Consider the following 224,400-nt stretch of genomic DNA (forward strand, 5'->3'; position numbering starts at 1 on the left):
CTCTCAAAACTCTTCTCCAGTACCACAGTTTGAAAGCATCAATTTTTTGGTGATTGGCTCTCTGCCTTCTTTATGGTCCAATTCTCACATCCATACATGACTACTGGAAAGATCATAGCCTTGGCTATATGGGCCTTTCTGGGCAAAGTGATGTCTTTGGTTTTTAGTACACTGTCTAGGTTGTGTTCCAAATGTTGCATAGGACTTGGACTAAAAAAAAAAAAGTCATTTATCTGGAATTCAAATTTAACTGGAATCTAGTATTTTTATTTCCTAATCCAGCAATGCAAGCCAATGAGGTACAGGAAGCATTTCATGGAAATCCACATCACAACTCATGCATATACACATGTATATGTGTGCATATATGCTCAGTCACGTGCAACTCCTTGCAACCCCATGGACCGTAGCCTGCCAGGTTCCTCTGTCCATGAGAATTCCCAGACAAGAATACTAGAGTGGATTGCCATTTCCTTCTCCAGGGGATCTTCCCAACCCAAGGACCAAACCCATGTCTGCTGTGTCTTGGCAGGAGATTCTTGGCAGGTAGATTCTTTCCCACTGAGCCACCTGGGAAGCCCAATAAAAATACCTTTAAAGAGACACAGCCCTTTATTTACACACACATCAGACCACAAAATGCAGGTAATAATTCTTTAATGTGACTCACGTTATTTTGATGACATTCAGGCAAACTCAGATTCACAGTTATTGGCCTCATTGGCTACTTTTATTTGTGTAACGGCTGAGTCTGGCTACATGATAGGGATCTTGGGTTTGAGCTGAAGTTTTCGAAGCCTTGTCTCTTGAAGTACTTGGCTCGTGCAAGGACATCGTTGCAGAAGTCACAGCTCAGGTCCTGGCTGCTTTGGATGTAGCCAGGACCTCCCGTGTAGGCACAGAGTCCACCTAGAATTTGTGACGGTAGTTAATGCAGACCCCACAGCTCCTCACGTGGCAGGGTGCTCAGCAGTTAACTCAAATTCTCTTTCTGAGTTATTTTTCAGGAGGCAACTGGGGTTTGAGGGATTCGGATGCAACATATTACATTGCATTCCTGTTAATTTCACGCTGGGAAACCAACCCATGGGGAACACGCACCTCTCAGGTACTGGTCAGGGGTCTAGATTGGGAACCTCCTCTGGGTTTCTTTGCTTCTTACAGTCAGGACTTCAGTCAGTCGGGAAACCTGGGCCTCACTGATCCAGGATGTGGGACATAAAGACCAGGGTCCTGCAGGAAGAGGGGCAGTGGGTCTCACGGCTTCCTGGGATCAAGGCTATTTTTCATTTCCCTTCTTTTTCTCTCTTCCTCCTTTGGCAGAACCATTGCCACCTTCGATCTCCCCAAGGGGAAATAGTAAAGCTACAAGTCGGGGCAAGAGCCTCGGGGTAGTGGTGACGGGGACACAGCTGGAAACCAGAGGTGCCACAGTGTAGGGACCAGTCTGATGCCCTCCTCCCATGCTGCAAACAACTCCCCCCACCCCCAGCAGGTTAGAAAGGGGCTTTTCTGTCTGTACTCGTAACTCTTCTTCCAGATATTTGAACGTCTGAAGCTATTTCTGACTTTTCTTAGACATCATGTGCGTCTCACCATACTCAGGAGAAATGTCTGACTCTGGGGAGTTATTTCTTCATCTTCAAAGGAGATGGCGCATCCTTTTCCCCAGGAATGAGATTTTAGAAAGAAGGCAGAACAGGGCAGGGGAAATGACGCAGGTGATAACATCACTAATGCTGTCCTCGGTCCCAGTTCTGCATTTTCCAGCTCCCAGGTGACTTTGCAGCAATGACTCTGTCCTTGCAAATCCACTTGCTAACTTGTAGAGGATGGATAACTTGTCTTCCCCGACCCCCTCCAACCCCTTCTGGGTGAGTCCCCAGATCAAAAGAAGATAAAGTATTTGAAAGGACCTTTAAACTGTCAAGTATCACATACTTTGGGTAGCCTGTTTAAAGGTTGTTGAGGAATATGTTTTCCTGAAAGCTTAAATTATGACTGCAATACTTAAAGGTTTCTCAACAACTAAAACAATAATGTGAAATACAGAGGAAAAAGCTTCATTGTCATCTTTGCCATCCCAGTTCCCCCAGCACGGAGTTAATTTAACAGTGGAATTCAACAATTCCCTGAAAGGTTCTATCTGGTTGTAAGTGATACTGGTCAGAATTAGCACAAAAATGAAATCAATCTTCACAACTAAGAATTGTGTAGACAGAAGACAAGGGAAAGACAAATTCAATATTTGTTGAGAATCCACCAAATATCAACTACTTTTTCACATTGTTTCATTGAATCCTCATAATGATTCTCTGAGATTGCATTTTGTCTATGAGGAAACTGAGATCCAGGGGGAGTAAGTGATTTATCCAAGGTCACATGGTTACAACACAACAGAGCAAGAACTCAGTCTGTGGTCTCTCTCGTGTACCATCACCTTATTGGAAATCCAGAATAGGGTATGGTTGAAGAAACTATGGTTCTAAGCAAGGCAGAAGTGCTGGTCCCATCTCTCAGGCAGGGCTGGGCTCTTCCAGCTCCAGGGAGCACCTTTCACTCTGTATTCTGTGAAACTGTGATCCAGGGAAGCCATCAGCAACTATACATGTGAAGGAAATAAAAAGAGGGGAGGACTTCCCTGGTGATCTTGTTGTTCAGTCACTAAGTCATATCTTTGTGACCCCATAGAGCAGCACGCCAGGCTTTCTTCTCCTTCACCATGTCCCAGAGCTTGCTCAAACTCATGTCCATTGAGTCAGTGATACCATCCAACCATTTCATCCTCTGCCACCCACTTCTTTGTCTCTTCTCAGTCTTTCCCAGCATCAGTCTTTCCCAGCATCAGTCTTTCCCAATGAGTTGGCTCTTCGAATTAGGTGGCCAAAGTATTGGAGCTCCAGCTTCAGCATCAGTCCTTCCAATGAATGTGTGTGTTAGTCGCTCATTCATGTCTGACTCTTTGCAGTCCCATGGACTGTAGCCCACCAGGCTCCTCTGTCGATGGAATTCTCCAGGGAAGAATACTGGAGCATGTTGCCATTTCCTTCTCCAGGGAATCTTCCTGATCGAGGGATTGAACCCAGGTCTCCTGCATTGCAGGCAGAGTCTTTAACATCTGAGCTACAGGAAAGTCCCATTGAATATTCAGGGTTAATTTCCTTTAGGAATGACTGGTTTGATCTCCTTGCTATCCAAGGGTCTCTCAAGAGTCTTCTCCAGAACCACAGTTTGAAAGCATCAATTCTTTGGCTCTCTGCATTCTTTATGGTCCAACTCTTACATTCATCCGTGACTACTGGAAAAACCGTAGCTTTGACTATACAGACCTTTGTCAGTAAAGTGATGCCTCTGTTTTTTAATATGCCATCTAGGTTTGTCATAGCTTTTCTTTCAGGGAGCAAGCATCTTTTAATTTCATGGCTACAGTCACCATCTGCATTGATTTTGCAGCCCAAGGGAATAAAGTCTGTCACTGTTTCCATTGTTTCCCCATCTATTTGCCATGAAGTGATGGGACCAGACACCATGATCTTAGTTTTTTGAATGTTGAATTTTTTGAATGTTGAATTCCCTGGTGATCCAGTGGCTAAGACTCCATGCTCCCAATGCAAGGAACCCAGATTCAATCTCTGGTCAGGGAACTTGATCCCACATGCTGCAACTAAGACCCAGCACAGCCATATAAATAAATATTTTCTTTAAAAATTAACAAATGTGAAGGAACCCCTTGGGTTGTAAGAAGTGACATATGAGATATCATGACTGATGGCAGGTTACCTGTACCACCCTGACTCCATCACCCACACCGTCCACATTGGCCAGGATGTTGCTGCCATGAGACTGCCTGGACAAGACACCAGCGATCACAGCAGGGTCCAGGCAGTACTTCTGGCCAATAGTACATATGATATATCTCAGGAGGGACGGCATGTCAATTTCAGCCAGCCTTTCAGAAGCATGAACTCCTACAGCAAACATAGAAGGAAGGAGGCATGTTGAGGTGACTTGTGCTGAAACAGGAACTCAAGAGGAGAGAGAAAATACACTCCAGGGACCCGGGCAGTGGTCTAAGACTGAGAAGTCCAAGTTTGGGTCTGAAATCCCTGATGGCCATTCCTAGACCTGAGATTGTAATTCTCTTCCTTTGAACTTGAGTCACTATGCCCAGAGAAGTGGCATTTGTGCTCCTCAGCTGGGCTCTCAGGGGCTGCTCTGGCCCACCTGGGAAATTCCACAGGCACCATTGGCCCCTAAGCATCCCAGAGGGACCCAGGAAAACCAGCTCCCATACACACAGAATGTGAGAGAGAAGTTCTCCCAACCCTTCAAGGAGTCCTCGGAGAGTTTCCCTGACAGATACGCTCACTCCTGCCCACCTTTCTACCCTAAAATGACACCCAGAAAGCATGTGAGCTTAAACTTTTAAGAAATAATGAGAAATGACAAAAGAAGATCTATACTAGTTTACCGGCTAGTCTATTTTACTGGTTTCACAAGCACTCTCATCCACCTTACAGTAGGTGCTATACTTCCAGGGGACACTCACGAGAACTGAATGACTTGCTGAAGCCCCAGAACCAAGACACTCAGACAAGCTCTGTGGACCCCACATCTAGTACCCTCTTCACCACTCCGGCAGGCGGGGCTGTGGGAGGCAGCAGGGACCTGAAGGATATGCCAAAAGGATCAGCACTGTGGGAAAGGACAGAGAGGCGTAGGGTGGCCTCCTGAGGGAAGCGTCAGAGCCCTGTGGAAGACACCCTTGCTGAAAGGAGTCACCTTCTGAGAGAAAGAGGAAGAAGAGGAGGAAGGCAGGGTGGACACAAAGATGATGAATACTGCAGAGGCTCAGGCCTTGACGCCTTCCGATGCCACAAGATGCCCCAGGGGTGTGGAGGGCCCGGATGTCTCCACAGCATCCCCAACTGCTGCTTTCCGATGAAGCTACAAATGGAGCAAGCGCCAGTCTGAGACACTGGACTAGGAGTTCTAATCCTACTTCTGTCCATTACGAAGTGATATTAACAAAAATAACCGAACAAAAATCAGTGATAGTGGAAATCACGCAGCCATGGAAAGCATTCTGAAATTTACAGTATGGCGACTAAGTGATTACAGAAACTAGTGTCTCACCTCTTCTCCCATGGACTTGGGGAACAGTTGGAGTTATAGGCCTCACACCTCTGGAGCTGAACAGTGCTGCTGGGTGGGTATCTTGGAATCAGAGCAGAGATCCTGCGTTCCCATAAGCTAGGCCTCATCTTGTGTCTTAGGTGAGCCCTCAGCTTCTCCCTCATACTCCTAACTCTGTAGTCTGGGGAGATACTTGTGCTTGCTCTGGAGAAACACACAGTGTGAAGCCTGATCTCCCTGAGAGCTCAACCCAGAGTCAAAGTGAAGGCACAGCTGGCAAACTGGACTCCAAGTTGGCTTCCCCTACTCTAGGGCACACTTCTAGGTGGGAGCCTAAGACAGAAAAGAGGGGAGGATTCATTGTGAGGTCCAGGACCAGGTCTCTGCAGCAGGCTTCCTCTTCCTTCTTCTTCCCTTTCCTCTCTTTGCCCTTCCGTCTCTAACTCCCATTCTAGTCACTGAAGGGGCAAGCATTCCCTAGAATTTATAGTTCATATCAGGAGGGCACATGAGCCAGCAACAAGTTACCTACAGAGAGCAGGAGACTGCCTCTTGACAGAATCATCTCACTGCTATCAGCTTGTAAGGACCTCGCATTAGATTACTCTTTTTTATTTATTTCGTCTTTGACTAAATTGGATTATGTCATCAAATCTTCATGATATGCAGGTTTTGGGAAGTATATCTGTTGCACATCATCGTCTGTGTACTGTAGGTTTGTGTGCTAAGTCACTCAGTCATGTAGTCAGGCCTGTAGCCTGCCAGGCTCCTCTGTCCATGGGATTCTCCAGGCAAGAACACTGGGGTGGCTTGGTCTTCCTCCAGGGGATCTTCCCAACCCAGGGATTGAACCTGTGTCTCTTACGTTTCCTGCATTGGCTGACGGGTTCTTTACCACTAGCACCACCTGGGAAACCCGTTGTAGGTTTATGTAAATGCATTTTAAAATTCTGTTTTCTTATTAAGAACTTCATGGGGTTGACATATGAAAATACAGGTATTTTAGAATAAATACTACTTTAAAAACTTTCAATGAGCAACCTAAGAGAAATGAGGAAATGAAGTGACTTGATGTTTTATGAGTGTACTAAAAATTAAATAAGCCAACATTTTCTTGTTTATTTTTTAATCAGTGTACTTTTATCTTTATAATTGGTGACAAATACCCTTAATAGTAGTTGGTTGTGCTACTCATTATTCCTTGCCCTGTAGCCTCTTTCTAGTCACATTATATGATACGCTCCCCAAAATTCCTTTTGTTTCTCTTGTAACAGTCTTTATTTTAAAGTCTATTTTGTCTGATGTGAATATTGCTACTCCAGCTTTCTTTTGATTTTCATTTTCATGGAATACCTTTTTTCATCCTCTCAGTTTCAGTCTGTATGTTTTCCTAGATCTGAAGCGAATCACTTGTAGATAACATCTGTATGGATCTTGTGTTTGTATTCATTCACCCAGTCTGTGTCTTTCGGTTGGAGCATTTAATCTATTTATGTTAAAGGTAATTATCAATACGTAGGGCTTCTCTGGTGGCTCAGTGATAAAATAATCCACCTGCAATGCAGGAGATGTGTGTCTGTGGGTTCGACCCTGGGTCAGGAAGATCCCCTGGAGAAGGAAATGGTGACTCACTCCAGTATTCTTGCTTGGAGAATCCCATGGACAGAAGAGCCTGGCAGGCTGCAGTCGATGGGGTTGCAAGAGTTGGACACGACTTAGCTGCTGAACCACCACCACCACCATGTTCTTACTACCATTTTGTTAATTGTTTTGGATTTGTTTCTGTAGCTCCTTTTTGTTCCCTTCCTCTTTTGTTCTCTTCTACTGTGATGTTATGTTTAGATCCCTTTTTCTTTTGTGTGTGCGTACCTACTGTGGATTTTTGGTTTGCAGTTACCATGAGATTTCGATATAGCAGTATATAAACAAGATTGTTTTAAGTTGCTGTCTTCTAATTTCAGATGCATTTCCAACATCCTGCATATGTGCACTCCTTTTCTCACACTTGCTGGTTCTGATATCATATTTGTGTACAGGTGATTTCCTACCTTTACTGTGTGTTTGCCTTTACAGGTGAGCTTTTCTATTTGTAATTTGTTTTTCTAGTTGTGGCCTTCTCTTCTCCACCTAGAGAAGTTCTTTTAGGATTTGTTGCAAAGTTGGTCTGATGGTGCCAAATTCTCTTGTCTGTAAAGCTTTTGATTTCTTAGTTTGATCTGAATGAGAGCCTTGCTGGGTAGAGTATTCTTGGTTGTAGTTTCTTCCCTGTCATCACTTTAAATATATCATGCCTTTCTAGCCTGCAGAGTTTCTGCTGAGAAATCAGCTGATAATCTTATGCAAGTTCCCTTGTACATTATTACTACTCCCTTGTTGCTTTTAGTATTTTTTCTTTGTCTTTAATTTTTGTCAGTTTGATTACTATATGTCAGCAGCATATTCCTCCATAGACTCTGCTATTGCTGGACTTGGGTTACTGCTTCCTTTCCCATGTTAGGAAAGTTTTCAGCTATTGTCTCTTTAAATATTTTCTCAGGTCCTTTCTCTTGCTCTCTCTTCTCTTTTTAGGACCCCAATAATGTGAATGTTGGTGCATTAAATGTTTCCACAGAGATCTCTTAGACAGTTCTCATTTCTTTTCATTCTTTTTTCTTTATTCTGTTCTGCAGTGGTGATTTCCACCATTCTGCCTTCCAGCTCATTTATCTCTTCTTCTGCCTCAGTTATTCTGCTATTGATTCCTTCTAGTGTATTTTTCATTTCAGTTATTGCACTGTTCACCTCTGTTCGCTCTTTATTTCTTCTAGGTCTTTATTAAATATTTCTTGTATCTTCTTGATCTGTGCCTCCATTGTTTTTCTAAGGTCTTGGGTCATCTTTCTTATCATTACTGTGAATTACTTTTCAGGTAGATTGCCTCTTTCCACTCACTCAACTTCAGTTGTTCTCCTGGGGCTTTGTCTTGTTCCTTCGTCTGGAACATACTCCTCTGCTCTCTGATTTTGTCTAACTTTCTGTGATCGTGGTTTCTGATGCGTGGGCTGCAGGAATGTAGTTCCTGTCGTCTGCCCCCTGGTGGATGAGGCTAAGAGGCTTGTGCAGGCTTCCTGGTGGGAGGGACGGGAACCTGCCCACTGGTGGGTGGAATTGGGTCTTGTCTTTCTGGTGGTGGACAGGGATGTGTCAGGGAGTATAGTTTGTTGGACAGCTGTGTGCTCAGGACAACTTTAAGCAGCCTGTCTGCTGATGCGTGGAGCTGTGTTCCCACTCTGTTGGTTGTTTGGCTTGAGACATCCCAGAATTGGAGCCGACCACCTGTTGGGTGGGGCCAGGTCCAAGAGGGCTCATACCAAGGACTGCGGCCACCAGTGTCCTTGTCTTCACAGTGAGCCGCTCCCCCTACCTCCACAGGCGACCATCCAGCATTAGCAGGTGAGTCTGACCCCATCTCTGATGAGGTCACTGCATTTTACCCTGATGCCTGGTGTGCACGAGACCTTATGTACCGTCTCCAAGAGTGGAGTTTCAGTTTTCCCCAGTCCTATGGAATTCCTGCAATCAAACCCCACTGACCTTCAAAGGCAAATTCACCGGGGGTTCCTCCTCCCATTGCCAGACTCCCAAGCTGGGGACCCTGACATGGGCTCAGAATTTTCATTCCGGGTGAGAGAACTTTGGTGGCATGATTCTTTTCCAGTTTGTGGGTCACCCACCTGGCATGTATGGGATTTGATTTTATCAGATTATGCCCCCCACCATCTCACTGTGGCTCCTTCTTTGTCTTTGGATGTAGGATAGCTTTTTTGATAGGTTCTAGCATTTTCTGTTGATGCCTGTTCTCCAATTAGTCGTGATTTTGGTGTTTCCATAAGAAGAGGCGAGCTCACATCCTTCTATTCCACCATCTGTCTCCTCTTCCCTAGTTTCTTATAGTCCCAAAATTCCTTGTAAAATTTTTTTTTTTAATTTCTTGAATTGGTGGGTCAAGAAAGAAAGGAATAAATGTAAAGCTGGCCCCATTTGAGAAATTTTTAAATTTCAGGTCTAGGAAAAAAAAAATGCGTCTCTTAAGATACTATGCTTCCTCTTTTTCTTTGTCAAAAAACATGACCTTTTCCTCTTTGCCCCAGTTGCAAGGAACCTTAGGACCAAATCTGAAATTCAAGCATAGCAACAATGTCAGCCTCCGTGGTTAACTGAATCACATCTCCTTGATCCCCAAAATGCTCGTTTTCTATTGAATTACATTAGTTTTACAGTGATAAATCACCTTAATCCTTCTGTAGAAATATATGGCCTATTAATAAATTCAGTAAGTACTTTTGGTGAAAGAATTTTTATAGAGGAACAGTGAGCATTGTTCAATGGTATAGATTTAAAGTCTGGCCTCAAGCAATGCTGCTGTAGGCCCACCCCTCGTTCTGGAGAACTCCCTTCTTTTGTGAGGCATCTGGGAAGAGAGTGTGGATGGCTCACCAACCCCAGGATTTGTTGAACAGCTTGGGGGAAAAAATGCAGATTTTTTTCGACTGCAGTTTTAAGTATCAGAAATACCACTGTATTCCCATGCTTATCTTTCCCATCTCCAAGGTCATCTGGGAAAATGAAGCACACTCACCTGTAAGGACAAGGAGGCCCAGAAGCAGCCACAGCACAGACATATCAGTGACTTGGCACCACAGATCCTGAAATGATTTTTAAATAGAAAATAGCTTGAGGATGTGAAATATCAATTGTCATCATCACACTATGTACTGTTTCTATGGAAAGGTGTGAAAAGAATGAAGTGTCCCTTCAGACCATGTCCCTATGTCTGAATAAGAAAATTAATTATTGGAATCAGAATGAAATAAGTTGAACTGGGACATGTGCTCCATCTGTCCTTTTAATTAAAAGTTATGAGACTGCTGCTCAGCCTACAGAGACTCAACAGACTGTCAAGCTACAGAATACTGATTCTTTCAAGAAACCAAGAAACTCTGGTTCTCAACATGGAGAAACATGGTGACCTGACTACAGATCTTGAAAAGGAAGTTTCTGATGTTTGTGCCTTATCCTAGTAGCCTCCTCATTTCAAAATATAATTACCAAAAGGAGAGTTTTATATTAGTATTTCACTTACTTGGGGTCTTTTTCCTTTAGGTTAGAGGAAAGGTTACACTTTCCTCAGTGCCTTGCTGTAGTCTTTGCTATAAGAAGGATCTGACTGTTCATTGCAGCACTATTTAGGATAACTAGGACATGGAAGCAACCTAGATATCCATCGACAGATGGATGGATAAAGATGTGGTACATATACACAATGCAATCTTACTGAGCTATAAAAAGGAATGCATTTGAGTCAGTTCTGATGAGGTGGATGAACCTAGAGCCTATTATACAGAGTGAAGTCAGAAAGAGAAAAACAATATTTTATGTTAATGCACATATGTGGAGTCTAGAAAGATAGTACTGATGATCCTACTTTCAGGGCAGCAAAGGAGACACATACATAAAGAACAGACTTGGAAACAGTGGGAGAAGGAGAGGGTGGAATGATCTGAGAGAATAGCATTTTACATATGCATTACCATATGTAAAATAGATAGCCAGTGGGAATTTGCTGTATGATGCAGGGAACCCAGAACCAGTGCTCTGTAACAACCTAGAGGGGTGGGATGGAGAGGAAGGTGGGAGGGATGTTCAAGAGGGAAGAGCATATGTATACCTATGGCTGATTCATGTTGATGTATGGCATAAGCCATGATAATATTGTAAAGTAATTATCCTCTAATTAAAAAAGAAAAATAAAGAAGGAGCTGGAAGACATTCCCACTCCTCTAAGCCCATAGCCTGCGCATCTCAGACCCTTTTGGTCACCTTGAGTCATGTTCCTTGTTCTCCGTCTGCCTAGGCAAGAACAGACCTGGGCCAGAGCCTGGGGATACCAATAAACAGGCTATTTCCGCCAGCAAGGTTAAACCCCTGTGAAGTCAGGTCATGATCAAGGTCCGGGATTGAACTCAGAGTGGGCTCGGCAGACAAGAGATCAGACAACTGGTCACCATTGACCACTTGCTCTCAAGTTCATTCTCATCCCAATCATTATTCTAATCATCTTCCTCATGTATAAAGAGCCCTGGTTCCCCTAGTAGCTACTAAATGAATTCACAAATGCCACCCAGGACAACTTGCTGGTGACTCCAGGGAATGCCTGAAGAGCCAGCCACCTGCCCCAAAGCCTCCACCTTCCACCAACCCCTCCCACTGCAAGCTCCTCCCAGCATCTCCTTTGGTCAGCTGAGCTTGGCTACCATCATTTTGAATTATTACTATCATTACTAGTAGACTGTGAGTATAAATATGTACTCAGCAATTTTGTAATGCTCTTTTCATCTTTTTTGTTTGAAAGTTAGTCTTTTGGGCAGTTCCTTCTAAACACCCAGGAAGAGAATATGTCCCAAGATGAAGAAGAGGTATTAAGAAAGTTATTTGAACAAACAAAAAGCCATGCTTTTCATGTTTCTTCCCTACAATATCAAGATGGTCTATTTGATTTCCCTTAGTTGAGCAGAAAATGTCGTGCTCAGTCCAAAACACCAGAAAGATACAGGAACTTGGAATCGTAGCTGTGTCTGCAGGAACTCTCAGATTCAGTCACCTAACAGGAATCAGCCACTGAGCCCCCAGCACTGAATGAAAGAGGACACTCCAGCCCAGGAAAAAGAATAAAGAGCCATGTAGGTACAGGAAAAGCTCATAGTTTCATGAAAGTGTGTCTTTACAGAGGCTTCTCACCGGCTTTCTGGAAAGGACCCGTCAGAAAAAAGCACTGCTTGCATCCAGTTGCTAAAGCCCGAGTATTTTACTCTTTTTACTGCTTTTCCAAGGAGCAAAGATACTTCTTCTTGGAAACCAAAGTAGAAGAACTTAGCTTTTATTGCAATACGAAAGCTTGTCTCATTTCCCAACTACAGAACTAAATGTCTGTGTTGAGTACTCTCTTGAATGCAAAGAGACTATGTAAACACACATGCCAATGACTTAGGAACACAGAGTCACTTTCTTCTTTTTTTGTTCCAATTATATCAGGAAGGAGCGAGAAGTGACAATGAGATGTCAGCACAGCATAGTGAAGCAACCCAAGCTCTGTGACCCAACTTTCCAGGTGCCAAAAAGTAGTCTGTGCTCAGAAAAGAGTGTTGAGGCCTCACTGGGAGTGTATGTGAGGACTGTCCACAGGTCGCCCAGCACTGATCTGGTCACACCCTGTGGCTTCCACCACTTGGAACCACTATCAAAGTGTCAGGTCATTTGTGATGCCAAGCATGGCAACCCTCTTCTCCCTTCCTGAAAGCAAAACAGTGACAGACAGCATGAGGGTGTCAAACTGGGGAGTGCCCTGGAAACTGACAACCTCAACACCCCTGGGGGTCAGGTTAGGTCCTGTGGCCTTCCCTCACCCTCCCTCCACTGAGCACTTTGTAATTCTTAAAGCAGGTTTAGATCTGTAAGGCATCATAGACCATTTCCTCCTCAGTTAAACAATGTTTCTTGAAAAAGTGGAAATAAAGGTCTTTGCACTTCTCTCACCAGAGAGCCCTCATCTATTTTCCACAAATGTTCTCCCAGATTTTCCCCATAAATCTTGAACACAGGCATCCCAGGTCTTTGGGGCCTTCCAACCTGCCTGGAAAAGGTGCCATGTTAACATTCTAAGGTGCTGGGAGATGGAGGTGGCCCTGCCCCATTGTGCCCCACCCCATTGGTCCTGGAGGGATTGAGAACTTCTCTATACACCCTGGCCCTGGCTTTAATGCTGACTCGGGTCTCTTGCTTACTGACAGGCCTTTCTACCGATAGCAGCATCATGTCTTACCATCTCCTCTTTCCCTCCCTCCTCGCACACTCCCTCACATTTCCCACAGACTGCTATGTACCAACAGGCCTTAAAATTAAGATAACAGCAATGACAGTCACACATAGAGAATGTTTCTGCCATTAGGACCACGTTTTCTCAAGTCAAACATAAGCCGCTTTCTAAGCTCATTTTTTGCAGAGTTGCATTTTGGCATGCTCTGTGAAAATATGTATTTAGTGAATTTGGACTGGTGAGCAAGGAACCAGCCTGGAAGGCTCAAGCTCTTTTCACTCTCTGCAGGCAAATCCTTTCCTGGTCGATAGAAATCTAGGAGGGAGTTCTTTCTCTCCCTTTGGCCCTCGTGCCTGCTTTCCTCATTTTCCCTATCTGGGATTTCCAGAGTTGAGAACTCCAGGAAGTTTCTCTCCCAGTGCTGAGGATTGTCCCAGGAATATCCCATGCTAGTTTTTTTTTTTTTTTTTTTTTTCGCTACACCACGCAGCGTGCAGGATCTTAGTTCCCCACCCAGGGGTCGAATCCACTTCCCCTGCAGTGGAAGCATGAAGTCTTAACCACTGGACCACCAGGGAAGTCTTAAGGAATATCCTATTCTGAACAACAATCAAGTCCAATAGATTGTGGTCTCTCTTCCACCCAAGACTCTTCAAGCCTGTCCAGTCTTTGACTCTTGGACATTGCCAAGTTTATGGTGTTAGACTTGTTGGCCTTCGATCTTTCACAGCCTCCAGAGAAGACAGGAGTTTGTTATAGCAGCCTCACTTAAGGTGGGTGGGGTTACATCTGGAAAAATACAAACAGCTCTGTCTTTTGGCTTTGAATCCACAAAAGAAGACATCCCACTTGGCCCACCACAGTTCCTGTTGAATGCACACGTATTTCTGCTCTCCATTTTTTTCTCTTGCCCATGGTCCCTTCCCTGGTGGCTCAGCAGCAAAGAATCCACCTGCCAATACAGGAGATGCAGGTTTGGTCTCTGGTCTGGAAAGATCCCCTGGAGTAGGAAATGCCACCCAACTCCAGTATTCTTGCCTGGGAGATCCTATGGACAGAAAATCCTGGTGGACTACAGTCCATGGGGTCGCAAAAAAGTTGGACAGAACTTAGCAACTAAACAACAACAAATCCAAAAGTAACTATTAATACATTTTTAAATTAAAAGAAACCTAAACATGTGTAAGTATTATTTAAAAAATCATTCTATCATCTATATAATCTTTTACAGCTTGGGTTTTCCTTGCAAGATTCTTGAGTTTTCTCTGACTCCAGCTTTTCTTATTTACTTAGCAGCAGACTCACAATCATTATCAGTTTATCAGTTTTTCATACAAAATAGGCCTGAGCAGGGTTCCACCACTCACCTGTCTTCAGTGAGCTCTTGTTCCTAGAGCCCATCAGCCCATCTCCCCTTATATAGAGTCCCTGGCCTGCTTCCTTTTTCCAAAAGTGTTGACTTCATCCTCTTGGGAAGAGAGTTATGGCTAAGTCTTACAAATTATAGTAATCATCAAAATAATTATCGAGACTTTGAACTTATACAGGGCCTTTTATTCAGGAATGTTCTGACATTTGGTAAACATTAGTCAATTAGTTTCTGACCACACCTAAGAGGGCAGATCCTAGTTCTATTCACTTTGACACTTTCAGGTCCTACGTACGTGGGTGCTCAGTATGTCTGACTCTTTTGCGACCCTATGGACTTTGGCCCACCAGACTCCTCTGTCCATGGAATTCTGCAGGCAAGAATACTGGAGTGGGCTGCCTTTCCTTCTCCAGGGGACCTTCCTAACCCAGTGATCAAACCCACGCCTCCCATGTCTCCTGCATTGCAGGTGGATGCTTTACTGCTGAGCTATCGGGAAAGCCCCTTCAGATCTTATGCTTGTTTTTATTTTCACTAATTTCTAGGAATGGGGTCAGGTAAGAGAAGGAAGTAAGGAAGGAAAGAAGGAAGAAGGAAGAAAGGGAGGGAGGAATTGAATTGAATTTAGAGTATTAGAAACTCTTATTTTTGGTTTGTATTTTAGGCAACAAGAGCCACGCCTTAGGTTGAATGATGCTCTTTTGTACTCATCTGATACCTACAATTTGTTCCTAAATGTCTACCCCAATAAATACTTCAAGAGGGTTTATATTAAGTTTCAAAGAAAGACTCTTTGCCCCAGATTGTGCAAAGGATGAATTTTATAATTAAAAGAGGGCGCCTCCCGCATCACCATGCCCTATGCCCCATTTCTACTGAATGGCTTGATTGCCACCAAACAGCCCCACTGTTTGCTCTGCGCCTATGGACAAGCTCCTCCTGCTGGTGGAAACACCCCTGGGGACCGGATCGGTGTCTCCCTAGTCTACAATCCCAGCACCTAACAGCCTGCCCTGCACCTATGAGATGCTCGACCCACGGAATAAGTGGCTTGCTCTTTGGCTGACTTGCTGATAGTGTGTCTCCTCTGCATCCCCTGCCTTTTCTCCAGGCCCTGCTCTGCCACAACTGGAGTGTTGGCTCCATGAGAGCAGTGAGCTTGGCCACTTCATTCATGCTGCATCCTCAGGCTCCAGATCAGAGCCTGGCACACTGTGAGTGTGTGTTCGGTAAATACTTGCTGAATCAGTCAGTGCGGAAAGAGTTCCTTCCGTCTCACCCAGGCTCCAACCCCACATCCTATCTTGGGTTCCATTTTGCCTGGAGGATATTTCAGCCTGAAAACAACTTGAGAGCAAAGCCTGGGTCTTTTTTTCTGTATTGTCTAAATGGCACCTAAAAGGTATTTGGCAGATGTTGCTGGAATGAATAAAAGAACCAATGGATATTTATGACTTGGGGAAGTCACTGACTCTGTATCTATGACCCAGACTTTAGAGACTGGGATTTCCTGGTTCTCTCCCCAGGGCAGAGATGGTGAGGCTACAAGAGGGCAGGGTCTTCTGACCAAGCATCCAGACCCAGAGACTAGGAGTTTCTGATTTTCACATTTGTGGAGAGGGTGTGAGAATGCTGATCTCCTCTCTGTTGTTGGCAGAGCTGGGATGAAAAGCAGGTAAATAGGGACTTCCCTAGTGATCCAGGGGTTAATACTTCACTTTCCAATGCAAGAAGTGAGATTTCAATCCTGATCAGGGAGCTGAGATCACACATACCTCGTGGCCAAAAAAAACAAAACATAGGACTGAAGCAATATTGTAATAAATTCAATAAAGACTTTAAAAATGGTCCACATCAAGAAAAAACTTTTTTGTAAAAAAGGAGATAAACAACATACCCTATTATAAACCATATCCCTACCAAACCATGGAACCCTCTGTCTTTATTTTGTCTACAAAGGCCTAGCACACACCCATGGCAACTCAAATTCATTAGAATGCCCTGCGCTCATCTGTGAAGGCTTCATGTCCCCAGGGCCCATCGAACCCAGTACTGAAGGCGCATATCAGCGTCTTGGAAGGCTCTCCCCTGGTTCGCAGCCCGCATGTTGCCTGGCAACAGCTCCACGTAAATGATGCCCACTAATGCCCTCAGGCTTTGTTCAGTCTTCAGCAAGTCTCTATGGATGACCTTCCTTTCAAAGGCCTGGCAGACACCCCGTGGGGAAGCTGGGGGAAGTATTGAAAAAATAGCTTGTTGAACTTGCTCTTAAGTGAGATTAAATAGAAACAGCTCAAGATATTCCCTGCCACACTTCTGTAATTCTGACACCAATTCCAATGTATGTGTTTTGTTCTATTCAAGTAGTTTTGTGACACCAGCTGAGTCTTACAATTTAACTCAATTCTGATACTATCTACCTGGAAATCAGACCCCACAGATTAAGGTCTCAGTCCTATAAGACTGCCCTTTGCTCCCACCTCCAACTTCAGAAGCCAGTTGTAAGTTCAGCTTGCACCTGGGCTTCTGACATATTGCTGTAGATCAGAGGTGCCAATGACTTCTCCTTGGGTTCCATTAATTTGCTAGAAGGGTCATAGAACTCAAGAATTTTTTACTTACAAGATCATCAGTTTGTTATAAAAGGTGTAACTCAGGAACAGCCCGATGGGTAAGATACCCTAAGACAAGGGGTGGGGAAGGGATGCAGAGCTCCCCTTGTGCTGGAAACACTCTCCCTGAACTCCACATGCTCACCAGCCCAGAAGCTCTATGACTCCTCTCCTTCTGGGTTTCATTGCAGAGGCAGGATTGATTAAATCACTGGTTATTGGTGACTCAGTTCAATCTTTAGCCCCTCTCCCCTTGGTGGGATTGGAAGTTCCAATCCTCTGATCACTTGATTGATTCCCTGGCAACCAGCCCCCATCCTTGGGGTCTTTCATTAAAATAACAAAAGACAACTTTATGATTCTCATCACTGAGGAAATTCTAAGGGCTTTAAGCTTTAGGGGCTCTGTGTCCAGAAGGGGACAAATGGAGGGGCGGAGCTTGGAACCCAGGTTTAGGCTAAGGGCCAAACCTGTTTTGCCCTAGATGCTGCTCCAGGTGGCATTTTAAATATTTATGCTTATTTATTTGGCTGCACTGTGTCTTCGATCTTCAATCCTCGTTGCAGCTTGCAAACTCAGTTTCGGCATGCGGGATCTAGTTCCCTGACCTGAGTCTTAGCCACTGGACCACAAGGGAAGTCCCCTGGCAGCTCTTCTTTCCCTCCCCTAAGGCTGGTCCCAGACACACGCCTGGGGAGCAGTCTCACAGAATGTACCCCATAATACTGGGTGTGGCGTACTCACTCTGTGGATAGGCTGAAGACGGCTCTCCTGTTTCCATATCCTGAAAGGATCTTTTTCGCTGTTTTAAGAACAAGAAAGAAGCTGATCTGATCTGATGTGCATCTGTAGAATCTTTTTATTCATTTGAAGAGATCCCATGGTCATATAAACCTTGTTATCGCTCTTTCATGCATGCATGCATGCCCAGTCGCTTCAGTCGTGTCCGACTTTTGAGACCCCATGGACTGTAGCCTGTGAGGCTTCTCTGCCGGAGTCCAGCTCCAGCAGCCAGGGATTCAACCTGGCTGAAGGGGTGAGCGGTGTCAGCGACAGAAACTGAGGCAGCCTCTCATTTTACTTGGACTGCCTGTTTATTTCAAGCTTATGATTCTCTTTTATACTTTTACAAAAGCAGTAGGTCAGAGGTTTGATATTTTTAGTTCCCATGGACCCAGATTTATTTTTCTCCAGAAATCACTGTTGCCCCTCAAAAGGAGTTCCTTTCTCAGCGATTCTCTTATCTACTTTTTCTCATGTGTCCTTGTGAATACACTGTAACTCATGCTAGTGTCTGGGCTGCATACCACATTCCTCAGTTTAATTCTTATCTTTCTAAGTCCTGTTTGCCCCTAGTATCCTAAGCTCACTATTTCTTAGAAAGGGCTTCTACCTAATAATATCTCTAAAGTCCCTAATTTCTATAAGCTATAGTAGAATATGCTAACATTACAGCAATCCTTAAATCTTTAGCTTTGAACTATTTTAATTATTCTTAAGCCCTAAATTCAGCAAACTCCTTTGCCATAAACTTTTCTCACAAATGGGCGTCAGATAGCAATCCCTCCCATGGCCTCAAGCTGCGGCCTGTGTGCTCACCCTGGAGCACTTTTTTTTGTAAAAGTCCTTGAACAAATGTCAGTGATTAACTTTATGAATTACTCTTTGAGCACAGCTGCAGAAGGCTTTATGCCTTCTCATGCTCCTCTCAAAAACAATAAGCACCTTAATATTCTCTTCAGTCAACTCAGCCGAGGAAAGGGAAAAACAAGTCAGAATCACAAAGCCTAACTCCTTCATTCCGGGTCCGTGCCTGCGGAACAAAGGGAGGGGGTTTAGGGCCGTGCCTCTATTTTGTCAGTAATGCCTAACGCGGGTCCCGACACTTCTCTGTCCATGAGAGTCTCCAGGCAAGAATACCAAAATGGGTTGTCATGCCCTCCTCCAGGGGATCTTCCTGACCCGGGGATTGAACCTGCATCTCCTGTGTCTCCTGAACTGCAGGCCGATTCTATACCACTGAGCCACTGGGGAAGCCTGTTCTTTAATCAAAACACCAGGAACAATAAAATCTATGCAACCTTTTTTTCATACCTTGAACACAGAATTTATGGATGATTTTTTTCTATTTCACAGTGTAGGATGCCGTCCTCAGAAAGAAAGGTCTACACTCTCATTTCAAAAGTCCATATCTTCCAGTTTTCAATGAAGTCAATGTGAAGGAAAGCTATGATTGAAATTTCAGTCTAAGAAAAATTTGACTACCAAAACTGTCGGATGGGAAAAGGTATCATGTCTAAATATGTTGCTGGTTGCTGCAAGGACAATTTGAAACCTAACTGCTTTTCTTGTCAGTAATTGCTGGCAGAAGAGAGGTATTTTGATCAATCTTGCTCACAAGAAGCCTCCTGCCAGCTCTGGGGTTCAGAGAATTGTCTTGTTCTTAGTAGTCAAGCCCCAGTTCATTGAGAGGTTCTTTCATGCTTGTTTTCCTCTGGGGGAAAATCTTCTATTTTGCAAGAGTACTTTTAAAATCTTTGGCTTGACACAGCCCTAAATTATGAAGTCCCTTTGTGTGTTAAGAGCAATGATTTAATACCAGTTTACAAACATGTGAGTATCTATATAAATTCAGACATGTAAACACATCTTTTATTGGCTTTCCTCTTATAAATAATAAAATCTCCAAGAAAAATACTTCTCAATTGTCAAAAACTTCCATTACATGGACCAGAAAAATTTTTTTGCCTGAAAGCATTAGGGAGATTGCCTATGAATGAAGGCTGGACCTTTAATTTGTGCTGATTACTTCTAGTTTATATAAAGAAAGAGAATAATCTGGCATTTGAATTATGAACCTGACATAGGCACTTTTGTGCATTTTCTATTTATAGTCATATGATGCTTTTTCTCCAGTAAGTGTGTGTTAACAAAAAAAATACAAAAACAAGGCAAATAAAAAATGCCTAGGCTGGTTATAGAGAAAAGCAATTCCAGGAAGCAAGTAACAATGATATCCCTTTCAAAGTATTTCTGTCCATCCATTAAATGAGTATTTACTTAGTACCTGCAATGTGCCAACCACTGGGTTTATGCCAGGAATAAAATATTTAATAAGACACAGCCTCTGCCCTCAAGAAGTTCACTGCCATTTATTTACTGATGATTTTCTGACCTCTGTTGGGCTAAGGGGCTAAACTGCTGGCTCCTCCTGGAGCCAACATCCAGCCTTTCATGTACAGGTCATAAAACTCCACAGAATTTATTAGCCAGCCTATAACACACTGATGAAGTAACTCTGAATTCTTTGTCCACAGGCATGGAAGTGTGAGACCAATAAAACTGTCATATTCAGGAACCAATAAAATTCCTGCGATTTGGTCACTAAGCAGACATCATCATTATCCTTATTTTATGGTTGAGGAGACTAATATAATACTCAATAATGAAACAGTTTATTCAGATGACCACATCAGCATGGGGGCAGAGGTCGGGTAAGGTGGACTTGTTTGCCTTCAACGTTATATCCTATAACTCCTCAGAGAGGATAGAGATCCTTTCTTAAATTTAATGGCATCTCTGAGGACTACCGTGCTTTGGGGACCTGCATCAGTCAAGGTCACAGAAAGTTGCTTATTATGTGGAGAACGCTGGCCCACTGTGGTTGTAGAGAGGTGACATCCTCCAGTGGTAGCTGTGATCCAGGGGTGTGATGCATTCCTAGCAAGGCCGGGGAGGTTGTCTTTGATCAGGGAATGCCATTGATCAGGTCTGGGAATGGAGCTCTGTGTCCCATACCTCAGAGATTTGCATTCAGGGATGGAGGACATTAGATGCTCTAAGCATGGAGCTCTCAGGGGTTACTATCCAAAATCAAATCCTGAGGGGAAGCCTGGATCATGGAGTCACCAATGTCAAGTTCAGGGTGACCCTGGAAAATCTGAGATGGAGATTTATCTAAGTAGTGGGATATGTTGCCTTAAGAATATAGAGACCAGTCTCAGGAGCTCCTCCTTTACAGCCAGTAATTCCAAGCCATCTATGGCCTCTGTAATAGTGGCCAGTTGAGTAACCAGAGAGAATAAGAAAGTTCTTATGGTTTGTAGATATTCCCTTGAGAATAACTGCCTCGTATCTGCTTCAAAAGGAGTGTGCCAGAAGCTGGCTAGGGCTTCCCGTCCACTGGTTCTGAATTAACTTTAACTTGGGCTGAGACATATCAGTTGGCTGTTCTGTCTTGTGATTCCTTCAAACAATAATTAATTCTGGGATCCACTAGACTTGTGGACCTGAATGTGTAATTGTGTTGTTCAATTCTAAGATTTCTATTTGCTTTTTGTACCCTTAAAAGTTATTTTCTTTTGCTGAGACTCTCTACTTATCTGTTGAGACTTTTTTGTTTGTTTGCTTCAAGGAAGCATGTTTGTTGAAGGATTTAGAAATCTTTGTCAGATACATCTAGCGTCTCTGTCCTCTGGGTATGGGCATCTACTGACTCTCATTCATTTGGAGATCTCACTAGTTCTTGGTATGATGAATGATTTTTAGTTGAAATTTGGACATTTGAGGTATTATGTTATGAGACCCTGGATCTTATTTAAACTTGTTTTAACTAGGGGGCTTCCCAAGTGGGCAGTGGTAAAGAATCTGCCTGCCAATTCAGGAGATGAAAGTTTGATCCCTGGGTCAGGAAGATCCCCTGGAGTAGGAAATGGCAACCCACTCCAGTATTCTTGCCTGAAATATTCCATGGACAGAGGAGCCTGGTGAGCGAAATCCATGGTGTCACAGAGAGTCAGACACAACTGAGCTACTGAGCACACATATTAATAGCTCCCTCGGACACTGGCTTAACAGGGGAAGGGAAAGTTGCCACGTCTTTACTGCTAGGTGGGGTTGGAAGTTCAGGGTCCCCACTCAGTCTCCACTGACACCCTGTGAGGAGCGGATCCTCAGTACTGTTGTGCAGGGGTGAGGGGGGTCGGTTCCCAAGCAGGCCTCTGCTGACATCTCCCCAGCTGGGAAGAGGCCCTGCTGCAACTCTCACATTGGGTGGGGTGACCTCACTGGGTAGGGTGACCTCATTACCTCTGAATGGTAAAGTCCTGATTTTTCATTAGACCCACACAGAATCAACTCCATTGGAGAGAAGGTGCTCATTACTGTCAGGTGATGGTGGAAGTCTCCAGTGACACCACAGTGAGAGCAGGACATTCGTGAGCCCCGTTGGGGTTAAAGTCCCAGCTTCCTTCCTGACACCACAACTTGGGGAGCAATTGAGCCCCTTGTTACAGCCTGGCGAGGGGAGAAGATCTAAGCTCCCTGTTCAGCCTCTGCTGCTAGGGGTGGGGCTAGAGTTTGATCTCTGTTTTTGCCTGGAGTAGAGCTGTAATTGTCAGAGGTTGTCTGTTTTCCCAGGTTGCTCCTTTCTTGATCCTCTGGTTAGACACAGCAGATTTTGTCAAGGTCTTTTGTGGGAGGGAAGGGAGTTTTTCTGGGATCATGGGTGTTTCCAGGTTGCTGGTTTCTTCCTCAAAGTCTGGCATATATAGAGCAAAACCAAACAAAACACAAAGCAAAAGGAAACAAACAAAACCCAGGGCACTCACTGCCACGTCATTCTTCAAGTCATGAGCCAGTCTGCCTTCTTGACCTTTCAGTTTTTTAAAGCTTTTTTTTTTTTTTTTTGGTTGGTTGGTTGTGGTTTTGTGATTTTATTTTACTGAAGTATGGTGGCGCTAGTGGTAAAGAATCCACCTGCCAGTGCAAGAGACATAAGAAATGTGGGTTCCATCCCTGGATCGGGAAGATTCTCTGGAGGAAGGCATGGCAACCCACTCCAGTATTCTTGCCTGGACAGGGGAGCCTGGCAGGCTATGGTCCAAGGGGTCAAAAAGAGTCGGACACAACTTAGCAGCTAAACAGCTGTAGTGTCACTTATACGGAGCAGTGGGAAGTCTTAGAGCAGGTAAGGAAACTTGTGCTGAGCAGGCAATCTGATTGGTTGACCTGACCCTTCCTTTAATGGGAGAGCTGAAGTAGAAAACTTGGCGTGAACAACTCCATATTAGGCTTAATCTGGTTCTTCTAACAGTGGTTAAGTAAAAATAGGTTGTCAGGAAGGTTAAATGGTATATAAATAATATTAAGCATCTAGGACAGTGCTAGATATGTAGGTATGTTCTATTTCTTTACAGCAGTGGTTTTCAGTGGCTGATCATTAGAGCCACATGGAGAGCTTTAAAAAAGATCGGGATGCCTGTGCCATGTTCCAGGCCAATTACCTTGGAATCTCTCGGGGTCGGGCCCAGGCATGGGTACTGTTTGAAGTGCAAAGAAGACCATGTCTTAATTCCCAGAACCTGTGACCTGTTTCTGGATGTATGTTACCAGACGGGAATCAAGGCAGCCGGTGGAATTAAGGTTGCTAACTAAGCAACTGACCTTAAAATAGGTAGACTATTTTGGATTATCCCCGTGGGTCCAGTGTATTTTCAGGGATCTTTGACCATGGAAGTGGGAGGCGGAGGAGTCAGTGTTAGAGATGCTATCAGGCGTCAATCCTTAGGAAGATGGAGTAATGGGCCCCTAGCCGAGGAATGCGGAGTAGGCAATGGCACCCCACTCCAGTACTCTTGCCTGGAAAATCCCATGGACAGAGGAGCCTGGTGGGCTGCAGTCCATGGGGTCGATAAGAGTCGGACACGACTGAGCGACTTCACTTTCACTTTTCACTTTCATGCATTGGAGAAGGAAATGGCAACCCACTCCAGTATTCTTGCCTGGAGAATCCCAGGGATGGGGGAGCCTGGTGGGCTGCCATCTTTGGGGTCACACAGAGTCGGACACGACTGAAGCGACTTAGCAGCAGCAGCAGCAGCAGCAGCAGCTGAGGAATGAAGCAGCCTCTAAGTGGAAAAGACAAGAAAATGGATTCTCTATGCAGCATCCAGAAAGAAGCCAGCCTTGCTGACCCTTAGGCTCTAGCCCAGTGAGTGCTCCAGACTTCTGACCTCCAGAACTGTCTGTGGTTTTTGGCCACTGTGATGGAGGTAGTTTTTATGACAGCAACAAGAAACTGAGATATGCAACCAAGGTTAAGAACCACTGTAAAAAGCAAATAAACCAAAACCGACTGGAAAAGGTCAGTTTTCATTCCAATCCCAAAGAAAGGCAATGCCAAAGAATGCTCAAACTACCGCACAATTGCACTCATCTCACACGCTAGTAAAGTAATGCTCAAAATTCTCCAAGCCAGGCTTCAGCAATATGTGAACTGTGAACTTTCTGATGTTCAAGCTGGTTTTAGAAAAGACAGAGGAACCAGAGATCAAATTGCCAACATCCGCTGGATCATGGAAAAAGCAAGAGAGTTCCAGAAAAACATCTATTTCTGCTTTACTGACTATGCCAAAACCTTTGACTGTGTGGATCACAATACACTGTGGAAAATTCTGAAAGAGATGGGAATACCAGACCACTTGATCTCCCTCTTGAGAAATTTGTATGCAGGTCAGGAAGCAACAGTTAGAACTGGACATGGAACAACAGATTGGTTCCAAATAGGAAAAGGAGTTCGTCAAGGCTGTATATTGTCACCCTGTTTATTTAACTTCTATGCAGAGTACATCATGAGAAACGCTGGATTGGAAGAAACACAAGCTGGAATCAAGATTGCTGGGAGAAATATCAATAACCTCAGATATGCAGATGACACCATCCTTATGGCAGAAAGTGAAGAGGAACTAAAAAGCCTCTTGATGAAAGTGAAAGTGGAAAGTGAAAAAGTTGGCTTAAAGCTCAACATTCAGAAAACAAATATCATGGCATCCGGTCCCACTACTTCATGAGAAATAGATGGGAAAACAGTGGAAACAGTGTCAGACTTTATTTTTCTGGGCTCCAAAATCACTGCAGATGGTGACTGCAGCCATGAAATTAAAAGACGCTTACTCCTTGGAAGGAAAGTTATGACCAACCTAGATAGCATATTCAAAAGCAGAGACACTACTTTGCCAACAAAGGTTCGTCTAGTCAAGGCTATGGTTTTTCCAGTGGTCATGTATGGATGTGAGAGTTGGACTGTGAAGAAGGCTGAGCCCTGAAGAATTGATGCTTTTGAACTGTGGTGTTGGAGAAGACTCTTGAGAGTCCCTTGGACTGCAAGGAGATCCAGCCAGTCCATTCTGAAGATCAACCCTGGGATTTCTTTGGAAGGAATGATGCTGAAGCTGAAACTCCAGTACTTTGGCCACCTCATGCGAAGAGTTGACTCATTGGAAAAGACTCTGATGCTGGGAGGGTTTGGAGGCAGGAGGAAAAGGGGACGACAGAGGATGAGATGGCTGGATGGCATCACTGACTCGATGGATGTGAGTCTGGGTGAACTCTGGGAGTTGGTGATGGACAGGGAGGCCTGGGGTGCTGCGATTCATGGGGTCGAAAAGAGTTGGACACGACTGAGCGACTGATCTGATCTGATCTCTGCTGATGAGTTTCTGTGGGCTCTCAGCCATCATTTGTCAAAATCTTTTCTCGAAATCTTTTGAGGAATGTGTCTTTGCCTGAGAGGAAGTGAGTTGCTATGGCTGTTTCACTGTTTCTGGTTCTTTTTTTTATTTCTAAATTTTAAAAATTGAGATAAAATTTACATATAACATGTAAGTTTAAGGTGTATGCATTGATTTGATACAACTACATATGGAAATTTGGTTGCCCCCATAGTTTTATTTTTTATTATTTATTTTTAAAATACATAAGTATATATTTATTTATTTGGCTATATCGGGTCTTTGATTGTGGCAAGCAGGGTCCTCAGCTGGGGCATGGCAACTCTTAGTTGCAGCATGTGGGATTGAGTTCTCTGACCAGGGATCAAACCCCAGCCCCCTGCGTTGGAAATTTGCAGTTTTAGCCACTGAACCACCAGGGAAGTGCCACCACCATGGTTTTAGCTAATGTGCGTATCATGACATATGCTTTGCATTTCTTTTTTGTGGTAAGAACAATTAAGATCTAGTCTCTTACCAATTTAGATGTAATACAGTCTTGTTGACTATGATCACTGTCCCATTTATTGGATCACCAGAGCTTATTCATCTTCTAGTTGCAGGACTGTGCCCTTTAACAACATCTCCCAAATTCCCCACCCACCCGCCCTTGGCAATCATCATTCTACTCTCTAAAAAAAAAAGAGTTTGGCGCTTTTATTTATTTGGCCGTGGCGTGTGGCATGTGGGATCATAGCTCACTGACCAGGGAGCAACCCTGAATTGGGAGTCTTAATCACTGGACCCCCAGGGAAGTCCTGAGTTGGCATTTTCAGATTGCACATATGAAAGATACCATAGTTTATCTCACTCAGCGTAATGCCTTCAAGATCCATCCATGTTATTGAAATGACAGGATTTCCTTCTTTTTTTGATTTAATTTTCTTAACACCAAAAACAGTTAGTATTGGGGTACAGGCAATTAGCAATGTTGTGATGGTTTCAGGTGAACAGTGGAGGGACTCAGCCATAAATATACATGTGTCCATTCTCCCCTAAACCCCCCTCCCATCCAGGCTGGCACATAACATTGAGCAGAGTTCCTTGTGCTGTACAATAGGTCTTTGTTGGTTATCCATTTTAAATACAGCAGTGTGTACATGACCTTCCCAAAGTCCTTAACTATCCCTTCCCCTCAGCAACCATGAGTTCATTTTCTAAGTCTGTGAGTCTCTTTCTGTTTTGTAAGTTCATTTGTATCATTTCTTTTTCGAATCCACATATAAGGGATGTCGTGAGTCGTATGAGATTTCTCCTTCTCTGACTTTACCCAGTATGACACTCTATGTCCATCCCTGTTGCTGCAAATGGCCTTGTTTCATTCTTTTTAATGGCTGAGTAAAATTCCATTGTGTGTGTGTGTGTGTGTGTGTGTGTGTGTGTGTGTGTGTGTGTGTATGTACACCACATCTTCTTTATCCATTCCTCTGTCGATAGACATTTAGGTTGCTTCCACGTCTTGGCTATTGCAAATAGTGCTGCAGTGAACATTGGGCTGCATGCGTTCTTTAGAGCCCCGTCTTTCTTTGGATACATGCCCAGGAATAGGACTACAAGGGCATATGGTAGTTCTACTTTTACTTTTTTAAGGAACCTCCATACTGTTCTCCATAGTGGCCGCACCAATTTACATTCCCACCAACAGTGCAGGAGGGTTCCCTTCTCTCCACACCATCTCCAGCGTTTGTTGTTTGTGGATTTTTTTGATGAGAGTCATTCTGACTGGTATGAAGTGATATCTCATTGTAGTTTTGACCTGCATTTCTCTAATAACTTGTGATTTGAACATCTTTCCATGTGCCTATTGGTCATCTGTATGTCCTCTTTAGAGAAATGTTTATTCAGGTCTTTTGCCCATTTTGAGTGGATTGTTTATTTCGATGCTATTAAGTGTCATGAGCTATAAATTTTGGAGACTAATCTCTTATCAGTGACATGATTTGAAAATATTTTCTCCCAATCTGTGGGTTGTCTTTTTGTTTTGCTTATTGTTTCCTTTGCTGTGCAAAAGCTTTTGAGTTTAATAGGTCCCATTTGTTTATTTTCGCTTTTATTTCCATTATTCTGGGAGATGGATTTAAAAAGATTTTGCTGTGATTTATGTCAGAGAGTGTTCTGCCTAGGGATTTCCTTCTTTCTCTTGGCTGAATAATATTTCATTGTGTATATATGTATATATACATACATACATGTATATACACACACATCTTCTTTATCCACTGACAGACACTTAGGTTGTTTCCATATCCTGGTTATTGTGAATGTTGCTGCAATAATATTGAGAATGCAGATCTGTTTTTGATATCCTGTTTCATTTCCTTTGGATATACACCTAGAGGTGGGATGTCAGGTTCATATGTTGTTTTTTTTGTGTGTTTTTTTTTTGACCATGCTGTGCAGCACGCAGAATCCTAATTCCCTGACCAGGGGTCAAACCTGCACCCGTTGCATTGGGAACATAGAGTCTTAACCACTGGACTGCCAGTGAAGTCCTCATATGTTCTGTGTTTAATTTTTTGAGGAAATTCCATACTGTTTTTCACTATGGCTTCAACAATTTACATTCCTGCCAAGAGTCTAAGAAAATAAAAGTGTCAGTTGCTCAGTCTTGTCCGACTCTTTACTATCCCATGGACTGTAACCCACCAGGCTCCTTTGTCCATGGGAATTCGCTGGGCAAGATTACTGGAGTGGCTTGCCATGCCCTTCTTCAGGGGATCTTTCTGACCCAGGGATCAAACCCGGGTCTCCTGCATTGCAGGCAGATTCCTTACCATCTGAGCCATCAGGGATGAACATCTTTTCATGTGCCCGTTGGCCACTCAGATGTCTTCTTTGGACATTTGGGGAAAAGTCTATTCAGTTCTTCTGGTCCATTTTTTAAATTGGATTGTTTGTTTTCATGTTATTGAGTTATACGAATTTATAAAATATATTTTGGACATTAACCCCTTATCTGATACATGGTTTGCAAATATTTTCTCCTATTCCATAGGTTGGTTTTGCATCTCGTTGGTGATTTCTTTTGCTGTGCAGAAGCTTTTTAGTTTGATATAGTCCCACTTGTTGATTTTTGGGTTTGTTGTTTGTGCTTTTGGTGTCCTAGCCAAAAATAATCATTGCCAAGGCTAATGTTAAAGAGCTTCTTCCCTGTGTTTTCTTGGAGTTTTACAATATTGGGTCTTATGTTTAAATCTTTAATCTACTTCAAGTTTATTGTGGTGAGTAGTGTAAGATAAGGATCCAATTTCATTTTTGTTTTGCATATGGTTATACAGTTTTCCAAACACTATTTATTGATTATCCTTTTCCCATTGAATGTTCTTGGTCCTCTTGTCAAATAGTTGACCATATATGCATGGGGTTTATTTCTGAGGGATTCCCTAATAGCTCAGTTTGTAAAGAATCTACCTGCAATGCAGGAGGCCCCGGTTCAGTTCCTGGGTCAGGAAGATCTGCTGGAGAAGGGATAGGCTACCCACTCCACTATTCTTGGGCTTCCCTTGTGGCTCAGCTGGTAAAGAATCCGCCTGCAATGCGGGAGACCTGGGTTCGATCCATGGGTTGGGAAAATCCCCTGGAGAAGGGAAAGGCTACCCACTCCAGTATTCTGGCCTGGAGAATTCCATGAATTGTAAAGTTGATGTGGTCGCAAAGAGCTGGACGTGACTGAGTGACTTTCTTCACTTTATCTCTGAGCTCCCTATCTAATTCCATTGGTCTATATGTCTAGCACCATGCTGATGTAATTATTAGTGGTTTGTAGTATAGTTGAAATAAGGACGTGTGATGCTTCCAATTTTCTTCTTTCTTGAGGCGCTTTGGCTATTCAGAGTCTTTGATGATTCCTTACAAATTTTAAGATTGTTTTTTCTATTTTTGTGAAATATGCCATTGGGAATTTTGATAGAGTTGCATTAAATCTATAGATGACTTTGGATGGTATGGAGCAAACACAAAATTAAATCAACTATAATAAATAAAATTTTGAAAGAGATCAGTTACGTCTCTATACACTAACAATGAAATGTGTCCCAATGACAATAGTATAAAAAACAACACTTAGGAGTCAATTTAATCAAGGGAGTGAAAGATCAGGAAAACGAAAACCACAAGACTTTGAGAAAAGAAATTTACGACAATGTAAACAGATGGAATTAATGTGTTCATGTATCATGTATCTCCTGTATTCATGTATCAGAAGAATTAATATTGTTAAAGAGACCTGGTTTCTATCCCTGGGTTGGGAAGATCCCCTGGAGGAGGGCATGACATCCCAATCCAGTATTCTTGCCTGGAAAATCCCCATGGACAAGAGTAGCCTGGTGGGCTACAGTCCATGGGGTCACAAAGAGTTGGACATGACTGAGTGACTAAGCACAGCACATAAGTGATATCACATAACATTTGTCTGTTTCTTCCTGACTTATTTTACTTATTATGACCATCTCTGGATCCATCCATGTGGCTGCAAATGGCATTTCCTTCTTTGTGGCTGAATAATATTCCATTACACATATGAACCACACACACACACAAGCCATACCACACACACACGTGTACTGCGTCTTCTCTACCCATTCACCTGCTGATGGACACTTGGTTTTCTTCCGTGTCCTGGCTATTAGAAATAGTGCTGCTTTGAACACTGAGATGCAAGTAATTTTTCAAATGAAAGTTTTCATCTTTTCTGGATATATGCTCAGGAGTGGGATCTGGATCATGTGGCAACTGTTTTTAGTTTTAGTTTTTTAAGGAGATTCCGTACTGTTGTCCATGGTGGTTACACCATTTTACATTCCTACCAATAGAGAGGGGAAAGTTCTTTTTCCTCTAGCATTTACTATTTGTATAATTCATAATGATGGCCATTCAGACTGGTACGAGGTAATACTCATTGTAATTTTGGTTTGCATTTCTATAATAATTAGAGATGTTGACCATCTTTTCATGTGCCTATTGGCCATCTGTATGTCTTCTTTGGAGAAATGGCTATTTAGGTCTTCTGTCCATTTTTTGATTGAGTTGTTTGGTATTTTGATATTGAGTTGTATGAGACAGCATTTGTCTGAGACAACATTTGTGTATTTTTGAAATCAAGCCCTTGTTGGTTGCACTGATTGCAAATTTTTACTCCCAGTTCATAGGTTGTCTGTTCATTTGTTTCCTTTGCTGTGCAAAACCTTCTAAATTTGATTAGGTCCCATTGGTTTATTTTTTCTTTTATTTCTTTTGCCTTGGGAGATTGACTTAAGAAAATATTGCTGTGGTTTACAAAACATTTCAGAGAATGTTTTACTTGTGCTCTCTTCTAGGAGTTTTATGGTATCATGTCTTCTATTTAAGCCGTTTTCAGTTTATTTTTTGTGTATGATGTGAAGGAGTGTTCTAATTTCATTTATTTACATGCAGCTATCCAGCTTTCTTAACACCATTTGCTGAAGAGACTATCTTTTGTCCATTGTATAGTCTTGCCTCCTTTATTGAAGATTAATTGACCATAGGTGTTTGGACTTATTTCTGGGTTCTCTATTCTGTTCCATTGATGTATATGTCTATTCTTGTGGCAATACCATGCTGTTTTGATTACTGTAGCTTTGTATTATTGTCTGAAGTCTGGAAGGGTTATACCTCCAGCTTTCATCTCTTTCCTCGAGATTGCTTTGGCAGTTTTGGTCTTTTGTAGTTTCATATAAATTTGGGACTATTTGATCTAGTCCTGTGAAATATCATGGGGAATTTGATAGGAATCACATTAAATCTGTAGATTGCTTTGGATAGTATGGCCATTTTAACTATATTAATTCTTCCACTTCAAGAGTATGGGACATCTTTTTATTTCTTAGGATCATCTTTGATTTCCTTTATCAATGGAAACATAATTGATTTCTGTATATTGATTTTTATATTCTACAATGTAGTAAATTTATATAGTTTCAGTAGTTTTTTTATTGACTCTTTAGGATTTTCTTTATACGAGATCATGTGTGCATGCTCAGTCATATCTGACTCTTCACAACCCCATAGACTGTAGCCCACCAGGCTCCTCTGTCCATGGGATTTACCAGGTAAGAATACTGGAGTGGGTTGCCATTTCTTGCATCTCCTGCATTGCAGGTGGATTCTTTACTGCTTGAGTCATTGGGGAAACCCACAAGAGATCATATTATCTATGCTATGCTACTGTGTTTATCTGCTTCAGTTGTGTCCAACTCTTTATGGCCCCATAGACTGTAGCCCACCAGGCTCCTCTGTCCATGGAATTTTCCAGGCAAGAATGTTGAATTGGGTTGTCTTTTCCTTCTCTAGGGAATTTTTCCAACCCAGGGATTGAACTCGAGTCTCTTATATCTCCTGCATTGGCAGATGGATTCTTTACCACTAGTGGCTCCTGGTAAGCCCCATATTATCTATGAAAGTGAAAGTGAAATTGCTCAGTCATGTCCGACTCTTTGTGACCCCATTGGACTGTAGTCTACCAGGTTCCTCCGTCCATGGGATTTTCCAGGCAAGATTACTGGAGTGGGTTGCCATTTCCTTCTCCAAGAGATCTTCCCAACCCAGGGACTGAACCCCAATCTCCTGGAATGTGGCAGACACTTTACCGTCTGAGCCACCAGGGAAGTCCTGGTATATATATTACCTATAAATAATGACAATTTTACTTCTTCCTTTCTGAATGAATGCCTTTCATTTTTTTCCTAATTGATCTAGCTAGGACTTCTAGTACTACGTTGAATAAGAGTGGTGAATGTGGGCACTTGTCTTGTTCCTAATGTTATAGGAAAAGCTTTCAGTCTTCCATCACTGATAATGATGTTAGCTGTGGGCTTGTCATATATGGCCTTTATGTTGAGGTACATTCCTTCTACACATAATTTGTTGAGCTTTTATCATATGATTTTTATCTTTAATTCTATTAAAGTGTTGTATCTCATTTATTGATTTACATATGTCAAACCAGCCTTGCATCCCAGGTATAAATTCCACTTGGTCACGGTGTATGATCCTTTTAATGTTGAATTAGATTTCTTAATACTTTGAGAACTTTTGAATCCATATCCATCAGGGATATTGGTCTGTAGTTCTTTCTTATAGTGTCCTTATCTGGCTTTGGTATCAGGGTAATGCTAGCCTCATAAAATGAGTTTGGAAGTGATTCCTCTTTGATTTTTTGTAAAAGTTTGAGAAGGACTGGCACTAATCATCCTTTATATGTTTGGTAGAATTTGTCAGTAAAGCTTTTTTCCCTCTGGCTGTTTTTAAGATTCTCTTTGATATATGACATTTTCATTATATCTTAGAGCAGTGGTTAGGGGAGAACAAAGAAAAAATAATGAGGACAGATCATTAGACTTTCTTCATTCTATTTTCTTTGTTCTCCACTAATTGTGTTATTTCAGAGTTCTAATCCTCTGGCTCACTTTTCCTGTCTTCCATTAGGTCTACTTTGCTGTACATGTTTTATATTGCATTTTTCATTTTATTCACTGAATTTGTCACCTCCAGAATTTGTCTGGTCCTTTTTTAATGATTTCTGTCTCTTTGTTAAATTTATCATTTTTCATGTATTTTCCTGACTTCATTGAATTGTCTATGTTTTCTTGTAGCATACTGGTTTTCCTCAGAACTGCTGTTTCAAACTCTTTATCAGCCTGATCTCAAAATTCCGTGTCATTGAGTTCAGTTATTGGAGGATTACTGTTTTCTTTTGGTGATGATATTTTTCATGTTCCTTGGAGTTTTGCAGCTTTAGCATTGAAGTAGTTGTTGTTCAGTGGCTAAGTTGTGTCTGACTCTCTACGACTTACAGCTTATGGTGAACAGTGAATGGTGCCGCCAGATTCGTGGTCTCCAAAGGAGAAGTTTTAACTCTGGGACCCAAAAGAGTCTCAGTCACTCAGAGCATTGTGTAGATTTAAAGTGAAAGTGACAGAAAAAGCTTCTGACATAGACATCAGAAGGGGGCAGGAGAGTACCCGCCTCACTGGTTTAAGTGGGACTTTATATACTTCTCAACTAGCTACTGAGAATAGATTAAAAAGTACCTCAAGACTGTGAGAACTTTGCCCAGACCCTTTCCCGTAACATATATCCTGGGATGACATCAGCACGAGATTAGCCATAAGGAACGGGTTAACCCAGAGCTCAAAGGTGTGGAAGTTTTTACCCAGACCTTCTCCCATGACATACATTCAAAGCTCAAAAAAAAAGGAATGTTCTTGAACAAGAGATACTGCTGCCTATGAGGCCTACTTGTCTAAGGCAAAAGAATGTGAAAAAGAAAGAATGTTTACCTCCTCCTCAAAGGGGCCTTAGGCTTGGACTCCTTATCAACCTGCCTAAGTTAACTTTCTCGTGACCCCATGAACTGTACCATGCCAGGCTCTTCTGTCCTCCACTATCTCCTGGTGTTTGCTCAGATTCATGTCCATTCGGTTGATGATGCTATCTAACTATCTCACCCTCTGCCGCCCCCTTCACCTTTTGCCTTCAGTATTTTCCAGGGTCTTTTCCAATGAGTCCGCTCCTCTCCTCAAATCTTTAACCAGTCGCCTTCAGGTAGGATATACTGTTCATTGTCCTGTTACATATGGGTTTTCTCTGACCCTGTATGGGTACCCGTGCTGCACACTTCTTTCTCCCTTTTGTGATGGGATTTTTAAGCATTTATGCCTTCTCTGGTTCTTACAGAATGGATTTCCCTGGTGGCTCAGACGGTAAAGTGTCTGGCTACAATGTGGGAGACCTGGGTTCAATTCCTGGGTCAGGAAGATCTCCTGATCCAGAATACTGGAGTGGGTTGCCAGTATTCTTGCCTGGAGAATCTCATGGACGGAGAAGCCTGGTAGGCTACAGTCCATGGGGTTGCAAAGAGTCGGACACGACTGAGCGACTTCACCTTCACCTGGTTCTTACAACTGATCAGGTTGACCTCTGGAAACCTTTCTTCGTTTGCCAGAAGGTGGCATTACAGCATAAGATTGAGGTTTCTTGTCCACAGACTCTGGTCAGATTTTTCTGAAAATACTCTGGCCACTGCAGTCAGTAGCACACACGGAGTGTCCACTGCAAAGTAGGGGTGGAGGCAGGGGGGAGTGTGGCTTTAGCACTCAGGGCTTTGGGGGTACCTGCAGGTCTAGTGGGGAGATCTTCAGGTGAGATTCCCAGAGGCTCATGAGCAGACTTCTTGCCAGAATCCTGAGCACAGTCAGTGGGAACCATGTCCCTTTAATGCTGTTTGATACTCTTAAAATTTTTTTTATCGGCGAATAGTTGATTTACAATGCTGTGTTAGTTTTGGGTGTACAGAAAAATGAATCAGTTATACATATACATATATCCAGTCTTTGAAAGATTCTTTTCCCATATCAGTCATTACAGAGTATTGAGTAGAGTTCCCTGTGCTATATGTGCGTGCATGCTAAGTCGCTTCAGTCGTGTCTAAGTCTTTGTGATGATTTGGACTGTAGCCTGCCAGGTTTCTCTGTTCCTGGGATTCTCCGAGAAAGAATACAGGAGTAGGTTGCCATGCCCTCCTCCAGTGGATCTTCCTGACCCAAGCATCGAACCTGCATCTCTTATGTCTCCTGCATTGGCAGGTGGGTTCTTTACCACAAGCCCCACAGTAGGTCCTTATTAGTTGTCTATTTCTGTTTAATATTCTTATCTGCCTCTTTTCTGCTTTTCTCCATCTCTCCAGTCCTGGAGGCCCTGCCTCAGTACTCGAGGTGCTGCTGGAGAGAAATGGGTTTGCCAGCAGTGTCTTGCACAGCCAGGACACCCAGGGACTCACGCACTGCTCTCCTTTCCCCTGGGAGAGAGGTTATTGCTGGTGCCCAGGTCAGCACTCTGCAGGTCTTACCTGACCGTGGCTGGGAGGGGTTGGGCAGGTTTCCCAACTCTATTGGCTCCACAGCCTGTACCAAGGTCTGCCTATTACTGGATGCATGGGCCATGAGACTCCTCCTGGATCCCTTGGCTTTTGGTGGTGGATCCCACAGCTCCCACTGAGGTACTTTTGTTTGTGGATGGATGGGTAATTAGCTGTTGTCGTTGTTTTTAAGGGTTTTTTGTTTTGTTTTGTTTTTTTTAGTTTTATTTATTTGGCTGTGCTGGGTCTCTACTGCTGCTCAGGCTACTCTCTGGTTGTGGTGCATGGGCTTCTCAGTGCACTGGCTTCTCTTGTTGTGGAGCATAGGCTCTAGAGCATTCAGGCTTCAGTAGTTGCAGCATGCAAGCTCAGTAATTGTGGCTCTCAGGCTCTAGAGTACAGGCTCAGTAGTTACAGCACATGGGCTTAGTTGCTCCATGGTATGTGGGATCTTCCCAGACTAGGGATTTGAACCTGTGTCCCCTGCATTGGCAGGTGACTCCTTTACCACTGAGCCACCAAGGAAACCCAGTTGTTGTTTTATAAAGGGACCAAAAGGAGGGACATCTTACACCATGTAATGCTGAGGTCATTTCCCATTTCCAGTTTTCACAATCAGAACTTCTCCCTTATGAGATTCAGCCTGCTTCAGTTTTATTTTTGTCTTTCTGAAGGACCACACTCTTCTTTTTCCTGTGCAATTTGAAACACACAATTAGAAAAACACAGTTGTAAATAATGGGTTTCTTTACAAGGATGGTAATGACTAGCACAAAATTATTTAAGTCAGATGGCTTAAAAATACATGAAACAAGAATTTATATCATATGTAAGAAAAAGGGCATGCCCCACATTACACTTAATGGAAGAAAGATTAGAAAAGTCTAAGAGAGTCTCATGAAGGGGGAATGTATTAACTTGTTTGCTTGGAGGGATCTGGAAAGAGGACACTGAGGAAGCCAGGCCACTCACAGAAGGGGTACAAAGTGGAGAGGAAAGATCTTGGCAGTGATCTGAGGGAAGGGAAGCCTTCTAACAGACCTGCACTGTCCAGGAAACCCAGACAGCATGTGTCCTCTCCTACCTCACCAACCCCCTCCCCCCAAACCAATGCATACCCCTTACTCTGTCAGCTGTTTTCCCAATCACTTGAAACATGACACTTTAAAATTGGAAGTACTTTTCTCCATTGTATATTCTTGCCTCCTTTGTCAAAGATAAGGTGCGTGGATTTATCTCTGGGCTTTCTATTTTGTTCCATTGGTCTATGTTTCTGTCTTTGTGCCAGTACCATACTGTCTTGATGACTGTAGATCTGTAGTAATGCCTGAAGTCAGACAGTTGATTCCTTCAGTTCCATTCTTCTTTCTCAAGATTGCTTTGGCTATTTGAGGTTTTTTGTATTACCATACAAATTGTGAAATTATTTGTTCTAGTTCTGTGAAAAATACCATTGGTAGCTTGATAGGGATTGCATTGAATCTATAGATTGCTTTGGGTAGTATACTCATTTTCACTATATTGATTCTTCCAATCCATGAACATGGTATATTTCTCCATCTATTTGTGTCCTCTTTCATTGCCTTCATCAGTGTTTTATAGTTTTCTATATATAGGTCATTTGTTTCTTTAGGTAGATATATTCCTAAGTATTTTATTCTTTTCGTTGCAATGGTCAATGGAATTGTTTCCTTAATTTCTCTGTTTTCTCATTGTTAGCATATAGGAACACTTTCTAACACCACACACAAAAATAAACTCAAAATGGATTAAAGATCTAAATCTAAGACCAGAAACTATATAACTCCTAGAGGAAAACATAGGCAAAACACTCTCTGACATAAATCACAACAGGATCCTCTATGACCCACCTCCCAGAGAAATGGAAATAAAAGCAAAAATAAACAAATGGGACCTAATTAAACTTAAAAGCTTTTGCACAACGAAGGAAACTATAAGCAAGGTGAAAAGACAGCCTTCAGAATGGGAGAAAATAATAGCAAATGAATCAACTGACAAAGAATTAATCTCAAAAATATACAAGCAACTCCTGCAGCTCAATGCCAGAAAAATGACCCAATCAAAAAATGGGCCAAATAACTAAACAGACATTTCTCCAAAGAAGACATACAGATGGCTAACAAACACATGAAAAGATGTTCAACATCACTCATTGTCAGAGAAATGCAAATCAAAACCACAATGAGGTACCATTTCACACCAGTCAGAATGGCTGCTATCCAAAAGTCTACAAACAATAAATGCTGGAGAGGCTGTAGAGAAAAGGGAACCTTCTTACACTGTTGGTGGGAATGCAAACTAGTACAGCCACTATGGAGAACAGTGTGGAGATTCCTTTAAAAACTGGAAATAGAACTGCCATATGACCCAGCAATCCCAGTGCTGGGCATACACACCAAGGAAACTAGAATTGAAAGAGACACATGTACCCCAATGTTCATCGCAGCACTGTTTATAATAGCCAGGACATGGAAGCAACATAGATGTCCATCAGCAGACGAATGGATAAGAAGGCTGTGGTACATATACACAATGGAATATTACTCAGCCATCAAAAGTAATACATTTGAATCAGTGCTAATGAGGTGGATGAAACTGGAGCCTATTATACAGAGTGAAGTAAGCCAGAAAGAAAAACACCAATACAGTATATTAACACATATATATGGAATTGAGAAAGATGGTAACGATGACCTTATATGCGAGAGAGCAAAAGAGACACAGGTGTATAGAACAGTCTTTTGGACTTTGTGGGAGAAGGTGAGGGTGGGATGACTTGAGAGAATAGTATTGAAACATGTATCTTATCATATGTGAGACAGATCACCAGTCCAAGTTTGATGCATGAGACAGGGTGCTCAGGGCTGGTGCACTGGGATGAACCAGAGGGGTGGGATGAGGATGGAGGTGGAAGCGGGGTTCAGGATGGGGAACACATGTACACCCGTGGCGGATTCATGTCAATGTATGGACAAACCACTACAGTATTGTAAAGTAATTAGCCTCCAATTAAAATAATTTTTTAATTAAAAAATAAAAATAAAAAAAGAAAATCAAGAGAGAGAAAAAATAAAATAAAAACACGAGACACATTCAAAAAAATAATAATAAAATTGGAAGTACTGGAGAGCTTTATTTCTCAGTATCGACTTTCTTAGTAGGAAAAGTAAATTCAGTAATGTGTCTATCAGACAATTAAAAACTTAAGATAATCTCTCAAGACTATTTCATAATGTATAATATGTGCTTTACTTTTTTATGAGCATACAAAACCTGGTACTTTTCTCAAGATTGTTTTTACATGGAGATCTCATTTACAGATTTGGTTTCCTCTTCCTTAAAAATAATTTTTAAATTTTATTTAATTTTGGCTGTGCTGTATCTTCATTGCTGCAAGTTTTTCTCTAGTTGTGGCAAGTGGGGGCCACTCTCTAGTTATGGTGGGGGGCTTCTCATTGTGGTGGTTTCTCTTGCTGGAGCACAGACTCTAGGGCGCGCAGGCTTCAGTAGCTGTGGCACATGGGTTTGGTAGTTGCGGCTCCCAGGCTCTAGAGCACAGGCTCCAGAGTTGTAGTGAGTTGTGCACAGGCTTAGTTGCTCCGAGGCATGTGGGATCTTCCTGGACCAGGGATCGAACACGTGTCTCCTGCATTGGCAGGTGTATTCTTTACCACTGAGCCACCAGGGAAGCCCTCCTCTTGTTTTATGAAAAAGAAAAAAGAACAATATTGTTGAGGTTTCTGGCCCAGAGCAGTCCACATTTTATTTCCTATAAAGGACTTACCCTGTGCCATTAGTTTCATAAGATGAGAATCTGCAGGGGATGTTAAAAAGAAAGGGGAGGGTTTTCTCATTTACATCTGCCTGATTAGGAACCATTTTCATATGCAGCTTCTGTACAATAGAAGACTTTGCATTCATTAGAGAGCAGGTAGCTCTCTATGTATCACTATGGGACAATGTTCAAGCTATGTAGCTAAGTGTATGTTTGGGGGTGGGGGGAAGCGGAGTCCATGTTATAGGAGGCTGTCCTGACCTCAGATTCTTATCACCGAGAACAGTCCAGTTTGCTTGCTAGTGACAGCCTAGAGTACCTTTTCTGTCCTTCCCAGTTCAGTTCATTCGCTCAGTCGTGTCTGACTCTTTGTGACCCCATGAATCACAGCACACCAGGCCTCCCTGTCCATCACCAACTCCCAGAGTTCACTCAGACTCACATTCATTGAGTCAGTTATGCCATCCAGCCATCTTATCCTCTGTTGTCCGCTTCTCCTCCCGCCCCCAATCCCTCCCAGCATCAGAGTATTTTCCAATCAGTCAACTCTTCGCATGAGGTGGCCAAAGTACTGGAGTTTCAGCTTTATCATCGTTCCTTCCAAAGAACACCCAGGACTGATCTCCTTTAGAATGGACTGCTTGGACCTCCTTGCAGTCCAAGGGACTCTCAAGAGTCTTCTCCAACACCACAGTTCAAAAGCATCAATTCTTCGGCCCTTCTAGGTTTTTCTAAAATTGTTCATATCCCTTACCTTCCCCTTCTGTCTCACTTCATTCCTATGTGTGAGTGTATGTGCTTAGTTGCTCAGTTGTGTCCAACTCTTTGTGACCCCATGGACTGTAGCGCATCAGGCTCTTCTATCCGTGGGATTTTTCAGGCAAGAATACTGGAGTGGGTTGCCATTTCCTCCTCCAGGAGATTTTCCTGACCCAGGGATGAACTTATGTCTCCTTTGTCTCCTGCATTGCAGGCAGATTCTTTACCCACTGAACCATCAGGGAAGCCCCATTTCATTCCTAAATTCCCCAGTATTCAGCTTCTGTCCAGATCACAATTGTGACAATACAAAACAGGGTTTTACACTTAGGAGTTCGATTGCTGAGTCATATGGTATTTCTGTTTAACTCTTTGAGGAACCCAGAAAGTGTTTTCCGTGGCAGATACACCATTTTACGTTTCACTGTTGAGTTACAAGAGTTTCACTCTGTATCTATCCCAGCACCTGTTCTCTTTGAATTTTAATTGGTCATTTTAGTGGATAATGAAGTGGTATCTCATTGCAATTTTGATTTGCATTTCCCTGATGAGTTATGATGGTGAACATTTAATCTGCTTGTTGACTATTTGTATATCTTTTTTGAGGAAATATCTCTTCAAGTCCTTTGCCAATTTTTAGATGGTTTGCCTCTTAAAAAAAATTACTTGGCTATGCCAGGTCTTTGTTGCTTCACATGGGATATTTAGTTATGACGTGGGAACTCTTAGTTGCTGCATGTGGGTTCTAGTTGCCTCACCAGGAATTGGATCTGAGTCCCCTGTATTGGGAGTGCAGAGTCTTAGCCACTGGACCACCAGGACCTTCCTGCCTTTTTGTTGTTGAGTTGTAATTTCATGTGAATTTGAACCAGTCTTTCCATTTTTGCAAAAAGGCCATTGGAATTTTCATAGGCACTGTATTGAACCTCTAGATTGCTTTTGATACTATTGCTATCTTAACAATATTGTGTAACCCATGAACCTGAGATATATTTGAATTTTTAAAATAAATATTAATTTACTTCAGTGATGTGTAGTTTTCAGTGTACAGGTACTTCATTTCCTTGGATAAATTTATTTCTGATATTTCATTCTTTGGATGCTATTGTGTGTGTGTTCTTGCTCAGTTGTGTCCTATTCTTTGCAACCTCATGGACTGTAGCCTGCCAGGCTCCTGTGGAATTCTCCAGGCCAGAATACTGGAGTCAGTTGCCATTTCCTACTACAGGGGATCTTTCCGACCTGGGAATCAAACCCGTCTCTCATGCGTCTTCTGCATTGGCAGGTGGATTCTTTACCACTGCGCCCCCTGGGAAGCCCCAGATGCGATTGTAAATGGCATTATTTTCTCAATTGTTTTACTGCTTGTTCCTTGCTAGTGTATTGTCAACACAAAACTGATCTTGTGTGTTCATTTTGTACACTGCATCTTTGTAGTGTGCAAACTGAAATTCATTCATTCTAGTATAAGGTTTTTTCTCTGTGTGTTCTTTGGGGTTTTCCATTTACAGGAGCATATCATCTGCAAGTGGGGTAGACTGATTCTTCCTCTCCATTTTAGATGCCTTTCCTTTTTCTTACTAAATTGCTCTGGCAAGAACTTCCAGTACAGTGTTGAATACCAGTGATGAAAGTGGGCTTCCTTGTCTTGTTCCTGCTCTAAAGGAAGAAACTGTTACTGAATATGAAGTTAGCTTTGTGGTTTTACATGAATCATAATGAGGAAGTTTTCTTCTATTTCTAGTTTTCTGAGTGTTATTATCCTGCAAGGATGTTATATAGTTTCAAAAGCTTTTTCTGCATCTGCGATGATGATTTTGTGGGTTTTTCTTTGGTTCTATTACCATACTGTATTATATTGATTTTTCTTATTTTTGAACCATCCTTGCATCCTGGAATAAATCCTGTTTGGTCATAGTGTATAATCCTTTTGATATGTTGTCTGATTCCATGTTCTAGTATTTAATGAGGGTTTTGCAACTATAAGTGATACTGATCTACAGCTTTCTGTTCTTTAGGTACCTTTGTATGGCTTTGGTGTTAGGGTAATATGACCTCATAGAATACACAAGAAATTGCTTCCTCTTCTCTTTTTTGGAAGAGTTTAAAAGACTAGTGTTACTTATTTAGACATTTGGTGGAATTCACCAGTAAAGTCATATGGTCTCGGATTTTCTTTCCTGGGCGATTTCTTCTTCTTTTTTAAAAACTAAATCAACCTCTTTATTCAGTATAGGTCTTTCAGATTTTCTATTCCTTCTTGAGTCAGTTTTGGTAAGCTGTGCATTTTCTAAGGATTTGTCTATTTCTTCCAGGTTATCTAATTTAGTATACAGTTGTCCATAACATTCTTTTATAATCCTTTCTAATTCTGTAAAGTCAATAGTAACATCCCAGTTTCATTTCTGATATTAGTTGTTTGCATGTTTTCTCAATCTAGCTAACAGTTTGCCATATTGGCTAACAGCTCAAAGAACCACTTTTGGTTCCAGCACCACAGTTCAAAAGCACCATTCTTCGGCACTCCGCTTTCCTTATGGTTCAACTCTCACATCCATACATGACTACTGGAAAAACCATGGCTTTTGCTGTTTTAGGTTCACAGGAAAACTGAGTGCAAAGTGCAGAGATTTATCATATATTAAATGCTCCCACTCATGCATGGTCTCCCCCATTCTCAACCTTCCCAACCAGAGTGGCAGACTTGTGACAGTTGATCACATACCTACCTTGATGCATCATTATCACTCAAAGTCCTTAGTTCAGGGTTCATTCTTATTGTTGCTCTGTTTTGGATGTGGACAAATGTATAATGTAAACATATATAATGACATGTGTCTGCTATTACAGTATGATTCAGAGTACAGATGTCCCTGACCTGTGATGATTCAACTTAGAGATTTTTTGACTTTATAATGGTGTGAATGCAAATAACATTCAGTAGGAACTGAACTTTGAATTCTGACCTTTTCCTGGGCTAGTGCCCTGTTGGACAGAACTCTGGCAATGCCAGGCAGCAGCAGGGAGCCACAGTTCCAGTTAGCACATGACTACCAGGGCAAACAACTGACACAGTTATAACCATCTGCACCTAAACAACCATCCTGGGTTTCCTCTCACTTCCAGTACAGTATTCAAACTACAGGAGATAGTCAACACTGTATACAACAGGCTTGTGTTGCATGATTTTGCCCAACTGATAACTAATGTGTGCCCTAAGCACATTTAAGGTAGGCTAGGCTAACCTAGGAGAAGGAAATGGCAACCCACTCCAGTGTTCTTGCCTGGAGAATCTCAGGGATGGGGGAGGCTGGTGAGCTGCCATCTCTGGGGTCACACAGAGTCGGACACAACTGAAGCAACTTAGCAGCAGCAGCAACAGCAGGCTAACCTATGGTGTTTAGACAGGTTGCTGCTAAGGCACTTCAGTCGTGTCCGACTCTGTGCGACCCCAGAGATGGCAGCCCACCAGGCTCCCCCATCCCTGGGATTCTCCAGGCAGGAACACTGGAGTGGGTTGCCATTAGATGTATTAAATGCATTTTTAAGTTATGGTATTTTCAATTTATGGTGGGTTTATCAGGCTGTAACCCTGTCATGAAGTCCAGACAGATCTGTAGTTTCACTGCCCTAAAAACCCTATGTGCTTCAGCTTTTCCTACCTCACTCCACTTTAACCCCCTGGCAACCACTCATCTTTTCACTGCCTCCAATATTTGTAAGATTTATTTATTTTTGCTGCACTGGGTCTTCATTGCTGCATGCAGGCCTTCTCTAGTTGCAGTGAGCAGAGGCTACTCTTTGTTGCAGTGCACAGACTCTAGGGCGTGTGGGCTTCAGTTCTTATCGCACACAAGCTCAGTACTTGTCGTTTGCAGGCTCCAGAGCGCTGGCTCAGTACTTGGGGTGCATGGGCTGAGCTGCTCCGCTGTGTGTGGGATTGTCTTGGACCAGGGATTGAACCCGAGTCTCCTGGCAGGTGGATTCTTAACCACGGGACTAGCAGGGAAGCCGACTGCCTCCAATTTTACCGTTCCTACAAATATCATATAGTTGAAACCATACAGTACGTAACCTTTCAGATTGGTATCTTTCAGTTTGTACCATGCATTTAAGTTTCCTCCATGTCTTTTCAAGTCTTAATAGCTCATTTATGTTGAACACTGGATACTGTTCCATTGTCTGAATGTACCACAGTTTATCCATTCATCTACTGAGACGTCTTGGTTGCCACCAAGTTTAGCAATTATGAATAAAGCTGTTGTAGGCATTCGTGTACAGGTTTTTGTGTAGAAATACATTTTCAACATATTTAGGTAAATATCAGGAGTGCAATTTCTGCATCATCTGGTAAGAGTGTTTTGTAAGTAAGAAACTGCCAAACTGTCTTCCAAGGTGGCTGTACCATTATTACCAGCAATGAATCAGAGTTCCTCTCGCTCTGCACCCATACCAGCATTTGGTGCTGTGGTTTGCGTTTTTGGTCATTCTAATGGGTGTGTAGTGGTATCTCATTGTTTTAACTTGCATTTCCCTAATGACATACAATGTGGGGCATATTTTCATGTGCTTCTTTATCTTCTGTATCACTTCTTGGGAGAAGTGTCTGTTCAGGTGTTTGGCCCACCCTTTGAGTTGTTTTCTTATGGGTTGTTGTCTTAAGTTTTAAGTTCTTTTTATATTTCAAAAGTCTCTTATTATTGTCTTTTGCAAATATTTCCTCTCAAGTCTATGACCTGTCTTCCCATTTTCTTCACATTTGTTTTCACAGAGCACAATTTTTTATTGAATCAAGTCCACCTTAGCCATTCTTTCACTCAGGGACTGTGCTTTTGGTGTTGCTTCTAAAATGTCATCACCATACATACCCAAGGTCATCTAGGTTTTCTCCTAGGTTATCTGCTGGGAATTTTAGTTTTGTGCTTTTACACTTAGTTCTAAAATCTATTTTGAGTTACTGTTTGTGAATGGCATAAAATTTGTCTGAATTCTTTTTTGGGAGAAGGGCATGTGAAGGTCTAGCTGTGGTAGCACCATTGTTGAAAAGGTCATCTTTGCTTGCCTCTGCTTTTCTGTCAAAGATCAGCTGACTATCCATACAATATGGGTTTGTATCTGGGCGCTCTATTCTATTCCACTGATTTGTCCATTCTCCTGACAACACCACACTGTCATTGCTGTTGTTGATCAGTCACTAAGTTATGTCCAACTCTTTGCGACTCCATGGACTGCACCATGCCAGGCTTCCCTTGTCCTTTACTAACTCCTGGTGTTTGTTCAAGCTCATGTCCAATGAGTTGGTGATGCCATTCAACCATCTCATCCTTTGTCACCCCCTTCTCTTCCTGCCCTCAATCTTTCCCTGCATTAGGGTCTTTTCCAATGAGTCACCTCTTTGCATCATGCTAAAGTGTTGGAGCTTCAGCTTCAGTCCTTCCAATGAGCATTCAGTGTTGATTTCCTTTAGGATTGACTTGTTTGGTCTCCTCGCTATCCAAGTGACTCTCAAGAGTTTTCTCCCACACCACAGTTCAAAAGCATCAATTCTTCGGCGTTCAGCTTTCTTCACAGTCCAACTCTCACATCCATACATGACCACTGGAAAACCCATAGCCTTGACTAGATGGACCTTTGTTGGCAAAGTAGTGTCTCTGCTTTTCAATATGCTATCTAGGTTGGTCATAACTTTCCTTCCAAGGAGTAAGCGTCTTTTAATTTCATGGCTGCAGTCACCATCTGCAGTGATTTTGGAGCCCCAGAAAATAAAATTCTGACACTGTTTCCAGTTTCCCTATCTATTTCCCATGAAGTGATGGGACCAGATGCCATGATCTTCGTTTTCTGAATGTTGAGCTTTAAGCCAACTTTTTCAGTCTCCACTTTCACTTCCATCAAGAGGCTTTTGAGTTCCTCTTTACTTTCTGCCATAAGGGTGGTGTCATCTGCATATCTGAGGTTATTGATATTTCTCCTGGCAATCTTGATTCCAGCTTGTGCTTCTTCCAGCCCAGCGTTTCTCATGATGTACTCTGCATAGAAGTTAAATAAGCAGGATGACAGTATACAGCCTTGACGTACTCCTTTTCCTATTTGGAACCAGTTTGTTGTTCCATGTCGAGTTCTAACTGTTGCTTCCTGATCTGCATATAGGTTTCTCAAGAGGCAGGTCAGGTGGTCTGGTATTCCCATCTCTTTCAGAATTTTCCAGAGTGTATTGTGATCCACATAGTCAAAGGCTTTGGCATAGTCAATAAAACAGAAGTAGATGTTTTTCTGGAACTCTCTTGCTTTTTCAATGATCCAGCAGATGTTGGCAATTTGATCTCTGGTTCCTCTGCCTTTTCTAAAACCAGCTTGAACATCAGGAAGTTCATGGTTCACGTATTGCTGAAGCCTGGCTTGGAGAATTTTGAGCATTACTTTACTAGCATGTGAGATGAGTGCAATTGTGCGGTAGTTTGAGCATTTTTTGGCATTGCCTTTGGGATTGGAATGAAAACTGACCTTTTCCAGTCCTGTGGCCACTGCTGAGTTTTCCAAATTTGCTGGCATATTGAGTGCAGAACTTTCACAGCATCATCTTTCAGGATTTGAAATAGCTCAACTGGAATTCCATCACCTCCACTAGCTTTGTTTGCAGTGATGCTTCCTAAGGCCTACTTGACTTTGCACTCCAGGATGTCTGGCTCTAGGTGAGTGATCACACCATTGTGATTATCTTGGTCATGAAGATCTTTTTTGTACAGTTTTTGTACAGTTCTTCTGTGTATTCCTGCCACCTCTTCTTCTTATCATGTCTTTTTGTGTGTGTGAAATTTGAAGAAAATATGTACTTTCATTAATACTGTAGCACATTAATTTCCTGTTTTGTTTTTTGCAACATATTATTTCTTTATATTCTCAGAATTGGATTAGAAGTGTCAAATATCAAATTCTTTTTAAAAATCATTAAAGTAATAAAATTTCTTGACTTTTAGCAGTAATACCAGATGCCAAAATACACAGATGTATATCAAAGTATATTGAGTGAATATAAATTAGAAATCTAGCATTCTATTCATCCTAAGTCAAACAAGTGGAATCACAATGCCACAAATTTTTTACCTAGGCAAAAATTCTTAAGTTTTTAAAAATATATATTGCATTATCAGTTCAGTCCAGTTGCTCAGTCGTGTCTAGCTCTTTGAGACCCCATGGATTGCAGCACGCCAGGCTTCCCTGTCCATGACTAATTCCCAGAGCTTGCTCAAACTCATGTCCATCAAGTCAATGATGCCATCCAACCAGCTCATCCACTGTCATCCTCTTCTCCTCCTGCCCTCAATCTTTCCCAGCATCAGGATCTTTTCCAATGAGTCAGCCCTTTGCATCAGGTGGCCAAAGTATTAGAGCTTCAGTATCAATCCTTCCAATGAATATTCAGGATTGATTTCCTTTAGGATCAACTATTTTGATCTCCTTGCAGTCCAAGGGATTCTCAAGAGTCTTCTCCAACACCATAGTTCAAAAGCACCAATTCTTTGGTGCTCAGCTTTCTTTGGGAGAAGGCAATGTCAACCCACTCCAGTACTCTTGCCTGGGAAATTCCATGGATGGAGGAGCCTGGTAGGCTACAGTCCATGGGGTCGCTAAGAGTCGGACACGACTTAGCGACTTCACTTTCACTTTTCACTTTCATGCACTGGAGAAGGAAATGGCAACCCACTCCAGTGTTCTTGCCTGGAGAACCCCAGGGATGAGAGCCTGGTGGGCTGCCATCTATGCGGTCACAGTCAGACATGACTGCCGTGACTTAGCAGCAGCAGCAGCAGCAGCTTTCTTTATGGTCCAGTGCTCACATCCACATGCCTACTGGAGAAAGCATAGCTTTGACTATATGAACCTTTGTTGGCAAAGTAATGTCTCTTAATATTCTGTCTAGGTTGGTCATGGGCTTCCCTGTGGCTCAGCTGGTAAAGAATCTGCCTGCAATGCAGGAGACCTGGGTTTGATCTCTGGCTTGGGAAGATTCCCCCAGAGAAGGCAAAGGATACCCACTCCAGTATTCTGGCTTGGAGCATTCCAAGGACTGTCCATGGGGTCACAAAGAGTCGGACACGACTGAGCAACTTTCACTTTAGGTTTGTCATAGCTTTTCTTCCAAGGAGCAAGCGTCTTTTAATTTCATGGCTGCAGTCACCATCTGCAGTGACTGTGGAGCCCAAGAAAATAACGTTTGTCATTGTTTCCTCATGTATTTGCCATATTACATTATACCTACTATTTATATATATATGTATAGAAAAGCTCTTCTACTACTTTTGATAAAGAACAAGAAAAAAAAAAGATGGAGAAATTGGAAAACATAACCTAAATGAAATGAGAACAGTGAATATGAAATAGAAGTGAAACAAACTAGATAAGATTTACCAGAATTATGTTGGAATTATTTGAAAAATAGAAATGCCCAGGCATTGCTTTTTTCCTCCAAAGTTCCAGATGTGTTTCTAATTAGCGCTCGTTTAAAAAAGTGCTTTTTAAAAGGTATGATAAAACGATATGATCTTTTATCGTTAAAATCTTAAGGTTGGGTAATGTCGGTCTTCCAACTTTGTTGTTCTCCTTCCATACTGTGTTGGCTGTTCTGAGCCTTTTTCTTTTTCATATAAACTTGAGAATTAGTTTGTCAGTATCCATAAAATAAGTTTCAGGGATTTGGACTGGGATTGTGCTGAATCTATGAATTAAATTTATGAACGTGTGAATCAAGTTGAATGTAATAACTGACATCTTAAATACTGAGTCACCCTATCCCTGAACATGGACTGTATCTCCATTCATTTATTCCTTAATATCTTTCATCTGTGTTGTTTTCCCTCAAGTCTTACACATATCTTATGTCCATTTCATTTAGTGCTAATGTAAATGGTAGCCATCTTTTAATTTCAAATTTCAGTTGTTCATTGCTGCTGGTATAGGAACACAGTAGACTTTTGTACATTAACCTTGTATTCTACAACTTTGCTGTATCTTTCATTAGTTCCAGGAGGGTTGTTTGTTTGTTTTTGTAAATTCTGCTGGACTTTCTATTAATACATGATCATGTCATCTACAAGCTAACACAAGTTTAATCCTTCCTTTTCAATCTGCACATATATTTTTTTTTTCCTTTTGTATTAGCTAAGACTTCCAGTATGATACTGAAAAGCAGGGGTGAGCTGGGAAAGACATTTTGCCTTGCGTGTGAGCTTAATGGGAAATTCAAACTTCTTCCATGATGTTTGATACTACTTGTAGGTTTTTGTAGATATTTTAAAAAAATCAAGTTGAGTACATTCCCTTCTATTGTTTACTGAGTTTTTAATCATGAATGGTATTGGATTTTGTCAAATGCTTTTTCTACTGATAACGTTATGTGATTCTAATTTTTTTAGACTGTGATTACATTGATTTTTCAAGTATCGAAACAGCTTTGCATACCTGGGATAAATCTCACTTGGTTGTGGTGCCTGGTTGTTTTTTATATACTGTTGGGCTGATTTGCTAATATTTTAAGGATTTTTGCTTCTGTTCAAGACAGATACTGGTCTGTAGTTTTCCTGTAATGTCTTTGTTCTTAGTATTAGAGTATAGCTGGTCTCATGAGTTAGGAATGAGACAACTCATTCTGCTTTTGAAAGGGACTGTAGAGAATTAATAAAACCTCTTCATTAATGTTCACTAGAATCCACCAGTGAACCCATGTGGGTCTGGTGCTTTCTGTTTTAGAAAGCTGTTGATTATATAAAAGAGGCCTATTCAGGTTGTCTGTTTCTTGTGTGAGTTTTAGCAGGATCATGGTTCAAGTACCAGAGAGACTCACTATTCTTCCCAAGACTGAGTATTTTCTTGAATAAGTGTTTTTGTTTGCTGTATGCTCTTATGACAATTTCCAGAGACTTTTCATTTTTAGAAAAATATTTACCAGTTATGATTGTCTCACTGATGGGTCTGTAGATCATGCTGCCATTCCCAAAGTGCTTCTTGACTGTTTAATGCACGTCTTAAAATATAAGCAATCAGGACCTTTTAAATAAGGCAGTATGGTCACAATCTGAAAAAGCTTTCTGATGCCATCAGTTGATTCAACAACACCATGCATCTTACAGAATAAATAAACAGTTCTTTAATAATTACTTAAATATATTCCAGAAGTGAAGAGTGTTTCTAATTCATTTACAAGTGCTATCTGTTACACCAGTAAATGTTACTTGACCTCTTTATAAAGTAAATAGTGCTGCATAAGAATTAGTCCTGGAATAGTGTGCTGAATTTCTATTTTCAATCCAGTAGATTAAAAACACAATTGTGAATGGTATAAAAACGTAAGAATCATTGTGATAAAACCAATCTCAAAAATAGAGAATCCAGACTCTCCTGAGATAATTTTAGAACTCAGAAGTTTTCCTCTACTTAAACACAAGCCCCACATATAATATTAAAGGTGTTTTTCACCATGATGCCTCTGCATAAAACTCGAGAATGTGACCATCAGCAGATGAACACACTGAAATCAAGAGTTTAGAAAACACATCTAAGTGTGAAGTAAGCAGAAATAAAAAGACGATTTACAAAGAATTAGAACTAATTTCTAATCATCATCAGAGTCTGAATCATATTTCTTTCCCCGAATAGTTTTCTTTTCCAGCTTTGTGAAGTTTGTTCCAAATTTCTTTTGGCTCTGAAATGGTGGCTCCATTAAATTTCCACTAAAAAGAAACAAATAAGAAAAGCGCTTAATTCTCTATGATTTAGTACAGCTAGTATTCTAAACTACACAAAAATCTATCCTCACTCTAACACATGCACTAGAGTAAAATTTTCTTTATAATGCTGATGTTGAGGAAGAGGTACTGAAAACTAACACTGATTGTTAATAGTTGATAATTAACAGTTTTAAACCTTACTTTGTACTACTAAATGCTTTTGACTAGCATTTTATTTTCTTATCGTTAATTACTGATTAGCATTTCATGGAATGTACCAACAGAATCTCTGACTGAAAACCATAGAAGGAAATCAGTTATTGTCATGTTTTGGGTATGCTGAATCTGTATTAGATTCCTATCCCTCTGAGAATGACACGGGAAAATCGTGCTCTATTTTCGATAGCCTGTTACGACCAGTTTGATCCTATTTAACATCTTTTAATGTTTAGACCACTATAGACAACAAACTCATGGAACTCATTATCATTAACCCTGAATTAGTATAGAATGCTTTTCATGATACCTGAAAAATAAGATCTTGGTTTTGAAATATCATTTGCCGCTGAAGGGAATCATGGCTTCTTGGAGATAAAGTCAATTCCTATGGAGAGTACAACACAGGTCCCCCTAAAAGATCTTACCTGCACCAAAAAGAAAGTGCTCAAAGGATTATGGGGATGTGTCAAGAACACACAGAAGCCAGAATGCAAGGCTCTCACTGGACAAACGTGAGGTAACCTGAGCTTCAAAGTAAATAATAACAGTAATACTCAATAATATATCCCATTGAATAAAATAATCCATAGCCCATTCTAATACAAAGAAATGAAAAAGTAAACTAATGTGGGGTCTGGAAAAGGTCTTCCTTAAATTACCAGTTAGGTTGGTAGACAACTGGTTAGCCAGTGCTCAGATAATACTGCCAGCAATGAGACAAACCACCCTATGTCTCCGGATATGGTACACTGAGAATGAAGAACACATCACTTCCATATTACACCTGTGGAAAATATGCAAAACCTGAATCTAATTGTGAAACATTAGATGAACCCAAACTGGGAGATGCTCTATGAAATAACCAGTTGTACTCATCAAAACTGTTAACCTATTGGAAAACAAGGGCAACAAGTTGCTACAAGTTAAAGGAAACTAGAAATTCACAGTAAGTACTTGTGACTCATTTCTTCAGTATGGAGGATATTACTGGGACAGTGATGGACTTGAATAAGGTCTGCAAACTATGTATTTTGTGTTTTACTAATTTTACTGTGGATGTATAAGAATGTCCCTGTTCTTAGAAAATGCAAACAGAAATATTTAGGAGTAAAGGGACGTCTACAATATCCAGTCAGATGGTTCTGAAAAAAGTTTATATATACCCCAAAACAGAATGATAAAGCACATATAAAATATTGAAAATTGAGGGATACGGGTGAATGATATATGAGAATTCTCTGCACTAGTTTCCAACTTATTTAAAATTGGAAATCATGATTTAATATTAACCTTTTACTTAAGAAAACAAAACCTGGAACTTCAAAATCAATTTCTACAATATAGGAATGACTTATACACATGTAGGAGAGATTCAGAGAAAAAGGAGGAAGGAAAATAAAAAGATGAGGGAATTTTTTACTTATTGAAAGGTACTCTGACTGGAATAACTGGAAAATTTAACCAATTATTTTTGCAAATAAAAAACAGATACATAAGATGTGCTCTAATCTGTGAAATTAAACTGTCTGGAGAAGTGAACAAAGAGATGAGTGGAAAACAGAAGTTGGATTTTAGATCATTTTCTACTGAGACTGCTCTTTATAGTTATGTAATTTAAGCTAAACATAGAAATGAGATGTTATATAGTTTATCAGAGTTGACAAGTGATACAGGAATAACTACATTAAAAATATAATGTTTGAAAATAAGTCATTATCAATTTGAGTAATCTGGGTTCAAGCCGGAAGGAGTCAATTCTTCTCAAGTGTCATCCTGGGTTTCCAGATGAATACTGAATTAGATTTCATAGGATCTGTTTGAAAACTTTTAGAGTTAGGTGGACTCTAAAACCCAAGACCAACTTTATCTGGAGCTCTGACTTTGCTGTAAGATCACACTAAGGTACACTTTAAGAGATACGCTTTTCCTTTGTGGCAGTTTTTCTTCATCTCCAGCTGCAAGATAAAGCTTATGGAAATATTTATTTCCATAAAATAAATATTAACATAAAAATTATCTAAAAACTTCAACTGAATATGGGAGTTAAAATAAACTGACGGTTTGCTGAATGTTACCTGTAATTAAGAATATCAGAACAGCCCAGCCTCCACTCTAGGGTTTCTGTGGTGAAGTCGTCTGTATTTCCTAGGTCAGAAAATCCAACAACAAAATCCTGTGTTTTTCCATCTTTCACCAGTGCTAGTGTGGGAATGACTTTGATACGCAGTCTCTCACAAAGGAAAGGTGCTTTTTCCACATTCAGTTTCAAAAATTTGGTCTCAAGATGTTTCTTGGACAATATCACCAAATGTCTGTCTAGTATTTTACACCTGTAAATAACAACACATAGAAAACCAAAAGCTAAAAATGACAATTTCTTTATCAAAGTAAATATTAAGGCACATCTAAGTTTTTACTTTTCCTGAATCTCATAATCTGCCAGTTAACCTATGTATCTATCAGATAACCTTATTTCCATTTCATAGGTTAGGTACCTCTTTTTCTACCTCTTATGATACTGTAGTCTAGAAGGTTGGATCTGCCTTAATGAGAACAAAGTATTCAACATATGGCTTAAGTGGCTCACAAAGCTGTCATGTTCATGGCCAAGAATAAAAAATAGTCATTTTCCTTATGCATGTTTCCTGGCATTTCATAGAAAGAGGCAAATCTGAACTTGACAGAGCTCAGAAGACACCTCCCAGAATTAGAAATGTACAGGTGGTGTTCTCTTTGGAAGTCACTGAGAAAGACTGAGTATGTCACCGAGAAGGAACCTTTCCAACTGTACAAATTCTGTTAGTGGAAGTCTATCAAGGTTAAGGGCTACAAATACATGGTCATTATGGTTCTAAAGAAGTGCAAAATACCAGCAGTATTTTTATTGAGCCACCTGAAAAGGAAAAGTGGTATTTTCTTTAAATTCTACTTTAAACTGGCCAACCCTTTAGTGTATCTGAGAGATAACTATGAAAACCTCTGTGAGCAGTTATTCTTACCCAGAGGTGATTAGTACAATCAACTTTTAAAACATACAGAGGAATCAAAATTCTCTGGGACTTGGGCTGAGAAACATGCAAGTGATTTCCATGCTCAGTGAAGTTTGATAACTACTCTGCTTTCAATGATTAAGACACCAAAACCACAGCTGATTTTACCAGCAGGTTTTTGGGGTACTTCTTGGTAGTTTTTCCTGAGTTAAGTTCAAGTCCACTGAGTTTCTTATAACCTTGATGCCTCATCATCTGAGTGATTCTTTTTATATATCACTCATGCAGTGAAGCAATGGAATTTTATTAATAATGAAAATTGTCAGAATAAGTGGTTTCTGAATGAAGCTCCAAAGAAGTGACAGATCATTTGGAGAAATACATTCTTGAGGATTTCTACATAAATCAACTCCACGGTTTTACTGGAATAATATAGAATCTATTTTAAATAAGTATGTCCCATTGGCCAATTAACCCATTTTTTAATTGAATTTTAAATCCAATTTAAACCCTTATGATTTAAATCATGAGTGAGTGAGCAGTCATGATGTAGTTAAAATAGCATTAAGCTGGGCTCAAATCTGCTTTCATCATTTAGCAACTGAGTGCCATCAGGCAGGTCACTTCATTTCTCCAAGTCTTGGTGTCCACACACAAAAAAACATGGGGATTATAAAGTACTTACCTCAAAGGGAGACTGCGAATGTTCCAGGATCTTACACCGCCTGAAGTGTCTAGCATTACCACATGCTAAAACTGTGATATCTACCCGTCTATATCAATTCATTCAACCTTGACTTTATTTTCTTTCATTTGTATTCTGTTAGTTACTAAATCCCGGCCACTAATAACCATGTTTTTGGGTAAGGAGGCAAAGACAAGGGCCAGGCAGACTATGGAGATGAGAGAAGAGGGCAGGGCTGGGGCCACAGTGAACAATGGAGATTCTGGGTTGAAGTGTGAGTTTCCGCAGGAGCTACTCAGCATCAGCAAATTGCTTTCATACAATTCTAGGTCTGTTATCACATCATCTGATGTTGCCAACTATTCAAACTTTGGAGCTAGGGGAAAAAAACAGGCTTCAGCCATCTGGTTTAAGATATAACCTCTTCTGGGGCTATTTTTACTCTGAGGGATCAGCCTCCAAAGAGAGGTTGGCAGACCTGGGCTTGTCTAAGAGAAATCACTTTCTCCACCTTCCAGCCAAACCTGAAGTCCCAACTCTGCTTCTGGAGAAAGGCCTTGTCAAGCCACCGTCTCCCTGTGAATTGCCAGTTGAGAAGTGACTGAATTCAAACTTGGTGTTCAGGTGTTGGCCCCATTTCCAACACTGTGGCTGTATTGTAATAGTAGGGACAAAAGCAGAATTCTTGGAATTGATATTAAAAAAAAAAAAATTTAAGTGCTCATTGCTCAGATGTTTTTAAAGTTAGCTAGCGAAAATATCATTCAGAAAATAGCCACTTCTATGAAAATACTGAAATCCAATAATTTATACTTTTTTAGGTCACTGGTTTTTAAGTTAATCTTTGATGACTGCTTAATTTTAATATACAGACTTCCAGTACAAAGGGACAACTTAGGAATTAGTTCCTTTCACATTTTTCTTAATTTCTCTATTAAGTCAGGGTATCTATTCAACAATCTCTTCATATTTAAAAACAGTCACTGAGGGGAAACAAAGTTACCTGAATGTGGAGTCTCTGTAGAAATGGCAAACCACTTTTTTACTCTCCTTGACTTCTTGAAAAAAGTCTCTCTCACTAGGGATTTCTCTGTATTCCCCATGTCCTTTTGAAAGCCATTCCTAATTTGAAGAAAGGAGAAATATCACACATTTGAAATCTCTTTCAATGTCACTTTATATCTTATATCCAAATCACTATATTATTTTGTAATTAAGTTGACTTTATCTTAGAACTGAATTCCTTTCGGTGATGTACTTTCCTATCTTTCTAGTGTCAATGCAGAAATAGTCTGTGCGCACGACCATCTCCACAGCATGGCTTGTAATTATCTGTCTTGGTAACTTGAAACACATGTTTTCTTAGAACTTTCAAAATAAAAATTTAGACTATAAAGATTGAGAATGTAAACATCTATTTAATTTCTTTGCACTTAAACTACTAAAATCAAAAGAATCTGATCCAAGTTACTATGAAGCTTTAAAAAAGAACAGCTGTGAGATAAAGCAAACTGATGCTTGGGGAGGGGCGGGTACTATGGCTCTGAAGCTGAGGAGCCCTGTGTACTTTGGATGACCACCTCAGAGACAGCACTCTTCTAGCCTGGCCACCCACGGATAGTATCCAGTGAAGAAAAAGGTGTTTTCTCACGTGGTATCCAGAAAAAGGGACCCACAAGTCCAGCTAATCCAATTCTCCAAATCACTATCTCGACCTTTATCATCCATGTTGGACAGGTATTTCAGTTTCTTGTACCTTTCCCGTGGCAGGAAGCTGACTGCCTTAAGTGGAAACTTTTTTCCTTTCTCCAGATTTCTACTGTCATTTAATCTTTTTTTTCCCCTCTATTTCTTTGTCTTACTGGCTGTATTAGTTGCTGTTGTGTCCGACTCTTTGTGCCCCATGGACTGTATGTAGTCTGCCAGGCTCAACTGTCCATGGAATTTTACAGGCAAGAATACTTGAGTGGATTGCCATACCCTCCTCCAGGGTATCTTCCCAACCCCAGGGATCGAGCCTGGGTCTCCTACATTGTAGGCAGATTCTCTACCATGTGAGCCATTAGGGAAGCCCTTCTCAAGACTAGGCTTTAATAAAAAGGAGGACTGGACTTGCAGACAGAAGGACTTGGATCACTGCTCCACCACTCATTAGGCTGTGATTCTCATAACCTTTCTGAGTCTCACATTCCTCATTTGTAACGTGGGGATTATAAAACAACTATCTCACTGAGCTACTGTGACAAGACAACGTGAAAATAACAGAGCAGCTGGCACATCACATGTGCCTGAAAGCATTAATACATGTATTCTCTAGTTCTCAGAAAAGTCTTCTCTCACCGACTGCAATATATCCTGAACTTTGGTCAGCCTGGACCTCAGATGAGAGAAGTTCTAATCTTTCAGGTCAGCCCTTCAAATATCACATGATTTCCCTGTTCCACAGTGAACATCTCTGCCTGCTTTTGACTGTCTCATATGAGGACTTCTAGACGTTCTCATCCTCTGAACGCACTAGAAGGGGGCAGGAGCCCCGAATGCATCACGAGTTTTGGTATCTGTTTCATGTTGGCTTATGCTGAGCTACTGGGGGCCCTGGTATTTTTACCTTATTTCTTTGGTAAAGCTTCCATAAAGAGTTTAAACTCCTTAATGACACACTTGCTTTGAGCACAGACAAATCATGACAGGCTTTCTTATAACTCTGCCTGAAAGGGAACCTGCGGACCCCTACTTCTCCCAGTGTTCTTCCTCATTCATACTCTCAACTACACAAATTTGAGCTCAGAAAATTATCCTGGACCAGGTGTTTCTTGTACTTGACTGTGAATTAACACTGATCAGGCTAACTCGGACTGTGTCTTTAAAAACTATCTTTTCCCCCAGGGAGAATTTTTAATGGCATTAGGTACTTTTGAGGTCAAACAACCCTAAAGACTGAGAACTTTAGGCACATGTATATAGAAGTGGTTAGAAGCATACTGTGAGAGCAATTTCAGAAAGCAGGGCAGAGAGGTTACTTGTTTCTGCTGTTGAGCTTTCTTCAGAGCCTCGAGTCTCTTTTCTTTGAGGCGTTCTAATTCATCCTCATCCATCTGATCTAGTTTCTGAATTTCCGAATCCAAATGTTCTTCCACTAGTTTGGTAGTTTGAAGCAACTGATTCTCCAGGACTTTTGAAAACATGTCAACAGATGCGTTCGCTTCCATTCTTCTAAATGGTACGGTTCAGCCTTGATGCTGGAGAGAAGGTTTACAAAGTTGGAGAAAAAAATAAGACAGCAAACTTTTAGTTCCCAAAATGCTAGCAAATATATAATTTGGAGTTCACAAAGTGTTCTGCTGGCAACCAACCATGTCATGTTAAGAATTTTTACTTAAATGTTTTAAAATTTAATTTTCAACAGGTTATAGTCACTCGTGTGTGTTAAGTTGCTTCAGTTGTGTCTGACTTGTTGCGACCCTATGGACTGTAGCCCGCCAGGCTCCTCTGTCCATGGGATCCTCCAGGCAGGAATACACTGCAGTGGGTTGCCATGTCCTCCTCCAGGGGATCTTCCCCACCCAGGGATCAAATCCTTGTCTCTTATGTCTCCTGCACTGGCAGGTGGGTTCTTTACCACCGGGGAAGTCACACTAGTCAAAAATAATTCAGACCAAAGGTTAGAGTGCTTTTGACTCTGCTTACTATTCTAAAACAAAGACAAACCCTTAAGACCGTCGCCAGACCAGAAAGAAACAAGCAGTTGAAACTAACCCTAGCGTTGTATACTGACAGTATTCTTTACCAAAGGAAAAGGGAAGCAAAGCAGAAATGACTGCAGACATGATGAAGTTTAACTGTAGCAAGGTTTTACACATATGTGTACACACCAAATTTTGCTTCAAGATAGAGCACATTTGAGCAAAAGACATTATTTTTCATCTCTGCCTAAATGATCTTAACTCTGAAGACAGCTCATTACAACTTGTGTAAAGAACTCTGCCTGGTGTTCCCTAAGCTCTAGTTTCCAATTCTGTTCTCTTAGTAACTAATAAAGTCTATGAGCCCACAAAGATTGATACTAGTATTGATTTGGTGACACCCAGTGCTCGTAACTTTGATGTCAAACAACGTAACACTCCAAATATAAAAAGCATATTGATCTATGCAAGATAGGAGTTTAAAAATAGACTCTAATTCAGATCTCAATGACATAGTCTATTTATTTAACATTTTTATTTTATATTGGCATACAGTTGATTTACAATGTGTTAAGTTTTAGATATACAGCAAAGTGATTAATTTATACATACTCAATTACCTTTTCCAAATTCTTTACCCATTTAAGTGATTATAGATTACTGAATAGAGTTCTCTGTGCTATACAGTATGTCTTTGTTGGTTATCTATTTCAACTGAGTATTTTAAAAGAAATTATTTTTTACCAGCAACAATTAGATGAATTTTATGTGTACTCCTGGGTTATTACCGCAGAAATTTATAATTTGTCAAAGCAGGAGACTGTTGATCTCAACTATGTTTTCAACTACTACTGAAGCACTTTTTAAAAATCTGAAATTTGTGAGCTCATTTGCCCAGCTTCTGACACACAGACTGGCCCACCAGACCCTCTATTAACTGTTGAACTGAATTGAAATAGTCTTCCTGCAAAATTCGCCTCTGATTCCATTTTTTCCCCCCACATGAAAAGCAGTCGAAAAGCATACTGGATTTTCTCTTTGTATTCCTGGAGCTAGCAGTGTTGGGAACACTGCAGGTGCGCAAAAAATATTTGTCAACGGTTGAAGTAGCATGTGTCTAGCTATTGTTCAAATTATGGTTATGTTTAAAGTATTTCTGGGTTTTAAAAACCAAAATGTAAGTTCCTCACATGCGATAAAATTTTAAAGGAGCTGTATTTCAAGTACAGAAAATGAATTTCACACTCCCTACTTCTCAAGAAAAACTGGATCGGGGCAGATGAGACAGAGAAGTAGTATCTGTTAAACACGGACTTGCTGGTCAGACCTTATTCTTTACAAGGGGCGTAGCGGTTGCTTGTCCCTGGAGTTTTACAGGCTGAGCTCAGAATTTAATTCTGGGATAACTGGGAGGAGAAGCGATTAACAAGAGCTGTTCTGGGCGGCAGGTTGTGCTGGGCATCGCCTTCAGAAAAGGGGAAAGGAGATCGTGCAGAGATAACTTCATTCTCCAAATCACAAGCTTCTGATTCTTTTTTCAGTTCAACTGAATGGTGGGCAGGGATGTGTCCTCAAGTTACCTAACCATTTCCGCGACTCCCCTGTGTGCACCCGCCAAAACAACCAGGGGGCCTCGCCGTTAACCGCACGCCAGCCGCTTCCCAAAAGTACCCTCGCTTCTCCCCGCGCCCCCAGGGACAGACGAGGGCAGAAGCGAGGTGGCCCCAGCTTCAAAGCCTCCCCGGCGCATGCGCCAAAGCCTCCTCCGTGGCGGGGACTCCGGAGCCAGAGCCGCGCCCCTCCCCCGCCTAGGCAGGATGCGGAGCAGGCGGGCGTCCGTTAGCACCAGGATGCATGGCCGGTTTTTTCACGCCACTCTCTGCCTCACCTGAGCTCTCCGCGATACCTGAGATACGAAGAACCAGCTTCTCCAGAAGAGCAATCCTCTCTGGCTTCAGCCTCCAAGCAGCTGCGGGTAGCTGCGAAGCGACCGTCACTTCCGCCTCCTCATTGGCCGCGGATCTCACGCGATAGCAACTGCAACGTCCCAGGAAGTGGAGGTAGTGCGGGGGAGGGGGGAGGGAAGTGCGCACGGCGAGCGCTTCTGCGCGTGCGCCCTTCTCCACCTTTCCTCTGCTCCAGCTCTCTGAACTCTGGCGTGTGAACCTTTCCCTCCCTCCGAGTAAACAGCCCAGAGGGCGGGGGAGCGAAGTACGCTGGGGATTGTAGTTTCTTAGTGCCCAGCCTGGAGTTGACGTTCTTAGGCTCTGACACATGTTACATCAGAAAGGAAATAGCAATGATTCTGCTCTGGAGTGGCACTCCAATTTTGTTTCCATTCGGTTTATTGAACAATTCCCCCCTTTAAAAAACAAAGTATAACTTACGTGTAAGTTTTTACATAGTTAACACATAGAGTCGTTGTCCAGATCCGGATATAAAACACTTTTACAACCCTAGTATGACATAAGTTTTTAGAGCTTGTTCTCGGTTTGAATGTAAAGATCATGATCTGTTTAGGAGAAATAATGGGTGTGTCTTTTTTAATGGTTTCTGTTTATTTGTTTTGGTAATTCATGGACATGACTACGAGGCTCAATATTGTGGATTTCTGTCTCCCTTTGGAACACCCAGACGGCTCACCAGTGGTTCACTATCCTTCTTTATTGAACTTCACGCAGCTGAGTACAAAGGGACAAAGGTTAAAGGTGGAAGGGAAGCCCAAAGTCTACTTTTGAACTGAGATCCAATTCCCCAACTCTGCGTCCCCCAGCAGGGAGAGACCCGACGGGGGAAATTTCCAACCTCATTGTCCACCTCCGGGTTCTAGAATCTTGAAACCCCGCGGACCTCGGAGCGCCGCGGACGCGTGCCGGAAGGGGGCGCTCCGGTTTCCGCCTGACGGGCGGGGTAACTAGAGACGCTCTACCCGCGGCGCAGCTCTCGATGAGCCGCGCCCTGCGTCCCCACGCCGAGGCGGCGGGGCGATGCGCTTGCGCACTCGGAGCTCACACCATATGTGCCCTGTCCCAGTGCGCGGGTCTGTGGAGAGCCGGGTGCGAGAGGAGGCAGCGCGAGGGGCACGGAGCCGAGCGGAGACCGAAGTCAGCCGAGGGACAGCGGGTCTGTGAGAGACCGAGTAGAGGGGCTGGGGCTGCGAGCGCCGCTGACACACGATGGGGAAGAAGCAGAAAAACAAGAACGAAGACAGGTATTAGTGGCGGGGTCCTCACGGCGGCGGCCGGCGCGGCTCAGGGGGTCGCGCGGGTCCCTCGGGCGCGGGGCGGACCCGGGTCGAGGCTCGAGAGCGGCCCCGCGAGGCCCAGGCCGGGACCTAGAGTGGGCAGCGCGGGCCCGAGACCCCAGTTCCGGGCAGGCGAGGAGGGCCTCGGCGGCGAGCGGGTTCCCAGCCTAGACTCCGTCCCCTCGCCCGGCTCGGGAGAAGGTCTCTGGCTTAGGAGCCGGGAGTCGTTTTGGGGTTCGCGGTCCCTTGGGGCAGGGCTCGGGCGGCCTCACGGAGCCGGGGGCCACTTGGCCACCGTGGCACGGGCGGGTGGGAGTTGTTGCGGCGCTGCTCTTGGCGGAGGTCTGGAAGAATTCTTTTTTATGTCTGGGTGCCTATGAATTCTTGGAGAGAGAAGGGTTTGGAATGCGACGAGCCTCCAGCCAGGTGTTCTCACCCTCGGAGCCTCTCAGGCACGTTAGAGACAACGCGAGGAGCGTAGCAGGTTGCTCTGTCTTAACTTCAGTTAATTTGGTTCAGCTTTCAATTACTTACGGGCTGATTGTCCAGACTCCATGCTTTTCGCGTTCCTCCTTCCGGCCTTTTGGTCATTTCTTTACTCGCTAGCACCTCCCCTAAGAAAGGAGGAGATGAAACAAACCAACCAGGGTCGCTCTTTTCTAACCACTTAAAAAGGCTTTGGGGGCGAGGGAGCTTAAGGGTGTATGTAGAGTTGAGTACCCCGAGATTATTGTAACATCCCTGGGTGTCATATTCGGTGGAGTTCTTTACCCCTCTTCATGGAAAGGGCTTACTTCCTGGGAGTGAACAACATATGTTATTTTTCATCTTTGTAAACTACTCACCAAACTTAGTTCAAATACTGGGCGTAGTAAGAGAAATTCGGAAGACAAAAACAGCACCCTGTGTTAGTTCATTTTGACTCAAAATGGATATTTGCTCTTGAAGTTTGAATAAAATTACTAGTTGTGATTTGGAATCCTGGGTCGTTCCCTGACCTGGCCCTCACCTAGCTGTTGAATGGAGTTAAAAAAGACACTAAGTGTCTTGTATTTCAGTTGGAGGTCTATTGGAGGAAGTTAGTTGGTTTGAAGAGTAACCAGATAAATAGGAAAAAATAAGCAGAATTCTGGGGTGATTTAGTGGGGCAAAAATTTCTATGCTTTTGACAGGATGTTTTGGTGCCTGAGATACTTCTTTTTCGTCAGCCTTACACAAGAAATGGAGAGATGAGTGTAATAAAGCTTCCTGTACCAGTTACCCAGCTTCAGCCATTGTTGTCACGTGACTGGTCCTGTTTCGTCTACCTGCTGGATATTTTAAAGCAACTCTGAAAATCGTTTCATGTGTAAATCCTTTAAGTGTATCTGAAAGGTGAATACCTGAGGGGAAAAAAACCACAGAAACACAACATAAAGCACAAACACAATGTCATTAAACCCAAGGAATACTAGCAATGATTTCTTAAATACAGTTGTCGGTTTTCTAATTTCACTGATCCTTATAAGATATCTTTTTTTTTTTACACAATTGGTTTGTTTGAATCAGGACTACAGAACTCTATTATTTAGATTAAAAAATATGTATGTATTATCTTAATTTTTTTACTTTTCAAGCTCTTTTGCATTAGAAAAAAGCTATTGAGAAGAGAAATATTTATTGTGTGTGCATTTTTTTAGAGAAAAGTGTTACTGATTCATAACATTGTTTATGGATGACATAAAGTTTAAATTGCAAACATTGGAACCTGTTAAATGATTGGTTTGATAGGATAGAAAGAAGGCTATTGGATTTTTTTCCCCTCAGACTAAATCTGCAGCCTTTATTTTTTGGCTCATGTTGAAGGAAAAATGGTGGCAATGTCAGTGAAAAACACATTTTCTTATAAGCCAATATCAAGTTTCTTTGTTTTTTAATGATTTGTGGATTCCTCCCACCTCCCCTTCCCTTCCCAGTTGTCTTAAGCCAGACATGTTTCTGCTCAGAAAGAACTGGGTAAGAAATGAGCACCTGCTTATTAGCTATCAAGTTAAGGCATTGGGCCACTTTTCAGTTACTGGAAAGAACATAAAATACGTGACTATTTTAATCCTTATATTGTTATTTTAAATTTTTAGCCACTCAGTGTTCATTTAAAATTAGATTTTACTATCTAATCTGAGGGCTTCCAGGTGGTAAAGAATCCACCTGCCAGTATGGGAGACACAGGAGATGTGGGTTCAATCCCTGGGTTGGGAAGATCCCCAGGAGAAGGAAATGGCAGCCCACTCCAGTATTCTAGCCTGGAAAATTCCGTCGACAGAGGAGCCTGGTGGGCTACAGTCCATGTGGTCACAAAAGAGTTGGACACGACTGAGAGCGCATAGTGCTCACATACACATACATACACGTACACAGCTAATCTGAGGGATCTTATTTGGATTACGTATGTTATGTTATGGAGAAGGCAACGGCACCCCACTCCAGTACTCTTGCCTGGAAAATCCCATGGACGGAGGAGCCTGGTGGGCTGCAGTCCATGGGGTCGCTAGGAGTTGGACATGACGGAGCGACTTCACTTTCACTTTTCCCTTTCATGCATTGGAGAAGGAAATGGCAACCCACTCCAGTATTCTTGCCTGGAGAATCCCAGGGACGGGGGAGCCTGGTGGGCTGCCATCTGTGGGGTCACACAGAGTCGGACACGACTGAAGCGACTTAGCAGTAGCAGCATGTTATGTTATATCAGTGACTGACGTTTGTTTAAACATAGAGTTCTAGAATTTTGTTTTAGCTTATGAAATTCTGAGTGAGATTTTGATAGGTGTTAAGCAAGTTTCCTTTTTCAGTTGACTGGGATAAGAGTCAGTTTTCACAGATCATACAGACAAAATACATGGCCAGTATTTTCGTTTCTTCCTGGGCTTGCCTCGTGGCTCAGATGGTAAAGAATCTGCCTGCAATGCAGGAGACCCACTTTCGATCTCTGGGTTGGGAAGATCCTCTGGAGAAGGGAATGGCAACCCACTCCAGAATTCTTGCCTGGAGAATCCCATGGACAGAGGAGCCTGGCAGGCTATAGTCCATGGGGTCACAAAGAATTGGACATGACTGAGCGACTAACACAAAACACATGGAACCTTTCTGGTCGTCGGTTTGTGTGGTCCGGCCGTGCACAGCACCTTGCGTGCTCTAGCAGTGCCCTACTGTTTCCGTTTACACAGCACGATGGATGTTCTTTTATTAGTATATGCAGAGGAAAAAAATGATCCTGATTATCTAATTTTTCACAGTTAACCTCCAGTTCATCATTTTAATCCTTTTTTTTAAATCCCCCAAGTGTGGTAGTTGTATTTTTCAGGTTTTAAGGAATGTGTTCTGTTGACTTATCTAGAAAGATTAATACATTTCCATTCCATCACAAAGGCTGTAGAGGGAAGAAAGATCATTATTTCACTTATCTCACAGTCAGACATAAAAATGGGGATGTCATTCAGAAATTAGGAGTTGTTTCAGGATTGAGTGGGCTTCCCTTGTGGCTCAGCTGGTAAAGAATCCGCCTGCAATGTGGGAGACCTGGGTTCAATACCTGGATTGGGAAGATCCCCTGGAGAAGGGACAGGCTACCCACTCCAGTATTCTGGCCTGGAGAATTCCATGGACTGTCTAGTCCATGGGGTTGCAAAGACTTGGACATGACTGAGTGACTTTCACTTCACTTCAGGATTGAGTGCGGTTCTGGGGCATCTTCAGTTCTGACTTTTCGCTGGTGGTGAGTTAGTTACTGTTGTTCAGTCACTAAGTCGTGTCTAGCTTTTTTCGACCCCATGAACTGCAACGTGCCAGCCTTCCCTGTCCTCCACCATTGCCTGATGTTTGCGAAAATTCACTTCCATTGAGTCAGTGATGCCATTCAGCCATCTCATCCTCTGTTGCCTTCTTCTCCTGCTTTCAATCTTTCCCAGCATCAGGGTCTTTTCCAGTGAATTGGCTCTTCACATCAGATGGCCAAGTATTGGAGCTTCAGCTTCAGGATCAGTCCTTCCAATGAATATTCGGGGTTGATTTCCTTTAGGATTGACTGGTTTGATCTTCTTGCAGTTCAAGGGACTCTTCCAGCACCACCGTTCGAACGCATCAATTCTTTGACTCAGCCTTCTTTATGGTCCAACTCTCACAGCCATACATGAGTACTGGAAAAACCATAGCTTTGACTAGATGGACCTTTGTTGGCAAAGTAATGTCTCTGCTTTTTAATAGGCTGTCTAGGTTTGTCAAAGCTTTTCTTCCAAAAATAAGCGTCTTTTAATTTTGTGGCTGCAGTCATCGTCCACAGTGATTTTGGAACCCAAGAAAATAAAAGTCTTTGTCACTGTTTTCACTTTTCCCATATGTATGTGCCATGAAGTGATGGGACTGGATGCCATGATCTTCGTGTTTTGAATGTTGAGTTTTAAGCCAGCTTTTTCACACTCCTCTCACCCTATTAAGAGGCTCTCTAGTTCCTCTTCATTTTCTGTAGTGGTATCATCTGCAAGTCTCAAGGTTGTTGATATTTCTCCTGGCAATCTTGATTCCAGCTTGTGATTCATCCAGCCTGGCGTCTTGCATTATGTACTCTGCATGCAAGTTAAATAAGCAGGTGAACTAGTATAGTAGCTCTTTGCTTTTAATGACATATAATGCCTCTGTCATTCCTGGAAAGATTCCTGCCTTTAGGGGAGTTCTGGCTGTCTCATCGACAACTGTCTATGTTCTAGACTTTCGTCTTGGTTCCACACATTCACCTTACTCAGGTATGATCACAGGGTCTCAGGTCCCTCCCCTGAGATAGGAACATGGTGATTCGCTTAAGGGACCTGTGTGAGCATAGCAGGTACTCCAGAGCTTCCCAGAGGAAGTAGTCCAGGTGGCAAATGTGTCAGGTAGTCCTCATTTGCGTCATGTTTGAATTAAGAATAAATTATTTGCATACGTTAGATCAAAAAAGAAAAAAAGATGTATAATCTGACCGATCCCTTGGCTTACCTTGTTCCTGCTCTGATACTTCAGGTGATTGATACCTGAAAGGAAGGGAAGATGTCCTAATTTGTCATAAATGGGTAAAAAAGCAGATGACAAACTTGTGAGCTGCTAGTAACCTCTTCAGCCTTCTATACTGGTGATCCCTGAGGAGCTTATGTAGGCATTTTTGATGTTGCTTACCAGCTAGTTGGACATTACTTTCCAAGTTTATTCCAGTCTGGCACTTGGTCTATACATTGGGCAAAGCATTGTTTAACTGAGGACCGGAGTGTCTGGTTAAGTTAGAAAAGCAGTTCTCAAACTTTCTGGTCCTAGGACCTCCTTATACTCTTAAATTACTAGGGAACCCAAAAGGCTTTTCTTTATGTGGGTTATATCAGTCAATGTCTGTGTGTGTGTTAAGTCACTCAGTCATGTCCAACGCTTTGTGACCTTATGGGCTGTAGCCTGCCAGGCCCCTCTGTCCATGGGATTTTCCAGTGGACAAGAATACTGGAATAGGTTGCCATTTCCTCCTCCAGGATCTTTACTACCCAGGGATCAAGCCTGCATCTCTTGCATTGGCAGGCAGATTCTTTACCACTGAGCCACCTGGGAAGCCCATATTAATGGATCAGATCAGATCAGATAGTCGCTCAGTCGTGTCCGACTCTTTGCTACCCCATGAATCGCAGCATGCCAGGCCTCCCTGTCCATCACCAACTCCCGGAGTTCACCCAGACTCACGTCCATCGAGTCAGTGATGCCATCCAGCCATCTCATCCTCTGTCGTCCCCTTCTCCTCTTGCCCCCAATCCCTCCCAGCATCAGAGTCTTTTCCAATTAGTCAACTCTTCCCATGAGGTGGCCAAAGTACTGGAGTTTCAGCTTTAGCATCATTCCTTCCAAAGAAATCCCAGGGCTGATCTCCTTCAAAATGGACTGGTTGGATCTCCTTGCAGTCCAAGGGACTCTCAGGAGTGTTCTCCAACACCACAGTTCAAAAGCATCAATTCTTTGGCACTCAGCCTTCTTCACAGTCCAACTCTCACATCCATACATGACCACAGGAAAAACCATAGCCTTGACTAGACGAATCTTTGTTGGCAAAGTAATGTCTCTGCTTTTCAATATGCTATCTAGGTTGGTCATAACTTTCCTTCCAGAGAGTAAGCGTCTTTTAATTTCATGGCTGCAGTCGCCATCTGCAATGATTTTGGAGCCCAGAAAGATAAAGTCTGACACTGTTTCCACTGTTTCCCTATCTATTTCCCATGAAGTGATGGGACCAGATGCTATGATCTTCGTTTTCTGAATGTTGAGCTTTAAGCCAACTTTTTCACTCTCCACTTTCACTTCCATCAAGAGGCTTTTTAGTTCCTCTTCACTTTCTGCCATAAGGGTGGTGTCATCTGCATATCTGAGGTGATTGATATTTCTCCCGGCAATCTTGATTCCAGCTTGTGTTTCCTCCAGTCCAGCGTTTCTCATGACGTACTCTGCATATAAGTTAAATAAACAGGGTGACAATATACAGCCTTGACGAACTCCTTTTCCTATTTGGAACCAGTCTGTTGTTCCATGTCCAGTTCTAACTGTTGCTTCCTGACTTGCGTACAGGTTTCTCAAGAGGCAGGTCAGGTGGTCTGGTATTCCCATCTCTTTCAGAATTTTCCACACTTTATTGTGATTCATACAGTCAAAGGCTTTGGCATAGTCAATAAAGCAGAAATAGATGTTTTTCTGGAACTCTCTTGCTTTTTCCATGATCCAGCAGATGTTGGCAATTTGATCTCTGCTTCCTCTGCCTTTTCTAAAACCAGATTGAACATCAGGAAGTTCACGGTTCACATATTGCTGAAGCCTGGCTTGGAGAATTTTGAGCATTACTTTACTAGCGTGTGAGATGAGTGCAATTGTGCGGTAGTTTGAGCATTCTTTGGCATTGCCTTTCTTTGGGATTGGAATGAAAACTGACCTTTTCCAGTCCTGTGGCCACTGCCGAGTTTTCCAGATTTGCTGGCATATTGAGTGTAGCACTTTCACAGCACCATCTTTCAGGATTTGGAATAGCTCAACTGGAATTCCATCACCTCCAAAAGCTTTATTCGTAGTGATGCTTTCTAAGGCCCACTTGACTTCACATTCCAGGATGTCTGGCTCTAGGTCAGTGATCACACCATCGTGATTATCTGGGTCGTGAAGATCTTTTTTGTACAGTTCTTCTGTGTATTCTTGCCATCTCTTCTTAATATCTTCTGCTTCTGTTAGGTCCATACCATTTCTGTCCTTTATCGAGCCCATCTTTGCATGAAATGTTCCTTTGGTATCTCTGATTTTCTTGAAGAGATCCCTAGTCTTTCCCGTTCTGTTGTTTTCCTCTATTTCTTTGCATTGATCGCTGAAGAAGGCTTTCTTATCTCTTCTTGCTATTCTTTGGAACTCTGCATTCAGGTGTTTGTATCTTTCCTTTTCTCCTTTGCTTTTCGCTTCTCTTCTTTTCACAGCTATTTGTAAGGCCTCCCCAGACAGCCATTTTGCTTTTTTGCATTTCTTTTCCATGGGGATGGTCTTGATCCCTGTCTCCTGTACAATGTCACGAACCTCATTCCATAGTTCATCAGGCACCCTATCTATCAGATCTAGGCCCTTAAATCTATTTCTCACTTCCACTGTATAATCATAAGGGATTTGAGTTAGTTCATACCTGAATGGTCTAGTGGTTTTCCCTACTTTCTTCAATTTAAGTCTGAATTTGGTAATAAGGAGTTCATGATCTGAGCCACAGTCAGCTCCTGGTCTTATTTTTGTTGACTGTATAGAGCTTCTCCATCTTTGGCTGCAAAGAATATAATCAGTATGATTTCGGTGTTGACCATCTGGTGATATCCATGTATAGAGTCTTCTCTTGTGTTGTTGGAAGAGGGTGTTTGTTATGACCAGTGCATTTTCTTGGCAAAACTCTATTAGTCTTTGCCCTGCTTCATTCCGTATTCCAAGGCCAAATTTGCCTGTTACTCCAGGTGTTTCTTGACTTCCTACTTTTGCATTCCAGTCCCCTATAACGAAAATGACATCTTTTTTGGGTGTTAGTTCTAAAAGGTCTTGTAGGTCTTCATAGAACCGTTCAACTTAGGCTTCTTCAGCGTTACTGGTTGGGGCATAGACTTGGATCACTGTGATATTGAATGGTTTGCCTTGGAAACAAACAGAGATCATTCTATCGTATTAATGGATACCACATTACAAATTAAAACTAAAAGATTCTTTAAATATATTGATTTAAAAATAAAAACAATAAGCATCACATATGAACATAAATAACATTGCTGAATAATCACTTTCAAAAATTAAGTAATGGTGTTAAATGGTTCATAAACCTCTGCAGTCTGGTTTAGTAGAAGATAACTTGATTCTTACCTGCTTGTGCATTCAGTCTGCAGCAAACCACACACCGTGTGGCCTCTGGAAAAAACCTCACAGTTGGGAGGAAATGAGAATGAAAAAAGGCCTCCCAGTATTATGTGGAAAGTAGTTGTGACCTCTTGGTTTAGTTTAGATGCCCTGAATAAGTCTTGAGGGGAAACTACCTTGAGAACTGTTTATTTAGGGATTCCTAAACTTAAGAGCTAGACATTTGTGAGACATTCTCCAAGCTTTTTGACTTTCATTAATGTTTGTCCAACAGGTGCTTAGAATGCTTGAGTATCACTCAGAGGAAAACTTAAGATATTTGTGGGCATGTTCATGCTCTTGATAGTTTACCCATTCATAATTTTATTTTTTTATGTAATAAGTGAGTTTATCAAGATCTATTAAAAATCTCTTGGGACTGATTTTAATTAGGAATCCCATTAAGTTTTTAGATTATTTGGTACACTTTTATCTTTATGGTATTGAATCATTCCCTTCGAGAAATACATTGTCTGTTTAAGTTTTTAAGTGCCAAATATAGTGGTGAAATATAGTGATAAACAAGTTAGTAATGACATGCTTCTCTGGTTAATTATCAGTAATATTTTATTATTTTCTTCATTTGCACCTTTAGGATATTTCTTGTTTGGTTTATTTCTAGGTATCTTGCAGTTTTGGTTTCCGTTAATATAGGAAAACTTACTTTTGAGATGATCTGACCATCTTACTGAATTCTCTATTACTAAAAGTGGCTTTGTGAAGGATGAGGCCTTAGTTGCAATTCACGTCTTAGTTTGTGATAATATGTGATAGAGGGAAGAACAGGGAGAAAAAATTGACATAACAGCATTTAAATGTTTTAGTGACACACAAATGACTCCTTTTCCCTTCCCTTTCTAACTTGTTCAGTGGCTGAGTTGTGTCCGACACTTCAACTCCATGGGCTGCAGTGCGCCGGATCCCTCTGCCCTTCACTGTCTGCTGGAACACATGCCCGTTAGTCGCTGATGCTGTCCCGCCATCGCAGCCTCTCTTCACCTTTCTTTGGCCTTCAGTGTTTCCCAGCATGAGGGTCTTTTCCAGTGAGTCGGCTCTTTGCATCACGTGGCCAAAGTATTGGAGCTTAAGCATTAGTCCTTCCAGTGATTCAGGGTCGATTTCCTTGCAGTCAGAGCGACTTTCTACTCTTCTCTAGCACCACAATTCTAAAGCATCAACTTTTCTGTTCAGCCTTGTTTATGGTCCAACTCTCACATCCGTACCTGACTCCTGGAAAAACCATAGCCTTGACTATATGGACCTTGTTAGCAAAGTGATGATGTCTCAGCTTTTTAATATGCTCTTTGGGTTTGTCGTAGCTTTCCTTCTTTTTGTTAAATATGTACTGTTAAGAAATTTTAAATCAAGTGATTTGAACTGTTATTAAACAATATTGAAATAAACATAGTATAGTACTTGCTGCTGCTGCTGCAAGTCGCTTCAGTCGTGTCCGACTCTGTGCGACCCCATAGACAGCAGCCCACTAGGCTCCCCGGTCTCTGGGATTCTGCAGGCAAGAACACTGGAGTGGGTTGCCATTTCCTTCTCCAGTGCATGAAAGTGAAAAGTGAAAGTGAAGTCGCTCAGTCGTGTCGGACTCTTAGCGACCCCATGGACTGCAGCCTACCAGGCTCCTCCGTCCATGGGATTTTCTAGGCAAGAGTACTGGAGTGGGGTGCCATTGCTTGCCCTAGCAGTAATCACAAATTTACATAATTTTAATAATGAGAACACTTAATTTAGAGGCAGGAAGTATGCTGTAACTAGTTTGAGAATCTGGAGGAAGGGAAAAGTACAAAGAGGTAAGAACTACTCTATAACAAGTAGTGGAGGAAACAGATTCAGCACAATAATGTGCTTGAGGCTTACAGCCTCTCCACTGATAAGCCAAATGGGACTCCAGAACCTGTGGTTAAGTGTCTCAAATTTCTTTCTTCCTTAACTTTAATTGAATAACTACCTGTCTCATAGCCTGTTTACCATGAAGGCAATGATGATTTGATGTTTCATTCCTTCCCATTTCAGACATGATATAGAAAATTTCAGGTGTGTGTTTTCCAGAGGAATCCCGGCTTTTCACCCAGCTAGCAGTCCTTTTTTAGAATCATTGGTTTTCAGACCTCCCTTTGGTGATAGAAAGGTACTTTTATTGAGATACAAAATATTATTTGGTTTTTCTGTTTTTGAAACTTGTTTCACACCATAAACTTCATATGAGCAGTCTCCAAAAACACAATAAGTACTGTTTTAATGAAATTAAATTTGTTTTCATAGGTTTTAGGTACCGAGCTCTGGTGAAACTAGTAGATGTCATTGATGATACCGCAGTAGTTGGAATTTAAGTCTTGAATCACATGTCCTCAGAATTCATTGTATGAATGTGCCACATTTGATTAACCCATCCATACACCAGTTAGTGAAGATAGGGGTTTTTCCCACTTTTTGGCTCTTTTGAATAATACCATTATAAGTTTTAAGTATAAACTTATACCTTATGAGTGTGTAAGTTTTCGTGTGGGTATATGCCTAAGAGTGAAATTGCTTGGTCACTCTAGATTTAACTTTTTTAGAAACTGTTGAGTAGGTTAACTTGTTTTCCAGGAACTGTCAAAGCTGCTGCTCAGTTTTATATTCCAACCAACAATGTATTAGAGTTTCAGTTTCTCTGCATCTTTGTCAACACTTATTATCATCTGACTTTTTGATGATAGCCATTCTAGTTGGTGTGAAGTGGTATCTTATTGTGGCTTTTGGTTTGCACTTCATGATGGCTTAAGGTGTTGAGTATCTTATGTTTATTAGACTTGTATTTGTATATCTTGTTTGGAGAACTATCTGTTCAGATCCTTTGCTCATTTTAAAATTGAGTTCTTTATTATTGAGGAATAAGAGTTCTTTATATATTTTAGCAAAACCACTTTATCACATACAGTTTGCAAATATTTTCTCTCATTCTGCACATTATCCTTATTTTTCTCCCATAGGAAGTTGTTTCAGTTTTTTGGTGGTGTTTGTAGCACAAAAGTTTCTAATTTTGATGAATTCTGGTTTATCTGTTTTTTTCTTTAGTTGCTTGTGCTTTTGGTGTCAGATCTAAGAAATTATCACCAAATCTAAGGTCATGAAATTTTACTATGCTTTATAGTTTCAGTTCTTACATTTAGAACTTTGAGCCGTCTGTGGTTAATTTTTTTTCTGTTGTCTTCAATCAGCAGTAAAGAATCTTAATGCAGGAGACCTGGGTTTGATCCCTGGATTGGGAAAATCCCCTGGAGGAGGAACTGACAACCCACTCCAGTATTCTTGCCTGGGAAATCCCATGGACAGAAAAGCCTGGTGGGCTACAGTCCATAGGGTTGCAAAGAGTTGAACATGACTGAAACAACTTAACAGCAGCAACAGGGAACCAGGTTCCTTCTTTGCATGTGGACATTCAGTTGTCAGAGCCCTATTTTTTTTGAAGGTCATTCTCTCTTTCCTTGTTCACACCAGTTGACTGTGCATGTAGTGCTTCATTTCTGGACTCAGTTCTGTTCCATCGCTCCAGGTCTGTCCTCACTGTTTTGATTACTACAGCTTTAGTATTGAATTTGGAAAGTATGATTTCTCTTTGTTCCTTTTGGAGCTGGTTTTGGCTATTCTGGGTTCCTTGCATTTCTATACTGATTTTATGGTTAGATTCTCAATTACTGCTGTCCCCCCACCTCCCAAAAAAAGAAAAGGCAGCTGGGATTTCAATTGAGATAGGATTTCTTCTATAGATTGGTTTTGGGAGTATTGCCAATGTTATGCCTTCAAATCCATGAACATGAAATGTATTTCCATTTATTTAGGTCTTCAGGTTTTTTGCAGTGATTTTTTTTTTTTTTTTTAGTTTTCAGTGTATAACAATTGCAACTCTTTTTAAAAATTATTGAGACTTTTTTTTGCTGTCATAAATGGGATTATTTTTAAATTTCATTTCCAGATTGTTTATTGCACAGTTTAAATACAGTTGATTTTTATATGTCAGTCTGTTGTTCTTACTGAACCTCCTATATTATTAATAGCTTAAATGTTTGTTGTATATGTGGATTTTCGTGGTGGCTCAGCGGTAAGGAATCCACCTGCCAATGCAGGAGACCCAGATTTGATCCCTGGGTGGGGAAGATCTCCTGGAGAAGGGGATGACATTCCTTCCAGTATTCTTGCCTGGAAAATCCCATGGACCAAGGAGCCTGGCGGGCTATATAGTCCATAGTGTATCAAAGAGTTGGACACTGCTGAGCAAGTAAATAATCATTGTGGATTCCTCTGTATTTTCTATGTACATGGTCATGTCGGCTACAAGTCTAGACAGTTTTCTCTTTGTTTTCCGTTCTTTTCCTGTCTAAATGGTTTATAGTTCTCTGGCTAGATCCTGCTGTCCAGTGTTGGGTAGAATGGGGGGAAATGGACATCCTTGTCTTGTTTCTGATCTTGGGGGGAGGGGAAGGCTTTCAGTTTTTCCAGTGAATGGCTGTTGCATTTTGTAAAATGATATTTCTTCATCTGTGCAATGAGTATGTGGTTTTGGTTTATTACCCTATTTATACATGATGGATTACATTAATCAGGTTTCATGTGTTGAACCAACTTGCAATCCTGGGATAGATCCCACTTGGTCATGGTGTGTGATCCTTTTTATATGTTTTTAAATTTGGTTTGCTAGTGTTTTATTGAGAATTTCATTTTTTTTTCTTTTTTTTACTTTTAACCTATGTACTTGTTTGAGTTCTTTGGATAAACTTCATAGAATTGAATTTTTATTAATTTGATAATATCTCTGAGTTACTTATAATTTGCTTGTGATTATACATCCGTGTTCGGAGAAGGCAATGGCACCCCACTCCAGTACTCTTGCCTGGAAAATCCCATGGACGGAGGAGCCTGGTAGGCTGCAGTCCATGGGATCACTGAGGGTCGGACACGACTGAGCGACTTCACATTGACTTTTCACTTTTGTGCATCGGAGAAGGAAATGGCAACCCACTCCAGTGTTCTTTCCTGGAGAATCCCAGGGATGGGGGAGCCTGGTGGGTTGCCATCTCTGGGGTCGCACAGAGTCAGACACGACTGAAGCGACTTAGCAGCATACATCCGTGTTAGTGGCTCAGTTATGTTCAACTCTTTGGAACCCCATGGACTGTAGCCCACCAGGTGCCTCTACCCATGGAATTCTCCAGGCAAGAATACTGGAGTGGGTAGCCATTCCCTTCTCCAGCGGATCTTCCTGACCCAGGGATTGAAAATGGGTCTCCTGCATTGCAGGCAGATTCTTTACCATCTGAGCCACAAGGGAAGCCCGATTAATGATATATATGATCTTATTTCAGCCATCCTGGTTTGTTTTTAATTTGTGCCAAGTCTGCAGTTTTTTGTTTCTATTTTTACCCCCTCTTATCTTGGATTAGAATTTAAACGTGCTGTTTCTATTTTTTTTAAGTGATTTGACTTAAAATTTTGCCTTGCATATGTATCTAAAGCCCTGTAAACCTGTAAAAAGGTAGATTGTTTCTACCTTTTGGCTGTTGAGGGTGTCCCTGGTAGCTCAGGGTAAAGAATCCACCTGCAATGCAGGAGACCCCGGTAAAATCCTGCTGCTCTGAACATTTGTAATGTGGTTTTTTTTTTTGAGTCCCGGTTTTCCGTTCTTTTGAGTGTGGTATACACCAGGGAGTGGAGTTGGTAGATCGCTCAGGGCTTACCTTCTTGAGGAACCACCAAACTTTCCCACCGCAGCTGCACCGTTTTACATTACCACCAGAACGTGTACAAGGGTTTTGATTTCTTCATTTCATTGCCAACAGTTCTGTTCCTTTTTTGTTGTTATTATTAATAGCCATCCTTGCAGTTGTAAAGTGGTGTCCCATTGTGGTTTAATTGGCATTTCTGTGGTTACTAATGATGTTGAACATCTTTTATGTATTCATTGGTCATTTGTATTGTTGTTGTTGTTGGTTAATCGCTAAGATGTGTCCAACTGTTTGCGACCCCATGGACTGTAGCTCACTAGGCTCCTCTGTCCGTGGGATTTCTGAGGCAAGAATACTGAAGTGGGTTGCCATTTCCTTCTTCAGAGGATCTTCCTGACCCAGGGATCAAACCCGGGTCTCCTTCTTTGGCAGGTAGATTGTTTACTGCCAAGCCACCAGAGAAGCCCGGCCATTTGTATATCTTTGGACAAACGTCTGTGCAAGTCCTTTACTCATTTTTTTAAAAAAGATTTATTTGGCTGTTGTTCAATCTTAGCTGTGCGGCGTGGGCATTTGCAAGATGAGGCATGTGGGCTTAGTTGCCCCGGGGCATATGGGAATTTTAGTTCTCAGACTAGGACTCAAACCTGCATCCCCTGAATTGCAAGGTGGATTCTTAACCACTGGATCATCAGGGAAGTCCCTACTCATTTTTAAATTGGCTTGTTTCTCTCAGGCTGTGAGTTATTTCAGGATGCTTGATCTTTAATGGATCTGTAAATACTTCTCCCATTGTGTGGATTGTCTTTTGACTGTCTTGATAGAGTGTCATTTTTACTAAAATTTTTAATAAAATCTAGTTTTTGTTGCTTGTGCTTTGGGTATTCCTTGTGTATCAAGGAATCTACTGCTGAGTCATGCCAGGTCATGAAGAACCTATACGTTTTCATGAGTTTTGTTATTTTAGCACTAACATTTAGGTTGTACCCCATTTCGAGTTAGTGTTTCTATGTAGTGTGAGGCAGGGGTCCAGCTTTATTCTTTCATGTGTGGAAGTCTAGTCCCAGCGCTGTTTGTTGAGACTGTTTCTTCCCCTAGTTACTGATTTGGGCACTGTCACATCAGTGACCACGGATAAATGGGTTATTTCTGGACTAATGGTTTTATTCTTTTGTTTTTTATGGTTATCCCAATAACCTACCACATTGTTTTGGTTGCTGTAAGGTAAATTTTCTTAAATCAAAAATTTCAACCGTATACAGAAGTAGAACAGTTTAAACACGTCTGTCCACCACTCACATTCAAATATTATTGATTCACAGATTACCGCGTTTCATCTACATTCTACTCATTCGCCTCCTCCCTCTCCCCATTATATTGAAATAACCCCAGATGTGTAAATATTTCAGGAGGTTATATAATTGTAAGAAATTGTATACTTATAAGAAAAAAAGCTTTACATCTTAAATATAATTTTTAAAGAATGGTATGTTTTCATTCATGTGGAAAATTCATATACAGAGAATCCTGTCTGTGTTAGCGAAATGAAATATTGTGTTTTTCTCCCAGTGGGATTTTTAAACTGTTGTTTGAATCCGTTGTCTCAGAAAATTCAATTTCGAAGTTTTACAATGATCAAAATACAGTAGTTGCTATGGTGGTAGACAAGGTTTTTATTAAGCTGAAGTGATGAAACTGGTGAGGCTTGCCTGTGGTATGCAAATTGTGGTTGCCATTCCAGAATAGGGTTTTTTTCTTTAATAGTGTGTCTGTTAGGAATATGTTACATTCCCTGCTGGTTGTGAAAGGTAGGGAGATGAATTGAGCATACAGAAAGACATTTTCTGTTCTCAGGGAAGCTTGCATCGTAATACAGAAAACAGGCATAACACAGGGAGGAGGTCTTGAGTTGCTTCGCTGTTGCCTGTACTCAGGTGCAGACCATTCTAATGCTCTTGGTCTCAGCACGTGGGAAGCTCTGTCTCCTGAAAGTAGTTATCTACATCGAAATTTTATTAGTATTTGATTATGCCAGGTGAGAATAATCTAACAGTGATTAAGGACTAGAGTTCTTTTACAAAGAGATTGAGTTTGCTATCTGTGAATGCTGAAAGTATTCAGTTCAGTCAATTAATTTTGAACATAAGTTGTGTCCTTAAGGTGTTAATTGAGAATGTCGACTTAAATTACCCAACATTGCTTTTATATATATATGTATATCTTCAAGCCCAGAACTAAGTATAAACTCTAATGCAGTTTGAAATTGTAAGTACTCTTATCAAATAGAAGCAAAGATAAAAATTTTTGACATTCAGATTTGCAGCATCAATGTGAAGAATGATACTTTTGTTGATTCTAAACCAGTGCTTCTCATGTTTTAATGTGCATGTGACTCACCTGTAGGTCTTGTTAAAATGGAGATTTTGATTCAGTAAGTCTTGAGTGAGACCTGAGATTTGGCATTTCCAACAAGCTGATCCTAATGCTGCTTATCCTGGATTTGTTCTTTGAGTGGCAGGATCTGAATGACCATTTTATTGTGAATGTATTGCTTCCTATGATGGCAAAACTTCAAAACCTAAACTTGAGTTCAGCATGCCTATGCTAGTAAAGGCTCAATTTTTCTGATATCTTTTTCAGTATGAAATAATGACTTTCAGCTTTGCTTTATAGCACTGTCTTGGGAAAAATGTTTAATTTCCATGTGAAGTTTGCATCTGATCTTTTACATTAATGGAAACAACTTGGTGGAGATTTGTAAACAAAAGCCTTGGTTGATGTTCTGTGACAGTAAACTGTGATAAAGTGGCAATCCATATAATTCATGGAGTGTTCAATTAAACAGGTAAAAGTCACTGGGGAGAATTTTCAGATTTCTGAAATTATCCACAACCCTGCATTTCCCCACAACAGACTGGTTCCAAATAGGAAAAGGAGTACTTCAAGGCTGTATATTGTCACCCTGCTTATTTAACTTATATGCAGAGTACATCATGAGAAACGCTGGACTGGAAGAAACACAAGCTGGAGTCAAGATTGCCGGGAGAAATATCAATCACCTCAGATATGCAGATGACACCACCCTTATGGCAGAAAGTGAAGAGGAACTAAAAAGCCTCTTGATGAAAGTGAAAGAGGAGAGTGAAAAAGTTGGCTTAAAGCTCAACATTCAGAAAACAAAGATCATGGCATCCGGTCCCATCACTTCATGGGAAATAGATGGGGAAACAGTGGAAACAGTGTCAGACTTTATTTTTCTGGGCTCCAAAATCACTGCAGATGGTGACTGCAGCCATGAAATTAAAAGACGCTTACTCCTTGGAAGGAAAGTTATGACCAACCTAGATAGCATATTCAAAAGCAGAGACATTACTTTGCCAACAAAGATTCGTCTAGTCAAGGCTATGGTTTTTCCTGTGGTCATGTATGGATGTGAGAGTTGGACTATAAAGAAGGCTGAGTGCCAAAGAATTCATGCTTTTGAACTGTGGTGTTGGAGAAGACTCTTGAGAGTCCCTTGGACTGCAAGGAGATCCAACCAGTCCATTCTGAAGGAGATCAGCCCTGGGATTTCTTTGGAAGGAATGATGCTGAAGCTGAAACTCCAGTACTTTGGCCACCTCATGGGAAGAGTTGACTAATTGGAAAAGACTCTGATGCTGGGAGGGATTGGGGGCAGGAGGAGAAGGGGACGACAGAGGATGAGATGGCTGGATGGCATCACTGACTCGATGGACATGAGTGTGAGTGAACTCCGGGAGTTGGTGATGGACAGGGAGGCCTGGCATGCTGCGATTCATGGGGTTGCAAAGAGTCGGACATGACTGAGCGACTGAACTGAACTGAACTGAACCCATCCTACCCAGCCCTCCTTTGAGGGTACTCATTTCCGATTGAAAAAGCTGCCCTAAACTGATTTTATAGTTGGACACATTGGAATCCATAATAATGTGTGAACTTAGATATGTATATTTGGAAGGCTACAAGATGGTGCTTGTACTTGCTTTTGCTTTTGTGTTCTTAGTACTTCAGTTATGAGGCATTTAGAAAGTGGAGAATTAGGCTCCATTTTGTGAGAGGTAGCAAGATGCATTCTGTTTGCTTGCATTGTGTGACGCAGTATGGTTTCATAGCCCTTTGAAGGGCATCAAGACTCAGTTCATAAGGAAACTTTAAGGTTGGAGGGGCTTTTCGTTTTCCTCTAAGACATGATTAGGTACTTCTGAATTTATTAATGAACTGTATCTAAGATAGAACTCCATTGAGGAAGTGGAGAGTGTTGGGTTCTGTGGTTGTGCAAGTGGCGAGAGCTAGTGAGGAGCAATGACTGCTGGACTCTTTCTTGTTTTATCTTTGTCTTTCCTGTTTGTATATCTAACTGTTGTCAAGGAGTGCTTGACAGGTGTTGAGGTAAGAAGAGATGGATGTTGGAGGAAAAGAAATGCTGAAAGTTGTCTTATGGAGAAGGCAGGACTAGATTTCGCTGTTTTCCTTATTGGTCCTGGCACCGGTGAGATAGTTCGGAGTGAAGGAGGGAGTCCTTATGGTTTCTGTCTTGTTTGCTCTTGTTCGTAAGCTGGTTTAAGGGGAGGAGCAGAAGCCAAAGTGAAGTGAGAAGGGTTAGTGACCACTATGCCTGCCCTCAGTACTTAGAGATTATGAACTTGTTTTTTTTTTTTCTTTCCACCTGGGGTTGGGGAGGGTCAAGTTGTGGGTGGGGAGAGGAGGCCTGTTGTGGTTTGGATTTTACCTTCTTCCATCGCTCTGCGCTTTCTACTTATAGGCCCTGGTATCCTATTAGGAACAGAAAGAAACACGTGAGTGCTTCAGTTATTATCGTACCCTAACAAGTCATTCCCATACTTAGTGGTTTAAAACACTGAAAATAATCGTCTCTCTTGGTTCTGAGGGTTGACTGGGCTCAAATGGGCCTTGCTTGGAGGTCTCCATGTGGTTGCAGGTAAACGATGACTGAGATGGAATCACTGGACAGTCCCCTCACTGGCCATCACTTCCTTCTGGAGGTTGATGGTAACTGTTGGTTGGGATGTCAGCCTGAACACCCATCCTTGACCTCTGTATGTGGTCTGGACATCCTCACTAGCTTGGCAGCAGATACCTCAAGAGCCAGGAAGTAGAAGGCCTGGACTCAGAAATTGTAGCGTCATTTCTGCCATATTCAGTTGAGCAAACATACAATCTTGTATTAAAAGGGAGGGGCATAGACCCCCAGTTCTTAGAATGGCGGAGAAATCATGGGCCAGGTTGTAAGACCTCCACAGAGGGTAAAATAAAGAGGCGCTGGAGAAAAGGTATTGTAGTAGGAGAGAATCCTTGGGAGCTGGGAGCTTTTGAATTGTGGACTGATTTGGGAGGGTATTGGATTTTCTGTGTTCTTGTCTAATGCAGACAACTTTTTAGTGGAACATGCCTGTCATTAATAAATGGAATTTGCCAAGTTCAAAGTTGAGAGATTTGTAAATAAGTTAATTTTACTTCTTCACAGGGAACTTTTTTGGGTGGGGTTATATTATGTGTAATTAAAAGGCTTTGGCGTATTGATCTCGAAGTGAAGTGTCTCATTTTAAATTTTTATATGTATTTTTTGATTATTCCAAAAAGCCAAGCACCGAAGTTGATCACATGCTTTTACGTACACTTAATAAATAACCGTATTTTTAAAAGACTTTTTCACAGTAATATCATTTCGGTTACATATTACATTGTGTTAGTAGAGATTAAGGTATTATAAAAATATTATATGTTGATTCTTATTTTCATAACTTGTAAAAATGAATAAAATGATATATTAGATGTATATAATTTTAACTTCACTGTTTTCAGTAAATTGATAAATCCATTCTGTAACCTCTCAACTGCTTTTATAGTATCCCTAGAGATTTAAATTCTCTTTGAGGTATAATTGACACCAAATACACAAATTTCAAGTGTGGCGTCAATAAGCTTTGGCAAATTATACAGTTGTGCTTCTTTCACCAGGGCTTCCCTGGCGGTTCAGACAGTAAAGAATCTGCCTGCCATGTGGGAGACCTGGGTTCAATCCCAGGGTTGGGAAGATTCCCTGGCTGATATTTTATATTACCATTAGCCCTAGAAGTTCATGACCCTTTGTAGGCAATCCTTTCAGGCCAAAAATAACTGTAGCTTTTTTTGGGGGGGGGGGGTTATTGTAATTTTCCCTTTTCTAGAAATTCATGTAAGTAGAATCATAGAGGATGTAGCCTTTATTGACTGGCTGGGTTTCTTTTAAAGTAATACTTTTGAGATTCCTCTATGTTGGTGTGTATAATATGAATTCTTTATTTTTATTATTGAGTAGTATTCTATTATGTGGGTGCCGTGCCATGCCTAGTTGCTCAGTCATGTCTGACTCTGGACCCCATGAACTCTAGCCCAGCAGGCTCCTTTGTCCATGGGGATTCTCCAGGGAAGTGGGTTTGCTATGCCCTCCTCCAGGGGATCTTCCCAACCCAGGGACTGAACCCAGGTCTCTCGAATAGTAGGCAGATTCTTTACCATCTGAGCCACCAGGGAAGGGCAGCTGGATATTTAGTTTTTATTGCAGCTTCTTGTGATTATGACTAAAGCTTCTGTGGACATTTGAGTACAGGTCCTTGTATGGACATATGTTTTCGTTTCTCTTAGATAAATACCTAGGAGTGGGATTGCTGGGTCTTATGGTAAGTGTGTATGTTTCACTTGAAACTGCCAAATTCTTTTCCAAAGTGACTGTGCCATTTTTGCATTCCCTCTAGGGGTGTGTTCCAGTTGCTCCACCACATCTTCTCTCAACACAGTATTATCAGTCCTTTTAGTCGTTCTGGTGGTTGTGGAGTGGCATATCATTGTGGTTTGACTTACATTTAGTTAATGGTACTGACCATCTTGTCATGTGTTTGTCATTGTCATATCTCATTTGGTTACGTGTTGAAATCATTTGCTTATTTAAAAATTGTGTTCTTTAATGTTGAGCTGTAGAAATTTAATATGTTATAGACAAATCTTTCATTAGATATATTATTGCAAAATCTTTTTCTCAGTATAAGGTTTGCCTTCTTATTTAAACTGTTTAGTTTTGCTAATTAAACTTTGAAGATTATTGCCAATTCACATGTGGTTGTAAGAATTAATAGACTCCTGTATCTTTTAATCAGTTTCCTCTAATAACATCTTGCAAAACTGTACAGTATCACAACCCGAATATTGACACTGGTACAGTTCACTGATCGTATTCAGATTTTCCCAGTTTCACTTGTACTAGCACACGTGTGTATGCTTGTGTTTAGTGTTACACAGTATTATCACATTGGAAGATTTGTAAATTCACTGCCGTAGTCAAAATACAGAACATCACTGCAGGGATCCTTCATGTTTTTCATTTGTAATCATAATCATCTCCTTCCTGTGCACCTCCCCCTACTAACCCCTAGTAATGATGAATCTGTTCTATACTTGAATAAAATCTTTTATTTTCAAAAATTCATATAAGTGGAGTCATATATGTATATAACCTTTGGGAATTAGCTTCTTTCCATTCAGTCTGATTTTCTTGAGAGCCATCCAAGTTGTTGCGTGTATCAGTGAGTGAAGTGAAAGTTACTCAGTCATGTCCAGCTCTTTGTGACCCCATGGACTATACAGACCGTGGAATTCTCAGGCTAGAATACTGGAGTGAGTAGCCGTTCCCTTCTCCAGGGAGCACACCGAGGTCTCCCGCGTTGCAGGCTGATTCTTTACCAGCTGAGCCGCAAAGGAAGCCCACATGTATCAGTAGTTCATTCCATTTTGTTGCTGAATAGTATTTCATGGAATGGGGATGAACCACGGTTTATTTAACCATTCACCCATTGAAGGAGGTATGGGTTATTTCCAGTTTTTGTTTATACAACAGACATTTGTCTACAAGTTTCTGCATGAGATATGTTTTTTGTTACTCTGGGATAAGTGAGCATGAGTGCAGTTGCTGGATCATATGGTAAGTACCTTTTTAGTTCTACAGGAAAATGATAGACTGTTTTCCAGAGTGGCTGTACCAGTTTGCCTTTCCACCAGCAGTGTGTGAGTGATCCAGGTCCTCTGTGTCCTCAACCACCACGGGTGTTATCACTGTTGTTTGGAGAGAGGACATTATGCTGGTGTGTAGTGATAGTACATCGTGGTTTTAGTTTGAATTTCCCAAACAGCTCATGGTGTGAAACATCCTTTATTTGTTCTCTGTAAATGCTCTAGTGAAATATCTTTTCATGCCCTTTGTCCATTTTCTAATTGGATTGTTTGGATTTTTACTGATGTGTTTGGAAATTTCTTTATATAGTTTAGATACTAATTCCCCTCTCTCCCCGCTGGCCCAGATATGTACTTTGCTAATACTTTCTTCTACTTTGTAGCTTGTTTTTTTACATTCCCTTCACACGGTCTCTTGTACAGTAGATATTTTAAATTTTGATGAAGTCCAATTTTTTTTTCTGAATTGTACTTTTAACTTCAAATCATAACTCCTTGCTTACTGCAAAGAACTAATAAGTGAATTCTGTAAGTGGGTGGTTGCAGTACCAGATCAGCATAAACAATTCAGTCACATTTTTGTGTATTAGGAATGAGTATATGGAAACATACACTGTGTGGATAAACATATAAATGCATAAACATATACTGTGTGGATCATAACAAACTGTGGAAAATTCTTAAAGATGGAAATACCAGACCACTTTACCTGCCTCCTGAGAAATCTGTATGCAGGTCAAGAAACAACACTTAGAACTGAACATGGAACAACAGACTGGTTCCATTTTGGGAAAGGAGTACATCAATGCACTGTATATTGTCACCCTGCTTATTTAACTTACATGCAGAGTACATCATGAGAAATGCTGGACTGGATGAAGCACAAGCTGGAATCAAGATTGCTGGGAGAAATATCAATAATCTCAGATATGCAGGTGACACCACCCTTATGGCAGAAAGTGAAGAACTAAAGAGCCTCTTGTTGAAAGTGAAAGAGGAGAGTGAAAAAGTTGGCTTAAAACTCAACACTTAAAAAACTAAGATCTGGTCCCATCACTTCATGGCAAATAGATGGGGAAGCAGTGGAAACAGTGAGAGACTATTTTTTGGGGCTCTAAAATCATTGCAGATGGTGACTGCAGCCATGAAATTAAAAGACACTTACTCCTTGGAAGAAAAGCTATGACCAACCTAGACAGCATATTAAAAAGCAGAGACATTACTTTGCCAACAGTGGTCCGTCTAGTCAAAGTTATGGTTTTTCCAGTAGTCATGTATGGATGTGAGAGTTGGACTATAAAGAAAGCTGAGTGCCGAAGAATTGATGCTTTTGAACTGTGGTGTTGGAGAAGACTCTTGAGAGTCCCTTGGACTGCAAGGACATCAAACCAGTCAATCCTAAAGGAAATCGGTCCTGAATATTCATTGGAAGGACTGACGCTGAAGCTGAAACTCCAGCACTTTGGCCACCTGATGCAAAGAACTGACTCGTTGGAAAAGACCCTGATGCTGGGAAAGATTGAAGGCAGGAGGAGAAGGGGATGACAGAGGATGAGATGGTTGGATGGCATCACTGATTCGATGGACATGAGTTTGAGCACGCTTTGGGAGTTGGTGATGGAAAAAGTAATCCTGGAGTGCTGCAGTCCATGGGGTTGTAAAAAGTCAGACACGACAGAGTGACTGAACTGAACTGAACTGAACTGATGTGGAAACAAATTAAAAATACCAGTTCAGATTACTTTAAAAATTAAATACATACACTGATGGAAAAAATCAAAGAAGATTTAAATACATTGAGACATACTGTGTTCACAGGTTGGAAACTCAACATAGTAAAGATGTCAGTTTTCTTTAAATTCATGTACAGTTAATGCAGTTGAAGAATTTTTTGGTGAACTTGCCCAAGAATATTCTAAAATTTATTTGACAAGTCAAAGGAATTAAGAATAGAGAAAGCAATTCTGATCATGAAAGGAATCATTCCATTTCATTTCAGGATTTATGGCCACATTAATCATGACAGTTTAGTAGTGTCAGAGAAGGACACATCAGTAAATAGAGCAGAATGGAAGACTTAGAAATAGCCCCATACGAGCACAGCCGAGTGGTTTCTGACAGAGGTGTAAAGGCAATTCCGTGTTGAATGGATAGTTGAAATGTTGCTGGAGCTGTTGGCTACCCAAAGGCAAAAAATCAATTGACATTGAAATACCCAATGTTTGAAACACAACACAGTTAAAAATCTTCAGGACCTAGGAGCTGGTGAAAAGTTCTTTTTCATGACATCGAAAGCATAAAGAACAAACTTGATAAATGGTACCTCATGAAAATTCAAAATTTTTGCTCTGGTTAAAAACCCTGTTAAGTGAACGGAAAGACAAGCTACAAATTGGAAGGGAGTATATATAAACAAACCATATGTAAAAGAGTTCTGAAAACTCAACATTAAAAGAAAATGATTCCAACTAGAAAATGGGTAAAAGAAATGAGACATTTCACTGAATATGTGTGAATGGCAAATACATGAAAAAATGTTTAACTTCTCTAGCCTTCAAGGAATTGAAAAGGAAGACTTTATCACCATACATCTATTAGAACAACTTGAAGGAACAGTAGACATAATACTAAATAATAAGCTGGAGTGTGGGAGAAAATGCATATCTCTATGGAGATACTGCAGATATTGGTGTATATATGGAGATACATCAATATTGTTGGTGTGAATATTAAGTGGGAAACCACTTCAGAAAGTGGTTCAGCTGTTTCTTGAATTGCACATGCAATATTCTTAATAGCTTCATTTTTTAAAGGCCATTCAGTTATAACATTTTTTCTGTCTTGACAGAGGAGTGTGGCCTCTGAAAACACTGCCTTGATTGAGTACCATGGAAAATTGCCTTTTATTTCTGTAAGTTTGCAGTAAGTTTGGAATAAAGGATTAGGAGCTATAATGGGAAATATTAGTAGGAATACTGTAACTTTGATAAAGGAAAAAGTCTGCAGAAAGATATACCTTTGGAAAAATACAGATTCCTTAAAGATTTTAAAGCGTTCATTATTAGCATGACTGGATTTTAGATTTGACTCTTAGTTCGTTAAAATCTTAAAGCTGTAGTGTGTATGGATAGGTAGAAAGGTAGGACTGAAATGTAGAGAGTAGATAGAGTATGATTTAAAGTTTCAAGTTAAATCACTGACACTATATGTCACTTTCGTGTCCTGTTGTAATAGGGTTGACATTTTAGGACATTCTTTTGAATCCAGGGCAGGAAGTTCTGTACACATTGAAAGAATGCTTTAAAAATCACGGTAATTAAGACTGTTAAGCATTGCTATATCATTGATATATTTTGTAGTTGTATATGGATTTCTCAAATAATTTTCAGAAACTTGATTACTGAATTTCCCATTTTCTGGGAAGTCACTACAGTTTTGGTGTCCGATTTGGGCTTGAGTTCCTGGTGTGTGTGTTTCTAGCAGGATGCCTTTTATGAACTATTTATCATCTTGAAGCTTACTTTAATAGAGTTGTTAAGGAGGATTAATGGCATAATAAATAGTGTGTCTGGTGATTGGTCAGCACAATGCCTGAGACACAGAAAGCATTAAGAAACTGTTAACTTCTCTTACTACCCAGAAGCAGCTTTTCAAACTCAGTGGCATACAGATGTAGTTCCGTGTTTTGTTAGTCTAGAGCTATTTGTTAATGAATATTGTGGCAGTATAGCCAACTGTTTTGATTAGATGAGTATAGTTAGGTGAGGGCTGACAAAGTTTTGGAGGTGATGTGCCAAGTTTCAGTATTAACCACCTTCACTTTCCCTTCTCACCCTGTTAGACTTCTGTTTTGTGAAATGTTGGCAGGGCTGCCTTTGGAGATAGTGCTGGTTGATCTCAAGCTGGGCTAGATGGCTGATGCTGGGCCAGGCTGAGGTTCCTGTTACTGATGAGACCTGAGGTTTGGCCTTGATTCTTCCCGTCCCTATTCTGTGTACATTCAGTTAGTCACTGGTGGTGCTGATTGATCCCTTAGTATTTACTTGACTCATATGTCTTCATCTTGCCTGCCAGTGCTACAAGTCAGGAGTTTGTCATCCCAATTAACTGTAAAAGCTTCCTACCTTTTCTTGCTTCTTAACTAGTTGGGATTCTGCCCTGTCATTTATACCAGAGGCAGCTTTCTAAAATGCAAATTTGATTATGTCAGCAGGGTTAAGATCTTCAACTTCAGAATCAGAGCTTCCTGGGTTCAAGTCCCATCTCTGCCTTGTCTGATTCTGGACAAGTTCTCTGTGCTTCAATTTCTTCATTTATTAAAAAAAGAAAAACAGTTCAAATCTGACTTGCAGTCACCTGGGAAGATAGCTAAACATACATTGCCTAGCTCCCACCCCAGATTCTGGTTCCCTAGATCTTGAGTGGGATTAAGAAATGAGTAGCCTGTAAAAAAGCTTCTCAATTGGTTCAGATACCCTTTTTTGAGTCCTCCTGAGGCCCTGTGCGTGTTATTACCTTTAGGTTTTTGCGCTCATTGTGTCTGATACATGGGCCTCCTTTGCCTGGTTAACTTCTTTTTTCCTTCAGTAACTCGGGTCAGAGTTTCCCTCAGCTGTGAAGTATCTGACTTTCTCTTTCTTGATTTGGTACTTTGGAAAGTTACCACCAGTACAGCGGTTCTGTGTTCTGTAATCTCCCTCAAATACACTGTCTAAAATATAGGACAAAAGGGAACACATTCAATTCTGATGTGTCACTTAGAGGCATTAAATTCTGTTATTTTGTGGCGTTTAGCATTTTGCAGTTCCTGATTTACTCATTTTCTCTCTTGCTGTCTCTCCTTGAAGCTTCTTGAGTATAAATTCTGTGTCCTCAGTGTCTTGCCAGCTAATCTTAAAATTTGTTGTTGTTGTTTAGTTGCTAATTGTGCTTGACTCTTTGTGATCTCACGGACTGTAGCTCACCAGGTTCCTTCTTTCCGTGGGATTTCCTAGGCAAGAATACTGGAGTGAGTTGTCATTTCCTTCTCCAGATCTTAAAATTATGTATTTCATATTAGGAATTGTTTTTGTTGAAGTGAAGCATCTTTGCAAAAAGGCACCCACCAGTGGAGGCCATGTTGCATGAGGTCCTTGTTTTCTTATTGCATCATTATTTGAATTCATACACCTTTTCTACCTGTGTGTCTCAGACTGACCTCCTTTGTTTTCTGTAGGTTTTAATGGAATTTAGTTTGTTTTGCTCTAAATAAAATTATATTGGTAGATGAGGATATTGGGGGATGGAACCAGAAATGAAACCAGGAATGTAAAAGGTGGTGAGCAGATTTGGTTCTGGATTTGGGGGCTGTTCTGTGTGTTTTATTTACTCAGTCCTTCCTAATTTATTAGATTTGGATGTGTGGTCATGAGTTGCTGAAAGCACTCAAACTTTTTTGCATCTTTGTTTCCCCTCGATGAAAGTTCCTTTCAACTCTAAAATTTCTACTTTTCCAAGTAAAGCTGCAAAGATTTCCAAAGATTTAGGTTTTACTGATAATCAAGTAATAATATTTTTCTCTTTTAAGTTCTTTTCATTTATAAGTAACTCCATTCAGATATTCACACACACAAAAGAAACTTTGGTATCAACAAAAGTGAATTTCCTTTTCTTCTTTAGGGTTACTTGAACACAAGCATGAATTTCCTTTTCTTGATTACCTAGATTTTCTCCCTGGAGCTCTTCATTACGACTCTTTCTGGGTTTGAGCGTAATTCACACTTTATTGAAGTAGATGCAGAGAGTCTGAGTAAATAAAACCCAAGTGTTGTCATGAAAGACCTTGTCAAGTGATTTTTTTTCAGTGGGCTGCCAATGCATGAAAAATGCTAAAATGAAGAGAAAATTTTATGTAAGTGAATGTGGTAGATTTATTATTTTTCTCTTGAGTAACACTTGGGTCTCCTTTGTTTTCATTAAGTGCCAAGGATGACATTGATCTTGATGCCTTGGCTGCAGAAATAGAAGGAGCTGGTGCTGCCAGGGAGCAAGAACCTCAAAAGGCAAAGGGGAAAAAGAAAAAGGAGAAAAAAAGACAAGACTTTGAGTAAGTAGATTTTAAATATATTTGATTTTTCTTAGCTTTGGTGCTAGGTTTACTTATTAAACTGATTCAGTATCTCAAACTGTATTTTAACCCGTTTCCAGTGAAGATGATATCCTGAAAGAACTGGAAGAATTGTCTTGGGAAGCTCAAGGCATCAAAGCTGACAGAGAGCCTGCTGCGGTCAAGGTGAGATACAGATCACTGCTACTTGTTCATGCTTCTTCCTAGCTCCGTTTTTAGGCACTGCCTTTGGAAATTTTTGAGCAATGTATTATGTTGGTTAGACGTTTCTAGCTGATACCAAAGGGGGAAAACAGTTTCTAGGAAAGCAATAATAAATTTTGAAGTCTTTCACAGATATAAAGATACTTTATTTGGGAATCTAAAGCTGTTTCACTTTATATTGCCAGTTTATAAAATTGGTACATTTGGAAATACAACATTTCACAACTCTACCTCCATTTTCTATATTATTTCCTTTCCATCCTTTGAAATTGGATGAGCCTCAGAGTAATGAGAGAGGGGTAGATATTTTTTCTTTCAATTTTCCCCGAAGGTTTTTTATGCCATATGAGGAAGATAGTGAGCTGGACTGTGATTAATGTCTGCTTCAGAGCACTGGGTTCCAAAACTTCCAGTGACTGTGAGATGTGCTTGAGTCCCAGGCCAGCTGCTGGGACTTGCTTGAGTTTTATATTCTTATAAAAGAGCCGTAGTTTAAAATTCTTTTGATAGTTTTTTCCATGTGTACTTAATGAAGTACATGACTTTGAACAGCTTCAGTTATTTAAAAAAAATAAAATATAATGCTGTTAATATTTCTAACAGTGGACATGTTTTAGCCAACAGAAAATAATGAAGATGAACCCATCTCAAAACAAGATAAGAAAAAGAAAGGACAGAAAGGCAAAAAACAGAGTTTTGAAGATAATGATAGTGAAGAATTGGAAGAAAAGATTCAAAGTCAAAAAAGACTGCAAAACCCAAAGTGGAAATGTACTCTGGGAGTGATGATGATGATGATTTTAATAAACTATCCAAAAAAGCAAAGGGGAAAGCTCAGAAATCAAATAAGAAGCGTGATGCATCAGAAGAGGATGAGGATAACAGTAAAAGAATTAAAGAGCGTATGAGAGCACATTCTTCTGGTGAAAGTGGTGATGAATCAGATGAATTTTTGCAATCCAGGAAAGGACAGAAAAAAAATCAGAAAAACAAGCCAGGTCCTACTGTCGAGAGTGGAAATGAAGATGATGACTCGTCCTTCAAAATTAAGACAGTGGCTCAAAAGAAAGCAGAGAAGAAAGAGCGTGAGAGAAAAAAACGGGATGAAGAAAAGGCAAAACTTCGGAAGCTGAAAGAAAAAGAAGAGCTGGAGTCTGGTAAAAAGGATCTGGGTAAACCAAAAGAATCTCAGCGGAAACCTGAGGAGGAAGCTCTGAAATCCAAAGTGACACTTGACTCTGGGGCAGCTCCTGCCTCTGAAGAGAAAGGAGAGGGTCCCATAGGCGCAGAAGGTTGGTAATATTGACAGAAGGGCCAGAGGCTTGGATTCATAATTAGTTCCTTTGTTTATTTGCTGTGCTGGGTTTTTGTTGCTATGCATAGACTTTCTGTAGTTGCGACGAACAGGGGATACTCCCTTACTTGTGGTGCGTGGGCTTCTCATTGTGGTGGCTTCTCTTGTTGCAGAGCACAGGAGGTCCTAGGAGCTTGGGCTCAGTGATTGTGGAGCATGGGTTTAGTTGCCTCGTAGCATGTGGGATCTTCCTGGGCCAGGGATTGAACCCTGTCCCCTGCTTTGGCAGGAAGATTCTTAAACACTGGACCACTGGGGAAGTCTTCAGTTAATCTGAATTTTGATTGTTATGCTCCAAAGTCGTTTGTTATTTGTCCTTGGTTATAAAGGTACTGAGTTGTAAGATGCATAAAAAAAATTAGTCTAAGTACTCGTTTTAAATTGATTTTTGTTGCTAAACATGTATGTAGTATAAAGTATCTTTCAAATGAGTTGTACACAAACTAGGATTTTTGTGGAATTTCACTTTGGAAAACAATTTTTTGCTGCTGATGAATACTGGAAGTTGCTTAATGAAAAATTTATTGTTCCTTTTGATAACTCAGTGTGAGATGATACCTGAATTCTCTCCTGTTATCAAAAACCTAATTCAGGTTTTTAAATGAAAATGAAATGGAAAAGCAATATACTAAAATTAGTTAATGTCTTTTAAGAAATAGTGAGCCATGTTTTTGTACCAGAACCCATTAACCAAAAAAAGCTATCTAGTTAAACTTCCTCCTCTTATTCAGAATGAAAACAAAGATCAAGTGATTTACATAATTTTTCCTTTAGACTGGAAAACTTTTAATGGGAAAATTGGCATAGCTTTTAAACCTCTCAGATTCTTACTGTCTGGACATCTTTGAGGAGAACCATCATGAATGTAGCTTCAGAATCTTTAATTCTTCAGTATAATGCTAAAGAGTTCTTGGGACATATTTGTATTTTTGTGTTTTATCCTAGTATCTGTCCCCTTAAGGTAGGCTTCTTATCATCTCCATCTTACAGAAGCATTAGGTACAGTGTATCTTCTCCCTTCTGACAGCATCTTCCTGTCTTCTCGAATCCCTTAGGATAACTCAGAGTAACACCAGCATCATAAGCGTCTAAGGAAGCCAGCTGGGTGGTTCTGAGCTGCACCAGCTCCTCCCAAGTGCTCAGGAGGCCTTGATGCCTAACGACCTTAGTCTGCTGCTGGCCCATTGTAGTCCCTGGATTCTAGGGTTTGCTCACCCCTGTTGTAGGAAGTGACTTAAAAATACTCTTTGCCTCTTTTTTTGGTAGATGACAATGAAGGAGACAAAAAGAAAAAAGATAAGAAGAAAAAGAAAGGAGAAAAGGAAGAAAAGGAGAAAGAAAAGAAGAAAGGACCTAGCAAAGCCACAGTTAAGGCTATGCAAGAAGCTCTGGCTAAGCTTAAAGAAGAGGAGGAAAGACAGAAGAGAGAGGAGGAAGAACGGATAAAACGGCTTGAAGAGTTAGAAGCCAAGCGTAAAGAAGAGGTATGTTTTTGTGAAGTTGCTGACATTGACACATTCTACTTAAATCCTCTTCTCATAACACATCTCTAGCTTTCTAATTGTAAAACTTTCTTAGTTACATGGTAGTTCAGTTACATTATTGTTCAGATATAGATAATAAGATAAGTACAGAAAATCCTGCCTTATTTCCTCGGGCAGACAGGAGTTGCTTTTACATCGTTACCCTCACGTGATACTAATTATACTCATTATGTACATTTAAAATACTTTCATTGGGAAGTTCCTAACATAATACTCTGCATGTATCTCAAGAGCTTTGTTAGAAATTGGGGTGTTTGCTTTTAAATTTTGTAATTTGTTAAGCTAATACAGTTTTGTCTGCTATGTCTTCTTTTATAGGAAAGATTGGAACAAGAAAAAAGAGAAAGGAAAAAGCAAAAAGAAAAGGAAAGGAAAGAACGCTTGAAAAAAGAGGGGAAACTTTTAACTAAATCCCAGAGAGAAGCCAGAGCCAGAGCCGAAGCTACCCTTAAACTTCTACAAGCTCAGGGTAGGTGGTGTTCTTAATTAACTGAACAGTCCAGAGAGTTCTCTCAAGCAGTTATCTCTGTAGCGGTCAAAAGGAGAATTGAATTGAGATAGAAGGAGAATTTCTGTGAAAAGGCTATGAAAAAGTCCAATGGTGTAAGTAGGTGAGATAATTTCATTATTTCAGGAGATGAACTGTGTACTGTGATAAATTTGCATGTTAAATAATAGTTTGTAAATGAAAATACAGAATAGTGAAACGAGGTCCCATGTATGCGTCACTGAGTTTTAACACTTAGCATTCTTATTTTGTTCCCCTCTCACTCCCCCACCGCCACTCTAGAGTATTTTAAAGTGAATTACAGAAGTCAGTATTATTCTCCTCACAGGTTACTTTAGTATGTGTCTCTAACAGGAGATTTTCCTTTTTAACACAGTATAGTATGTATTATTATATTTAACAAAATTCCTTGATTTCTTGATTTTGTCCATGACTCTGTTTTTTTCACTTGTCTCCAAAACATCATTTATAGATTTGTTCAGATCAGGATCCAGATTAGATTCAAGTATTGCATCTGGTTGATAATGTGATTTGGTTGATTGGATTGATACTGCTGTTTTTGGCATGGATTTATTTGTTCAAGATACTGGATTTTTTTCCTAGAATTTTCCCTGTTCTGAATTTATCTAATTGCATTCTACTGGTGTTGGCTAATTTATTTCTCTGTACCTTATAATTTTTAGATCTAGCAGGCTGGCTGCTACTTAGCAGTGCTGTGTAGCGCCCAGTGCCTCATGTGAGGAGGCATGTGATCTGGTTGTCTTGCTTCTAATGATGTCAACGTTGATCATTGAGTTTAACCTTTGGTAGCCTTGTCCATTACAGAAGTACTTCATTGACTTTTCATCTAATAATTTAAATTCCAATTGGTGATCATTGCCTATATCCTGTATTTCATTAGGAATTGCAGAATTGTGATAGGAAAACCAGGAAATATGCTTAATTCTTTCCCTTTCTTCACTGATTTACAAAATAATAATTTGCTTTCCCCACAACCTCCAAAGCTAACCAGTGAGTTTAATTTTGTTTTGGATGTAGAACACTTCATCTTAATGGAATTTTATATAATTGATATGTTTTCATCTCCTGAAGTTATTTACATTTTGGATATTCTAATTAGATGCTATTTTTGGCTAGGAGGAGGTCAGTCAGGTTGGTCCCTATGACTTTTTCATTAGACTACAGTGTTCTTGGGCCCTTCCTTGCTTTCTGACACTATGAGATAGCTCAGGTTCACCTTGTACATTTTCTTCTCTAGACCTTGAAATCAACCGTTTACCCAAGGAAGTTGGTTCCTTTTAGTTTAGATTCCATAATACGAACATTTCATTAATTGTGTCTTTGACAGGTAAGATGATTTAAAAGTGTCTTTGCTCCATTGAGAAGAATGTTTTGGGATTTCTCTTTATGTCTTGTCCCTGCATTCCACAGGTTTTATATTATAGTAATTTTGGTACTTACACTATAATTAAAATAATAGCTACCATTTATTAATGTATTTAGTATATAACTGATGCTATTTTTGACATTATTTCTTCATAAAAGTCTTCATTTCCATCATATAGATGAAAAAATGGAGACTCAGGAAACTTGAACAGCTTGCCTGAGGTCCTGGAGCTGAGATTTAACTTATCTGTGGGACTTCCTCTATGTTATGTTCAGGTGGAAGCAGTAAATTTAGAGGAACACAGGACTGAGATTTCAGAAAGTTTTATTTTTAACTGGGAATATAGCTTTTTAAAAAAATGAAACTAAAGAACAGATTCGAGTACAACTAGCAAATCCAAATATTGGATTTAACTGATAGCTCTCTGACAGACTGAAAGCTCTCATGGAGAAGTTGGGATGGGGCCATACAGAAAGTGGCATGCCAATCTCAGAAATGCTCTTTTATGAAGTAGTTTGACTTGCGTTTATAAGATGAAAATTAAAATTATGAACTTGGCATCAGTCTTTAGGTTAGGATAGGCTTGGAAGAGGTGGGGTCTCGTGTGGCATCTCTAGCCTCAGTCTCCTTTATTCTTCATAATGTTGCCCAGTGTTTGCCCTCTTATGGGCTCTGTATTGTCTGTTAATAAAAAAAAAAATCCAAACTTCTTAGCCGGGCATTAAAGGTCCTCCACAAGTCTGCTCGTTGAGTCACTTCAAGGAAGAAATGTTACATGTTATGTCTGACCATATCTTTTGAAGCCACCTTGTTAGATAAATATTATTTACTATGTTCATTACCTAGGATTATATATATAATTTATTCATTGAGCTAAAAAATGTGTTCTTAGAGAGTGTATCTGCAGATATTTTCAGATAATGACCTTGAATTGTGTAGCAGGTTATCTTTTTGGTCTGTTCATAGCCTTTAGCCTGTAACTACTGAGCATATAGCAAGTACACATTCCTTAAAAGACACAAACTACCACAACTCAAATACATAACCTGGATAGTCCTGTATCTATTTAAAAATATACTCCTATCTATTTACATTTTAGCTCAGTTAAAAATTTACAATAAAGAAAACTTTATGCCTCTATGATTTCACTTGGGAATTCTAACAAATATTTAGGGAAGAAATATTGCCAGTTATGAACATTATCTTCCAGAATCACCCAACTCCTGAGGACAGCATTATCCTTATGTCATAGTGAGACAAAGACATTACAAGAAAGGAATTGTGGATCAATATCCCTCATGAACAGAGATGCAGGTTTCTCAGCAGAGTATTAGCAGTGTGATTCCAGCCATGCAGTTGTCCCTTGTGCAGTCTAGGAGTCAGGGCAGCTCTCCATGCAGTCAGCAATTTGTGGACATTCATAGTTGGCCCTCTGTAGCCACGGTCTATCCACATACTGAACCAGTAGTGGATCTTGTAGTACTGTAGTATTCCGTGAAAAAATGTGAGTCCAAGTATCCGTGTAGTTCAAACCTGTGTTATTCAAGGGTCAACTATATAAACATACTTATGTGCATATATTTATGTATATATTTAGGGACAGTCTGTCATGACCCAGTGGATTTTACCTTGGTAGTGCAGGGGTGTTCAGTATTTAAAAATCAAGAAATAGTTCACCATATTAATAGACTAAAGAAAATCTACATGATCGTCTCAATATACAGAAGAATCATTTCAAAAAATTCAGTATTCGTATATAATAAGAATCCACAAACTGGGGATAGAAGAGAACTTCCTTCCCTGATATAAGACATTTACAAAAAATATGCAATTATTACACTTACTTTTAAATGACTGAATACTAATAAACTCTAATATTGAGATTAAGGCAAGGGTATGCACTCTCATCACAATCATTCCACATTGGTCTGGAATGTCGTGATTCAGGCAGTTAGGCAAAAAATAAGGCCTGCAGATTGGTAAGAAATAGTCTATTCATAGATGCCAGTTGTCTACATAGAAAATTCCATGGAATCTATCCCCCACAAAATCCTATAGCTAGTAAGTGGGGTTAAGAAGATTATAGATAGGCCAGTATGCATATATCAACTATTTCTATATGCTAGTAATTAACGCTAGTAAGTGAGGTTAAGAAGATTATAGATAGGCCAGTATGCAAATATCAACTATTTCTATATGCTAGTAATTAACATATAAATACTAACAGTATAAAATTAACAGTACTATTTATAGTAGTACCCCCCCATAAAAGAAATTGAAATACTTAGTTAAAATTCTAGTATTTGTGGAATCTATATGCTGAAAACTGTAAAATACTGATGAAAATAATTAAAGGCCTATGTAAATGGAGAGATGTTGCTTTTGCAGAGTCAAATGCAACAAATGCAAGCAGTCAAATCTGCTTTTGCAGATGTTGCTTTTTGCAGTGTGATATTGTTAAGATACCACTTCTCCCAAACTGATTTGTAGATTCAGTGCAATCTCAGTCAGAATTACAGCAGAATATTCTGTGGATGTCTGTCAGCTGTTTCTAAAATGTATGTGAAAAGATAAAGGAATTAGAACGACCAAAGTATTTTTGAAAGAACCTTGGAAGACTCACAATATCCAGTTTTAAGACTGGCTGTAAAAATACAACAATCACAGTGTGATACTGGTTAAAGGGTAAATGAAGAGGTCAATAGAACAGAACAGAATAGTCTGTCTGGTCAGGTTTTCTTTGTTGTCATAAGTTCAGTTCAGTCTAGTCGCTCAGTCATGTCTGACTTTGCGACCCTGTGGATTACAGCACCCCAGGCCTCCCTGTCCATCACCAACTCCTGGAGTCTACTCAAACTCAAGTCCTTTGAGTTGGTGATGACATCCAACCACCTCATCCTTGTCGTTCCCTCTCCCGCCTTCAATCTTTCCCAGCATCAGGGTCTTTTCAAATGAGTCAGTTCTTCGCATCAGGTAGCCAAAGTATTGGGAGTTTCAGCTTCAACATCAGTCCTTCCAGTGAATATTCAGGACTGATTTCCTTTAGGATGGACTGGTTGGATCTCCTTGCAGTCCAAGGGACTCTCAAGAGTCTTCTCCAACACCACAGTTCAAAAGCATCAATTCTTCAGTGATCAAGTTTCTTTATACTCCAACTCTCACATCTATACATGACTTCTAGAAAAACCATAGCTTTGACTAGATGGACCTTTGTTGGCAAAGTAATGTCTCTGCTTTTGAATATGCTATCTAGGTTGGTCATAAATTTTCTTCCAAGGAGCAAGTATCTTTTAACTTCATGGCTGCAGTCACCATCTGCAGTGATTTTGGAGCCCCTGAAAATAAAGTCTCTCACTGTTTCCCCATCTATTTGCCATGAAGTGCCATGATCTTATGCCATGATCTTAAGACCAGATGCCATGATCTTTGTTTTCTGAATGTTGAGCTTTAAGCCAACTTTTTCACTCTCCTCTTTCACTTTCATCAAGAGGTTTTTTAGTTCCTCTTCACTTTCTGCCATAAGGGTGGTATCATCTGCATATCTGAGGTTATTGATATTTGTCCTGCAATCTTGAATCCAGCTTGTGCTTCTTCCAGCCCAGCATTTCTCATGATGTACTCTGCATATAAGTTCAATAAACAGGGTGACAATATACAGCCTTGACATACTCCTTTTCCTATTTGGAACCAGTCTGTTGTTCATGTCCAGTTCTAACTCTTGCTTCCTGACCTGCATACAGATTTCTCAAGAGACAGGTCAGGTGGTCTGGTATTCCCATCTCTTTCAGGATTTTCCACAGTTTGTGGCGGTCCACACAGTCAAAGGCTTTGGCATAGTTAACAAAGCAGAAATAGATGTTTTTCTGGAACTCTCTTGCTTTTTTGATGATCCAGCGGATGTTGGCAGTTTTATCTCTGGTTCCTCTGTCTTTTCTAAAACCAGCTTGAACATCTGGAAATTCACAGTTCACGTATTGCTGAAGCCTGGCTTGGAGAATTTTGAGCATTACTTTACTAGCGTGTGAGATGAACACAATTGTGCAGTAGTTTGAGCATTCTTTGGCATTCATTGCCTTTCTTTGGGATTGGAATGAAAACTGACCTTTTCCAGTCCTGCGGCCACTGCAGAGTTTCCCAAATTTGCTGGGATATTGAGTGCAGTACTTTCACAGCATCATCTTTCAGGATTTGAAATAGCTCAACTGGAATTCCATCACCTCCACTAGCTTTGCTTGTAGTGATGCTTCCTCAGGCCCTCTTGACTTCACATTCCAGGGTGCCTGGCTCTGGTGATCATACCATCGTGATTGTCTGGGTTGTGAAGATCTTTTTTGTATTATTGTTCTTCTGTGTATTCTTGCCACCTGTTCTTAATATCTTAATATCTTCTGCTTCTGTTAGGTCCATACCATTTCTGTCCTTTATTGTGCCCATCTTTGCATGATTTGTTCCCTTGATATATAATTTTCTTGAAGAGATCTCTGGTCTTTCCCATTCTATTGTTTTCTTCTATTTCTTTGATCACTGAGGAAGGCTTTTTTCTCTCTCCTTGCTATTCTTTGCAACTCTTCATTCAAATGGGTATATCTTTCCTTTTCTCCTTTTCTTTTCCCTTCTCTTCTCTTCACAGCTATTTGTAATGCCTCCTTAGACAATCATTTTGCTTTTTTGCATTTCTTTGTGTCATAGAAAGAGACAATTCAGTAGATAAAATACGGTTTTGCTACAAGTGATAGTGGGATAATTAGACATTTATTTGCAAAAAATAAAATGAAAAACCTGGCCCTCAATCCCACTCATTATATAGAATTTAACTTGTAATGGATTGTAGATCTAAATGTGAAGAACTTTCAGAGGAAAACATAGAAACTCTTTATGAGTTTGTGCTAGGCAGGGAGTGCTTAGGTACAACTTCAAAAGCATAATCCATAAAAGGGAAAAAAATGAGAAAATTGAGGAAGTCCAGTTAACAACTGCCGTTCAAAAGACACCATTGAGAGAATATCAAAGATAATACCTAAAAATCACTCATCTGAAAATTGTGTTTATGTGTATATAAAGATAACTCAGAATTCAACAAGAAAAACAATCCTATTTGGAAAGGGGCAAAAAAGGTTGAAGAGACCCTTCACTGAGATACTGTAAGCATGTGGAAGGAATGCTCAACACCATGGTGGTGGTTCAGTCGCTCAGTTGTGTCCGACTCTTGAGACCCCATGGGCTGTAGCCTGCCAGGCTTCTCTGTGTATGGAATTCTCCAGGCAAGAGTACTGGGGTCGGTTGCCATTTCCTTCCATGGGATCTTCCCGACCCAGGAATCAAACCCTGGTCTCCTGCATTGCAGGCAGATTCTTTCCTGACTGAGCTACAAGGGAAGCCATTAGGAAAATTCAAAGTAAGACCACTATGAGGTATCACTACACATTTATTAGAATATGTAAATTTAAAAAACCCCAGCATTTGTCTTTACCAAATGCTGGCAAGAGCAGTTGGAACTCTCATGTGCTACTGATGGGAATGCAGAATTGTAAAGCCACTACAGTTGGCAGTTTCTTACAAATTTAAATACAGTTGACCTCTGAACAACATGGATTTGAATTGTGAGGGTTTTTTTCAATTATAAATACTACAGTACATGATTTGTTATTGGTTGAATCCAAGAATTTGGAAACCATGCATATAGAGGGCTGACTATAGGTCATATGCAGATTTTCAGCTACATGGAGGGTTGGCAGCCCAGAACTACATGTTTTTCAAGGGTCAGCTGTATGTATTTAATGTCCCATCCACTCCATAATGTGTATCCCAGAGAAAACGTTCACACAAAAATCTGCATGCAAATGTTGATAGCAGCTTTATTCATACTGTCAAAACCTAGAAATAACTCAAATGTCCTTTAGCTGCCTATTGAATAAACGGACTGTGGTCCGTCCATACACTGGATTACTGTTTACCATAAGAAACGAAGTATTGATACATATAGTAACGAGGATGATTTGGATCCATTATGATGATAGCCAGACTGTAAAGCTTTATTTCTGTGACTTTCTGGAAGGAGACCATCTTAAGGGATGGAGAACAGATCAGTGGTTGCCAGGGACTTAAGGATGTGAATAGGGTTTAACGTCCCAGAGCAGCCTGGGGTGATGGAACTGTTATGCATCTTCATTATGATGGTAATTGTGTAACTACAAGCGTTTGTCAAAAGTCAAAGAGCTAGACACCAAAAAGATGGAATTTTAATGCATGTTTAAAATACCTTATGTTGAAAAGAAGGTTTTCCATGAACTTTATATTTTAGGATATGTATCTCTGAGGTGAATAAAATGTTACCTTCTTCAATAGTGTTTCTTAGGTGTCAAGCAAGTAGTATAAACACTGAAATTTTCCAATTTTATCCCTCAGGTGTTGAAGTGCCATCAAAAGACTCTTTGCCAAAGAAGAGGCCAATTTATGAAGATAAAAAGAAGAAAAAACCACCGCAGCAGATGGAAAATAAAGGTTTGCATACAAAACCTGTGATTTAGAAACAGTTTTGCTGGCCTTTTCCCCTATAACCTTAAAAACAGAAGTCTCTTAAAAAGAAGTCTAACCAGAATTGCATATTGAAACCAACTATTAATGATATTAATATCATTCTCCACTGATTCAAATGACAGGTTAAGGGAAAAGTATATCTGTTTGTAAAATCTGAGTCCTATGCTATGAATAACTGTTCTTGACTGAAAAAGCATAACTATCATTTCTTTTTTTTGCTGTTTCCTTCTCAACCTTCTGTAATTTTATATTCTAGTCTTGTCGGAAAGAAAAACTAGTTTCCTGTTTGTAAAAAATCAGTTGGTATTAAATGTTTTGTAAACTTATTAAAGAATTTAGATTGTACTACTGGTGTTTATTCAGTAGTTAACAGAGTATCCTAACAGGAAATGCACTGAAAAGTATTGTTAAGTTGGTTTCTGTTCCTTTTATCAGTTTCTGAACCAGTGGAATTAAGTGCTGCTGCAGAAGTTGTGGAGCAAGGACTACCCGAAAAAGAAGAGACACCGCCTCCTGTTGAACCAGGCCAGTAGTGCTCATGTGTCCTAAGTTGTCTTGGTTGTCACTAGTTTGGAGAAACCAGATGTCTGGCAGAATGGCCTTCTTACTTTGTAGTTCTTTCTTTAAATCGTTTCATTTTCTCTGGAAAAATTGTAGAGGTGAGACTTGAATCACTTTTGTTCTTTACAATGGTGTTGGAAGTGTTTTATAGAAAGGATTAGAGGTATTTGGATTTTCTCTAATGTTTTTATTTATGGGTCAGGATTCTTAGGTGGTACCAAAAAGACCTAAAGTTCTTTGTTTAAATCCTTTGGAAGCAAATTGGGAGCACTTTTGATTGGAGCTTTTTACTAAAAATCATAAGAATTGACATTTTAAAATCTTCAGAGGTCAGCTTTTATTTACTAAATTAGTAAGAGGATTCAGTTTACTCATTCTGTGTGTGTATTTTGGGATTGGAGAACATCTCTGGATTTTTTTTTTTCTTTAAACATTGTTCTAATTCGTGAAACTAGGTGTTGCTAGGAGAGCCGGAGGCTGGCTACATTGTATGTTGGGTAAAATCAGGAGAATCTCCGGTGTTTACAGATAGGAGTAGGAGTTGCTTTAGAGAATGTTAAGACTGACCCAGACTGAGGAGAGTTTGGGGGAGTGGATTCATGTATATGTATGGCTGAGTTCTTTTGCTGTCCTCCTGAAACTATCACAACATCATTAATTGGCTGTACCCCAATACAAAAACAAAAAGGTTTTTTTTTCTTGAAGATTGACCCACACTTGTGAAAGATACTGGGTTGGCCAATAAATTCATTCAGGGTTTAAGATGTTACAGAAAAACACAAATGAACCTTTTGGCTAACCCAGTATTCAGATTAGATCAGATCAGTCGCTCAGTCGTGTCCGACTCTTTGCGACCCCATGAATCACAGCACGCCAGGCCTCCCTGTCCATCACCAACTCCCGGAGTTCACTCACACTCATGTCCATCGAGTCAGTGATGCCATCCAGCCAACTCATCCTCTGTTGTCCCCTTCTGCTCTTGCCCCCAATCCCTCCCAGCATCAGAGTCTTTTCCAGTGGTCAACTCTTCGCATGAGGTGGCCAAAGTACTGGAGTTTCAGCTTTAGCATCATTCCTTCCAAAGAAATCCCAGGGCTAATCTCCTTCAGAATGGACTGGTTGGATCTCCTTGCAGTCCAAGGGACTCATAAGAGTCTTCTCCAACACCACAGTTCAAAAGCATCAATTCTTTGGCACTCAGCCTTCTTCACAGTCCACCTCTCACATCCTTACATGACCACAGGAAAAACCATAGCCTTGACTAGACGGACCTTTGTTGGCAAAGTAATGTCTCTGCTTTTGAATATGCTATCTAGGTTGGTCATAACTTTCCTTCCAAGGAGTAAGCATCTTTTAATTTCATGGCTGCAGTCACCATCTGCAGTGATTTTGGATTATTGAAAAATAAAGTCTGACACTGTTTCCACTGTTTCCCCATCTATTTCCCATGAAGTGGTGGGACCGGATGCCATGATCTTCGTTTTCTGAATGTTGAGCTTTAAGCCAGCTGTTTCACTCTCCACTTTCACCTTCATCAAGAGGCTTTATAGTTCCTCTTCACTTTCTGCCATAAGGGTGGTGTCATCTGCATATCTGAGGTTATTGATATTTCTCCCGGCAGTCTTGATTCCAGCTTGTGTTTCTTCCAGTCCAGCGTTTCTCATGATGTACTCTGCATATAAGTTAAATAAACAGGGTGACAATATACAGCCTTGACGAATTCCTTTTCCTATTTGGAACCAGTCTGTTGTTCCATGTCCAGTTCTAACTGTTGCTTCCTGACCTGCATACAAATTTCTCAAGAGGCAGGTCGGGTGGTCTGGTATTCCCATCTCTTTCAGAATTTTCCACAGTGTATTGTGATCCACACAGTCAAAGACTTTGGCGTAGTCAATAAAGCAGAAATAGATGTTTTTCTGGAACTCTCTTACTTTTTCCATGATCCAGCAGATGTTGGCAATTTGATCTCTGCTTCCTCTGCCTTTTCTAAATCCAACTTGAACATCAGGAAGTTCACGGTTCACATATTGCTGAAGCCTGGCTTGGAGAATTTTGAACATTACTTTACTAGCGTGTGAGATGAGTGCAGTTGTGCGGTAGTTTGAGCATTCTTTGGCATTGCCTTTCTTTGGGATTGGAATGAAAACTGACCTTTTCCAGTCCTGTGGCCACTGCTGAGTTTTCCAAATTTGCTGGCATATTGAGTGCAGCATTTTCACAGCATCATCTTTCAGGATTTGGAATAGCTCAACTGGAAGTCTATCACCTCCACTAGCTTTGTTGGTAGTGATGCTTTCTAAGGCCCACTTGACTTCACATTCCAGGATGTCTGGCTCTAGGTCAGTGATCACACCATCGTGATTATCTGGGTCGTGAAGCTCTTTTTTGTACAGTTCTTCTGTGTATTCTTGTCACCTCTTCTTAATATCTTCTGTTAGGTCCATACCATTTCTGTCCTTTATTGTGCCCATCTTTGTATGATTTGTTCCCTTGATATCTAATTTTCTTGAAGAGATCTCTAGTCTTTCCCATTCTGTTGTTTTCCTCTATTTCTTTGCATTGATCTCTGAAGAAGGCTTTCTTATCTCCTCTTGCTATTCTTTGGAACTCTGCATTCAGATGTTTATATCTTTCCTTTTCTCCTTTGCTTTTCTCTTCTCTTCTTTTCACAGCTATTTGTAAGGCCTCCCCAGAAAGCCATTTTGCTTTTTTGCATTTCTTTTCCATGGGGATGGTCTTGATCCCTGTCTCCTGTACAATGTCACGAACCTCATTCCATAGCTCATCAGGCACTCTATCTATCAGATCTAGGCCCTCAAATCTATTTCTCACTTCCACTCTATATCATAAGGGATTTGATTTAGGTCATACCTGAATGGTCTAGTGGTTAACCCAGTATTACTGATCCTTTTTTTCTTCCCCTCCTGTTCTCAGTGTAAAAAGGATTCTTTTCCTCAGCACACCTCAGCTTAACCTGATGAGATCAAAGACATTCATGTTGATAGACTTACGGGAGTTCACTACTTTTGGTGGTAATTTGTAGCAGTAGAAAGTGTTACTAATTTAGAAGGAGTTTAGGGTTCATGTTTCTGACTCATTTCCTCCTCCTCAGGAAAATGTATCCAGGCTTGTTGGCAAGTAGTAATTATTACAGGGAAGCAAATACCCCGTGTTCCACCCTCATCTTCCTTTCATTTGAGAATAATTTTGCTTGACTAGATTGAAGTAAAAAGAGAGTCATTTTTGTTAATAAGGGGAGTTTATAGTCTTTAAATTCAAAATTATACCTTTCTGGCCATTTTTGGGTTGTAAGCACGACATGCTGTTCTTTCAGCTGGAAGAGAAGTGTAGATTGGTACCTCCAAGTATGTAATTGAAGTAGTATTTGTATGTATTTGAAGAGGTTAAAGCTAAATAAACAATACATTCTTATGTATATAGTTTGAAGATCAAAAAGAAGAGATATGTGAAATTCCATTTGTCCTCAAGAACTGAATGCCATCATGTACCCTTTTCAAGATCTAAAGGAATATTTCAATGAGTTGCTAATATTTTGGACATGACTTAGCAACTGAACAGCAATATTTTACCTCAGATATGAAATCTGGGTTAAGTTTAATATATTGTACTCAAAACATGAGGAAATTGTGAAGCATCTAGTGACAGTAAAGGATTTAACCTACTAGGTATGTTGAAAAATAGTTGCAAAGAATGAAATTATATACATACTTCTTTTTATAACTAAAGCATTTTTTAAATGTCAGTATAGTTTTCTACATTTTTTTTTCTAAAAGCAATCTTAAATTCTAGATAATTTTTATGTCCTTAATGAAAACTTTCATCCACAGAAGAGGAAGAAGAAACCGAGGATGCTGGGTTGGATGACTGGGAAGCTATGGCTAGCGATGAGGAGAGAGAGACAGGTGAGTAGCTCGGAAGCGCGCACTGATACGTCCGTTGGCTGCTCGTGATGTGTCTGTGTTTAAAGGAGTAGTCTTGATTGTGAAAGCTGCACGAGCATTCCTGGAGATAGAGGACAGTCTGGCTCTTTCCATTGCCATGATCCCTAAATCCTCCTGTGGATCCTGATTTTATTAATAAATGGTTTTTCAGAAAGTGATTTGTAAGATAGTTGCCTAGTATTTAGAATGCATTTTTTCCCAGAATGGTGATTTTTACAAATGAAAATAGATGATTTTTACAAATGAAAATAGATTATTAAAGCTCTTTAACTTAGAATAAATACAAAGATATACAAACAAGATAATAGAGTTCCTCCTAATCATTGTGAATAAAAAATGGTTTTCCTGGTCATTTCTTCCTGGCTTCTTTTTTAGGGTTTTATTTGTTGGCTTTCTCCTAACTTTTTGAAGTGAATATTTGGCTGTTTGTTTTTTCAGTCTTTTTTAAAATGATGTATTTTTCTCTAAGCCTGGCTTTAGCCAAATTCTCTAAGTTCTGATATATTGATATTTTTAAATTTATATTTTGATATTTTAGCCTATAATTTACTTAGAAGTTTATTTCTTATTTTATGAAAATGAAGACTTTACATATCTTTGTTATTTCATTGTGATCAGAAAAACACGTGTTTCTATCCTTTGAACTGTGTTGACTTAATTTACAACCCAACAAATGGTTGGTTATTTTACATGTTTCATGTGACTGGAAAGAGTTTATATTCTGCATTAGTTGAGTGCTTTGCTATCTGTATTTAGGTTGCTGATTATTTTATTCAGCTTCTGAGTTTTTTTTCTCAGTACTTTTCTCTCTTTTGCTGAGAGTGGTATACTTAAATCTCCCATTGTGCTTATAGTTTGTCTTTTTCTCTGAGTTATCTTAATTTTTGCTCTATGTAGTTTTGTGCTGTATTATTAAATGAATGTAATCTTACATCTTTCTGATGAATTGACTGTTTTATATCTTATTTCTAGTAATGTCTTTTTCCTTAAAGTCTGCCTTATCTGATGTTAATATAGGTATACCAGCTTTAATTTACTTGATTTTTCTGTCTGTATTACACTTTCTATATCCTTACACAGCATATAGTTGAGGTTTTTAAATCTATTTTGTTACTTTTTATTTTACCTGGAGTACTTAGCCCATTACATCTAGAATGTAATACAGTTAATGAAGTTTAGTGATCTTCTGTTTATCATCTTACTCTTATTTGTTCTATTTCTTTTTCTCTCCTTTCTAACTAGCTTTTGGATTATTTGATTTTTTTTCTTTAATTCCTTTTTTTGCCCTTTCATGAGCTTGGACGTTTTGTACTTTTCTCCTTCCTTTTGGTGGTTACTCTAGATAGTTTTAACGTGGACTTCTGAACTATCAATGTCTGTTACCTTCTTTCCAAGCAAGATAAAGACCATAGAATACATAAATTACATTTGAACAGTTCTCAGTTTATATATACCATTGTTCTCATTTACTTTAATTCTCTGTTTTAAACCCCAAAAGCTTTAAAACACACACACACAACAATGGGTATACATTGAAGTTTATTCACATTCTGAGTTTTGTGGTGCTTCTTTCCTTCCTCAATCTCTTACCTTCTATTGGGGTCATTTCTTCCAACCTGAAGTGTATCTTTTAGAATTCCTTCAGTATGAATCTGCTACAGAGACTGTCCGTATTTGCTTTTCTGAAAAATCTTTATCTCATCTTCATTCTTTTTAAAAAAAAATGTATTTATTTTTGGCTGTGCTGGGTTTTCATTGCTACGTGGGCTTTTCTCTAGTTGCGGTAAGTAGGGGCTAACTCTCTAGTTGGTGGTACACAGGCTTTTCATCGTGGTGCCTTCTGTTGCGGAACATGGGCTCCAGGGCATGGGGGCTTCAGTACTTGGGGCTTTTGGTCTTTAGACCACAGGCTTGATAGTTGTAGCACACAGGCTTGGTTGCTCTGCAGCATGTGGGTCTTCCTCGACCAGGGATCGAACCCATGTCTCCTGCTTTGGCAGGCAGATTCTTCACCAATGAGCCACCAGGGAATCCCTCATCTTCATTCTTGAAGGTAACATACTAAATGAGAAATTCTTTGTTGTAATTTGATTAATGCTTTGATGATTCTAATCCCCTGTCTTGGCTTTTATTGTTTCTGTTTAAAAGTCAGGTATCACTCTAAAGTTTCCATGTGTCTTTGTTTTCATCAGTTTTATTATGATTCAACCCAGTTTGTTTTTATTTTCTCCTGAGTTGTTTGAAACTGTAGAAATAATTTGATGGCAAAGTTGGTGTTTTCTTACTCCAGAGAGAATTTATATGTACATCTACCAGGAGTCTGAGTGAACTAGCAATATAGAATCATCTTACTCCCCGTTTCGAATTTAGAGAACCTGGAGGTGATCTGCCAGTAATGGGGAGATCCTGTTTACTTCCTGTTTATCCTGTTATTTCCCCAGAGTTTTTCAGGATTTCACCCCACAGTACGGGCACTACCCAGTGTCTGTCTACCTTGCCCCCCTGAAATTGTTGGTAGGCCTGAACTCCCAGTGCCTGGACCCTTGAGCGCTGAGGGGCCTTTAAGAGTGCTGCATAGCCTTTCAGCTGCCTCCTCCAGGGTCCGCAGATGACCCCGGGGGGAGGAGGTACTAAACATTGTGCTCCCTTCCCTGGGTTTCTGTCCTCTCAGGGACAGTGTATCCTGGCCAGTGATGCTTTCCTTTTTTTATTAGCTTAAGTATGGTTAATGCATTAAGTTTTTACTGTTAAAAGGCAGTCTTTACTGTAGTATGTAGACAAAACTTTGCATTTATGAGGTATGAAAATATTAATTTTGAATTATATAGTAAAATGTTACTGCCTTATTTAGTACCCTTTCGGTATTATTTTGCCTTTAAGGTCTCTATCTTGATAGAAATCTCATTTTTAACTTTGGTTTATTTCAAAATGTCTTTTCTTGAAAGAAGAAAACACGGTGCATATAGAAGTAAAAGAAAACCCTGAAGAGGAGGAGGAGGAGGAAGAGGAGGAGGAGGAGGAAGAAGAGAGTGAAGACGAAGAGGAGGAAGAAGGAGACAGTGAAGGCAGTGAAGGTGAAGATGATGATGAAAAGGTGTCAGATGAGAAGGACGCTGGGAAAACATTGGATAAAAAGCCAAGCAAAGACGTGAGCTCAGAATCTGAGGATGACTCTGACGACGATCGAACTAAAGAAGAACGGGCTTATGACAAAGCAAAACGGAGGATTGAGGTACTCATTTTTCCTCTTCTCTACTCCTTTCCACCCCCTTCCTCTGTGATCATTAGAACTTTACAACTAACGCTTCTATTGAGGAGCAATTTAAAAAACAGTCTCGGATTGGTATCTGTTCCGTTTTTGTGATGCTGAGACATAATAGGTCCTTGACACTGGTCTAACCCAAGGACCTCACTGTTTGCTAAGATGGAATGCTGACTGCTTTATCAGTTTTTTCTTTTTTTAATCCAAATTTTAGTGTGCTCTTTGAGAGATTTTTTTATAGGTTTATAGAGATACTCTGAGCTTATGCGCTCTAATTGAGTGTTTGCCTTGTGTGTGTAGTCATTCTGACACATGTGGTCCCTTTAGTTCTTTAGATCAGGTGGGTTAATGAGGCTTCCGTTTAGTCAAGTTCACATACCCTGCCACTTAACTGTTTTCCCTTCTTAATGCAGTAGACTTCTACTACTATTTCTACTAGACTTCAGGAGGAAGTTTTCTCTAGTTATGTCAGCTTAGCATAAATAATACACTAAAAACTAATTTGCTTTGAAGAGGCTAAACTGTTTTAAAACTAAAATTGTTTTTAGCTTTCCTTAATTTTTTCATGTGCAATTCTAGCTTTCAGTTAGTTTGTGAATACCTCTGTATCAGTATTTGCCTTTTCCTTCTGTAAAGTTTAGTTAGGAATACATTTTCCAAATTTCTAAAGGACTAACAAAGTCTGTTACTGTAAATCGGGGTTTCTCAGCCTCAGCACTATTGACATTTTTGGGCCTAAGAATTCTCTGCTGTGGGGGACTGTCCTCTTCATTTTAGGATGTTCAGCAGTATCTCTGATCACCCTCTAAATCCCCTCCCTTCTCCTGCTCGTGTCTCTGCTTCTTCTCACAGACCTACTTCAGCCAGACATTGTATACAGTGCTTGGTGATTTACGAACAGAATGGGTATAATCATAAAGTAACAGTTCCCTATTATCTCACTCCCTAGTGAGATAGAACTGCCTTTGGCAATGAATCTGGTTATGAACCCCATGATTTAAAAAAAAAATAATTAAAAATTAAGTAATAAATTTAGTGTTTGCATCCCCCCACCCCCGGCCCCTCCTTTTAACAATATGCAGTGGTCCTCTTTAGCTCAACAATTTAAAAAAAGTGTTTTGGCTGTACTGGGTCTTCATTGCTGTGCTCAAGCTAGTTCTGTGCTGTGCTGTGCTGTGCTTCGTTGCAGTTCATGGGCTCATCAGTTGTAGCTCATGGGCTTAGTTGCTTTGTGCCATGTGGGATCTTCCTGGACCCAGGATCGAACCTGTGTCTCCTGCACTGTGTGGCAGATTCTTAACCACTAGACCACCAGGGAAGTCCTAGGTCAACAATTTTTGAACAGCTTGGTTGAGATGTGATTTCATACTGTAAAACTGACCCATTTTAAGTTTACAATTCAGTGACATTTTGTAAATTTACAGAGTTGTGCAGCCACTCCCACAACTCAACTTTTAGAATATGTTCATCACCCCAGAAATATCCTTGTGCCAATCTGCAGTCATTACCCATTCCTGCCCCCAAGCAACTGCTCATCTGTTTCCTGCCTCAGGACAGCGTCTTCTCCAGAAACTTCATCATAAATGCAACTTTGTATTACGTGGTCTTTTGTGTCTGGCTTCTGTCACTTCAGCCTCTTCATCTGTGTTGCTGCTCTGTCAGTACTGTGTTCCTTTTAACTGACAGCAGTGTTCCGTTATATATAGATACCACATTTTATTTGTGTCCATTCACCAGTTAAAGAACATTTGAATTGTTTCCACTTTTTGTCATTTGTACTTCTGTTACAAAACGGTCTCATATGAGTCTGTGCATGGAGATATATTTTTGTTACTTTTGAATAAAAACAATTTTTAGGAGTGAATTTTTTTTTAATCCTAGAAATTTGGCAGTGTCTAAGAGTGAGATACGAATACCCAGTTGTGGATGTGACTGATGATAGAAGCAAGGTCCGATGCCATAAAGAGGAATATTGCATAGGAACCTGGAATGTCAGGTCCACGAATCAAGGCAAATTGGAAGTGGTCAAACAGGAGATGCCAAGAGTGAACATCAATATTCTAGGCATCAGCGAACTAAAATGGACTGGAATGGGTGAATTTAACTCAGATGACCATTATATCTATTACTGTGGGTGAGAATCCCTTAGAAGAAATGGGGTAGCTATCATGGTCAACAAAAGAGTCCGAAATGCAGTACTTGGATGCAATCTCAAAACTGACAGAATGATCTCTGTTCGTTTCCAAGGCAAACCATTCAATATCACAGTAATCCAAGCCCATGCCCCAACCAGTAACGCTGAAGATGCTGAACTTGAACGGTTCTATGAAGACCTACAAGACCTTTTAGAACTAACACCCAGAAAAGATGTCCTTTTCATTATACAGGACTGGAATGCAAAAGTAGGAAGTCAAGAAACACCTGGAGTAACAGGCAATTTTGTCCTTGCAATACGGAATGAAGCAGGGCAAAGACTAATAGAGTTTTGCCAAGAAAATGCACTCGTCATAATAAACACCCTCTTCCAACAACACAAGAGAAGACTCTATACATGGACATCACCAGATGGTCTACACCGAAATCAGATTGATTATATTCTTTGCAGCCAAAGATGGAGAAGCTCTATACAGTCAGCAAAAACAAGACTAGGAGCTGACTGTGGCTCAGATCATGAACTCCTTATTGCCAAATTCAGACTTAAATTGAAGAAAGTGGGAAAACCACTAGACGATTCATTTCAGTTCAGTCGCTCAGTCGTGTCCGACTCTTTGCGACCCCATGAATTGCAGCAGGCCAGGCCTCCCTGTCCATCACCAACTCCCGGAGTTCACTCAGACTCAAGTCCATCGAGTCAGTGATGCCATCCAGCCATCTCATCCTCTGTTGTCCCCTTCTTCTCCTGCCCCCAATCCCTCCCAGCATCAGAGTCTTTTCCAATGAGTCAACTCTTTGCATGAGGTGGCCAAAGTACTGGAGTTTCAGCTTTAGCATCATTCCTTCCAAAGAAATCCCAGGGCTGATCTCCTTCAGAATGGACTGGTTGGCTCTCCTTCAGGTATGACCTAAATCAAATCCCTTATGATTATACAGTGGAAGTGAGAAATAGATTTGAGGGCCTAGATCTGATTGATAGAGTGCCTGATGAGCTATGGAATGAGGTTCGTGACATTGTACAGGAGACAGGGATCAAGACCATCCCCATGGAAAAGAAATGCAAAAAAGCAAAATGGCTGTCTGGGGAGGCCTTACAAATAGCTGTGAAAAGAAGAGACGCGAAAAGCAAAGGAGAAAAGGAAAGATATAAACATCTGAATTCAGAGTTCCAAAGAATAGCAAGGAGAGGTAAGAAAGCCTTCCTCAGCAATCAGTGCAAAGAAATAGAGGAAAACAACAGAATGGGAAAGACTAGAGATCTCTTCAAGAAAATTAGATATCAAGGGAACAAATCATACAAAGATGGGCACAATAAAGGACAGAAATGGTATGGACCTAACAGAAGATATTAAGAAGAGGTGGCAAGAATACACAGAAGAACTGTACAAAAAAGAGCTTCATGACCCAGATAATCATGATGGTGTGTTCACTCACCTAGAGCCAGACATCCTGGAATGTGAAGTCAAGTGGGCCTTAGAAAGCATCACTACAAACAAAGCTAGTGGAGGTGATGGAATTCCAGTTGAGCTATTTCAGATCCTGAAAGATGGTGCTGTGAAAGTGCTACACTCAATATGCCAGCAAATTTGGAAAACTCAGCAGTGGCCACAGGACTGGAAAAGGTTAGTTTTCATTCCAATCCCGAAGAAAAGCAATGCCAAAGAATGCTCAAACTGCTGCACAGTTGCACTCATCTCACACGCTAGTAAAGTAATGTCCAAAATTCTCCAAGCCAGGCTTCAGCAATATGTGAACCGTGAACTTCCTGATGTTCAAGCTGGTTTTAGAAAAGACAGAGGAAGCAGAGATCAAATTGCCAACATCTGCTGGATCATGGAAAAAGCAAGAGAGTTCCAGAAAAACATCTATTTCTGCTTTATTGACTATGCCAAAGCCTTTGACTATGTGGATCACAATAAAGTGTGGAAAATTCTGAAAGAGATGGGAATACCAGACCACCTGACCTGCCTCTTGAGAAATCTGTATGCAGGTCAGGAAGCAAGAGTTAGAACTGGACATGGAACAACAGACTGGTTCCAAATAGGAAAAGGAGTTCATCAAGGCTGTATATTGTCACCCCGTTTATTTAACTTATATGCAGAGTACATCATGAGAAACGCTGGACTGGAAGAAACACAAGCTGGAATCAAGATTGCTGGGAGAAATATCAATCACCTCAGATATGCAGATGACACCACCCTTATGGCAGAAAGTGAAGAGGAACTAAAAAGCCCATGAAAGTGAAAGAGGAGAGTGAAAAAGTTGACTTAAAGCTCAGCATTCAGAAAACTAAGATTATGGCATCTTGTCCCATCACTTCAGGGGAAAATAGATGGGGTAACAGTGTCAGACTTTATTTTTTTGAGCTCCAAAATCAGTGCAGATGGTGATTGCAGCCATAAAATTAAAAGATGCTTACTCCTTGGAAGGAAAGTTATGACCAACCTAGATAGCATATTAAAAAGCAAAGATACTTTTGGATCGCAGCCATTCTGACTGGCGTGAAATGGTACCTCATAGTGGTTTTGATTTGCATTTCTCTGATAATGAGTGATGTTGAGCATCTTTTCATGTGTGTGTTAGCCATCTGTATGTCTTCTTTGGAGAAATGCTACAAGCAATAAATGCTGGAGAGGGTGTGGAGAAAAGGGAACCCTCTTAAACTGTTGGTGGGAATGCAAACTAGTACAGCCACTATGGAGAACAGTGTGGCGATTCCTTAAAAAACTGGAAATAGAACTGCCTTATGATCCAGCAATCCCACTGCTGGGCATACACACTGAGGAAACCAGAAGGGAAAGAGACACGTGTACCCCAGTGTTCATCGCAGCACCGTTTATAATAGCCAGGACATGGAAGCAACCTAGATGTCCATCAGCAGACGAATGGATAAGAAAGCTGTGGTACATATACACAATGGAATATTACTCAGCCATTAAAAAGAATACATTTGAATCAGTTCTAATGAGGTGGATGAAACTGGAGCCTATTATACAGGGTGAAGTAAGCCAGAAGAAAAAACACCAATACAGTATACTAACGCATATATATGGAATTTAGAAAGACGGTCTAACAATAACCCTGTATACGAGACAGCAAAAGAGACACTGATGTATAGAACAGTCTTTTGGACTCTGTGGGAGAGGGAGAGAGTGGGATGATTTGGGAGAATGGCATTGAAACATGTAAAATATCATGTATGAAACGAGATGCCAGTCCAGGTTCGATGCACGATACTGGATGCTTGGGGCTGGTGCACTGGGACGACCCAGAGGGATGGTACGGGGAGGGAGGAGGGAGGAGGGCTCAGGATGGGGAACACAGGTATACTTGTGGCGGATTCATTTTGATATTTGGCAAAACTAATACAATTATGTAAAGTTTAAAAATAAAATAAAATAAATGAATCCGCCACAAGTATACCTGTGTTCTCCATCCTGAGCCCTCCTCCCTCCTCCCTCCCCGTACCATCCCTCTGGGTCGTCCCAGTGCACCAGCCCCAAGCATCCAGTATCGTGCATCGAACCTGGACTGGCATCTCGTTTCATACATGATATTTTACATGTTTCAATGCCATTCTCCCAAATCATCCCACTCTCTCCCTCTCCCACAGAGTCCAAAAGACTGTTCTATACATCAGTGCCTCTTTTGCTGTCTCGTATACAGGGTTATTGTTAGACCGTCTTTCTAAATTCCATATATATGCGTTAGTATACTGTATTGGTGTTTTTTCTTCTGGCTTACTTCACCCTGTATAATAGGCTCCAGTTTCATCCACCTCATTAGAACTGATTCAAATGTATTCTTTTTAATGGCTGAGTAATATTCCATTGTGTATATGTACCACAGCTTTCTTATCCATTCGTCTGCTGATGGACATCTAGGTTGCTTCCATGTCCTGGCTATTATAAACGGTGCTGCGATGAACACTGGGGTACACGTGTCTCTTTCCCTTCTGGTTTCCTCAGTGTGTATGCCCAGCAGTGGGATTGCTGGATCATAAGGCAGTTCTATTTCCAGTTTTTTAAGGAATCGCCACACTGTTCTCCATAGTGGCTGTACTAGTTTGCATTCCCACCAACAGTGTAAGAGGGTTCCCTTTTCTCCACACCCTCTCCAGCATTTATTATTTGTAGACTTTTGGATAGCAGCCATTCTGACTGGCATGAAATGGTACCTCATTGTGGTTTTGATTTGCATTTCTCTGATAATGAGTGATGTTGAGCATCTTTTCATGTGTTTGTTAGCCATCTGTATGTCTTCTTTGGAGAAATGTCTATTTAGTTCTTTGGCCCATTTTTTGATTGGGTCATTTATTTTTCTGGAGTTGAGCTGTAGGAGTTGCTTGTATATTTTTGAGATTAGTTGTTTGTCAGTTGCTTCATTTGCTATTATTTTCTCCCATTCTGAAGGCTGCCTTTTCACCTTGCTAATAGTTTCCTTTGATGTGCAGAAGCTTTTAAGGTTAATTAGGTCCCATTTGTTTATTTTTGCTTTTATTTCCAATATTCTGGGAGGTGGGTCATAGAGGATCCTGCTGTGATGTATGTCAGAGACTGTTTTGCCTATGTTCTCCTCTAGGAGTTTTATAGTTTCTGGTCTTACGTTTAGATCTTGAATCCATTTTGAGTTTATTTTTGTGTATGGTGTTAGAAAGTGTTCTAGTTTCATTCTTTTACAAGTGGTTGACCAGATTTCCCAGCACTACTTGTTAAAGAGATTGTCGATATATGGCAAAACCAATACAATATTGTAAAGTTAAAAAAAAAAAATTTTTTTTAAAAAAAGAAAGAAAGGAAAAAAAAATCAGAGTACTACTTTGCCAGCAAAGGTCCGTCTAGTCAAGGCTATGGTGTTTCCAGTGGTCACGTATGGATGTGAGAGTTGGACTGTGAAGAAAGTTGAGCGCCGAAGAATTGATGCTTTTGAACTGTGGTGTTGGAGAAGACTCTTGAGAGTCCCTTGGACTGCAAGGAGATCCAACCAGTCCATCCTAAAGGAGATCGGTCCTGGGTGTTCATTGGAAGGACTGATGCTGAAGCTGAAACTCAAATACCTTGGCTACCTCATGCGAAGAGTTGACCATTGGAAAAGACCTGATGCTGAGAGGGATTGGGGGTAGGAGGAGAAGGGGACGACCGAGGATGAGATGGTGGATGGCATCACCAACTTGATGGACATGAGTTTGAGTGGACTCCAGGAGTTAGTGATGGACAGGGAGGCCTGGCGTACTGCAATTTATGGGGTCGCAAAGAGTCAGACACAGCTGAGCTGTGTCTGAACTGAAGAATGAAATTGCTTACTCACGTAGTAAATTCGTGTTTAGCTTTTTCAGAAACTGCATTTTCAAAGTTTCTCTACAATTAAAGATTTTAATCACTTGAGGGTTCTAGTTTCTCTACGTCCAAATACTTGTTATTGTCTGCTTTCCCATTATAACCATTCTAGAGGGATGTGAAGCAATGTGTCTAACTATGGTTTTAATTTGCATTTCCATGATGTTTATCATTTCTTTGTATGCTTTTTGGCCATTCCTATAGTCTTAATTGTTGAAGTATCCAAACTTTTGTTCATTTTTAAAATTTTGGAATTTGTCTTTTTTTATTGTGTTGTAAGAGTAGTTTTCATTTTTAGCAGTATCTTTTTGACATGCATACATTTTAAGTTTGGTAACATCTAATTTATTAAGTTTTTCTTTTACTAGAGCATGAATTATTCTTCTGGTGTTGTATTGAAGAAATCTTGTTGAAACCACGATCATGAATAGTTTGTCCTGTGATTTTCTTCTTACAGATTTATACTTTTTGTCCTTGTATCTATTTTAAGATAATTTTTATGTAGGGTGTAAGGATTTAGGTCATTTTTTTAATGATAACCAGCACCGTTGGTTTAAAAGACGACTCTTCCCCTCTTTGTGTTGCCTTCTCATCTTTGACAAATCAAGTGGCAGAAGTGTGAGGGTTTGCTTTTGGACTTTCAGTTCTGTTTCATTTATCTGTGTGTCTTTTCTTATGTCAGTACCACACTTTCTTGATTACTATAGTTTTCGTGATAAGTTTTGAAGTTGGGTAATGTAAGTCTTCCAACATTGTTCCTCCTATTTTAGATTGTTTCAACTTCCTAGGTCACTTGCTTTTCCATACAGATTTTAGAATCAGCTTATCAGTTTTTGCAAAAGTCTTCTCACACTTTTGATAGGGACTGCATTGAATCTGTAGATCAATTTTAGGGAGAATTACCATCTTATTAATACTGAATTTGCCAATCTGTGAAAATAGCTATCTCTCCATTTATTTAGATCCTTTGAAAGTTCATCCAGCAATGTTTTGTAGTTTCCAGAGTATAGGATTTATTTTTCTTTTGTTAAGTTTATTGTCACATATATTGTTTTTTTTTTGATGCTCTTGTGAGTGGAGTCACTATTTAATCTTCCATTGTTAGTACAAAGAAATGCAGTTGATTTTTATAGATTGATCTTGTGTGCTGCACTACACTGAAATTTTTTTACTCCAGTAATTCTTCATAGATTGTAACTAAGCTCATGATGTTTGCTTTTGAGTCATACTTTTTTTTTTAAAGATTTTATTTATTAGTTTTGGCTGTGCTGGGTCTTCATTGCTGTACACGACGTTTCTCTAGTTGCAGCAAGCAGGGGCTGCTCTCTGATTGCAGTGCACAGGCTTCCCCTTGGAGTGGCTTCTCTTGTTGTGGAGCAGGGGCTCTGGGCTCATGGGCTCTAGAGCACCAGCTCAGTAGTTGTGGGGATGGTCTTAGTTGCTCTACAACACGTGGAATCTTCTGGGCCAGGGATCGAACCCTTGTCCCCTGCATTGGCTGGTGGATTCTTAATCACTAGACTACCAGGTAAAGTGTGAGTCATAAACACTGTGAAGCTGTTGTGTACTGCTCTTTGCTAGTAAAATTGCATCTCTCTTTTGGCATTCCAAAATATTTTTTCATTACAGTTTCTATAGAAGGATTCAGTGTCTGATGCTAGAAATGAGAGTGTTCTTACAAAAATGGTTTTTAGATGGAAAATAGTTTTGTGAATGACATCACTTCAGCCTTTTGTGGAAGTCCTCCTCATTTGCACGCCAGCTTCACCTGAAAGGCTGGCGTTCTGAAGAGGAGCTGCTGCCTTGTGCTTTTGTTTGGTTCTCAGAAGCTGAAGTGTTTGGAAGTAGGTGCTTGGTAAACACATGGTGGGTCGGAAGGCTTTCTCATGCTTAGATCCACCTTGGGAAGGTGGGAGTGCCATCTGGGTGTCTTAGGCTGAAGTGTGCAGTAGCTGTGTACGTGTGCACTGGATACAGTTTTGAAATATATTGCTTTAAGATTTTTAACAATTTGAAGTGAAATTTTTTTGAATGCTGGAGTATACTTCTTTTTATATAAACTTTCCCCCACAGGGCTTCCCTGGTGGGTCAGCAGTAAAGAATCCACCTGCACCACAGGAGACATAGGTTTGATCTCTGGTTTGGGAAGATGCCCTGGAGAAGGAAATGGCTATCCACTCCAGTATTCTTGCCTGGAAAATCCCATGGACAGAGGAGCCTGCTGGGCTACAGTCCACGGAGTCATAAAGAGTTGGACATGATTTAGCAATTAGACAACAGAAAAACAACAACATAAGTTAGAGGTTTATACTATATAGTAAGTGTGAACAAAATATTCATTATATTCCATTAAGTTAACCACGTACAAAAGTGTTCAGAAAGTTTGAGCAAATATTTTACATCATTCTAATCCATAATTAGCAGTGCTGCTCTGAAATCTAAACAGGTGTCTCCTTGCTCAAAGGTTGTAAAGTTCACATTGTAAAATGCAATTACACGTAGTTAAATCATCAAACAACTTGTATGCAGGTTGTGGCGTTCTCTTGCGAAGGGAAACTAATTTAAAGGAAAATGGTAGTGAAAGTTTGAAATATTTAATTTTGTGTGTGTATTTTTGTTGTTGTTCCCAGAAACGGCGACTTGAACACAGTAAAAATGTAAATACAGAGAAGCTGAGAGCTCCTGTTATTTGTGTACTTGGACATGTGGATACAGGGAAGACAAAAATTCTAGATAAGGTAAGAAAATGTTGTGTGCATTGATATATAACTCTTTGAATAAGTGAATGATACCCTATGAAAAGCTAATAGAAACTATAGCACACATGGGCAGTTCTGTTTACAGAAAGTAAGCTGTTGTTTTATTACTGCTTTTGCTTCTTTATGCATTTTGAAATTTGACTTGGAATCTGCTCTCTCATCCCAGCTCCGTCACACACATGTACAAGATGGTGAAGCAGGTGGTATCACACAGCAAATTGGTGCCACCAATGTCCCTCTTGAAGCTATTAATGAACAAACTAAGATGATTAAAAATGTAAGTGCACTGTATTTCGTGTGTCTTAATCTCTGACAAAAATTGTTATAAATTATTTTACATATAGAAAAAAAGAACAGAATAGTATCACAGATCCACACACTCACCGTTCATAAGTAACAAACTCCACGTTGCCCTTCAGATCTCTTTTTTAAAGACATAAAGCATTAAATATTGTAGGAGTGCTCCTTCCCTCTTGCTCCAAGAGGCAGTTGCTTTTCTGTGTTAAAAGTCTGCCATTTCCTTGTTTTAATACTCTTATCATGGATCCCCATGTTTAAACATGTTTAAACATTCTGTTTCCTCCCCAGCTCTTCTGATTTTATCTCCTATTTCTCAACTTTAGAAATACTCAGTTTTTATTTTTGTTAAATATAACACGAGGGAAAATCACATATGATTAATGTAAAGCTTAGTGAATCAAACACCGTTTGTGTTACTCAGCTTCTGGGTAGAACCTTGCCAGTTTCTTCAGAAGCCTTGTGTCCCTTTTCAGTCCGAGTCCTCCTCTTCCACCCAGGATTAGCTTTTAAAGTCATCTCTAAATGTTGATATTCCGGTCCTGTTACCCAATTACTTCTGCAGAGTCCTCATCTACTGTTTGGTCTCAGAGTGATGGGATGCGGGAGAAAGGTCTGATCCTTCACCTTTATGTACCAGCTTTTCAAACAAAGAGTGGTTTGGTTTTATGTTATTATAAAGTCATGGATTTCAACCTGTTTATACTGTGTTTTAATCCATTTCAATTTTTACTATGCCGAGATAGTTCCATCTTTCTAGGATTGATTGGCTTCTGAGTGTTTTTGATACTGTTCAAGTAGTCTTGTTTGTCTTGTGACATCCATGCGCTCCGATGTAACACACAGCATATTGTCACATGCTGGTGTCTCTCTTCAGTCTCAGTTCTGTGTTTAGAAAGGCTCTGTGAGCGTGTCACTCCAGCTTTTGTTTTGTTTGTTGGAAGTTGTTTTTTGAAGCTTGTTTTCTCATAGATTCCTAAAGGAGTAATGGAAGTAATATTCCTTGAGTTCTTTGAACATTGAAGCGTTACTTTGTGACTTTCATCCTGGAAAATCAGTTGGCTGCATGTAAATCCTTGGTTCACTTTTTCTCTCCTAAAGTTTATTGACTGTTGTTCGAGTTTCTTCTCACATAAAGCTTCACCTTTCAAGTTTTAATACAAGCTGGCTTTCATCCTCTTATAAACTATGTGGTCTTTTGCATCTTGGTATTGGTTGTTCTGGGTCAATTTTCTAGTTATATGGTGTTCCATTTTAGTATATAGTTTAATATCTTTATTTTAGGATAGTTTTCTTGAATTGCAGTTTTCTGAATTTGTAAATGAAATTTGATTCTGGTGGTTTTTATTGTTTGTATTCCAGACAGTGAACTGAAAGTAATTATGGCAGATTTTGATTTAAGACCACCAGAATGCAAAATTGAAATGTTTTGCATTTGAATCATTTTGACCTAGATCACTAGATAAGATTTTGGAAAATCATATCAAGATTGACAAAAGTATAGATAAACAAAGTGAAAAAAGTTCTGTGTGTGTATGCGTAAGAGAGATTTGTTGGCCAGTGCTAATGTTCAGGTTAAAAGAGGATGTCCATATCTCAGTTCAGTTCAGTTCAGTCACCTAGTCATGTCCGACTGTTTGAGACCCCATGGACTGTATCACACTAGGCTTTGCTGTCCATCCCCAACTCCTGGAGCTTGCTCAAACTCATGTCCATCAAGTTGATGATATCATCCAACCATCTCATCCTCTGTTGTCCCCTTCTCCCCCTGCCTTTAATCTTTCTCAGCATCAGGGTCTTTTCTAATGAGTCAGTTCTTCACATCAGGTGGCAGAACATTGGAGCTTCAGCTTCAGCATCAGTCCTTCCAGTGGCTGAATACTCAGGTGTAATGCTCTTTCCATTCATTCATGGACTTTTGTCCAGAAAATCAAGTCTTTATAATGACATTTGAATAAAGCAGGATATGAGCTTAATTCTTTTAATAATTTAATATGTTAATTCTCTTTTAAACATACTTTGGGATACTTTTCAGAGTTTAGAATTGCTCTAAAATTTGACCAGATAAGTTTTCCAAACACTGAGAGCCTCTTCTTCTGTGTTAGCTTTTTATAGATAATCACTCTCAGATCCTCTGTCATTTGTCCCTTACGAGTAATCTGTTCAGTTTTAGACTACATCATAGTTAACTTAACAAGGGGAATTTTTCTCATTTCATTTTTTTCTACAGAACGCCTTTTAATATTAATGAAAATGTTAACTGTTGTGCTTTGCTGGTTGACTCACTGTTTTAAAGCAGTTCATTTGGAAAAGGAAGTGCTGTTATTTTGAAGTTTTCCTGGCAGAATAATTGTCTTGTAAAGATGCTTTTGTTGTTTTGGTTCTTTGTTAAGTCAGCTCTCCACTTTTCCTATTTTTTCTAGTTTGATCGAGAGAACGTACGGATTCCAGGAATGCTGATTATTGACACTCCGGGGCATGAGTCTTTCAGGTAAGAGTGATTTGTGTCTTTTGTCAGCAGGCACACTGCTTGAAGCCAGTAAGTCTCGACGTTCAGTGAGTGAGGACTTCTGACTAGTCATTAATCTTTGTGTACTATTTTGATATCTGTGGTCCTTGTAACTACCAGCCCTCACCTGTGCCTCACTGACTTGTTAGTAGGACTTTATTTGGGGACTTGTTTTTTTGTAGAGAGAAGTCTTTTCCACTTTGAAAGAGCAAATCCTAATACATGCCTGGTCTATCTCCTATGAAACTGTTACAGGTGGAGTTTTATTCTGTTGCCTCTTGACCATGTTCCTTAGTGCAAAAAACTTGGTCAGTAAAACTGGCAGACATAATGGAGGAATTTCTGGAACTAAGTCATTGCAATTGATGTCAGTTCACTGTCAGATGAGCATTTGGCATGTTAAGGGCTAATGCCACTTGAATTTAATGCATGTACTTCATTTTGTTCTTTCTGTGTGGGTTTTACAAAGAAATGAACATTTTAAGTTTCTTTGAGTAAAAGTATTTAATTTCAAGATTTCTATTTATGTGTCCTTTTCCAACAGTAATCTGAGAAACAGAGGAAGCTCTCTTTGTGACATTGCCATTTTAGTTGTTGATATTATGCATGGTTTGGAGCCCCAGACAATTGAATCTATCAACCTTTTGAAATCTAAAAAATGTCCCTTCATTGTTGCCCTCAATAAGGTAAGCTCCTCTTCTGAAAAATTAAGTCGTGAAAATGTGCTTATTTTTTATGGTTAACATAACTTTCATGTAAGAAAATACACTCCTGTTAAGTGTACAGTTCAGTGTATGTGGACAAAATCACACATACATACAGCCACCATCATTTAGAATATAGACCTCATGTCCATATTCCCAGAATGTTCCCTCGTGTTCTTTTTGTTTTTTCCCCTTCATGTTCTTTTAAGTCAGTGCGCCCCTTCTACACCCCTAATACCAGCTTTCTTTCTGCCATCATAGACTAGCTTTGTCTGTTTTATAGTTTCATATTAATGGAACTACACAGTGTGTGACCTCTTTATCCATGTTGCTACATAGGTCATAGATTGTTCTTTTTATTGTTCAGTAAGATTTCATTATCTGGTTAATATGTCTTCACCATACTTCATCCATGTATCTGTTGAAGGATTCTTGGATTGATTATAGTTTTAGGTTATTAACGAAGCAGCTATGAACATTTTTACAGAAGTCTTTGTGTAGACATTTATTTTCCTTTACTTGTAGTAAATATTTAGGAATAGAATTGCTGGGTCATATGGTAGGTATATATTCAGCCTTATGAGAAAATGACACATTTTCCCAAAGAAATGGTACCATTTTACATTTTTTAACCAGCAATTAGGAAGAGTTCGTTTCTGCACATTCTTGCCAACACTTAACCCCTGCCTGCTGCCACTCTAATTAAAGTGTGTAGTGCCAAAGTGTACCATTTCCATTTGCATTTCCATGATGACTAATGGCATCAGACATCTTTTTGTAGACTTACTTGATTTCTCAAGTATCTGTTCAAACTCCTTTGCTCGTTTTTTATTAGATTGTCGTCCTCCTCAGTTGTAAGAGTTCTTTATATTGTCGACAGAAGCCCTTTGTCAGTTGCGTGTGTTGCAGATGTGTTTTTAGAGTCAGACTTAGTTTTTCGTTTCTTTAATGATGTTTTTTTGAAGAGAAGACATTTGTAATTTTAGCAAAATTGATTTATGAGAAATTTTAAAATAATTTCTTGTTTGTATTCTATACAAGTAAACTTTTCCCACCCCAAGTTCATGAAAATTTTTTTCCAGTGTTGCTAGATACTTATGATTTTAATTTTGCATGATATAAAGTAGAATCCAAAGTTCACTTTTTTCAAAATGTATATATTCTTCCCCCATTGAATTACTTTGCAGTCTTTGTTAAAAATGGCCATGTTCATATATTTGTTCTTAGTATTTCTCTTCTCTTCCGCTGACCTCTGTATCCATCCTCACGCCACTGCTTCCCTGTCTTGATTGTAATTTCATAGTGATTCATGAAAGCAGATGGTGGTTAAGTTCTTCAACTTTTTATTTCTCAAATTTGTTTTGGTTATTTCAGGGTCTTTGAATTTCCATATAAAGTTTAGAATCAGCTTGTTATTTTCTGCAAAAAACCTGGGATTTTAATTGGGGTTGTGTTTGTAGATAAATTCTGGGAGAATGGACGTTTTAACTAAGTTGAGTCTTGCAGTCAGTGAGCATGGTGTCTGTCTCTACATTCACTTTGTCTTGACAGTATGCTATAGTTTTTTATTGTCCATGTGTTGGTCATATTTTACTAAATTTTCCCTAATATTTCATGCTTTTGGTGTTACTGTAAATAGCTGTTTAAATTTTGGATTTCTAATCATCAATTTTAAATAAAAATACAGTTGATTTTTATATATTGACCTTTATCCTGTGACCTTTTAAATTCACTAGATTAGGCCTAGGGGCTTCTTTTGTAGTTCATGTGGGATTTTCTGTAGTTTGCCAAAAAGGTCATTCGAGTTTTCCAGGTTTGGGGAAAACCCGAATGAACTTTTTGGTCAAATCAGTACATGACTATGTAATCTGCTGATGAAAACTTTTTTACTTTTCCCCTTATCTGTATCCTTTATAAATGTTTTTCTTCTGTATTTTACTAACTGGATCTCCTAGAATAGTGCTGAATAAAGGTGGTGACAGACATCCTTTTCTCTTCTTTCTTCTCCATCTTAGGGGAAAGTTCTCCATCTTTCCCCATTAGGCATGCTGGCAGGTGTAAATGCACTTTATTAAGCTGAGGACATTCCCTTCTATTCCTAGGTTACTTAGTATTGTTTTTTGTTTGTCTTGAGATGGTTGTTGATTTTTGTCAGATGCCTGTTCTCCGTCTCTTGATATGTTCATGTGGCTTTTCTCCTTTATTCAGTTAACGGTGAGAATTCCTGTTGATGTGGGGATTGGGGGACTTGACTGACTTCTTGTTATTTAAAACTTTATTTTTTTAGAGCACTTTTAGATTCACAGCAAAATTGAGGGGAAAGTACCCCTGTCTTCACACATACAAAGCCTCCCCCATTATTGACATCCTGCAGGAAGAGGAACCTTTGTTAAACTGATGAGCCTCCATTGACGTGTCATTATCACTCAAAATTCTTAGTTCACTCTGGGTGGTGTTATACTCTCTGAGTTTGGACAGAGCTGGAGGAGACTGACCACTAAGCCTTCTTCACAGTCCCAGCTTCACTAGGTGACCTTTGAAAACTGAATTCTTTCTAAGCTTATCACTTTTTTAGAAGAGAGATGAAGATTCTCATTAAGCTCTGATCAGCGCCAGTTGTAAGATGGAGTTGTTTTCTATCTTTTCTAAGTCATAAATCCTGTTAAATGGTAACAATAAGAATTTACTGAGTGCCTACTGCATACTCAACCCTTACCATATATTCCAACTACTGTTAATTTTGGAGAAAGACTGTTTTGTGGGTCGCTTAGTTCAGTTTGAACTTATAATAGTTTCTGTGTCTTTTACTGTACAATGTGCACACCTGGTAGACCATTTCTTTCCACTTCATTTTGTTATCTTTTTTCCTTCTAGGAGTTTAACTGTGTTTAATCCAATTTCCTTAATTAATTAAGGTCATTCGAATGTTGCTTTTTTCAAATGCAGACAGGTCCTCCCTTAGGAGTTTTCTCCCAGACTGTACAAGCCTGTGCTTTTGACTTCTCACCAGAACGTGGTTTGGCCAGTGGTGGGCAAATCTGAATTAAGTAAGCACAGTGACCCTGCCACACTGTGGTCTTATGTCATGGAAATCTCTATTTGCTCCTTACTCCTAGAACTTTCCTAGAAAAACCGACAGTCTTAACAGGACCTCAGCCTGCTCTTCTGCTGTAGGCACCGCCTTAGTCAACTGACTAAGTTTTGTTGTTTTGTTGTTTCCGGAGAAGCAGCATCCTGAGAGCTCTGAGTTGGCAGCAGAGTGGGACAGTGGTTAAGAGCTTGGTGTCCAGGGTTTGAATCCTGTGTTCCTATCCTGGCTTTGCCACTTCAGACTTACAAAAATGGGCCTTAATTAGCCTCTTTTTGCCTGCAAAATAGAGCATTATTAAATTTTTGTAAGAATTAGATAAAATATGTCAGGTTCTTAAGACTAGTATTTGATCAGAGTAAGGTTCAAAATAGGTTCATTATTATCAAGTGGAAAAACTGTAACATAAGTATTTTCATTCTTTCTATAAATTTGCTTTTTCCTTATTTTTAAAGTGTTAATCAGTTGTGTCCGACCTTTTCAACACCATGGACTATAGCCCGCCAGGCTCCTCTGTCCATGGAATTACTCAGGCAAGAATACTGGAGTGGGTTGCCATTCCCTTTTCCAGGGTATCTTTCCAACCCAGGGATCAAACTCCAGTCTCCTGTATTACAGGAGGTTTCTTCATTGAGCCACCAGGGAGGATTGAGGTAAAATTTATATACAGTGTGAAATTGAGTTTTGATAAATGTATTCATATATCCTTGTCTATTTTTGTATAGTCACTAAATTGTGTCCAACTCTTTGTGACCCATGGACTGTAGCCCACCAGGCTCCTCTGTCCATGGGATTCTCCAGGCAAGAATACTAGAGTGGGTTGCCATTCCCTTCTCCGGGGATCTTCCCAACCCAGGGATTGAACCCAGGTCTCCTGCATTGGCATGTGGGTTCTTTACCACTGAGCCACCAAGGAAGTCCACATCCTTGTTAAATAGCCCAAATTAAGACATAAAACTTTCCATCACCTCACAAGTACTAGTGTGCTCCATTCTAGTCAGTTCCCAGCCCCTCATAGCAATCACTGTTCCAAATTCTATGTCCATGGGTTAGTTTTGCCTGTTCTTAAACTTCATGTAAGTCAAATTTGACAAAATATACTCTTTTGTGTCTGGCTTTTTACATTTAACATTATGCTTCTGTGAATTCATCCATGTTTTTTGAGGGTGGTGAGAAGTTTATTACTATTTTTTAAATAAGTCTTAATTTTTAAGGACAGTTTTAAGTTTACAGCAAAACTGAGGGGAAAGTAGAGATTTCTGATAGACTCCCTGCCCCACACATGCATAGCTTTTCCCATAGTTGTTCCCATGATCAGCATACCCCGCCAAGTGCTACGTTTGTTGCAGCTGATGAACCTACACTGACACACTCAGAGTCCATAGTTTACCTTAAAATTTACTCTTGGTGTGGCACGTGCTCTGGGTTTGCACAGATGTGTCGTGTATCCACCAGTATAGAATCACACGTTTTCACTGCCCTAAATATCCTCTGGGCTCCACCTACCTCCACCCACTGTCAGCCACTGATCTTACTGTCTTCCTAGTTTTGCCCTTTCCAGAGTAGTCATATAGTTGGAATTCTATAGTATGTATGTAGTCTTTTCAGATTATCTTCTTTCTGTTAGTAATGTGATAAAAGTTTCTTCTCTTTTTTCCGTGACTTGATAGTTATTTTCTTTTAGCACTGAATGATATCCCATTGTCTAGATGACCCATAGTTTATTTATCCATTTACCCACCGAAGGACGTCTCAGTTTTGATAATTATGAATAAAGCTGCTGTAGACATTTTGTGTGCGCGTAAGTTTTCAGCTCCTGGGTAAATAACAGTGGAGCGTGATGGCTGGACTGTTTGGTCAGAGTGTTTAGTTTTCGTAGTCTTCCAGAGTATCTGTAGCATGTTGTATTTCCACCAGCAGTGAAGGAGAGTTCCCATCGCTCCTCATCCTCACCAGCATTTGGTGTTGTGTTTTGAAGTTTGGCTGTTCTGATGGGTGTGTGCTGTGCTTAGTCATGTCCAAGTCTTTGTGACCCCATGGATTGTAGCCCACTAGGCTCCTCTGTCCATGGGATTCTCCAGGCAAGAATACTGGAGTGGGTTGCCATGTCCTCCTCCAGGGGATCTTCCCAACCCAGGGATCAAAGCCAGATCTCCTGCATTGCAGGCAGATTCATTAGCGTCTGAGTCAGCAGGGAACCCCATGAATACTGGAGTGGGTTGCCATGCCCTTCTCCAGGGGACCTTCCCAACCCAGGAATCAGATCGGGTTCTTCTGCACTGCAGGCGGATTCTTTACAGCTGAGCCACCAGGGAAGCCCGATAGGTGTGTAGCAGTATCTTGTTTTAATTTGTATTTCACTGGTGACATAAGATGACATCTTTTCATGTACCTGTTTGCCATTTTTATATCTTTTTTGGTGAAGTGTTTGTTAAGCATTTTGGCCCATTTTAAACATTGGGTTCTTTGTTTACTTACTGTTGAATTTTAAAAGTTATTTGTATATTTTAGATATTGTTCCTTCATCCACATGTTATTTTGCCAGTATTCTCTTCTATCTGTGCTTTGTTATCTCACTTTCTTTACTCTGTTTCACAGAACAAACTTTTTAATTAAGTCTAATTTATCAGTTCTGTTTTTCATGGATCATGCCTTTGGTGTTTCATCTGGTCATCACCATGGCCAAGGTCATCTGGGTTTTGTCCTGTTTAAAGAGTTTGAGAGTCCGGTGTTTTACATTTGGATGTTCCCTTCTGAGTTCGTTTTTGTGAAGGGTCTGAGATCCGTGCGTCTCTTCAGCGTTTTGCCTGTGGACACACTTGGTCCAGCACCATTTGTTCTTTACCCCTTTTTAAAACAGTAAACCAACTTTTCATTACTGGAGCAACACCCGCTTGGGCAGAGTATATTTTTTATGTTTTGCTGGATTTGATGAGCTTTTTTATCTGCGAAGATTTTTGTGTCTCTCCGTGAGTGATTTTGGTATATAGTTTTCTTTTAATATCTCTTGTCTGGTTTTCAGAATAATGACCTTATAAGATGAGAAGTATTTCCTCCTCTGTTTTCCGAAAGGGTTTGTGTAGAAATATTCTTCTTTAGGTATTTGATAGGATTCATTAGTAAAGCCACATGAGCATGGAGTTTAAGTAAGCTGAGTTATTTATTTAACTCAGTTTTATTTAGTTTTTACTTTCCTTTTGTTAGTATAGAAATCTGTGTCTTTCAAAGGACTAGCTTTCGGTTTTATTGATATTCTGTACTGTTTGTCTATTTTGTATTTCATTGATTTCAGGGGGTAATTTTTATTTTTATTTTTATTTTTGTCTTTCTGGTTACATTTGTATTCATTGTTCTTTCTCTGGTTTCTTAAAATGGAAGCTTTCAGATATTGTTTTTTTTCTTTTCTAACACAAACATTTAAAGGTCTGCCTAGCACTATTAAAAACATTGCTTAGACATACTGTGTTTTTATTATCACAGGTAAAATATTTTCTAAATAGTTTTATTGATACAGAATTCTAGGTTAAAAAAATTCTGTTTTCCTTCACTGTCTTCACTTTCTGGCTTTTATCTCTAGTCACTCTTTGTTCCACAGTGTGTAATGTGGGATTTGTTGGATTGCTTTTAAAAAGACTTTTTAAGAATTTTGTCAGTGAGATTATGTAATAGTTTTCTTTGTATTTATCCTGCTTCAGTTTGATTTCCTTAGAAAGTTCTTGGTCATTATTTGTGCAGTTATTTTTCTGCTCTGTTATTCTTCTTTAAGTGTTTGATAGAATTCTAGAGCTTTTCTAGACCCTGAGTTACTTCTGTTAATATTGTTTTGTAGAAGTTACTGAAGTTTTCTTTTTCTCCACGATTTTTTCCTGCATGCCTCAGTTGGGGTAGTTTGTATTTGCTTTATCTTATTTGCTCATCTTTAGCATTGTGTCATCTGCTTCAGTTCAGTGATTTTTTCTTTTTAGTTCAGATTTTATATATGTATACACACTTTTTAGCTCTACAGGTTACATGCTTTTCCTTTAAAGTCATTTACATAATTTTATATATATAACAACTGTATATTTATAACAACTGTTTTAAGGCCCCTGGATGCTAATTGGGGGGCTTCCCTGGTGGCTCAGAGGTGATGCTAATTATATCTCATCATTGTCATTTCTGGGTCTAATTCTACTGATTTTCCTTCTTGATGGCATTCAGATTGGTCTGTTACCTTTGTATTATCACCCTAGACTGAGCCAACATAGTATGTTTTTTTTTGTTTTTACTATTAAATAATCTTCCTCTTTATACCCATTTATCACTCTTGAAAAGTGAGAGAAAATAGATTATTTAATTAAACAGATTCAACCCTAATTTGAGCAATAAAACAGTTAATGATGGGGTGTTCTCTGAGATAGGAAATAATTATTGTCTTCTGTATTTTTCATATGTCATTTTCCTGGTGATGGTACTTGGCTGTAATTAATCCTTTTTTCTGTCACCTATTTAACCATTTTGGAATTCCAGCATATGTTAATGTTCCTAGGATATTTTTGAATAAATGGCAGCCTCTCATGAACTGGTTGGAAGCCAGTGGGCAGTGTGGTACTTCAGTTTCTAATTAAGAGGGGATGCAGCTAAGCATATGATCGGGACTTTCGGTTCCATGAAATGTCTGAGTAGTACACACTCTTCCACATGTGTGTGATACACATTCGGATTTCCTGGAGCTTTTACATTAACCTTATTTATTAACTTGTTGAGCTTTGTGAGTGCTTTAGAGATGCTTCTGACATAAAAAACGTTTCTAGATTGATAGGTTGTATGATTGGAAAAAGAGCCCTGACTCTGACGTGGCCGCTACTCTGAAGAAGCAGAAGAAGAACACCAGAGATGAATTTGAGGAGCGGGCCAAGGCGATCATTGTGGAATTTGCACAGCAGGTCAGAAAGCTTCCCTTCTTTACAAGAGACCACATCACAGGAGATTTTTTCTTCTTTTGCCTTGTCTTTATAATCAAGCCAGTACTTTGATTGGTACTGGTTCTGTTTCCCTATGAATGGCATTTAGCATTTTTCATTCTTTTCTCTTCTCCATTCTCCTTAAATTCTTTTATTTCAAAGACCTCTCGTTGCAGTCTGAATTTTTAACACTTAAACAAACACTTGTTAAACACCAAGTTGACTTGGAAGGGAACCACTTTTCTGTACTGTGTACAGGGCACATGTGGTCTAGGTGTTGGTGAGGCGTTCTCAGAATGAAGAGCCATTGTTCATCCAGCCTCCAGTTGGTGGCTTCTGTTCTAGAGGCCTTCCTCCCCAGCTTGGCCTGTACCAGTGACTTTGCTTTTTATGTCTCTAGGGGCTGAATGCAGCTTTGTTCTATGAAAATAAGGACCCCCGCACTTTTGTGTCCTTGGTACCTACCTCTGCACACACTGGCGATGGCATGGGAAGTCTGATCTGCCTTCTTGTTGAGTTGACTCAGACCATGTTGAGTAAGAGGCTTGCCCAGTGTGAGGAGCTGAGAGCCCAGGTGATGGAGGTAATGCCAGCTATTCAGTTTAATCCACCCCGCCCCCTGCCACCTCCCAAGCAGGGTTTTCGAGTGGGGCCATGGATTGCTCTCAATTTAATCAGTGCGGGTCATTGTAGTCTGTGTTTCACCCCCTTTGCAACAATGTGTCCTAGGTTAAGGCTCTCCCGGGAATGGGCACGACTATTGATGTAATACTGATCAACGGGCGTCTGAAGGAAGGAGACACGATTATTGTTCCCGGAGTAGAAGGGCCTATCGTCACGCAGATCCGAGGCCTCCTGTTACCTCCCCCTATGAAGGAGTTAAGAGTGAAGGTGAGTCAGGGTGGTGAGCGTCGGCACGCAGCACTTGCACCATGTTGAGAAGTTCTGCTGGGGTTGTTCCTCCCTTTGAGAGCCACCTGCTGTAATACACACATGCACCCATCACGGGTTTAATTCCGGGTGTCTTCATACAGAAAGGACTTTCTATTAGAGATTTGAGAAATTTCTTACTTGCCAGCAGAGTTCCTCATAAAACTCAGATGCACGTTGTTTTGGTTCCACACAGCTATCTAGTTACCAGCAGTAACTGTATGTATGTATTGTGGCGTATTCTGCTGTGACTCATTTGTTTACTCGTTCTGTGGTATCTTGGGAATCAAAGTTACTTAGCTTTTTAATGTTGAATTTATCAGTCTTTGATTTGTATTTATTGCTTTTTGCATGTACTTTAGAGAACTCTGCCTGTCCCAAAGTCATGACAGTATCCTCTGTCATCCTGTCCCCTGCTAGCCACCTTTCACGTAAATGTAGTAACAACTGTTTTGATCTCTGTAGAACCAATATGAGAAGCATAAAGAGGTAGAAGCAGCTCAGGGGGTAAAGATTCTTGGAAAGGACCTGGAAAAAACATTGGCTGGTTTACCCCTCCTCGTGGCTTATAAAGAAGATGAAGTCCCAGTTCTTAAAGTGAGTTCATTTCTTTCTTCCTCCAGTGATGTTTTGTGTTGTCTCTTGTGTGAGGAGGGCACTGCTGGGAATGAAGAATAAAATAGGCACCTTTGTCTTCATGGAGACTTATCTGGGTCTCTGAACAAATGGTTGATGGTTCAGAATCACTTCCGTTTGTATAACCACAAACTGGCATAAGTGATCATTTATATACATTAAAGTTAGAACGTTTTATTTAAAAAATGAACCAGGGACTTTCCTGGTGGTCCAGTGGTGAAGACTTTGCTGCAGGTTCAATCCCTGGTCGGGGGACTAAGGTCCCACATGCTTTACGGCCAAAAAACCAAACATAACCCAGAAACGGTGTTGTAACAAATTCAGTACAGATTTTAAAAATGGGTCACATCCAAAAAAAAAGAAGAATCAGAAGCTAGAAGTTCTCCATTCGTGATTTATTTTTTTAAGATACTCAGTTATATATATAGACTGGGCTTCCCTGGTGGCTCAAATGGTAAAGAATCTACCTGCAATGCAGGAGACCTGGGTTCAGTCCCTGCGTTGGGAAGATCCCCTAGAGAAGGGAATGACAACGGACTCCACTATTCTGGCCTAGAGAATTCCATTGCCAGAGGAGCCTGGCAGGCTACAGTCCATGGGGTGGCAAAGATCGGACATGACTGAGCCGCTTTCACTCAGTCATATAGACAGAACTAACGAATCTCGTACTGGGTTCTAGAGGTCATTGTAAAGCCCGTCTGCCTGTCTTCAGGAGTAGGTGGCACACATGAGCCCAGCAGAGCTTCACAAAAGCAAACGCTGAGACATGACTATTTATTCTCTTGTGAAGAGAAAACCCCGCTGTTGGCAGCACGGGGCTCCCGTGTGCTGGGGCAGCTGCTCTGGAGGCAGCACCCAGTCACTGCTCAGAGTCGGCCAGTGAGCGCAGGGTGCCCCTCTAGCCAGTCTCCAGGAGGCTGTGGACTTGTGTGTCTTTCATGGCAACGACAGGGTGGTTTTACTGACCTCTGATCAAAATCTCTCCACCTTGTATGGAGCAGTGATAAAGGACTGTTGAGATGAGGGGTCTTGACCATCAAACCCGCTGGGCTTAGGACTCCTGTACCATAAATAATGACATCATTATTTATGATGTCATTCCTTTCATCCATCTGCTTTATATCTACTCTGCCAGGTGGTGCAAAGGTCTCACATGTTCCAGCATTAGTCAGCCTAACCGAAGTGAGATGGGCACAGCTCAGGTCTGCACCCACGTCTCTTCTTCCCTTCCCGCACAAGTTTACCATGCCTTGCCCGCACTCAGCCTTGGGTTCATATTTTCAGATGAACACTTAATCAAAAAGAGAAACGATTTAATTCTAGGCTGCTGAGATAGCGGTGTATTTATAACCTTGTCAAATGTCGTTTCTTCTCAAGGATGAGCTGATCCACGAGTTAAAGCAGACACTGAACGCTATCAAATTAGAAGAGAAAGGCGTCTACGTCCAGGCCTCAACCCTGGGATCTCTGGAAGCGCTCCTTGAATTTCTGAAGACATCAGAAGTGCCCGTAAGTCATGGGGCCGACTCCCCAGGACTCGGTGGGGGGCACTGTCTGGGGGGCTGTCCTGTCACCTGACACAGGCATTTGAACTGGGAACCCCCTTTTACAGTACGCAGGGATCAACATTGGGCCCGTCCACAAAAAAGACGTCATGAAGGCTTCGGTGATGCTGGAACACGACCCTCAGTAAGTCATTTCTCCTCTGCACTGAAGGCTTGCATGCTGCCTGTTTGATTGATTGGGACTGTTAAGACTCGGTCTATATTTCATCCAGTAACCCTTGATGTGTTTTAACCTTTTAGGTATGCAGTGATTTTGGCCTTCGATGTGAGAATTGAACGGGATGCCCAAGAAATGGCTGATAGTTTAGGAGTTAGAATTTTTAGTGCAGAAATTATTTATCATTTATTTGATGCCTTTACGAAATACAGACAAGACTACAAGAAACAGAAACAAGAAGAATTTAAGTAAGTTGGTAGTTTTACCTACTTTGGAGCTGTGCTGATGCAGCTGCTGCTGCGCTGGCCTACAGTCGCAGACAGGTGTGTGGGCATCAGCAGCGTGGCGCTTGCTGCCCCACGGTGACGCGCTGCCACAGACCCCGCCCGCCTGGGACGCAGTGCGTGACCCCACGTTCTCTGTAACGTTTCTCTTCAGTATTTTATTTTCCATTTGGCAGACCTAGGTTGCATTAATGGGTTGGGAGTCCTCACCTGGGGTCGCGTGGACCAGTGTGAGTGGGGAATTAGAAAGTGAAGGGCCCTGCGTAAGGAGCCTCGCCGCCTCCAGCAGAGCTCCAAGGGCGACCCTGGCAGGTCCCTTCTCTTGGAGCTCAGGGGTAGGACTGGTGGAGAACATGGGAGAAGCTGGGAGATGCAGGGTAAAGCAGGGAAAAGCCTCAGGGAGGCGAGCTGAGTTTGACGGTGTGGCTAGGGAGGCAGCTGATCTGAGAATGGAGGGTGCAGCCCAGACGCCTGGGGCGGGGTGGGGGGGTAAGAAGAGCCCTGATCAGGGTGGGTACTGAGGCAGAGGCACCAGTGACCTCGGGGAGAGCGCAGGAAGCACCTGGTAGGCTGTGGGCAGGGCTTTAGGGGTCAGCGGTAAGAGCCCTTCGCCAGCCCCCCTGGTCCAGGCGGGATGTGGGTGGGGCTCTGGCCAGCAGGACCTGCGGGAGGGCCAGCCTCCCTGTTGCTCTCCCCCGAGGGGAGGAGACATCTCAAGAGTCACTGGTGCTTGCTTTTTCATGCATCTTAAGGGATTCTGTAAGCTGAAAAATCCTTGGGTTGTACTTTTTTCTTGCAGGCACATAGCAGTATTCCCCTGCAAGATAAAGATCCTCCCTCAGTTTATCTTCAATTCTCGGGATCCGATAGTGATGGGCGTGACTGTGGAAGCAGGGCAGGTGAAGCAGGGGACACCCATGTGCGTGCCCAGCAAAAATGTAAGTTCTGGGTGTACTTAGAAAAGTCTTCTCTTAAAGCAGTTCTGGCAGTTCAGGAGTGAACAAAAAACCCAGCAGAGCTCGTCCCTCCCTGTACTTGACTCCTCGATGGCAGCTCCTTATCAGTGTCGATTCTCAGCACCTGGTGTCAGTGCTTGACGTAATGAAAGCTACAGAATTATTGACCTTCATACTTCTGAGTCTGGGAGAAAATTCAGACTAGAATAATGAACACTCATTCATCTTTCCTCTGGATTAGCGTCATACCTAGGGAAAAGTAACATTGAGTAAATCCTGTGATTCACAGTTCTCATTGACACTTCACCGATAGTGCCCCAAATGTCTCTGGTCATGTTGTTTGCTTGATCCTGCCCAGGGCTCCATCCAGGTATGTGGAGTCTGGTTATTAGCGCTTCGGTCTTGATCAGGAACAGCCCGCCATCCTTTCTGAAGAGTCCAGACCAGTAGTTTCACAGAAGGCTCCTCAGCCTGGATTTGTCTGGTGGTTTCCACGTGGCTGGGAAGGACACTCAGCATCTCCATCAGGGACAGTTTGCCCAGTTTAACCACTCACTGTCCTGCCCTGGGCAGTGGTTGTACCTTCTCCCCAACCCTGGACTTCCTTCCCTTCAGGCATCTTGTACACAAGGGTTCATCTCTCTCAGTACCCAGTTAGGCGTTTGGTCGGCAGAAGCCCATTCAGGCTGGGTCCTGTCCTTGCTGCATGGCACTTGGAGCCTGCTGTCCCTTGCTGGGGCCCTAAGGTGCCCCAGGAGGCCTGGCTCCCGAGTACCGTCCTCTGCGCACCGTGACTCAGCTGCCCCTGGGGCTCATCGCTCCTCCACCAGCTCAGTGGGCTGAGCTGGACACTTCCTGGCAGCAGGGGTCCCTGGTGGGGCTTTAGCCAAACTAGATTCCGTTTTCACTCATATTCTCCAGGGTGAGGATCCAGGCAGCAGTGGTGCTCTGGCTCCCCTCACTGTGGCCAAGGGCAGGTGGCTCACAGCGCCCACCCCACGTGGGCTCCCTGCCTCTCTACTCGCCCCCTTGTTCTCCATGCAGGTCACCCCAGGCTCATTTCTGACCCGGGGCTTCTGGGCCTGCTGTTCCTCCTCCTCCGGCAGTTGTCACGCAGAGGGCAGGGTAGAAACAACTCAGAGGGCCTCTGCTCACACTGCAGTTTCTGTTCTTTACAGTTTGTTGACATTGGAATAGTAACAAGTATTGAAGTAAACCATAAACAAGTGGATGTTGCGAAAAAAGGACAAGAAGTCTGTGTCAAAATAGAACCCATCCCAGGTGAATCTCCCAAAATGTATGGACGCCATTTTGAAGCTACAGACATTCTCGTCAGTAAGGTAAGCCACTCACTCAGCAGTTGAGAGAGGGGGCTGTTGGCTCTTCTGATGACTTTACTCGGGAGCGGAGGGCTGATGTTTAGAACCCGAAGGGACTGGATTCTTCATTAAGGCTTGGCCTGGCGTCCAGCCTCCTCAGAGCACCCACTAGAACATCTAGGTCGGGCCCCCTCTCCCTGACTTGCTGAGCAGAGGGGGCCCTGGGCCTCTGCGTCCTGACAGACAGGTGGGCGTGGCCTTGCTGAGCCCCGCCGGAGCCGTCTTGGTGATGGCAGCACCGGGCACTCATTTGTTATGTGGTTTTGTTTATTGTCTGTGCCTCGGGCCTTGCAGATCAGCCGGCAGTCCATCGATGCTCTCAAAGACTGGTTCAGAGACGAGATGCAGAAGAGTGACTGGCAGCTTATTGTGGAGCTGAAGAAAGTGTTTGAAATCATCTAATTTTTCCACCGGGGGCAGAAATTGGAGTCAATGCAATATTATGTGGTAATATCACCAAGAAAAACAAGGAATGGACCTGTCTGAACACTGATTGACCTTAAGTATAGAAGGAAAAAACTAGGTGTATAAAATGTTTTCCATGAGAAACCAAGAAACTACACTGGTTTGACAGTGGTCGATACACGTCCCCACAGCTCCGACGTGCCTGTTCACTCGCCCATGCCCTCCCCTACTGGCTGCTGTTTTAAAGTTTGCCCTTCCTTCCCAAATTTGGATTTTTATTACAGATCTAAAGCTCTTTCAATTTTATACTGATTAAATCAGTACTGCAGTATTTGATTAACCAAGCTTCTGCAGATTTTGTGATTCTTGGGACTTTTTTGAGGTAAGAAACACATCTTTATTTATTCATTTCCTTCCCAGTGATTCTTCTCCCAGCGTTCTTCTGCCATATGCCCTTAGGAATTTTTTAAAATAGAAAATTTCGGCTGTCTTGATATTTCTTTATCTGCTTTGTGTGAAACCATGGTGTCGAGCATCGCCGGCTGCCCTTCACCGCTTGTGTGGTCATGAGTGTCCACAGTTCTCAGCACCATCCTCAGTTCTAATAAAGAACCCAGACGCGGCCCGCAAGCGCCGCTGGGCTTCCCTTCCTGTCCGCAGAGCTGCTCTCCAAGCCTCCTCCCGGTACAGCACATTCTCTCGAGGACTCCGGTCACCTTGGGTCCTAGCACACGTCGCAGCAGGGTTTTTACACATCAGTTTGCGTCTGTTTGTCCTGGCAGGTTCTATCATGCATATATTTTCTGACGAGACAATCAGCAGGGTGTTGATTAACTGTCTGGACTTAGTATTTCTTTCTAAGTTGTTACAGAGGCATAACAGTTTCGTCATATTAGTAATTTGGTGGTAGCTAGTTCCCTAAGGTTTTCCTGAAGACTATGGGAAGTGGGTCCCTGAGAGCAGCAGTCTGTTAGCATCAGACTAGTACCTGCCTACCTTCTATAGCACAGTGTTGAGTGAAGTCAGTGGGGGTGTTGGATAGCAGGTGTCCCCAAGTATTCACTGGCATAGAGTTATAAACTATATTTTTAAAGTCATATAGCATAGACGAATACTTTTATATACATTTGGAAATCTGTACCATTCTTCATTATTTCTGAAGTTTCTCAAGGGCCAGTAGAGGCAAAGACAAAAACCTCTCAACCATCTGGGGACACAATTTTCCCAGGAAAAACTCAGTCTTCATTGTGTGTGTGTTCTAATTCAAAATATGTGAATTTCTCCACTCGGAAGAAGTAAAGAAGACTTTGTTAACATGTTCCTGTGTCGGTGCTTTGGGTTAGGAGTGAGTGAGTGCACGCTTGCTTTACCCTTGCTTGGCTGGCACAAGTACACACCAGTCAGGGCTCTCAGGAATGTCAGCGCTTAGCACGGAGCCTGTAACCGGCCAGCTTGGAGGGTTTTCAGCCTCTTTAAGTAGAATAGTTCAGGATTTGCTTCCTAAAGGATTCACAAAAAGGAGCCTGTACAAAATATACATACAGTTCTTTATTAAACAACTGTAAACACTTCACTGTAAAAATCCATAAAACTTTATAAACAAACATTTTGTAAATAGAATCTATGCTACAGTAAAAGAACACAATTATTTACATGCAATACTGACAAATTTGGCACTTACTGAAAAGAAATGTACAAAACACTTTGCTTAAAAAGAAATTTAAAATTATAAAACTCAGAGCATTACTATCATGCACTTTGCAAATACCTCACAAGCACTTATGGCACAGCTAGCGGAGAGCGCCAGGCTCCCTGGTAATTCATCTTCATGTGACTTTTAATGTGCTTCCGTACGTTTGCTGTAAAACCACCTGAACATTGTCGAGAATAAAGTCAAATGCCATATTCCAAACCGACTCCACCGACTGCTGCATCAGCCTACAGGTGAGGAGAGAAGAGGTTAGTGTATATTAAGTAAAGCTTAAGGGTTTGAACAGTTTCAATATAAACACTCAAAAAGGTACTTGACTTATTTGAGAGGAGGAACAATCTCGTTTTGACTCCTTTTTACTCCCCAGTCAATACTAGCTGGTGTTCAAAATGAAAACCATGGCTCTCACGTAACTCTGAGGAGCCCAGTTAATGTAAGCAATGCCCAGAAAGGGTGCAGCCTGCACCCCCCCCGCCATCCTGCCCTACCCCAGGAGCTGTGGTGACAGACACGCTTTTTCCTTTTGGTAAAAAGCACTGAATAGTTTACCTTTTCATGTATTTTATAACGAGGTCCAACTTTTCCAAATCCTTTTCCTCTATTAGATCAGTGCAGTATTTTACAACTTGCAGAATGTCTTCCTCCATCGGATCTAGAGTGGGGAGAGCAGTGTGAGGGTCAGCTTATCCTTCTGAAGGGGGAAGGCTGCACTCCGTGGGGAAAGTGGGGAGACCTCACCCCGGGGGGCTGTAGTGAGCAAGGCTGCAGAGCCAAGCCCACAGTGCAGGGGCTGGTTTATCAGACCTTGGAAACTAGCTCCTCCCTCTAGCTGAGTTCATGCTCTACACCCAGGCTGTCACTTCTCAGCACCGACAGCAGGGCCACCAACCTGAGATGGTGGTGATCCACTCTCTGAGCAGAGTCTTCACGTCACTGAACTCCACGGCTCCAGCCAGGTTGGGCGCCGGGGGCCTGACACTTGTGGATACGTCAGGCTGCAACCCAGAAAGGCCAGCAACACCTGAAGTGGAAGCAGAGAGTTCTCCCTGTTAAGAAAACAAATGATAACAAGTGCTGGATTTACATAACATCCGGTACAGGAGGATCTGATGAAGGAAGGGGTCAAAGTTTAAAAAACGTAGAAGAGTTACCAGAGGTTTCTCTGACGTGGGACCTTCGTGTTTTAGAAACCCATCAAGGAGCTTCTGGGGACTTGTGCAGGCCCCTGGCAGGGTCTTCGCTGGGCTGTTCACCAGGGTGGTTTTCAGAGGGCTCTGAATCTTTCTTTGGGGGCTGAGGGGATTTTTTTTCTTGTTTCTTTTCTTGTCTTTCGCTGCTGCTGGTTTTAGCTGCAGTAACGGGTTCTTTGGCACTAGAGGAAGATGGATGTAAGATCCTCAACATACATGCCAAGGGAGTGAGGGGGAGAGCATACAGGCTCCCTTTTCTGCCGTGTGCACCCCTGCACGTGGGCACGTGCCCAGTCTGAGGGCGGCTGCCAGCCCCACAGCTCCAAGGGTTGCTCGGCCTCATGGCCTCTGCGTGTCTATCTCGGGGGCTCACAGGAGTCAAGGGAAACTTCCAACAGGGGGACTGCTTCCGACAGTTCAGCAGCACTGTTACTCTCGTTTTCATTTTAACAACTTCTTGTTAAAATGACTTCTGACCGGAGACATTAATGTGTTATTGGAACAGAAAGTTACTGGCCAGAGGTATTTCAGTGTTCACTTATATAACAAACCGCTTACTGCAAAAATCCCCCCCCCCCCCCCCCCCAAAAAAAATCCCCAGGGCAGTGATGTGTTAAATGTGTTTGTGACGCATGTTCAGAAAACCTTCAGATTCTGTGCTTTAAAGCTACATCCTTTGAAGGAACAGTCTCAAAGGACAGCAGACTTGACAGATAACTCAGATTTCTGGGTGGTATGCTGTTCAGATGTAAGAAGTACCAGGTACGGTCCGCCTGGGACTCGGACAGCCTCCCCTCTGTCTCTGAGCGGGCGGGCACGAACAGGACTGACGGCTTGACCCAGGCCGGCACACGACAACAACCCAACCACACGCGCGCTCCTCACAGCTCCACTGCCGGTCCCTGAAGCCCGCACAGCTTACCGGGGGCGCCGGCCGGCTGCTGGGGAAGGCTGTGTTCTCCCTGACGCTGTCTTTGATCGTAGGCTGCTCTCAGCTCCTTCTGAAGCTCCACAGGGAGAGCCGCAAACACCTCTGGGTCCACCTGGTAGAAAGGAGCAAGTTTGAAGTCAAACCTGGGCTGGCTCTATATATAGGCAGCTGGCTGATTTTTTCACTAAGTATTTCAAATCATACTTTTCTGATCTGTATTTTTATCTGTATGTATGGTCCTCAGCAGCAAAGCTCATTAAATTCTCACAAGGTTTTAGGCTGAGAATAAGGAATACAACTTTGGATATGAATCGATGAACAAAAACCACCAGGACAAGAAGCACTAATGGAAAATGGGGAGCAAAATGCAAAAAAACAGGTGTGTGTGTAGCGCGCCTGAAACCTCAAACCCTGACTGTTGTCGTCCCTGGTGCTGAGAGGGGCCCAGGGAACAGCAGACTATTCTTTCTTTGCGGGGAGCTGTAAGCACCCCCACACCACAGCCTCCCTCTTTGCCCTGGTGTCCTGGCTGCTCTGTCAGCTTCTGTCCCGCGGGTGATGTGGAGACCGGCCACGCTCCTCCCACGAGGGCCATGGTCAGCCCTGGGAGGGGCAGAGGAGAAGAGAAGTGCTGGGGGCTGGACGGCCGAGGACACTCACCTGGGAAAATGCCGGAAGGGCTATTAAATTAATTCCCGTGTCACTGTTAGGGTCTTGAGGTGCCGGGATTTGTAGCAGCACAGTCCCCACGGGTTGTGGCAGGATCCCTGTGCTGCAGCCATTGACAGGCTCTCTCCTCCGGTCGCCTGGTGGCTCCGCCTGCTGCACAGCACACGCCTGCTCCACCTGCTCCCGGAGGTCGGGTGGGAGAGCCTCCAGGACGGAGCGATCGAGCTGTGAGAGCAGACAGATACTCAGAGACCACATGTCTGCACTGGACAGGGGGCAGCGAGGTGAGCTACAGGTGCCCGGCTAGCAAGGCCACCCCCAGACAGACCAGCTTCTGGAATTGGCTGGGATTTTGGCCACTGACGCCTGGCTGGTCTGATGTGGACTCTGGAGATGACCAGTGCAAGCCCCTGGCTGGTTCCCAGGGCCAGCTCTGCCCACCTCCTCACTGGACCTCCTGCTCAGGGGCAGTCCTAGACCTTGCCCTGGAAGCAGCCAGAGCCCAAGGCACATACCCATTTCTGGGATGGATCCAGAATCAGAGGTTTACTTTTCAGACAGGAGACTGCCTGCCTCACATCTATTTGTCTGAGAGCAGCAATCCAGAAAAAAGGGATTCTAGAAACTTAACTCCACTCCAGCCTACACACCAGAACCCCCTGCCCATCCGTGACATCCTCACGCAACATGACTGCAGACACTGGGCAGGCCAGGCTGGCTTGCTGGGAGCCACCCCTCGGGGAACTCACCAGAAACCCGTGCCCTCCCCCGGCCCAGTCACACCCACCCCTTTCCCTTGCCTTACAGCCCCCACTGCTCAGGGGCACAGAGAAAGTGGATTTTCCCAACAGAGCTTCTAAACTGCAAACACACCAATAGCATATGACGCTTACAGCCCACATCAGCTGAGTGAATAGCTTATGTTAGGAAAATCATTCACCCTACAGAGTGAGCTGCTTGCCAAGGCTGCAAGAAAAACCTCTGATGTAAGGCCTCTGCAGCAAAGCTGTGCTGTTGACCACGGTCAGTCACCACAATTACGTCTGGTGGCTGCTGATGGCGACAGTTCAGGAACTGGCTTTCATCCATGCTGCACGACCTGCGAGAGCGGCAGGTCTCCACGGAAGCACTCTGGCTTCTCGGTCATTTCTCATTGGAATGAACACCTGGATCCTCCCTGACAGGTAGCCCTTTCTCCCTTGGCTGTTACTGGTAAAGAAAAATTGCATTCCTGCTGTAAAGCTACTCTCGTGCTGACCTCACGTCTACAACTGTGAATACACACCTGGGAAGGTGACGGGACCTCTATGCTCAAGTTGAGTCTTGGCTTTAAACTGACGGGAGAATGCAGCCCATTCCACTTGCTGGCACACTCGGCTTTGCTGGTAGTGACAGGCACGACACCTGACGTCAGGTGTGGAGACAGAGACGGCACAGTGCAAGATCGAGGGGCAGGTGGCATTTCCAGATCCACAGCAGCCAGAAATACTGGAAATACAGGAGATGTCATAAAATAGCTTCTTCACGCAAAGAAGGCCTCGTTACGTATTCATTGTAACTCAGAACGTCAGGCTGCTGCACGCGTCCGGCAGAGCCCTCCCGGGCGCCGGCAGCACTGACCTGCGGGCTCCTCTTCCGGGGGCCGCCTCGCCCGCTGGGCCTGCAGGAGCTCCAGGACCGACGGGGCCCTGCCCGCACCGTGGCTGGGCTGGGCCGCTGGGTGGCTGAGGCACGCGGGCGGGTTTGGATTCGCTGGAACCAACTGATTCACATGAATCCCAACCTGCAACCAGAGTGAAACAGGTTTCTAGAAAGAAAAGTTCAGTGAAAAATATTCAGCCTTTTATGTCACTTATTCCAAAACTACTTCTGCAGTAGCTGGTGAGCAGTTGAGTAGCTGGTGAGCAGTTAATTTACCTCAACCTTCAGTATCTAATTCTAACCAATTTCTTCAAAATCAGAAACTCCAGAAAAGTAGAATACTGTGCCCACTGACGTTTTCATCAATTAAGCTTTTATTTATTTTTGGCTACAGCTTGTGGGATCTTAGCTTCCCAACCACGGACCAAACCCCAGCCCAAAGCACTGAAGGTGCTGAGTCCTCCCAACTGGACTATCAGGAAATACCAATTAAGTTTTAAGACTTCAACAAAATGTAACTGGGGGGCAGTGTGCTTGCAGCCCTACTTCATCCATCATTTGGGGTGGGGTGGGAGGGGGTGTGCTGCAGGGAAGCACAGGGAAGCAGCCCCGCCCCGGGGAGCACTCATTCAATCACTCCAGTGCTCGGGGGTGTGTGTCGGGGGGAGTCTTATCACCACTACGGACACTGCAGTCCTCCACAAAACCCACACCATGCCACTAACTACCCTTATGTGTGCACACACGACCTACAAAGGTTAATCTTTAGGAAAAGTGAGGTTTTTACATCTAGATGCCCTCTCACCATCTGTTCCAAAGGTACCTTCAAGTGCCTGGGGTAAAGTCTCCCTGCTAGGTCATCAGACCTCAGAGCAAATTTCTGACAAAAAAGGACCTCAGAGGTCAGAACATTTGCAGCCTCACAGTCCCCCCGGCCCTGTCCACTGCAGGGACCACAGCAGTGGTCCCTGACTAACGGAAAAACGCTTTAAAAATTCAAGACCATGAGTGGGTGAAACCCTGCATCGCACCATGAGCACCCTCAGATGAACCCTCAAGTAAGAAAAGCGTTACAGTTCAGGGTTTTCCCTACTTACCCCTCGCATGTCAGCTATGCCGAGCTTCATCGCGTGAAACGTGTTCAGGGTTTTCCCTACTCACCCCTCGCACGTCAGCTATGCTGAGCTTCATCGCGTGAAGCATGTTCAGGGTTTTCCCTACTCACCCCTCGCATGTCAGCTATGCCGAGCTTCATCGCGTGAAGCATGTTCAGGGTTTTCCCTACTCACCCCTCGCATGTCAGCTATGCCGAGCTTCATCGCGTGAAACGTGTTCAGAGTTTTCCCTACTCACCCCTCGCATGTCAGCTATGCTGAGCTTCATCGTGTGAAACATGTTCAGCGTGGCTGTGCCAATGAGTTTTGCACTGTCTGTTGCTTGGTCAAGAGTCACGGTCCTGCAGGTGATAGAATCAACTTTTTTAAAGAACAAAAGCTGCATTCCGTATGTATTCTCTAGTCCATAAGTGGTACGGAACTGTTTAAAAGGATTAAAGTTGTAAAGAGTTATCAAAAGCTTTAAGTAACTGGGATCCTTAGTAAGGAAGGAGTGCCTTCCTTCAGTGAAGCCAATAATGTGAAATCCATTACGCGGGCAACAAGGGGGAAAGGAAAATCAAGACGACTGGGACTTTCAGAGACCTGGTCAGCTAAAAATATGCTGAAAAATGTCTCATAGAAAACGTAAATATTTTAATGTATATTTAATATCAGCATCTGTGCTGCTTCTCAACCGTGAGTGTAAGCACAACGATGTCGGCTCCAACAGAGCTTTTAGGTTGCAAGACTGTCTATGCGGAGTTACAGTTCCTGCTCACAAGAGAAAGACGACTCCTGGGTTCTCCTGACACTGTTTGCAACACGTGAACACGCCCAACCTAACTGTCCTTTCCTCCCAGAGGGTCTCTTAAGTGGACACAGGATGTGTGGACAGCTCTGATAAAGGAAGGGTGGTGGCACCCTGTCTGAAACCCAGACTCGACTACACAGTTCTTACATCTAAAGACTCCTCAAGGAGGACCAGAGAATGTGCCAGCACTGATGGCAGTGGTTTAGTTGCTAAGTCGTGTGACTCTTGCAACCCCATAGCCTGCCAGGCTCCTCTGCCATGGGACTCTCCAGGCAAGAATACTGGAATGGGTTACCATTTCCCTCTCCAGGGGATCTTCCCAACACAGGGATCGAACCCAGGTCTCCTGCAATGTGCCAGCATTATTAGGTGCCAAAAACTACATTTACTCTTGATTTTTTCCATACCATGAATACATCATGTTCTTATTTTGGAAAAGTCCCTATTTCTTTAAGGAAACCCATTTGCAAAAAATTTCCACTGATAACGGTTATCTTAAGTGTATTTCACACAGATCAACAGAGAATAACTTAAAAGCAAGATTTGTAGTAGTGGACTGTGGTGGTTTAAACATGTTTATTTTCTCTCCAAAACAACACTAAAAAGGACTTGAAATTCTTTCCAAATGGCATAAACTCATGAATACTGAAAGCAAATCAGTAAATAAGTTACCAAATGCCTGTTAAATGTGTAAAGCAAGGCACCAACTCTGAGATAAGCCAGTTTATAGTACAGAACCTCTGAAGGGCTCAGCAGTCAGAGGTGTCGGGTATGTGTGTGGGGGGTGCCTCCTTCCCTGACAGCTTCCCAGAGACGGGGATGGTGACACAGAAGCTACAGACTGGGGGGCACAGCGAGGAGGAGCAAGGCCCCTCTGCAGCACAGCGCACCCTCCCCCCAGAACCCCTCCTGAGCACCCAGAACACCAGCTGCATGGCCCGTCTTCTCGCCCACCCAGGGCTGCACATCTCATAGGAAGGGCGGCAGATACTGCCCGACCTAGTGAGTGACCAAAGACCACAGCCCCCCATCGGCTCCCCCTGGCCTGCGTGTCCTTCTAAGAGTCCGGAGGCGCCCATGTGTCAGCAGTTCACGTATAGTGAACAGCTATCAGGTAAATGCTTGAAGAAAATCTCAAGACAGCAACGGAAACTGGAATAAAAGGAGCTTAGAGAAACAGACTGACATTGGGGCTATTAGAATCTTCAGGAGGCAAGAGAGAAATTCTCTCTGGGAAGGGAACTAAAATACTTAAGTTCCAAAGAATAAATTTAAAAACTCAAAATGTTAGTAGAAATGAAAAATTTAGTTATTAGAGATGAAAACTTAAAAAACATTCACTGACAAAGTACCGGGCACAAAGACAAATGAAGACCACCCCAGAGCGCTTGGGATACAGAGCTGCTTTCCTCTCAAGAGGCGGTCAGAACAGGAGCCCTGAGAAGGTGATGGCAACGGAGCCTTTCTTTATCTGCTGCTGCTGCTGAGTCGCTTCAGTCGTGTCCGACTCTGTGCGACCCCACAGACAGCAGCCCACCAGGCTCCCCCGTCCCTGGGATTCTCCAGGCAAGAACACTGGAGTGGGTTGCCATTTCCTCCTCCAATGCATGAAAGTGAAAAGTGAAAGTGAAGTCGCTCAGTCGTGTCCGACCCTCAGTGACCCCATGGACTGCAGCCTACCAGGCTCCTCCGTCCATGGGATTTTCCAGGCAAGAGTACTGGAGTGGGGTGCCATTGCCTTCTCCGTTCTTTATCTGAGGAAGGACAATTGCTAAGTTATGTTTATACTTTAGGTCAGCAAACCGGTGAGTATGAGCAGAGATGGGTTTACACCCGTGAATTCTTGCTCAAGCTCTGAGCAGATCAGGGACAAAATGGATCCACACAGAAAAAGGCCATCTCACAACTCCAACTTTTCAGCAACTCTTAAAACGAACTCCGACTGGAGTAGCAGGCTGGGCTGCCCCAAGACACAGGCCTCTAAGAAAAGAGGTCAAAACCAGTAATGGACCTGCGGATGTGCTGAAACACAGTCACACTGCAAGGGAGTTTGGGGGTAAACTCAGTGGTAAATTCACAAAACAGCAAAACCGGATGCTCAGTAACTTGAAGAGAAATGCAATCAAAAGGAAAGGAAAGGTTAGCCCAGTGGACAGTATGGGGTATGTGGATACACGCGCATCCTAACAGTGGCACACTGGATGGGCCGAACCGAAACCCACCAGGTCTACCGGGGCAAACGGAACACGAGGACGGCAGCAACAGGAGGAAGCGGTAAGCCCGCTGCTACTGCAGACTCTGCTGACATTTTGGAAAACTATGGGTGTGAGTATCAAAAGGAACCACAAAAGAAGAACGGTGATCGGAACCGGGGAGAGGAGAGGGGCAAGGGGCTAGAAGCTGTTATTTGACCTTTTCAATTAATCACTTTAAAAAACACATATACAATCCAAAATAAACACATACACAAAAGAACCCCCAGAAGGAAAACTTCTTTTTCCAAAAGGGAACTGTTATGAGAAAAATTTCCCTAAGTGGTAATGAAGCCACAGATCTCAATCTCCACGTGGCTCTCTGACTTACAAAATTTGTCATTGCAGTGACAGTCTCTTAACACGTGAGGCACACGCCTGCAGGGAGTCTGAGGTCACAAAATGATCACACACTGAATTCATGCAGGCACACCAGACTCCTAACTACAACACGTCTGGGAGCTTACACTCTGTCGTCTCTTTCACATAGTCTCTATTTTATACAAACTTTCATATAAAAATCATTCTTAGTTACCACAAATCATGTAAAAACAGGCCACAGGCCGGATGTGGGCCACAGGAAGTAGTTTATCATCCCCTAAGTTAGAGGAAATATAGGATCAGTATTATAATATTTCAGAAGCTCTTACCTAAAGCTTCTCTTAGGCAGTTATAATACCCCCAAAATGTAAGGCTGAAATGAATGGCTTACAATTGATCAACATATTTATAAAGTGACACTACTCTCAGTTTACGAAGTGTAATTATCATGCATTGTCATGCCTTACATAAAGGTAAAGGCCCAGTGAAGCCCCCTGGCCTGCACGTCCTACTAAGAGTCCAGAGGCGCCCACGTGCCAGCAGTTCACGTACAAACAGTCAATAGCTATCAGGTAAATGCTCGAAGCAAAGCATGTCTTACCCAAAGGTAAAGGGCATGGTGAAATGAGCACTTTACTGCCAGCGATGCAGGCAGCTTTTGAGCTGTCCTGTGTTCACTAAAGCAGAGTCTTGTCAGAGATAAACACCTGGAAACCCATGGAGGAAACGGTTCGGTCTCTGAGAGCCACTCCAGAACAGCTGGGGGCCGGTGGTGGCGCAGGGCCCAGCAGCGACCGTGGGACTCAGGGTGAGGGCTTCAGGACACTGTTCTCTGCTTACATGTGTACGTTTTTCAAAATAAAACTTTTTAAGTTAAATAGGACAAAAATGAACAAATACCAGTAACAGCAAGCAGATAAGTGCATACAAAAACGCTGAATGAATATTATTATTGAATTGCGGGGGGAAGGCGATGGCACCCAACTCCAGTCCTCTTGCCTGGTAAATCCCATGGATGGAGGAGCCTGGTAGGCTGCAGTCCATGGGGTCTCGAAGAGTCGGACATGACTGTCGGACACGACTGAGCTACTTCACTTTCACTTTTCACTTTCATGCATTGGAGAAGGAAATGGCAACCCACTCCAGTGTTCTTGCCTGGAGAATCCCAGGGACAGGGGAGCCTGGTGGGCTGCCATCTATGGGGTCACAGAGAGTCAGACACGACTGAAGTGACTTAGCAGCAGCATAGAGTATAGTTAAAATCCCAATTTTTAATGTTGTGTTGCTAACTAGATTTTTTGGAATATCTGGATTTTTCCAAAAAGGCTTAAATGAAGGCAGATTTTCTCACTGAGCTTAGACAGACTCAGCTCCTAGGTACTTCTGAATGCACCAAAATACAGAGTTCTAAGAAACTGTAACGTATTTAAAATTGAGTAGATAGCAAGAAGAAACTACTACACTGTATTTTAATTTACCTGTCAGTCAACCAGAGCTTTACAATACAGTGTCCTGTATAGTATAAATGGCATACAAAATTAGGTATTTTCATATTGGCCTTACATATGAGGCCAGACCTTAACATCAGTCTTATATTAGTGGCCCTCACATTTAAAAAAATAGGGTTTTAAAATGCTTTCTACCAATTTCCAGAGACTACTATGATTAATCTTTTCACAAGAAAGAAATCACACCTCCCTAAATGAAATAAAGTCCTCACTGCAATCATTTTCTGAGTAACTGCACTGATGCTTCCCCACGGGACCTTCCCACCAAGCCCACAAGCACCCGCTTCCTGTCCCTGCACCGAAGCCACGGCCTGCAGACCCCAAGGACAGGACAGCCTGCCCCGTCGGACACGCCGACAGGCTGGGGCGACCTGGCCCGCAGGGCCGTTCCACGGCCGGGGGCCAAGACCTGGCTCTGCACGACACCCAGGAGCGTCAGTGTCTGCAGCTCTTTGGGCACACTTTTCCTTGTTGTTTTTCTGTCATTTTCCATTCATTACAACGACCTGTAATGAAATATCAATATCTAATGTCCTTTTTATTAGTAGGCTTACCTGGTGGTGATGTCACAAATGCCATGGCCTCCATATTTGGCGGATTCTACAGGGGCTCCCGGCTTCCGTACCATGATTTTGAGAGTCAGGCGTTTACCCTTCATGCCTACAGCTTCAAGGCGCCGCTGAATTTCTTCTGAAAGACTCAGAAGAAAAGCTTCTGCTTCTTTTGGCTACAGAAAGATAAACATAGAAAATACCCATGTTATTTTCCTTTGCGCCTAATGGTTGTTCTCAAGTATATTAACCTTCCATATTTAACATGTGATGATCTACTGCACTGTCTGCTCTAGTTAAGAACATACGTTCTGCCAGCTCTGGGGACGGCAAGGGTTTTAAGGCTTCATTTCAAGTGTCAATAGTCTATGGTCTAGCTGGGGAGACAGGACTATGTGCAAACATGAAAAAAAAGAAGCTAAAACCTGTGAGGAGATCAGTACCTGGGAAAACCTTATTCCATAGTTGATCTCAGCTGAAATAGATTTTCTTTCCTTTTCAGTGCGAACTGGTCTGTCGTCCAAACCTCGGCAGAACCTATAAAGCATCTGACCAGTTTTGGAACCAAATTCTTTCTGGAGTTTGGCCATGGTCATATACTGCAAGTCTCCACACGTCCTAATCCCCAAAGACATCAGCTTGGATTCCATGGAACGTCCAACTCCTAGGAAAGGGACAGTTCCTTAATTCGGCATGTAAACTATTAAAAACAACTCCGTGACATGAAATGACCGCTCACGCGCAAACATCTATTTAAAGTATTCTTTCTGAAAGTTCTGAAGTGACACCACTGAAGCAGCTCACAGATTTAGAATTTTTTTTAGTGCCAATCATACTAGAAAGTTATTTCCAGACACTGCTTCTCAATTTGGACTCCACCTACAGGTGAGCCAGAACTTCTCAAATGGGTATTAGTCAGTTAGTTTTCCAAAAAGAGTGATTTTTATTTATTATTGAGTAATCAAGTTTTCTATCTTAGTCACAAAATCAACTAAGTCACACACTGGCTTAAGCTGGTCTACAGCATGACTACATTCTAGGAGGCCCGGCAATGTGAGGGATTCTGCCATGGTTTCGGCAATCACACTTCTCAGTGGCTTCAGCCACGTTTTCTTTGAACGGGAACTAGAACCAGAAGTCATGACAGGCGCGTGCCCACATGCTCTCATACCAAACCAGGTGGCACAAGTGACGTGGGATGATGCTTCTTGAGCCAAGTGGCAGCGAGCGGAGGACAGGCAGAAGTCTTGTACAAACGAGGCCTATCTCCCTAGAAAGGCAGTGAGTTTCCTGCAGCCAGGCCGGCACCCAGCAGTCCCCTCGTCACCATCTGCAAGGTGAAGCCTCATCCAAAGGGTGCTGAACGCTTATGAACATGGTCTCCACATGACAAGATCCGTAAGTCCCTCAGCAATTCAGACTGAGGTTCTGGTCTCCTGCGGGGTCCTGGCCCACCCTCCACTACTTCTGTCTCCAGTTCTCTGAGTGGCCTTGTGGGGACAAGCAGTCCGTCCAGGTTCTGCAAGGGGAACCCCTTATAGCCGTTATGTGGACACATGGTTAGGAGGGAGGTGGACCACCTTATAAAAGGTACACAGCCACGGAAGGGGGCGAGGGGCACGTGTGACTCAAGACAACCTGCCCCCGAAGGACGTCAGGTGAGAGGCGCTCAGGGCGCTGCACTGCCCGTGTGCCACCTTAAAGCTCAAGTCAGAACGGAGACCAAGCGCGAACTTGGGACACTGTGCACAGAAAGACCAGAGTTTTCGTGAAACCTAACCGAATGTAAGGGGAGGTTGCCATTCCCTTCTCCAGGAGATCTTCCCGACCCAGGGACTGAACCCTCGCCTCCTGCACCGCAAGCAGGGTCTTTACTGATGAGCCACCGGGGAAGCCCTAAAGAGAGAATGATCAGGCAGTAGCAGCCGGTGTGCACACGTGTGCTGAGCTGCTGCGGTCGTGCTGCCCACCAGGCTCCTCTGTCCATGAGATTCTCCAGGCAAGAACACTGGAGTTGCCATGCCCTCCTCCAGGGGATCTTCCTGACCCAGGGACTGAAGCTGCGTCTCCCATGTCTCCTGCATTGGCAGGTGGGTTCTTTACGAGTGCCACCTGGGAAATTGCTAATTTTTAACAAGATTAATAGCTGCTTCTTTGTAAGAATTCTCAGAAACTTTTACTGCCTAGTCTCCTGTACATATGTGAAACCCGTTTCCAAAGGAACAGCTCGTATTTTAGATGAGTTACCAGCTCAGGGCAGGGATAACAACTGAAAATGCTGACATTTTACATACTAAAAAGCTCTAAAGCCTGTCCAATAATAAATTTGAGGACTTTTATAAAAGTCAGTAGTGTTACATGTAAAAATCTCATGGACAATTCCGGATGGCCACAGCTGGCTACAAGCCGCTTCTGAAGCAGAGAGGGGCAGCGTGAGAAGGTGGTTTGCGGGAGGAAGTGCATCCTGGCTGCCCCGCTTCCCCGCATCTCAGCTGTCTCAGGAAATTCAAGGCTGTGCCGAAGGATTCAGCCAGGACACATAACGGCACACTTGCCCTTCAAAACGTCAAGTCCTTCCGACCATGAAGCAAACGTAGGTGAAAGGTAAACTCTATTTCTGTGTTTTAAAAAAAACCCAAACCCAACAAATAAACCTTACAAAAATGATGCAGTATGAAGACGGTGCTATGGATGGAACTGCATCCAGAATCTCAAGATTCCTGTGCTGAAATCATAATTCCCAGCATCTCAGAACATGACTAATTGGAGAAAGGTCCTTCATAAAGGAAATTACACTAACAACAGGTCATATACGCGGGCCCTAATCCAGCATCCCTGGTATCCCTATAAGAAGAGATCAGGACACAGACGCACAAAGAGAGAACACCATGTTGAGAAGACAGCCACCTACAAGCCAACAGGAGAGACCTCAGAAGAAACCCAACCTGCTGACAATTCAATTGTGGACTTCTAGTCTCCAAGATCTTGAGGGAATAAATATCTGTTGTTTAAGTCATGCAATCTGTGGTGTTTTCTTATGGCTGTTTTAGCAAACTAATAGAGATAACCAGTATCATAATCGAACTCAGATTCCACATGCACTTAAAATACACTGGTTCCTTCTTATATAAAACTGCAATAAGATGTGTTAATGTTGTATTTCACGTTTCTGGTACTAACACATTCTTCAGTTCAGTCGCTCAGCTGTGTCCGACTCTTTGCGACCCCATGAATCGCAACACGCCAGGCCTCCCTGCCTATCACCAACTCCTGGAGCTTACTCAAACTCATGTCAATCAAGTCAGTGATGCCATCCAACCCTCTCATCCTCTATCGTCCCCCTCTCTTCCCACCTTCCATCTTTCCCAGCATCAGGGTCTTTTCTAGTGAGTCAGTTCTTCCCTTCAGGTGGCCAAAGTATCAGAGTTTCAGCTTCAGCATCAGTCCTTCCAATGAATATTCAGGACTGACTTCCTTTAGGATGGACTGGTTGGATCTCCTTGCAGTTCAAGGGACTCTCAAGAGTCTTCTCCAACACCACAGTTCAAAAGGATCAATTCTTTGGCACTCTGCTTTCTTTATAATGCAACTCTCAAATCCATACATGACTACTGGAAAAACCATAGCTTTGACTACATGGACCTCTTTTGGCAAAGGAAAGTCTATGTTTTTTAATACGCTGTCTAGATTGATCATAGCTTTTCTTCCATGGAGCGATTCTTTTTTAATTTCATGGTTGCACTCACCACCTGCAGTGATTTTGGGGTCCAAAAAAACAAAGTCTCTCACTGTTTCCCTATTTATTTGCCATGAAGAGATTGGACTAGATACCATGATATTAGTTTTCTGAATGTTGAGTTTTAAGCCAACTTTTTCACTCCCCTCTTTCACTTTCATCAAGAGGCTCTTCAGTTCTTCTTCACTTTCTGCCATTAAGGGTGGTATCATCTGCAAATCTGAGGTTATTGCTATTTCTCCTAGCAATCTTGATTCCAGCTTGTGCTTCATTTAGCCTGGCATTTCTCATGATGTACTCTGCATATAAGTTAAATAAGCAGGGTGACAATATGCAGCCTTTACGTACTCCTTTCCTGATTTGGAACCAGTCTGTTGTTCCATGTCCAGTTCTAACTGTTGCTTCTTGACCTGCATACAGATTTCCCAGGAGGTAGGTCAGGTGGTCTGGAATTCCCATCTCTTTCAGAATTTTCCAGTTTGTTATGATCCACACAGTCAAAGGCTTTAGCATAGTCAATAAAGCAAAAATAGATGTTTTTCTGGCACTCTCTTGCTTTTTCAATGATCCAACAGATGTTGGCAATTTGATCTCTGGTTCCTCTGCCTTTTCTAAAACCAGCTTGAACATCTGGAAGCTCACAGTTTACGAACTGTTGAAGCCTGGCTTGGAGAATTTTGAGCATCACTTTACTAGCGGGTGAGATGAGTGCAATTGTGCAGTAATTTGAGCATTCCCTGACAATGCCTTTCCTCGGGATTGGAATGAAAACTGACCTTTTCCAGTCCTGAGGCCACTGCTGAGTTTTCCAAATTTGCTGGCATATTGAGTGCAGCACTTTCACAACATCATCTTTTAGGATTTGAAATAGCTCAACCAGAATTCCATCACCTCCACTAGCTTTGTTCGTAGTGATGCTTCCTAAGGCCCACTTAACTTCGTGTTCCAGGATGTCTGGCTCTAGGTGAGTGATCACACCATTGTGATTATCTGAGTCATGAAGATCTTTTTTGTACAGTTCTTCTGTGTATTCTTGCCACCTCTTCCTAATATCTTCTGCTTCCGTTAGGTCCATACCATTTCTGTCCTTTATTGAGCCCATCTTTGCATGAAATGTTCCCTTGCTATCTCTAATTTTCTCGAAGAGATCCCTAGTCTTTCCCATTCTGTTGTTTTCCTCTATTTCTTTGCTTCAGGCTTTCTTATCACTTCTTGCTATTTGGAACTCTGCATTCAGTTGCTTGTATCCTTCCTTTTCTCCCTTGCTTTTCACTTCTCTTCTTTTCACAGCTGTTTGTAAGGCCTCCCCAGACAGCCATTTTGCCTGTAGTCATTTCTTTTCCCTGGGGATGGTCTTGATCCCTGCCTCCTGCACATGTCACGAACCTCTGTCCATAGTTCTTCAGGCACTCCATCAGATCTAATCCCTTGACTCTAATGTCTCTTCCACTGTATAATTGTAAGGGATTTGATTTAGGTCATACAAAAATGGTCTGGTGGTTGTCCCTACTTTCTTCAATTTAAGTCTGAATCTGGCAATAAGGAGTTCATGATCTGACCCACAGTCAGCTCCTGGTCTTGTTTTTGTTGACTGTACAGAGCTTCTCCATCTTTGGCTGCAAAGAATATAATCAATCTGATTTCAGTATTGACCATCTGGTGATGTTCATGTGTAGAGTCTTCTCTTGTGTTGTTGGGAAGAGTGTGTTTGCTATGACCACTGAGTTCTCTTGGCAAAACTCTATTTGCCTTTGCCCTGCTTCGTTTTATATACTCCAAGGCCAAATTTGCCTGTTACTCTAGGTATTTCTTGACTTCTTACTTTTGCATTCCAGTTCCCTATAATGAAAAGGACGTCTTTTTTGGGTGTTAGTTCTATAAAGTCTGGTAGGTCTTCACAGAACCGTTCAACTTCAGCTTCTTCAGCACTACTGGTTGGGGCATAGACTTGGATTACTGTGATATTGAATGGTTTGCCTTGGAAACAAACAGAAATCATTCTGTCGTTTTTGAGATCGCACGCAAGTACTGCATTTTGGACTCTTCTGTTGACTATGATGGTACTTCGTTTCTTCTAAGAGATTCTTGCCCATAGTAGTAGATATAATGGTCATCTGAGTTAAATTCACCCATTCCAGTCCATTTTAGTTCGCTGATTCCTAAATGTTGATGTTCACTCCTGTCATCTCCTGTTTGACCACTTCCAATTTGCCTTGATTCATGGACCTGACGTTCCAGGTTCCTATGCAGTGATGCTCTTGACAGCACCGGACTTCACTCCCATCACCAGTCACACCCACAACAGGGTGTCGTTTTTGCTTTGGCTCCATCTCTGCATTCTTTCTGGAGTTATTTCTCCACTGGTCTCCAGTAGCATATTGAGCACCTACTGACCTGGGGAGTTCATCTTTCAGTGTCCTACTTTTTGCCTTGTTGTACTGTTTATGGGGTTCTCGAGGCAAGAATACTGAAGTGGTTTGCCATTCCCTCCTCCGGTGGACCATGTTTTGTCAGACCTCTCCACCATGACCCATCTGTCTTGGGTGGCCCCACAGGGCATGGCTTATAGTTTCATTAAGCACATTCTTAGATTTATTTACTAGGGAGTCAAGTGGCTTTAGAACTAACCCATCATAAAATGGTATTTGGGTCCTTTAATAACTTTGGCCTATAACAGATACTTCTTAGGCTTAAGAACATGGATTCAAAAATACCACTGAACCTTTTAACAAACTTTCCCTAAAAATATACTGTCTTGAATGTTCCCACCACAAATACACAGGAGTTTTGTGAAGCTAACACAAGCTGCTTTACAAAAAGTGGACAGGATTATCTGAAATGGTATCATGGATTACTATAAGCTTCAGAGAAATTTCTTTTTAAAATTTATTTTTTAATTGAAGGATAATTGCTTTACAGAAAGAACTTTCTTAGAAAGAGGTATCACCATAGAAAGCATGTCTAAATATTTAATAAAAGTGAAGTGAATTCCCTACACACAAAATTTACACCTGTTCAAGGGCCTCAAAGGGCAACGATTTTCCCTTTATAGCTGGTTACACTTGATGATTTTTCCACAGAGAAAGAGCTCTACATGCTAGGGTAGCCAGCCACAGAAGAGCACAATAACTAGCCGTGCTGCCCAGTGGGGAGAAAGGTATGCCCTTCTAGACATTTCACTCCTGAGTTAACAGAACTTAATACTTCGTTTTAGGTTTTCTTCTTCCTGATATGGTTCAAATATTTTCTACTTTTAAAACTACTTGCTTACTAAACTCAGAAACATATTGCTAGCTTGGCAGGACAATTTTGTAAACAGGGGAATCAACTGTCAAAACTTTATCTTGGGCCTATATGTACACTAACTATTTCAGTTCTGATTTATTTAAAGGATCAAAAGTCAGTTTCATCATATTCTCTTAAATATGACTTCTTAGAATTCCTTGACCTTGGTACTTTAGAAATACTTAAATACTTGAAGTAAAACACACGAGAGGCAAAACTACTATATTAAGGTTCTGATAAATCAACTGAAGGGGTATTTACTGTGGTGTTGTGAATTTTGTTTACCATGGCACACAATAAAGATTAAAAAAATTTAAATCATGTTTTGGAAAAGAGAGATACATTATACGTCTATACAAAGCACCGATGAATATTTACAACAAATAAAAGTTAAAAAGAGATGCTCTATATTTACCTGGTAGGTTAGTAACTAGCTGACCTCTGATAAAATCATCTACTTCTTCTGGTTTTAAGTGGTATTGGCCATCTGGTTTTGCTTTTCTAGTTGCCATTCTAGCCAGTAGAATATTAGAACCTATAAAAAATTTTTTTTTAAAAAAAAGAAAAGTCATTTAAGAAATAGTCACAATTATTTTCAAAATTTCCTAACAAAGACATCTACAGATAGGTTATCTATCAAATTTCTGAAAAGAATGAAAATAATCTGCCACTGTGCTGAGTTGCTAAGTCATGTCTGACTCTTTTGCAACCCTATGGACGGTAGCCCTCCAGGCTCCTCTATCCGTAGGATTTTCCAGGCAAGAATAGTGGAGTAGGTTGCCATTTCCTTCTCCAGGAGTATCTTCCCAACCCAGGGATCAAAGCCACATATCCTGTACATGTCTCCTGCATTCCAGGTGGATACTTTACCACGGATCCATCAGGGAAGCTCCAATATTTAAAATATTTACTTGTCTGTGCCGGGTCTTAGATGTAGCGTGGGGGTCTTTAGTTGTAGCACATGGGATAGTTTCCTGACCAGGGACAGAACCCCGGCCCTCTGCATTGGGAGCACAGGGTCTTAGCCCCTAGACCACCGGGAAGTGGTCATTTTAAGCACAATACAAAAACTGGCAGAATTCTGTTAAGTATTACAGATTATAACCACCATGGTTCCTGGACAGAGGCTTCCTTTTGTTCCCAAATGTGTGACGTTTCAGCATCTCCCACCCAGGTAAAGGAGCAGAGAAAACAATCCTGATCAAAGACTAGAGGTCCACAGGCAGGCAATCATCAGCAATCAGCTCATTTTACCAAACAATCTTTGTGTTTCTGGCCATACCGTGCAGCTTGCAGGATCTTAGTTCCCCAACCAGGGACTGAACTGGGCCCACAGCAGTGAACGTTCAGAGCGCTAACCACTGGACAGCCAGGGAAGTCCCTCATTTTACCAACCAGTGGATCCACACTAGGGAGAAATAAGGCCAAAGCAATGCCACTGGACTGCGGGGAGCCCCCAAAACCAGATGTCTCACTCTATGATCAGAATGTGGGTGCAGAACTGCAGGTATGAGTGTCTTAGAAAAGAAGGCAGACAGACAGGGAGGTCCAAGGTGTGTCAGTGGACACAGACATTAACGCGGAGCAGGGAAGGCTACCGGGGCCAGAGAAGGCGTCGGGCAGCTGAGAAACATCTCAGTGTGGGGTCAGATGAACTTCCGTGTAAATAACAAAATCTCCACAAACTACAGAAGGCTTCTATAAAGGACATGTCTTAGTTTTATGGGAAACTCATTTAAAAACAATGTGTTTTCCTAGGGTAAATGTAAAAATATTTAAGAAGAGGAAAAGTCACAAAGGCACACCCAAATGATAAAAGTGGTGAGCTGTGAAGAAAAAGAGGGCTGAGAAGTAGACACGTCATTTGGGACTTTTGTCTTAATTATGTGCTTGAACTTAAAAGAACATATTCGTACCATCCCACTTGTACATTTAAAATAAATACAATTAAAAACGAAAACTAACCCTGTGCCTAATGACAGCGGACTCCAGGAGGCAAGCCCTAAACGAATGCTGACGGGGTCTCCACGCCACACCCAGGAGCCCAAGGGCAGGCCTGCTGGGGAGGGATGCTGCTGGGGAGGGATGCTGTTAACCTGCTTTGCATTGGGTGGGCCAAAAAGTCTCTTCAGGTTTTCCTGTTACATCTTACGGAAAAACCCAAACAAACTTTCTGGCCAACCAGTATTTTCTGGGGCTCATGATGTTCTGACTTCTTAAAAGCCCCGCCTGACAGGGAGCACTTGCCTTCCCAGGGCTGGTTCACTCCTGAAGACGGCAAGCAGCTTCCGGTTCCTGGGAGCCCGCCTCACACTCCTCGCCAGAAGCCCAACCTCCTAGCCACACTCACACACACCACTCACACACACCGCAGCAGAGGCTCCAGCTGAGGAGCCCGTTCCCTCCCACTTCAGCCTCCAGATCTAGACCTGGTGCTCTCTCAGGTCACCCTGCGAGGGCCACACAAGCAATCAAGATCTTCAGTTAGCAGAGGCACCGTGTGTGCTCAGAGAGGAGGAGGCATGCAGGGAGGCCGAGGGCGACACGGGGGACTCCAGAGCACACCGTGGGAGAGCCCAGGAGGAGCACAGATGACGGGGCGGGCACATGGCAACACTGCTGACTTCTGCAGACAGTGAAGACAGGGTTGGCTGAGGGCCCCAGGGAGCGTCAGAGAGGAATGGAGTTCCTGCAAGACTCAGCAACGCGGAACTCCAAACCCAGCCCCACTGCACGGCTATAAACACAGCCTCTGTTCACATGAGAACAATAACAGTGTTGACAAATACTGAATTCTGTTCTTCCCATTTTTGAGGGAAAAGAAATATTCCAACTTGTGTACTCTAAAGATGTTATTAACCACTTACTAACACTTCCAACAGTTTGATCTCAGGCTTCGCCTATGAGCCACACTAAGTACCGTCTCAGAAGTGGAGGCCTAAACAGGAAAGTGATAAAAACAAAACCTAAAAACTAAAGTTAACTGGGGCCCAGTGCTCCTAGAGCGAGGCTCCGACCACAACAAGCAGTGCGAGAGGCGCCAGCTACTGACCGATCCCCACAGAGGCAGCACATTTGGTCTGGTCCTTAATTTCCATGCGGACAGCATTCGCAAACTCGTCAGGCGTGAGTCTGGTCTCGGCGAGGATCTCGGTGATGTCTACCAGGGCTTCATCACAGCTGACGGCTTCGATGTCGTGTGTGTAGCTGCCAACACAGAGCAGAGGCGCCAAGGCGCAGCCACGCTTAACACATGCCCGGCCACACAGGCTTCCCACGGCCGCCTTCTCCAGCATTCCCTTATGAGACTTAAGATGCTGAAAGTGTTAGCATTTTAACTGAACTGGCTCAAGTCACTTAACCTCTAACTGCAAAGTTCATCAGTATTTTTTTCCATATTAACTACCAAAAATACAACAGAAATGATCATTTCAATTCCTCTTCCCTGAGAACACCTCCATAAACCTTTGAATATATGGAAAGTATTGAGTCAATTAGAACTGTCACAACATTTAATTTTAAACATATTCAAACATGTTTTACCAGAATCCCTGAGGAAGAGAAAAACCACACAAATCAAGCAACTGATTGTCTCCTGAACACAAATGCCCAGGATAGAGCAGGATATGATGGCCAGTCAGCCACGTGCCCGTCTAGAAGGACACCACTGACATTCTCTTCAGATGGAAACACTGCGGGCTTTGGTTTTGGTTGTTGCTGTTCTTGGTCAGGATCTACGTACACAGAGCACTGTTTCGGTTCATCAGAGGAAAGGAAAAGGAAGAGAAAAGCTGTTGTGTGGCTCTGATGTTCATTAAATACGTGGACCACAGGCCAGCAGAGGCCTCAGGACGAGAAACAGATCTTCAATAATCCACCTGGTGAAGTACCAGGGGGCCAGCCCTCACCTCTCACCACAACTCACTGCAGGTTGTGAATCAGACTAATTACTATCCACAATCATTTAAGAGATGAGTGGTCTGTCTTGGATTAACTCCAGGGAGCAATCTGTCAGAGCAGAGGGTGTCCTGAAACGAAAGCTGCCCTGAGGAGGGATGTCCAAAGGGCGCAGGAGAATAACGGAATCTTTGGCTCAAAGAACAGCCACATGGCCACTGAAAACGTCTCCACCAACCCAAACCACACGACAGTGTGCGCGACGTCCCCACCCTGCGGGCCGCTCCGGCTCCGTAACCACAGGCGGCAGCACCAGCTCAGACCTGCCTGCAGTCCTTGTGGGCCGCTGCGCCTGACCACAGCTCTGGGGGGGACCCAACAAGCACAGGCTCCACCTGCTAACAGGACGGCCAGCCCCGTGTTTGGGGTCTTAGGACAGCTGCGTGAGAACTGGCTACCCCCAGCCCTAAGTCCACACACCGATGGCAGAGAGCTTCCCTGGCCCTCTGAGGTTCGCGCTCCGTTAAAGGCAGCCCCCCAAAGGCGGGGCCCCTCTCCTGCAGGACTGGCGGCATCGACAGTTGTCTGCACGTGGTAGATGCTCCATAAACAGGAGAGGGAACAGTGACAAGAGAGGCGAGCCATCTCCCTCAGAACAGCAGCACAGCCCAAGGGCTGACCGGTGTCCACCCACACCTCGCCGGCGGCTGTGCCCACTGCCCTTGACAGAGCTCAGCGGCTGGGACAATGACCTTACCTGGCCTTTTAGAGAGAAAATATGCTAACTTTAGAGCATATGGGGCCTGCCATATACTTATTTAAAAGTTTGAGTTTTGAATTAACATTAAATATATGTATACTGTAAATATTCAAAAAACAAAATCTCCTCCTCTCAAGCCATCTAATCACCTATCTGGAGACTACGGCCGACCCTTGAACAACAGTGGTATGAACCTTGAGGGGTGGCTCATACGTGGGTTTTTCAGTAGTGAATACAAAGAGCGCTACGTGATCATCAGCACGGAGACGCCATGGGTACAGACAGCTGGCTGTGGGCCACACACGATTCTGCGCCTTGTGGAGGACAGCACCCACTGCCCCCAGGTCGTTCAAGGGCCAGCTGTATCGCCAAACATTTTTATAAAAGCTAACATTTGGCACACCTAATGATTTCAGAGGACAAACGGTTTGAAAGAGCCTCTACTTGTGAATCTATAGTTTTTTTTTAATTTTATTTTTAAACTTTACATAATTGTATTAGTTTTGCCAAATATCAAAATGAATCCATCACAGGTATACATGTGCTCCCCATCCTGAACCCTCCTCCCTCCTCCCTCCCCATACCATCCCTCTGGGTCGTCCCAGTGCACTAGCCCCAAGCATCCAGTATCGTGCATTGAACCTGGACTGGCATCTCGTTTCATACATGATATTTACATGTTTTAATTTTCAACAAAACTATAACTCATATTTAATAAAAGAGAATAACCAGGTTAAAAACTCCCATCTTTCATCTGTCTGGTTCCATGAAGGGAAAACTGGAACCACTGAGCAAGAATCATGTGGACAGAAGATCAGACCCCCAGCAGCACCGGCGAGCAGCTCAGGTCCAGCCCCACAGAAGTGTCCCGAGGCCTGAGCCTCGCCCTGGAGGTACTTATGGAAGGAGGGGGCCGGGTGCCAGGGGGCGGAGGGGTGGGTTTCCAACAGGCCTGAGCCTCGCCCTGGAGGTGCTTACAGAAGGAGGGGGCCGGGTGCCAGGGGGCGGAGGAGGGGGTTTCCAACAGGCCTGAGCCTCGCCCTGGAGGTGCTTACGGAAGGAGGGGGCCGGGTGCCAGGGGGCGGAGGGGTGGGTTTCCAACAGGCCTGAGGCAGCTGGGGGTCCCCCCTCAGTATCAGGTACGAGCAGTCAAGGGACGGGAGACTGAGTATGGTGCACATACCTGGCCAGCGTCTCGTACATCGTTTGTGCAACCTCTTTATACGCGTGGAAATCATAAGGGACCGCCTGGAGATTGGGACAGAGCTGTTTGGCATACCCGAAATACATTCCATTCCTAATGCCAACTTGTCTAGAGAGACAACAGAATACAGGGGAGGTTAGACCTGCAATGTTTAAAAGCCAAATCAAGTGTCAAATATTGCTATCTCCCCAAGCCATCGACACACGAGTGTCATTTAACTCCCCTCTCAGGAGAGGTAAAAACCAGGCAGTGAGAAAGCTTACAGGTTTGTTTCCCCACAAAGGAGAATCCCACAACTGTCAGATAAGTGTAAGTGACACAACAGACATGCCCAATATGTTATTCAAAGACATCTCCCGGGCCTCGTACCTCTGACCCCTCTGCAGATGCCAGAGCATCCCCTGCCAGCAACATCACAACCACCCCAGAGCAGGACCATGCTGTGGAGGTCTGCTGACCCAAACGAGGGCCTGGCTCAGCCACAGTTCATCCCCCAAAGACAGAGAACCACACAGAACAGTGAGCGCTGCGCGAGAGACAGACAGGGTGTACTCATCCTGTCACCACCCAGCTCCCCCTCGACCGACTCCAAGCGCCTGCATGAGTTCCACGGTGGCCGAGACGCCAACAGCGGTGGCCACGGCGGGACGTCACTCTGGCAGGAGCCAGGGCTCCACAACTTTGAGGGACCTGATTGAAAACGGTACATCTCAAATCTCCTACATGTCTCTGTGCCCCACATCGCCTTTGTTATTTAGAGCATTCAGCACAAAACTGTAATTATGGGATTACGCACAATGAGTAAAATTCCATGTTACTACTCTGCAATGAATCAAGAAGAAAATCTTCCAGTAAAAACACAAGCAGACAACAATAAGCAGTGTTTCCCAAGATTACATACTTCTAGATAAATGTATCACATGGTTACTTCACGTTTGCACTCAGTAAACATGTACTCACTCAGTACTCAGTACTTAGTACGGAGGTGTCCCTGTTTTTAAGAAACACAGTCTTCAATATAGAGAGGCCTGCGGCTCCCTGACCATCCCAGACCACCACTGAGCACCAAGGAGGAAAAGAATCCTCCACGCTACTGAGATGAAATGGTACACTTTTTTAATGTATATAAAACAGTAATGGATGATCAGACTGCAAAGCCCAGAGTAGATGAGAAACATCTAATAGGAGGGAAAAATGACAGGAAAGGAAGAGATGACTAACAAATCACAGTAAAGAAAACAATGCTCTCACTCGTTTAACAAAAATCAACGTCTCAGGCACCACTGTGAAGTGGTGGGCAGAAGACAGGGAACAAAGCGGACCCCATGGCATCCACCAAGATGACCCGCACAGGCTGGGGGGACGGGCTCGAGCCCACGGGCCTTACTGTGAGGCAGGGGGTGCGTGCATCATGGTTTACAAGGCTACGTAGAAGTACACAAATAGTTTAAAACATGATATGCAGGTTCAACATGTAAAAGCTAAACTTATAAATTAAAGGAATGTGTTACATAATTCCTATAAGTACTATATTCTTATATTTACAGTACTTTCATTTTCAAATTTTTCACCTACACAAAAAATTTCACAGGCATATTACTTAGAAAAATATAATACAACAACTTACGTACTCAGGCGTACCGATATCCCAGAAAGAAGTGCTTGGGGATCACTAGACACTGTAAGGAAGTTACGAACAAAAAAGGAAACACCTAAGAGGCCTGCCATGACTCAGGGAAGTAAAACACTCCTAGTCGGTGGTTGGGAAAGGAGGCTCGCGACATATAAAACAAATGAGCAGGACTTCCCTGACGGTCCAGTGGCAAGGATTCAGCACTCTAACTGCCGAGGGCCCGGGTTCAACCCCTGGTTGGGGAACTAAGATCCCACAAGCCATGCAGCATGGTCAAAAAATAATAACAAACAGGTAAAGACAATTACAAAACAGTCTGTGGTGACTTCACTACAATGACGTCTGTGCCCGTCAAAGTGACACGGCAAGCAGGGTCAGCCTCCAGGACCGCGCAGGTGCTCGAGGCCAGGCCCACAGGGAGAGCGGCGCACGCCTTCCTCTCTGCGCTGCGGGCTCACACAAGCGTCCTTGGTGCTGCAGTTGCTACTGCTAAGTCACTTCAGTCGTGTCCGACTCTGTGCGACCCCATAGACGGCAGCCCACCAGGCTTTCCCGTCCCTGGGAGTCTCCAGGCAAGAACACTGGAGTGGGTTGCCATTTCCTTCTCCAATGCATAAAAGTGAAAGTGAAGTCGCTCAGTCGTGTCCGACCCTCAGCGACCCCATGGACTGCAGCCCACCAGGCTCCTCCGCCCATGGGATTTTCCAGGCAAGAGTACTGGAGTGGGGTTCCGTTGCCTTCTCCGGTGCTGCAGTAGACAACGTTAAAACCCCAACCATCAAATCACTGTCACTGCCAATTCAACATTCTGAAGGACAGCCACATCACAGATTCAGGATTGAAAAGGGTGAAAACGGAGGTTCAGAAATTATTTGCTCCTTAAAATCGATAATTGTAGGATATTTGTATGTCACTATCTATCCATCCACATATCTGCCTTCTAACTTAGTTGTGGATAAAGCTATTACTAGTTCTCTATGGTGGTTTAGTCACTTAGTCGTGTCCAACTCTTGAGACCCCATGGACTACAGCCTGCCAGGTTCTCTATGGTAAATGTCAGTAAAGATAACAGGCATGCAAATCCTGACTTGTGGAATTAGACTCTACCTTCCTGTGGCTTCTACGGTCATGTTCCATACTTAGCTGACCCCATTATTACAAAGTCCACGTCTACTGAAAACTCTCCAGGCCCTAAAACTGGGATGACCATCCCTATAACCTAGTCTCCAGTCCAAGCCCAGAAACGTTTCTCTGATGCAACTCCGCATATATTAAAAAAAAAAAATCTCACTGAAGGAAAATTTAACTGTTAGATAGCCTTTAAAAAATAGGGTATCCAAGAGACCCTCATTAGGAGCACCCTAGAAAATGAAAAATTATAATCAAAGGACACAAACCCAATCGTTGGAGGTTTCATGTTTTTCTTTCCCCCCAACTTACACTCAAATTCGTTTTCACCACTTTCTGCATCTCCTTAAAAGAAACATTTGCCATCTAAGTGACACTTAAATGGCTTGCTGCACAGCATTTGGCCCTCATATATCATCACTCCAATTATTCTCAACATATTCAGCTTGACAATCGCCACCTGTGGTACAATGCAAATGCCCTATCCAAACACCAACAGAGGCCTGGAGTCCAAACCTCAGGAGCTGGCAACACTCCGAACTCTGGGGCGACCTTGGCAGTCATTCCCCAACCAGCATCCAGCAGGGAACGCAGGGAATGGGGGAAGACCCTACAGAGGCAGCACAGGAAGGCGGCTTCCACGTCACCAACAGCCAAGCCCAAAGACTGGGCAAGCATCCCTCACAGCTTCGAGATGCAGAACGCGACGCCCGGTCGCCAGAAGCATGCCGTCTGTCACCACCCCGAAACTCAGCAGGGGGAGGAGACTAGCCCACTGCACACGGCACAGAATCAGCTCTAAACTTCCTGCACTAATGAAAACACAGTAATCCACAGTGCATTCAGATCTAATTATCTTTTTCATTAAAGAAAGTTTTAATTCCTTGGCGACATTATCAATGAACAATGAAGAAGATTAAAACATAACTCTGTCACTGAGAAAAGCAAAGTCAGTCTGGGAGTAAAAGCTTGACATGTCATAAAGGATTTGAATATAATCCTTTTTTCTTAAATATCCTTTTAATAAAATAACTGGCAAGATTTTAAGCAAACTATTCTGGTTAGAAGATGATGTGTCAGGATCCTTTTTTGATCAGATGAGACTTGCTTGAGTAACTCCAACTTTAAATCAAGAAAACTGTTATATATATCAAGTTGTTGTTGTATACTGTTAATGTGACATGTCAATTATATCTCATTGTTTAAAAAGTATGAATGACAAAACCATTAAGACACTACCAAACAAAAAATGGACTAAAACCGTATCCGATGTGACTTCAGCCTGCTTCTGTAATCAGTGAACGCTTCCACACTTGCCAATGACGTGGAGACAAAAGCTTTGTTGCTGCTGTTCAGTCACTCAGTCGTGTCTGCCTGGTCATGACCCCGTGAACTGCGACTCACAGGCTTCCCTGTCCCTCAGCATCTCCTGAGTTTGCCCAAGTCTGTGCCCACTGGATCAGTGACGCCATCCAGCCACCTCACCCTCTGCCACCCTTTTCCTGTCTTCAGCCCTTCTTTCCCAGCCTGAGGGTCTTTTCCAATGATTCACCTGTTCCCATCAGGTGGCCAAAGCACGGGAGCTTCAGCGTCACCATCAGTCTTTCCAAAGAGTATTTTGGATTGATTTCCTTTAAGATTGACTAGTTTCTCTCTGTGCAGTCAAGGGACTCTCAAGAGTCTTCTCCAACACCACAGTTGGAAAGCATCGATTCTTTGGCACTCTGCCTTCTTTATCGTCTAGCTCTCACATCCATACACATCTAGTGGAAAGACCACAGCCTTAACTATGCGAGCCTTTGTCAGCAAAGTGATGTCTTTGCTTTTTAACACACAGTCTAAATGCTTGCTGTGTTATAAAGTGTCTGTGTTCAGTTAACAAGGAAGAAAAAAATAATGAATGCTCTTTTAATTAATCACTTAATCATTAATCATTACTCCATTTTTACAACCTGAATAATCGATTTCTAAAAACATTTTTCTAAACTATGAGGAACATGTGATATGTATCTGTTTCCTCTGGAACTGACACAGCTGGCTGTAATCAGGGTTCATGCTGGCAGGCCGGAAGCACCGCAGCTTGTAAGTGAGCAGACGACCAGGCGTGCCAGGGCAGAACTGCTGAGCTGTGACCTAACAGGCAATCAAGTTTTAACATAACTTAAAAAAATACTGAGTACCAGGTTTAAATAACAAGGGATTTTTCCTGGCAGAAAGAAATAACGATCAGAGCAGATGACCCTAAGGCCCTCTTCCACCCAAAAATATCTAATTCTTTAATCTTATGCTTCGAAAGACGACAACTGAAAAATGACAATGTCCAGCTTCTTTTGGTTTTCATCACAGAACCTACTGCTTCAGCAGGTCACTGAAGTATTTATTTAAAGTTACCAAGCATTTGTGAAGGCAAAAAAAAAAAGGAAATGGAAGGGATTAATGTTAGAAAGACTTCTTTCCATACTTGTTACATTTAAGTCACAGGCTTGACTAACCCATCTAAATCCACTTCAAAAGATTATATAAGAAATGAAGTAAATTAATTATTCATTCAGCATTACAACATCTTTAATGCCTACATACCTGGCTTCATAACTACAAGATGCGATTTCAGCCTTTGACAAAACAGAATCAATTCCATTTATCTGTGCGGAATCTTGACTCTCCCACGTTGATGGATCTGGTATTTCTGCTTCAAAAATAAAATTGAATGATTTTATGTTAAAAACTGATTTTCCTTAACTTTCATTCAAGAAGTTTGTTTACCATTCATTTCATATACAAACGTTCAAGTTTATTTGGAATAAACTGACATTTACCCCCTAATTATTTAACAAAAGAAAATCTAAAACTCTAAAATAGCTTACTTCCAGTATATCCTTTACCAGCAATAAAGAACTTATCACAATACATACAGTTCTATCTTAATAACAGTTTGAAGAGACATATACCAAAGGATAAATATAAACCATCCCTTTAGGTCTCTGGAGATGCAGAAGAATAATGAACCCCTTCCTACAGCTGCAAAAGGATGACACAGCTCTCCCAACTTCCAGCTTCACACAAGAACACCAAAGCACACAGTCTAGACAGAGCATACGAGCTGAGCTATGGTTTCTGATACAGCACGTCCTGTGATATGACCAGCGAGTGAGAAATGGATTAAAACACAACTTCAGTTACGTCTCTTGGGACACCACCGAGTTCCCAAAAAGAATATGCTCTAAAAAAATCTATTCTCATAGTTGTACTATTCTGAACGAAAAATACCATGAGTCAGTAAAATAAGACAGAGTGCTTGGGCTGATTCTAGACAAACACTGAGAGCACAGCGTTAATAGCACATCACTAACAAGCTCAGGATCTCGTTTCTATTTATTTCAGAGACATAACATTCCATGAAAAACCAGCCAAGTGAAAAGCACTGCCAGGCAAACAAAGGTTTACGAACAACTCCTCCTGGTCTGACTTCAGTGACCCTCAACACATTTCACCCGACTACACAACACAGACAAGTCTGGGTTCCAGCACCCACACACATGAAGCATAAATGCAAATCAAAGTATGAGGACTGGCATATTCATGGGGTCAAATTCCACTTGCATCCAAAATCAGCATAGCATACAATCTGAGCCATGATTTCTGAAACAGCGTGACTCCAAAATCACTGCAGATGGTGACTGCAGCCATGAAATTAAAAGACGCTTACTCTTTGGAAGTTATGACCAACCTAGATAGCATATTGAAAAGCAGAGACACTACCTTGCCAACAAAGTAATGTCCGTCTAGTCAAGGCTGTGGTTTTTCCTGTGGTCACGTATGGATGTGAAAGTTGGACTGTGAAGAAGGCTGAGTGCCAAAGAATTGATGCTTTTGAACTGTGGTGTTGGAGAAGACTCCTGAGAGTCCCTTGGACTGCAAGGAGATCCAACCAGTCCATCCTAAAGGAGATCAGCCCTGGGTGTTCATTGGAAGGAATGATGCTGAAGCTGAAACTCCAGTACTTTGGCCACCTCACAAAGAGTTGACTCACTGGAAAAGACTCTGATGTTGGGAGGGATTGGGGGCAGGAGGAGAAGGGGACGACAGAGGATGAGATGGCTGGATGGCATCACTGACTCGATGGACGTGAGTTTGAGTGAACTCCGGGAGTTGGTGATGGACAGGGAGGCCTGGCGTGCTGCGATTCATGGGGTCGCAAAGAGTCGGACATGACTGAGAGACTGAACTGAACTGAACTGAACTGAAGTGAACATATGCTATGCTGCTGCTGCTGCTGCTGCTAAGTCGCTTCAGTCGTGTCTGACTCTGTGCGACCCCTGAGACGGCAGCCCACCAGGCTCCCCCATTTTGGGATTCTCCAGGCAAGAACACTGGAGTGGGTTGCCATTTCCTTCTCCAATGCGTGAAAGGAAAAGTGAAAGTGAAGTTGCTCCATCGTGTCCGACTCTTAGCGACCCCATGGACTGCAGCCCACCAGGCTCCTCTACCCATGGGATTTTCCAGGCGAGAGTACTGCAGTGGGGTGCCACTGCCTTCTCCAGAACATATGCTATACTAGGACAAATTAAAGACAGAATGCAGAGCAGTTGACCCAGTGTCCTGAAGGGGTTTGGAAGGCTAAGTATCAGCTTTAATAGTCCATTATTCTAAGCTGAAAATCTGTAAGGATTTCAGGGTTGTTAGTATGACAGTTCTGGAGAAGGCAATGGCACCCCACTCCAGTACTCTTGCCTGGAAAATCCCATGGACGGAGCAGCCTGGTAGGCTGCAGCCCATGGGGTCGTGAAGAGTCAGACATGACTGAGCAACTTCACTTTCACTTTTCACTTTCATGCATTGGAGAAGGAAATGGCAACCCACTCCAGTGTTCTTGCCTGGAGAATCCCAGGGACAGGGGGAGCCACTAGGCTGCCGTCTTTGGGGTCGCACAGAGTCGGACACGACTGAAGCGACTTAGCAGCAGTATGACAGTTCAATAGTGGCTGCTACTAACCCAAAAAAGAAGAGCTGAAGCCTGAATGGCCACAACCAGCGGCCTTTCAAAGCAGCACCCATGAGTTATGCCTTAAGAGCTGGGGCGTCAGGGGACTTCTATCGAAGGGCTAGTTAACCCACCTAAGGGAGAAGTGGCGCTGCTGGTGAGAACGCTGTCCGTGGTCCCTGCTCCCAGCGGCCTGCCTGGGGAGCCTTGCAAAGTTCTCTGCTCTGGGTGGACTGACCCAGTCCACAGTGCGGCAGGGCACAATGCCTCCACGAGCGGAGTGAGCTGCTTCGTGGGAGGTTCGGGGGAAATGCAGGGACACACCGTCCTCCCTGGACGGCAAAGGAGAAGACTGCTCATCAAACCCTGACAAACCAGATGGGCACATGGAGTATGTGCAGGGACGGCTGGAGAAATCAGAGGAGAGGACCCACATCTGTGAAAAAGAAATTGCTGAGAATAAATCTATGCTAATACAATTTAAAACTTTGGTCGCTCTTAGAATGAACACTGAAGTTGCTGAAGGGATAGGGAACACCTGCATTCTGGAATCTGGGAAGGGAGAATTTCCAAATTCGAGATGGTCAATGAGAAGGCTCACTGCTGAGTATGGCTCAGGAGCAGCTGCAAAGAAGCCCGGGGTGGAGACCCTGGGCACGCTGGTCTGATCAGACCGAGTCCCTGAACATGACAAGTAAGAAACTGAGGTCCTATAAAAGGCTAATGATGCTCTTGGCTCTAATACCTTTGCCTAGATGTGTAAGACAAAACATTAGAACTGAATTTTTTCTTAAAGTTACGGTACAGAAGGCAAAGATCCTAATTCCTAAATTGATTCTCAACGTTTTAAAATTTGGTGTCATTATCTAATTATAGGGCCCAGGGAAAGAAAGATCAAAGAGTAGCAAAGAGAGAGGAACAAAAGCACCGGAAGAACAAGTTCCAGGTGTGAGCTTAACCGCACCCAATCTGTAACAAAGGACAGCTACTCACGGCACATGCAGCAGGTACTGTTACGACACTAACAGGTCCAAAGTGTAGGACACACATGGAAGTGAATGATGTCCAGTCAGAGAGAGTATAAAAGGTAAAGTATCGCATTCTCTTTTTCCAGTGACAGGAAAATCCAGTTTTGACAGTTTTCAATGGCAAGTGCAACATCAATACTTCTTCTAATATTTACTTTCTGGTTTACCACTCATACTTAAAGAGGCAGAGAGAATGTGAGCTATACGAGCTTATGAAAATCCAGCAGCTACACCAAGGAAGACAATTAAGTTATTACCAAGGTCAGAATTCTGCTTACAAACTGCTTATGGTCAGATCACTGGAGACAGGAGGAAAGACCCGAGAGGACCAGCTCCCCACTCTGAGGAAGGCTGCTTGCCAAGACCAAACCTCCGGACGCACACTGCCTAACAGGGGCAGACACAAGGCTCCGCCCACGGGAGCAGCTCTGAGCGTCGGGCGCCAAGAGACACTATGAGCAGCGTGCACAGGCGTCTTCCCTCTTTAAAGCTCATTCAGAATTTCTTGAGTGCCCAGTGTGACAAGTGCTGTGCATTCTCTTAACCTACCTGTTTACCAGAATGTTAGACTGCATCTTTAATACCACACAGAAAAGACAAAAAGGAAAACCAACCTACCACAAAACCAAGCTACCAATACTTCAACAACCCATCTTGTCAAATACCACAATACAATTAACTCTCAACAAGTTCAGAATACCAACCTCAAATTCTACTCACTTCACATGAAACACTGGAATCTCAAAACTCTCTTATTTAATGACCAGGAAAAGTTTCAGGAAGTCTGGAGAATACAAGTACAAGTGAAGCATCAAAACATAGCTGTAATTATCCTCCTTTGTATCCACGGCATGATGACCACAACCAGCAAGAAAAATGTAATCCCAAGAAGGTCCTCCGAGACATCTACCGGCGTTCCTTTCATCTTAATTTCATTGAGGTCATTTCTAAAATAAGCCCCAATTTTTTAACTGGAAACTAAGAACCTGAAATAACTGGGATGAAATTTAACTGCAAGCCTTCCAGATTGCTACATATCTCTTTTCTGATTAACACTTTTCTAAAAAATTAATCAAAAAAAATTGTATCCACAGACATCCATGGGAAAACTGACCAATGTCAAATAATTACTCAGTAATTACTAAGCAAGTATTTCTCAGGGAAAACTGTGGGGTGGGGGAGGGAGGAGGAGGGGAGAGACATGAAAATCTTAACAGTAATATGATTAGTGTAATTTATTTAATTTTTGCTTATTAACAGCCAAAATTTAGAAGCCAAAGAGGCAAGAAAAAAAGTTTTCGTATGAAACAGGTACAACAAAGACGCGGGGATGCTTGCTGGCATCCACTTCCTCACTCCAGCACACTAAGGCCTTAACTGCTCTTCAGTCCACCGATGCCTACACGTCCTCAGAAAACAAACTTCAGCGTCCCTGCCGGAATCAGCCCAAAACAACAGGTAATTAACTTTCAAGTCTAGAGGTTCCTACAAAATGATGTCCATGATCTTCCTCCCCAAACTAAATCTATACAAAGCAAGCTAATCATGCCTTTTAAACTTTCTTCACTCTCTTGCCCAGGAAAGTATCATTATCCAATTCAACAAAGCCTAACTATAAACCACTCATTCGTATTATGTTCAGATTCTGCTTTAATATGTGACTGACACCCTTAAAACCTTTGAATGAAAAAGCTAATTGTTTCAACTCTGCTTTTATTTCTGCAACAACAGAACCAAAGCAAAATGCAGAAGTCTTCGACAGGTGCACTAGGACTTCAGAGCTTGTTATCTGTACCTGCTTTGCCTCTCAGGATCTTATTCTGATAATACTGCCACTCCAACTGGGGGTTAGCGCCAGGACGCAGAGGGGCCCTGCCAGTGCCCCTGTTACTTGTAACAGCCACTGGTTTTCCTATAAGAAGAGTATGGTTAGTTTTAAATCTAAGCAAAGGGACGTTAACAACACTAAAAAACATGTAACGGAAAATTTTTCAAAAGACATAAAAAAATATGACATTTTTCTTTAGCTTTATTCAGGCATTAGTCCCTAACGGAGCCAGGAGCTTTAAAGATTATCAACTGCTATGCAAAAGTCATCTGTCTCTGCACCCCCCAAAGTAAACTATTCATGACAATTTTGATGCATTTATTCAACTTAAAAGCAACACTATCATAGCTTCTCATTGTCTCTCTGGTTTCTTAAAGTAGAAAACAGGCAACAGAGAACCTCAATTCAGAGTGGCAGGGTGAGGAGAGAAAGACAAACTGTCTAGGCTTTTTATAATTCTGGTATCAAAAAAGTATGGTAACATCTAAGCTAATCTTTATTTTTACAGCAAGAAAAAAAACTAATCAAATATATATGCGGAGGAATCACAACCTGACCTACTACAGAATCAAAGGTGAGTATATATAGTCATGAAATTTTTGGTTTAGTTACAAAATCTTTCACACACTATTTCTTTGTATGCGTATGTGTCAGAAGATAGCTCTAACTCTGTAAACCAACACATGGATAATTCATGTTTTTTTGTGTGTATGTGTGTGTATAAAAATATATTTCACTAAATGCATTAGTGAGGACAAAGAAAAAAATGCATCAAAAAGCCAGTCATGGGCTAAAATCAACTCTTTACAATCTAAACACCCCTATCAGAGCTGAAGCAGCAACTACTTGTGATAAAAATAAAGCCCTATTATTATCCCCAGCAGCTTCTGTGCTTCCCTTACAGGAAAAATACTCACTCTCAGAAGAAAAGGCTATTAGTTATCTCTTTCAGATCTAAACTTCTGAAAAATCCAGAATAAATATTTTCAAAAGTACTGACAGGTCACAAATACCTAAAATTTCCATTAAAACAAAGATTGCATGGAGGACAACACATTTTAACAACGTTCAATAATACAAAAGTATTCTACAACCAAAACCTTAGAATGCCCCCAACAGATGGTTCATTCAAGAGAAAGTATAGTGATCCAAGTTGCAAAGACATATGCTACCATAAAATTTCCTTTTATTGGCAAAAAATAATAACTATAGATAAAAACATAGAAAACGCCCAAAGCAGGTCCTTAATCTTAGATGATAGATCCTTCAAATGAAGAGTATTCTTCCCTAAAGGCCTGATCTCTACAGGGAGGAAAAATCTTTTTTCTAATTTCCCTCAATCTTTCTTAATTATGGAGTCCAGAAAAACTGGAAGCAGTAACTGATTTTGCCAAGGAAAATCAGAATGAATATTTCTTAAAGAGTATTTTGTGATCCCTTAGAATATATATTTGTAACAACATATCAATTTTCTTAATACATAAACAAGAATACAGACCTTTGAGATCTGGTCTATTTCGTATACCCACTGATACAAAGAAGCAATCCATATCAACATGCATTATACAGCTCTGATGTCTGGGTGAACTCAATACTGACATATTTCCTAGAAGGAAAAAAAGAACGTTCAAACCCCAAACTAATCAATACTTTAAAAAAAAATCAGGTCTAGTTAACTTTAGAAATTATATTCTTAAATGCTTACAAGCAGAATGAAGTTTTTAAAAAAATACAGATTCTATAGTAGATTATTTATATCACCTCAAGAGAAATCAAAGTTCAGTTTCTTTGGCTCTAAAAATAATGCAGAGATACAAATTTAGTTTCCAAACATCATGTTTCCTAGTCTACATTCTAACAAATCTCTCAATCTGTCTAAATGCTTATCTCAAAGTCATTTCTGTGTGCTGAATGGTATGTAAAAATGTACACGGTGTGTTCATATATTTAGTCCCGGGGAGCTAAGCACTCTAGAGGACCACTACTCCACGTGGTCACAGCCTTCCTCGCTAGGACGGCCACACACACCGCTACTGTTACCAGTGCTGGGCGGTAGGTGTCAGGCAGTGCTGGAAGAGCTTTACATGGATTCATTTAAATCCTCACAACAACACTATGAAAGAGGGAATAAGCTTATTATCCCCATTTTGCAGAAGAATAACTTCAGTCACACAGCCAGTAGGAGGCCGAGCTGGTCCCAGGCCGTCTGATTTCAGAGCCCACAGGCCACCACCCTTGTAAAAAGCGATGATCTCACAAAGGAATTTTCCTCTGATAGATTTAAGAACACTAGTACTGAGGTTAGTCTTCGTAACAGGCTTCTAAAAACTTACAGTTACTACCCAAAAGGTTGAGACAACTCTATTCACCAGACTGGGACTCTGAGCACCTTTCCCTTGTTCCCACTAAGGGCACAGCGCTGGGCCCTGCTCCTACCACCTCCTGGACCATCACTCGCCAGCCAACGGGAGACAGACGCAGAGAGTGAACTCGCACCCTGCTTCCTGAGAATGGCGCAGCTAGGCGACGCGCGGCTGCCTGACTCCAAAGCCAGGGGCTTCCCTGCTGCTCTGTTACCTCAAGAAATAACTTATAGATCTTAATTATAATCCTGCTATGTAAAACTATTATATAAACATAATGTAAACAACTCAAAATAATGGTTTTAAAGATTCAAGTCATATGGAAGGCATATACGAAATGCCCACTGAATGCTTTCATACAATATAAAAATCTCTCATCTTGGAAAATTCGCACTCATGGAAATGATTCATAATTACTCTTTGAAGCTTTCTAAATTAAATGACCTTTAGGTAACAAGACCAAGGCATGATATAAGGAAAATCTAATACCTATAACCATTATTTTGAACTATTTTATAAATAACAAAAAGCATTTGGAAAAGCTAAACACAGCAAACCATAACAAGAAACCCACATGTAGAGGCTCTACCAGTCTGGGAGACGTGCGCTCCTCTGTGCACCTGTCTCCACAGCTATAAACTGAAGGGCAAGAGCAGCTCATCTTCAGGGAGGAACCATGTGAGCCAGAAAAAGCAACGAAAGCCTCAAACTAGACACCAGTTTATATTGACAGGCACAGAAATACAGCCTGTTACTGTTGGGTTTGTTTTGACGACAAGAGAAATATTGAAATACAAAATACAATTAGCCAATCTACTTATGTGAAAATACTTAACCTCACTAAAAGTGAACCACTATAATTACAACAGCTATTATGTCAAAGTTACTTAATGACTGAAAAATTATTATGACGCAAGCTTTTAAAAATTAACAGTTACTCTTACCAAACCATTTTTACAGGAGATTAAACACTGAATATAAACTATACTATATTTTACAGTTCAAAACTTCAACAACTGATAAAGTCTACAGGAAGAAGGAATGCTCAGAACCCCAACCCTGGGCCTATTCAAATTACTTAAAAGATTTTTAGTTAGCCACACTCAAAACTAATTTTGTAAAAAATACTTTAGTAAGAAAGCTTTTTATCATCTGTTATACTTACTGTTACTTACATAACCCGACACTCCTCAAGACTTCCACGTTACAAGAGCTTAGTACTGACCAGAACCCCAGTGACAGATTAAGAACAAAATGGTAAGCATGACTGTTCTTAAGAAAACGATTGTAGTTGAGTATCTACCTGTGTCAGTTACAACAAGTGCGGACCTGCCTGCTTTCATTTTTTTTAACTTTTCCCTTCCTGGAAAGACACCACTACTCTGTTTCTGCAGCGCATTGACAAACTCAGTCAGTTCCCACTTCCACGCGGATATGTGGTGCAGTCTCGACCGGGAGTAGAAGTCCGAGATGAAGTTGAAGTCCGAGGGTCTGGGCGGCCCCGAGGGCCGCCCCCTGCTTGGGGAAGGTACTGAAGAAGTGCTCTTTGTGCTTGAAGGCCCCTGAACGGTGGAGTGGTGAGCACCGTTGACTCGAGGGTTACTGTGCAAAGGTGGCGAGGAGAAGGGCTTAGTTCTGTGTGGATCCCGCAGAGCGTCCGCGCTGCAGGCGCTCTGCTGGGCCGGCTGCACGGTGCAGTCTCTGAAGGCGCCGCGGCTCCTCTCGGCCCCCGCGGCCTCCTCCTGGGCAGGCTCTGGGGACAGCCTGCTGGCGACACCACTGCCCGGGGGCGCCAAGCAGTCCAAGCTTTTTAAGGCACCGTGAGAGCTGTGGGCGTGCCCATTACAAAGGGCACGGCCACCTCTGGGATGCGGAATTCCGTTCTGTTTCCTTCCTGGGAAGACAGGCTCCAGCCCCACAAAATCAAAGTCATTATCTGCAGCTTCTTCGTTCCAGTTGTTCACTCCATTGACTCTGACTTCACTTTCCGTCTCAATTTTCTTAATTATGTGATTTCTAAAGCAGGAAAAGAAAAAAGTTTTGTTTAAATGAATAGCGTCGGACTTGCAAGCTGAAACAATTTTCCATGTAAACTCTCTTACTGATATACACTTTAATACCCCCGCCCGAATCTGAAAGACTAAACCACGACTGGAATTACTGCTCTTCCAACAGAAGATAATTCTTTTCTAAACTGAGGAGCAAGGTACTAGGAAAATTCTAGCACATTAACAGCCTTTTAGGTTTTGTTTCCTTTTTAAAACTTCAGACACTCCCAAAGAAGAAATAGAATGGGATCTTCTTAGATTGAAGAAAAAAACCAAAAAACAATTTTCAGTTATTTTCCCATTAAAAATCGTCATCTATTGGTATAAGCTTTAAACACCCAGTCTGAGTCACGGTGCCTGGCATACATTAGTAGTCAAGCATTTGCTCAATTAATACAATATGAATAATTCCTGTAAAAAGGGGTAAGAAACCTCATGTGAATTCTAACTGCTATGTTTATTTTCAGTTTTTTATGTAAGGTACTGTTCAACACATTAAATTCAATACTGCCGCCCTCCTGAGGCTGGTTACTTTCCCTCAGGAAACAACCAACAGACTGTATTCATTAATCCATTAAAAGGGTCAACTGATGTAGATAAAAAGTAAAAAAAAGAAAAAGTCAATGTGTAAGGTTAATTCAATGAAATTTATATCCAGAAAAATGAGGATGTTTGCCCTACTGACAGGGAATTAGTGTTTCCTTCCTAAGAAATGCATTATGTACATGCCAGGATGGTAGGTCCAAGGCAGTCTGGACCCAGTGTCCTGATGACAGGTTTATCAGTGTAAGAACTATGACAAACGCTACACTACACTCCATTGCTCCTCCAATGATTCCCCGTAATGCTGTGTAATTAAAAATTCATTTGTATTCAAAAGAATCATCTAAGTAACAAAAACAGGAGTCTGAACTACAAAGCCGTAATTCACTCTCCTTAGGAAGGTCCACAGCGTTTGCCCAGTTTCAGTTCAGGCTCCAGATGAGGGCACGCACAGCACCAAGGCACAGGTTAGACTGCCACCCCGTCAACAGGTTTAATCTCGAGTTCCTCCTCCTAATACCAACTGGGTCTATTATTAATGACAGTCTGACTACACAGGAAAACCACACATGACCTGGATCCAAACATCACCTCCCATTTCTGGGTTGGCTCTGGCTGATCAGCTTGTGGAATCTGACCGCCAACTCTGAGCAGGTCAAAGCCTCACCAGTGAGCACACCACAGAGAGAAACAGAAAACCAACCAGAAACGATTAAGAGACGAAGGAAAGAAAACCTAACACGATCTAAGACAGAGAAAGTCTGGCCCTTGAGACAAAGAGCAAGGGAGCAAAAAGCGGCATGAAGGAGCTTCAAGAAAGTTTATAAAATGCACTGAACATGCCAGAAAATAAAGATCAAGAAAGAAACAAAAGTGCAATCAGAAAAGCCTTAGATCTAGTTTTCTGTGTTATAAATACTAAGACTTTAAATGAATACTGGCAACACATGCAATAGAAATGCACACACCGGCAATAGAACACTGCTCACGGCCCTCCTTCTGCACTGCGGTGTTCCAGCCTAGGCAACTGGACATCTAAAGAGGCTGGACTGGAAACACACCACAGGCGGGTAATATATTCACTAGGCAACAACATAAATGGAGCAATAATTACAATCTAATAGGCAAATTCTTCCTCAAATCGACACAGAGAAGAATTTCAAAACACACACACAAAGATATTTTCCTTTATTAGTGGAGTAAGAAAAAAAAAAGATGAAGCTGTGCATTCAGAAAGTTTTCTGATATTGCCTGTACACACTGATGGTACTAAAAAAACAAAATTAGAAGTTTTAGGTAACATGAAAAACAACTTACGTAAGTGAATACAAGTTAAAGAACAAACGCCAACAAAGCTACCGAAGGTAGTGACACCGGATCCCCCAGTGCAATTAAGACTCCCGGTCTTTTGGAAAAAACATATCCAACTCCCCAAGCAAGCAATTTAATAAATAAGGAGAAGGCTCATGACAATGAGTCACGATGATAAACCACCTGATACACAAGTTAACGCAACATACCAATTAACTGTGGAGCCGATTTACCTCGGGCTACTGCAATTAAAGCTTAAGTCAAAATATTTTTAAAAACCAGACACATGGAATAAGGCCTAGATTCATCTCTAATTCTATAACCTTGAGGGTCATCAACTAAATTTTCACCAACATAAAGTATTTATGTTTTCATATCGTTACTGACTTAGAATTTTTCAAAAATAACCTGGAAATGTTAACATTCTCATTGCCCATCTTTCTGTGCAACAGCGACAACAAATGTACAGGAGGCGCAGTTCAGCCTTTGAGAAGGTGATGCTCTGCAGCAAAGCACTTGCGCCAAAAATTATCGCTGCCATGAAAATCCATGAGGAAGTTTAATTCTAGTAACTTAACAGCCATTGGCTTAACATGGAAATCTAACGTGAGTGGAAAAGTTTTGTTTACATTTTATTTACAAAACTGTCGTGATAAAAATAATTTTTAGGTAAGACACCCACCCCTACAGTTCACCAGGATTAACACAGATGAATAACCAGGTTTGACGTGTGTTTCTATCTTGAGTACAGCAGGGGCCATGCACACTGCTAAACCCCAGCTCCGCCGTCGCCCCGACCAGACACACTTACACCCTGTCGTTGAGCTGCTTGGTGATGCTGCTGGGCCCGGGGAGCGGGTCCTCAGGTTTGCACACAGGATTAAAGTTGAGGCTCTTCTGCACAGAGGACGGCTTGCTGTACAGCTGATAGGGAATGCAGGACAGGAGTCGCCCAGCTTTGATGCTAAAACGAAAAAGTCAGAGCAATTTAAGAGTTTAATACCTGGGGTACACGAGCTTCACAGAAAATCAATGTTCTCAATAACAGGAGTATTCCACCACCAACATGTCGTTGCCCTTTCTAGTTTATTCCTTCCTCCTTTGTTTTAGTGGTCCTAATGCAATATAATTTTAGTTAAACATGAAGAGACGTGTCTGAAATTTTAAAAACTAGTGGCCAATGATCTCACATTGAGGAGGGGAAAACTAGAGAATAGGATGAGAAAAGTTTAATCACAGAGCTGGACTAGTCAATATTTTAATAATCATGACTTTAATATTAACCACACTCTTTCCCCAAAATCGCTACAGATGGTAATTGCAGCCATGAATTAAAAGATACCTGCTCCTTGGAAGAAAAGTTTTGACAAACCTAGACTGCATATTAAAAAGCAGAGACATTACTTCACCGACAAAGGTTCATATAGTAAAAGCTATGGTTTTTCCAGTAGTCAGTATGGATGTGAGAGATGAACCATAAAGAAGGCTGAATGCCGATGAACTGATGCTTTTGAGCTGTGGTGTTGCAGAAGACTCTTGAGAGTCCCTTGGACTGCAAGATCAACCCAGTCAAACCTAAAGGAAATCCTAAAGGAAATCAATCCTGAATATTCATTAGAAAGACTGATGTTGAAGCTCCAATACTTTGGCCACCTGATGGGAAGAGCTGACTCATTAGAAAAGACAGCCGACTCATTAGAAAAGACCCTGATACCAGCTGGGAAAGAGTGAAGGCAGAAGAAGGGGACAACAGAGATCATGAGATGGCTGGGTGGAATCACCGACTCAATGGACATGAGTTTGAGCAAACTCCAGGAGATGGTGAAGGGCAGGGAAGCCTGACATGATGTGGTCCATGGGGTCGCAAGGAGTCAGACACGACGGAGCGACTGAAAACAACAACTACAACAACAATCTTTCTCCAGTTCACACACAATCATCGAGGTTTTCTCAACCTATCTTGCATGTCAAGTTTCCCCAGAATAACGGGACTGGATGAGGATCCCCAATTTCTAAGATTCACATCAGGTCTATTACATGTGAAAGCCTGTAATGTGAAGCACAAAATAACCTCAACTTTAAGAGAAGTAAGTAATTTATACTATTTTGTATGTATAAATGTGATAAAGACAAGGCCACTAGAAGACAGGGACTAAGAGAAGTTATCATATACATCTATGTGTCCTCTTCCAAACATTCACTAGCTACATATCAAACATCACTGGGATAAATCCGGGGGCATGAGTAGTCTAATACTAGACAGTCCTGGCCCATTAACAGACACTCCCAAACACCTATTATAACTAAGAGCTAAAACTGAGTTCATTAAACTAAAATTTGCTTTCTAATAAACTGAGTTACATACGGTTACTGTGTCTTTAAATGTATCATTTTCAATTCAAAATCGAAACATTTGAAAGCATGTGTGGCTTTAAACCTAAACTATATATAAAGAAAGCCACCCTTCAATTAATTAGGAAAAAATGAATAAAGAGTAAAATACTTTTCTTATTATCTGACAAATTCAAAAGTTTTGACGTTTTGCCCAAAGGGCATGCCACAAAACTTGAAAAAAGTGTAAGAAATTACTGAACTGGCTTAAACAAACAAACCAATTCAAAATATGAGTCAACAACTTTGAATACTGAAAAACACATGATGATATCCTAAAAATGGAAATATATCATGTTGCAAACTAAGTTCTTTTTGTAATTATATCAGTATATAATTCCCCCTAAAACACCTTCAGCTTTAGGTAGCATTACTAAACATGCTAAAGCACTAAATCACGACAGTGGAGAACGTTACTACTGACAGCACACTTCAACCCTCATTTACCTAAAGAAACTACCATCAGGCTAAAGTCATTTTTTATCAAGACAACAGAGCGGAGACTGAAACGGTGCCCGATGTCCCAGGGGCACACCAGAAGGAAGACCCAAGTGCAGCAAAGCCAGGACAGGCCCCGCCGTCATGCTGGCTTCTCCCAGACTCCTGGCAGAGTGCTGGCTGACCGGGCTCTGGAGGGGCTCTCTGTGGTCAACACTGATCGCACATGACCCCTGTGAAGACTGAGGTCACCTGGCGGAACCTGAGGCTCTCAGCCCATGGAGACTGATAAGAGCGCCAATTTTAATACTGCAGGTTTCACCAGACGTCCTCAGAGATGCCCAGCAAAAGCAACTAAAGCCCAGCGCATCATCATCTTGTTAGACAAGGAATTTTTTACATTTCAAACCCAAACCACTACACATACATTGTACATTCCTAACTGTCATGACATCCGTCTGTCCAGCTACAGACATGGCAAAAGCATTCTCTGAAGGTATGTTTTTAAAAGATCTTCTTCTAAGAAATCTCTCAGGGATTAACTTGTAACATTGTCTAATTTCACTGCTTATCCTAAGCACAAAGGAACTGTTTATGTTCTACTATTTTTAAGAAAAAAAAAAGCTGAATACCAAATACCAAAATCCAAATTTCAAGATCAAAAGGAGTTTCACTTTACCAAAAGATATTACTACATGATTTCTTTAAACAGTGGACTTCCTTCATACACTGAAAATAGACTCTGGTATATATGAAAGATATGTGTGTATATATATATATAATATATATATATTTATTCACTGTATCAGACACATATTCACGGATGTGAAATATTTACTTACTTTGGGGACTCTTAACTCTTGGTTTGTCCTCTAGCCCCAGTAAACTTATCTCTAGAGTAGAACTTTGCTTCTAACACTCCTCTAAATCATTTCCTATGCTGACACATATAACCAGAATCTGGAAAATTTTGTAGAAATCAAGATATGAAAGTCACTACGATGATTTCCATTCCAAACTCTGTAGTATCACTGTAGCAATACTATCTTCTTCAGATGATGCAATTCTGCTCATCAAATGCCATATGGCTCCAGTCAACGTCCCAGTCATTCTCTATGAGAAAACCCCTAATGCCGTGTATTCACCTGCCCATCCAATTCAGGTATGTTTTCTTCCTCATTCAAAAGTGAATTTAAGACAAGAAAGGAGTGAATTATGGGCTAAGGAAAAAACGAACTGTTTTTGCCTTATATTCTACCACTAAACAAAAATTCTTCATTCATTCAACATTAAAATTGCCTTTGTCCCCACCTTTCTGATCACCTAAGCTTTCCAACCACTCGCAAAGATTGTACAAGCTCAGAAAAGGAAATAACAGGTAAGAACACATATATATATAACTTGTTGTCCTTTATCCTACAGGGCCCAAACTGCTTTTTATTTTTCACTACAAATACTGAGAGTTAAACTATTCACAGTCATTCTTTAGCTCCTGAAAACCAAGAATATATTTTCTTATAAATATTATCTACAACATGGGGTGAGGGGAGGACTGAAATGTGTGTACTGAGTAGTTGGCCAAGTAAAAATAATTTGAGAAGAATTCTGTAGTGTTGTGAGAGAAAAAAGTAAATACTCAAGATAAATTTTTTTTAAACACAAATCTAGACCAGAAACAAGAATCATGCATATTTTCTATTAAGAATTGAGGCAAAACACAAAAACATAAGGGGAAAATCATGAGATAAAATTGTAGTCAACTTATAAGTCAACTTATATTTGATCTGAATAAGACTCTAATAATTACGTGGAGTGTAATTAGAAACAGTTTTACTCCATATGAAGTGTGAGGCGTCACGGCACTGCAGCTACGTGACAGACACGAGCATGCGCAGCTCAGGAAGGAAGGGCGCACTGACTAGGAGAAGACCCTGTGGGCTGGCGTGAACGGGAACCTCTCTCCTTGCAGCCCAGCCCGGGAGAACCAGGCTCTCTTGCCATGGGAGACGGAACGCAAAACGGACGACAAGAACAGAACAGACTTGGAGCACCACGGCACCACGGTTTCTACTGTGCTCTGCCCTGATGAGCCAGAGGGGCAGCCAGAGCGGCTTCCGTAACTACTTCACATTTCAAATTTCCACATCAAATTGTCTGCAGAAAGGGATTAACAAAAATGTGAAAATCACAAACTCATACTATACCATATACAACCGTAAGATTCACAAGACAAAGCCTTCAGTTACAGAACTCAGAACTTAAACTAATGCACACAGGCTTCTCATTACAGGACTCCCCTGCCTCTTGGAAGTCGTGACCTCGTAATCATGCCTGTATTAACTCGGGTTTAATGGCACCTACAGAGGCACCAGGGAATTTGAATCAAAGCAATCTGCACACTTAGAAGTGTTAGTCACTTTTCAAACTGCTCAAACCCAAAATAGGAAAACCAATTATAGAAGAGAATACCATATATCATCCTTTAAACAGCTAATATAATGTTCAAATATTTAAGTATAATAAAGTCTCATTAAAGCCCTGCAGTGGAGAAGAGATGAACAAGACTGGGATTAGAGCATGGAAGCAAATGGCTCTGATTTACCCTGGAGAAGCCCATGCTTATGACATCACAGACACCAGGCATTATGTCATATATTAGAGCACAGAGCTGACTAATCCATTTCTAGAGAGATGAATGAGGCAGTTCTCCTGTAACAACTTAAATGGCAAAGAGCAGACCCAATGATGAGTCAGAAATCTGGATTCTGAATTCTGTCACTCGGGCAAATCAGTTAACCTTATCAGTCCTGCCTTCTCATCTAGTACATAGAGCAGATACATCACATAATCATGATTCCAAAGTCACTTCAGTTATTTAAAAACAGATCATTAGGTCTGAAGGTGTATTTTATAACTTGGAACTGCCTCAGCTGCGTTTATTATTGAATTACCCCTCTAGTTGCATTCAGCAAAAAAGAGCCAGTATAAAGAAAGAGCTGTCATGAAGACCACCATTTTCTAAACATGTTAGCTTGCACCCAGCCAGGGCCCTCCTCACCTCCCTTTCCTACCATCCACGATCTCCCCTATTCTCCCCAAAGCCAAACTAACATCCTCAGATCAAAATTCCAGCCCCAGCCAATGAAACGACTGTGTAAGTGTCCACACACAGAGGAACTCTGAAATGATACTAACCTCTCATACGAAAACTTCACAACTCCTTTTTAAGAAGACATACCACTAAAAGCCATGTGGATAAATCCTATATAATGAACAGTGACTGGGTCCTTGGAACACAGCACAGCATGTTCCAGGGATGAGTCTTCAACTTAATACACCAAGACTTAAATTTAAAAAACCCTAGTCTATATGAATAATTTGGCTTTCTGGAAGCCAAATGCACTTTTCCCCTAAATGTACCTTTGACCTTCTGGAATTGATTTTTCTAATACTCGGTCATGTTTATAGAATACAAATAAAATATCATAGCAGCAGCAGCTTCTTCCATATCACGTCTCTATAACATGGGAAGCACTGTGCCAGGTAGTCTGCATGAGTTATTTCTAGTTTTCACATAACCATAACAGGTAGACAGTGATCTTCTTTTACAAATGAGGAGACAAGGTTCAGAATGGCTGCACCCCTGCTCCTGTTACAATCCAAGACGACAAGGACCCCGAACATGAACTCAGGTCTGTTTCCAGAGCCCAGGGACAGCCTTTCCACAATGCACTGACTCTCGCAAATTCATGCTGATATCTGTAATATAGAAGACCTGAACAAGTCTAAATCTACCAAATAAATTAAGGTGTCAGAATTAATGAAATTTAGGGTAAGAAAAAAAGCTTTGGCAATTGACCTAAATAATTTCTAAGTTTGTGTCATTAACACTCCACTATACAATCTGACCATTCTCTCACATACTGATTACAATCCATTCATGCATAAAATTATGATTTTAATACTTTCACTTTTAACTTTCAATCACTCATATAAATTATATGTGAATCACTTAAGTTCTAGCTCATCCTCAAATTTCAGATGATGTATTTTATGTTAGAAAGTTACTAAGAATGGTCACCACTGATTTACAACATACCAATTCCAAACCAACAGCCAAGAAACCAGAACAACTGAAAAACAGGTACTAATAATACTGCAAACTGCTCTCCTCTCCAAGAACTTCAGGTCCACACTATCCTCATCTTTTTCCCCTTCTGTTCAGTTCAGTCGCTTAGTCGTGTCCGACTCTTTGTGACCCCATGAATCGCAGCACGCCAGGCCTCCCTGTCCATCACCAACTCCCAGAGTTCACTGAGACTCACGTCCATCAAGTCGGTGATGCCATCCAGGCATCTCATCCTCTGTCGTCCCCTTCTCCTCCTGCCCTCAATCCCTCCCAGCATCAGAGTCTTTTCCAATGAGTCAACTCTTCGCATGAGGTGGCCAAAGTACTGGAGTTTCAGCTTTAGCATCATTCCTTCCAAAGAAATACCAAGGTTGATCTCCTTCAGAATGGACTGGTTGGATCTCCTTGCAGTCCAGGGGACTCTCAAGAGTCTTCTCCAACACCACAGTTCAAAAGCATCAATTCTTCAGTGCTCAGCCTTCTTCACAGTCCAACTCTCACATCCATACATGACCACAGGAAAAACCATAGCCTTGAGAGATATGATATAAACTTACTCAGTTCAGTCGCTCAGTCGTCTCCAACTTACTCACATATTGTTCATTATCTGTTTCCCCCAGTAGAATGGAAGCTCCCAGAAGCAGGGGAGGTGCTCTGCTTTGCTCAATGGTGTATTTCCCAAGTACAAAGAGCACTGTCTACTGATAACAGGTGCACAGACATTTGCTGAATGAGTAACACGCTTGGTCAAGCCCTTCCATCACTGCCTCCTGCTCTTACCTGAGTCATCTCCCCTAAGTCCTGGGAGCTGAGGATGCAGGAACACTAACATCAGACCATAGGCACCTGAACTACTATGCAAGGCTGAGGAGTACAGCTGTCGTTCAGTTGCTAAGTCGTGTCCGACTCTTTTGCGACCCCATAGACTGTAGCCCGTCAGGCTCCTCTGTCCATGGGGTTCCCCAGGAAAGAATACTAAAGTGGGTTGCCATTTTTTCTCCAGGAAATCGACCTGACCCAGGGATAGAACCTGTGTCTCCTGCACTGGCAGGCGGGTTCTTTACCACTGAGCCACCCAAGGAGCAGAGCAGTGTTGTTTAAGACACTGATTCTTCTTCACCCTTAAGTTAAAAGGTACTGCAGGTTAGGTAAGGGTTTATAATACAAATAAGCATTCCAATTTCTAAAAATGCTTTAATTAAAAATTAAACTTACCTTTCCACAATCCATTCTGGTCGAATTACTTTTTCTCCCTTTAACTCTTTGATTTTGGCATTAGGAAGATTTGTGGCAATGATGTGTGTTGTTTTGGATCTGGAATAATACACGTGATACTGGCCTCCATGCAACATCATTAGCTTTCTCAATTCCTCGGCAGATGGATCTGTAAAATTAATAATAAAACACGCTGAAAGTTTTACATATAAGAAAGTACAAGTAGAGCGCTAGCTGAACAATCCCGTCAGCTGGATGATTTAAAGAACACGTCACTGGCTCACCTTCTCCTTGGCTGTGCTGTCAGTAAACGAGGCTGGGAGGAAAATCGCAAAGAGAGAGAGCTGTTCGGCCTTGCTCAGCACGGCCCCTTGGCGGCTCAGGGATAAAGAACCCATCTACTGCCTACGCAGTAGACTTGGGATCGATCCCTGGTCTGGGAAGAGCCTATATGCCATGGAGCAACTAGGCCCGTGCGCCACACCTACTGGGTGTGCGCTCTGGAGCCCGGGAGCCGCAACCACCGAAGCCCACCACCCTGGACTCCACGCTCCACAGCAGGAGAAGCCACCACAATGAGAATCCCGGGCACCACAACCAGAGAGGAGCCCCCATGCCCTGCAACTAGAGAAAAGCCCATGCACCAACAAAGACCCAATGCAGCCAAAGTAAGTAAAATTATTTTTTTTAAACTCATCCACATTAAAAAAAAAAAAATCTTAGAAAAGCAAAAACAAAAACACCTACTGACAAGAGATGCCCAGAAGAGCAGACAGGCACCTCAGGTAATGAATCTGATGCTGGCAACACTGCAGTGCTAGAAACGGTAGGGATTTTTACCACAGTTTAAAAACACCTACTATGAGCAGACTTACCATAGGGCTTGTTAGACTTTACTCCTATGAAGCTATCTAAACTTTTATTTAAGAAAACAGAAAAAGGTTAAAATAATCTTACTTGGTTTCCTAATACGAACTTGCATCAAAACCAAAAAATAAACCAAAATAAAAAAAAAAGAATTGCCAACCAAGAAGCACCGTTTTATCCCCAATTCTGTTTCAAATTATTTTATTCTTAATAAAACTATAGAAAAATATCTTAAATATGAATCAATGTGGCTTATGCTTTCCCATAAAAATGTCTGACTCACTAAAGTTATGTTATGACTGGCATTACTAGTATCACATTAAACTAATTATTTTCAATAGCTCTTCTATTTCTTTTTATTTTTATCCTAAGAAAAGGAAAGGAAAGTGAAAGTCACTCAGTCATGTCCGACTCTTTGAGACCGCATGAGTCCGTGCAATTCTCCAGGCCAGAATACTGGAGTGGGTAGCCTTTCTCTTCTCCAGGGGATCTTTCCAATGCAGGGATTGAACCCAGGTCTCCTAGCTGAGCTGCAAGGAAACTCTGCATCACATCTCCCATAGCAACAGCTACTGGAGGTGATATCCACAGGAAGCTTGTGTATCTTCTCGGCTATTCAAGCAACAGATTGTCTTTAAGCACAAACAATACAAATCCAAGCATTTAAATGAGTGCTTTTATTAGAATTACTAATTCAGTGAGTTTGGGTCTTTAGAAGAAGAAACATGTTTCCTTAAGAGGAATTTTGGTAAGGGTTTTATCATGAACGACCTAACCTTACACCTAAAGTAACTAGAGAAAGAAGAACAAACAGAACTCAAAGTTAGTAAAAAGAAAGAAATCATAAAGACAAATAATACCAGAAATGAAAAAAGTTAAAATGAACACCATGGAAATACAAAGACTCTTGAAAGACTACTGTGAGCAGCTATATATGAATAAAATGGACAACTTAAAAGAAATGGACAAATTCTCAGACAGGAATAATCTCCCAAGACTGAACCAGGAAGAAACAGAAAACATGAACAGACCCAATTACTAGCACTGAAATGGAATCAGTAATTTAAAAACTCCCAATAAAGGCTTCTCTGGTGGTCCAGTGGTTAAGAATCCACCTTGCAATGCAGGGGACACTGGTTTGATCCTTGGATGAAAGTGAAAGAGGAGAGTGAAAAAGTTGGCTTAAAGCTCAACATTCAGAAAACAAAGATCATGGCATCTGGTCCCACCACTTCATGGGAAATAGATGGGGAAACAGTGGAAACAGTGGCAGACTTTATTTTTGGGGCTCCAAAATCACTGCAGATGGTGACTGCAGCCATGAAATTAAAAGATGGTTACTCCTTGGAAGGAAAGTTATGACCAACCTAGATAGCACATTCAAAAGCAGAGACATTACTTTGCCAACAAAGGTCTGTCTAGTTAAGGCTATGGTTCTTCCTGTGGTCATGTATGGATGTGAGAGTTGGACTGTGAAGAAGGCTGAGTGCTGAAGAATTGATGCTTTTGAACTGTGGTGTTGGAGAAGACTCTTGAGAGTCCCTTGGACTGCAAGGAGATCCAACCAGTCCATCCAAAAGGAGATCAGCCCTGGGATTTCTTTGGAAGGAACGATGCTAAAGCTGAAACTGCAGTACTTTTGGCCACCTCATGCGAAGAATTGACTCACTGGAAAAGACTCCGATGCTGGGAGGGATTGGGGGCAGGAGAAGGAGATGACAGAGGATGAGATGGCTGGATGGCATCACCAACTTGATGGATGTGAGTCTGAGTGAACTCCAGGAGTTGGTGATCGACAGGGAGGCCTGGTGTGCTGTGATTCATGGGGTCGCAAAGAGTCGGACACAACTGAGCAACTGAATTGAACTGAAGGAGACAGAAGACCTGTACTCAGAAAACTGTAAGATGCTGATGAAAGAAACTGAATATGACAGAAATGATGGGAAGACGCACCATGCTCTCAGACTGCTGCTGCTGCGTTGCTTCAGTCATGTCCGACTCTGTGCGACCCCATAGACGGCAGCCCACCAGACTTCCCGTCCCTGGGATTCTCCAGGCAAGAACACTGGAGTGGGTTGCCATTTCCTTCTCCAATGCATGAAAGTGAAAAGTGAAAGTGAAGTCGCTCAGTCATGTCATGCTCTCAGACTAGAAGAATCAATATGAGAGGTGAGACTGGATGATAGTTAAGATCCCTTACAAAGCTATCATACAATTCTAGACACTAAAACCATTATCTCCAGCAAACAAAATCTGGAGACTAAAAGCAAAGCAGGTCATATTATGCCCAGTTTTACAGATAAAGGAACAAAAAGCAGAATAATGTAAATGATGGAAAAAATACATATAAATTAGCAAGACATCATAAAAGGTAGGTCAACAACTGACATATCCTGCTTATCGAATAAACTATAATGCTTAATACATGTAACAAGTACAAAACAGAAGAAGTTTAACATCACACAACAGAAAGTACTTAAAAGCAAGCAAGGTCTCTACTCATGGCAACAGAATGTGGTACAGGGCAAACAGCGCAAGAAGTGGGAAGTCCTGAGTGCCAGCCTGGCTGTGGGCGCTGGCGGGGTGAGCCCACACAGGCTTCCTGCCACCTGCGGCTCAGTGTGGAGGCCAAATGGGGTAAGCGGAGCCAGTGATCGCTAACATTCCTTTCAGACCTAAAGTGTAAGGAGCTTATTTTGCTTTTGGACAAATTCTCTATCACTGCCTCACATTCCGTTACATCAAACACCACCAAGGAAAAGAAAAATCAGTATTACAAAGTCAATTCTACAACCAAAAAGAAAAACGTAATGACCTGGTTAAAATACACCATCTTTTATGATATGTTTTTTCCAGACTCCTGCTTCATTTAGTTTGTCCTCTATAAAGGAAGTTCTACATCTGACACTATTGCATGTAAATAGTATTTGTTAAGGGGATCAAAGATTCAAGGGGTCTTCACTTATATTATTCCCTCAATAAGCAATATTATCAACATTATCATTACTATACATGTATGCATTATATATTTAAGTGTGCTTATATGTATACCATCACACACCCTGGACTGCCAACATCAACTCCCAAACTGTCCACTAAAACATCAGCCAGTAGGGCTTCCCCAGCGGCTCAGTGGTTAAATCCACCTGCCAATGGAGGAGACATGGGTTGGACCCCTGGTCTGGAAGATTGCACATTCGGTGGAACAAGTGAGTCCGTGCACCACGACTACTGAGCCTGTGCTCTAAAGCCTGGGACCCACAACTACCAAACCCCATACACACTAGAGCCCACGCTCCACAGCAAGAGAAGTCACAGCAAGGAGAAGCCCTCGAAGAGCAGCGAGAGAGCAGCCCCCACTCTCCACAGCTAGGGAGAAGCCAGGCAGCAACAAAGACCCAGCAGTGCCGAAAAGTACATAAATAAAAGGATCTCTTAAAAACAAAAAAGAAACTAAATTAAACAAATTAAAAGAAAATACCAGCCAGAAGATCAAAGACAGATTTGAAAAGTGTAACCTATTATTTTCAACTCCAGCTTCACTATGAGGAAAGGCAGCGGTGGGCAGAAGCTATCATGATATATGAGCAATAGCTCAGAAAACCTCTTAACAAAGCAACTGGGCAATCGTGGAATTCACGACTTTTACTAGCAATAATTCTAAATATTTGATATAGAAATTTAAGATTAGTTGACAGTTTCCCTAAGCCATTTAACAAAATGTCTTAACAGCAATTTACACAATACTTGGCATATCCTGAAATAAGAGTATGTGTTCTCAATACATGATTCATGCATGCTAAGTTGCCAAGTCATGTCCAGCTCTTTGTGACCCCATGGACTGTAGCCAGCCAGCCAGGCTCCTCTGTCCATGGGATTCTCAGGCAAGAATACTGGAGCGGGATGCCACTTCATCCTCCAGGGGATCATCCCAACCAAGGGACTGAAGCTGTGTCTCCTGCATTGGCAGGTGGATTCTTTTACCACTGAGCCACCTGGGAAGCCCCAATACATAATTCCTGCACAAAATAACAAGGGAACATTTTTACACATAACCACAGTAGGAATTAAACTTGAAAATATTTCTTCTTTCCTATAGTCAGCAGACACTTTATATGTGTCCATTCTAGTAGCACCAACATATATATATATATATATATATATATATATATATATATCAATTTGATTAAAACACACCACCTCTCTGCTGAATAAAATGAAACTGTCATTTCCTGTTTTATAATCATAAGCAGATAAAAAGAACTGAGGACAGAGAATTCAAATTAATGCAACACCTAGTCAGTCATGCACTTTCATACTCTATCTCACTCAAGCCTCACTACTGGTGATTCCAAAACTGGAATTCAACAATAGTCTTGGCATCACACGTCCTTTGAAAGATTATTAATGTCACTGCGATGTTATTCTTACCAAAACCACAAAAACAAGCATGTTCTGGATAATTTGGATAAGCATGACTTCTGTGCAGGTTTTATTTACGGAGGTACTGGGAATGCTTTAAACGTCACATGCTAATGAAAAGAACAGAAACCAACTTAGGGTACAAAAAATGCACTTTCATTAAATGAAGACCAAAAACATCAAGGTACACTATTTAAATGTTGATTATGTAGGGACAGTCAGAACAGACAAAATTAGTGGGGGAAAAGGGTCAATAAGAAACACATGTGGGGATTTCCCTGCTGGTGCAGTGGACAGGAATCCACCTGCCAATGCAAAGGACATGGTTCAATCCCTGGTCTGGGAAGACTGCACATGCCCAGAGCAGCTAAGCCTGAGCGCCACAACTGCTGGAGCCTGCCCGCTCTAGGGCCCTCGAGCTACAACTACGGAGCCCGCGGGCCGTAACTACCAAAGCCCACACGCCTAGAGCCTGCACTCCACAGCAAGAGAAGTCACTGCAATGAAAAGCCCGTGCACTGCAGCAAAGAGTAGACCCTGCTCGCCACTACTAGAGAAAGCCTGTGCAAAAAAAAGGCAACAAAGACCCAGCGCAGCCACAAATAATAAATAAAAAACCCAACTCATTTGCTGATACACAAAAAATAACTCAAATGGCCTAAAGACCTAAATGAAAGTCCTAAAACTATAAAACTCTGGGAAGAAAACATAGGGGAAGAGCTTTATGACACTGGACTCAGCAATGATCTCTTAGATACAATGCCAAAAGTACAGGCAACAAAACAAAAGCAGATAAATTAGACTACACAAAAACGCACAACTTCTGTGCATAAAGGGCGCAGCCTGTGGAACTGGAGACAATATTTGCAGACCGAAATCACTCTAATACTGGGTGAACAGACTATATAAAAAAACAATGGAAATTCAACAAGAACAAAATATCAATTTAAAAATGGCCAAAGGACTTTAAAGATGATGTACCTATGGCCAACAAGCATATGAAAAGACACTCAACATCACTAATCATTAGAGAAATACAAATTAAAATCTCAACGAAACCTCCTTTTAAACCAAAATTCTGAGCTCCTTCAGCATCCTGAAAGATGTCTCTACAAAGGAGACCAACTGCAGGTACGAGGACTGTAACGGGCAGCGTTTCATGGTTTAACAAATCTGAAAGCAAGCTCCAAACTGTCTCTTACAGGGTGAACAACACAGAGACTTTCCTCTCTCTGTTACATGTATCCTTGCTTGACAAAACACAAGAAACATCAAAGAACATGTGATCAACTAGAAAATAATTTACCTAAGCTATATTTCTCACTGAACAGAATGGTACAATTTTTAAAACTTACAAATATTTTATAAAGAATACTCTGCAAATTTTTAACAACTATATTCTGTAATACTCCTACTGTTAATTTTACAGAACGTTCTTCGGGAATATTCTGTAAGCAATCAAATTTTAACATTAACTAAAACCAACCATATTAAGAAACAAGTTAAGTATAGAAAAGGTAAAAGCCCCACATGTGAGACTCCACCACAGTAAATGCCGTCACGTAACATCAGAATAGCCACTGAAGACCACTGTCAAGCCTCTGGGCACAGCTTATACAAAGGTTGCTCACTTGGCTAAAACATATCCTATAAACAAACACGTTCTATAAATTTTACAATCTTGTACCAACGTCTTCTCTGATCTTTACTGAGAAAACAGTCTCTATGCACACCATTTCACTCTGCACATCCAAAGAGCCTGACTAAATACTGGCCGTGTCACATGCATGATAGAAAGAAGTAAGCCAATAGCTGTTTATACCTCCTGTGGTCTTACAGTAGTTAATACCCTTCAGTATTTCATTTGAGTCTCACAGTGCTATAAATTAGAAAGATAATTTAGCATTCTGTTTACTGCTGAGGAATGAGAGGATGTGTCCACAATCACACAACTACTGTGCAGACCCTTGGTTTCTGATTCCTGTCCATCATTACTTTCTCCAGTAACCATGCTTACTCTCTTGACCCCTCTTCTCAGCAGGTGCATCAGACTTACTACCAAAGTCAACTAAAAGCCACATACACTCAACCAAACAAAAACTGAAGAAAAGTTTCAAAAGCCTAAAGAACCTCTAATAGGAGCAAATACCTTTCAGACTCTGGCAAAATTACAGGGAATGGTATAAACTAACACAGTAAGTCTCTCCCACATAGGAGGTTAAATTCCTCCATTCCTGGATTCACAAGATCAGAGTCCCACAGGAAATGGGAGGAGACAGCATGTATGTATCCACAGAAAACAACTCCTGGAAGGCATTCATTTCAAAAGAATTAGAGCATTAATGGACTCTGTCCCTAAGTCACATTTGTATGCTCAGAAAACATCAATGTTAAGGTTCAGTTTTCAAACAGATCTCTACCACTTAGAACGTCAGTCTGTTATATGTGTATATTCCCATTTTATTTTGCAGTCATATTTGCAGAATGTCTCTGCCTGCCCCATTTTTCCACAGAATTCAGCAGCGCCAAAGTCCCCAGACCTGGTCTCTGATCCACCTACTGAAAAAGGCAGAAAATTACCCAAACACTTCTTTCCGTATTAACTATCCTGATCCAACCTCACAGAAGAGCAATTACAGCTCTGTAGATCTGAAATACTAGCTGACCCAAGCTTTCACCAAGATAAACACACCCAGGGCCCATCTCCCAGAGATTACAATCCAGTAACCTAGATAGCATATTGAAAAGCAGAGACGTTACTTTGCCAACAAAGGTCCGTCTAGTGAAGGCTATGGTTTTTCTGGTGGTCATGTATGGATGTGAGAGTTGGACTGTGGAGAAAGCTGAGCGCCAAAGAATTGATGCTTTTGAACTGTGTGGTGTTGGAGAAGACTCCTGAGAGTCCCTTGGACTGCAAGGAGATCCAACCAGTCCATTCTGAAGGAGATCAGCCCTGGGATTTCTTTGGAAGGAATGATGCTAAAGCTGAAACTCCAGTACTTTGGCCACCTCATGCGAAGAGTTGACTCATTGGAAAAGACTGATGCTGGGAGGGATTGGGGGCAGGAGGAGAAGGGGATGACAGAGGATGAGATGGCTGGATGGCATCACTGACTGGATGGACGTGAGTCTGGGTGAACTCTGGGAGTTGGTGATGGACAGGGAGGCCTGGGGTGCTGCGATTCATGGGGTCGAAAAGAGTCGGACACGACTGAGCGACTGAATTGAACTGAAGCCTAGAGTGTGGCCAGCGTCTTATTTAAAACCTAGAGACTTAAGAAAATGGAGTTGCATTAGCATACGAGTGAACACATTTTAACATTCTAATGTGCAAGCATGACACTCTGTCACTCATTCACACGCTCAGCCAGTATTTACTGAGATCTCCCAATGTGCTGCGCTAGCTTCCAGCCCTTGGGGCTCCCACCAGGGCTCCACTGGGCAGACAGAAAGGAAGTCGGAAAAATACCAGCTCGAGTGCAAGTAAATTCTATGAAGAGAAATAAAGCTGGATAAGAGATGAGAAATTTATTTTAGACAAGGCTGATCAGGGAAAGTCTCCTGGAGAAGGTAACATCTGACCAAGGCTTAAATGATCAAGACTCGGAGGAGGAAGAGCTGAAAGGAGGCCCAGGGGTCACTACACAAAATGGGCTTTCTGACTCCCCAAAACTTAATACATGTAAAAGCCTGACAAAACAAAACAAAACGCAGGTGTTCTGTTTTCTAGCCAAAATGCTCTGAAATGTATATACAATGGACCAGCTTAGGGAAGGAGGGAAATCTAATGAATTTGAATGAATATGATTCCAGTTTACAGAGTGAGGCAAGGAGCTATTCATCACAGTGAGAGCATGAGCAGCAGCAGCAGAACAACAAGGTACAAAGACCGAACTAAGATATCAGAATAATCCTGCTGACCACAATTAGAGAATGTCAAGGTGAAAATGCAGGTGAGGGTTAGAACAAGAATGCCTTTACCCATTTTCATCTAGAAAACATCGATTTATCCAAAACCAGTTTAAAAAGTCCATTCTACCTCAAAGGCTTACTTTAGTCTGTGTTGCCACCACTTGCCTCTGTCCGTATCTAATGTTCAGAGATTGACTTTTATCATCACAAAATCCATATTCTCCACCATTGTCATCTCTGTTCAAACACAATTCCTAACACACAAGCAGCATAAAAAACATATTTCTTAATTAATCAACATAGAGTAAAATGGGATGAAAGGTTTAAAGACTGGAAAACTTAACAAAGATGTCAATTCCTCCTAAACTGAGCTATAGGTTTAATGTAATTCCTATCAAAATCCCAGCAAGGCACCTATTTTGTAGACACAGAAAAACTTCTCCTAAATTTTATGTGGAAAAGCACAGGCTCAAAAAAATAGCTAGAACAATCTTGACAAAGAAGAATAAAACTGCAATAATATACCTGATATTACAGCTTACTATATAGGACCATGATCAAGATTATGTGGTACTGGTGAACGGACAGACACATATTTCAATGGGACAGAACACAGAACCCAGAAACAGACCCACCCGAATATGGCCAACTGATTTTTGAGAAAAGTACAAAATGGATGAAGAATAGCCTTTCAACAAACAGTGCCGGAGCCAAGTGGATATCCACAGGTCACAGAAAACAGAAATAATCAATATGGAACATGAGCTTAAGTATTAAACATAAACCTGTATAATTTTTAGAAAAAAACTAGGAGAAAATTCGGACAAGGCAATGGCACCCCACTCCAGTACTCTTGCCTGGAAAGTCCCATGGACGGAGGAGCCTGGTGGGCTGCAGTCCATGCGGTCGCGAAGAGTCGGACACGACTGAGCGACTTCACTTTCACTTTTCACTTTCATGCATTGGAGAAGGAAATGGCAAACCACTCCAGTGTTCTTGCCTGGAGAATCCCAGGGACGGGGGAGCCTGATGGGCTGCCATCTATGGGGTCGCAAAGAGTTGGACACGACTGAAGCGACTTAGCAGCAGCAGCAGCAGGAGAAAATCTTTAGGATCCAGGACTAAGCAGACTTTTGACTTGAAAGCACAATCCGTAAAAGTAAAGGTTGATAAATTGGATCCCATCAAAATAAAAAACTGTTCCGCAAAAGACTGTGTGAAGAGCGAGAAATACAAACCACAGACTGGGAGACAATATTTGCAAACCACATATCTGACAAGGAGTAGTATCGAGAATATATAAAGAACTCTCAAAATCCAACAGTAAAAAAAACCAAGCAATTCAACTGGAAAACGGGCAAAGGACACGTAGGGACACTTCACTGAAGAGGATCGGCAGGCGGCAGAGTACCCGTGAAAGGAGGCTGGGCAGCACTAGCAGCAGCAGACACCCGAAAGCCACCGCGAGACGCACGCGCGTCAGAACACCGACATTAAACACAGAAAGCTCGGCCTGTCTTTACAAAATGCTGACGAGGATGTGGAGCACCTGGAACACAAACTGAACCACAAAGAGATATGACTACATACCTATTAAATGTTTAAACAGAAATCACTCAATCCTAACACGGATGCAGAGAAACTGAACTGCCAATAAATTGCTCATGGGAATGTAAATCATACAGCCACTTGGGAAAGAGTTTGGCAGCTTCTTTAAAAAAAAACAAAAACCACACAACAACCATATAACCCAGCAACTGCACTCTTATGTTCACACAAAAACGCGTACATGAGTGCTTACTGTCAAAGATGACATAATTCAGACATTCTTAAATGGGTCAATGGTTAATCTGTGGAAACATTCATACCATGGAATACAGCTCAGTAATAAAAAGGACAAAACTAATGATAAACACAACAACTTGGATAACTCTCCAGACTATTAAGCTGAGTAAAAAAAGCCAATTAATTCCAGAAGGTAACATACTTTATGTTCTATTTATGTAACATTGTTGAATTGAAAAAGTACATGAATGGAGGCCAGACCAGCAGTCCCCAGGTGCTTAAGGAAGGAGCAGTGTGGTTACAGAAGGGAAGCATGAAGGATCCTTGTGTGAAATGTTCTGCATCTTGACTGTATCCGTATCATCCATACTCTATCCTGATTGATAGAGTGCTATCTTTTTTAAGATATTACACTGTGGAAAACAGGACATGAGCCATGGTTTCTCTCTGTATTTTTTCTGTGTGTGAACCCATAGTCAAAAACATTTTTAATTAAAAAAAAAAAAAAAAGGTTGGAAAGCAAAGAAGTGAACTTAGAAGGGAAAAGATGTTGTTTGGGAGGAAAAAGAGAAGAGAGAATAAGTTAACAGAGGCAGAGTAGCCAGAAGATGGGGGATCTTATCTCTAAATTCAAGTTCAAAACTATGTTGGAAGGGATGGGGGTCACCAAAGAGAAGTTCAGATGGCAGAACGGGGAGCTTTAAAGGAATCAAGGAAACCTGGAACATGAGTTACAGTCCGTGAAGAGCGTGAGTAAGAGTCAACATTATCACACAGTATGCCCACTGTCTCAATAAATCCAAAGCACTAGTCTTTACTTGCTGAGTCATCACAGAGGTCTTAGATTCTGTTTCATCTATAAAGCTGCAAAGCAGTCACTGAAAGTGGAAATTTTTATAAAAACAATTATACCACCACATCTTGCATGTCCCTAAAAAAGTCAACTTAATGGAACTTTACTTATGGAATTATAATGTAATCCTAACAAAACCAAGAATAAAAACTATTATTATTATCCCTATCTTAAAGGAAAGGGCAGGGATAATAAAAGGTCCAAACGAGAAAATGTCTGACAGTCACATACAAATCAGTGATGAAAGTAAATTGGGATTCCACATTCTCAACCATGGGAGTGACTGCTACAACATTCATTTTCTTCTCCCTCACACAAAGCATCCCCTTTTCTTCCTCTAATGTAAATAAGGGTGCCCCTGTAAATTGGGGACTTCCAAAACTGGCTAATGTAGCGTTATGTTTATGCCTTTTTATTAATATCTGTAGTCTTTTATAATGCATCTCAGCAACGTCTGTAGAGTTTGAATGTTCTAAGATGCCTATGTAGAAAAGCTGCATGTGAATTTTCCCAAAGTTGCAGCAGCACTGGTTCTGAGTTAGCATTCCTAGATGAAATTGTCAATGATGCCTGATAAAATGCAACCAGGCAACATTATTGCTTAACTGAAACTTAACTTTAATCAACAAATACCCCAAGCGTTACGCACATCACTGCAGGGGCACCAAGGACACCAGAGTAATGAAATGTGGAAATGGAGCTCTCGCTCCTGTCTAGTAAACCAGCAACTACAGTAAGATCCAATAAATGCCAGATGTGAGTGAACACAAGGAGCCACAGCCCCACAGAACCATGAGGAGCCACCCCCACCAAGAGCAGGACAAGGGACAATCAAAGGGAAGTGGTTCACGGAGACCTTAAAAACAAGGAGCTAACAGCCAACTAAGAAGTGGAGAGAAAAGTGGGCTCCTGGATGGCCGGTACAACAGAAAGCTGACGGCTGACACTGTAAATTAAAATTCTCAATCTCCTCTCCAACTCACAGAGAAAAACCACCCGGTCCCTTCCAGACACTGGACTCAATGACAACAGGCACGGCAGGAGGAGAAGAGGGACACAGAGGAGGAAAACTACAGCACAAGAGTAAATGAGACTCTGCTTCCTCAACAGTGAGAGCTGGGCCCTCACCTCTCCTGCGGGCAGCCAGATCCCAGCCACTGGGCTTACACCGGTCTCAAGGCCGGATGGTCAGAACCTGACGCCCACTCTACCGCCCCTCCACCAGCCCCAAAGGGCCTCTGGACAATTACAGCTGAAGAGTCACCAGGGGAGGGTCCCTACAAGGTCCCCCTCTTCGAGGCTCACAGTTTACAAAGCCCCATACGTGTGATGAGCTATTTAAACAGGAGGACTACAACTTTTCATTTTAAACGTCATCTGACTTAAAAAAAAACCACGTGCTTTGATAAAAATTAAAATAAGCAGAGGTGAGATGGAAAGGAAGCGTGAGGAAGGAGTATCTAAGCAGAGGGTCTTACTTCTATCTTTTTTATACGCAAGATAAATAATTAAAAACAGAATTTAAAACAAGTCACCCCAATCCTAAAAAAAGGTACACACCAAAACAAGATAAATAAAAAGTTTAAGATGCAGTCAACCTGTATATCCATTAACATAGATGGCGACTCCACTAAAAATTGTCGATGAAGTTCCATCCTTCTGGATAGCAGCGTCGGATTGAAACTGTTGCTCCAACTTCTGGACCTTGGCGGCCATATACCCACCCTAGAATTCAAGAAAAGGTAAACTAATCATAAAAGTTTTATTTCCTTCCCACCTCCCCATTTTAAAAAGAAATTAAAAAAAAAAAAAGACCTTACTCTGTGATAGTGATCAACATACAAAGATGACATAGGGCATAATAACAACATAAAGCATAATTCAAGGTGATAAAACAGGCAGGTCAAGGGAGACTTCTCCTGTTAACTGAATTTTTAATAATTCTGTCCATAACATTGTAAAGCAGTTACTCTCCAATTAAAGAAAAATTCTATCACATTCTTATAACAGTAAGTGCTATGTTAAAAGAGGGAAAAGGTAAGTCTAGAATAAGTGTAATATCACAGAATATTGCTCTTATCTACAGAAATTATGCCAAAGTTTAAACCAATTTAAAATTTGACAAGTGGTCAGTTAGAGTATATTTTAGACTGGCTTCCACTATCTTTTCTGTATAGTAAGCTTAACAACAAAAACTTAAAAGTAAAATTAGGCTGTTGACAAACCAACAGTTGCCCATACATGTGGATAAGAATACAATAAGCAATTCAGTGGTTAAGTTCTGGATCTAATCAATCTGATAGTAGTACTAAAATTCATAACAACAACCTAAAAAAAGAATGTAAAAAGATTATTACGTCTGCTAAAGACTTTTAGAAAGCTATACCTTTCCTGAACACTGAAATAATAAGCTAAATCTATTAAGACTTATCAATCTTAATTTATTTATAAAGTCTTCAAAGTAAAACTGTAGATATCTAGAAGTGGTATATATTTTCCCCAAAATGGAAATGCCTTTAATACTGTTTTTGATTATTCAAATATCACATGCCATTAAAAATTTTTTCTTCTTTTCCCAGAAAAGAAGAAAATTTAAATTAGCTGTGATCCATTCACTGCTAACATTATGGGATCTTACTTTTAAAGCTTATTTCTGTGCCTCAGAACACAAGAAGTTTTATAAACACAGGATCACATGTAATATTCCTTTATACCACAAGACCATCCTGCCAGATCAGCACACAGCTAAATGATGGGTACATACTCTTCTACGCTACAGAAGATAACTTACTTGACCAATCCCCTGTTACTGGATGTCTATGTTTTCCTGTTTTCTAGGATTATTAGCAAATCTGTGATAAAATGATGATACAATAAATTCTGTGCACTAGAACATTTATTTCCGCAGGACAAAATTTCGCAAAGTTTAAGCTTTCAATATACTGTGAATACACACAAAGAGTTGGTGTCTAAAGCGATTTACAATTTAGAAAAGACCTTAAACCACATTACAAACTAAAAGAAGAATGAAGAATACCTAAACAGTTCAATATAATTATTTTTATTCTTTAAAACACACCCATTTTTCCCAGTCATCTTCAGCTCTCTTCCTCCATCCACCTCGTCTCATGGTGGAGCTTCTGTATTAGGGGGAAGAAAAAAGAAATACTTCAATTTCTTAACAAACTGTACTACTAATTGATACTATATTTCAATATCAAGAACAATGAGAAAGTAAAATAAATTCAAATGTTCATTAAAGTTGAAAGTATAATACTGAGGAAATTTTTCCAAAGCGTATCATTCTCCTACTTCACCCCAAACTCCCTGCAGATATATCAAGTTGAAATATCAGACTTTAATTACCACTAATTTTTATTTTTGGCCGTGCCGTGCACACGTGGGATTTTAGTCTCCTGATGAGGGACTGAGCTCGCACCTTCTGCATTGGAAGCACGGAGTCCTGACCCCTGGACCACCAGGGAAATCCCTTCAATTTTAACAGGAAAAACTTTTATGCATTTCTGAGCATCAATCCTAACACCCACGTACATAAAGCATCACCAAATCCAATGGACATACTGTGCTTACTTGTTAACATTAATTAGTGTTAAAAGAACCTCAAATATTTCCCTCCATAAACTGTCCTAAAATATGGCTTTTGAATTCTGTATTCTTAAAAAATTTTTTATTTTATTTTTTGGCTACACCACACGGCATGCAGGATCTTAGTTCCCCAACCAGGAATTGAACCTGCGCCCCCTACATCAGGAATGCAGAGTCTCACCACTGGACCATCAGGGAACTCCCCTGATCTCTCTCTTTGCTATTACATATTGCATACTTAAGAGTGCAGTCATATGACTAAGCATACACACCAAAAAAGAGTGCAGTCCCAGTGTAATTTATCTATTCTGCAAAAACCCTAAAAGAAGTCAATCAAAGCAGTGTAATTAAGGGACACGATGCAGAAAGATTATCACTGATAATAAATTAATAAATCTGGCGTTCTCCTTAAGGGAACACATGACCAACCACACCATCAAGCCACCAAACTGGGTGATCTCAAGTGTCAACTGGCTTAGCAGTGATAAACGTATAAATCAAAGCAGACATCACATGAAGCTCCTTGTAAAGTCAAATTCTTCTAATTCAAACAGCTACATCCTGGGTGGGATACGACTGCATTATCCTTCACAAAATTAATATGAGCTCCATTTTTTTCTTTTAGTAACTATATAGGTTAATACCAAATGGTTACCATATACCACTGGAGAAGTCTTATATGTTATCCAAGTTAAACTGGTTCTGATATGGTTTAAAACAATCTTTTATTGAATAACATTTTAAAATAGCCACACTTTATTCACATATATCACCTGATATTTTCCTTCAAATATTTCTTTCTTAGTATATACAGGATTTATAATATCTACTTGCTGACTTTATACTAATTATGATTTTTACTGCCTACTCTTAAAAGGCACCTGAAAGACATGCAGAGATGGTCTCAGCGTGAACCCCAACAGGGAGACCAGGGGCACAGGGAGACCAGGGGCAGGTGGAAAGGGCTCTGAGGACAGGCGGCAGAGTGGAAGCCCTACCAGGTGCTGTGGGTGCAGGAGGGGAGGGGGCTGTTTGTTATGTCTCTGACAAGCAAGGGCGTGTGTTCACCCGGAGTTCCAGGACAGCCATCAGTGCTGTTTAATCCTTCTGGTCTCAGCAAGCTCACTCTGTCCAGTCTGTTCCCCCAAGACCTCTCTCTATCTTAAAGGAGTCTGGGAAATGTGACCACAGTTCTTGACTTTGACTCCACACATCTGCTCTTACAAGTGAAAAGTGTGGGCATTCTGGTCATTGTACATTAAGAACGAATACTAACAAAAATTATACGAAACCATTAATCTGCTAAATGAAGCTAAGTTTAAGGAAATAACACATTTTAAAAGTTTAATTCACCTGACCATTTAAAAGCCTCATTGTAAGAAGTCAATACGAAAATCCGTATTGATGGCTTAATAAGGGAGATCTCACTGACACAAAACTTCTTCAAAGAAAAGTTTTAAAGGTTCTCCCTCTTCCCAAGTAAAGCTATCCCAGACCAAGTTTTGAAAATGAAAAGCAACGAAGGGCTAAAAAGGTAATTTCATCAAATTTCAAAAATGTAATTTGACCCATGTACAGCAAACTCCTATTGGCCCAGGATTCAATAAAAACCAAGAAGAGGGAAAAGGAAACAAGAAATACAGTTCATTTTATACATTTAAATTCTACTTTGAAAAAAATTCCATGACAAATAGTAAACCTGGTTATGTGGACCGACTCTCCTGCTGAGGAAGAGGAAAACTAGACAAAACAGTGTTTAAAAAGATAGCCTCAAGGCACAGGAGGCCGAGCAAATAATGAAAAATTACTGGGCCAAGACTCGGCAGCTGATAGAGGAGAGCTGCTGCGTCATATCAGCTCCCCAAACCGGGAGATCTTCCCTTCTGGCTGAGCACACATAGTGAGTAAGGGAGTGCCAGCGGGGGCTCAGGGTCGTCCTGGGACACAGCTCTTCACATCTGGACGGAGGGCCCCAGGGTCAGAGTCAGCTGGAGGCAGGCAGCCCAGGGCACCCTGCCCGGGGTCAGCCTAGCCTCAGAGCAGACCCAGGTGACCGGGGGCTGCCCCACGGCGCCTGGCAGAAGGCAATTTGGATGCTCTGAGGAGACAGCTGCCTAAACTTCATGTATCTCTACCCACGAGCTTGCAGATACAGTATCTGGCACATAAAGATAACGAGGCACACCAAGAAACAATCACACGAACCAAGAGGAAACAACAAAATAAACAGACCTACACAGACTCTAGGAAAGGAAATTAATGTAGACTTTAAAGTAGTCGTGTTTACTCTGCTCAAAGAGGGGAAAGACAAACTTCAGACTATTGGTAAAGAACTGGAAAATATCAGAAATAACTAGACAGTAACTCTCAAGTGAAAAGATACAATATTAGAAATTAAGAATGTAATGAACAGAAAAAAGGAAACAAAGAATAAGTGGAATAAGTCAGAAGAAAATGTCCAGACAGGGAGCATATGGACAGAAGGGAAAGAGACACAGAATGTATACAAGAAAGTCTAATTTAAGTAAATTGCGGGGGTAAAGAGGAAAAAGAGAAGTTATGTTTAAAGAAACAATGGCTAAAACATAGTCTGAAACTGATTAAAGGTATCAAACTACAAATTCAAAAAGCCCAATGAGTCCCAAACTGGGAAAAAAAACATAAAGAACCTATATCTAAACATATAATAGTGACACTATGAAAAACTAAAGACAGAAAAAAAGTCTTAAAAATTGTCATGGGTGGGAAAAAGAGATCCCGTTCAAACTACTGTAATGAAACAGACAGCTTTCTTTTCCACAGAAACACAGAACCAGAAGACAACCGTGCTGAAAGAAAATGATTACTTAGAATTCTACACCCAGAGAAAAATTCAGCCAAGAAAGTTGAAATAAAGGCTTTTTCAGGCAAATAAAAAGAGGTTAATGTCACCAGCAAAGTAAAGAAAATTAGAAAGTATATCCCTTAGGTAGAAAGAAAATCCTCTTCGATGGAAGATCAAAAATACAGGAAAAACATACACACACTCACAGCAAGGAAAACAGTAAAGAGCTGCACGAACCAATTGAAAAAGCAAGAGAGTTCCAGAAAAACATCTATCTCTGCTTTACTGACTATGCCAAAGCCTCTGACTGTGTGGATCACCACACACTGTGGAAAATTCTGAAAGAGATGAGAATACCAGACCACCTGACCTGCCTCTTGAGAAACCTATATGCAGGTTAGGAAGCAACAGTTAGAACTGGACATGGAACAACAGACTGGTTCCAAATAGGAAAAGGAGTACGTCAGGCTGTATATTGTCACCCTGCTTATTTAACTTATATGCAGAGTATATCATGAGAAACGCTGGGCTGGAGGAAACACAAGCTGGAATCAAGATTGCCAGGAGAAATATCAATAACCTCAGATATGCAGACGACACCACCCTTATGGCAGAAAGTGAAGAGGGACTAAAGAACCTGTTGATAAAGGTGAAGGAGCAGAGTGAGAAAGCTGGCCTAAAACTCGACATTCAAAAATCTAAGATCAGGGCATCTGGTCCCATCACTTCATGGCAAACAGATGGGCAAAAAATGAAACTAGTAACAGATTTTATTTTCTTGGGCTCCAAAATCACTGCAAATAGTGGTGATTGTAGCCATGAAATTAGAAGATGCTTGCTCCTTGCAAGAAAAGCTATGACAAACCTAGCTAGTGTATTAAGAGGCAGAGACATCACTTTGATAAGAAAGGTCCGTCTAGTCAAAGCTATTGTTTTTCCAGTAGTCATGTATGGATGTGAGAGTTGGGCCATAAGGCTAAGTACTGAAGAATTAATGGTTTTGAACTGTGGTGTTAAGAGAAAACCCTTAGGAGTCCCTTGGACAGCAAGGAGATCCAACCAGTCCATCCTAAAGGAGATCAGTCCTGGGTGTTCATTGGAAGGACTGATGCTGAAGCTGAAACTCCAATACTTTGACCACCTGATGCAGAGACCCCACTCATTAGAAAAGCCCCTGATGCTGGGAAAGATTGAAGGCAGGAGGAGAAGGGGACAACAGAGGATGAGATGGCTGGATGGCATCATCGACTCAACGGACATGAGTTTGAGCAAGCTCTGGGAGATGGTGAAGGACAGGGAAGCCTGGAGTGCTGCAGTCCATGGGGTCACAAAGAGTTGGGCACGATTAAGCAACTGAACACCACCACCGCCACCACCGAGTACTGTCCTCACAATACGAGCAGATGGGATAGTCACTACGAAGTTCAACTAGTAGCTCCAATGGGTTCTCGCTTGTCCTTAAATGGGAAAGGCTTCAACACCAAAGAGCTGTTTTGAGGTTTTGTTTTGTTTCTGTTCAACCATAGAGACCCTCACTGTCTAAGGCTATGATCATTCTCAGATCACTGAGGTTATAAGAGCACAATGGAGATTCCTGGAATTCAAAACCCAGGGAAGCAGAACTTTGCTCTAGACCCACCTACACATTAGTCAGGCTGCGACTTTGAAGAGACTCTCACCAATGTATTAAAAACAAAAATCAAATAACTATGTGCAGGGCATTTTTATGTCTTTGTAACACTCTTTTGTCTTCACCGTATAGTGGCTTTTGAAGTGAAGTCGCTCAGTCATGTCCGACTCTTTGCGACCCCATGGACTGAGGAGCCTACTATGCTCCTCAGTCCATGGGATTTTCCAGGCAAGAGTACTGGAGTGGGTTGCCATTTCCTTCTCCAGAGGATCTTCCTGACCCAGGGATCGAACCCAGGTCTCCCTCACTGTAGGCAGAAGCTTTACCGTCTGAGCCACCAGGGAAGTCCTAATACTGGCTTTTAGGGATTCTAAATTGAGCTGACAGTTTATATTCTAACACAGCATGTATTTCATACATTTAAAATACCTTTGAAAAATATACAAAAATAAAACATCAAGATATTTAGAACAGATATTACTCTTAATCTAACAGAACTCTTAAAAAAATTTTTTTTAACCTGGTCTCTTCGCCTTCAGTACACTGAAAGATTTTCCTATTATCAGTTATTTTAATGTACAATGAAACAATTCCTGTACTATAAGATATCAGTTTGATCAACACCAAACACACACAGACTTCAAAAAACTGTAACCCATCACTAAAAGTGGCTACAGCATACAGAGCATTCTCTAAACAACAAACTGTATGTGTGGGGCCATTTGCCTTTTCAACAAGTGGACCTGCTCTGTCTTTTCTCAAGGCATCCTCTACTGCCCTCCAAATTCATGGTCTGTGTTTATACACCACTTTGCCAGGTTGCTTGTATTCAGTTGTGCTAGGCGTCCATTTTCAAAAACAGTTTTTCCTTCTATGTAAAAGCACTGTATGTTTACTGCAGAAAACTGAGAAACTACAGGGAGCAAAAAAGGGAAGGGAAAATTATCACATTTCCACCTTCTTAAAAAAAAAAAACACCTGTTGACTGACACTGTTTATTTCTTCAGTATTCCTTAAATTTTTAACACTGAAATGTAAATGTTATGTTGAACAATGTTATGTTAAATGTTATGCTAAATTGTTAAATTTAAATATTAAAAATTTCAACACACCAGTGTATCTTACCACTGCATTTCCACAGTGTCTTACTTTTCCCAAGGAGGTCTGTACATCTCCTATTTATCTCAACAATACATCTATGGAATAGGGAGGCCAAATACTGATTATTTCACACACAGGCGCCTTCTAGGTAAAAGGGCTAAAATGTTTGATAAGGCTGCATGGCCGGTTTGTGGTGCAAAACCACACTCATCTTGTACAAATGCACGTCTCCAAATCTCCAATGGAGAAATGAACAATGCTATTAACGTAACAAGCTTCTGAAAACAGCACTCCCACTGAACTGAACCAGCCTAACACGGTTCCACAACACGAGATGCTTCGACTCTGGCACCGTCCGGGTCAGAAACGGCAGCTGGCAGACAGGTGACAGGACTGCAGCAGGAACCGGGCCCCACGAACAGCCTGCATCCAGACCCCACCGTGTGTCCGCGGTCACGAGAGGCAGAGGCCCAGGAACAGCGCCCCTGCGGCTGGTTCTCTGGCCTCAAGCCGCCAGGAGCTCCTGTATCTGTGGAGAGAAAGGGGCCTGACCAACTCTAGTCTCTTACAGTTTTTAAAAATTATGATTCTGTGCATCTATCCATTTATGAAAAAGGCTTTTACGATGAAAGCACACGTATTATGCTACTCTGTTTATTCGTCCAGGAAACAAAGGCTGCACACAGATGTGGCTCTAACAGTAAGTAATGATCCCTGCTCAGTGAGAGGTCTGGCCTTTGCCCCTGGCTTGCCCTGCTGATAAATGTCTCCTTTTACCTGAGGGTTAACAGCCACTTCAGGTAATCTAACAGTAAGATTTACGGTGGAGGCTTCAGGCCACGCGTCACTAACCTTCTGAGGGGCTAGAGACAGAAGGTCAACCTCATCTATCTGACCAAACTCCAATAAAAACCCTGGCCACTAGGTGAGCTGCCCTGGTTGGCAATACTTCTTGGGTATTGTCAACTGTCATTAACAGAAGTCACCCCACCTCAGACTCCAGCGGTGCATCCAAAGCTGCACGTGGAACTCCCCTGTGTGGCCCATGCCCTTGGACAGCTTTAACCTGCATCTGTTCACTGCAGTAAGTCTCCACCACGACGACCGCAACAGCTCCCAAGAGCTCTGAGTCCTTCCGGTGAGCTACTGCCCCTGAGGGTGGTTCTGGGGACCCCCAAACTCTGGAGTGCCAGAATGACAACAGCCTCCCAGTATTCATTCATTCTTTTAGTAAAAGAACACCTCTCCTAACCCATCTTAGCGGTGAGCAGGGCTGCAAAGGGAGGCTCTATTCCCTCAGCTCCTTTGAATCAGGAGTGGCCATGTGACTAAGCTCTGGCCGGTGAGATGAGAGCAGAGTAATGAATACAAAACTCTGTGCCATTTTTTCTGAAAAGAAGTTGTTTACTCTTTTGGAATGCAGCTTTGAGGTGACCGAGCTTCAACCAACAGAACAAAGACAGGGGATGGCTAAGAAAACAGAAGGAACCTGGGCCCTCAATGACCTAAAACAAGCAGTCGCCCATCAGCTGTGCCCTGCCGCCATCACAGGGCAGAGAGCTGTTAATCCTCTGTCATCGCCCACATCACTCTGCTCTAAGTCTTGGCCACAACCTCGCACCCTGGTCCCTCGCTACCCTGCACCCTAAGGAATGGACCTACATTTCATTGTTTGGGTATTATGACTCAGAAGCAATTATTTCAATAAACTGCACAGAAATAAAGAGAGACAAGCAATAAGACAGAGAATTACAGTTTATGGATATACAGGTTTCGCCCCCTTTTTTCAAAAGTTTACTTTGCACCACTTTACTCTTATGAAAAACCTACATCAGTACATGTTTTTGCTAACCAAAAGAAACCCCAAGAGGATTTTCACTTTTACAAAAAGATGGGAAAGCAAAAGCCACATCTGGCTTGCTTCACAGCAGCCTGTTACCAAGGGAGCGTGCACCCAGGAGCGTTACCAAGAGCGTGAGCGCTGCCCGGCACCTTCTCCAGGAAGCACGCGCAGTCACGGCGTCAAGCCCCCGCTGTGCTGGGCCGAGCCACTGGGTCTGTGAGCATCTGCACTGCATCTCAGTTTATATTTTGCACCCGTTGGCAAGACAGTCCTGCAGTAACTGTTTCTTTGCTTTTGGCCATTTCAGCTTAAGAAAGGTTTCACAGGAACACTCTACTCAGCCAGCAGGGGAAATCTGTATTCAAACTGAAAATGGGTAACAGATACTTGTAATGTCCTGTTTGAGCCTGATCTTGCTAAAAGCAAATTTTCTATCTCAAACCATCCAATATAACACATTTCTCTCTTATCCTCTTGGTTAGTCACAACAATGAAAATATATTTCCTTCCCCCTGCAAATGATGGATCTAACAAAATCAGTCATTTGAAAACAAAGTGTTCTAAAAGAATCACTAATAATTTTCTTCCCTGTAATTACAGATTTCCATAGAAGGAAAAGCAAACGAAGACACGGTGGTAATAAAAGTACAAAGAACCGCCGCCTCTGGTTTTCAAGGGTGTAGCAACATTAACTGGTTTCCTAATGCCCTCCCTCTACTTGGTGAACTCCAACTGCTCATTAAAGTATCTCCACTAGGAGGTCCCACCTGCTTCTCAAAGTCAGCATGTCCAAAAGTAGGGATCAAGACACCAAGGAAAAGAATGTTCTGGAGATGATATGATTTTAGAAAAGAGAGTCAGCGAGGAGTGATTTCACTAAGGAGAAGCTCCAGTCTCACAGGAAAGCCAAACGGACACCTGGAGGAAGTTCAAGGTTGCAGTAAATCAAGGACTCCCAAGGCCCCCACAGAAGGCAGGGGCGAACTCAGCCGGAGAACAAAGGGCGTCCCGCCAGAGAAGAGGGCGGCCTGTGCTCCCAGTGGGGCTTCACCAGCAGCTCCTGGAGGGCGTGTTAACACACATGCTGGGCCCCAACTGCAAGCTGCTCACTTTGTAGGCAGGTCAGGAGTGGGGCCGGGCACCTGAACTTCTAAAAAGCTCCCGGGAACAGTGACGCTGCTGGTGTGGGGCACAGGCTTTGAAAAGCACCAGCGTTGCCTACAGTGCACCTAGAGTGGTCACGGGACAGAGACAAGTGCAGCGAAGCTCCGAGGTGCTGAGACAGAGTACCAAGGAGGAAGAATGCCGTGACGACGTGCACCGGCAGAAAGACCCTGACGACAGAGTAAGCGCAGCTCAGCAAGAGGCGGTCTGGCTTAGATTACGGGTAACAAGAGCTTTCCTGTCCTTCGCCTCCCCCCCCCACCCCACCCCCCAGATTCCAGGCCTGAGCCAATAGTTTACTCCATGTTCACTGAATATTTACTGTAATTTGCAGTTTTCAAGATGAATAAAGTGTAAACCACAATTCAAAATTATCTTTTAGAGAAAAATGATTTGCACAGACCTGCAATACTGGAGCCAACATTAGCGGCACCGACAAAAACCAACGGACCCCCAAGAAGACAGCAGGAGGTAGCTCTCTTGTTGGGGACTAGATCCAAGACTTCACCGAAAAGGCGGATCTGAGCTAAGGGCAACGAATAAGATTTTAATAGGCTGAGGGGAATGAAAGAGCGATTTCAAGAAAAAAAAAAAAAAAAGCTCTTCAAGGCAACATTCTGGGGCTGACACATGGACAGAGCCAGTGGTAGATGAACAAGGCAGGTAAGGGAATAAAACAGTAGGCCCTCAAAATCATCAGAAGTCTGAACCTGCCTTTGTGAAAGTGAAGGAAAGAAAAAAGTCGCTCAATCATGTCCAGCTCTTTGTGACCCCATGGACTGTAGCCCGCCAGGCTCCTCTGTCCATGCGATTCTCCAGGCAAGAATACTGGAGTGGCCTGCCATGCCCTCCCCCAGGGGATCTTCCCAACCTAAGGATCAAACCCTAGTCTCCTGCACTGGTAGGCAGGTTCTTTACCCTCTGAACCACTTAACCTGTGAGTATCAACGATGGGGGAGGCAATGACTGCACGCAGGGGCAAGGGTCCAGCTCCTGAGCCTCCTCTAGACCAAGAGCTCATGTTTGCCACCCACAAAGCGTTAGAACTCCGAACTCACACGGCAGACATGCGCCACACACCAGAAACAAGCCCTTCTGAGTGGCCGCAGTTCAAGAATAAGGCAGGCCCACTTGAGTCTAGATCTATCAGCGCCATCGGCCACAAACCTCTTCTCTCACAAACCCTTATGTTAACGCAGCTGCAAGTGAAAACCGAGTGTTTTAGAACAGCCATGGCATTACTTTCTGGCCTCTTTTCTCTTGCTTTGTGACAAGAATTCCCTATGTTAAAAACAACCACAAACAACTCCAGTACTTTCTAGGATGACAGGACATTTTACCAAGCTACTATGTTCATCGTAAGACACTAGAAATCTTCCTCAAGACAGTTTATTTAGGTTCTATGACTGTGTTAGGAGAAGGCAATGGCACCCCACTCCAGTACTCTTGCCTGGAGAATCCCAGGGATGGAGGAGCCTGGTGGGCTCCAGTCCATGGGGTCGCTAAGGGTCGGACATGACTGAGCAACTTCACTTTCACTTTTCACTTTCATGCATTGGAGAAGGAAATGACAACCCACTCCAGTGTTCTTGCTTGGAGAATCCCAGGGACAGGGGAGCCTGGTGGGCTGCCATCTATGGGGTTGCACAGAGTCGGACACGACTGAAGTGACTTAGCATAGCATAGCATATGCCTGTGTTAACAGATTCTATTTCTGAGAAATCCTCCAGTGAGCTCCAAGAGGATGTAATAACCTTTAAGGGACAATCTAAAATAAGATGTTCCACTGGGCATAAATAATATGCCAAAAAATTAACCTTCAACAATGTAAACCTAGCAACTTCAACTCAAGATCTAAAATTCAAAGTGCCAACTAAGTGGCTACAAGATTTTACAACTCTACCACCACCACCTCCCCTCAGTAACAAGAATCCCATGTCACAGACTTAGGTCTCTTTTCAGCTAACAATAGTAATAACCTAAAATTAAATTTACAAATTCAAAAAGAAACCAAGAGTAAACTTTTTAGAGTCCAAATTACCGTGCTTTTAAAATACCAAAAGGCATGTAGTTTATAACCCTACCTACAACACAATTTATAAAAAGTACTTAACTCAAATGAACCCAGGTTTCAAATGTCATTATTTCCATAAGAGAAAATGCTATTTTTCAATAGAAGGGGATCTTTCTACATACCTAAATATATTCAAATGCAGCCTACTCTACTGGAGATCTCCAAGTTACTACTGCAGAGTTGTACCAAAAGCGCATCTGTTCGCACTTCTTTAGCTACTATTAAGAAAGAATCTGGCTGGCCTTTGTCCCAGCTTCCTGGGAGACTCTAAACCCCTGGAATTTCACAGCTGACAGCAGTCTCTTTGTTATCCACGGTGGACCTCCAGGACCACGTCTTTTATATAAACAGGTGACTCCCAGGTGGCCCCTTATTTCAAGATGGGGAGGCCACGCTGGAAAGGCCAACCAAGTGATTAGAGGCTTGGCTCTGAGCCACATGCCAACAGCCTGACCTCCTGGAAGAAGAGGGGTCTGTAAAGGAAATTCGACCTTGTGGTCCATGATTCAATCAATCATGCCAATGTAATAAAACCCCAATAAAACCTCTGGACTCTGAGATGCAGGTAAGCTTCCCTGGTAATCACCAACTGACGGGGTAGGAGGATGAGTCCTGAGGACAGGGAAGCACCGGGTCTGGGACCCTCTCAGACCTCTCTCCACGCCTCTCTTCATTTGGCAGATCCCGGCTTGTATGCTTTATGATAAAATGTTAATTCTAAGTACAGCACCTTCTTGAGTGCTGTGAGTCATTCTAACAAATGATTAACTCTGAGGAGGCAATGGAACTCCCAAATACGGGGCCAGGTGGTCACAAGAGCAGGGGACCTGCAAGCCCCAAAGCCTGCAGCTGGCATCTGAAAAAAAGGGAGACTGATGCCCTTAACCTGTGGCGCCAGGTTGGCTGCCCCAGCGCTGGGCTGTTAAGAGCCAAAACCACATGGTGCACATAAAACAGCACATACAGCCCTGCCCCTTGTCTCAGGACTTAACAGAGGCTAAATGAGGAAAAGTCGAGTGAAAGCACTTTTTAAGGCCTGTGCTTAGTCACTTAGTTGTGTCCGAGTCTTTGTGACCCCTTGGACTGTAACCCACCAGGCTCCTCTGTCCATGGGGATTCTCCAGGCAAGAATACTGGAGTGGGTTGCCAGGCTCCTCCAGGGGATCTTCCCAACCCAGGGATCGAACCCAAGTCTTCCGTCTTGAGCCACCAGGGAGGCCCTTTTAAGGCCTAAAGCATTACAAAAAGGGACTTTTTGGTTACATGCTCAAAAATATTAAAGAAGAAATTATTAAAATATTTTTAAAATTCATGATTGTTCAGCTTAAATTTCTGAAAGGCTTAAAATATCAATAAATGGCCAGTAAGTCATATAAAGTTTACTATAAGATAAAACTGAAAACTTCAATGAAAAGCATTTTAAATCTCAAGTGTAGAAATGATGGAGTTTCAGTTCAGTTCAGTTCAGTCATTCAGTCGTGTCCGACTCTTTGCGACCCCATGAATCGCAGCACACAGGCCTCCCTGTCCATCACCAACTCCCGGAGTTCACTTAAACTCACGTCCATCAAGTCCACGATGCCATCCAACCATCTCATCCTCTGTCGTCCCCTTCTCCTCCTGCCCCCAATCCCTCCCAGCATCAGAGTCTTTTCCAATGAGACAACTCTTCGCATGAGGTGGCCAAAGTACTGGAGTTTCAGCTTTAGCATCATTCCTTCCAAAGAACACCCAGGACTGATCTCTTTTAGAATGGACTGGTTGGATCTCCTTGCAGTCCAAGGGACTCTCAAGAGTCTTCTCCAACACCACAGTTCAAAAGCATCAATTCTTCGGCACTCAGCTTTCTTCACAGTCCAACTCTCATATCCATACATGACCACTGGAAAAACCATAGCCTTGACTAGATGGACCTTTGTTGGCAAAGTAATGTCTCTGCTTTTCAATATGCTATCTAGGTTGGTCATAACTTTCCTTCCAAGGAGTAAGCGTTTTTTAATTTCATGGCTGCAATTACCATCTGCAGTGATTTTGGAGCCCAGAAAAATTAAGTCTGACACTGTTTCCACTGTTTCCCCATCTATTTCCCATGAAGTGACAGGACCAGATGCCATGATCTTCGTTTTCTGAATGTTGAGCTTTAAGCCAACTTTTTCACTCCCCACTTTCACTTTCATCAAGAGGCTTTTTAGTTCCTCTTCACTTTCTGCCATAAGGGTGGTGTCATCTGCATATCTGAGGTTATTGATATTTCTCCCAGCAATCTTGATTCTAGCTTGTGCTTCTTCCGGTCCGGCGTTTCTCATGATGTACTCTGCGTATAAGTTAAATAAGCAGGGTGACAATATACAACCTTGACGTACTCCTTTCCTATTTGGAACCAGTCTGTTGTTCCATGATGGAGTTTAGAAAATGTGAAATTCAGCTATTATATTCTGATTAAACCTCCCAAGAGCTCATTTTAGCCTCGATTCTGATCAGGCATGATTGAGAACAATAAGCAACATTTTGCCTACTCATATACTGGGCTCAAGCAAAAACTATTTACATCATAACCAACTTCATGCCCATCCCCAACTAATCTTTTAATTTAGGAATAAGACCACATTGGTCTTTAAAAAGTTTCTCAAACCATCCCAGATGCATATGGCAAAATATACCATTCAACTCTACCCTCTTGAACCTAAGATACTAAACATACAGTGTGGTCTTTCTCTCGGTGATGAAGGGGGAAATTTAGAGTACCAGAGAAAAAATGGCTTTAGAGTTTAAATACACACACAAAAAAATCCCAACAAAACCCTAGACTCTAGTTCTATTTCTCCTCGATCATCAAATAATTCTCTGGGTCTCATTTTTTCTCCAGGAAAATACAGGGCCATGGCCTACAGAACCTTCAGGGTTCATTCTAGCACTGGCGTTCTGAATCTACTTAAGTGTTGACAAGTCAGCAACTTAGAATTTAGATACTCTTCAAATTTTAAAAATGCCACAAGGTGATGTCAAAAATCCTTAAAGCTTACCATGGCGTAAAAACGTGCTACACCAATGTATCCCTCCTTACTAAAAACAAAAATAATAAAGGCTTGCACCCCAATCAACAGAAACACATGTATTTACCTGCGTCCTGAAAACCTATTTTTAGCCTTAAGCAACTTTAAAGCTAGTAACGTTTTCCTAAATCTAATGCTTCACATCTACGACATGCTAAGCCTTTTCAAACTAACTACAGAGCTGACCTACCGGGACACACATGATGCTTTGACTCATTTTTAATGAGTTAATAATTCTGCATATCATCACCCTGTTAAAACACTTCACACTTATAAAACACAGACATTTAAGTATAGTGCAGATGGTCCCTAACTTAGAGTGCTTTCATTTACAATTTTTCGACTTTATGGTGATGCCAAAGTGACACACGCTCAACAGAAGCCACACTTGCCCTTCTGGCCTCTCCTGGAGCCACAGACACCAGTGGGATACTCTCTGGTGACGCAAGGTTGGGGCTCCACATTTCCCAATTGGCCACCCAGTCCTGAGGATGGACCACCGATACACTCACAGCCACTCTGTTTTTTACTTTCAGTATAGTACTGAGGCTTCCCAAGTGGCTCAATGGTAAAGAATCCACCTGCCAATGCAGGAGAAGCAAGAGACACAGGTTTAATCCCTGGGTCAGGAAGATCCTCTGGAGGGAATGACTACCCGCTCCAGTATTCTTGCCTGGAGAATTCCAGGGACAGAGGAGCCTGGAGGTTGTCAAGTCCATACAGTACATGGGGTTGCAAAGAGACAGACACGACTGAGCACGCTATAAGCTCTATCTAAGAACCAAACACATTTTTCGGGTGTGGAACCCATCATGAAAGAAGGCAGAAATTGAACACACTAAAGATGGTGAAACATCTCCTCTTTCCCAACTACAAGACTTGTACTTCAACTGGATCTCAAGGATTTTCCTGTCTTCAGCCTCCAGTAAGTCCTTTCAACACCACAATCACATCTCCAGCTGAACTTCAAAGGAAAAGATATAAAAGCCACTCCAGTGGACGACTGTTGAGATAATCACTCTTAGCATCTTCCACAGATCTAAGAATAAAGCTGACTTACACCTAAAGACCAAATACTCGTCACTATTCTCAGCAGTTTACTTTTTAAATCCGTTCTAGACATCCATAAAATGTATTTATTTTAAAAAGGAGTTCCATAAATATAACTTTGGTAGCCAGAAAAATTCAGCAAAATAAAGATAAAACTGGATGAACTGCATTTTTATCTCATGCAAAAACACAAAAATCCTAAGTGAATACTCAAAGATGTTTTCAAGTGTTGGCTTTCAAAACTGTGAAACAGCCCGTTCTAAGCACTTTATATATATTAACTTGATTATTTCTTACCATAATCCTATAAAGTAGGTATTACTGTCCCAGGGAAGGCAAACTAAGGCACCAAAAGATATTCACTTGCCCAAAGCCACACAATCAGTAAATGTAGGAGCCAGGCTGTCTGACTCCAGAACTAATGTTTACATCAACTATACACCACTCATTCACTTAACAGGTTTAACTAAGAGCCTACTGTGTGCCAAGCACCCTTCTAAGCACCGGGGACAGAGCCACAAACAAGTCAGACAAGACCTCTGCCCTCCAGTGGAGAAGAAGTCTTGGAACAAACAAGTCTTATGGGGGAAAGGGATACATGAAGAGCGTTATCTTATCTCGTAACACATGCCAGGAAGAGAAAACAAACACAATGAATCGAAAGTGACAGAGAGAGGGGCTGGCTTCATCTTAGGGGTAAGAGAAGGGATAATTCTGATGTGATAACATCTAGGCAACAAACGGAAGACATCTGTCAAGGCAAGATCACCACCAGGAGGAAGGGGTAGGCCAACTTAAAGAATAGCAGGGATAACATCCCTAAGACAGGAACAGAGTGATTTGTTCAAGAAATGGCAAAAAGTTCTGATTCAATTCTAAGGGTGTCAGGAAGCTTTTTGGAGGATTTTGATCAAGAAGAGTGACGGTGTGATTTATGTTTTTAAAAAGACCACTCTTTTTACTTTGGGATCAGTCAGCAAGACCAAGAGAAACAGGGTCACGGGGGAAGGCACTGTCACAACCATCTGAGATGCCTGAACCAAGACCAGGATCCACGTATTATCAGTAGACACTAAAAGGGAGAAGGCAATGGCACCCCACTCCAGTACTCTTGCCTGGAAAATCCCATGGACGGAGGAGCCTGGCAGGCAGCAGTCCATGGGGTCGCACAGAGTCCGACACGACTGAGCGCCTTCACTTTCACTTTTCACTTCCATGCATTGGAGAAGGAAATGGCAACCCACTCCAGTGTTCTTGCCTGGAGAATCCCAGGAATGGGGAAGCCTGGTAGGCTGCTGTCTATGGGGTCGCACAGAGTCGGACACGACTGAAGTGACTTAGCAGCAGTAGCAGACACTAAAAGAACAGCATGCAAGCTAATCGTCCCTGAAAAAGACTCTAAAATATTCCTCCTTCCTCATCTCCCATTCCCGACTTGATTTTGAAAAAAAATCAGTTTTTAAAAATATCCATGTTAATGCTTTAGTGGGTACTATTATAGGAGGAAAAAAAGGTTAAAAGGTATTTCCTTCACTTACAAACATACTCTTATCATTTATCATATGCCACACACACCCATACATTCTTGAGAAGCAGAAAGAGCTTTACTGCTCTTTAGTTCAGGGCTCGTTCATTTACTTGGAGACAAGAAGTGGTAGCTCTTCTGATCAGCTTTCTTCTCACACTTTGTCTCAGCACATCCCAGCTCATACTATTAACAGGTTGTGGACTGCAATGAAGTACACCAAAGGGAATAACATGTATTTAGGGAGCACCACTATGTACCAGGGACTCACTAGATGCCCTACATTTAAGAACTCATTTAATCCTCAGATACCCAAGGTAGGAAGTGAAGTCTTCATTACACAAATGAGAGAAAAAAAAAAAAAAAATCAGAGAAATCAGTAACTTAAATTGTCCACGATAATAACAGGCAGAGCCAGGATTTAAGTCTACATCTAACTCTGAAGTTCTTGTCTACTACAGCAGCTATCAAAGACAGGACTATAAAATATATATTACATGTAATCTTTCTAGCTTCTTCTTACTGACTACCTTTTTGTTGGTGGGGCTGGGTTTATGAAGAATCTGAGTTTTGAAGATGGGAATGCAGAAGATGAAGTGATCTTACATTTTCAAATACATTACTTTGAAAAAGTATTTTCTGCTTGAGATTCCAAAGAAATTAATCATAAAGATTCCCACCTTTAAAAAAAAATATCTTAAGTATCAATCGTTTACCATGAAGTAGGAGTAATGTTCTCTGAAAGTCTGGTACAGATTCTGTCCTCAAAACACCTACAGCTAAAGACAGGATGCAAATAAAAAGAAAATCATCAATAATATCTGAGAAGTGGCAAACAGCCTAAGGAGTGAATGAAGAGCCTTCTAGATCAGGGAAGGATTGCTGGGAAAAGAGGGACTCTAGGTGAGCTTCCCTGGAGAAGGGAATGGCAACCCACTCCAGTGTTCTTGCCTGGAGAATTCCATGGACAGAGGAACCTGGCGGGCTACAGTCCATGGGGTCGCAGAGTCGGACACGACTGAGCCAGTAACACACAGGTGAGCTTCCCAGAGTCTAGGAAGTACAGCGAGGGGGCAAGACACTAGGAGCATCTGCTCGGCTAAGACAAGCCTATGTGCAAAAGCAGAGATGGAAATTTGGAAAGCAGGTAGACGGTACTCAAGGTTACCTACGTTCCACACTAAAGAGGAAAAGGCTAATTCTTGCAGACTATAGTGGACAGGCTAGGCAGACAGACAGAATTAACAATCAGAATTACATAAAGTCCTTACCAGCCAGTTACAAGCTCTTTTATGGTACGTGCTAGTCTAGTTATTCTCATTTAAATGATACCATCTCTACGCTGGACGTGACCTGAAGATGCGGAAGGCAGAAATAGTAGACTCAACACCTGCAATCTGTTTGGTTTTTTTTTTTAAGTCAGAGGCGGGGGCGGGGGGTCAACTAAGGAGTGATACACTAACACCTTTCTTTCCCAAATGAGTTTCGGCAGTAAACAGCAGGGAAACGTGTAGGGAAATGCCCCTCTCCGTCCACACAGGTGCTGAATCATTTCACAAGGAGTGCAGTGGGCGAGGGGCGCTTGTCAGGACAGTTGGGGACAGGTGCCTGCGTATTAAGGCAACAGATAAGTAAGCAGGAAAAACAAGTGAGTAAAAACTGCCTTCGCAGAGTCCGACGCCGATTCCCGGGTCCCGCGGGGCGGAGGGGGTGACGCCACGGCGGGAGGCCGGGCGGAGGGTCCGGCGCGGGGCCCCGGCCGCCAGCCGCGACGCTCCGAGCCCGGCCGCCCGCGCGCACGAATGAATGGCGCGGGGCTGAAGAGCCGGCGCGGCGCCGGCGCAGCAACCGAGAGTTTGCGGTGCGGTCCGAGCGGGGCCGGCGCGGGGCGCGGCGGAGAGGGCCGCGGGCGCGGGTCGTCGGCGCGGCGCCTCCGCGGGCGGCCGAGAGCGGGCGGCGGCGGCGGGCCGGCCGCGCCATGGCGGAGGGGGAAGGGGAGGTCACGCGTTACATAACCCGGCAGCTGCCGCGCTTCGGGCGCCGCGGGCCGCCCAGGCCGCGAGACCAACGGCCGCGGGGCCCGGGCCGGCGCGCCCGCCCTCGCCCCGCCTCAGGCCGCCGCGCCGGGCGACGCGGGGCCGCTCCCACCCCGCCCCCACCCCCGCCGCCGGCCCGGGTCGCTCACCTTCAGCCCTGCCCCAGACCACCATGCCCGGGCGCGGCCGCCTCCTCCGGCCTCGCGGGCCCCGGCGCCGCCGCACGGTGCCCTCGCCGGGGGCGGGGAGGAGGGCCGGCGAAGGAGTCGCACCGCCGCGCCGCGGTCCACGCTCGCCCCACGCTCGCGGCGGCCGGCCTGCGCGCGCTCGGCGCCTGCTCCGCCCCTCCCCCCAGCGGGCGCGCGCGCCGCGGCTCCGCCCCGCCCCGCCCCTCCCCCTCCGGCGGCCGGCGCGCTCCCAGGCCCCGCCCCGCCCCGCCCCGCCCGCGGCTGCTCGCGCTCCGCCCCGCGCGGCGCCCGCGCCCGCGTGGAGCCCTGCCCTGGGCGATGGCGAACCGCAGGCGCCAAGCCCCTGTTGTCCCCGGCCGGCCCGCAGCGGGCCGCGCCTCCGTGGCACCTGACCATCTGGCTCGCGGGGGCGGAGAGGAGCGCGGCGCGGGCCCGCCTTCCGCATCGCGCCGCCAGCCCTGCTCCCCGAACCCGGCTCGCCTCCCGCTTGGTCGCGGAGCCGTCCCGGCCTCCTGGAGGCCCCGCCCGGCTCTGCGCTCCCCGGTCTGGGAGGGCACAAGTGCAGGGACTGACCATGCTGGAAACCCTGGAAGATCCGTAAAACGCCGGGGTCCCCCGCCACTAGCCGTTGACTCACAGTGACATCTAGTGACGGAAGGGATACTCGCGAACTGACACTTTGCTGTGTCAGGGGGCGACCGGGGATCAGGGCCCACGGAGGTTAGTGGGAAGGAACGCTGCGCCGCCGGGGGTGAGCGTTGCCAGCTCCCTTGGGGGCTCGAACACTGGTCCCTGCGCGACCAGGCTCGCCCTGCATTGCACCTGGATCTTTGTAAACCTGCGGCAGGTGGCCCATCTCACATGCAGCGCTGGGGTTACACGCGAAAGCAATTAGATACTACTGTCCAAAAAAATAATATATTATGTATGCCTAAATACAATAATAATTGAGGACCTTCTGGCAAAAGACAAGTTGTTCCATAAGGACCATTTTCCCCCTCTTGGCAATTTTGGTTTGCCAGGAGATCATCCCATATCTCCATTACAATAGTCTTTATTGTTGCAACGCACAAGCATGAAGCGAACCTCCCAGCAAAGGCTCAGCACTGTCCATTTATTCCCTTACCTGAAGACTTGAAGAATTTGCAAGTGCTTAGGAAACAATTAGTACTCTTTTCAAAACTGATTTTGCAGAGCAGAGGCTTGTTTACTGGTGATTCAGCCAGTATTCAAATAACTTGTTTCTTTTTTCAATCCCTTCGTTTTTACTACTTTATAGACTTCCATAAATGCACTTCAACTTGAGTATTCTTGTCTAACCTTGCTGAAAATGTTCTTCTGAGACGTCATAATTTAATACAAATGGCATCATTTCAACAGGACCACAAACAGGTACTGGGAGTAACATCAGGGTATCACCTCATGAGATGCCACAGAAAACCAGTGTCAGCCCCTTATTATGGTTTTTTTTTTTTTTAATGTAAATCTATGAATGTCGGTATTCTATTAACATGAAATGGTAAAACTCGATTTTCAAATTGAAGAATGACCTGTGAACTCTACAGGAAAAATACTCTTATATTTCAATTTTCTTCCCCATTCTCTCCTATCCAAGTCAAAGATTTTTTTCCCCTCTATTTTCTCAAGAAAGAAACACAGACATTGAGATAACTGACCTCAGCAACACCTTTATAGAATATAGTAAAATGATATTAGCTGCATTTTAGTGCAAATTGGTAGGCAGTCTCCAATAACAAGGGAGAAAAATCAGTGTGCTCTCTAAACAGGCTAAAAAGAGAGATAAAGAATAGATAAACGTATGTTTTATACCTACACATTTTGTATGCAGATATACACAAACCACAGAATCCTTTGGTACAATTTTGCCAAAGTTTTCTTTTGCCCAGTCTAGGATATTCTGTTATGTTATAATATTACAATAATATATTACACAGTGCCTAAAGACCCTTCTATTTCAATTTTATCCAGTCACCTACACTTGTTCATTCATTTACTTTCATTTATTCTCATGAGGACTATTTTTCCCTAAGGAGAGCTAGCCTCACCTTTGGGTAAAAGCTGAGCAGGCCACTCAGGACTCTCACATAGGGAAGCCCTTTGGGTGCATTGCACCTTACTCCTCTTTTCTGAACTTTATTAAAAATCATTTTTTAAAGGTCTAATATTAATGCCATCTCAAGATCCTATGAAAGTGCAGACCCCTGACACCTGTAGGGACAGCCCTGGATAAGGACATGACCCTGCTATCTTTTAACCTCCATATCCAGCAGTAAACTCTTTTTGGAAACATCTAGTCTTCTCACATGCCTCTAGTTTTCTCACATGCCAAAAACAGAAAATAAGAACATGGAACCATTAAAAAACAAAGATCTGTAGTCAAGTCCCTTGGGTGAAATACACACTGTAACTCATGTATTTGCTCTTAGGAAAGAGTGATCTTACTAATTGTTATAAGGCAGTATATGCTTTTATGTTATAAGGCAATTTATGCCAAAAGACAAAATAATAAGAAGGAGCACAAGCCCATAGAAATTTTGAGAGGAAAATGGAACCAGAATTGGCTTACTTAATTCTTCTAAACACAGTATCTGGTTTTACAGAGTAAACACACACCATGGGCACATACGTACAGTATCAGCCCTGCTTAAGGGC

General features: G+C 42.0%; 4 protein-coding genes and 2 long non-coding RNA genes across 13 annotated transcripts; 2 read left to right on the forward strand and 4 right to left on the reverse strand.

The window, feature by feature from the left end:
- Positions 1 to 521: 521 nt before the first annotated feature.
- LYG1 (lysozyme g1) lies at positions 522 to 8,746 on the reverse strand. The gene is given in 6 exon segments (XM_027554372.1): positions 522 to 909; positions 1,102 to 1,233; positions 2,989 to 2,995; positions 3,781 to 3,968; positions 4,843 to 5,004; positions 8,710 to 8,746. Coding segments are annotated over 6 exon segments (705 nt in total). The 3' UTR covers positions 522 to 730.
- A 414-nt stretch (positions 8,747 to 9,160) lies between these two features.
- LOC113900959 lies at positions 9,161 to 18,067 on the reverse strand. The gene is made up of 3 exons (XR_003513266.1): positions 17,714 to 18,067; positions 9,755 to 9,821; positions 9,161 to 9,290 (listed from the first exon to the last, which is right to left on the reverse strand). It is a non-coding gene; the product is annotated as an uncharacterized LOC113900959 (long non-coding RNA).
- Positions 18,068 to 50,068: 32,001 nt separating this feature from the next.
- TXNDC9 (thioredoxin domain containing 9) lies at positions 50,069 to 60,398 on the reverse strand. Of its 2 annotated transcripts, none has more exons than XM_027554697.1 (5): positions 60,155 to 60,398; positions 57,586 to 57,804; positions 55,569 to 55,687; positions 52,966 to 53,220; positions 50,069 to 50,674 (listed from the first exon to the last, which is right to left on the reverse strand). In XM_027554697.1, the coding sequence occupies exons 2-5, from the start codon at positions 57,772 to 57,774 to the stop codon at positions 50,557 to 50,559; spliced, it is 681 nt and encodes a 226-aa protein (XP_027410498.1). In that variant the 5' UTR covers positions 57,775 to 57,804; positions 60,155 to 60,398; the 3' UTR covers positions 50,069 to 50,556. The 2 variants fall into 2 exon arrangements, with proteins under 2 accessions (XP_027410498.1, XP_027410495.1); XM_027554694.1 differs by having other exon boundaries at positions 60,137 to 60,398.
- Positions 60,399 to 61,234: 836 nt separating this feature from the next.
- EIF5B (eukaryotic translation initiation factor 5B) lies at positions 61,235 to 137,688 on the forward strand. The gene is given in 25 exon segments (XM_027554693.1): positions 61,235 to 61,459; positions 89,627 to 89,752; positions 89,854 to 89,938; positions 90,595 to 90,700; positions 90,703 to 91,269; positions 92,598 to 92,815; positions 93,194 to 93,344; positions 101,176 to 101,271; positions 101,743 to 101,832; positions 105,717 to 105,791; positions 108,776 to 109,062; positions 119,213 to 119,320; positions 119,508 to 119,618; positions 122,062 to 122,129; positions 122,692 to 122,833; positions 130,733 to 130,864; positions 131,283 to 131,465; positions 131,612 to 131,773; positions 132,278 to 132,409; positions 133,826 to 133,957; positions 134,061 to 134,137; positions 134,254 to 134,418; positions 135,254 to 135,392; positions 136,589 to 136,750; positions 137,084 to 137,688. Coding segments are annotated over 25 exon segments (3,657 nt in total). The 5' UTR covers positions 61,235 to 61,424; the 3' UTR covers positions 137,192 to 137,688.
- A 1,041-nt stretch (positions 137,689 to 138,729) lies between these two features.
- Positions 138,730 to 221,882, reverse strand: REV1 (REV1, DNA directed polymerase). 7 transcript variants are annotated; one of them, XR_003513267.1, is made up of 23 exons: positions 221,689 to 221,834; positions 202,713 to 202,773; positions 201,232 to 201,358; positions 187,795 to 187,963; positions 180,433 to 180,585; positions 177,023 to 177,735; positions 174,855 to 174,962; positions 173,324 to 173,440; positions 168,100 to 168,208; positions 162,738 to 162,866; positions 159,950 to 160,104; positions 157,313 to 157,432; positions 150,320 to 150,540; positions 149,880 to 150,052; positions 144,690 to 144,792; positions 143,316 to 143,502; positions 142,981 to 143,183; positions 141,687 to 141,920; positions 141,018 to 141,138; positions 140,057 to 140,277; positions 139,795 to 139,926; positions 139,455 to 139,557; positions 138,730 to 139,132 (listed from the first exon to the last, which is right to left on the reverse strand). XR_003513267.1 is itself a non-coding variant. In XM_027554690.1 (23 exons), the coding sequence occupies exons 2-23, from the start codon at positions 202,761 to 202,763 to the stop codon at positions 139,021 to 139,023; spliced, it is 3,759 nt and encodes a 1,252-aa protein (XP_027410491.1). In that variant the 5' UTR covers positions 202,764 to 202,773; positions 221,689 to 221,882; the 3' UTR covers positions 138,730 to 139,020. The 7 variants fall into 7 exon arrangements, 6 of the variants coding, with proteins under 6 accessions (XP_027410491.1, XP_027410489.1, XP_027410488.1 ...); XM_027554690.1 differs by having other exon boundaries at positions 139,795 to 139,951; positions 143,316 to 143,478; positions 168,100 to 168,205; positions 221,689 to 221,882; XM_027554688.1 differs by having other exon boundaries at positions 139,795 to 139,951; positions 168,100 to 168,205; positions 221,689 to 221,830.
- LOC113900963 lies at positions 170,496 to 174,084 on the forward strand. Its single transcript, XR_003513268.1, has 3 exons — positions 170,496 to 172,468; positions 172,789 to 172,986; positions 173,865 to 174,084. It is a non-coding gene; the product is annotated as an uncharacterized LOC113900963 (long non-coding RNA).
- Positions 221,883 to 224,400: the final 2,518 nt, after the last annotated feature.

This window comes from Bos indicus x Bos taurus, chromosome 11 (assembly GCF_003369695.1).
Source record: "Bos indicus x Bos taurus breed Angus x Brahman F1 hybrid chromosome 11, Bos_hybrid_MaternalHap_v2.0, whole genome shotgun sequence".
NCBI classification, from domain to species: domain Eukaryota; kingdom Metazoa; phylum Chordata; class Mammalia; order Artiodactyla; family Bovidae; genus Bos; species Bos indicus x Bos taurus.

Excerpts from the sequence above, each read along its gene's own strand:
- TXNDC9 (XM_027554697.1), bottom strand. The coding sequence starts at position 57,774 with ATGGAAGCGAACGCATCTGTTGACATGTTTTCAAAAGTCCTGGAGAAT. Across the intron at positions 55,688-57,585 it reads AAGCTCAACAGCAGAAACAA|GAATGGCTTTCAAAAGGACA; the intron begins GTAACCTCTCTG and ends TCTTCAAATTAG. Across the intron at positions 53,221-55,568 it reads TACAGAGACTCCACATTCAG|GTGTAAAATACTAGACAGAC; the intron begins GTAACTTTGTTT and ends TGTTATTTACAG.
- REV1 (XM_027554687.1), bottom strand. The coding sequence starts at position 202,763 with ATGAGACGAGGTGGATGGAGGAAGAGAGCTGAAGATGACTGGGAAAAA. Across the intron at positions 162,867-168,099 it reads TCTTGTAGTTATGAAGCCAG|ACAAGTTGGCATTAGGAATG; the intron begins GTATGTAGGCAT and ends TTGTCTCTCTAG. Across the intron at positions 160,105-162,737 it reads ATGTACGAGACGCTGGCCAG|CTACACACACGACATCGAAG; the intron begins GTATGTGCACCA and ends CTGTGTTGGCAG.